At 44.2% G+C, this 243,793-nt stretch overlaps 3 protein-coding genes across 5 annotated transcripts in view; all 3 read right to left on the bottom strand.

Moving 5' to 3' along the window:
• Positions 1-3,019: 3,019 nt before the first annotated feature.
• LOC115203985 (whirlin) lies at positions 3,020-147,105 on the bottom strand. Its single transcript, XM_029769149.1, has 15 exons — positions 145,870-147,105; positions 145,498-145,716; positions 86,005-86,223; positions 85,471-85,596; positions 45,752-45,960; positions 31,822-31,844; positions 26,723-26,736; positions 14,082-14,294; positions 13,257-13,478; positions 12,388-12,420; positions 10,492-10,563; positions 7,791-8,334; positions 7,412-7,578; positions 6,739-6,861; positions 3,020-3,475 (listed from the first exon to the last, which is right to left on the bottom strand). Exons 1-15 carry the CDS (start codon positions 146,242-146,244, stop codon positions 3,293-3,295), a joined length of 2,742 nt encoding a protein of 913 aa, XP_029625009.1. The 5' UTR covers positions 146,245-147,105; the 3' UTR covers positions 3,020-3,292.
• Positions 147,106-162,879: 15,774 nt separating this feature from the next.
• man1b1a (mannosidase, alpha, class 1B, member 1a) lies at positions 162,880-173,825 on the bottom strand. 2 transcript variants are annotated; one of them, XM_029769148.1, is made up of 14 exons: positions 173,720-173,825; positions 172,219-172,362; positions 170,224-170,332; positions 169,776-170,023; positions 169,449-169,585; positions 169,182-169,303; positions 168,842-169,033; positions 168,541-168,689; positions 167,336-167,524; positions 166,817-167,007; positions 166,491-166,611; positions 166,090-166,284; positions 165,416-165,547; positions 162,880-164,508 (listed from the first exon to the last, which is right to left on the bottom strand). In XM_029769148.1, the coding sequence occupies exons 2-14, from the start codon at positions 172,318-172,320 to the stop codon at positions 164,299-164,301; spliced, it is 2,097 nt and encodes a 698-aa protein (XP_029625008.1). In that variant the 5' UTR covers positions 172,321-172,362; positions 173,720-173,825; the 3' UTR covers positions 162,880-164,298. The 2 variants fall into 2 exon arrangements, with proteins under 2 accessions (XP_029625008.1, XP_029625006.1); XM_029769146.1 differs by having other exon boundaries at positions 173,315-173,806.
• Positions 173,826-193,039: 19,214 nt separating this feature from the next.
• The window catches only part of si:ch211-196i2.1 (collagen alpha-1(I) chain), a 130,605-nt gene continuing 79,851 nt past the window's right edge, over positions 193,040-243,793 (bottom strand). For both annotated transcript variants that reach the window (XM_029769144.1, XM_029769145.1), the window contains 62 exons: positions 235,167-235,865; positions 230,745-230,780; positions 230,262-230,381; positions 229,259-229,297; positions 228,953-229,006; positions 228,628-228,681; positions 224,136-224,243; positions 219,952-220,005; positions 218,228-218,281; positions 217,896-217,940; positions 217,734-217,787; positions 217,582-217,626; positions 217,373-217,426; positions 216,964-217,008; positions 216,770-216,823; positions 216,574-216,618; positions 216,409-216,462; positions 214,140-214,184; positions 213,903-213,956; positions 213,670-213,777; positions 213,523-213,576; positions 213,226-213,279; positions 212,962-213,006; positions 212,437-212,490; positions 211,685-211,729; positions 206,119-206,172; positions 205,840-205,893; positions 205,692-205,745; positions 205,417-205,470; positions 205,232-205,285; positions 205,054-205,098; positions 203,666-203,710; positions 203,386-203,493; positions 203,032-203,085; positions 202,752-202,805; positions 202,613-202,666; positions 202,411-202,518; positions 202,183-202,236; positions 201,679-201,786; positions 201,453-201,506; positions 200,999-201,052; positions 200,790-200,843; positions 200,638-200,691; positions 200,429-200,536; positions 200,170-200,223; positions 199,937-199,990; positions 199,627-199,680; positions 199,395-199,448; positions 199,125-199,178; positions 198,940-198,993; positions 198,676-198,729; positions 198,516-198,569; positions 197,507-197,560; positions 197,238-197,291; positions 196,667-196,684; positions 196,351-196,404; positions 195,959-196,021; positions 195,686-195,851; positions 195,285-195,394; positions 194,751-194,831; positions 194,379-194,561; positions 193,040-194,175 (listed from right to left, as the gene is read on the bottom strand). In XM_029769144.1, the coding sequence (XP_029625004.1) occupies positions 194,023-194,175; positions 194,379-194,561; positions 194,751-194,831; positions 195,285-195,394; positions 195,686-195,851; positions 195,959-196,021; positions 196,351-196,404; positions 196,667-196,684; positions 197,238-197,291; positions 197,507-197,560; positions 198,516-198,569; positions 198,676-198,729; positions 198,940-198,993; positions 199,125-199,178; positions 199,395-199,448; positions 199,627-199,680; positions 199,937-199,990; positions 200,170-200,223; positions 200,429-200,536; positions 200,638-200,691; positions 200,790-200,843; positions 200,999-201,052; positions 201,453-201,506; positions 201,679-201,786; positions 202,183-202,236; positions 202,411-202,518; positions 202,613-202,666; positions 202,752-202,805; positions 203,032-203,085; positions 203,386-203,493; positions 203,666-203,710; positions 205,054-205,098; positions 205,232-205,285; positions 205,417-205,470; positions 205,692-205,745; positions 205,840-205,893; positions 206,119-206,172; positions 211,685-211,729; positions 212,437-212,490; positions 212,962-213,006; positions 213,226-213,279; positions 213,523-213,576; positions 213,670-213,777; positions 213,903-213,956; positions 214,140-214,184; positions 216,409-216,462; positions 216,574-216,618; positions 216,770-216,823; positions 216,964-217,008; positions 217,373-217,426; positions 217,582-217,626; positions 217,734-217,787; positions 217,896-217,940; positions 218,228-218,281; positions 219,952-220,005; positions 224,136-224,243; positions 228,628-228,681; positions 228,953-229,006; positions 229,259-229,297; positions 230,262-230,381; positions 230,745-230,780; positions 235,167-235,865 (4,665 nt within the window). In that variant the 3' untranslated portion in view covers positions 193,040-194,022. The remainder of the gene's footprint in view (positions 194,176-194,378; positions 194,562-194,750; positions 194,832-195,284; positions 195,395-195,685; positions 195,852-195,958; positions 196,022-196,350; positions 196,405-196,666; positions 196,685-197,237; positions 197,292-197,506; positions 197,561-198,515; positions 198,570-198,675; positions 198,730-198,939; positions 198,994-199,124; positions 199,179-199,394; positions 199,449-199,626; positions 199,681-199,936; positions 199,991-200,169; positions 200,224-200,428; positions 200,537-200,637; positions 200,692-200,789; positions 200,844-200,998; positions 201,053-201,452; positions 201,507-201,678; positions 201,787-202,182; positions 202,237-202,410; positions 202,519-202,612; positions 202,667-202,751; positions 202,806-203,031; positions 203,086-203,385; positions 203,494-203,665; positions 203,711-205,053; positions 205,099-205,231; positions 205,286-205,416; positions 205,471-205,691; positions 205,746-205,839; positions 205,894-206,118; positions 206,173-211,684; positions 211,730-212,436; positions 212,491-212,961; positions 213,007-213,225; positions 213,280-213,522; positions 213,577-213,669; positions 213,778-213,902; positions 213,957-214,139; positions 214,185-216,408; positions 216,463-216,573; positions 216,619-216,769; positions 216,824-216,963; positions 217,009-217,372; positions 217,427-217,581; positions 217,627-217,733; positions 217,788-217,895; positions 217,941-218,227; positions 218,282-219,951; positions 220,006-224,135; positions 224,244-228,627; positions 228,682-228,952; positions 229,007-229,258; positions 229,298-230,261; positions 230,382-230,744; positions 230,781-235,166; positions 235,866-243,793) is intronic.

The following is a 243,793-nucleotide window of genomic DNA, read 5'->3' as shown; positions in this document are numbered from 1 at the left end:
GGTGGCTTTCTGGAAAAATATCTTACTTAGCTAGGCACCGTATTTGTCATCTGCCCTCTTGGTGCTGGCATCGGCTGTAGCTGAGCTTCTAACATTAGCTAAATCCAACTCTTTATTTAGAATCCTCTTCACTATATTCTGGTTGAAACATGTATGGTTGAATGTCACCATGTAGCTAATAGATGCTCCATCGTCGAATTCATGTTGATTGGAGGAATCACTTGAAGCCATAGCGTCTGGTTATTTTTTTCAGTTTTGCCCAAAGGATTGTTGTTAGTGTCTGCCTCTTAAAAAAAAAAAAAGCCTGTCTTGGGGGAGGTACAGGGGCTAGAGCATGAGGTACCTACCCCCCCCCCCCAATACACCGGAAGCCGTCATTGGGTGTATCATTCAACGTGTGAATCCCTGACCTGCCTTCCTCCTGGGCAATTACATCTCACTGTCCTCGAAATGCCACAGACATAATGAAAACAAGCCCAGATTCCCCCAGGGTGAAATTCCCCTTTAATACACGCTCCTCCGGCTCAGCGGCTCCAGAGACGTGCCCCGACCCCCAACTCTCTGTCATGTGCGCAGGGAAATAGATCACGAGCATAGAGAAGAAAAAAACATATTTAGAACTGATAATTGATTGCAATAATGAATGCAATTATTTGATTATTGAATGTTATGATGGACACAGATTTGTAGAACCAAAACATACGCAGCCTCTGCTCAACAAACTCGAACTCGAGAACAAATCATTTGGGGGCTGCAGTTCACGAACGACATTGTACTTATCACCCTCACAGCAGTCATTTAAGAGTCCTCCACAATCTAGACCGGTTGTGGCCACAACCACACCTCATTTCAAATGTTTGAAGAAATAGGCTAATCTTATTTGTATGCCTAGCAATCCACAAATGTACATTGCTCATAGCACACGTTTACATGTCTCAGTCACAAATGGCAGCTCCAATAAGCCCGCTATGGTGAACGAGATGTGAACGAGAGACTTGTAGAATCATGACTCTCGATTTTTCAGTTAATCGTTCGGCGTTACGGGGTCCTGTGTGCTCTGGGCTTTACCCACTGAAATGATCGAAATTAGTCGAACAATTTGTTCTTTTGACTGAACGCGTTGAAAAGATCTTAGTCAATAAAAAGAGACAAACTTCCCATCACTACCTTGCACCCCCCCACTTCCCCCTCTCTCTCCCAGAGAGGAAACAAAATAATCCTCTTGTTCCTCCTTCCTCTCTTCTTTCTGATTGGCATGACTCCCTACTCATTCCCGTATGTATGTGTGCGTGTGAGTGTGAGTGTGTGTGTGTGTGTGTGTGTGTGGTAAGACGGCATGCCTGCGTGTGTGTGCTGGGCCACGTGTGTGATCTGGGAGTGTGTCTCAGAGAGAGCTTCTGTAGCAGTTCCTTTTCCCCAATGCCTCATTACCACTTCTTAGGCACAGTAATTACTAGGTGACACAGGTCCCAGCAAGCCCTCTGCCCAAACACAAACACTAGCGTTGCCAGAGAGGGCAATTAAATCACAATCATCTCCATTACTCTTCACTTGAGGACACGTTTGCAGAAAAGCGGAGCGATTAAGGGACTTAACAGTTACACTTTGAAGTATTCTATTTTTTTTAAGCATATAAGATTAGGTTTTTATAATTCATAGATTATCTTTATATATATATTTTTGTTGTATGTACATTTGTTCATTTGTACATATACAAAAACAAAACGGCATTGGAAAATGGTGTTTCCCCCTGCCTCTTCCGCTCTGCTGGAAGGGAGGCGAGCCTGCATCCCACCCTGTTCCCTATTTAGTGCACTACTTTTGACCAGGGCCCATAGGGTTCTGGCCAAAGGTAGTGCACTATATCGGAATAGGGTGCCATTTGGGACACAGCCCGCGCCCTCTAACGTGTGCGGTTGTCTCTCAGACTGACATGGATTAGTAGACACCGACCGCAGACTGACCACTGTAGGAGCACGTCTTCAGCTAGAGCTCTAGTGCCGATGGCCTCATTGTCCAAGTGTCCAATTGAGATCCACAGAATGTAGCCACTAGCCAACACAGGAAGAGTGACAGCACATGAGATATAGATACACATAGGCAAGAGAAGGGACTGCTACAGGGAGTATCCCACAAACCACGGTCACAAGGACGGTGGAAGTCCATGATACATGGGAGAAATCTCGGTAACACTTTACTTGACACCCAAGCGTCATAACACGTTATGACACGGTCATTACCATGTCATAATATGTCATAACACTGTCATGACACATATGTTTAGGCCTGTGTTGACATATATTGCGTTATTCTATGGCTGGTTATGACACCTACATAAGTGTGTCAAAACTCACAAAACCTACCACACAAGGCAAAACATTCCATTACACCATAGCCTACGTGTCAACAGCATGTTTATGTTGTAAACTCAGCAAAAAAAGAAACATCCCTTTTTCAGAACAGTGTCTTTCAAAACTAATTTGTAAAAATCCAAATAACTGCACAGATCTTCATTGTAAAGGATTTAAACACTGTTTCCCATGCTTGTTCAATGAACCATAAACAATTAATGAACATGCACCTGTGGAACGGTCATTAAGACACAGCTAACAGCTTTCTACTGACTCTGAAAAACACCAAAAGAAAGATGCCCAGGGTCCCTGCTCGTCTGCATGAACGTGCCTTAGGCATGCTGCAAGGATGCGTGAGGACTGCAGATGTGGCCAGGGCAATACATTTCAATGTCCGTACTTTGAGACGCCTAAGACAGCGCTACAGGGAGACATATTTAGTGCACTACTTGGCAGGGAAAAAATACATTTCAATAAATGTGGATTTTGATACCCTTATATAAGTGTCATAACCAGCCATAAAATAACGCAAAATATGTCACAACAGGTGTAAATATATGGGTCATGACAGTGTTATGACCATATTATGACTGGTTATGACAAGTTATGTCAGCTGTTATGACATATTATGACATGGTTATGAATGTGTCATGAAACTGGCTGTCAAGTAAAGTGTTACCGAAAACTCATGGGTGCAACTCAACTTAGAGTGCAACTGTATCCATGTCTAGTTGTGTGGGCTAAAGCTTGAATTAAACTGGAGGATACTAAGGTGGAAGGAACAAGGGTAGTTGGTAGATGAACCCATGTAAAATACAGTATGTAGGCCTATGCCACTTTGCCCCAACAGCCCCCCTCTCCTCTCTACCTCTGCCGTGCCTATACCTCACCCCTTCTTTCTCCATGACAAGTCTCTCTCTCTCTACCTCCTCTACTTCCTCCTATAGCGCCACGTTGAACTCGGTGACCAGGAAGTCCACGTGGTCCCTCTCGTTGGTCTTGAAGGCCTCTGCGATGAGGCGTGCGGCGTCCCTGTGCTCCCGTCCCCTCAGGGAAACCCCGTTCACCTCCAGGATCACCTGACCCACCCGCAGCTGCCCGCAGTTATGCGCCGAGCCGCCCCTCTGAGAGAAAGAAAGAGATTGGGGGAGAGAGCGAGAGAGGAAGACCAACAAAATGAGTGATAAAGAGAGCACAAACAGATGTCAAATGCTCGTTGGTGATTGGTCACCATTACAACTGCTGACGAACCAGGACGCAAAAGGACCTTTGTGATCTCATCTCTCACCACAGTTCCAGTCCCTTAAATGCCATGCATTATCAGCATGATTATCACTATACGTTTTGTTATTTAGAGCATTATTGGTTCTCTTTTTTACTGAGCCGGGCCACAATTACCCCCAGCCACTGGAGCGACATGGAGATGTCTGTGATAGGGACTGCAGCAGCAGCAGCTCAGGGAGTGTGGTATGGAGTGATAGTGGCCGCAGCGGCGCCTTCACTCTACAGGCCTACTGGCCTGGAACGTTCACCACATCGTGGACTGCGCTGACCTGGGAGACTGAAGCTACTACAAGAGGAAAAACTAACGTTACTACTAAAAGACTATTGTAGTGCTGTACAGGGCCCGGGGAGCACCAGACGGACCTAGATATGACCCCGAAATGTATCATCCTGAATGAAACGAACGTCTTAGGTGTTGTGAACGGTTGTGAATACTCTATATGTGTATACGTGTGAGTATGGTGTGAGTAAGCAATCATTCAGGAATGTTGCTAGGGTATGATGTGAGCCCTGTATACAGTGATTGATATGTCCGGGACAAAGTATGTGTCCCAAGGATGTGCTTTGGTCAAAGGTAGTGCACTACATAGGAAACAAGGAGCCATTTGGGACGCATAGTTCCATAGGTGATTTCGAGCCAATTAACGCCCAGTCCCATATTAACCTCGCTGATAATGGCATGAGTTCTTCGCTGGAGCTACAGTGGAATGGGAGAGGTTATGATTGGACCATCCGACCCCCTCAACCAATATCGATGCTGATGAGGCCGTGTCCCCTGTGACTGATTGTGGACACTGTGATGTCATAGTAGGGGAGCACGGCAGCGCCACGTTGATATGAAAATCAGCCTGGTTGACGAGCGCGCTCGGATACTTTGTGCAGACTCCCAACTCCTAAGATAGTGAAAAGCGGAAAAACACATAAATAAAGGGAAAGGGGGATGAGACAAAAGAAAGGAGAGCGCGTCCATATATCATGGCTCATGCATTTTGTCTGTGCATTTCCATTACAGCCATTGATGAGGAGAGCTACGGTCCTGGAATTAAAACCCACTCATGCCTGTCTGTCGCTAGGCCGCCTCTCTCTCTCTCTCTCTCTCTCTCTCTCTCTCTCTCTCTCTCTCTCTCTCTCTCTCTCTCTCTCTCTCTCTCTCTCTCTCTCTCTCTCTCTTCCTCCCCTATCTCCCCTTCCCTGCACCCTTTCTCAGTCCACGTCCCCTTTATTATTAACACAGTATAACATATTCTCTTCTGTCTCTGTATATCTCTCACCCCTCCCTCTCTCCCTCTCCCCCTCCCTCTCTTGCTGTCTTTGATTTTGAATATGCTGATTTCCCAGAAAGAGCCTTTGTCGCTCTCCTCGCAATCAGTGGCACTTTTATTTTTCATTAGCCTTTCACGCCGGTCGCACCAAAGCATCTTTCGAGCTGGGGCTTTCAGTGGTTCACTGAACTCCAGAGAACAGCACAGCTCCCTCCCCAGCCCTCCTCTCTCCTCAGTCTTTATGCTAATCAATAGAGGCACAGACAAATCAGAGCAGAACAGAGCTTCAGCCAGACTCACTGTTATTACCCTCAGCTTCTTATAGCTGTGGCCTTCAGCCAAGGTGGCAACACTTTTATTCCACATAATGGTCAGTGCTCTCAGTGGATGTACTCTTTCAGGTAAAGGGAGAGAACATGCTCAACTCTTATCTTCTTGCGTAAACAAATGAAAGGGTGCTTGGAACAAGTAAAACAAAAATCGTTTTGATGTAATCCATTCATGTCAAGCACCTGGTGAGGGTAAAAGGTGAAAGGGTGATTCCAACGCCAGCGTAGCCCGATAACATTTGGGGTATCTCAGATTGTTCTGGCAATTTTCACATAGAAACTTCATTGGGAGGAAGGATGTTTGACCTGCTTTTTAGATTTGTTCCCCCTTTTTTTTATCATGATGAAAGTGGCTATTTTAGGCCCTTACCTCCTGTAAGACCCTATGATCCGAGAACTGTACACGATACAGACAACAGCTTGGTGACATTATACTCCTTATAGTGAGCTCTAACATATGCAGTATGTCTAGATTCAGAAATAAAAATGTTCACATGAATTTATTCAACATTAAATATATTAATAGTAACATCTCAAGAGTACAATTTTGGATTTTGTCTTTTTAAGACATTATTAGGAACAATATATGTACTCTACAAGTACATCACATTTCCAGAGAGGCTGGAAAGTTCTGATCCATTTTATGAGCACCACCATATTTCAGAGCACATAAGAAGTATATTGTCACCAAGATGTTATCTGTTTCGTGTACAGTTCACAGATCATAGGGTCAAACAGAAGGTATGCATAGGTCTAAAAAGGGCCACTTTCATCATAAAAAAAAAAAATGTGTGAAACAATGTACAAAGCAGATCAAAACATCCTTCCTCCCAATGAAGTTTCTATGTCAGAATTGCCAGAACAATCCGAGATAAATATTTTCGGGCCATCTTGAACTAGCCCCCAACAGACAGCTTACCTCAGCCACGAGATCACAGGGTTAAGTTCGACCCTGTTGCTATGGCTACTGCAATATTTGAATCTAAACCCTTCCCTCTTTGCAGCAGTTTCTCGCTAGCATACCAACACAGAACGTGCCATATGTGGAGCGGAAGGTAGCCTAGTGGTTAGAGAGGTTAGAGCATTGGGTCAGTAACCGAAAGGTGGCTCGTTTGAATCCCAGAGCCGACAAGGTGAAACACCTGTCGATGTGCCCTTGAGCAAGGCACTTAACCCTGATTGCTCCAGGATTGCCATTGAATGGAAGACCCTGGCTGTGACCCCACTCTCTGAGGGTGACACATTTCCAATACACACTTGTGTTCTAAAGGCTATAAACCTATAAAAGCCCTCTGAGTTCTCTACTTCCAGCATGTAAACACAGACTGATCTGACAGAGGCTGTGTTGTGTAGCCATGTGTTGAAGAGGAGGTGGCACGGACCAATGACAGCGCAGAGTCGCAGAACACTACCATAGTTGGATCATTTCTGACAGGTGCAGGGGATTGCCTGACAAACTGTCATTTCGGAGATGACTTGAGATGGAGGGATGTCAGGCTGTTTGACACCCACCTGTATGGTGACGATGCGTGGCAGGGGCTGGCGAGTGTTGGCACCCCCTTCGATGGCGATGCCGAGGGTGCTGGCACTCTTTGCCACCCTCACTAGTGTGGAGGTGGGTTCCAAGAGACCCGGCTGCAAAAAGACAGAGAGAGAGGGTGGATAACATAACTCAGCTTTTTTACTCAAATATTGACCTTGGAGAGCCTGGTCTAACTGGTCTGACCATGTACACTTTTCTTTTGCACCTTTGTTACCTATTGGTCCACCCATTCAGTTTGGAACGAATCAACAATTTCCCTTCCACCCAACCACCAATCAGCAATAAGCATAAAGGGACAGGCAGAGGACAAGAGAGACCTCTACTGCAGTATGAGATGTGATTGAATGGATGAGAAATCATTGAAAGGACACAGAAATGAATCAATGAGCAAAGAAAGAAAAACTATGTGCACAAAGAGAGAAGAAAACACAAAGAAATCACAGTTAGGATTGAGAACGAGTTCCAAGGGAGCAGTGACAGAAGACAACTCGGCTCTATTTCTCTTCTTGTCATCCCTCACTTTCGGCTCCCCCCATCCATCATCCATCCATTCATCCACCCATCCATCCATTCAACCCTCCATCCATCTCCCTCTTTTCTCTCTCTGTGTCTTCTCTCTTCCCGCTGGTGTGTCCTCCTCACCGGTTTGGCGGGGGTGTCCCCTCCTGCCCCCTGGGGATGTCGTGGGGGGCGTAGGCGGGCGGGACGCGGACTGCTTTCCTTGCTGAAACGCCCTGACTCGCCAATGTCCACCCCGCTGTCCTCGCTCAGCGTCTGTCCACTGTCTGACAGCTGGGACAGGTTGGCACCTGGGGGGGTGGGGGGATGGGTGCAGGAGGTTAGAGACTGGCACAGGAACACACTCAGGTAGAAACACATACACCTATGAGTACACATAGACATGCACTTCCTCTTATTTGTGTAACCAATCCTTTGCGTCCAAATCAGCTCTCATGGTTTTCGGAGTCCAACTTCCAACCTCCTCCCTTCAGTTATCCTGGCTGTCCCCCATGCCTCTTACCTCGTGCCTGGGGCAGTGACCGCACCTCGTTGACATCAGACTCTGCATTGGGCCTATGGACCTCCACCATGACAAAGTGCTGTTTGTTGGAGCCAGGGGAGGACTTGTCCTGGCTGTGGGGAAGCGGAGGGGGTGCGGATGGGGCAGTGAGCGGCGGCGGAGGGGGTGGAGATGGAGAGGGGGCGGCAGGCTTGGTGGTCCTAGTAGGGGACTGGACTCGGGGGAAGGGGCCTATAGGGTGCTTGTTGACCATGGAGAGCTGGGCAGTTGCCATCTCCTTCTTAGGGGGGGCAGAGGGGTCCCTCTTAGGGGGGACTGAGGGATCCTTTTTGGGGGGGACCTTGGTTGAGGAGGGGGGCCCTTGCTCCCCCCTCTGGTCAATGGGGGGGTTACGGGAGGGGGCGGTGAAGTAGAGCCCAGAATGGGAGGATTCGGAGGAGGGAAGCTTTTTGACCTGGTCCCGTCTGCTGGGGCGTCTCTGCACCCCTGGAGGGGGTGGTGGTTTGAAGGTGGGGGGAGATTCGGACGTGGAGTGCACCTCATCCTAAGGTAAGAGGAGAACAAATAAATCACATTCCCCTCATCCCACAAAACACTCATATACTACAGCACATCTCATCATTCCACACACGCATACACGCACGCACGCACCCACGCACACACACACACCACCAACAGTCACGCCTCAGAACACAACACAACTGAATTAGTCAGGCCAGGACTCAGTTATGGTCTTTGTGTAACCTCAGGCTACACCTCCCTAGTCCGCGGCAACAAGCTCTCCCCTCCAACCAAAACCAACGGTGAAATGAACAACGAAAACAGTAACATGAGTGGCCAGAAAATGAATGAAGTGATTGGTAAAAAAAAATATAAGAGAAAGCAATCAGAACTAACACAAATATGTTCTGGCTGAATGGAGTTCAAGTGTTTTTAAGACTCTTCAGGTCTCTGCTTTCTGTGTCCCACATTACATCGCCTTGGAACCAACACAACCTCCCATCAACATCGGTTACCGTTGCTCTGGTAACCATGGTAGGTAATTATAGCTTTTACCTCAGGTGTCAAACAGAACTAGTTCCTCCTTAGTAAGGAGGGAGGAGGAGGAGGAAGAGGAGGAACAGGAAGAGGGTGTGAACTAATATCTATCTGTAAACAGACTCCTCCACAAGAAAGAAAGAAAGAAAGAAAGAAAGAGAAAGAAAGAAAGAAAGAAAGAAAGAGAAAGAAAGAAAGAAAGAAAGAAAGAGAAAGAAAGAAAGAAAGAAAGAAAGAAAGAAAAAGAAGGGATGAAGGCTATATATACACATATAATGTTGTTTAATATATATATATATTCAGTACCAGTCAAAAGATCGGACACACCTGCTCATTCCAGGGTTTTTCTTTATTTTGACTATTTTCTACATTGTAGAATAATAGTGAAGAAATCAGATCTATGAAATAACACATATGGAATCATGTAGTAACCAAAAAAGTGTGACACAAATCAAAATATATTTTAGATTTGAGATTCTCCAAAGTAGCCACCCTTTGCCTTGATGACAGCTTTGCACTCTTGGCATTCTCTCTACCAGATTCATGAGGTAGTCACCTGGATTTAATTTCAATTAACAGGTGTGCCATTTTAAAAGTTAATTTGTGGAATTTCTTTCCTTCTTAATGCATTTGAGCCAATCAGTTGTGTTGTGACAAGTAGGAGTGGTATACAGAAGACACCTCTCAACATCAACTGTTCAGAGGAGGCCGCATGAATCAGGTATTCATGGTCGAATTGCTGCAAAGAAACCACTTCTAAAGGACACCAATAATAAGAAGAGACTTGCTTGGGCCAAGAAACATTTGAGATTTTTGGTTCCAACCGCTGTGTCTTTGTGAGACGCAGAGTAGGTGAACGGATGATCTCCGCATGTGTGGTTCCCACGGTGAAGCATGGAGGACGTGGTGTGATGTTGTGGGGTGCTTTGCTGGTGACACTGTCTGTGATTTATTTAGAATTCAAGGCACACTTAACCACCATGGCTACCACAGCATTCTGCAGTGATACACCATCCCATCTGGGCTTAGTGGGACTATCATTTGTTTTTCAACAGGACAACAGGACAACAACCCAACACACCTACAGCCTGTGTAAGGGCTATTTGACCAAGAAGGAGAGTGATGGAGTGCTTCATCAGATGACCTGACCTTCACAATCACCCGACCTCAACCCAATTGAGATGGTTTGGGATGAGTTGGACCGCAGAGTGAAGGAAAAGCAGCCAACAAGTGCTCAGCATATGTGGGAATTCCTTCAAGACTGCTGGAAAAGCATTCCAGGTGAAGCTGGTTGAGAGAATGCCAAGAGTGTACAAAACTGTCATCAAGGCAAAGGGTGGCTACTTTGAAGAATCTACAATCTAAAATATATTTTGATTTCTTTAACACCCATATGTGTTATTTCATAGTTCTGATGTCTTCACTATTATTCTACAATGTAGAAAATAGTACAAATAAAGAAAAACCCTTGAATGAGTAGGTGTGTCCAAACTTTTGACTGGTACTGTATGTATACTGTATATATATAAAACTGCATATCCGTTGTTTCCTCTCCCTCACTCAGTCTTGTTGTTTTTTTTCCCTAACCCTCCATCCCTCCCTCCATCTTCTGCACTGTCCATCTTAATGAGGTTGTGGGCCTGGGTCTTACTTCAAGGCTCACCAGAGATATGTCCGGCAGCGCATCCAGACTCTCCTGAGTATCCCCCCCATTACTCTCCACCGTACTGTCATTCTGAGAGAGAGAGGGGGGGGGGGAGAGAAAGGGTGGAGGGGAGAGTAAGAGAGAGAGAGACGAGGGGATAGAGAGAAGAGAGATGAGGGGATAGAGAGAAGAGAGATGAGGGGATTGAGAGAAGAGAGAGCGGAGGGGAGAGAGAGAGAAGAAAGACAGGCAGTGAGCAAGAGAGGGGGGAGAACGAGGGAGAGTACGTGAACAGATGACAAACACAGCTGCTTGTTTATCCCAAAGCAAATGTTGATCCAAATTGCATTTCGTACGAGTTGTTCCATCTCTCCGTGGGAGGAAAAATAACTCAATAGCATTCTAAATCTACCTTCCAATCTCAAAGTTTGGGAGGTAGATATAAAACAAACACACACCTCTTTACCTCTGACCTTCAAAATCTCTAAGCTTGGAACGCAATACCACAGGTGGGTATTCGTCACACACACACGGCACACAACCAAAAGTGCAAACACACGAATTGAAACCAAAGATATCTGCATGGTGTTGTTCACTGTTAGTGAGTTCAGAGCAGCAGTGCCCTTCATTAAACTCTTCCTGTACCAAAACAAAACCCTACCTATTCAGCCTAATTATACACTCACTATCAGCACAGGGAGTACTTACCTCCATCTATCTTGCACATGTGCATGGTGAGAGGAAGCTGTTTATTTATATGTGTGCGTGTGTGACAGAGAGAGAGAGAGAGTGTGTGTGTGTATGTGAGCGCACACGCATGTAATCAGCTGTCAGTGTGTGTGTGTGTGTATGTGATTGGGTTTGTGACTGTACACCTCATTTTGTGTTGATAAATCCAATGTTGGTGATCCCCCAGCCTCACTAATCTCTCCAAAACAGTAGCAGCAGCATTCAACTGTGACTCAAACATAAACAACTATAAGCTGGGCCACAGTCCAAACCACACACATGCACACGCACACACACACACACACATACACACACACACACGAACACACACACACGCATATACACACACACAGATCTGGATGTCTGGCCTTGTCCACGGTGTACTATAGTAAGACAGCTGCAGCTTATCTCAACTGTCCAGAGTGTATTGCGTCTGTGTGTCTGTGTGTGTGTGCATATGCCTGTGTGTGTGTGTGTGTGTTTGCACGTGCCTTGGTGTGTGTGTGTGTACGTGAATGCCTGTGTGTGTGTTTGAGTGTGTGTGTGTGTGAGTGCATGTGTGACATAGCTAGCTGGTTAATAGTGTTGTCCTCTGGTTTGCGCCCCAGAAGGAAACATCAATAGTGGACGGGCTAGCAGCAGCTTAGTCTGACTGTCTGTAATTACTCCTGCAGAAACAATGTGTGTGTATGCACTGCGAATAGGGAAACACATACAGACACATGCATGCAAGCACACATCAGCATGCATATTTTCCCTAACCCTAATCCCGAAACCCAACCTTAACCCTACACCTACACCTAACCCTAACTCCTAACCCTAACTCCTAAACCTAACCTTAAACCCCTAAACCTAAACCTAATTCTAACCGTAACACTAATTATAAGCTTAACCCTAAACCCCCTAGAAATAGCCTTTTTCAAGGTGGTGACCGGTAAAACGCCCCCAATTTGTACTTTTTTTTGGCCCCCACAAGTATATGTCCACACACATACAACACACACAGGGATACACAGAAATGTTCAAAAGGACAGTCACATCAAGAGAAAAAGTTAGATCCATTGTCTTTATGCAACCTGACAAATGAATGCAGACTGAAGCACTCCAAACCATATTCACTTCAAAATTAGAGGCAGAGAACCACTGCAAATGGATGTAAAATAAGAGAATTGGCAACAATCCTACCTCCATCATATCTATCAACCACAGCAGTCTTTCCTGGGGGGTTGAAAAGGCAGGGGGGGAGTCGGGGTTAAACGGAGGAAGTTTCTATATAAATACGTCTCTTTCATCTCTAGTGAAGGGTTTAGGCCGGGGTTTTAAAAATACATGTGGAATTTTCATTGTCGGACATAAAAGACTGTAAAAACACCAGAAAATTAGCTCCAAGTGATCTTAATTTAAGAAATCTGTTCCCAAGTATTCCCACGCATAATAGAGAGACGTGATATTATACAAAGGTAAGCATGGTTTGAAATTATTATATTTCCGTCGATTTGCAGTCTACAAATTATTTGTAATTATGTTCTGGCCCCCTGCCCATCCGCTCCAGAAAAAAATCGGCCCACGGCTGGATCTAGTTAATGATCCCTGGTTAGGCCCTTTCCGACTCAGCAGGGGCACAGTGCTCTCATCCCTGACTATGTCCCAAATGGCACCCTGTTCCCTATTTAGTGCACTACTTTTTAAGGGGCCTGGTCAAAAGCAGTGTACTATATAGGGAATAGAATGGCATTTGGGACACATCACCTCTGTCCTGCAGAAACCCTTGTCCTTGCCCCATGCACTCCGAGTAACGATATGTCATCCTAACAGCTCTATCCTCTACCCCTCATCAAACAGGGACACCTTCAAATCGCTCTGCTTCGAGACAAAAGTGACACCTAAAAATGAGTAGTGACTCAGACTCTCACAGACATACAGACAGACGGATGGACAGACGGCCAGACGGACACGGCAGCCTGACAGACATACAAACATAGCCAGCCAGAGACAGCCAGAGACAGAGCCAGACAGACAGACAGTTTGGGTCCACTGCGGCCCAGCCTTCCTACCCGTGCTGAGCTGAGGGTGGTGGAGGTCATGTAGCTGGCTGACGAGGAGGCCAGTGTATCTGGGTAGGAAACCATGGAGAGGGAGTCAGGGTGGAGGGCGGCCGCACTGGCACCCCCCTGCCGGGCCTTCAAAGCCTGGATCTCGCGGCGCAGCACCATCCCATCGAAACGCTCCAGATCCTGGGGCGTCACCAGGCCACGCACCTCTGATAGCAGGGAGAACTAAGAGGAGGGTTGGGGGAGAAGAGGGAGACAGGGTTCTAGAGTTATAGGGAGCTATAACATGCATCAGGAGACCACGAGGAAGACTGCAACAAAACAACACTGTTTAAAGCACTTTACCAATTGTGAATTCAATACATTTGATAAATCATTGTTTTACATGAGGTGCAGGGCAAGGACATTGACAGAAAAACAAGTGGCTTTCTAATAAACTGAGAAAAACAGATGTCTGAGCAACCACAAAAGCCTTAACATAAATCACGGAAAGTCTCACAAAACTTGCCATTCAAGTGATGGATGTACAGAGAAAAGGCGAGCAATCACCATAAGCACTATGAGTGAGGGAACACAAGAACCCAACACACGCATGCACACCGGAATTTGTCTTTCTCTGTTTCTTGCACACATGTATGCACAAACAATTCTAAGTCTCTCTCTCGCGCTCTTTCTCTAAAACACACACACACACGCACACACACATACACACGTGCACACACACACATGCACACACACAAATACAAACACACAAAAGATACCCATCCACCCATCCACCCACACCAACACACACACACCCCACGCTGTCTTTCCACAGTCACTCCTCACCTTGGCGTGTGTGTTGAGCAATTCAAACAGGGCCATGACCAGTTGCTCCACCCCTATGTGTCCGTCTCGGTACTCCTCCATGTAGTAGCCCATGGTCTGCCTCTCAGTCTCCGTCAGCAGGTGGCGGGCCTGCTCCTCCAGCATGGCTCTGCTCTGGTTCACCAGGCTGGACAGGGTCACCTGGGAGCCCGCCACACCCTTATAGAACACCGGCTGGAAGGGGAGGGGGAGAGGAGGATGGGGTGTGGAGGAGGGTTGGAAAAGGGACAAAGTGAGGGAGAAAGTGTGTGTGTGTGTGTGTGTGTGTGTGTGTGTGTGTGTGTGTGTGTGTGTGTGTGTGTGGGGGGGGGGTGAGAAGTAGAAAGGTGACACAGGAGAGACCCAGAGGTGAGGGGGGAGGTGTGTGTCAGGCAGGAAATGAGAAACAAAGGGACAGAAAAAGAACAAAGAGAGAAATCATGTACATGCATTTGTCATTGCTCATCATCCATCCATCCATCCCACCCACAGCTGGCGTGGAGGGGCCAGAGTACATCACTCTAACACTGGGCACTAAGGCTCTCTCATCTCTTCCACAGAACCACAGCCTACTCTATGCAACTGCCCTTCTCATATGCCACAGCCAGCTCAGCCAATCCAATCAATTCACTCAGCGATGGCACCACGGCACTTGAGAACCAGATGAGAATTGTACCCCGAATTCATACATACACACACACTCTCTCTCTCTCCTCGCTCTTCCTTGTCCTGTCTTTCTCCCTCTCTTCCTATCTCTCTTTCTCTCGCTCTCGGTATCTCCTCACAAGCAGCTTTTCTTTAATTAACTCCTTAATCAAAGACACCACTTCAAAGTCACCAGCCCCAAGGCTGTGTAAGAGAGAGAAAGAGAAAAAAAGATGGGGAGAGGGAGAGAGAAGGAGAGAAGAGAGTGAAAGAGGAAAGAGAGAGAGAGATATGGGGAGAGAGAGCGAGAGGGGAGGGAGGGAGGGAAGGAAGGAAGGAGAGAGGGGCAACTCACCCCCCCCACCTGCCCCAGACTCCTCATCCCAAACTCTTAACCACTCTCATTCGTCTGTGTTAGCCACCAGGTCTGGAGGAGTGAGGTGTTGCAGCCTTTGCCAAACATAAGTCCCTACCCCAAGGTGAAGCCACACTTAGGCAGTATCATAATTAACTCTATGCTTACAACATGCATTTACCTGAAGAATCCTATTGAAAAGTGCACATCGGTTGTGTCCCAAATGGCACCCTGTTCCCTATAGAGCCCTGGTCAAAAGTAGTGCACTATATAGGGAATAGGGTGCCATTTGGGACACAGCCTGAGTATAGTTCAAACCTACAAGGCGTAAGAACAATCAATCCCTTAATGACAACTTATTTGATGGTTGTTAGGACATGTATGATGCCAATGATAATAATTAAAGAGATTAGCCTCTGAGACCCAGTTCTAACCTGTATCCCATGTTAAACTAAGACTCACAGGCTGACTACACCGTTCGCGTCACGTGCGCAAGTGTTGCAAACTAAATTTAGAAGTCTATATTATTCAATTATTGCACCCACACTGCTTGCGCACGCCAATGAGCGTCTGCGTTGCCAAGGGCTAAAATAGAAGTCAGTTCTATTTGTGACACAGATCACGCTGCAAGTCCTGCCTCTCCCATCTCCTCATTGGTTTATAGAAGCAGGTACTGTGGCGGAATAATCCAAATTAGTTGTGTAACATGGATAATTAAGATGTCTTATCTGCATAATATGCTTATGTGATATACTTGTTATTAGAATGTATCCCTTCGGGCTCTGGTGTTGGCAGTTGCACTTATTCCCTCAGCTGGGGCTCAGTCACCTGGGGCCCAGAGAGGGGAAAGGTCAGGCTTGTCTTTCACATGTCCCTGGTGCTATGCAGAATATCAGAAAGGGAAGAGGACAGGAGGGAACATTGTCTTCATATGTGAATGCGTCTACCTATTCTTAAACCATGTGAAGGGATTGCGTGATTAATGGGGAACTAATTACTTGTCTCCACAATGTCTGTGCGCCAGTCACTCCCTCCTTTGGCATTGGGGGATGTGTGTGTTAGTGTCTGGAACCACTGTATGTCATCTCTGATGTTGCACTTATCCTGGGATAGTGTATGACCTAGAGGCTCACTCCCCTCAGTGAGCTTGTCCAGGAGTGGGGTCAAGAAGGGGTTTTACATGAGATGGGTGTATCTGGAGTTGACAATTGATTTATGCCATTGGATGAGTTGGTGTTTTTGTGCTATGAAGTACCAGGAACGAGCAAGGAACCTCGTCTTAGGGACCAAACTGAACGATAATTTATAGTGAATGCTATCTTGCTATGGGATACTCCTTTCTCATTTAAAAAGTCTCATCTTGTGACCCGTTCAAAACATCTGTGGTTTGTTATGTAGACTAGCGGGTGGATCTTTGCTATAAAAGATCTCAGTAGCCTTTGTGTTGCCGCTCTCAACGGATCATCAGAAACGGTGATTTGACGACAAGCCATTGCTCTCACTATTAAAGATTTTGTTTAAGTATGACTCTGACTTGTGATAAATTTGTCTCTCCTCATTTGATAGTAAAGAAATTAACCACCACAGTACCCATGTGCCATCTACTCATTGGTTATACCCATGTGCCATCTCCTCATCGGTTATACCCACGTGCCATCTCCTCATTGGTTATACCCACGTGGGTGACTGAAAGACGAATGAGGTCGGTGGCGGTAATGCACCTAATTTATGAAAGTTGCCAATCGCAATATAAAGTCCAGAGAAGAAAAGGCCTAGAAGGAGGAGAGATGACTAGAAACAATTCGGGTTGACCATTTTATTATGTGGATTAATTGTCGGAGTAGAGGACCTTGTGCATTTCAGGTAGAATAACAACTCAATGTTTATATCCCAGGACAAATTAGCTAGCAACAGCAAGCTATCTAAATAGGACAAATTAGCTAGCAACAGCAAGCTATCTAAATAGGACAAATTAGCTAGCAACAGCAAGCTATCTAAATAGGACAAATTAGCTAGCAACAGCAAGCTATCTAAATAGGACACATTAGCTAGCAAGTGCAAGCTAGCTAGCCAAATTGCCATAAATGTTTAATGCTTTTCGACCTGTCCCCAGATTCATGTAATTGGTTCAGAGTTTGTTTTGATATTTTAACCTGCATGTCGTGATCGCGTTTAGTGTGGGGGGCCAAAATAAATGTGTGCACAATGTTGCACAATGGTGCACGCGCGCAGCCGGTTTGGGTTACATGTCAGATCTAACCTGTATCCCATGTTAAACTAAGACTCAGATCTAACCTGTATCCCATGTTAAACTAAGACTCAGATCTAACCTGTATCCCATGTTAAACTAAGACTCAGATCTAACCTGTATCCCATGTTAAACTAAGACTCAGATCTAACCTGTATCCCATGTTAAACTAAGACTCAGATCTAACCTGTATCCCATGTTAAACTAAGATTCAGATCTAACCTGTATCCCATGTTAAACTAAGACTCAGATCTAACCTGTATCCCATGTTAAACTAAGATTCAGATCTAACCTGTATCCCATGTTAAACTAAGATTCAGATCTAACCTGTATCCCATGTTAAACTAAGACTCAGATCTAACCTGTATCCCATGTTAAACTAAGACTCAGATCTAACCTGTATCCCATGTTAAACCCATTAATGAATAATTAATGAATAATTAATGAATAATGACCCATTAATGAATAATTAATCAAATACTACAATGGCCAGTGTGCTGCTGGATTCTGTCTGCATGCCAGATGGCACCCTATTCCCTATGTAGTGCACTACTTTTGACCAGGGCCCATAGAGCTCTGGTCAAATCTTGTGCACTATGTTGGAAATAGGGTGCCATTAGGGACACGCACTGGGTCTTTGTCAATTCCCGGTGTGCATTCTGCCAGACAAGATGACTGCTCCCTTTACCAAAGGCATCAACTACAAGCACCACTGACCCCATTCCAATGACTACCCAGAGAGAGGGATAGGACCAAAACAAGACAAGATGAGATGGAGACCAGACAGGTCCAATTCACACCACTGCACTGTCTAGCACTCTGTTGTAGATCAATGTTGTAGATCAATGTAGATCAATGCCCTTTGATAGTAGGATCAAAGTGCTTATATTAAACTTCATGACACTGCTACCAGGGCCGTCAATACATATGAGGACACCCAGGTCCGGACCTCAGCAAGTTCAGATTAAAAAATACATTTAAAAAATGGGGGAGGGGGGGGACTCAGTCGGGGTCTTAACTTCCTGTTGAGAGCTAGAATAGTAGAATACACAGGGTTGCAAATTTCAAAAGTTAGTTGTGCATCAGCAGTTTACCTCCTGTAATATGTCACTCACACAATTAGCCCATGGCAGTAGATTTATAGATACAGTTGAAGTCGGAAGTTTACATACACTTAGGTTGGAGTCATTAAAACTCATTTTTCAACCACTCCACAAATTTCTTGTTAACAAACTATAGTTTTGGCAAGTTGGTTAGGACATCTACTTTGTGCATGACACAAGTCATTTTTCCAACAATTGTTTACAGACAGTTTATTTAACTTATAATTGTCACGTCCTGACCAGTGAAAGAGGTCATTTGCCATAGTATTATGGTCAGGGTGTGGCAGGGGGGTTTGTTTTGTATGTATTTTGGGTTTTCTGTTTCTATGTGGGTTTGTTCTAGTTGTCTATTTCTATGTGTTGGTTTTCATGTTCGGCCGGATATGGTTTCCAATCAGAGGCAGGTGTCTTTCGTTGTCTCTGATTGGAAGCCATACTTAGGCAGCCTGTTTTTCCTTTGGGGTTGTGGTTAGTTGTTTTCCGTTCTAGTCTAAGTACCCGACAGGACTGTGTTGGTCGTTTTTGTTATTTTGTCAAGTGTCTTCATTAAAAGATTGAAAATGAGCACTATCCACGTTGCATCTTGGTCTCCATTTCACGACCCCTATGACAATAATTCACTGTATCACAATTCCAGTGGGTCAGAAGTTTACATACACTAAGTCGACTGTGCCTTTAAACAGCTTGGAAAATTCCAGAAAATGATGTCATTGCTTTAGAAGCTTCTGATAGGCTAATTGACATCATTTGAGTCAATTGGAGGTGTACCTGTGGATGTATTTCACGGCCTACCTTCAAACTCAGTGCCTCTTTGCTTGACATCATGGGAAAATCTAAAGAAATAAGCCAAAACTTCAGAAAAAAGAATTGTAGACCTCCACAAGTCTGCTTCATCATTGGGAGCAATTTCCAAACGCCTGAAGTTACCACGTTCATTTGTACAAACAATAGTACGCAAGTATAAACACCATGGGACACCGCAGCCGTCAAACCGCTCAGGAAGGAGACGCGTTCTGTCTCCTAGAGATGAACGTACTTTGGTGCGAAAAGTGAAAATCAATCCGCGAACAACAGCAAAGGACCTTGTGAAGATGCTGGAGGAAAAGGGTACAAAAGTATCTATATCCACAGTAAAACGAGTCCTATATTGACATAACCTGAAAGGCCGTTCAGCAAGGAAGAAGCCACTACTCCAAAACCGCCGTAAAAAAGCCAGACTACAGTTTGCAACTGCACATGGGGACAAAGATCGTACTTTTTGGAGAAATATCCTCTGGTCTGATGAAGTAAAAATAGAACTGTTTGGCCATAATGACCATTGTTATGTTTGAAGGAAAAAGGGGGAGGCTTACTAGCCGAAGAACACCATCCCAACCGTGAAGCACGGGGGTGGCAGCATCATGTTGTGGGGGTGCTTTGTTGCAGAAGGGACTGGTGCACTTCACAAAATAGATGGCAACATGAGGAAGGAAAATTATGTGGATATATTGACGCAACATCTCAAGACATCAGTCAGGAAGTTAAAGTTTGGTCGCAAATGGGTCTTCCAAATGGACAATGACCCCAAGCATACTTCCAAAGGTGTGGCAAAATGGCTTAAGGACAACAAAGTCAAGGTGTTGGAGTGGCCATCACAAAGCCCTGACCTCAATCCCATAGAAAATTTGTGGGCAGAACTGAAAAAGCGTGTTCGAGCAAGGAGGCCTACAAACCTGACTCAGTTACACCAGCTCTGTCAGGAGGAATGGGCCAAAATTCACCCAACTTATTGTGGGAAGCTTGTGGAAGGCTACCCGAAATGTTTGACCCAAGTTAAACAATTTAAAGCCAATGCTACCAAATACTAATTGAGTGTATGTACACTTCTGACCCACTGGGAATGTGAAGAAAGAAATAAAAGCTGAAATAAATCATTCTCTCTACTATTATTCTGACATTTCACATTCTTAAAATAAAGTGGTGTTCCTAACTGACCTAAGACATGGAATTTTTACTAGGATTAAATGTCAGGAATTGTGAAAAACTGAGTTTAAATGTATTTGGCTAAGGTGTATGTAAACTTCCGGCTTCAACTGTAGTTAAATTAGTCCTGTTAGTCTAGCAAACTATCTAAACTTGTAGTAATCATAGCGAATTACCGACCGGGTACGCAGGGTACATGCCCATGGGTACTGACCTCCAGGGGTGCCCCATTGATTTTGATATCATATTAACATGACATCTCACGGAACAATTTGTAGAATTACAGGAAATTAGCTTAAAAACTACAACAAATTATCCCCAGCCCATGGCAAAAAGTGTGTTTTTATCGTACTGTTTCTGCTAACAGATCCTACTGTACGTATTAAATGATAGTTTTTAATCCCAGTGCTGAGTTAATGTGAGTTCATTTGTAGCGGCTAATTGTATAGCTAATAGGCTAGATGTTTGTGGATCGACTGAGGTGAATGGAGCTACAGCAATCGGGGGTGGGGGGGGGGGGGGGGGTTACGGCCCTGACTGCTACTAAAAGTACTGGATGGGGGAAAGCAACATACCTGGCAGATCAGTGAGAAGTAAGAAATGGACATGAACTAGGACGTGGGAAGGGTGCATCATTAGGAAACCAGTGTGAAGGGTGTTTAGTCTATTTCCCTGCCTGTCCTAGCCTAGCCCCTCTGTCCCAGTATGGACTGTTCCAGAACACACCGATGCTGCCTGACACCACTCAGCACAGTCCCTTGTGACAATGACAGCGCTCTCTGTTTCCTCACGCTCAGTGTTTTTGGAGAAATGAGAACATTATCTTTCACAGGGGGAAGAACACGTCCAAGGCTGCAGCTCAGGGATATATAATGACAGAGGAAGAGGAGGAGGAAGAGGTGAGGAGAGTTTTCACCGGGGGTAAGAAAAATGTCCACGCAAAGGGAGGACAAATCGATTTCACATGATGTGGGACAGATAAGGTGACCTTGGAAGGCATACATCCAGGTATTAAACCCTATCCCTGCATACATCCAGGTATTAAACCCTATCCCTGCATACATTCAGGTATTAAACCCTATCCCTGCATACATCCAGGTATTAAACCCTATCCCTGCATACATCCAGGTATTAAACCCTATCCCTGCATACATCCAGGTATTAAACCCTATCCCTGCATACATCCAGGTATTAAACCCTATCCCTGCATACATCCAGGTATTAAACCCTATCCCTGCATACATCCAGATATTAAACCCTATCCCTGCATACATCCAGGTATTAAACCCTATCCCTGCATACATCCAGGTATTAAACCCTATCCCTACAGAGAGTGGGACCCAGCAGACACGTATGTAATGGAACGGTATCAGGCCCAGGGACACATTCTCGAGTCTAGAACCCTTAAACCATGCTATACATTTCTACCTCTTCCAATTTCACCAAATGTCGAAAAGAAGCCCAAACAGTTGATTTACAGTAAAAGCCTATGGAAACCAAAACAAATGAAATGTTCTTGTGGCTGAGCGTCTAAAGCTAGGCAGTTATCACATTCACACTGGGCATTTTAGATGGTAGGCCATTAGTGTATTGATTGACATCCATCTTTCCCACAGGGGAATGCCTGCTGATTAAATCACTTTACCAGACCACAGTGCTCCTTAATAATCCAATCCGATAGAGAAATTAAATAACTATTGTTTCGTAGCAATAACCATCAAGCTTGTGTACTGGACTGGAGCATCTTGGACCCCCTGCTAAACCATGCAGAATAAACTCTCCCTGTGTCCCAAATGGCACCAAATTCCCTGTGTAGTGCACTACTTTTAATAACCAGGTCAAAATCTGTGATTTGGGACATATTCCCAGTCTCACTCTTCATCCTCCTGCACATATCACTGACCACCACAGAAGTGAAATCAACCTCTGACCTAGCAATTAAAGGTGCACTATGCAGAAATCACGACGCCATTTTCCTGGTTGATAAAATTTCAGTTTGTATGACAAAACAATCAAGTATTATGCAGAGAATCATTGTACCATCTAAACTGCTGTGAAATATATTTTCCATAACAAAACACATTGTATGTTCAGCTGTTTGAAGCTGTTGTACAAAACCAAAAGTAAAAGATGCAAAAACTAAACTTAAGAACGGGAAGCATAGAAATAGTGCACATAGAACAGCTTTACCACTTCTTAGACTTGCTTTCAATGAGAATGACAGAGCTATAACTCACATTACTACATAGTGCATCTGTAAGCGTTAGATTCAACTTCATCAGAGGGATGAGCTCTTACCTAGCTATACCGAGGGGCAACTTATCTGTGTGACTGTCCACGAGGAGCAGTGAGGCCCTGGAGCCACACAATGGCTACATCCTGGTACTAAACACACAAAGCCTTGTGACAGCTATTGGTCCCCCTGAGGTGGGGGTAAGGGTCAAGGTGGGGGGGAGGGTGGTCTGGACTGTGTGTTTGTGTGAGTGTGTGTGAGTGTGTGTGTGTGCATGCATATGTGTGTGCGTTCCACTGTTCCATTGTCAGATGTAAACGGAACAATCCAGCATGCTATCTTCTCCACTGATTGTGTGAGCTTCTCCAATCGATGGCTGAAACGGAGAAAATCGTATGTAAAAGCGTATCCACCTCTACAATCTAATTGTGAGACCAGACTTTGTAATTCTTTAGACAAGGTTTCTTTGGGGTGAAAAGCTATTAGCCAATAATAGCCGTGTCAAAATCGATTAGAGCATAGCCACTGATTGGGCTATCCCATCCATTCACCATGAAATGAAAGGGGTCATATGCCTGATCCTTTGCTATGAGACTTTTGCTGCGCTGAACCCGTGCTCGGTTTGCCGTGCAACCTATTCTTAATTAATTAGCTTATCGGTCCATTCTGGCCTTTGGCTCTAATTAAAAAGAGAGGGATGGAGGGAGGGAAAGAGGGATGTGGCGGGACGAACAACGGTCCCTCTATGACCAGTGTGATGGACTGAATCAAGGTGAAGGACAGAGAAGGGTGTGCAGCGGACGACAGTTCTCGGCTTGTGAAGATGTCACCATCTGGCTGTATCTTCACAGCTGAAACGAGTTGAGAGCTGTCGACGCTGTATACGAGGTTGGGGTGGATGGATATTTAACTTTACAGAGCGTTCCTCCCTGTTCATATCGAATAGCTCTGAAGCTATTACACAGTGTATTAACAGCCTTCCCAACTAACAGCACTCAGACTGCAAATCCATGCTGCTTGCTTGCATGTATTACAGCCAGCTCTGGGCATGGTAGCAACTGGCTAGGGAACACTGAAAACGTATCGAAACTCCCTCCCTACTTCAGTAGAATTGCCCTCCTTATCTACTCTCTCTCATTCCTGTTCTCCCTCCCTCTGTCTTCCTCAACCTCTCCCTTCCTCTGTCCCCCTTATCATCTCTCTCTCTCTCTCTGAAGAGTGCCCTGTGTTTTTGTTTACTTCAAAATCCTTTTAACCTCTACGGGCCACGGGGGCAGTATTGAGAATTTTGAAAGAAATATGTGCCCATTTTTAACTGCCTCCTACACCAACTCAGAAGCTAGGATATGCATATTATTAACACATTCGGATAGAAAACACTCTGAATTTTCTAAAACAGTTTGAATGGTGTCTGTAAGTATAACAAAACTCATATTGCAGGCAAAAACCTGTGAAAAATAGATTTAAAAAAAAGAGAATTTTGTGACTGTACTATTTAGTGTCATTGTTTTAAAGATACCACAGTGAGAAAGGATTCAGTTCGCAACTCCTACTGCTTCCACTAGATGTCAACGATCTTTAGAAAGTTGTTTGAAGCATCTGTGATAAATACACACCGAATTAGAAAGCTTACAAGTTGACACGTCATCACTTCATTTTTTGCGCCTGCGCATGAATCTGAGAAGAGTGCCTTTGTCATTATCGTTTATTCTAGACACTTGATAGGTTGTGTGAAAATATTACTGATGTTTACTGATGTTTCACGTTAAAAATGGAACAAAAGATTAGTGCTAAACAACGTTTGACATGTTTAAACAAACGTAAATAGATTATTTACTAGGTTTTCTTTAGTTTTTCGACGTGACTTTACACTGCCCACCTCATTTTGTGGGAGCCTACTGAACGCTAACTATTTGGACATAAATTATGAACTTTGTCAAAAGAAACCACATTTGTTCTGGACCTGGGATCTCTGGCAGCGCCTTCTGATGGAGATAATCAAAGGTAAGGGGATATTTAGAATGTTATTATCGATATTAGATGATGCTAATGCTAACGGTATAGCTTAGCTTAGCTTAGCATATAGCTTATTGTTGTTAGCATAGTACCCAGTTTATACAAAATGTGATTTCCCAGTAAAGTTATTTTGAGATCTGGCCCTTCGGTAGCAATTACGAGATGATAATATATTATTCTTTGAATGACAATATTATAATTTACCAATGTTTTCGAATAGTAATTCCGTGATTTGTAATGCTGGATTCACTGGGTGCATTCGAGCCGAAAAAAATTCTGAATTTCACCGCGACTGTAAATGCTGTTTTTGGATATAAATATGAACTTGATGGAACTAAAAATGCATGTATTGTATAACATAATGTCCTATGAGTGTCATCTGATGCAGATTGTCAAAGGTAAGTGCATAATTCTAGCTAGTTTTCTGTCTGTTGATGCCCTTCTTTGAATTGGCTAAACATTACACGCAGCTATTGTCAATGTACTCTCCTCACATAACCTAACTTTATGCATTCTCCGTAATGCCTCTGAAAATCGGACAGCGTGGTTAGATTTAGGAGATATATCTTTCAAATGGAGGAAAATAGTTGATTATTTGATTTTTTGAAATGATTACTCTTGCAGTTTTGAATTCCCCGCCATGGTCACATGACAATGAATCCCAATACCGGGATAAGATCGGGATAAGATCCTCAACAGGTTTTAAGAGCGTCAGCCACAGATTGCCAATTACTTGAAAGCAAGGTGTTTAAGTTAGATTGAAGGAGCTCAGAGATGTCTGGAGGGGTGAGCAGAGCTGGAGGTTTCTCTCTGCAACAACAATTACAATCACTACAGTAAACAGTCATCGGGGTCAGGAGAGACCTCACCTATCAGCACGCACGCACGCACGCACGCACGCACGCACACACACACACACACACACACACACACACACACACACACACACACACACACACACACACACACACACACACACACACACACACAGGGCCAGAGGCTACAATGGGGATTAACCCTGCTCTGCCTGGGTGTATTTGATTGACTTGACAGGCAGTCCATAGCGAAACAACACTGACATTGGGTCTGACAGAGTGACAGATAATGGCTTCAGGTCATATCACAGAACCGCTGAATGAACCTTGGATGTCCAACAACTTCCCAACAGAGTTCGTTATAAAAAAAATGTGTTAATGAAACCAATCTGTCTTTTTTCGGGGGGTCAGTTCAACCCCGGTCACAACCATAATCATTTGTATTTCTATGATCACAACCCTATGGCTGATGATGACATCACCATGCTTCGACTAACACTAGTCAATTCTCTGCTGTATATATGTTAAAACGCTGGCCTGAGGCTCTGCACAGGCAGACATGACACAAGAGCTTTCTAGGGGTGAGAGGGCGCAGGGAAAGCCTGCTGGCTATTCACGATTGGGACTCTGAAGCTGTGTCCCAGATGACAGTCTGTTCCCTACATAGTGCACTACTTTTGATTATGGCCCATAGGAATCCGGAGACAAGTATTTCATGTAGATTGTTTAGGATGGTTTGACCCAGGAAATCAAATACATCCCATTTGAGTGATGCCCTTTTCAGGAAATAGTAGATACGTACGCATGCACACATACACAGAACTGTAGTGTTATGCTCCTCTCCTCTCCCTGTCACGCCCTGATCTGTTTCACCTGTCTTTGTGCTCGTCTCCACCCCCTGCAGGTGTCGCCCATCTTCCCCACTTATCCTCTGGGTATTTATACCTGTGTTTTCGGTCTGTCTGTGCCAGTTCCTCTTGTTTGTTAAGCTTACCTGCGGTTAGTCCTGTCAGCTCCTGTCTTTTCCCAGCCTCTCTTTATCTCGTCCTCCTGGTTTTTGACCCTTGCCTGTCCTGTACCTGCCCGCCTGACCACTCTGCCTGTTCCTGAGCCTGCCTGCCGTCCTGTACCTTTGCTCCTACTCTGGATTATCGACCCCTGCCTGCCTTGACCTGTCATTTGCCTGCCCCTGTTACAATAAACATTGTTACTTCACACAGTCTGCACTTGGGTCTTACCTCGATACCCGATACTCCCCCTCTTCTAAGCCATTCTAAACGACTGTCCTGTCATAGTATCTGCGTTCTCATGCAGGGTATCATTTTTATGGAAATATATATATTTTTGCATATGAACCACTATTGTTTTCACTATATATTTTACCTCTTGGTGATGTCATTCGGAAACATAATGTTAACTTTCACTGCTATGCGGACGATACACAGCTGTACATTTCGATGAAACATGGTGAAGCCCCAAAATTGCCCTCCCTGGGAGCCTGTGTTTCAGACATAAGGAAGTGGATGGCGGCAAATGTTCTACTTTTAAACTCGGACAAAACAGAGATGCTTGTTCTAGGTCCCAAGAAACAAAGAGATCTTCTGTTGGATCTGACAATTCATCTTGATGGTTGTACAGTCGTCTCAAATAAAACCGTGAAGGACTTCGGCGTTACTCTGGACCCTGATCTCTCTTTTGAAGAACATATCAAGACTGCTTCAAGGACAGCTTTTTTCCATCTAAGTAACATTGCAAAAATCAGAAACTTTCTGTCCAAAAATGATGCAGAAAAAGGTATCCATTCTTTTATCACTTCTAGGTTAGACTACTGCAATGCTCTACTTTCCAGGTACCCGGATAAAGCACTAAATAAACTTCAGTTAGTGCTAAACACAGCTGCTAGAATCTTGACTGGAACCAAAATATTTTATCATATATATTGATATATATTGATCAGTGCTAGCCTCTCTAGACTGGCTTCCTGTTAAGTCAAGGGCTGATTTCAAGGTTTTACTGCTAACCTACAAAGCATTACATGGGCTTGCTCCTACCTATCTTTCCAATTTGGTCCTGCCGTACATACCTACACGTATGCTACGGTCACAAGACGCAGGCCTCCTTACTGTCCCTAGAATTTCTAAGCAAACAGCTGGAGGCAGGGCTTTCTCCTATAGAGCTCCATTTTTATGGAATGGTCTGCCTACCCATGTGAGAGACGCAGACTCAGTTTCAACCTTTAAGTCTTTATTGAAGACTCATCTCTTCAGTAGGTCCTATGATTGAGTGTAGTCTGGCCCAGGAGTGTGAAGGTGAACGGAGAGGCACTGGAGCAACAAACCGCCCTTGCTGTCTCTGCCTGGCCGGTTCACCTCTCTCCACTGGGATTCTCTGCCTCTAACCCTATTACAGGGGCTGAGTCACTGGCTTACTGGTGTTCTTCCATGCCGTCCATGGGAGGGGTGCGTCACTTGAGTGGGTTGAGTCACTGACGTGGTCTTCCTGTCTGGGTTGGCGCCCCCCCTTGGGTTGTGCCATGGCGGAGATCTTTGTGGGCTATACTCGGCCTTGTCTTAGGACGGTAAGTTGGTGGTTGTAGACATCCCTCCAGTGGTGTGGGGGCTGTGCTTTGGCAAAGTGGGTGGGGTTATATCCTGCCTGTTTGGCCCTGTCCGGGGGTATCATCGGATGGGGCCACAGTGTCTTCTGATCCCTCCTGTCTCAGCCTCCAGTATTTATGCTGCAGTAGTTTATTTGTCGGGGGGCTAGGGTCAGTCTGTTACATCTGGAGTATTTCTCTTGTCTTATCCGGTGTCCTGTGTGAATTTAAATATGCTCTCTCTAATTCTCTCTTTCTCTCTTTCTTTCTTTCTCTCGGAGGACCTGAGCCCTAGGACCATGCCTCAGGACTACCTGGCATGATGACTCCTTGCTGTCCCCAGTCCACCTGGCCATGCTGCTGCTCCAGTTTCAACTGTTCTGCCTGCGGCTACGGAACCCTGACCTGTTCACCGGACGTGCTTGTTGCACCCTCGACAACTACTATGATTATTATTATTTGACCATGCTGGTCATTTATGAACATTTTAACATCTAGACCATGTTCTGTTATAATATCCACCCGGCACAGCCAGAAGAGGACTGGCCACCCCTCATAGCCTGGTTCCTCTCTAGGTTTCATCCTAGGTTTTTGGCCTTTCTAGGGAGTTTTTCCTAGCCACCGTGCTTCTTTCACATGCATTGTTTGCTGTTTGGGGTTTTAGGCTGGGTTTCTGTACAGCACTTTGAGATTTCAGCTGATGTACGAAGGGCTGTATAAATACATTTTATTTGATTCTCTTTCTTTTTTTCTTTCTCTCTTTCGGAGGACCTGAACCCTAGGACCATGCCTCAGGACTACCTGGCCTGATGACTCCTTGCTGTCCCCAGTCCACCTGGCCGTGACGCTGCTCCAGTTTCAACTGTTCTGCCTGCGGCTATGGAACCCTGACCTGTTCACTGGACGTGCTACCTGTCCCAGACCTGCTGTTTTCAACTCTCTAGAGACAGCAGGAGCAATAGAGATACTCTGAATGATCGGCTATGACAAGCCAACTGACATATACTCCTGAGGTGTTGACCTGTTGCACCCTCGACAACCCCTGTGATTATTATTATTTGACCCTGCTGGTCATCTATGAACATTTAAACATCTTGGCCATGTTCTGTAATAATCTCCACCCGTCACAGCCAGGAGAGGACTGGCCACCCCTCATAGCCTGGTTCCTGTCTAGGCTTCTTCCTAGGTTCTGGCCTTTCTAGGGAGTTTTTCCTAGCCACTGTGCTTCTACACCTGCATTGCTTGCTGTTTGGGGTTTTAGGCTGGGTTTCTGTACAGCACTTTGTGACATCAGCTGATGTAAAAAGGGCTTTCTAATTAAATTTGATTGATATGAACCAAGGGGGATTTCACAGCATCTTATGAAGCTCACTCATCCACTAAAAAAAGCTCATGACACTTTGCGAGGGAACGTGTTCATCCTATAAGATCGCTCTGACCACACACACACACACACACACACACACACACACACACACACACACACACACACACACACACACACACACACACACACACACACACACACACACACACACACACACACACTTAGGGCTAAAGAGACCTTAGAGCTCTCCACAAGGTAAGACGACTGACTTTGTACACACAAGGGTTGTAACACTTTTTGTGGAAGTCTCCCCAATACCCCTCTCCTCTTCAAGTCCCTGTGGACTCGAAGACACTGCCTTGTAATATCAATGGAGAGGGTCAGCACTTCAGGAGATGTGTAATCGATGGTGATCTCTTCGTGTCTCTTCCTCTCCTCTTCTTCCCTTGCTGTCCTTCCTTTTGGCAGCTGCTGTCTCTCCCAACTCTCCACCTGTCTCCTTTCCATCTAAATAAATGTTCCCTGTGGCACTGATGGCAAAAGTCAAGCACACCCACTAGACTATACAAACCATATACACCAGGGTTTGTCAACTAGGTTTGGCCTTGGGCCAATTTCTTTCTGTGCTAATAGTTGCCAGAACAATATTAGCACAATTTATTGGCCTACGCTACAAATTGAGCAACATTTTTAACACATCTGATTAGTACATAATAAATTCAGTGACAACAACAATCATTTTGATCGGATTACGCTCATAAAATCATGTCTCTATTCAATTATTTTTGTCTATTTCTTTGTGCGTTGATTGGTGGGGGAAAACATTCGTTCAGAACAATTAGCTTGATAGCGAGAGAAAATGTCCCTCTCACAAAGTATCAAAAGAGCAGAGAGAAATGCGCTCATCTTACCATCTTTCCCAATGACAAGCCAGTGTGTCTTATTTGCAAAGAATTCAATCTCAGACATCATTATGAATCTGGAACTTTGAAGCATGGAACTTTCAAAGTGGCCTTCCTGTCCCAGACAGAGGCCTGACGCAGAAACATTGAAGCGTTAACTGCAAGCAACGCACACAGCTTTTTCGCCTGACATTCTGTAAATGAAAGGGGTTAAATCTGCAGTGAAAAGGAAGAGGGAAAACAGTGGTGGACATGGTGGGAAAACTTGAGGCCTTTACTAGGAAGCTTGAGTCGTTCGATTTGGACTTGTCATCTAGAAGGCAACTGCACTTCAGCACACTGAAGAAACAACAGGCAGAGGGACCAGGCCACAGCATTGTCACAGAGGTGATGGAAGATTTCAACAAGCAGCTGAGGGACAACTTCTCCACTAGATTTGAAGATTACAGCATGCCCAAGAATATCATTGTGTTGCATACGTGCTCTTCTCACAGTCCGCTCAGGTGGAGAATTCTCCTCCCTTGCTAAGAAAATGATTCCCTCGCTGGATGAGGCCGCAATTCAAACTAAGCTGATTGAATTCCAGACATCGAGACAAATCAGGGATGCGCTCAGGAGAGCCGAGTCCTTGTGTGCGTTTTGGTGGCATGCTTATCCCACTCTCTGGTCTCCCTACCACTCACCAGGTCACTGAGACTCTGTTACAGCAGGTCATCCGGCACTATGGCCGTCTGGAGGACATCGTCTCCGACCGTGGCCCCCAAGTCATGTCACGTGTCTGGAGAGCCTTCATGGAGAAACTGGGGGTCACGGTCTACCTCACATCCAGGTACCGACCTCAGTCCAACAGGCAGGTGGAGAGGACCAACCAGGAGCTGGGGAGGTTCCTGAGGAGTCACTGTCAGGACCAACAGAGGGAGTGGGCCCGGTTTCTTCCCTGTGCGGAAAACTCACTTCGTCACTCCTCCACCGGGTTGTCTCCCTTTCAGTGCGTCCTGGGGTAACACCTGGCCCTGGCTCCGTGGTACTTGACCCAGACCGAAGCCCCTTTGGCGGATGAGCGGTTCCGATGCGCAGTAGAGGTTTGGGACACTGCCCACGTGAGGCTCCAATGCTGATGCCGTCCCCCACGACACCCCTCCGCCTCCCCTGGACATCGAGGGTAGTCACGTCACATCCACTCCCACTAGACCCCTCTCCAGCTATCGACGTTGCCGATCTACTAAGCACCGGTCCTGGCAACCCATTCTTATGCACACCTGGGAACCTTCATTACGCACACCTGGCAACCTTCGTTACGCATACCTGGGAACCTTCATTACGCACACCTGGGAACCTTCATTATGCACACCTGGGAACCTTCATTACGCACACCTGGGAACCTTCATTACGCACACCTGGGAACCTTCATTACGCACACCTGGGAACCTTCATTACGCATACCTGGGAACCTTCATTACGCACACCTGGGAACCTTCATTATGCATACCTGGGAACCTTCATTACGCACACCTTGGAACCTTCATTATGCACACCTGGGAACCTTCATTACGCACACCTGCGCCTCATTAGGCACACCTGGACTTCATCACTAGCCTGATTACTTCCCCTTTACATAGCACTCCGTTGTTATCACCCACCAGAAAATATTGTTTTTGTTTCCATGTTTAGAAGCTTTTCTTGTTTTGTATCGTTCCATGTTCACCGTCATTCAACTCACTAACTGCACTTGCTTCCGGACTCCCTGCATCTACATTATAGTTGAAATGAATTACTCGACTGGTGTAGTTTTTCTCCATCTGTTGCTGTGTGCCACTTGCATCAGACGTTAGCTATATTTTCAGCACCAGGCACTGTTTACCTCCTCTTGATTGTGCTGGGGTTGCAGCTTTACATTTCAGCACCACAAAATGGTCCGCTGCCTGCTTTATTAGTTGACTGTCTCCTGCATTTTCTCTCCTCATGAATGAAATGAAAATGTAACGTTTGCATTATTTAGGTGGGGTAACTCCCTTCTTGGGATATTGCATTTAGGATGTTTTGCATCTCAGGTTCGAGATTTACTCATTTCTTTATTTTAATGAAAATAATATTAATAATTAAATTGGGGGGCTTTGGGTGGGGCCAAACAATATTGTTGGAGGGCCAGATATACACACTCACACACATTACATTGACACGCCCACACAAAATCCACATACATTCACATACACTACATACACACACACAAACAACACACACACACCCAGACTGACAACAAAAACACAAATACACATTGCACACATGCACACACACTTTTACACTCATCATATGCTGCTGCTACTCTGTTCTTTATTTTACTCTTATTATTATCTATCCTGATGCCTAGTTACTTTACCCTGCCTTCATGTACATATCTACCTCAAATACCTCGTACCTCTGCACAATGATCTGATACTGGTACTCCCTGTACATATATAAAACAAAATGTCACCTTTATTTAACTAGGCAAGTCAGTTAAGAACAAATTGTTATTTACAATGACGGCCTACTCCGGCCAAACCCAGACGACGCTGGGCCAACTGTGTGCCGCCCTATGGGACTCCCAATCACGGCCGGATGTGATACAGTACATTCTACAATACATTCTACAGTACATTCTTGTGTATTTTATTTTATTCCTCTTGTGTTACTTTTTTATTTTTAAACTAAGCATTGTTGGGAAGGGCTCATAAGCAAGTATTTCAAGGTAAAGTCCACACCAGTTGTATTCAGCGCACTTGACAAATAAAATTAGATTTTGAAGTCAAAGACAAAACACGGAGCGTCTGTGAGAAACCGAGGACCTTTCAACTACAGGCTCTTTCTGCTGATCGGGCATTTCTCTCTCTCTCTCTACAGTACAAGCATACTGGGACATCATGTTCAGATAGAGCACTGCATGGTCAAGTAGGTGAAGAATGACAACCACAAACCACATTACATATAGTGCCTTAGGAAAGTATTCAGACCACTTGACTTTTTCCACATTTTGTTACGTTGCAGCCTTATTCTAAAATTGTATTTTCCCCCTCATGAATCTACACACAATACCCCATAATGACAAAAACAGGTTTTTAGAAATGTTTGCTAATTTTCTGACATATCACATTTACATAAGTGTTCAGACCCTTTAATCAGTACTTTGTTGAAGCACTTTTGGCAGCAATTACAGCCTCAGGTTTTCTTGGGTATGACGCTACAAGCTTGGCACACCTGTATTTGGGGAGTTAATCCCATTCTTCTCTGCAGATCATCTTAAGATCTGTCAGGTTGGATGGGGAGCGCTGCTACACAGCTGTTTTCAGGTCTCTCCAGAGATATTTGATCAGGTTAAAATCTGGGCTCTGGCTGGGCCACTCAAAGATATTCAGAGACTTGTCTCGATGCCACTCCTGTGGTGTCTTGGCTGTGTGTTTAAGGTCATTGTCCTGTTGGAAGGTGAACCTTTGTCGCAGTCTGAGGTCCTGAGCGCTCTGGAGCAGGTTTTCATCAAGGATCTCTCTGTACTTTGATTCATTCATCTTTGCCTCGATCCTGACTAGTCTCCCAGTCCCTGACGCTGAAACACCTCCCCACAGCATGATGCTGTCACCACCATGCTTCACAGTAGGGATGGTGCCAGGTTTCTTGTGACGCTTAGCATTCAGGCCAAAGACTTCAATCTTGGTTTCATCAGACCAGAGAATCTTGTTTCTCATGGTCTGAGAGTCTTTAGGTGCCTTTTGGCAAACTCCAAGCAGGCTGTCATGTACCTTTTACCTAGGAGTAGTTTCCATCTGGCCACTCTACCATAAAGGCCTGATTGGTGGAGTGATGCAGAGATGGTTGTCCCTCTGGAAGATTCTCCCATCTCCACAGAGGAATTTTGGAGCTCTGTCAGAGTGACCGTTGGGTTCTTGGTCACCTCCCTGACTAAGGCCCTTCTCCCCCGATTGTTCAGTTTGGCCAGACGGTCAGCCCTATGAAGAGTCTTTGTGGTTCCAAACTTCTTCCATTTAAGAATGATAGAGGCCACTGTGTTCTTGGGGACCTTCAATGCTGCAGATTGTTTTTGATACCCTTCCCCAGATCTGTGCCTTGACACAATCCTGTCTCGGTGCTCTACGGACAATTCCTTTGACCTCATGGCTTGGTTTTTGCTCTGACATGCACTGTCAACTGTGGGACCTTATACAGACAGCTGTGTGCATTTCCAAATCATGTCCCATCAATTGAATTTACCACAGGTGGACTCCAATCAAATTGTTGAAACATCTCACGGATGATCAATGGAAACAGGATGCACCTGAGCTCAATTTCGAGTCTAATAGCAAAGGGTCTGAATACTTATGTAAATAAGGTATTTCTGATTTTTATTCTAAAAACCTGTTTTCGCTTTGTCATTATGGGGTATTGTGTGTAGATTGATGAGGAAAATGAAAAGAATGAACAGCATCAGTAAGCTGCACGTAATGCCTTGGACCAGAGCTATGTACAGTCCCTCTCCCCCTCCTCAGGTCATGTTCTCTAACCCTGGCCTCTCGCCCTGCTGATGCCCTCACACTCAATAACACGGGCCCACCGCGTGACATGGCTGCAATGCCAGCGTCCCTTTCCCCCTACAGGCTGACATAATGCCACGCTGTCACAGATGTGGACACAGATGGAGAGAGAGCAAATATGATCATACAAACAACATCTGACAATAACATTTTATTTTATTTGAAACATGATAATGTGCACACACACACACAGCCTCCAGCAAACACACAAACGCACAACCACACAAGCATGGGAAGTAAGTAGTGCGTTCTCACACACATGCGCAGACGCACGCACACACGCACACAGACAAGCACACACGCATGCACACACAAGTATAAGACTACTGATTTCAAAGACAGATCTCCGTGTGGAGGTGGGCCTTACCTTTCCTGATGCAGAGGCTCCTTGGTCCATGGACAAGCTGCAGGACACACAGATAAACAGAACACATTATTGCACTGTACTCATGACTCATGACAGTTCACTCTAGACACAAAGGTATCACTGCCAGCATTTTCTAATTTCCTGTCTGCTCTGAGAATATGTGGACACACACAAACGCATGCACACACACATGCACACACAAAAACAAACAAACAACACTGTCACGCCCTGACCTGAGAGAGCTGTTTTTCTCTGTTTGGTTAGGTCAGGGTGTGACATGGGGTGGGCATTCTGTTTTGTATTTCTTTGTTTTGGCCGAGTATGGTTTCCAATCAGAGGCAGCTGTCTATCGTTGTCTCTAATTGGGAATCATACTTAGGCAGCCTTTTCCCCACCTGTGTTTGTGGGTAATTATTATTTCTCTGTGTGTTTTGTGTGCGCTTCAGTTGCGTCACGTTTCTTTCTGTTTACCTGTTTAATGTTTTGTCCGGTTTTCTCCAATAAAGAATGTGGAATTACCGGTACGCTGCGCCTTGGCTGATATATGACAGGGAGTTTGAAGATAGCGAACGTGACAGAATTACCCACCACAAGAAGGCCAAGCAGCGTGTGCTTACTGGGAAGACGAGCTGGCCAGGGGAGAATCAACAACGAGGCAAGCACGAGAGTGTCACGTCCTGACCAGCAGAGGGAGCAATTGTATTAGTTTTGGTCAGGACGTGGCAGAGATTTTTGTGTTACGTGTGAGTTGGTTGTTGGACTCCCAATTGAAGGCAGGTGTGTTGAGTTGCCTTTGATTGGGAGTCCTATATAGTAGTGTGTGTTTGTCCTTGTGGTTGTGGGTAATTGTTTCTGTTCAGTGTGTTATGCTGTCAGTACTGTTGAGCTGTCGGTGTTTTCTTGTTTTGTAGTGTTCCAGTGTTCTTTTTTTTTATTAAATCATGAACACTAACTCCGCTGCACCTTGGTCTTCTTCTCTCCATGACGACAGCCCTTACAGAATTACCCACCAAACCAGGACCAAGCGGCGGAGGAGAAAGGAGCAACAGGAGTACAGCGTTATGGACTCGTGGACATGGGAACAAATCCTGGACGGAGAGGGACCATGGACATTATCGCCTCCCGCAGTGGGAGATTGAAGCGGTGAGAGCGGAGAGGCGATACTTTGAGGAGAGAGAGCGCAACGAGCACGAGAGGCAGCCCCAATCATTTTTTTGGGGGGGCACACGGGACAGTCGGAACCAGAGCCAGTCGGGCTGACATTGGAGGTGAGCGAGGGGTACGAGGCAGAGACTGTGAAGGAGTTAATGGGAAGATTAATCTCTCTAGGGTAGGGGGCAGTAATTTGCACGGCCGGATAAAAAACGTACCCGATTTAATCTGGTTATTACTACTGCCCAGAAACTAGAATATGCATATAATTGTTTGGTTTGGATAGAAAACCCCATAAAGTTACTAAAACTGTTTGAATGGTGTCTGTGAGTATAACAGAACTCATATGGCAGGCAAAAATCTGAGAAGATTCCTTACAGGAAGTGCCCTCTCTGACCATTTCTTGGCCTTCTACACTCTCTTTATTGAAAACTGAGGATCTCTGCTGTAACGTGACACTTCCTACGGCTCCCATAGGCTCTCAGAAGGCGGCAGAACGTTGAATGATGACTTTGCAGGCCATGGCTGAAAAACAGTAGCGCATTTGGATAGTGGTCGATCAGAGAACAATGAGACTGGGGGCGCGTGCATGAGCCGACACCATGTTTTTGTTTTTTCGTCTTTGAACGAAAACAGGGTTTCCCGGTCGGAATATTATCGCTTTTTTACGAGAAAAATCGCATAAAAATTGATTTTAAACAGCGGTTGACATGCTTCGAAGTACGGTAATGGAATATTTTGAATTTTTTTGTCACGAAACGCGTCGGGCGCGTCACCCTTCGTCACCCTTCGGATAGTGTCTTGAACGCACGAACAAAACAGAGGATATTTGAACATAACTATGGATTATTTTGAACCAAACCAACATTTGTTATTGAAGTAGAAGACCTGGGAGTGCATTCTGACGAAGAACAGCAAAGGTAATGCAATTTTTCTAATAGTAAATCTGAGTTTGGTGAGGGCCAAACTTGGTGGGTGTCAAAATAGCTAGCCCGTGATGGCGAGCTATCTACTCAGAATATTGCAAAATGTGCTTTTGTCGAAAAAGCTATTTTAAAATCGGACATAGCGATTGCATAAAGGAGTTCTGTATCTATTATTCTTAAAATAATTGTTATGTTTTTTGTGAACGTTTATCGTGAGTAATTTAGTAAATTCACCGGAAGTTTGCGGTGGGTATGCTAGTTCTGAACGTCACATGCTAATGTAAAAAGCTGGTTTTTGATATAAATATGAACTTGATTGAACAAAACATGCATGTATTGTATAACATAATATCCTAGGAGTGTCATCTGATGAAGATCATCAAAGGTTAGTGCTGCATTTAGCTGTGGTTTGGGTTTATGTGACATTATATGCTAGCTTGAAAAATGGGTGTCTGATTATTTCTGGCTGGGTACTCTGCTGACATAATCTAATGTTTTGCTTTCGTTGTAAAGCCTTTTTGAAATCGGACAGTGTGGTTAGATTAAGGAGAGAGAGATGAGAGAGCTGCTAGTTTGATGCATAAGGCACAGCATTCGCCCTACGGAGCATGTCGATGAAATTATGTCACCTGAGGCAGCTCTCCATACTCGTCCTGAGGTGCGTGCTGGTTGTCTGGTGAAGACTGTGCCTGCGCCCAGAAACAGGCCTCCTGCATGTCTTCCCAGTCCTGCACGTCCTGTGCCTACGCCCAGAACCAGGCCTCCTGCATGTCTTCCCATCCTGGTCAAGCCCGTTCCTCCTCCACGGACCAGTCCTCCAGTGGGTCTCCCTATCCTGGTCAAGCTCGTACCTCCTACACGGACCAGTCCTCCAGTGGGTCTCCCCATCCTGGTCAAACCCATGCCTCCTCCACGGACCAGTCCTCCAGTGGATCTCCCCATCCTGGTTCGTCCTGTGCCTCCTCCAAGGACCAGTCCTCCGGTGGATCCCTCCACCCTGGTCTCTCCTGTGCCACCTCCTCAAACCAGGCCTCCAGCGGGTCTCCCCAGCCTGGTGAGTCCAGGGCCTGCGCCCAGAGCCAGGCCTCCCTCATGTCTCCCCAGCCTGGTGAATCCTGAGCCGGATCTGCCAGAGTGGCCCGCCTGTCCGGATCTGCCAGGGTGCCCCGCCTGTTCGGATCAGCCAGAGTGGCCCGCCATGCCGGCGCTGCCGGAGTGGCCCATCTGCCCGGAGCTGCCAGGGTGCCCCGCCTGTCCGGATCAGCCAGAGTGGCCCGTCTGCCCGGATCAGCCAGAGTGGCCCGTCTGCCCGGAGCTGCCCGAGTGGCCCGCCTGTCCTCCGGCCCAGCCCGAGTGGCCCGCCTGTCGTCCGGCCCAGCCCGAGTGGCCCGCCTGTCCTCCGGCCCAGCCCGAGTGGCTCGCCTGTCCTCCGGCCCAGCCCGAAGTGGCCCGTCTGTCCTCCGGCCCAGCTCGAGTGGCCCGCCTGTCCTCCGGCCCAGCCCGAGTGGCCCGCCTGTCCTCCGGCCCAGCCCGAGTGGCCCGCCTGTCCTCCGGCCCAGCCAGAGTGGCCCGCCTGTCCTCCGGCCCAGCCAGAGTGGTCCGTCTGCCAGGGTCAGCCCGAGTGGCCCGTCTTCCCGGCGCAGCTATCGGCGCCACCGAAGTGGGCAACGCCGAAGGTGGAGCAAGGTTCACGTCCCGCACCTGAGCCACCTCCAGGATAGGTGGGTTGGGGAGGGAGGGTGTAGCACAGTGCCGTCGTTGACGGTAGCCACCCTCCCTTCCCTCCCTTATTATTTAGGGCGTATTGTTTATTGGTTTTGTTGGGGTATTGGGGATTTTTTGTGTTTTCTTTTTAAGGTGCATTCCGGGGTCTGCACCTTTAGGGGGGGGGGTACTGTCACGTCCTGACCAGCAGAGGGAGCAATTGTATTAGTTTTGGTCAGGACGTGGCAGAGATTTTTGTGTTATGTGTGAGTTGGTTGTTGGACTCCCAATTGAAGGCAGGTGTGTTGAGTTGCCTTTGATTGGGAGTCCTATATAGTAGTGTGTGTTTGTCCTTGTGGTTGTGGGTAATTGTTTCTGTTCAGTGTGTTATGCTGTCAGTACTGTTGAGCTGTCGGAGTTTTCTTGTTTTGTAGTGTTCCAGTGTTCTTTTTTTGAATTAAATCATGAACACTAACTCTACTGCACCTTGGTCTTCTTCTCTCCATGACGACAGCCCTTACAGAGAGGCAGCCCCCAAAACATTTTTTTGGGGGGGCACGCGGGGAGATTGGCTAAGTCAGGGTTCAGACCTGAGCCAACTCCCCGTGCTTACCGCAGGGAGCAGGTGACCAGTCAAGCACCGAGTTATGCTGTGATGCGCACTATATCGCCAGTGCGCATTCATAGCCCGGTGCTATCTGTGCCTGCACCCCGCATTTGCCGTGCTAGAGGGGGCATTCAGCCAGGACGGATTGTGACGGCTCAGCACTCCTGGTCTCCAGTGCGCCTACTCGGTCCTGGATATCCTGCACCAGCTTTATGCACTGTGTCACCAGTACGCCTTCACAGCCCAGTTCGTCCTGTGCCAGTGCCCCGCACTTGCCGGGCTAAAGTAAGCATCCAGCCAGGACGGGTTGTGCCAGCCCTAAGCTCCAGACCTCCAGTGCGCCTCCATGGCCCAGTATACCCTGTGCCTGGTCTGTGCACCCGGTCTCCAGTGCGTCTCCCCAGTCCGGTGAGACCGGTTCCAGCTCCACGTAAGAAGCCTCCAGTGATGATCCATGGTCCGACGCCTCCAGTGATGATCCATGACACGAAACCTCCAGTGATGATCCATGGCACGAAGCCTCCAGTGATGATCCATGGCCCGGAGCCTGTAGTGATGATCCATGGCACGAAGCCTCCAGTGATGATCCATGGCCCGGAGCCTGTAGGGATGATCCATGGCACGAAGCCAGTGATAATCCATGGCCCGGAGCCTCCTGTGATAATCCATGGCACGAAGCCTCCAGTGATGATCCATGGCCCGGAGCCTCCAGTGACGATCCATGGCAAGAAGCCTCCAGTGATGGTCCATGGCGCGGAACCTGTAGTGATGACCCATGGCACGGAGTCTGCAGCAACGGTCCCCAGTCTGGAGCCTCCAGCGACGTTCCCCAGTCCGGAGCCTCCAGCGATGTTCCCCAGTCCGGAGCCTCCAGCGGGGGTCCGCAGACTCTGGACTCCAGCGGCGGTTCGCAGTCGAGAGTCTCCAGCGGCGGTCTCCAGTCCAGAGTCTTCAGCGGTGGTCTGCAGTCCAGAGTCTTCAGCGGCGGTCTGCAGTCCAGAGTCTTCAGCGGCGGTCTGCAGTCCAGAGTCTTCAGCGGCGGTCTGCAGTCCAGAGTCTTCAGTGGCGGTCTGCAATCCTCAACACGGGGGCCCCTTAGGGGTGCGTGCTCAGTCCTCTCCTGTACTTCCTGTTGACCCATGACTGCGTGGCCAAGCACGACTCCAACACCATCATTAAGTTTGCTGATGACACAACAGTGGTAGCCCTGATCACCGACAACTGTGAGACAGCCTATAGGGAGGAGCTCAGAGACCTGGCAGTGTGGTGATCAAGATAATTGTGGAGTACAGGAAAAGGAGGGCAGAGCACACCCCCATTGACAGGGCTGTAGTGGAGCAGGTTGAGAGCTTCAAGTTCCTTGGTGTCCACATCACCAACGAACTGTCATGGTCCAAACACACCAAGACAGTCGGGAAGAGGGCATGACAATGCCTATTGCCCCTCAGGAGACTAAAAGATTTGGCATCGGTCCTCAGATCCTCAACATTTTCTACAGCTGCACCATCGGGAGCATCCTGACTGGTTTCATCACCGCTTGCTATGGCAACTGCTCAGCCTCCGACCGCAAGGCGCCAAAGAGGGTAGTGCGTACGGCCCAGTACACCACTGGGGCCAAGCTTCCTGCCGTCCAGGACCTCTATACCAGGCGGTGTCAGAGAAAGGCCCTAAAAATTGCCTAAGACTCCAGCCACCCTAGTCATAGACTGTTCTCTCTGCTACCGCACGGCAAGCGGTACCGGAGCGCCAAGTCTGGGTCCAAAATGCTTCTTAACAGCTTCTACCCCCAAGCCATAAGACTCCTGAACAGCTAACCAAATGGCTACCCAGACTATTTGTACTGACCCCCCCCACCCAGTTTCACACTGCTGCTACTCTCTGTTTATTATCTATGCATTGTTACTTTACCTCTACCTACATGTACATATTACCTCAATTACCTCTATTTTCTTATTTTTTGTATTTTTATTTATTTATTGTTTACTTCAGTTTATTTAGTAGATACTTTCTTACAGTTTTTCTCAGTCGCTTTGGTGCATTTCTTAGATCAAAAGTGCCATTCTTGATACTACTTGTACAAATTCCAAATCATCTAGTCACTTGTGCACATCATTAAAGCAATTTCTTATTCCTTTGAACAAATTGCATTTGCTTTTGTACATATTGCAATTGATAATGTACAAGTGTCAGCTTTTTTCCACATTTTCAATTGCTCTTGTCATGTTGATCAAAATATAGTAGATGGTTCTCTGTTGAATAGTCTTACCCCTCAAAACATCTAGGCATTAGTTCCTTGCATAAGCCATTACATGCAAAATTGTTGAACTATTTGTCATAAACTGTCAGGCATAGTTTTACACATTTCAATTGTTTTACACATTTCAATTATTAGACCTTTTGTACAAAAACGTGAATTGATGAATGGTGCAGGTGAAATTGACCCTCACTCATGAAGGAATGTAAAGTGTTAGTTCAACCAACAGTCAACCAGTTGTCTAAATTGCTCAAAGGTGCATCTCATGAAGAATCAATTGGCAAGCATATATAGACAGACCACAACACAGAGTTGCAATTTTCCAATAATGGATGGACCAGGAAAAGAACAGGTTCAACAGCCAAGAGGAGGAAGAAGAGGAGCAAGGATGCATGGTGGAAGGCAAAACAGAGGAAGAGGCAGAAGAGGACATAGGCGCATATCTGATGACATAAGGGCCACTATTGTAGACCATGTTGTCAATCATGGCCTTACAATGGCTGAGGCGCGTCGAAGGGTGCAGCCGAATATTGGGAGATCAACCGTGTCCTCAATAGTTCAAACGTTTCGAAGAGAGAACAGGTATGTCCACCAATGTACAGTGCACAGTTACTGTATATAAGCAGTATACTGTATACTTCCTACAATGCTTCATATTACAGTAGTCCACTTGTATTTCACAGCATACAGAAATATACTCTATACAGATACATACTGCACCTTACATGCACCCACCTGTATGTTTTACAGTAAAATGTGTGTTCGCATAGTTTTTGTCTATGTGAAAGTGTGCGATGCATCACTGCATTTTTCCCCACATAGGACTGCAAGATTACCTCAAACCGGTGGCAGAGGACGCCTTTTCAGACCTCAACAGGAGGAGGCTATTTGCACCATGGTCCGAGCAAACAATGCCATGAGACTCAGGGAAATACAAAGGACCATTATAGAAGACAACGATGTCTTTGAAAACATCCATACGGTTAGCATCTCAACCATCGACAGGGTGCTGCATAGAAACCAGATGAGTATGAAACAGCTGTACCGTGTACCATTCCAAAGGAATGAGGACAGAGTTAAGGAGCTACGGTACCAGTATGTACAGGTAAAACATATATCTATGTAACTACTTTACAGCAACATTTTACAGTGATACATAGTACAGTAAGCATAAACTGCACACATTTCCATTGCTGTGGAAGGAACATGCAATATATGTACATTTTATGTCACTCTTCCTTACCAAAACAAATTCAACTGTGTGTTCTGGGATATAACGTATAATGGAGTTGGAATCAAGTGAACCCTCTCCCAACTTTGTATACGTGGATGAGGCTGGCTTCAACCTGACCAAATGCAGAAGGCGGGGTGGGAATATCATCGGTCACAGAGCTACTGTGGATTTGCCAGGCCAACGGAGAGGAAATATCACCATGTGTGCTGCTATTTCGGAGCATGGTGTCCTAACCCATATCCCCCTTATAGGGCCATACAACACCCAGCATCTACTCAACTTTTTGGAGATTCTCTACAGGGCTCTCATCCCTGATGATGAGAGGGGTCTGTTTAGAGAGGATTTGCCAAAGTATGTGGTCATTTGTGATAATGTGAGTTTCCATCGATCAAACATCATAAGGCAATGGTTTGTGACCCACCCGAGGATGCTCATAGAATTCCTCCCACCTTATTCACCATTCCTTAACCCAATTGAGGAGTTATTTTCAGCATGGAGGTGGAAGGTGTACAATCGTCAGCCACACACACAGATGACCCTGCTGGCTGCAATGGATGCAGCATGTGAGGACATCACAGTAGACGCCTGCAGAGGCTGGATAAGGCATTCCAAAAGATTCTTTCCACGTTGCATTGGAGGGGAAAATATCCAGTGTGATGTGGATGAGAATATGTGGGCCGACAGACAGGAACGTCTGGATGTGTAGAGACAGCACTAGAACAGTGCTGCGGGCAAAGTTGTGCCTTAGGGGTGGTTTCCTGTGTTTCTTTGTAATTTAGTCTTTTTCCTTTGTGCCCCTTGGGTTGTCCAGTCTCTTTCAATCAATAACCCACATACAGTAATATGTAAATAGTACTGTTGAAATTGATATATGCCATAGAAGTGCAGCCTTGTGCATTTTCAATACAGTAACTGTCATCCAAACTGTAGCCTAAGTTTACATCAGGTAATACTGTCAAAGTACACAGTTCCATTGACAACATGCCTAAACATTTTGACAACCTTGTTCATGAACAATGACTCAAGGACTTATCATTCTGATGACACTGACATGATCATTGGCATGAATATTTACTTTTGAGAGATGTACTAAGGATTTTTAGTGACTGACTAGCTTTAGAAACACATCTATTGTATATTGCAGTTTGTACAAATTGTTCTGAGAAATGCACTTATTATTTTGGACATGTTAGGGATGATGTGAAAAATGCACCAAAGCGATTGAGAAAAACTGTAAACACTTATTCTTTCTTAAAACTGCATTGTTGGTTAAGGGCATGTGACAAATACAATTTGATTTCTTTAGCTCCTAACCCGTACCCTAAACTGACTTCTAACACTAATTCTAACCTTAACCCTAAACCCTATAGAAATAGCATTTGAGCTTGTAGGGGCTAACAAAATGTCCCCAGTTAGTCAAATGTTTATTTGTTTACTCTTCTTGTGGGCTCTGCTGGTCTTCTAGTTAAACATGTCCAGCTACCTTGCAGATCTATTTCTCTGCCTGGTGTGTGACCAGTACACCAAAGCTTTCTTAATCAGGAGAGATGCATTACAGAAAATGACACTGAGTTGGAGCAGAGAGACAGACAGACAGACAGACAGACAGACAGACAGACAGACAGACAGACAGACAGACAGACAGACAGACAGACAGACAGACAGACAGACAGATACAGACAGACAGATACAGACAGACAGATACAGACAGACAAAGACAAAAGGTATGCTTAGACACCAAGCTGTTCAGAGGTTGTGCTTCATGTGCTTGGGATTAGCTGGGAACTGACATTTCCATATGATTGATGGGTTAAGTAGGGACATTTATATTCCCTTTTTTTCTTCCTCCATTTCTCATGGAACTGCATCGTTCACGTCTGAGTGAAGTTTCTATTTTGTCCTTTTTTACTGTATCTCATTTAACTTTTCCCGGAATGACACTAAATAACCTGGCACACATAGAAAATCCTTTGAATGGAAATGTATGGAAGTCTTTCAACTGAATTTACGACACATACGTGCCTCATGACATGCACACAGAATAGATCTACAGTACGGGCAGAATAGATCACAGCTACTTGTATCTTTCATCACAACGCGAAGAAGTCCAACGTCTTTGTCTTTAGTGAAAGTGATTCTGGTTTATTGTAGCAATCTAAGCAGCCGATAACATAATTCGTTTTTAGACGATGAGAAAATAAACCAACTCAAAGCATGGCCGTTGGGGCCAGTAAAAGGAGAGGACATACTGTAAAATCAAAGACGGAAAAATTGTGCGATGCCCTCTTGAAATGGCACATTAAATCCAGCGCTTGTGCCACCCGGAGATTCCAATTGAATTAGCGAATCCTAGTTGTAAATACCCCCTCCCCCCATCTCCCTCCACCACTCTCTCTCTCTATTGTAGCTTATCTTCTAAAATCAATTACCCCCTCTGCAATCCCCTCGTCTATATCACACATACCCAAACCTCCATCTCACCCTTCCCTTTCTGTCATTCTGCCATATTTCATCCCCTTCAATCACTCTATACCCACCATAGTCTCCCTATCCCTCCCCTCCCCCCTCTCTTTTACCTGTACAGTCATACAGAGACCCTCTCCCTATGCCTCTCCCCACCCCCCTCCTTCCCCATCTCTCTTACCCGGCCACGCTGCCACTGGCGGAGCTCTCTGCTATCTGGGAGCTAGTGATCCACTTGGTCTCCCCCACCACCGTCCTGGCGTGCGGCAGGCGCCCCACATCCTTCACCGTCATCATCAGGTGGCGCGACGACTTGAGCATGCGCACCGCCTCGTCGTGTGGGATGCCCAGGAAGCTGCGCCCGTTCACCTCCAGGATCTGGTCACCCACCTGCGGGGCGGGGAAGGCATAGAGAGGAAGGGCTGGTGGGTGGACTGGCATGGGCAGACACTGGGTTACAGTACACAGGTCAGAGGTGACACAGTGGGGTTAGAGCGATAGAGTCCAGGTAGAGCACAGACGAGAGTGTTAGATAACAAACAGAGTGGGAGTTAGATTGGTATATTGATCAGTGCTGAACTTCACAGGGAGGTATAGTGCCTTCAGAAAGTATTCACATCACTTGACTTTTTCCACATTTTGTTGTGTTATAGCCTGAATTTAAAATGGATTGTATTTAGATTTTGTGTCAGTGGTCTATACATAGTACCCCATAATGTCAAAGTGGAATTATGTTTTTATAAATTTTTACAAGTTATTTAAAAAGGAAAAGCTGTAATGTCTTGCGTTAATAAGTATTCAATCCCTTTGTTTATGCAAGACTAAATAAGTTCAGTAGGAAAAACCTGCTTAACAAGTCACATAATAAGTTGCATGGACTTGCTCTGTGTGTAATAACAGTGTTTAACATGATTTTTTAATGACTACCTCACCTCTGTACCCCACACACACAATTAGCTGTAAGGTTCCTCAGTCGAGCAGTGAATTTCAAACACAGATTCAACCAAAAAGGCCAGAGAGGTTTTCCAATGCCTCGCAAAGAATTGGTAGATGGATAAAAATAAAAAAAGCAGACACTGAATATCCCATTGAGCATGGTGAAGTTATTATTTACAATTTGGATGGTGTATAAATACACCCAGTCACTACAAAGATACAGGCGTCCTTCCTAACTCAGGTGCTGGAGAGGAAGAAAACCTCTCAGGGATTTCCCTATGAGGCCAAAAGTGACTTTTAAACAGTTACAGAGTTTAATGTTTGTTCTCATCCTCCTAGATCTATCCACTGCCTTTGACATTGTGAACCATCAGATCCTCTCAGGGCTGGGCATTTTAGGCTATGCACATTCTTGGAGCGCATCCTACCTGGCAGGCCGCTCCTACCAGGTGACGTGGAGTGGATCTGTGTCTGTGTCTGCACCACGTACTCTCACTACTGTTGTCCCCCAGGGCTCTGTTCTAGGTCATCTCCTCTTCTCTAGGTCACTCGGCTCCGTCATATCCTAACATGGTCTCTCCTATCATTGCTATGCGGATGACACTCAACTTATTTTCTTGGCGTGACCCTGGACAACACCCTGTCATTTTCTGCAAACATCAAAGCCGTGACCAATTCCTGCAGGTTCATGCTCTACCACATCCGTAGAGTACAACCGTACCTCACACAGGAAGCGGCACAGGTCCTTATCCAGGCACTTGTCCTTTCCCGTCTGGACTACTGCAACTCGCTGTTGGCTGGGCTCCAGGCTTGTGCCATCAAACCCCTGGAACTTATCTAGAACACACCAGCCTGGATGCTTTTCAACCTTCCCATGTTCTCTCATGTCAACCCGCTCCTCCACACACTCCACTGGCTTCCAGTTGAAGCTGGCATCCACTACAAGACCATGGTGCTTACCTACGGAACAGCAAGAGGAACTGCCCCTCCCTACCTTCAGGCTCTGCTCAAACCCCCCACCCCAACCCGAGAGCTCCGTTCTGCCACCTCAGGTCTCTTGGCCCTCCCACCCCCGTCCAAGCTTTTCTCTGTACTGAAAGGGAATAGAGCTAAGCACAGGTAAAATCCACCTGTGCTTTCCACCACTGGGAGACAAATTCGCCTTTCAGCAGGAAAATTACTTAAAACACAAGGCCAAATATACACTGGAGTTGCTTACCAAGACGACATCGAATGTTCCTGAGTGGCCTAGTTACAGTTTTGACTTAAATCGGCTTGAGAATCTATGGCAAGACTTGAAAATGGCTGTCTAGCAATGATCAACATCAACTTGACGGAGCTTGAAGAATTTTAAACATAATAATGTGTGAATATTGTACTATCCAGTTGTGCAAAGCTTTTAGAGACTTACCCAGAAAGACTCACAGCAGTAATCGCTGCCAAAGTTGATCTTAACATTGACTCAGGGGTGTGAATATTATGTAAATGAGATTCTGCTTTCACTTTGTCATTATGGGGTGTTGTGTGTAGATGGGGAGGAAATGAAATGAATCCAGTTTGAATTCAGGCTGTAACACAACTAAACGTGGAATAAGTCAAGGGGCATGAACACTTTCTGAAGGCACTGTAGATCCCAGGTAGAGACGTGGAACACAGGGTCAGGGGTATTCTCTGACCCCTGCTGAGACTGTGAGGAGTTTGAGAGTAGAGATCTAGAGGCCACTGAAGACTACTCTGTCTACTGATGTTGATCTCCAGCTGCAAACGGCACCCTATTGTAGTGCCGTTGGGGTTCTGGTCAAACATTGTGCACTATGTAGTGAATAGGGAGCAATTTGGGACACCACCCATGTCTCTCTGCCCTCCCCCCAGTAGACTCATACATGACCTCTGACCTCACAGGAAGCACTTGGCTGATCTCTGATCATCTACAAGATCATCATATGCATTAAATTATATAGCACTCTGGACTGTGGACTGTATAGATAAATAATGTATGCATCCCAAATGAAACCATACTCCCTACAATATAGAGAATATATCATGACGGGAATAGGGTGCCATTTGGGAGGTAGTCCATCTATGGAGCAGTACAATAAGTATAGCGACCCACCACACTAAACAGAGAGCAGACAGACGTGGGTCTTTCTATAAATAACGGGGGCAATGTGTGACATTGAGATAAACACTTCGAAATGGGTTGAAACAGAAATAAAAATTTCTATGCAGTTCCGCATGTGTACTTAGAGGAATGAAATGGAATATATGTAAATTGGCCCATAACTTCACCTATACAACAGCATAGGCTTATGCATCTTTTAAGCAGGGTTCATACAGACATTGGCAAGTCAAATCAAATAACTTTCAGGGACTTTAAAAAAAAAAAAAAATTCACGGACCTCAATATTATCCAATTGTATAATTTATATAATTGTACATATTGGGCCTATTATAGAACCCCTCCATCCCTCCCGAAAAGCATGAAAAAGTAGGCCATTACCACTTTAAGAATAATGATTTTTCAGGCCTCGATAGTCAAATGATTATTACATGCTAAAATATGGGAGAATAATGAGGACATTGCCTGACTAAATAGACCAGATGCCAGCATGGCAATTTTTCTGTATCCTACGTGACCGACGCAGGCACACATAGCATCAACCTCACCATCGTTGTTTTTATAGTGAGAAAGTGACCAAAAACCAGGTTCCTTTTTTAATGGAGCATTGAAGAAATGTCTGATTTTCAAGGTAGGCCTATTCCGATACTTTAATTTCTGAGCTACTTAAAGCCCCTTGTATTTTTTTAAATTGCAGGTGTAACATGGAAACCAAAATGTATTTGTCATGTTATTTCATTACCAGATCATATTGTGAATAAGCCCACTAGGCGATGTAATCATTATATCCAGAATAATGAATAGGAATAGTGTTGGGTGTTGTGTAATGTGTTGTCATTATATTTATTTATTTTATTAGGCGGCCTACCCCGGCCAAACCCTAACCCGGACAATGCCGGGCCAATTGTGCACTCCCAATCACAGCCGGTTGTGATACAGCCTGGAATCAAACCAGTTAATAAGAATAGCGTTGGGTGTTGCACAATACTCCACACGACACAATATTACTCAGTAGACTCGGTGTCTAATCAGAGCCACAAAAACATATGTAAACATGAACACATTACCTTCATGCTTTCTCTGTTCAATCTAACGAGACCCTGCTGTAAATCAAGCAGACAACAGATTATCAACAATTCGCTAGGGATATTAGATCCAACGTGGACCCAGCCACAAACCGTCTTCACCGGAGTAACGAATGAGACGCCAAAATATTCTGGACCTTCCTCACAAACAACTCCCCCCCCCCAGCCCTTAGCGCATGCAATGCAACAACAGCCTATCACAACAGCTGTTCGTCACTTGGCTGTCATTCTGAAAATGTATGACGATGTGTGAAAATATGTGTGAAAAGAAACAGCTGAACCCCAAATGCACATCCAACGTGTATTATGCACAATTATTGAAGAACCACGTTAACGTCAGTATCGATTTAGGTTTTATGTATCAAGGTAAGGAGGCTCCTTCGGTTAGAAGCATTTGATTTCTCAATCGCATTATTTTATTTTGGACTTGTGTGCCCATGAAAACTGTTTTCACCCCGTAACATAAGGAGACACAAAATATTACGTAGTTATACTGCATTTCTGAGATCTCTAGACAAAAAACTGTCCGACAGCTAGATCCAGGATTCTTACAGGGTTCAAGTTCAATGTCTAATTTAACTGATTAATGCTTAATATATATGATATAACGACAACTTACACTGCCATAAATACAAGGACAGAAAAGTAATGCTTTATGTCACACGATTTTGGACAAATCCTTCAAGACACCAACCATGATAAAGGGTTAAACATACACTAGATATACAAAAGTACATAGACACCCCTTCAAGTTACTGGATTTGGCTACTTAAGCCACACCCGTTGCTGACAGGTGTATAAAATCGAGCACACAGCCATGCAATCCCCATAGACAAACATTGGCAGTAGAATGGCCTTACTGAAGAGCTCAGTGACTTTTAACGTGGCACTGTCATAGGATGCCACCTTTCGAGCAAGTCAGTTTGTCAAATTTCTGCCCTGCTAGAGCTGCACCAGTCAACTGTAAGTGCTCGTATTGTGAAGTGGAAACGTCTAGGAGCAACAACGGCTCAGCAGCGAAGTGGTAGGCCACACAAGCTCACAGAACGGGACCGCCGAGTGCTGAAGCGTGTAGAGCGTAAAAATTGTCTGTCCTCGAGTACAACACTCGTCGGGAGCTTCCTGAAATGGGTTTACATAGCCGAGCAGCCGCACACAAGCATAAGATCACCATGCGCAATGCCAAGCGTCGGCTGGAGTGGTGTAAAGCTCACCGCCATTGGACTCTGGAGCAGTGAAAACACGTTCTTTGGAGTGATGAATCATGCTTCATCATCTGGCAGTCCAACGGACGAATCTGGGTTTGGTGGATGCCAGGATAATGCTACCTGCCCGAATACACAGTGCCAACTGTGAAGTTTGGTGGAGGAAGAATAATGGTCTGGGGCTGTTTTTCATGGTTCGAGCTAGGCCCCTTAGTTCTAGTGGAGGGTAATCTTAACACTACAGCATATAATGACATTCTAGAGGATTCTGTGCTTTCAACTTTGTGGCAACAGTTTGGTGAAGGCCCTTTCCTGTTTCAGCATGACTATGCCCCCATGCACAAAGCGAGGTTCATACAGAAATGGTTTGTCGAGATCGGTGTGGAAGAACTTGACTGGCCTGCACAGAACCCTGACTGATCCCGTAGAGGTTAACAGCTTCTACCTCCAAGCCATAAGAATGCTGAACATCTAATCAAAGGGCTACCCAGACCCCTCTTTTACGCTGCTGCTACTCTCTGTTTATTATCTATGCATAGTCACTTTAACTCTACCTACATGTACATATTACCTCAATTACTTCGACTAACCTGGTGCCCCGCACATTGACTCTGTACCGGTACCCCCTGTATATAGTCTCACTTGTTATTTTACTGCTGCTCTTTAATTATTTGTTACTTTTATTTTCTATTTTTTACTTAACACTTATTTTTATTTATTTTCTTAACTTCTTAAAGCATTGGTCTGTTAAGGGCTTGTAAGTAAGCATTTCACTGCTGTATTCAGCACGTGTGACAAATAAAAACGATTTTTAAACCTGGAATACACTACAATTTGCATTTCCTACTGCGCAGGAAAATTCTCTATGACAACATGAGTTATCAAATGAAAAAGGTACACCTGTAGAATAGGAGTGCTGACTATTCATCAGGTTTGCCTTTTAGATCAAATTCTATTCAGCGCCGAAAATGAATCACAATGGAAAGTTTACATGTTCAAATCAGTTCACGGGAATTCGGATGGAAGTGGAGTGATGTGCTGTGACATGCATGGTTTGATCGTACAGTTGGCTGGTTGTTCTGCTGACAGGTCCCTGAACACACACAGGTACAGAATGAACTCTCAGTCTCCGTCCACGTTAGCGCATTAGTTTAGCATTTAGAGTTTCATTTTGTGTTGTTTGCCATTTAAACATTGTTTTCCCATATGGCAGCTGTTCTTACATGTGTTGCAATATTTTACTTCACTCTGCTCAGTCATCCATATCTCACCATCAATAACTTCAACAGCCCCTCAGTCAAATCACTGCAGACACTGTGCTTGTGTGTGAAAAAATATATCTAGTGACTGGTGTTCAGTGACTGGTGTTAAGACAATACACTGAGTGTACAAAACATTAAGAACACCCGCTCTTTCCGTGACATAGCAGACCGGGTGAGTCCAGGTGAAACCTATGATCCCTTATTGATGTCACTTGTTAAATCCACTTCAATCAGTGTAGATGAAGGGGAGGAGACAGGTTGAAGGAGTTTTAAGCCTTGAGACAATTGAGACATGGATTGTGTATATGTGTCATTCAGAGGGCGAATGGGCAAGACAATCGATTTAAGTGCCTTTGAACGGTGTATGGTAGTAGGTGCCAGGTACACCGGTGTGTGTCAAGAACTCCAACGCTGCTGGGTTTTTCACACTCAACAGTTTCCTGTGTGTATCAAGAATGGTCCACCACCCAAAGGACATCCAGCCAACTTGACACAACTATGGGAAGCATTGGAGTCAACATGGGCCAGCATCCCTGTAGAACACTTTCAACACCTTGTAGAGTCCATGCCCTGATGAACTGAGGCTGTTCTGAGGGAAAAAGGGAGGCATGGAACTCAATATCAGGAACGCGTTCCTAATGTTTGGTATACTCAATGTATATTTGACTCTCTCTCTCTCTCTCCCTCTCTCGCGCTCTCTCTCTCACTCTCTCGCTCTCTCTCTCTCCGTCAGTCCCTACCTCCCCCTGTAATCAGAGCATAGAGAAGAGTCTCTGAATAAGCCTGAGTCACCACAGATACGTCACCTGAATGTGATGGTGCTGCTGCGCTGACGCCACTCTTCCTGCTCTCTCTATCACCCCCCAGCTCACCCTCCATCTCACCCTCCATTTCACCCTCCTTCACACTATACATTCATTTGGGGGCTCAGAGAAGCTGGCATGGGAAGTAAGTACTGCTTTGCACACACACACACACACACACACACACACACACACACACAGATCAATGCACTGCGTCAGATCAGAGCGTGGCCAAGCCGCCAGGGAGCATCCTGGGTAATTAACCAGCAGCAGAAATGCTGGGCCAATGATAATGACATTTACAAACAAAAGGCCAATCAATGTGGAGATGAATAATAAGTGACTGTGTTTTCTGGGAATACGACTCAGGCCACAGATGAGTACAACTGGATCGATGGCCATTAAACACGGCCCATTGTTTTCCCCACACACACCTCTCTATCACAAGTCTCACATTGCCATCGATTCCTCCTCTCTCCATGTCCTTCCTGTTGTCTCTCTTTTCTGTCTCGCTTTCTCAGCTTGTGTGCCAAAAGCTCCACAAGGAAGCAACAACAACTCCCTCCCTCACTCGATCGACAACCAGAGAAACAGTCAGAGGAAGGAAGCCTGATAAGCAATTGGGCTACTGCAGTGGTGGCTGGTAGGGTGGAGATATAGGAGGATGGGCTTGTTGCAATGCCTGGAATGGACTGAATGGAAAGCTATCAACAACATACTGTTCCATTCATTCCTTTCAAGCCATGACAGCTTTTGGTCCTATATCTCCACCCACCAACCACTACTGTAATACGGGTATATCACTGTGGCACTGTGACCAATACACAGACCGTATGAAACAAAGATCATGATTTTGATGAAGTCTGCATGTTAAGCGAATCAGATGAGAGAGGGAGAGCTGAAAGCTGACCAGAGCTGATCTCACAGCAGTAGGAAAAGGTTAAAGAGCCCTCATCTCAGGAGAGGAGAGCTGTGGAGAGCTGAACAGGCATCCCATTAAACCCCCTTTGAAGTGTCTTTCTTCCCTGACAATGTGTCTCTGTCCCAAAACGGCACCCTATTCCCTATATAGTCCACTAGTTTTGACCAGGGTCCACAGCGCTCCGGTCAAAAGTAGTGCACTAGGGTGTGAATAGTGAGCCATTTGGGACGCACTCTGTATCTGTTTGATCTGGCCCACTGTCATGAATCCCGTTGACATTACAGTAGGGGGAAGATGACTTTACTGTGAGATGGGAGAGGGGGGTGGGAAGATATAAGAGTCCAGTCATCTCTATACAGCCATACACTCATCTTTTGGAATGACGTGTCTTTCACTTCGTTGTCCCTGTCTGAGCCTCATTGTTGTTCTCTTTTATTATGCCCATTCTCGTTTTTGTTGTTGTCTCCTTTACTGTCTCTCTCTCTCATTGCCTTTCTCTGCTCTTTCTCCCTCTCTCTCTTAGAGTGCAAGGATCCATGCTGTGACGGAGCAGCATTTGGCATTTGACCACCCTCCGCTGTTCTCTACACTGGGGCACCCCTGACATTTCTCTCATGTTCTGTTCTCCAGTGAAGAAAAGAGGAGAACTGGGGAGAGATTGGATATCGACTGGCGCCATGCCCCTCTGTCCAACTCTCTGCTCTGTGAAATGCAGCATTTTTACATTTACATTTTAGTTGCAAACACCATGCTCTAACAACTAACCGGGATTCCCTAAGTGAAGGAATGCAGCTGGGGGTTTGGGAATATGGGGAAGTGTATGTTTGTGCCAAAAAGAGGGATAGAGGAATGTCTGGCGAGCTGGATCCCTATTCTCTTTATAGTGCAATACAGTACCTTGTTGGTGTTAAACTTTTACAAAGGCTGTTGTCTTCTTTACAGCTTTCTATTTCTCTCTCTCTGTCCCTCTGTCCTAGTCTCTACATCTCCCCCTCTCTCTCTCTCTCTGTCCCCCGTCTCACTACATCCCCCCTCTCTCTCTCTCTCTCTCTGTCCCCCTGTCTCACTACATCCCCCTGTCTCTCTCTGTCCCTCTGTCCTAGTCTCTCTACATCTCCCCCTCTCTCTTTCTCTCTCTCTGTCCCCCCGTCTCACTACATCCCCCCTCTCTCTCTCTCTCTCTCTCTGTCCCCCTGTCTCACTACATCCCCCTGTCTCTCTCTCTGTCCCTCTGTCCCAGTCTCTCTACATCTCCCCCTCTCTCTTTCTCTCTCTCTGTCCCCCTGTCTCTCTACATCCCCCCTCTCTCTCTCTCTCTCTCTGTCCCCCTGTCTCACTACATCCCCCTGTCTCTCTCTCTGTCCCTCTGTCCTAGTCTCTCTACATCTCCCCCTCTCTCTTTCTCTCTCTCTGTCCCCCCGTCTCACTACATCCCCCCTCTCTCTCTGTCCCTCTGTCCTAGTCTCTCTACATCTCCCCCTCTCTCTTTCTCTCTCTCTGTCCCCCCGTCTCACTACATCCCCCCTCTCTCTCTCTCTCTCTCTCTCTGTCCCCCTGTCTCACTACATCCCCCTCTCTCTCTGTCCCTCTGTCCTAGTCTCTCTACATCTCCCCCTCTCTCTTTCTCTCTCTCTGTCCCCCTGTCTCTCTTTCTCTCCCTCTGTCCCCCGTCTCACCACATCTCCCCCTCTCTCTTTCTCTCCCTCTGTCCCCCTGTCTCTCTACATCTCCCCCTCTCTTTCTCTCTCTCTGTCCCCCGTCTCACTACATCCCCCCTCTCTCTCTCTCTCTCTCTGTCCCCCTGTCTCACTACATCCCCCCTCTCTCTCTCTGTCCCTCTGTCCTAGTCTCTCTACATCTCCCCCTCTCTCTTTCTCTCTCTCTGTCCCCCCGTCTCACTACATCCCCCCTCTCTCTCTCTGTCCCTCTGTCCTAGTCTCTCTACATCTCCCCCTCTCTCTTTCTCTCTCTCTGTCCCCCCGTCTCACTACATCCCCCCTCTCTCTCTCTCTCTCTGTCCCCCTGTCTCACTACATCCCCCTCTCTCTCTCTGTCCCTCTGTCCTAGTCTCTCTACATCTCCCCCTCTCTCTTTCTCTCTCTCTGTCCCCTGTCTCTCTTTCTCTCCCTCTGTCCCCCGTCTCACCACATCTCCCCCTCTCTCTTTCTCTCCCTCTGTCCCCCTGTCTCACTACATCCCCCCTCTCTCTTTCTCTCTGTCCCCCTGTCTCACTACATCCCCCTCTCTCTTTCTCTCCCTCTGTCCCCCTGTCTCACTACATCCCCCCTCTCTCTTTCTCTCCCTCTGTCCCCGTCTCACTACATCCCCCTCTCTCTCTGTCCCTCTGTCCCCCTGTCTCACTACATCCCCCTCTCTCTCTGTCCCTCTGTCCTAGTCTCTCTACATCTCCCCTTCTCTATTTCTCTCTCTCTGTCCCCCTGTCTCACTACATCCCCCTCTCTCCTTCTCTCCCTCTGTCCCCCTGTCTCACTACATCCCCCCTCTCTCTTTCTCTCCCTCTGTCCCAGTCTCTCTACATCTCCCCCTCTCTATTTCTCTCTCTCTGTCCCCCTGTCTCACTACATCCCCCCTCTCTCTTTCTCTCCCTCTGTCCCCCTGTCTCACTACATCCCCCCTCTCTCTTTCTCTCTCTCTGTCCCCCTGTCTCACCACATCTCCCCCTCTCTCTTTCTCTCCCTCTGTCCCAGTCTCTCTACATCTCCCCCGCTCTCTTTCTCTCCCTCTGTCCCAGTCTCACCACATCTCCCCCTCTCTCTTTCTCTCTCTCTGTCCCCCTGTCTCACCACATCTCCCCCTCTCTCTTTCTATCCCTCTGTCCCCCTGTCTCACTACATCCCCCCTCTCTCTTTCTCTCCCTCTGTCCCCCTGTCTCACTACATCCCCCTCTCTCTCTCTGTCCCTCTGTCCTAGTCTCTCTACATCTCCCCCTCTCTCTTTCTCTCCCTCTGTCCCCCTGTCTCACTACATCCCCCTCTCTCTTTCTCTCCCTCTGTCCCCCTGTCTCACTACATCCCCCCTCTCTCTTTCTCTCCCTCTGTCCCCCTGTCTCACTACATCTCCCCCTCTCTCTTTCTCTCCCTCTGTCCCCCGTCTCACCACATCTCCCCCTCTCTCTTTCTCTCTCTCTGTCCCCCTGTCTCACTACATCCCCCCTCTCTCTTTCTCTCCCTCTGTCCCCCTGTCTCACTACATCCCCCCTCTCTCTTTCTCTCCCTCTGTCCCCCTGTCTCACTACATCCCCCCTCTCTCTTTCTCTCCCTCTGTCCCCCGTCTCACCACATCTCCCCCTCTCTCTTTCTCTCTCTCTGTCCCCCTGTCTCTCTTTCTCTCCCTCTGTCCCCGTCTCACTACATCTCCCCCTCTCTCTTTCTCTCCCTCTGTCCCCCTGTCTCACCACATCTCCCCCGCTCTCTTTCTCTCCCTCTGTCCCCGTCTCACTACATCTCCCCCTCTCTCTTTCCCTCTGTCCCAGTCTCACTACATCTCCCCCTCTCTCTCTCTTTCTGTCCCAGTCTCACTACATCTCCCCCTCTCTCTTTCTCTCCCTCTGTCCCCGTCTCACTACATCTCCCCCTCTCTCTTTCTCTCCCTCTGTCCCCGTCTCACTACATCTCCCCCTCTCTCTTTCTCTCCCTCTGTCCCCGTCTCACTACATCTCCCCCTCTCTCTTTCTCTCTGTCCCCACGTCTCACTACATCTCCCCCTCTCTCTTTCTCTCCCTCTGTCCCCGTCTCACTACATCTCCCCCTCTCTCTTTCTCTCCCTCTGTCCCCGTCTCACTACATCTCCCCCTCTCTCTTTCTCTCCCTCTGTCCCCGTCTCACTACATCTCCCCTCTCTCCTTCTCTCCCTCTGTTCCTGTCTCACTACATCTCCCCCTCGCGATCTACAAAGAACCTTCCAGATTGAGAAAGGTTCTATAAAGAACCATAAAAAGGCTTCTATATAGCCCAAAAAAGGGTTGTAACAATAGTGGAACCCTTTTTTGGTACGATATGGAACCTTTGTTAATGGTTCTTATGAAATGATTCTTTATAACACCATACAGGTTCCATTTAGAACCTTATGAGCTTGGTTCTTTATTGAATCTTCAAAAAAGGGTTCTATAGTATATGGCACCAAAAAGGGTTCCGCTATGGTTACAAGCCAAAGAACCCCTATCTGGTACTATTTAGAACCATTATTTTTGTGTGTTCAGGAGTCAGCATATTTTTTTCACGATTTTGTCTCAAGTTCTCTCTTCAGCTACTCCTCGTCTCAAGGTCCTTTCTGTATCAACATTTTTTTTTGACACTTTTGAATGACTGGCATGACACTAAATATCTCTGATAAGAATCTTGACAGGTCTCAGCACAGAGGATCCTCTGAAAGGGACCATAACGTGGAGAAGAGTGATCCAGCGTTCGAGGGAACAGTAAAGATTGACTGTGTCATTGAAAGCCCGGCAAACTCTGTGCAGTTTATCAAAGGCAATTTCATTTTAGCAGTCCGGATCAAAACGCCTACAACATTCATCACACAAATGACGTTCTATTCATAATTACACACTTAATAATTTTACACAATAAAACCCATTCATAAACCACGTTTCCATCCACAGTTACGTGAGTAAAGTCATACCATGTATACAAAAAATCACGACAGCTGTGATCAAAACAATATTATAAACGCTGACAGATCATTTCTTCGTTCGACATGGTGGGATCTTATGTCGGTACAATTAATTATGCAAGAATTGACAGTAAAAACGTCTTTATGCGCAAATATTGATATAATAACCATCACATGGAAGTAAACTTGGAGTCATGCGATGACATGGTGTGTGGTCCTCCCACTACGACTCGGGAAACAATCCAGTTCATTAGGCTACAGATGAAATAAGTGATGATGAACATCACAGGGAGGTGAAAGTGCACTGTGATGAGCTTGATGCTCCTTTCCAATAGATATCGAGGGTCTTATTCTGGTGACATGATGATCGATGCTTGACTGCTGTTTTGACAAATAAAAACATTCTTATCCATAATCTTATCATGTAGACTACCCTACCTGCAGAGAGCACATGCCAAGATAAGAGTAGGCACATTTTCTATTTAAAATGGGAATTTCATTTTTTTTGTGACAAAACTATCGGTGGAGTTGAACATGAAATGGAAACACATTGAACATTTTATTCAGTACACTACGTCATCACTCACTGATTTTTATCGTCAACAAGTCAGTTTGGTGGAAACACCACTGGTGGTAAAATGCGCACGTTTTCTTTCTGCAGATTGTTAAATATTTGCATTAAAAAATGTTGCCAATTAGATGGAAATCTAGCTGTAGCCTTAAAATAGCATTGCCAATAGCTAGGTTTCCATCCAATTGGTGACAGATGTTCATACGAATAATCTAGAATCTGCATAAAGAAAATATGCGCATTTTACCACCAGTGATGTGTTTCCACCAAATTGACTTTTTGAGGATAAAAATCAGTGCGTGATGAGGTAGTGCACACAAAATGTACTTTTTCGCTTAAATGTTCACGTACCGAATACAAATCTGAAGTTCAATGTTTCCAATCGTATTTTCAACTCTACTGTTGCTTTAAATAGCAAACATGCACACTCTGTGTAATGAATACTCAGGGAGAAAAACGTGCCTACTCTGTGTAATGAATACTCAGGGAGAAAAACGTGCCTACTCTGTGTAATGAATACTCAGGGAGAAAAAACGTGCCTACTCTGTGTAATGAATACTCAGGGAGAAAAACGTGCCTACTCTGTGTAAATGAATACTCAGGGAGAAAAAAACATGCCTACTCTGTGTAATGAATACTCAGGGAGAAAAACGTGCCTACTTTGTGTAATGAATACTCAGGGAGAAAAACGTGCCTACTCTGTGTAATGAATACTCAGGGAGAAAAACGTGCCTACTCTGTGTAATGAATACTCAGGGAGAAAAACGTGTAGATTCACGCGCAGAGCGCGGCAGGTGTTTATTTCGCCTTCACAGAAGGCAGGAATCGTGGTCACAGGCAGGCAATGGTCATACACAGGTAGACAAACAGGCAGGTGAATCAAAACTAGGACTGAAGGCTATAACTGGTTCTCACAAACGAGCTAGGAAAAAGCTTAGTAGAGTCTAAACCAACAATACCTCACAAAGGCACAAACAGACTGAACTGAACTCAATAAGGAGCTGATGAGACCAGGTGAGTAACTAACACAGGTGAAATCAATGAACAAAAATGAAAGACAGGGCTACGTTCCAGAACACAACGAAACAGGGCTACGTTCCAGAACACAACGAAACAGGGCTACGTTCCAGAACACAAAGAAACAGGGCTACGTTCAAGAACACAAAGAAACAGGGCTACGTTCCAGAACAACGTTCCAGAACACAACGAAACAGGGCTACGTTCCAGAACACAACGAAACAGGGCTACGTTCCAGAACACAACGAAACAGGGCTACGCTCCAGAACACAAAGAAACAGGGCTACGTTCCAGAACACAAAGAAACAGGGCTACGTTCCAGAACACAACGAAACAGGGCTACGTTCCAGAACGCAAAGAAACAGGGCTACGTTCCAGAACACAATGAAACAGGGCTACGTTCCAGAACACAAAGAAACAGGGCTACATTCCAGAACACAACGAAACAGGGCTACGTTCCAGAACACAACGAAACAGGGCTACGTTCCAGAACACAACGAAACAGGGCTACGTTCCAGAACACAAAGAAACAGGGCTACGTTCCAGAACACAACGAAACAGGGCTACGTTCCAGAACACAACGAAACAGGGCTACGTTCCAGAACACAAAGAAACAGGGCTACGTTCAAGAACACAAAGAAACAGGGCTACGTTCCAGAACAACGTTCCAGAACACAACGAAACAGGGCTACGTTCCAGAACACAACGAAACAGGGCTACGTTCCAGAACACAACGAAACAGGGCTACGTTCCAGAACACAAAGAAACAGGGCTACGTTCCAGAACACAAAGAAACAGGGCTACGTTCCAGAACACAACGAAACAGGGCTACGTTCAAGAACACAACGAAACAGGGCTACGTTCCAGAACACAACGAAACAGGGCTACGTTCCAGAACACAACGAAACAAGGCTACTTTCCAGAACACAATGAAACAGGGCTACGTTCCAGAACACAACGCAACAGGGCTACGTTCCAGAACACAAAGAAACAGGGCTACGTTCCAGAACACAACGAAACAGGGCTACGTTCCAGAACACAACGAAACAGGGCTACGTTCCAGAACACAAAGAAACAGGGCTACGTTCAAGAACACAAAGAAACAGGGCTACGTTCCAGAACAACGTTCCAGAACACAACGAAACAGGGCTACGTTCCAGAACACAACGAAACAGGGCTACGTTCCAGAACACAACGAAACAGGGCTACGTTCCAGAACACAAAGAAACAGGGCTACGTTCCAGAACACAAAGAAACAGGGCTACGTTCCAGAACACAACGAAACAGGGCTACGTTCCAGAACGCAAAGAAACAGGGCTACGTTCCAGAACACAACGAAACAGGGCTACGTTCCAGAACACAACGAAACAGGGCTACGTTCCAGAACACAACGAAACAGGGCTACGTTCCAGAACACAACGAAACAAGGCTACTTTCCAGAACACAATGAAACAGGGCTATGTTCCAGAACACAACGCAACAGGGCTACGTTCCAGAACACAAAGAAACAGGGCTACGTTCCAGAACACAAAGAAACAGGGCTACGTTCCAGAACACAAAGAAACAGGGCTACGTTCCAGAACACAAAGAAACAGGGCTACGTTCCAGAACACAACGAAACAGGGCTACGTTCAAGAACACCAAGAAACAGAACACAAGGTTGACTAACTAAGAAAATAAATACAGAACCTTACACTCTGGTCTTGGCATGTGCGCTCTAACCAATATCTCGCAAATACAGTGCGGGTAGGCTGTGCAGATATAGTCCAAAGACGAGATTATTACGGATAACAGCGAGAATATGTGTATTTGTCAAACGGCAATCAAGCATCGATCATCATGTCACCAGAATAAGACTCTCAATATTTATTGGAAAGGAGCATCAAAATCACAGTGCACTTTCACCTCCCTGTGATGTTCATTATAACTTATTATCATCGCGTTATTCCAAGTTTACTTCGATACGATGGTTATTATATCAATATTTGCGCAAAAAGGCGTTTCCACCTCTATTTCTCGCATAATTCATTTTACGGACACAAAAAGATCCCACTATGTCGAAAAGAACAAATGATCTGTCAGCAATTATAAAATTGAACCGAAACTTCCTGTTTCCATCAGAGCTGTTGTGATTTTTTGTTTTAATACGGTATGACTATACTCGGACAAAAACTGAGGATGAAAACGTGGTTAATCACTCAGCTCACAATAGACTGTCAGCAGAACATTCATTCAATGGAAAACAAATATGGTGATATGGTATAATTTACAATCCATCCCCTACTTACTAGTTCTCACAATGCTCTATGCAAAGCACGGCGAAAAGAACTGGCTCCCTTTGAGCTTTTTATGAAAGACAATTCACTGGTAATCTTATGTAGCCTACAATTAGCAATGTTTTCCTTTGTAATGTCTTTATTCTTTTGGAACGTCTGTGAGCGTAATGTTTACTGTTCATTTTTATTGTTTATTTCACGTCTGTGTATTATCTACTTCACTTGCTTGAATTGAATTGATTAAAGAGAGTGAGTCCCCACCTGTAACGATCGTCGTGCAGGAAGGAAGAGGTGGACCAAGGCGCAGCTGGGAGCGAACACATGTTATTTATTTCAGACTGAAATAACACGGTCAAAACAGAGAATAAACGTATCGCTACTGCTCAAACAAAAAGAGACAACAACCCACAAACATCGTGGGGGGAAAAGGAACTTAAATATGACTCCCCAATCAGAGGCAACTAGCGACAGCTGTCTCTGATTGGGAATCAACAGAACCCAACATAGAAATACGCCCCAAAGCAAGGCTATACCAAAAAACATAGAAAATAAACTATAGAAATGCCACACCCTGACCAAAATAGAAGAGTTCACCTGGTCAGGGCGTGACAGTACCCCCCCTCCAACGGTGCGTACTCCCGGCGCACCAACCTAAAGTCTATTAGGGGGGGGACCCGGGTGGGCGCCTCACCCTCGGTGGAGGCTCTGGCCCCGGGCGTGTTTCTCCCCCTGCCTCCACCCTAGCCCTACCCCTCTGGCCCGGACCACGGTGGAGCGGCATGCTCAGGCTCCGGAGCGGAGCCGCCGACCGGAACAGGACTGGTCACCGGTGGACCGGACACAGGCCGTGCCGGACTGTGGACACGCGCCGTGGGCCTGGTGCGGGGAACAGGGACGGGCCGGACTGGACTGGGGACACGCACCACCGGCTTGGTGCGGGGAGCCGGGATGGGCCGGACAGGACTGTGGACACGCACCACTAACCTGGTGCGGGGAGCAGGAATGGGCCGGACAGGACTGGGGACACGCACCACTAACCTGGTGCGGGGAGCAGGGACGGGCCGGACTGGACTGGGGACACGCACCACTGGCTTGGTGCGGGGAGCAGGGACGGGCCGGACTGGACTGGGGACACGCACCACTGGCTTGGTGCGGGGAGCAGGAATGGGCCGGACAGGACTGGGGACACGCACCACTAACCTGGTGCGGGGAGCAGGGACGGGCCGGACTGGACTGGGGACACGCACCACTGGCTTGGTGCGGGGAGCAGGGACGGGCCGGACTGGACTGGGGACGTCTGGCAGCTCGGGACAGTCTGGGCAGTCTGGCCACTCCGGCAGTTCAGCGCAGTCTGGCCACTCCGGCAGTTCAGCGCAGTCTGGCCACTCCGGCAGTTCAGCGCAGTCTGGCCACTCCGGCATTTCAGCGCAGTCTGGCCACTCCGGCAGTTCAGCGCAGTCTGGCCACTCCGGCAGTTCAGCGCAGTCTGACCACTCCGGCGACTGTTGACTGGCGGGCAGCTCCGACGACTGTTGACTGACGGGCAGCTCCGACGACTGTTGACTGGCGGGCAGCTCCAACGACTGTTGACTGGCGGGCAGCTCCGACGACTGTTGACTGGCGGGCAGCTCCGACGACTGTTGACTGGCGGGCAGCTCCGACGACTGTTGACTGGCGGGCAGCTCCTGCCCCGTCAAACAGCCCTTGTGCCCCCCCCTAAAAAATTCTTGGGGATGCCTCTCGGTCTCCCTAAACTCTTCCATCGCCCTGGAAATGCTCCTCCTTAACTCGGCCCATGTCCATCCTTCCTCTTCGTTCCTCTGCTGCTTGGTCCTGGTTTGGTGGGTTGTTCTGTAACGATCGTCGTGCAGGAAGGAAGAAGTGGACCAAGGCCCAAAGCAAGGCTATACCAAAAAACATAGAAAATAAAGTATAGAAATGCCACACCCTGACCAAAATAGAAGAGTTCACCTGGTCAGGGCGTGACACCACCAAAGTATATCAGATTTTGAGACATGACATGTAGTATTTTCATATTTTAGTACACGCTGTTCATATTAATGCAACGTTCCTGTTCTTTTTCCAAGATTTCGGACAAAAACAAGCGCATCTCTGTGAAATGTCAATGGATCACTGAGCTTACCATAAGCTTTTCTCCCCCAAAGCCTTTTATATTTAATTCAGTTCGTGGCCTGCTAATTTTGCTATTTGCGACCTGTGGAAACGACTTGGAAGACGACAACTACAAAATGTCAAATCTTGGACACATTAAATATGGTGGTATTGTATTATTTTTCAATCCATCCTCTAGTTCTCACAATGCTCTATGCAAAGCACGGCGAAAAGAACTGGCTCCCTTTGAGCTTTTTATGAAAGGCAATTCACTGGTATTTCCTGTGTAGCCTACAATTAACAGTATTTTCCTTGATTGGGCCATTGAGGAGATTTAAAAGTGAGTCCCCACCAAAGTAAAGCAGATGGCATGTACTACTGCATGGTCTCCTGTCTGGCCCCCCTAGCACCTGTGCCGGTGTGTCTGGGTAAAGCTATAATGGTTATTTACTCCCATCCTGAGAGCACCCTGGTGGCCCTGAGATTAGATGATGAAACCCAGGTGTCCATCGAGTCTACTATCAGCTGGGCCTGGGCTTTGATCTACGGGCCTTCAGGCTGCAATGATCTGTTTCTCTCTATAGTGGCTGTGTGTGTGTGTGTGTGTGTGTGTGTGTGTGTGTGTGTGTGTGTGTGTGTGTGTGTGTGTGTGTGTGTGTGTGTGTGTGTGTGTGTGTGTGTGTGTGTGTGTGCTTTTGTATTGGATGTAGCCTATATGATCAGAGACATGGATTTCCAAGTGTTTTTTCCCTACTAGCAAAAAGTTATTTGTCCATGACCAGATATACAATAGTATTATATCCATTATGAGTCATCATAGTAAAGTGTGTTCTATACCTCCAATCAGATCATCCATTCTCTATTTCACTGTGGAGGTTCTGCCTAGCTACAGTCCAAATGTACTATTGGACCACAGCAGTAGGTCGCTGGTATTTTACATGCGTACTTCATATGCAATATGTCAGTGTGTGTTTGTGTGTGTGTGTGTGTGTGTGTGTGTGTGCACGTGTTTATGTAAACATGCGTTTATGTGCATAATCTTGCATTTATAGCAGTGTGTGTGTGTGTGTGTGTGTGTGTGTGTGTGTGTGTGTGTGTGTGTGTGTGTGTGTGTGTGTGTGTGTGTGTGTGTGTGTGTGTGTGTGTGTGTGTGTGTGTGTGTGTGAGAATCAGCCTTTCCAACAGAGGAACAGAGCACTGGGCAGGAATCTCAATCTGAGGCTTACAGGAGGAATCTAACCTAGAGATAGAGCGACTGTTCTTTGATAATCTATGACTCCAACACTAGAGACAGCCACGGCGCTGCATTGAAAACTACAACCAAACACCATTCACCCCAAATATCCATATATCAAATGCAGACAATGTACTGTATGATGCATTTCTTCACAGGCAACAACCAAAACAGGCCATTTAACTAGATACAAAGTACATAGAGCGGTAACTTTTCATTCATAGCATCAATGCTGTGTGTATGTCTTTATCTATGTACAGTATATGTCTTATTTTACGCTGCACAAGAATTGCCCTTCGAGACAATAAAGATGTAATGAATTAACTTGAATAAATGCACTGCCGTTTTCAAATCACTAGCTACAGTACATACAAAGGAGATCACTACTACAAAGAAGACAAAGTAGATTCAACGAAGTCTGACTCAATGCAAACCAGTAAATGAAACCTTTCCTTAGAAGAATCATACACAGAATGCTATAGACTTCCACAGAGGCCATTGAAGTGGTACTATAGTGTAACTAAAACAGAGTGCGGAGTCGGACTGACAGGCAGGTTGAACACCCTGATTTGTTTTCCGCTCTTTCAGCATAACCCTCTATTATCACGATAGATGGAAAACTGCCCAAAAACCAAATAGAAAATGTGTTCCTTAATCCATCTAAATGTAAAGCACTGTGTGCAAGAGAGAGCAAGAGCCCCGTTGGAACCATTTAGTTTGTCGACCGGAGCATTATCACCAGCTGTAATCAATCACTCTTGTTCAAGTGTGACTAAAAAACAACACGTGAGTACAATTTCTCGTATGTAGTCCCCTCTTCAGGTGGTGTTAGTAGTCAATTGACCTCGCCGTCCATAACAGTTTGTCTGTACGGTGTCCATATTAGGACAGACTCGGTCTGAGTAGGAGTTGTCTCATCCGTACCTCTGACACTCTCTCACCACTGTGCATGTGTTATTGTGTTGACGCAGTGTGACCTTTCTCAAGACATTCAATTCAATTAGACTGAAGCCGCCAGGTGTCATTAAAAGGGCAGACGACTGTTAGTAGCCTTTTCCAAAGCGGAGAAGACCAAGACCCATTCTGTGTCCCAAATGCCACCATATGCCCTATTTAGTGCACTACTTTTGACCAGGACCAATAGAGAATGTATAGGGCAGGGGAAGACAACCCTATCCCTAGTGCTGTAGTTACTGCAGGATTTTGGTACTAGGTACCACACCTGACCAACTGAGCAAATTGATCCGTTTGGGTGATTTCCTAAATTCAACACACCTAGTCTTCCAGGTCGGTTAAATCAAAAACATGAAGTCCCTGCCGGCCCTCCAGGAACAGGAATAGGGTGCTATTTGGGATACAGGCCCACAGGCTTCTTTGATGGGGAAAAGCCTGTCCCCCTGTAGAGCTCACTAACCTGGCTGTGGAGGTCAGGCCTATCATTCCCTTCCATTATTTTCTATGCAGGACCAACATAGCTGTTAAACGCACCCCAGCACTTTATAACAACACTTTGGCAAGGCAGAGAGAGAGAGAGATCCATCTACCCAATGCTAGATGAATACCTTCACAAAGTACCTGAACAGACATCTCCCCCTGGTTAATATGACTACTAGCAGCAGGACTTTCATCCCCCCAACATACACTATAATCGGCTGTGATTGGATAGTATCCCTCCCCACAGAGATCTGCTGCTCAGACGTCTTTAGGTGGACATCTGGACTGATAAGAGTTCATGGCTTTGGTTGGTTGCTGCTTTCTTTTACAATGTGCTGTGCATCATCATAATGTAGGTTATTGCAGAAAACTCTCATTGGCACATAAATTGACTGGGTGCAAATTCACTTCCCTTCAGAAACCCTATTCATTTTTTTTGGTTTGGATGCAGTCTGTACAATTGGGAAACTCACTACCTAGCAAGCACATAACGTTGTGAGACACGTTGCATACAACCTTCCCACAACTTTCTGGGAATGGTGCAGGATAGTTGCTTGGCTTTGGAACATTCTCAGCACATTAAAGGAACTTGACAGAAACAAAATGTTATCTTCTTGGTATTTCATTACTTTAATAGAACTTTTCCTAAAAGTTCAAACATAGTTACTTTAAATTTCAATGTTGGTAATGTTCTAGGAATGTTCTTCAACTGGTTCAACATTAGGAATGTTTTCAAATTGTTCAGAGAACGTTAAGAAATAAAGTTCCTCTGTGGAAATGTCAGTACTCCATTATAACGTTTCCTACAGGATTTCCTCAACAATTTGAGAACATGACTTTAAATAGAACCATGTAGAAACATGTGGGAACTGTTATGCTGAAATATTGATATTCCCACTGAAGAACATTATTTCTTAATCGTTCTCTGAACTATTTGAAAACATATTTAAAGTGATGTTCTTTAATTGTTTAGAGAACTTTAAGAAACAACAATCGTCTGTGGGAATGTCAGTACTTCCACAGAACATTCCACACAATGATGTACAGTGCATTCGGAAAGTATTCAGACCCCTTCACTTTTTCCACATTTTGTTACGTTACAGCCTTATTCTAAAATTGATTAAATCGTTTTTTCCCCCTCATTAATCTACACACAATACCCCATAATAAAAAATTATTAAAAAATATATTTAAAAAATTGTGTAGGAGGAAAGGAATGTATGAATACATTTTAGAATAAGGTTGTAACGTAACAAAATGTGAAATATTTTATATACAGTGCCTTCGGAAAGTATTTAGACCCCTTGACTTTACTCACATCTTGTGACGTTACTGCCTTATTCTAAAAAGGATTAAATAAAACTATTTCCTCAGCAATCTACATGCAATACCACATAATGACAACATGAAAATAGGTTTTTAGAAATGTTTACAAATTTATAAAAAAAACAAAACAGAAATACCTTATTTACATATACGCATTCAGACTCTGCTATGAGACTCGAAATTGAGCTCAGGTGCATCCTGTTTCCATTTATCATCCTTGAGATGTTTCTAGAACTTGAATGGAGTCCACCTGTGGTCAATTTAATTGATTGGACATGATTTGGAAAGGCACACACCTGTCTATATAAGGTCCCACAGTTGACAGTGCATATCAGAAAAAAAACCAAGCCATGAGGTCGAAGTAATTGTCCGTAGAGCTGTCTGCAGCATTGAAGGTCCCCAAGAATACAACACCTTCCATCATTCTTAAATGGAAGAAGTTTGGAACCACCAAGACTGAGTAATCGGGGGAGAAGGGCCTTGGTCAGAGTGGCCAAGAACCAGATGGTCACTCTGACAGAGCTCCAAAGTTTCTCTGTGGAGAACCTTACAGAAGGATAACGATCTCTGTAGCACTCCACCAATTAGGCCTTAATGATAGAGTGGCCAGACGGAAGCAACTCCTCAGTAAAAGGAACATGACAGCTCGCTTGGAGTTTGGCAAAAGGCACCTAAAGATTCTTAGACCATGAGCAACAAGATTATCTGGTTTGATGTAACCGAGATAGAACTCTTTGGCCTGAATACCAAGCTTCACAACTGAACGAAACCTGGTACCATCCCTACGGTGAAGTATGGTGGTGGTAGCATCATGGTGTGGGGATGTTTTTCAGTGGCAGGGACTGGGAGACTAGTCAGGATCAAGGCAAAGATGAATGGAGCAAAGTACAGAAAGATCTTTGATGAAAAACTGCTCCAGAGAGCTCAGGACCTCAGACTGGGGCGAAGGTTCACCTTCCAACAGGACAACAACCCTAAGCACATAGCCAAGACAATGCAGGAGTGGCTTCGGGACAAGTCTATGAATGTCCTTGAGTGGCCCAGCCAGAGCCTGGACTTGAACCCGATCAAACACCTCTGGAGAGACCTGAAAATAGCTGTGAGCAACGCTCCCCATCCAACCTGACAGCGCTTGAGAGGATCTGCAGAGAAGAATGGGAGAAACTCCCCAAATACAGGTGTGCCAAGCTTGTAGCATCATCATGCAAGGAGTCCTACAGGTTTGTAGGCCTCCTTGCTCGCACACACTTTTTCAGTTCTGCCCACAAATTTTCTATAGGATTGAGGTCAGGGCTTCGTGATGGCCACTGCAATACCTTGACTTTGTTGTCCTTAAGCCATTTTGCCACAAGGCCAAAAATATAATCAATGACAACAACCACCTGAGCCACTGCCTGTTCACACCGCTATCCTCCAGAAGGCGAGGTCAGTACAGGTGCGTCAAAGCTGGGACCGAGAGACTGAAAAACAGCTTCTATCTCAAGGCCATCAGACGGTTAAACAGCCATCACTAGCACATTAGAGGCTGCTGCCTATAGGCATAGACTAGAAATCACTGGCCACTTCAAGGAATGGAACACTAGTCACTTTAATAATGTTTACATATCTTGCATTACCGTAAATTCCGGACTATAAGCCAAAACGTTTTTCCCATGCTTTGAACCTTGCGGCTTAAACAATGACGCAGCTAATATATGGATTTTTCCCGCTTTCAATTTTCTTTCTTCCAAAAAAACACATTCTGTGACGTGCTCAGTTTTTTGGCGGCATGAAGCTTTCATTAGACCAATGAAATTGCCGAATGGGTTAAGGTCAAACAGTGACGAGAGCGACAATGAAAACGATCCAATATCGGATGAAGCAAATCTGAGGCTATTCAACTCCGACACCGAAGGAGATGACTTCAGTGGTTTCAGTGCACAGGAGGAGGAAGATGGTGACCAATGACTTTCTTGGTAGGCTACTGTTTACTGCTAATTTTAAATTGTTTGTTACAAGCCGTGTTTCGTTAAAGCCTATTTATTTTTGTTACAAGCCGTGCTTCGTTAAAGCCTATTTATTTTTGTTACAAGCCGTGTTTCGTTAAAGCCTATTTATTTTTGTTACAAGCCGTGTTTCGTTAAAGCCTGTGTAACGCTCTGGTCATAGAGAGGGGTTTTTGTTCTTTATTTTGGTTAGGCCAGGGTGTTACATTGGGTGGGCGTTCTATGTTCTTTTTTCTAGGTTGGTTTGTTTCGTTGATTTTGGCCGTGTGGCTTCCAATCAGGCACAGCTGTAGTTTGTTGTTGCTGATTGGGAGTCACACATAAGTAGCCTGTTTTTCCTTTGGGTTTATGTGGGTGATTGTTTCTGTTTAGAGTTTTTACTCACAGGACTGTTTGGCTGTGATTTTTGTTTATTTTTGTAAAGTGTTCTCTTTTCATTAAAAACCAAAGATGAATACACATCCTCCACTGCACCTTGGTCTCATTACGACGACAGCCCTTAAAGCCTGTGTAAAGGTCATTTGTTTCAATGTACCGGTAGGCACCTGTGGCTTATAGACATGTGCGGCTTATTTATGTTCAAAATATATATATATACCCCCAATAAAGGAGTGGTTCTGCAGGTGGGGACCACAGACCACTTCTCAGTTCCTATGCTTCCTGGCTGATGTTTTGGTCACTTTTGAATGCTGGCGGTGCTTTCACTCTAGTGGTAGCATGAGACGGAGTCTACAACCCACACAAGTGGCTCAGGTAGTGCAGCTCATCCAGGATGGCACATCAATGCGAGCTGTGGCAAGAAGGTTTGCTGTATCTGTCAGCGTAGTGTCCAGAGCATGGAGGCGCTACCAGGAGACAGGCCAGTACATCAGGAGACGTGGAGGAGGCCGTAGGAGGGCAACAACCCAGCAGCAGGACCGCTACCTCCGCCTTTGTGCAAGGAGGAGCAGGAGAAGCACTGCCAGAGCCCTGCAAAATGACCTCCTGCAAGCCACAAATGTGCATGTGTCTGCTCAAACGGTCAAAAACAGACTCCATGAGGGTGGTATGAGGGCCCGACGTCCACAGGTGGGGGTTGTGCTTGCAGCCCAACACCGTGCAGGACGTTTGGCATTTGCCAGAGAACACCAAGATTGGCAAATTCGCCACTGGCGCCCTGTGCTCTTCACAGATGAAAGCAGGTTCACACTGAGCACGTGACAGACGTGACAGAGTCTGGAGACGCCGTGGAGAACATTCTGCTGCCTGCAACATCCTCCAGCACGACCGGTTTGGCGGTGGGTCAGTCATGGTGTGGGGTGGCATTTCTTACCTCATGTGCTCGCCAGAGGTAGCCTGACTGCCATTAGGTACCGAGATGAGATCCTCAGACCCCTTGTGAGACCATATGCTTGTGCGGTTGGCCCTGGGTTCCTCCTAATGCAAGACAATGCTAGACCTCATGTGGCTGGAGTGTGTCAGCAGTTCCTGCAAGAGGAAGGCATTGATGCTATGGACTGGCCCGCCCGTTCCCCAGACCTGAATCCAATTGAGCACATCTGGGACATCATGTCTCGCTCCCTCCACCAACGCCACGTTGCACAACAGACTGTCCAGGAGTTGGCGGATGTTTTAGTCCAGGTCTGGGAGGACATCCCTCAGGAGACCATCCACCACCTCATCAGGAGCATGCCCAGGCGTTGTTGGGAGGTCATACAGGCACGTGGAGGCCACACACACTACTGAGTCTCATTTTGACTTGTTTTAAGGACATTACATCAAAGTTGGATCAGCCTGTAGTGTGGTTTTCCACTTTAATTTTGAGTGTGACTCCAAATCCAGACCTCCATGGGTTGATAAATTGGATTTCCATTGATTATTTTTGTGTGATTTTGTTGTCAGCACATTCAACTATGTATGAAAAAAGTATTTAATAAGATTATTTATTTCATTCAGATCTAGGATGTGTTGTTTAAGTGTTCCCTTTATTTTTTTTAGCAGTATATATTAAATTCAGTGGGTGCGGCTTATATTCAGGTGCGCTCAATAGTCCGGAAATTACGGTACTCATCTCATATGTATATACTGTATTCTATACTATTCTACGGTATTTTAGTCACTTAATGTTTATATATCTGCCATTACTCATCTCATGTGTCTACACTGTTTTCTATACTATTCTACGGTATCTTATTCACCTAATAATGCTTACATATCTTGCATTACTCATCTCATATGTATATACTGTATTCTATACTATTCTACTGTATCTTAGTCCATTCCGCTCTGACATCGCTCGTCCATATGTATATAGTCTTAATTCATTCCTATTTAGATTTTTATGTATTGGGTATATGTTGTGTAATTTGTTAGATATTACTTGTTAGATATTACTGCACTGTTGGAGCTAGAAGCACAAGCATTTCGCTACACCCGTAATAACATCTGCTAATCACATGTATGTGACCAATACAATTTGATTTGATTATTGTGTGTAGATTGATGAGGGGAAAAAACAATTTAATCAATTTTAGAATAAGGCTGTAACATAACAAAATGTGTAAAAGTCAAGGGGTCTGATGCTATGTACTGTCCATTGAAAGGCTTTGAAGGCACCGGTCGGCCATATTGGCACTCCCCAATCGGAGCAGTCCTTCATAGGAATTAATGTTATTCTACACTATTTCAATTTAATGTTTCAAGGACAAAATAACATGTATTTTTTTGTTGTTGTATGTATTTTTCCTTTTTTTATGTTTCAAAGTATACATCAATGTGTCTGTCATATAATAAACAAGTCAAATACTAATGTAGACATTCATAGCTTCCAAAATCTTTTTTACAATGGAGGAGGAGTACCAAGATGGTTGCACGGTGGCTTTAATACAGCGCCCCCTGTCAGTGATCCAGGGTTTATACACATCATTGATTCCACACGATCCCATATGGTTCTATTTAATGTCATATTTTTACTACATGAAGAAAACTTTCCATAAAAACCACAAGAAAACTTTTGTAATGTTCAGAATATGTTCTAAGACTATTATTTAAAAACATCCATTCCATTCTCAACGCCAACAAAACTCTCTCTATACTCTATCTTGTTAAGTTTGTTGGCCACACCACTAATTGGCCACACCTGATCTTAATGAGTGCTTGTTTCCTTTGAAATGGGGTCTGTGTGAATAGATTAAAATGAACAGCTTTCTATGTGTAAAAAAACAGGGCAAACTAGCTACATCCTGGTGGTGCAGTGGACTAATTCCAGGGCTAGAAAACAGAAGATCATATGTTCAAATCTCACTGATGTTGTGATAAAGCAAAAAAAAAAAAGCTGTTTGCATGATCAATTCCTAAGCAAATATGTGTCCTACTGTGCTTGAACCTAAACCAGCTAGCAGTGTTATTACAATTTAAGGAAGTTATTAGAAAACCTATAAGTTACATTTCGTTCTTACAATTTTAAGAAAACTAAATTCACAGCATTTAGAGAATGTTATTTAATTAACTTTAAATAACCTAGAATTTCCATTCTCAGATCATTAATAAAATCTCCAAGAAAAACGTTGAAAAACGTCCCTGCAATCTAAAAATAAACATTCCCAGGACAGGCAACATTTTTACTTCTGTTCTCAGAATGTTTAAAAAACATTCAGTTTGACCGGTCAGGAAACTTATTGTTTCGTTCCCACAACCAATGTGAAGCCAAAAACATACGTTAATCTTCAAAGAAACCAAATGTGCTAGCTGGGTAGTCTATTCCATTCTGTTTTTTCTGGAATGAAGGACACTGTGTATAATAATATTCTGAAGTATTTCAAAATTTAAAAAATGTAATGGATTGAAGGCCTCCTCCAGGGTGAACGACAGCTTTAATCAACATATCATTCATCTACAATGTTATAGCAATAGGAATAAACCCAAGATGACATACTTAATGGTGCAAAGCGAGATCCCAACATGTGGCTCTGGTCAAATGTGGCTCTGGTCAAAAGCAGTGTGCTACATAGGGAATAGGGTGCCACTTGGGACACGACCACCTCCATTTCGTAGAGGGGGCAAGGGGGAGATGGACGGCCCCCTTGGTCTGTGTGCTACGCCTGTAATAACTCCATCAGTCAAAGTGTCGGGCTCCAATGGGTTACCAGACCTAGACCCCCGATCCCCCCAAGAGAGTTGGGTCTCCTGCCCGCTGGCCTCTTATAACCAGCCCACAGGGGGGCCATTACAAAGCACTGGGCTGGAACATTACAGAGACACATTCACAAAACACCGTGGAATAGAATGATTATGCACATCAAGGTTGCAGCGTACTGTATGGATGTATGTCGAATACCTCATTTCATGTGGTCGGTACCGATGATTGCTATAAGGTATCAGTGAAGTGGGTTTGTGGTGGTGTCTGTGTGTGTGTGTGTGTGCGTGCATTGTTTCCGTGTCCATCGTGTGTGTGTGCGTGCGTGTGTGAATGCCGTGCGTGTCCGTGTGTGTTGACTTATGCTCCCCCCAACTCGTCAAAAGCGTGTGTGTCTCAGCACCACGAAACCAGGTATCCATTGAAGCCTAGTTCAATCTCCCCCCGTCAACAAAGGTACAGACACAACACATCAGACAGAGACATGGATATATTTAGATCCTGCCATCCTGCCTCCCCTTTGTGTTTCATCATGGCCTACTGTGCAATGTATACACGCTGCTCAATAGAATAGAGGACATGACTATAACCATTTCAATATATTCAGGTGACAACATTCACCTTCCCTATCAAACCACATCAAACCACCATGCATCAAAACTCAGAGGTAAAAAAACAAACTAGATGAAGATTTTTGAAAAACCTCAAGCAAAACAATCTCCTCAAGAACACAGGCAAATTGGCTTTAAGATGACATTGAGGCATAAGAAAAAAGCAAGCGACGGATGGATTGAGGGAGACGGAGAGAAGTAAACAGACAAGCGTCTGGAACAGAGCAAAGAGAGACGGATGAAGAGAAAGAAACAGAAATCTTTTCCCTTGAAGCCCCACTCAGATGTAATGATGATGTTGAGACAAGCGTCTGATGTTGAGACAAGCGTCTGGAACAGAGCAAAGAGAGACGGATGAAGAGAAAGAAACAGAAGTCTTTTCCCTTGAAGCCCCACTCAGATGTAATGATGATGTTGAGACAAGCGTCTGATGTTGAGACAAGCGTCTGGAACAGAGCAAAGAGAGACGGATGAAGAGAAAGAAACAGAAGTCTTTTCCCTTGAAGCCCCACTCAGATGTAATGATGATGTTGAGACAAGCGTCTGATGTTGAGACAAGCGTCTGGAACAGAGCAAAGAGAGACGGATGAAGAGAAAGAAACAGAAGTCTTTTCCCTTGAAGCCCCACTCAGATGTAATGATGATGTTGAGACAAGCGTCTGATGTTGAGACAAGCGTCTGGAACAGAGCAAAGAGAGACGGATGAAGAGAAAGAAACAGAAGTCTTTTCCCTTGAAGCCCCACTCAGATGTAATGATGATGTTGAGACAAGCGTCTGATGTTGAGACAAGCGTCTGGAACAGAGCAAAGAGAGACGGATGAAGAGAAAGAAACAGAAGTCTTTTCCCTTGAAGCCCCACTCAGATGTAATGATGATGTTGAGACAAGCGTCTGATGTTGAGACAAGCGTCTGGAACAGAGCAAAGAGAGACGGATGAAGAGAAAGAAACAGAAGTCTTTTCCCTTGAAGCCCCACTCAGATGTAATGATGATGTTGAGACAAGCGTCTGATGTTGAGACAAGCGTCTGGAACAGAGCAAAGAGAGACGGATGAAGAGAAAGAAACAGAAGTCTTTTCCCTTGAAGCCCCACTCAGATGTAATGATGATGTTGAGACAAGCGTCTGATGTTGAGACAAGCGTCTGGAACAGAGCAAAGAGAGACGGATGAAGAGAAAGAAACAGAAGTCTTTTCCCTTGAAGCCCCACTCAGATGTAATGATGATGTTGAGACAAGCGTCTGATGTTGAGACAAGCGTCTGGAACAGAGCAAAGAGAGACGGATGAAGAGAAAGAAACAGAAGTCTTTTCCCTTGAAGCCCCACTCAGATGTAATGATGATGTTGAGACAAGCGTCTGGAACAGAGCAAAGAGAGACGGATGAAGAGAAAGAAACAGAAGTCTTTTCCCTTGAAGCCCCACTCAGATGTAATGATGATGTTGAGACAAGCGTCTGATGTTGAGACAAGCGTCTGGAACAGAGCAAAGAGAGACGGATGAAGAGAAAGAAACAGAAGTCTTTTCCCTTGAAGCCCCACTCAGATGTAATGATGATGTTGAGACAAGCGTCTGATGTTGAGACAAGCGTCTGGAACAGAGCAAAGAGAGACGGATGAAGAGAAAGAAACAGAAGTCTTTTCCCTTGAAGCCCCACTCAGATGTAATGATGATGTTGAGACAAGCGTCTGATGTTGAGACAAGCGTCTGGAACAGAGCAAAGAGAGACGGATGAAGAGAAAGAAACAGAAGTCTTTTCCCTTGAAGCCCCACTCAGATGTAATGATGATGTTGAGACAAGCGTCTGATGTTGAGACAAGCGTCTGGAACAGAGCAAAGAGAGACGGATGAAGAGAAAGAAACAGAAGTCTTTTCCCTTGAAGCCCCACTCAGATGTAATGATGATGTTGAGACAAGCGTCTGGAACAGAGCAAAGAGAGACGGATGAAGAGAAAGAAACAGAAGTCTTTTCCCTTGAAGCCCCACTCAGATGTAATGATGATGTTGAGACAAGCGTCTGATGTTGAGACAAGCGTCTGGAACAGAGCAAAGAGAGACGGATGAAGAGAAAGAAACAGAAGTCTTTTCCCTTGAAGCCCCACTCAGATGTAATGATGATGTTGAGACAAGCGTCTGATGTTGAGACAAGCGTCTGGAACAGAGCAAAGAGAGACGGATGAAGAGAAAGAAACAGAAGTCTTTTCCCTTGAAGCCCCACTCAGATGTAATGATGATGTTGAGACAAGCGTCTGGAACAGAGCAAAGAGAGACGGATGAAGAGAAAGAAACAGAAGTCTTTTCCCTTGAAGCCCCACTCAGATGTAATGATGATGTTGAGACAAGCGTCTGATGTTGAGACAAGCGTCTGGAACAGAGCAAAGAGAGACGGATGAAGAGAAAGAAACAGAAGTCTTTTCTCTTGAAGCCCCACTCAGATGTAATGATGATGTTGAGACAAGCGTCTGATGTTGAGACAAGCGTCTGGAACAGAGCAAAGAGAGACGGATGAAGAGAAAGAAACAGAAGTCTTTTCCCTTGAAGCCCCACTCAGATGTAATGATGATGTTGAGACAAGCGTCTGATGTTGAGACAAGCATCTGGAACAGAGCAAAGAGAGACGGATGAAGAGAAAGAAACAGAAGTCTTTTCCCTTGAAGCCCCACTCAGATGTAATGATGATGTTGAGACAAGCGTCTGGAACAGAGCAAAGAGAGACGGATGAAGAGAAAGAAACAGAAGTCTTTTCCCTTGAAGCCCCACTCAGATGTAATGATGATGTTGAGACAAGCGTCTGATGTTGAGACAAGCGTCTGGAACAGAGCAAAGAGAGACGGATGAAGAGAAAGAAACAGAAGTCTTTTCCCTTGAAGCCCCACTCAGATGTAATGATGATGTTGAGACAAGCGTCTGATGTTGAGACAAGCGTCTGGAACAGAGCAAAGAGAGACGGATGAAGAGAAAGAAACAGAAGTCTTTTCCCTTGAAGCCCCACTCAGATGTAATGATGATGTTGAGACAAGCGTCTGATGTTGAGACAAGCGTCTGGAACAGAGCAAAGAGAGACGGATGAAGAGAAAGAAACAGAAGTCTTTTCCCTTGAAGCCCCACTCAGATGTAATGATGATGTTGAGACAAGCGTCTGATGTTGAGACAAGCGTCTGGAACAGAGCAAAGAGAGACGGATGAAGAGAAAGAAACAGAAGTCTTTTCCCTTGAAGCCCCACTCAGATGTAATGATGATGTTGAGACAAGCGTCTGGAACAGAGCAAAGAGAGACGGATGAAGAGAAAGAAACAGAAGTCTTTTCCCTTGAAGCCCCACTCAGATGTAATGATGATGTTGAGACAAGCGTCTGATGTTGAGACAAGCGTCTGGAACAGAGCAAAGAGAGACGGATGAAGAGAAAGAAACAGAAGTCTTTTCCCTTGAAGCCCCACTCAGATGTAATGATGATGTTGAGACAAGCGTCTGATGTTGAGACAAGCGTCTGGAACAGAGCAAAGAGAGACGGATGAAGAGAAAGAAACAGAAGTCTTTTCCCTTGAAGCCCCACTCAGATGTAATGATGATGTTGAGACAAGCGTCTGATGTTGAGACAAGCGTCTGGAACAGAGCAAAGAGAGACGGATGAAGAGAAAGAAACAGAAGTCTTTTCCCTTGAAGCCCCACTCAGATGTAATGATGATGTTGAGACAAGTGTCTGGAACAGAGCAAAGAGAGACGGATGAAGAGAAAGAAACAGAAGTCTTTTCCCTTGAAGCCCCACTCAGATGTAATGATGATGTTGAGACAAGCGTCTGGAACAGAGCAAAGAGAGACGGATGAAGAGAAAGAAACAGAAGTCTTTTCCCTTGAAGCCCCACTCAGATGTAATGATGATGTTGAGACAAGCGTCTGATGTTGAGACAAGCGTCTGGAACAGAGCAAAGAGAGACGGATGAAGAGAAAGAAACAGAAGTCTTTTCCCTTGAAGCCCCACTCAGATGTAATGATGATGTTGAGACAAGCGTCTGGAACAGAGCAAAGAGAGACGGATGAAGAGAAAGAAACAGAAGTCTTTTCCCTTGAAGCCCCACTCAGATGTAATGATGATGTTGAGACAAGCGTCTGATGTTGAGACAAGCGTCTGGAACAGAGCAAAGAGAGACGGATGAAGAGAAAGAAACAGAAGTCTTTTCCCTTGAAGCCCCACTCAGATGTAATGATGATGTTGAGACAAGCGTCTGATGTTGAGACAAGCGTCTGGAACAGAGCAAAGAGAGACGGATGAAGAGAAAGAAACAGAAGTCTTTTCCCTTGAAGCCCCACTCAGATGTAATGATGATGTTGAGACAAGCGTCTGGAACAGAGCAAAGAGAGACGGATGAAGAGAAAGAAACAGAAGTCTTTTCCCTTGAAGCCCCACTCAGATGTAATGATGATGTTGAGACAAGCGTCTGATGTTGAGACAAGCGTCTGGAACAGAGCAAAGAGAGACGGATGAAGAGAAAGAAACAGAAGTCTTTTCCCTTGAAGCCCCACTCAGATGTAATGATGATGTTGAGACAAGCGTCTGATGTTGAGACAAGCGTCTGGAACAGAGCAAAGAGAGACGGATGAAGAGAAAGAAACAGAAGTCTTTTCCCTTGAAGCCCCACTCAGATGTAATGATGATGTTGAGACAAGCGTCTGATGTTGAGACAAGCGTCTGGAACAGAGCAAAGAGAGACGGATGAAGAGAAAGAAACAGAAGTCTTTTCCCTTGAAGCCCCACTCAGATGTAATGATGATGTTGAGACAAGCGTCTGGAACAGAGCAAAGAGAGACGGATGAAGAGAAAGAAACAGAAGTCTTTTCCCTTGAAGCCCCACTCAGATGTAATGATGATGTTGAGACAAGCGTCTGATGTTGAGACAAGCGTCTGGAACAGAGCAAAGAGAGACGGATGAAGAGAAAGAAACAGAAGTCTTTTCCCTTGAAGCCCCACTCAGATGTAATGATGATGTTGAGACAAGCGTCTGATGTTGAGACAAGCGTCTGGAACAGAGCAAAGAGAGACGGATGAAGAGAAAGAAACAGAAGTCTTTTCCCTTGAAGCCCCACTCAGATGTAATGATGATGTTGAGACAAGCGTCTGATGTTGAGACAAGCGTCTGGAACAGAGCAAAGAGAGACGGATGAAGAGAAAGAAACAGAAGTCTTTTCCCTTGAAGCCCCACTCAGATGTAATGATGATGTTGAGACAAGCGTCTGATGTTGAGACAAGCGTCTGGAACAGAGCAAAGAGAGACGGATGAAGAGAAAGAAACAGAAGTCTTTTCCCTTGAAGCCCCACTCAGATGTAATGATGATGTTGAGACAAGCGTCTGATGTTGAGACAAGCGTCTGGAACAGAGCAAAGAGAGACGGATGAAGAGAAAGAAACAGAAGTCTTTTCCCTTGAAGCCCCACTCAGATGTAATGATGATGTTGAGACAAGCGTCTGATGTTGAGACAAGCGTCTGGAACAGAGCAAAGAGAGACGGATGAAGAGAAAGAAACAGAAGTCTTTTCCCTTGAAGCCCCACTCAGATGTAATGATGATGTTGAGACAAGCGTCTGATGTTGAGACAAGCGTCTGGAACAGAGCAAAGAGAGACGGATGAAGAGAAAGAAACAGAAGTCTTTTCCCTTGAAGCCCCACTCAGATGTAATGATGATGTTGAGACAAGCGTCTGATGTTGAGACAAGCGTCTGGAACAGAGCAAAGAGAGACGGATGAAGAGAAAGAAACAGAAGTCTTTTCCCTTGAAGCCCCACTCAGATGTAATGATGATGTTGAGACAAGCGTCTGATGTTGAGACAAGCGTCTGGAACAGAGCAAAGAGAGACGGATGAAGAGAAAGAAACAGAAGTCTTTTCCCTTGAAGCCCCACTCAGATGTAATGATGATGTTGAGCCTTTGAGCCTCCTTCTCCCTCTTTCTCTCCATTTCTATCTCTCACTTTCCTTCTCCCTCTCCCTCTTTTTCTCTCCCTTCTCTCTCCCAATCCCTGCAGGGCTTCAATAAAAACACCCCAACCAACCACAGTGTCATCACTCTCTCAACCCCCTCCCTCTCCCTCTCTCACAGTCTCCATTTCCCTTGGGAGGGCTTGTCAGTCGCTAACAACACAGAGGATCCATATCCTGCCCTAAGTGTGTGTCTGGGTCCTCTAATAGGGGGGCTGTAGAAGTGCCTGCTTGGCCAGTGGGTGTCGAAACAGGTGCAAGACAAACCATTGACAGGAGTGTCCACACTCCAACTATCCCTTAGTGACCTAATGTGTGACAAACTGCTCAAACACACACTGAAATAGAGCACCAGCAACTGGTTTAGATACAAACTTACGAGTTAGAAATTACCAGTAGGAGACAGGGATACAATCCACACACACACACACACACACACACACACACACACACACACCAAACTAGTAAATAACGGTTTCATGGTACTAAGACACTAACACCATTTAGCAGTCACTTTTATTCAAAGTGACTTACAGTCATGTGTGCATACAGTTTACATATGGGTGGTCCTGGGAATCAAACCCACTATGCTAGCATTACAAGCACCATGCTCTACCAACTGAGCTACAAAGGACCATAATCATATTGGGGAAAGTCCCAGGTGAGGATTGTCCATTGGTGGAAAGGCCCAGATGCTGAGTTGTGATGGAGGACAGGAGTTTACAGATACCTTCTCAACCTGCCCTCCTAGGAACAACTAAGAAGTTCAGAAATACTGTTTGTGGGTTCCCCTACCCAAGGTAGGCCAACGATTGGCTGGAAGAGGTCAGGTGACCCAGGAAAAGTGTTCCAGAAGCTGAGCTGTGAATTGAAAGCCCATCCCCTCAGCACCTCTGCTCTCTGCAGAGTAATAAAGCTAGGCAGAGTTGAGAGCCAGCCTTAAAAGAGAGGACTTTCTACACAGCCCAATCACACACCTGAGCTGTTCCCCTCCCATTCAGACAGCTGGTGAGTCTAACAGCTCTACAACAGGAGTCTGAACTGTCTCCAATCACAGCAGTGGCGGTTCAAGCCTGTATGGCTCCCTGGGCGAACCCACCCACCTGCTCCCCCCAAAAAAGCACCATTCCGCACTAACTGTAATTTTTATTCAGACATTTGGAACAACACAAATAAATAATCATAACATTTAAAACTATATAAATATAAAAATATATACAAAAATAAGACAAAGACAAATAAAGTAACAAAGACAAAAAAGTAACAAAGACAAATATAAACAAGTTTGTGTTGATTTGGCACTCGAGCATCAATACATTACCCATCCCCCAACACTGTCAACCAAGAGTCAAGACTAAACCAATTCACCTTGGTGGTGTGCAGACTGGTTTTATATTATTCTTAACCATTTCGCATAAACCAGAAAAAAATGCAACAATATGTCTGTGAAACTATATATTTCACAGAGTTTCTTCAAGTGCAGTCGCAAAAACCATCAAGCGCTAGGATGAAACTGGCTCTCATGAGGACCGCCACAGGAATGGAAGACCCAGAGTTACCTCTGCTGCAGAGGATAAATTCATTAGGGTTAACTGCACCTCAGATTGCAGCCCAAATAAATGCTTCACAGAGTTTAAGTAACAGACACATCTAAACATCAACTGTTCAGAGGAGACTAAGTGAATCAGGTATTCATGGTCATATTGCTGCAAAGAAACCACTACTAAAGGACACCAATAAGACGAAGAGACTTGCTTGGGCCAAGAAACACGAGCGGTGGAAATCTGTCCTTTGGTCTGATGAGTCCAGATTTGAGATTTTTGGTTCCAACCGCCGTGTCTTTGTGAGACGCAGAGTAGGTGAACGGATGATCTCCGCATATGTGGTTCCCACCGTGAAGCATGGAGGAGGAGGTGTGATGGTGTGGGGGTGCTTTGCTGGTGACACTGTCTGTGATTTTTAGAATATTTAGAGACACTTAACCAGCATGGCTACCACAGCATTCTGCAGTGATAAGCCATCCCATCTGGTTTGCTCTTTGTGGAACTATAATTTGTTTTTAAACAGGACAATGACACAAAATACACCTCCAGGCTATGTAAGGGCTATTTGACCAAGAAGGAGAGTGATGGAGTGCTGCATCAGATGACCTGGCCTCCACAATCACCCAACCTCAACCCAATTGAGATGGTTTGAGATGAGTTGGACCGCTGAGTGAAGGAAAAGCAGCCAACAAGTGCTCAGCATATGTGGGAACTACTTCAAGACTGTTAGAAAAGCATTCCTCATGAAACTGGTTGAGAGAATGCCAAGAGTGTGCAACGCTGTCATCAAGGAAAAGGGTGGCTACTTTGAAGAATCTCAAATCCAAAATATATTTTGATTTGTTTAACACTTTTTTGGTTACTACATGATTCCATGTATTATTTCATAGTTTTGATATCTTCACTATTATTCTACAATGTAGAAAATAGTTTAAAAAAATAAGAAAAATCCTTGAATGAGTAGGTGTGTCCAAACTTTTGAGAGGTACTGTATATTTTCACTACATGGCCAAAAGTATGTGGACAACTGCTCGTCGAACATCTCATTCCAAAATCATGGGCATAAATATGGAGTTGGTCCCCCCCTTTCCTGCAATAACAGCCTCCACTCTTAGGGGAAGGCTTTCCACTTGAGGTTGGAACATTGCTGCAGGGATTTGCTTTTATTCAGCCACGAGCATTAGTGAGGTCAGGGCTCTGTGCAGGCCAGTCAAGTTCTTCCGCACCGATCTCGACAAACCATTTCTGTATGGATCTAGCTTTGTACAAGGGTTGCATTGTCATGCTGAAACAGGAAAGGGCCTTCTCCAACATGCTGCCACAAAGTTGGAAGCACAGAATCATCTACAATGTCATTGTATGCTGTTTGTATGCTGATTTCTCTTCACTGGAACTAAGAGGCCTAGCCCGAACCATGAAAAACAGCCCCAGACTATTATTCCTCCTCCACCAAACTTTACAGTTGGCACTATGTTTTCGGGAAGGTAGCGTTCTCCGGTATCCGCCAAACCCAGATTCGTACGTCGGACTACCAGATGGTGAAGCGTGATTCATCACTCTAGAAAACCCGTTTCCACTGCTCCAGAGTCTAATGGCGGGCGAGCTTTACTCCACTCCAGCAAACGCTTGGCATTGCGAATGGTGATATTAGGCTTGTGTGCGGCTGCTCGACCATGGAAACCCATTTCAACCAAGGACAGATTTTTACACGCTACGTGCTTCAGCACTCGGCAGTCTCGTTCTGTGAGCTTGTGTGGCCTACCACTACGAGGCTGAGCAGTTGTTCCTCCTAGATGTTTCCACAATAACAACACTTACAGTTGACCGGGGTAGGTCTAGCAGGGTGGAAATTTGACGAACTGACTTGTTGGAAAGGTGGCATCCTAGTCACTGAGCACTCCAGTAAGGCCATTCTACTGCCAATGTTTGTCTATGAAGATTACATGGTTGTGTGCTCGATTTTATACACCTGTCAACAACAGGTGTGGCTGAAATAGCCAAATCCACTAATTTGAGGGGGTGTCCACATACTTTTGTATATATATATACATATAAATATATCATCTTTACAATAAAAAAATAAGGTGACCCCCGAAAGCCAGATGGAGATGTGTAAATTAAACGTGCATTCAGATATATTACTAGTCTTAATATTACTGTACCATAGACTATGCTGCCGCAAATGTATCTGTCACAAGACAAAAAGTTACCAGCTGATGAGATGACACATGCATTGTGAACTGTATTCCATATGAGATGCGCTGTCTGTCCCCACCCTGAGCATTGATGATTGATCATGCCGATAGCAGAGCAAAGAAGCCCGTAGAGAAGCCAGATTTAGACATGGCATATAATTTAACAGTTCCATTTCATGTCATGCTGTTCATAGAAATAATTCATTATAATTATATTTCTCACTGTTATTTATCCAGGGAAACGGGAGTGGGTTTGGGCAGGAAATCTCTTTAAATCTTGGTGACCCGGTTCCCGCTATTAAACATTAGTCTGTGCACCTGATACCCACTGCAGAGAATATAGATAAAACAGGGAGCACAAAGTAGAGAGGAGGGAAATGATACAGAGAAAGAAACAAGAGAGAAAGGGAAAGAGAGAAAAAGAACAGAGGGAGAGAGGAGGAGAACTGCCCAGGACAGTATTCAGCACCATGGACAGCTCTAGTGACCTCAAATGTAGTGCACTATAGACAAATGGTGCCATTTGGGACACATCCCACGTCAGTGGTTACCTTGAGTCCTCCACACTCTGCAGCAGAGCCCCGGTCCACTCCTGTGATGTAGATCCCCAAGGCATACTCTGCCCCCCCCCGGATCATCAGACCCAGCGAACGGCCATCGTCCAATACCAAGTTCACCTGACAGAGAGAGGGGGAGAAAGAGAGGGGGGAGAGGGGGGGGGTAAGAGAGAGATTTGAGAGAAAAAAATATGCGGATTCCAGCATTGTCTAAGATTCTGAACGCTGTGTGTTTTATAGAGTGAGTTGAGCAGCTATTGTGGCTATTGTTGGTGAGTTATTATTGGCTAAGCAGAGCATTTGTCGCAACAATAAAACGTTATGATCCATGTGAAGGCCCTGAACAGCTGGCATCTGGAAACACTGTGTAAACGCCCAACACTAAATTACACTAAACTACAGCATTTTCAGAGGCCAGCGATATTGTGGATGGACTCTATCTGGGTGGGTACTTGTGTGTTCAGTGACCTTTCACCCTGCCAGCCAACCAACTGGGGATCGACCGTGTGTGTTTGACTACCGGCTCACCTTCTTCTCGTCTCCCTCCTGCAGTAGCTGCATGTTGCTGCGTCGCTGGCTGTCGCTGCGTCTCAGGGTGGCACTGCGGTGCTCTGGGAGGTCAGGGGGAGGGGTCACACTGCGACCCTGAGGGTCCACCCAGGTGTACACATGATTAGTGACATAACCCCCCGGGATACGCCCCACCGACCGCACCCACAGGGACAGCTTCTTACTGCCCTTCAACACCTAGGGAAAGGAGAGAAGGGGTGGAGGAGAGAGGAGAGGAAGGGGTGGATGAGAGGGGTTAGAGAAAGAGAAGATAGTCAGATGAAAAAGTAAATATTTCACAAATCATCCATTCACACATGAGCCAGCGCTTCAAAGCACAATATACATACAGATCCTTCTGGTAATCAATCATGCCCGCATGCACACAGTAAAGCACACATTAGCTGCACTGAGAAAAGAACACGGAGTTGTGCCTCATTGATTTCTGATAGTCTGCTGTAGATGCAGTCATATGTTTGTGCAGGGCGGTGACTGCATCAGAGTGTGAAAAGATCCTACTGTTCCTCCGTAGTACAGTCAGATCCTCAAAAAGCCATATATTTCAGACTGTTCTCCCACGGCCGTACGTAACACGCATCTCAGAGCTAGGAGGGCCCGTCCTAGATGTGCATTCCTACTCTGAGAAGATTTACGAATACAGCCCGTTTTGCAGAGAAGACAATGGATAGTTGGAGTACTAGGAGCGCTAGTCTCTACGGTGTGGCTTAGTTGGTAGAGCATGGTGTTTGCAATGCCAAAGTTGTGGGGGGAAAAAATGTATGAAATGTATGCATTCACTACTGTAAGTCACTCTGGATAAGAGTGTCTGCTAAATGACTAGAATGGAAATGTAGACAGCTCCTAATACACAGTTATGCAGAGGCTTCAGGCCACCTCTGAGAAAAGGGAAGAAAAACTCTTCTATAGTGTCAACTTAGTGGATAGTCTGCTTTCCCCTGAGCATCTGGGAACCTTGCTCTCCAACCAAGGTGAATGAATTGAGATTGCAAACTAAAGAGAAAACCAAATTCAGCAACTCTTGGAGGACAGTGGGAGTTGATAAAAAAATGCTTCTTTATTGTTCAAAGTCAAACCGTTTCGGTCGTCTGTAGCCTTCATCAGGGTTTGGCAGCAGACATTACATTGTGGGGGCTTTGATTGGGTCAAGACGGAGAGCAGTCAAAGCAATCACAGTTACATATGAAAGTGTCATTACAAACATCTCTAAACTGATCAATCTCACCTGAATAATCTCGGGACCCAGAACAAAATCTTGTGTTAGCTAGCTAGCTACCTCCATTCTGTCACCAGAGATTACACCTGAAATTCCTATTTGGCACTAACATGATCAGTATTCTAAAGGGGGAGGAGATGGAGATATAGAATTTGCCTTTATATTGTGTATCTGTGAGTATGGGAGTAGATGTGTATCTGTGGGCCACTTTGCCAAGTCTGTACTCCTATGATTTATGAGATCCAACAGGCTCTCTCTCTCTCGTGGTGCGTGCCACCGTGCCTGGCGCAGAAATGTTCCTTTAAATTTAGAAGAAAGAGAATAGGAAGCGGAAAATGAACTGTGTTTAGATTAAATGGAAATGGAAAAGGGCTGAGAGAGTTTGGTAGAGTAGCACTTAGGAAGGGCGGGAAGGGAGGAGAGGGGAAAGAGCGAAGAGGAGACATGGAGGGGGGGGGATAAACTGTTCCCACTGTGAATAAAGGCACAACAGTAGTATAGAGCATTGCTGCTCTACAATGGCAGCAGCAGTGGTCCTAATGTGTTGTGTCCCAGCAGGAAAGTGCTGACTGGGACAGAGCCTGATGAAGTGCATCAGTAAGGCCCACAGCTACAGGACATAATGACTGGTAACGGGAAATACAGGGAAAAAACAGGAAACGGTAAAGCCAGGTAACATACAGCCAGCAATCAGGCAAGAGCATAAAAACCTAAATCCCCCTAATGAAAATCCTGACTGCCCCATTCTATATGTACATGCTACACTACCAGTACTATGTGTGTGTGTGTGTGTGTGTGTGTGTGTGTGTGTGTGTGTGTGTGTGTGTGTGTGTGTGTGTGTGTGTGTGTGTGTGTGTGTGTGTGTGTGTGTGTGTGTGTGTGTGTGTGTGTGTGTGTGTGTGTGTACCAGAGCTACAATACACCTATTCTTTAAAATAATGTAATCTGTAATCTGGGGAAGTAATGGTGTGTGTGTGTTTGTGTCTCAGATAAAGGGGCTGTGGTCGGGACCATTGGGGTTCCACATTGAGCCTCCAGAAGGGCCCATGGATTTTATACCACGAAGAGAAAACGGTCTGCCCTTGTTTCCCAGCGTAACAGCTTTTTAGGGGGCTACGGTGTCGTCCTGGCTCCTATAGTGAAAACACGGCTAATTGTTCCTGGTAATTGGCTGCGCTTGGCAGGTTCCTTAAACCGGCATACACACATGAGCGCACACACATTGACGCACACACACACTCACTCAAACCGCCACTCCCTGTGTATTTACCGCTGTGTCCAAAGGGACCTATAAAACAACTGAGAGCTGAAGGGGAACAGGGGGAAACAGCTCAGTGCTCAGACACATGGGTGATGAGAAAGGGAAGAGAGAAGTACTCTGTGCTGTCCCTGAACATCTCTGCCTGTGATTGGAGACCATTCAGACTCCTGTTGTAGGGCTGTTAGACTCACCGGCTGTCTGAGTGGGAATGGAACAGCTCAGGTGTGTGATTGGGTGGATGTCTGATTGTGTGTGTGTGTGTGTGTGTGTGGGTATGTGGTAAAGTTAGATCTTAACGTTAACAGTGACAGGGGAACGCAAACAAAGAGGTACCAAAACACAGCACATGTAAACAAAACAAACAGCACTCATTCATTAACCCAAGAAGTAATTGGATCTTTTCTGGAAGTGGCGTGTGTTCAGAATGTTCCAAATGTGATTACACGATTACCAAGTCAACAAACGGGAGGGTGGAATATACCTGAACGGTTGGCCAGAAAGAACGTTTGTTTGATTTAGTCACAGTGCAGGTCGGCAGGCAGTCCAGTTGATGTCGTCTACATTGATCAATTAAGCATCGGCACATTGACCAGAGTTATATATACTATATTCCCACAGAACTTGTAGTAGACTTGTAGTAGAGGTCCATCTGAGTGAGCCTGATGATCCACAGTAGATGCCCATGTACCTGTCAATGGAGGCAATCTCCTTTGCACATTTGTGTAAAGGAGAGTCATGCGTGAGTACGCATGTGCATAACACATTTTTGACAGTGTCATTATTTTCCCTCCAGTCTTGTGCACATTCTACAGTGTGAACATGTCTTTAAGTTAAGTGAATAAAAAATTAAATGCTGGAATGTCTTGAGTTAATAAGTATTCAACCCCTTTGCTATGGCAAGCCTACATAAGTTCAGGAAGAAAAAACCTGCTTAACCACTCACATAATAAGTTGCATGGACTCTGTGTGCGATAATAGTGTTTAACATGATTTTTGAACCCCACACACACAAATTCATCTCTGTAACCCACACACACACACAAATAATTGTAAGGTCCCTCAGTCGAACGGTGAATTTCAAACAAAGATTCAACCACAGAGACCATTGAAGTGTTCCAATGCCTTGCAAAGCAGACACTTAAAATCCCTTTGAAGTATCACTACACCCATTTACTACAAAGATACAGGCGTGCTTCCTAACTCAGTTGCCGGAGAAGGAAAACGCTCAGGGATTACACCATGAGGCCAATGGTGACTTTAAAACAGTTACAGAGTTTAACGGCTGTGATAGGAGAAAACTGATGATGGATCAACAACATTGTAGTTACTCCACAATACTGACCTAATTGACAGAGTGAAAAGAAGGAAGCCTGTATAGAATGAAAATATTCACATGCACCCTCTTTGCAATAAGGCAGTCAAGTAAAACTGAAAAGAATGTGGCAAAGAAATACATTTTATGTCCTGAATACAAATCATTTGGATAAAAAATAAATGGAATAGAGCGAAGCAAAGGCAAATTAAAGAGGAAAACCTGGTTCAGTCTGCTTTCCAACAGACAGTGGGAGACAAATTCACCTTTCAGCAGGACAATAATCTAAAAACAAGGCCAAATATATACTGGAGTTGCTTACCAAGATGACATCGAATGTTCCTGAGCTGCCTCGTTACCTAGTTCTGACTTAAACCGGCTTGACAATCTAAGGCAAGGCTTGAAAATGGCTGTCTAGCAATGATTAACCACCAACTTGACAGAGCTTGACAATTCTTTTAAATAATAATGTGCAAATATTGTACAATCCAGGTGTGCAAAGCTCTTAGAGACTTACCCAGAAAGACTCACAGCTGTAACCACAACCAAAGGTGAAGCATGTTTTCACTTCGTCATTATGAGATATTGTGTGTAGATGGGTGAGCATATATATTTTTTTATCCATTTTGAATTCAGGCTAACACAACAAAATGTGGAATAAGACAAGGGGTATGAATACTTTCTGAAGGTAGTGTAGATGAATGGATGATAGACTGACAAGGTGTAATGATGTACGCTGAGAGTCGGGAAGCAAGTTCAGGGAGTGAATACATTAAATAAATAAATGAACAAAACAAGAACCACGAACAACGCACCGACATGAAACAGGAACAATGACGACTGGGGAAGAAACCAAAGGGAGTGACATATAAAGGGCAGGTAATCAAGGAGGTGATGGAGTCCAGGTGAGTGCCATTATGCATGTACCGCTGGTGACAGGTGTGCGCCCTAACGAGCCCTAACGAGCAGAGGCCGGAGGCCGGAGAGGGAACACACACGACACAAGACCATTCCCAGAATTAATGGAATAGAGGCAACAATCACAAGGAGATACTGTATCTACAATGCAAGCAGCTCCCTAACTCCCCAGCCATCTCTGTCTCTCTCTGGTAATCCATCCATTCCCCCAATCCATCTCTCTCTCTCTCTGGTAATCCATCCATTCCCCCAATACATCTCTCTCTCTCTCTGGTAATCCATCCATTCCCCCAATACATCTCTGTCTCTCTCTGGTAATCCATCCATTCCCCCAATCCATCTCTCTCTCTCTCTGGTAATCCATCCATTCCCCCAATCCATCTCTCTCTCTCTCTGGTAATCCATCCATTCCCCCAATCCATCTCTCTCTCTCTCTGGTAATCCATCCATTCCCCCAATACATCTCTCTCTCTCTCTGCCACTCCCTCCTATCTCAATTTTCAACCCATTCCAGTTTTTCTCTTGGGTCTCGTTCACACTCAACTTGTACAGCTACTGTAGGCCCATCAGTTGTATCACAATGTCACGGGTGTCGTAGGGATTGGACCAAAACGCAGCAGGAACGTGTACTCATCTTCTTATTTTATTAAAGAAGGAAAACAAAAGAAACACATATACAAAAACAACAAACGACACTAAACAGTCCCGTCAGGTGCACAAACACAAAACATGAAATAACTACCCACAAATCCCATAGAAAAAACACCCCTCTTAAATAGGACCTTCAATTAGAAGCAACGAGGAGCAGCTGCTTCCAATTGAAGGTCAACCCAATAAACACCACATAGAAAATAGACATACTCGAACTAACATAGAAATAGACTAACAAAGAACATAGCCCAACAAACCCCGAAACACTCTAAACAAACACCCCCTGCCACGCCCTGACCAAACTACAATAACAAATAACCTCTTTTACTGGTCAGGACGTGACACACAACCATTGTGTTAAATGCGTTGTACATCAGTTGTACAATCTGAGTGTGAACAGGCGCTCTGTCCTTCAGATTCACTATAGCAACAATTCCATATACAGGATAATATTCTCAGAGCCAACAGTGTACAATCTGTAGCTACAGATAATATAGCATCCTCTTTGCAACAAATCCCCACACTGTTGATACTGTATCTCAGGAAGATATAAAAATGATCATTGTAACAATGAATCATAAGTAACTGATAAGCTACTGACTATTAAAACATGCCCTTGAGCCTGAAGCTATGTAGATAGGACATTTAACTGTTTGAAAGCCAGAGGGTGAGAATGAGTCACATTAAACAATATGGAAGAGATGTGAGAAATGGGGCCTGAGAATAGACTGATCCGGCCCCTGAGTGGCAGGACTGAGGGGCCCTGTCGGCCCCTTCCTCGAATCCTTCCCCCATTAATCAACCTCCTCCCATACCTTTCCTCCTCCCCTGCTCTATCTCTCCTCTATCGAGCACCACATATCTCAGCGGTCGTTATTTACAACGCATCTTCCCGGCCAGAGACGCCCCAAATGTACTCAGAGAGAGAGAGGGATGGAGAGAGAGGGGCAGAGAGAGCGAGAGAGAGAGAGAGAGAGCGAGAGAGAGGGAGAGATAAAGAGAGAAAGGGAGGGTGGAGAAGGAGAGAGGGAGATGAAGAGAGAGGGGCAGAGAGAGAGAGAGAGATAAAGAGAGATAAAGAGAGATAAAGAGAGAAAGGGAGGGTGGAGAAGGAGAGAGGGAGATGAAGAGAGAGGGGCAGAGAGAGAGAGAGAGAGAGAGAGAGAGAGAGACAGAGAGAGAGAGAGAGAAAGAGAGAGAGAGAGAGAGAGAGAGAGAGAGAGAGAGAAAGAGAGAGAGGGAGAGGGAGAGATAAAGAGAGAAAGGGAGGGTGGAGAAGGAGAGAGGGAGATGAAGAGAGAGGGGCAGAGAGAGAGAGAGAGAGAGAGATAAAGAGAGATAAAGAGAGATAAAGAGAGATAAAGAGAGAAAGGGAGGGTGGAGAAGGAGAGAGGGAGATGAAGAGAGAGCTGGCTGATGTAAGATTCAGCACCATGGACAGTGAAATAGCATCAACACTTCTCTATCTGAATCTACTTCACAATTCTACCGTTACTTACTGGCCCTTTTGTATCTATTAGAAACAAAAAACAAAGTTTTAAGTGAGCAGTAGGCATTGGTCTGAAGTCGAAAAAGAAAAAGAAAAAGAAAGGAAATTCACGAGCATCATCATTCTTCACACACCACACTTAATCCCATTCCACTACCTTTTATATATATTTTTTTATTATATGAAAACAAGCTTTGCTTTTATACTTACAAGACCATCATGCTTGATTGAGTGAGCTGTTTTGTCTTGTAGTAATGTGGCGCCTGCCTTAAACCTTTTTATTTAACAATTCATTTCATAAAATCTTTTTGGGGTCAGTAGGTACCCAACATAACACCAGGTGGTGGTGTATTGGACACAGTCACTCATATATAGAGGTCTACAGAGCCTGTCTGTATCCCTGATTTCTGTAACCATTAGCTTACGTGTGATATTGACATACACTCAGAAAACATTTGTTTTGCCAACACAGTCATGTTTTATCAATTGCTTTGCTGATCAATGGGCAGTTTATTACCTCTGTCAAATGAATAAGTAGCTTAATGTTAGGTGTGTATTTGTATTTATTTTGCAGTAAAGACGGTGACGATACAATAATACACATTTACAATAGGCCTATATCTAAAAATACCTACAGCCTAATGATATCATATATATACATTATTTGAATAGCAGGACACTGTAAAGTCCATTAATCCACTGGTGAGTATGAGTTAGGCTGTTTGAGAAGGTTTGAATCCTTAGCAACCTGCATACACATTGTTTGAAGTACATTAAACAACGGGTGGGTCTAATCCTGAATGCTGATTGAGTAAAACTGCATTCCTGGCGGTGTCTATTCCACAAGTTACCACCGGCTAAATTTATAAACTTGATCTCCACTATAAAAAGCATCTAGACATTATCTCACACTTCTTTTAGTCTAGATTTGTTTTCAGCAGCGGAGATTTGTATAAACCTTGTCTGTCTCTCTGACATTTGCAACATTGTTTCAATATTCAAATTCGACCTCCAGCTGTCCCATTATAATGAATGTGTCGGAAGTCGGGACGAGACAGACAGGCAGGCAGGCAGCGTTTCTCAGCCAGTTGAAATCATGAAACAGCTGGCATCATTTTTATGGATATAGACAAAGAAATGTCAATTGAAAAAAGGTAAAACGAAGTGCAGCTATTCTTTCCAGTTTGAAGTGATTGTGTTAGCTGTGTTGTTGGCCATCTCCTTATTTAAAATGATAAACTTGGGTTAGCTAACACAACGTGCCATTGGAACACAGGAGTGATGGTTGCTGATAATGGGCCTCTGTACGCCTATGTAGATATTGCGTTAAAAATTGTCCGATTCCAGCTACAAGTCATTTACAACATTAACAATGTCTACACTGTATTCTGATCGATTTCTAAGTGACCCCAAACTTCTGAATGATAGTGTATATCCCTTAAATAGACCATCATACTGTAGTTGCTGTAGAAGCTCAAAGCTGTGTGCTGGAAAAACTTAGAGCATGGGTGGAGTAGGCATTGCGGTGCTTATGTGAGTTTTTTTTCTTTTTTTGGGGGGGGGGGGGGGGTCCAGACCGATGCCTACTTCTCACTGGTTTTTACACCGGAAGGTGATTATTATACATTATAATATATAATGTTATAATACACTGCTCAAAAAAATAAAGGGACACTTAAAAAACACAATGTAACTCCAAGTCAATCACACTTCTGTGAAATCAAACTGTCCACTTAGGAAGCAACACTGATTGACAATAAATTTCACATGCTGTTGTGCAAATGGAATAGACAACAGGTGGAAATTATAGGCAATTAGCAAGACACCCCCAATAAAGGAGTGGTTCTGCAGGTGGTAACCACAGACCACTTCTCAGTTCCTATGCTTCCTGGCTGATGTTTTGGTCACTTTTGAATGCTGGCGGTGCTTTCATTCTAGTGGTAGCATGAGACGGAGTCTACAACCCACACAAGTGGCTCAGGTAGTGCAGCTCATCCAGGATGGCACATCAATGCGAGCTGTGGCAAGAAGGTTTGCTGTGTCTGTCAGCGTAGTGTCCAGAGCATGGAGGCGCTACCAGGAGACAGGCCAGTACATCAGGAAACGTGGAGGAGGCCGTAGGAGGCCAACAACCCAGCAGCAGGACCACTACCTCTGCCTTTGTGCAAGGAGGAGCACTGCCAGAGCCCTGCAAAATGACCTCTAGCAGGCCAAAAATGTGCATGTGTCTGCTCAAATGGTCAGAAACAGACTCCATGAGGGTGGTATGAGGGCCCGACGTCCACAGGTGGGGGTTGTGCTTACAGCCCAACACCGTGCAGGACGTTTGGCATTTGCCAGAGAACACCAAGATTGGCAAATTCGCCACTGGCGCCCTGTGCTCTTCACAGATGAAAGCAGGTTCACACTGAGCACATGTGACAGACGTTACAGAGTCTGGAGACGCCGTGGAGAACGTTCTGCTGCCTGCAACATCCTCCAGCATGACCGGTTTGGCGGTGGGTCAGTCATGGTGTGGGGGGCCGCACAGACCTCCCTGTGCTCGCCAGAGGTAGCCTGACTGCCATTAGGTACCGAGATGAGATCCTCAGACCCCTTGTGAGACCATATGCTGGTGCGGTTGGCCCTGGGTTCCTCCTAATGCAAGACAATGCTAGACCTCATGTGGCTGGAGTGTGTCAGCAGTTCCTGCAAGAGGAAGGCATTGATGCTATGGACTGGCCCGCCCGTTCCCCAGACCTGAATCCAATTGAGCACATCTGGGACATCATGTCTCGCTCCATCCAACAACGCCACGTTGCACCACAGACTGTCCAGGAGTTGGCGGATGCTTTAGTCCAGGTCTGGGAGGAGATCCCTCAGGAGACCATCCGCCACCTCATCAGGAGCATGCCCAGGCGTTGTAGGGAGGTCATACAGGCACGTGGAGGCCACACACACTACTGAGCCTCATTTTGACGTGTTTTAAGGACATTACATCAAAGTTGGATCAGCCTGTAGTGTGGTTTTCCAATTTAATTTTGAGTGTGACTCCAAATCCAGACCTCCATGGGTTGATAAATTGGATTTCCATTGATTATTTTTGTGTGATTTTGTTGTCAGCACATTCAACTATGTAAAGATAAAAGTATTTAATAAGATTATTTCATTCATTCAGATCTAGGATGTGTTATTTTAGTGTTCCCTTTATTTTTTTGAGCAGTGTATAACATTATAACACAGCGTAACACAGCAAAACGAGTAAAGTCAAAATATACAGTAATGACAAATGGCAACAGAAATAATGTTGTTATTAGTATTTTTTTATATGAACAGCAGATTTTCCAGAGGGAAGTGAAAAAACTGAAATATAACAAGACAATTGAGAAAGCCCCTGGAAAATACACAAATAATGACCATGTAGCCTACCCATGAACTATTTACATAAATGATTGACTGTCACATCACGTGGCTCGGAGAACAAGGCATGAAGTGGCACATCTTTTACTAGATTACTTGTAGTTTTTCATGTTGTCTGTCTGTAATTGTGTAATGACTTGGTGCTGCCTATCTTGGCCAGGGGGCTCATGAAAAAGAGATTTCAAATCTCAATGAGCCCTTCCTGGTTAAATAAAGGTCAAATAAAAATAAAAATAAACAAACTGTTTGGTGATCTGCGCCAGCAGATGACCTGTGGTACGTCTCCCCCTGGCATCCTGCAGATGCTCAGATTTAGAGGTGGTCATCTGAATGTTTCCCGGGACAACGGCGTTCTTCTCTGATATCCAGCGGTGTAAAGCACTTAAGTAAAAATACTTGAGTAGGTTTTGGGGTATCTGTACTTTACCATTTATATCTTTGTCAACTTTTTCTTCACTACATTCCTAAAGAAAAGTATATACTTTTTACACCATACATTTTCCCTGACACCCAAAAGTACTTAGCAGGACAGGACATTTGTCTAATTCACACACTTATTAAGAGAACTGTAAGGTTGTGCTTTTCTTTTCTTCGTCAACCTTGTGTTCTTTTTCTTGGTGTTCTTGAGCGTAGCCCTGTTCACCTGTGTTCGTTTCTCACCTGGTCTCATCAGCTCCCTATTTAGTTCAGTTCTTTCTGTTTGTATGGTTGTGAGGTATTGTTTGTTTTTGACTTCCTGCCTGTGTTTGACCATTGCCTGCCTTCTGTGAAGGCTTAATAAACATCTGCCGCGCTCTGCCCGTGATTCTACAACTGTTTCTCTACAAGTGTTCATTAAAAAACATCCCTGGTCATCCCACATGCTTCGTTTGTAAATGATGTCTGAGTGTTGGAGTGTGCCCCTGGCTATCCGTAAATTAAAACAAGAAAATGATGCCGTCTGGTATGCTTTATATAAGGAATTTGATACTTAAGTATATTTTAGCAATTACATTTACTTTTGATACTTAAATTTGTATTTAAAACCAAATACTTTTATACTTACTCATGTTTTTTACTGGGTGACTTTCACTTCTACTTTAAACATTTTCTATTAAGATATCTTTACTTTACTTTACTTTTACGCAAGTATAAAAATGGGGTACTTTTTCCACCACTGCTGATATCACGCAGGTGTTGGACAGGCATTAGCTAAGAAAACTGGGTGCTAGCTAGGATTCTGGTACACAGCAGGTGGGATACTGTATATAGCAAGCTAGCTAACGATGGATAGGACACCGGCAGACAGTGTCCTCCGCCTGTCGGGCCCTGCTTTCCCACAGTTCTGTTAACAACGGCGAGGGCAGGCGGGATCGAAGGACATTGTGTTAGCTAGCAAGCTAGGAGGACCGGTACACAGCAGATGGGAGGCGGTATTTAGCTAGGACAGACAGTGTCCTTCGCCCCCGAAGAACTCACATAATACTTGTATTTCCCTTTTTCATTTTAATCGCACTACTTACCACAGCCACAAAGTCATAAACCCTTCCTAATTTCTACCATTTCTCTTCTTAAAATCTGATTTAAAACCTAACCCTAACCTCAACCCTAACCTTAACCACACTGCTTACATTATGGCTAACCCTAACCTTAAAGTAAGACCAAAAATCTTAATTTTTTTCATGAATTTTACGATATAACCAATTTGGACTTTGTGACTGTAGTAACTAGTGGAAACCCTTCAGGTTCCATGGCGGTGATGTTAACACGTACACTACGAACCCTGTCATGAACGCATTGTCTTAAATGGACAGTCTGGTGATGACAGGACGCTTTTGTTGTTGTTCATTCACTTAGTACTGACTGAACATTTATTTCTCTTGCTTGGCTAAAAAAAATTAGTCTAAAACAGTTGATGTATTGAAAACAGTCACATAGCTAACCAAGTTAGCAAGCATGGCGTTTTATTTTGACTGCGCAAAGGTCACGCAAGCAAGCAATTCATTTGGTGTTGTTCAACATGGTGCACCCTCACCCAACTGGCTACTTTTGAATTGGATGGCGAATTCATGTTTAAGGGAATACATTGAAAAGTAACTTGACACTGAAAATTGCATTGACAAAGGAGGGAGTGTATTGAATCAATGCATAAGGTAAGGGCTGTATCTTCAGCTAGCTATAGTACATTGCTTAGCAAGCTAGATTGACTATCGCCCCACAATAATGACATAAACAATGTTATTGTGGCAACAACTAATAGCAAGACCCTACGTCTGAAACTGCATTTACACCTGACAATAACCAGCCTCTTCTAATGTGTCCAACAGACCGTAGATGACCGACATCAGGACTACCGGCCAGCAGCTTGCTTAACGAGGCACACTTCTATTACATTGACCTACATCAGTGGTTATGAGACTCCAAAGCTGCTTAAGTGGCGCCTTAAAGGCCAATGAAATGGTATGCAGTGGACTAAAGGAGAGCTGCTGGGCTGCCTCACAAATAGCACCCTACACTCTCATAAAAAAGGTTACAACAGAGTTCTTCGGCTATCCCCAAAGCAGGGTTATCCTATGGGGACAACCGAAGAACCCTTTTAGGATCTAGATGCACCTTTTTTCTGAGTGTATTCACTATACAGTGCTCTACTTTTGACCTGTGCCTGTATGGCTCTAGTCAAACATAGTGCACTATATAGTGAATAGGCTACCACAGGCACCCCTAAAGTGCTATGTAGCCCCTTCACTACTCCATCAAATCTACCACAGCACTCTGTTTTGGCATGGATCCCAAGAAGTATTAAATGCTAGCCAAATGGATGAGCTCCTTTTCTTAGAAATGTGAGAGCTGATTTGGGGCTGCAGGTGATTGGGGCCGGCACCTGCCTGTGTCTCCTTTCATCAGCGACAGTGAATCAATTACAGTCTGTATGCTCCCAGACACAATAATGTACTGCCACACTTAAATGCACGTTGCACTCCCCCCACCGGTATCAGAAATGTGATGCTTTCAGAGTAATTATCGTCGCATTTGCTCCGAACTCCATTTCACGGGTAAGAAAGAACAAATTGAGTCATACTGCCATCTGTTTCACTGCAGAACTGTTCATTCCAGGAAATGCAGAGCAGTGAGCTGCTTATGAGGTGAAATGTTGATGAGCCAATCTATTCTCTCATTAGACATAGTTAACCTGGACACAATCAGGTATTTCTCATCTCTCTGTCCTCATTTTAGAATGGAGTGTGTTAGAAAAGCATGAATAGGATAAGGTGTACTTTATTGCCCATTAACATACAGAGAAGGGAAATTTGTCTTTACATTCACAACCCAACCCCCAGAGACAGACACACACACACCCTGAGGGTCTGGAAGAAATGGGTCAGCTGCAGTGCAGAGCACCTGGAGCAATTACAGTTGAAGTCGGAAGTTTACATACACCCTAGCCAAATACATTTAAACTCAGTTTTTCACAATTCCTGACATTTAATCCTAGTAAATATTCCCTGTTTTAGGTCAGTTAGGATCACCACTTTATTTTAAGAATGTGAAATGTCAGAATAATTGTAGAGAGAATGATTTATTTCAGCTTTTATTTATTTAATCACATTCCCAGTGGGTCAGAAGTGTACCTACACTCAATTAGTATTTGGTAGCATTGCCTTTAAATTGTTTAACTTGGGTCAAACGTTTCAGGTAGCCTTCCTCAAGCTTCCACAATAAGTTGGGTGAATTTTGGCCCATTCCTCCTGACAGAGCTGGTGTAACTGAGTCAGGTTTCTAGGCCTCCTTGCTCACACACTTTTTCAGTTCTGCCCACAAATCTTCTATAGGATTGAGGTCAGGGCTTTGTGATGGCCACTCCAATACCTTGACTTTGTTGTCCTTCAGCCATTTTGCCACAATTTTGGAAGTATGCTTGGGGTCATTGTCCATTTGGAAGACCCATTTGCGAGCAAGCTTTAACTTCCTGACTGATGTCTTGAGATGTTGCTTCAATATATCCACATCATTTTCCTCCCTCATGATGCCATCTATTTTGTGAAGTGCACCAGTCCCTCCTGCAGCAAAGCACCCCCACAACATGATGCTGCCACCCCCGTGCTTCACGGTTGGGATGGTGTTCTTCGGCTTGCAAAAATCCCCCTTTTTCCTCCAAACATAATCATGGTCATTATGGCCAAACAGTTCTATTTTTGTTTCTTCAGACCAGAGGACATTTCTCCAAAAAGTACAATCTTTGTCCCCATGTGCAGTTGCACACCGTAGTCTGGCTTTTTTATGGCAGTTTTGGAGCAGTGGCTTCTTCCTTGCTGAGCGGCCATTCAGGTTATGTCTATATATGACTCATTTTAATGTTGATATAGATACTTTTGTACCTGTTTCCTCCAGCATCTTCACAAGGTCCTTTGCTGTTGTTCTGGGATTGATTTGCACTTTTCGCACCAAAGTACGTTCATCTCTAGGAGACAGAACACGTCTCCTTCCTGAGCGGTATGACGGCTGCGTGGTCCCATAGTGTTTATACTTGCGTACTATTGTTTGTACAGATGAACGTGGTACCTTCAGGCATTTGGAAATTGCTCCCAAGGATGAACCAGACTAGTGGAGGTCTACAATTGTTTTTTCTGAGGTCTTGGCTGATACATTTTTTTCCCCATGATATCAAGCAAAGAGGCACTGAGTTTGAAGGTAGGCCTTGAAATACATCCACAGGTACACCTCCAATTGACTCAAATTATGTCAATTAGCCTATCAGAAGCTTCTAAAGCCATGACATCATTTTCTGGAATTTTCCATGCTGTTGAAAGGCACAGTCAACTTATTGTATGTAAACTTTTGACCCATGGAATTGTGATACAGTGAATTATAAGTGAGATAATCTGTTTGTAAACAATTGTTGGAAAAAGTTACTTGTGTCATGCACAAAGTAGATGTCCTAACCAACTTGCCAAAACTGTAGTTTGTTAACAAGAAATTTGTGGAGTGGTTGAAAAACGAGTTTTAATGACTCCAACCTAAGTGTATGTAAACCTCCGACCTAAACTGTATGGCCTTGCTCACGGGAACAACAACAGACAAATCACTCAGCACCAATGTTCCTATCTGAGCTGGGATTCGAACCAGTATCCCTCTGGTTAATGGCCTGCATCTCTAGCCACTAGGCTATCTCCCGTGCCCATATTACATGATCCATTGCTTGTGAGTAGTTTATGGAGTTTGAATGGTATAGGAACAGTGCATAAAGGGTTTATAAATGGTGCATGTAATTTATTATATGTTCATACTGAGCTAAATGCTGATGTGTGGCTATCTTCGAATAAACAGCTGAAAAGTCTGTCCAGAAAGTAAATGACCTACATCAGGTAAAACCAGTGTAGTGTTGATATTGCGTAGCTGCCTGCCAGCCTGCCATACACAGAGAGAACACAGGAAACACAACCCTCTGCTTGTTTAATAACCTGCCTTTCAAACATCAACCATCTATTCAGGCCAACCAGTGCCTGCAGGGCTCCCCAGGGTCCAACAGCACTGAAAGATAACAATACCACACACACACACAAACAAACACGCACGCATGAATGCACATGCACACACTCGCATGTGCACACGCTCATACGTGCGCACAAACACACACACAAGCATGCATGCACACTCGCCCGCATGTACGTTCGTACGCATACGTGCATGTACACATATACAAACACATACACAAGCATGCATGCACATGCGCACACACACACACACACACTTTTCACAATACACATTAACAAATAGCATGACAGATGATTTCCAATTTGGTCTAATCCAAGCCACTCGACAATGAAATAACCAAATACCTTATACAGCTCTTTTGGAAAGTATTCAGACCCCTTGACTTTTTCCTAAAATGTTTACGTTACAGACTTATTCTAAAATTGATTAAATAAAATATTTTCCTCATCAATCTACACACAATACCCCATAATGAGAATTTTTTGCAAATGTTTTTTTTTTTATACTGAAATACCTTATTTACATAAGTATTCAGACCCTTTGCTATGAGACTCGTAACTGAGCTCAGGTGCATCCTGTTTCCATTGATCATCCTTGAGATGTTTCTACAACTTGATTGGAATCCACCTGTGGTAAATTCAATTGATTGGACATGATTTGGAAAGGCACACACCTGATCAAAGGAATTGTCCGTAGAGCTCCGAGACACGATTGTGCCAAGGCATAGATCTGGGGAAGGGCACCAAAAAATGTCTGCAATATTGAAGGTCCCCAACAAACAGTGGTCTCCATAGTTCTTAAATGGAAGAAGTTTGGAACCCCCTAAGGCTGGCTGCCCAGCCAAACTGAGCAATCGGAGGAGAAGGGCCTTGGTCAAGGAGGTGACCAAGAATCCAATGGTCCCTCTGACAGAGCTCCAGAGATCCTCTGTGGAGATGGGAGAACCTTCCAGAAGGACAACCATCTCTGCAGCACTCCACCAATCAGGCCTTTATGGTAGAGTGGTCAGACGGAAGACACTCCTCAGTAAAAAGCACATCACACCCTGCTTGGAGATCGCGAAAAAGCATCCAAAGGACTCTGACCATGAGTAACCAGATTCTCTGGTCTGATGAAACCAAGACTGAACTCTTTGGCCTGAATGCCAAGCGTCACGTCTGGAGGAAACCTGGCACCATCTCTATGGTGAAGTATGGTGATGGCAGCATCATTTGTAATACATTTGCAAAAATGTATAAAAACCTGTTTTTGCTTTGTCATTATGGGGTATTGTGTGTAGATTGATGAGGATTTTTAAACAAAATCAATTTTAGAATAAGGCTGTAACATAACAAAATGTGGAAAAATGTAAGGGGACTGAATACTTTCCGAATGCACCGTATATACAAAAGTATGTGGACACCCCTTCAAATGAGTGGATTTGGCTACTTCAGCCTAAACCGTTGTCGACAGGTGTATACAATCGAGCACACCACCATGCAATCTCCATAGACAAACATTGGCAGCAGAATGGCCTTAATGAAGAGCTCAGTGACTTTCAACGTGGCACCGTCATAGGATGCCACCTTTCCAAAAAGTCAGTTTGTCAAAGCTGCCCCGGTCAACTGTAAGTGCTCTTATTGTGAAGTGGAAACGTCTAAGACAACAACAGCTCAGCTGAGAAGTGGTAGGCCACACAAGCTCACAGAATAAGCCTAAGATCACCATGCGCAATGCCAAGCGTCGGCTGGAGTGGTGTAAAGCTCGCGGCCATTGGACTCTCGAACAGTGGAAACACGTTCTCTGGAGTGATGAATCACGCTTCACTATCTGGCAGTCCAACGGACCAATCTGGGTTTGGTGGATGCCAGGAGAACACTACCTGCCCCAATGCATAGTGCCAACGTTTGGTGGAGGAGGAATAATGGTCTGTGGCTGTTTGTCATTGTTTGGGCTAGGCCCCTTTAGTTCCAGTGAAGAGAAACACTACAGCATACAATGACATTCTAGACGATTCTGTGCTTCCAGCTTTGTGGCAACAGTTTGGGGAAGGCCTTTTCCTGTTTCAGCATGACAATGCCCCCATGCACTAAGCGAGGTCCATACAGGAATGGCTTGTCGAGATCGGTGTGGAAGAACTTAACTGGCCAGCGCAGAGCCCTGACCTCAACCCCATCGAACACCTTGGGGATGAATTGGAACTCTGATGTTGGCCTAATCGCCCAACACCAGTGCCCGACCTCACTAATGCTCTTTTGGCTTTAATAGAAGCAAGTCTCCGTAGCAATGTTCCAACATCTATTGGAAAGCCTAGAGGCTGTTATAGCCCATGCCCATGATTTTGGAATGAGATGTTTGACGAGCAGGTGTCCACATACTTTTGGTCATGTACTGTACCTATTATAATATCTCATATTGCCTGTATCTGTATGATAATGAACATTTCTTACGGGTGTCATTGCATTGAGATGACGTTGCACGAACACGCTTCTCGTCAGGAGCAATCTGTTTGTATAGGTCGCCATAATGGAGCGTCTATAGCTGCCCTTTGATGTGTGCAGTTGTTGGGTGTTTATTTGATATTTGCCTAATTCACTGCACAACAAAAAGGGAAAGAGGTGGAAGCGAGGGGAGGGGAGGGAAACATATGTGGTGAAAATGATTGCTTATTCTCTTTAAAACAGGAGAGTGCTATCGGTGTGAAATCTATATTTTACACTAATGCTTTCCCTATTTACCTGTTGATCTACCTACACACTGGGGCACTGCATTAGCTTGAGTAAAGACACATCAGACGATGGACGTTTCCATCATTTCATTCATGTTAATTCTCACTAAAATGTGCTATTTAGCAGACACTTTGATTCAAAGTGCCTACGTTTTCACATGGGTGGCCGCAGCAGGAATCAAACCCATGATCTTGTGGTGCAATAGCCACGCTCTACCAACTGAGCCACACAACACGACGCAATGACCTTCCGCCTATGAGCTGCAACGTCCCTCGATCGTCCTCTTGTGACAGTATAGTTGATTTTCAAAGTGGAGTCACAGTTATTTCATCGTACCAAGTCCTTTCACTGAGGCCCACATACACTTGATATTTACCAGGACAGACAGACAGATAAGTTCACCAAAGGCCACATCATCAGTGAATCCAGCTCTCCTCCATCCATCCCTCCCTCCCTCCTGCCAGTCTCCCAGGGAATGGACAGAGTGCTTTTTTGATTACAGAGTGCGTGTTTGGCGATCAGTCCAACCCACATCTCTGCAAGGAGAAGAGAGGAGGAGATGAGGAGAGGCAGGTGAATGTTGGCTCGACATGCGGGTAATGAACAACCAATAACGTTCCACGGAAAACCACAAAAGAAGGTCACGTCGAGGCCTTAGATGCTAGTCTCTCAGCTGTGCAAACTATTACTCAGGAGAACAGCTGAGAAGTGAGAATACAGCTCTGTGGCTGCCATATAGAACACAGTGGGAAGGAAACTCTTAAAACACATGCACTTTCTGGGTTCTATATCACCCCTCCACCCTGCCAGTTAGAAGCCATTTAAGGCATTTATTTCCTGGACGTTTATGAATATATTGGAGAAATTGATGGGGTTTTCATTGGCTTTCTGGCCAAGCAGCGCTGCACTCGGAATCCTGCAGTCAGCAATGGAATAAATCACGGCTTCTCATAACAAACCTGGAGTTACTGTAATAGTGCTTGACCGCTTCCTATGAATCATTAGAGGACAGAGTGGGCTAGTACTTCCTAGTACTCACTCTAGCTAGCACATAGGACAAGGAGCAGTGGGCTAGTACTTCCTAGTACTCACTCTAGCTAGCACATAGGACAAGGAGCAGTGGGCTAGTACTTCCTAGTACTCACTCTAGCTAGCACATAGGACAAGGAGCAGTGGGATAGTACTTCCTAGTACTCACTCTAGCTAGCACATAGGACAAGGAGCAGTGGGATAGTACTTCATAGTACTCACTCTAGCTAGCACATAGGACAAGGAGCAGTGGGCTAGTACTTCCTAGTACTCACTCTAGCTAGCACATAGGACAAGGAGCAGTGGGCTAGTACTTCCTAGTACTCACTCTAGCTAGCACATAGGACTAGGAGCAGTGGGATAGTACTTCATAGTACTCACTCTAGCTAGCACATAGGACAAGGAGCAGTGGGCTAGTACTTCCTAGTACTCACTCTAGCTAGCACATAGGACAAGGAGCAGTGGGCTAGTACTTCCTAGTACACACTCTAGCACTCAAAGGTGTGGTTTGGGCCCGTATTTATGAAGCGACTCAGATTAGGAGTGCTGATTTAGGATCAGGTTTGCCTTTCAGATCATAACAAATCAGATTACTATGGATAGGGATGACCTAATCCTAGATCAGCACTGCTACTTTTAGACACTTTATAAATATGGATGCTGACTGCTGTAAGTGACCTGGGGGAGGGGAGGGAAAGGAGGGGAATGAATTATCCCCTTTACCCTACTTCCTCAGACTGAACAGGGCGGTCTGTGATGATGAGACACTCTTTGGCCTCAGTCCTAGCCTGACCTCTGACCTATAGCCTGAAGATGACTCGATGATTTGATAGTTTGTTGCTGTTGCTGTGTTGCCATTTGGCCGATCAGGCTGGTGATGCATCAGTTTCCTTTGGACTGCCGTTGTGCTGTCAGACAGTTCTGCTGGCGCACTGACATGATGCATTGTCTTATGAGTTGCTCTCCGCTGCCACAAGCAACTGTTTTACCTAGTTTCAGTGCTCAGTTATGCGGGAAATGAACTCCCAAGAGCAAGGGTGAGACCCCTTCCAAAGGGGGATCAACACACACTCATTCATACAATCCTTCACATTGCTTCAAATACACACACACACTTTTATCCATACGTGCACACACACCACACACACACCCCGACCCATACACCACATTCACATGACATCCACACCACCAAACACATACAATCTGACATACAGTACATCTAAACTCACATCAGCAGTGAACTGGAACTGAGCAACTTTTCATTACATACAAGAACCTGCTTATGTGCCTCCTCATATAGCCACCTAACAGCGTTTCAATTCCAATAGTCACCACTTCACTTTCTTCAGCATTCAGGGAAGGGTTGTGTCAGGATCTGATTCCCGGGGCAGACTGTGTCTCTGTCTGAGACAGCTGACAGACACGCCTGCTACTGTCACCAGCCATCCCCACTCCTTCACCTACCAGGGCAGAACCAGGGACAGGGGGACTGATGAAACAGATGGGTCCTGGCTGGCACCCCCCCAGACACCCAGTGGGTGACACTAATGCTCACAGAGGGACTGATAGGGACAGGAGAGACATGCCCATCTGGGGCTGCCAGTGCTAGGAGTCCTCTGTCCAGGAGTGAATGAGTGGAGAGGTACAGAAATATCTTACTGCTAATTAGAGAGACAATAGTGCAGATATTACACTGAATCAACATTTGTTACACACTACGGACATCTGGTTCCTATTCATTAGTGTTAAAACGGAAAACACAGTTACAACGGAAAACAACATCAAGTGTTTCTTATTGAACAAACTTAGGTAGGTCGCTCCCCATTTCAGCCCGTTTGTTTCAATTTGGTTCCTAGTGAATATGAACCTGTACTTGGTAGACACTCTAAATAGAACAAAGGAATGCATTGTGGAACATAGTCTCTGGTCTAGTTGGTCGAGCACAGCTTTTAGTCTTACGTACAGAAATAACTTTGCCACATGCTGTTTTTTTATTCATATCTCATTTAGAGAACGCTAATGAGCGACGATTTGACTTAAGAGCAGAGCACACTCAGAAAACACATTGAATCTATTATCAGACAGCCCGTAGTGACCATGAAGTGTCCAAGTCCTTCATTATTCACAGGAAGCCACTCAGCTAATAGCCTTCATGCCTTCATTACAGTTAACAGGTCTGTTGAATCAAACCGCGTTGTAGAAGTTGGGATTGCCACGAGCTAATTCTTCCAATGCACTAACAACGTAAGTCAACTGTGTGTACCTGCATGCATGCATTTGCATATATAATCTATAATTGATGTACAAGTAAGTGTGTATGTGATAGTTATTCATGATGATGTGCTTGCATGACTGAGAATCTCCAAATTGTGTGAGTCCAGACTCCTTCACATACTGAGAAATGTTGTGCCTTCCGACTGCTTCATATACTGAGAAATTGTGTGAGTCCAGACTGCTTCATATACTGAGAAATTGTGTGAGTCCAGACTGCTTCATATACTGAGAAATTGTGTGAGTCCAGACTCCTTCACATACTGAGAAATGTTGTGCCTTCCGACTGCTTCATATACTGAGAAATTGTGTGAGTCCAGACTGCTTCATATACTGAGAAATTGTGTGAGTCCAGACTGCTTCATATACTGAGAAATTGTGTGAGTCCAGACTGCTTCATATACTGAGAAATTGTGTGAGTCCAGACTGCTTCATATACTGAGAAATTGTGTGAGTCCAGACTGCTTCATATACTGAGAAATTGTGTGAGTCCAGACTGCTTCATATACTGAGAAATTGTGTGAGTCCAGACTGCTTCATATACTGAGAAATTGGGTGAGTCCAGACTGCTTCATATACTGAGAAATTGTGTGAGTCCAAACTGCTTCACATACTGAGAAATTGTGTGAGTCCAGACTGCTTCATATACTGAGAAATTGTGTGAGTCCAGACTGCTTCATATACTGAGAAATTGTGTGAGTCCAGACTGCTTCATATACTGAGAAATTGTGTGAGTCCAGACTGCTTCATATACTGAGAAATTGTGTGAGTCCAGACTGCTTCATATACTGAGAAATTGTGTGAGTCCAGACTGCTTCATATACTGAGAAATTGTGTGAGTCCAGACTGCTTCATATACTGAGAAATTGTGTGAGTCCAGACTGCTTCATATACTGAGAAATTGTGTGAGTCCAGACTGCTTCATATACTGAGAAATTGTGTGAGTCCAGACTGCTTCATATACTGAGAAATTGTGTGAGTCCAGACTGCTTCATATACTGAGAAATTGTGTGAGTCCAGACTGCTTCATATACTGAGAAATTGTGTGAGTCCAGACTGCTTCATATACTGAGAAATTGTGTGAGTCCAGACTGCTTCACATACTGAGAAATTGTGTGAGTCCAGACTGCTTCATATACTGAGAAATTGTGTGAGTCCAGACTGCTTCATATACTGAGAAATTGTGTGAGTCCAGACTGCTTCATATACTGAGAAATTGGGTGAGTCCAGACTGCTTCATATACTGAGAAATCGCAGAATGCAGACATCCCCTTAGTCCACACCAACTCATTCCACAAAGAAACAGACTGGTCGTGTCCCAAATGGCACCCTATTCTCTACACAGAGCACTACTTCCGTTCAAAAGTAGTGCTCTGTGTAGGGACTAGGGTGCCATTTGGGACGTGGTCTTTACGCACTTCTATGCAAAGACCATTCATTAAACAGGCCTCATTGTCACCGGTGGCCTTTCTGAAGAAGGCAGATGAGGCCCGGTGTAGCTATGGTAGCAGCCTGGTGATAAGACCCTACCGCTAAGTCACGCTCAATCAAATCACAGACTCTGCAACATCAGCACAACTCAACTGTACTGCAGGTAATCTGCTAAAGTTAGGTCTGAACACACTCACTACAATCCACTCTCCTCTAAAGCTTAATCAGTAGAATTTTAACACAAGCTAAATTCATTAACACAAAAGGTAATCTCTTAAAGTTGTGTCTAACATTCACACACACACACACACTTGTCACATGCACACCATACGCTCACCTTCACCCACACACACACACACAGTTTTCCTGCATATCTGGTGCCGATGTTGATTACACAGCATACACAGATCCACATGCTCAAAACAGCATCAAACAACCCAACAAAGAAAAGCACCACACTTCCTATACCGCGAAGACATTCATATCCTAAATTGAATTTCACAGAGCTATATTTGTTGTTGCTTCGTATGGATTGCTGCTGCTATCCCGCAAGCGTAGTATTACAACACAATACAGGAGACAAATCTAAAAGAGGAGATGGTATTTATCCTGCTGTGAATCCTGTCACCGACCGACAGCAACACAACAGCCAGAACACAAATTAACATGACAACCCAGATGAAACAGGCTGCTCTGTTTGTTCACAGTCAATCAGCAGAGTTGCTGCAGTATTTCTCCTTGCCTTCTCTCTCTGCAGTGCTAAATCGAAGCAAATCTCCCAAAGCTGTAGGCTTCCTCTATCTCTGGTCACAGAATGCAGTGGTTAGCCGGTCTGCTCCATGGTGGGGATGGCTGCGGTAATACTGAAGTAAGGTCAGCCTGCACATGTACATGTGTCTGCTGTTACTGTGCAGGTCACCGGGGAGGTTAAAGAGAGTGAACACAAGAGACAGACCGACGCGCAGACAGACAGACAGACGCGGCAGACAGAGAGACAGATAGATAGAGACGGACGGACAGACAGACAGGTTTATCGTGTGTGTGATGGAAGGTCTGTGAACGGAGGCCCGCCATCGGCAGCATTTGAAAGAGCGTTGATCTATGTTAAACTGCCTCTCTAGGGTGATGAGAAAGAAGAGGAAAGAGTGCACACACACACACACACACACACACACACACACACACACACAGACTACTAAATGTTAAACCACTGGGATTTTAAAAGAAAGGAAAAGCCACACACTGTAGGAGCTCCAATGCAATAACTTATTTTTCACTAAGGTTTCAACAGCAAGATGGCTTCATCACAGCACTGCGTCAAACACTGCAGGTCACCAGTTAATATAGGATTTCAGTTGGTCACGCACAGGTGTTTGTAATCATGGCCGGCTGTGTTATAATATCATTGGTCAATTTACAAATATCAGTAATGCATATAAAAAAGCATGCCTGGATATCCGACGATCATAGACACAATTTGATCATAATTAAACACAATTTTATTTACAAGCGATAGCAAAAACGCAATAATCATAGGAATGGTTTCAGATCAAAGTCTACCTTGAGACCGAATGGAGCGAGGGTCTTTACGTTTGAACAATACATTGTTAAGGTCAACCCCTCTCCTAGGGAGGGTGATGGGTTCGATGCGGATCTATCACTAGAACAATACGTTGTTGCCATAACTACAAAGGACAAATACGGAGACCACTGCCTTTTTAGTAGGTGAATCAATATCAGTTTAAAGGCCATTTCTCTCTCCCTAATTTTATTTTCTATTGCGCTTTTTACAAGTAACAAAGTCTAGGAGCCCTAATGGCAAATGCCCGGTCTCCTTAAGTTTTCACCCTAGACTTTGGACGGTCAACAGTGCCCTGCCAGAGTATGTCAGGCTGTGTCCTGGCTCGTAGAGAGAGAGATAAAATATCTGACATATAGGATGGGGTAAAACCGAGCATTAAAGGAAAATACCACTGAAAACGATCTTTTGGTATTTGTTTCATTAGTCCATTGCTGATACAGTCCCACAATGATGCAAAATGCCTCATACTGTGACACTTTCGGTATTTTGTAAGTTCTAAATCTTGAAAACATGATTGCTGACATGTGAAACATTTTGGGACTGTATTAACTGTGGACTCCAAATACTTAAATGTCGTTTTTGAGTGGAATTTTCCTTAAAGGCTCAGTTTTTCCCCATCCTAAAAGTGACTGGCAGCCAGTGCAGAGAAGCTAAAATAGGTGTGATATGGTAACATTTCCTGGTGCCGGTTAAAAGCCGAGCTGCAGCATTTTGAACTAACTCTAGACGATGGAAGGATTTCTGACTGACACAGGTATGCAGTTAGTGTAATCTAGACGTTCTCCAGAGCAGTGACTGAAATAAAACACAACTTTAGCTATATTTCTTAGATGATAAAATCAGGACTGGGTAACCTTCTTAACATGCACCTCGAGGTTTAGGTCAGGGTAAAAAAAAAAAGAGGCAGCAACGTTTCTGGCCGTAGGCTTTACATTGGTGGACAAATGACCAAGGTTATTTACAATATGGGGTTCTAGTAAGGTGGGGGCCAAGTAAAACAACCTTGAGTTCTCTCTCTCTCTCTCTCTCTCTCGCTCTCTCTCTCTCTCTCTCTCTCGTGTGTGTGTGTGTGTGTGTGTTTTTTTGCTGACACATGGAGAGTTGAGGCAGTGCCATTACTCCTGACCTCCTAGCTCAGCCCCTCTTCAGCTGAATGGAGACAAATGGAGGCACGCCGCAGAGTGTTTTATAGAGAGCGAATTAGAGAGAAAATGCAACAGATACTACACTGAAACAACAGTCTCACAGAACGGGACCGCCGAGTGCTGAAGGGCAGAGTGTAAAAATCATCTGTTCTCAATTGCAACACTCACTACCGAGTTCCAAACTGCCTCTGGAAGCAATGTCAGTACAAGAACTGTTCTTAGGAAGCTTCATGAAATGGGTTTCCAAGCCTAAGATCACCATTCGCAATGCCAAGTGTCGGCTGGAGTGGTGTAATGCTGGCCGCCATTGGACTCTGGAGCAGTGGAAACGGGTTCTCTGGAGTGATGAATAACGCTTCACCATCTGGTAGTCCATTGGACAAATCTGGGTTTGGCGGATACCAGATGACCCTTACCTGCCCCAATGCATATTGCCAACTGTAAAGTTTGGTGGAGAAGGAATAATGGTCTGGGGCTGTTTTTTATTGTTTGGGCTAGGCCCCTTAGTTCCAGTGCAGGGAAATATTAATGCTACAGCATACAAAGACATTCTAGCTGATTCTGTGCTTCCAGCTTTGTGGCAACAGTTTGGGGAAGGCCCTTTCCTGTTTCATCATGACAATGCCCCCGTGCACAAAGCGAGGTCCATACAGAAATGGGTTGTAGAGATTTGCTTGGAAGAACATGACTGGCCTGCACAGAGCCCTGACCTCAACCCCATCGAACACCTCAAGGATGAATTGGAACGCCAACTGTGAGTCAGGCCTAATTGCCCAACATCAGTGCTCGACCTCACTAATGCTCTTATGGCTGAATGGAAGCAAGTCCCCGCAGCAATGTTCCAACATCTAGTGGAAAGCCTTCCCAGAGGAGTAGAGGCTCCATATTAATGCCCATGATTTTGGAATGAGATGTCCGATGAGCAGGTGTCCACATAATTTTGGTCATGAAGTGTAGGTCGCTCCACATTTCAGCCTGTATGCATCCAATTGGTTCCTAGTGAATACGACCCAGTACTTGGCAGACACTAAACAGAACAAAGGAATGCATTGTGGAACATAGTCTCTGGTCTAGTTAAACTAGCACAGCTTCAAGTCTTACATATCGAAATAACGTTGGCCACATGCTGGTTTTTGGTTCAAATCTCACATAGAGAACGCTAATCAGTGACGATTTCACTTAAGAGCAGAGCACACTCAGAAAAGACTTGGTACATTGACTCTATTAGCAGCCAGCCCATAATGACCAGGAAGAGGCCAAGTCCTTCATTATTCACAGGAAGCCACTAAGCTAATAGCCTTCGTTCCAGTTAATTGTCATGTATGTTGAATCAAACCATGTTGTAGAGGTTGGGATTGTCACAAGCTATTTCTTCAATGCACTAACAAAAAAAACTCAGCATACAAAACATGAGGAACAACTACTCTTTCCATGACATAGGTAAATCCAGGTGAATGTTACGATCCCTTATTGATGTCACTCGTTAAACCCACTCCAATCAGCATAGAGGAGACAGGTTAAATAAGGATTTTTAAGCCTTGAGACAATTGAGACATGGATTGTGTATGTGTGCCATTCAGCTGGTGAATGGGCAAGACAAAACATGCAAGTGCATTTGAACGGAGTATGGTAGTAGCTCCCTGTGGCTCAGTTGGTAGAGCATGGTGTTTGCAATGCCAGGGTTGTGGGTTTGATTCCCATGGGGGGCCAGTACAAAAAATAAAATAAATTTTTTTTATGAAATGTATGCATTCACTACTGTAAGTCGCTCTGGATAAGAGTGTCTGCTAAATGACTAAAATGTAAAATGTAGTAGATGCCAGGTGCACCGGTTAGTCTCAAGAACAGCAACGCTGCTGGGTATTTCATGCTGAACAGTTTCCTGTGTGTATCAAGAATTGTCCACCACCCAAAAGAAATCCAGCCAACTTGACACAACTGTGGGAAACATTGGAGTCAACATGGGCCAGCATCCCTGTGGAATGCTTTCGACACCTTGTCGAGTCCATGCCCCGATGAATTTAGGCTCTTCTGAGGGTAAAATAGGGGAGGAGCAACTCAAAATTAGGAAGGTGTTCCTAATGCTTGGTACACTCAGTGTACATCAACTGTGTGGCTGGTGGCACCTTAATTGGGGAGGACGGGCTCATAGTAATGGCTGGAACGGAATTAATGGAATGGTATCAAATACCATCCATGGGTTTGATGCCATTCCATTTACTCCATTCCAGCCATTATTATGAGCCCGTCCTCCCCTCACCAGCTTACTGTCGTGTGTGTGTTTGTGTGCATGCACTTGCACTTGCGACAATAATATGTAATTGAAATACATTAAGTGTTTGTAGCCATTCATGATAATGTGCTTGAATGACTGAGTGTCCAAAATAATGTGTTCATTTATAATACATTACTGTGCACTTTTGAGTCAAGACTGCTAAATATAATGAAACATCCCTTTAAGGCGTCCTCATGCTTCCCATCAGAAACAGTTCAGAACAGTTTGTGTATACTGTATCTTATGACGCCATTTTGTGACGTTTTTGTTCGTTTTCAGCAAACATTTTTCTTGACATAAGCCAAAGTGGGTAGTCGAAGTCGATAACCGAAGTCAGTAGCCGAAGTCTACGCCCCTTAGTCAGTGATTGGTCAACAGTAGGAATTCTTCCATTAAGTATTTGTTGTCATTCAATGAGAGACGGAGTATGTGGCTGTATGTGAGTACTCTCATTCGGGTTGCCTAGCCGAGATCAGCTAGCCACCAGCCCAACCGAAGCATGCTGACACCTTCAGTCCACACCAACTAATTCCACTGAGAAACAGACTAGTCCCAAAGAGTACCGTATTCCCTATATAGTGCAATTCTTTTGGTTAAAAGTTAGGTGTGAACACACAGACACACACACACACACACACACACACACACACACACACACACACACACACACACACACACACACACACACACACACACACACACACACACACACAGAGAGAGAAACAAACCCCAAAGCCAACACACACACACTACAATCCACTTTCCTCTAAAGCTTAATCAGTAGCATTTCTTAAAGTTGTGTCTAACACTCACACTCTCACACACACATGCATGCACAAGCACACCCCACAAGCTACTCTCAGCATCACAAAAGCTAGTTGAGGTGAGTCACCTCCAGATCAATTCAGCTTTCAATGTTCCTCACAAATCTCACAAAAGGGGGGGTTAAAAAACAGGAAGTGGACTTTTTTGTCAGTCCCACTACTACATCTCCCCTTCCCCTGGCAAGGCAGACAGGCAGAAGTGGCTGTGTTTTCTTTTATACGATCAATCCAGAGAGTTGAAGTCTCTAGCCCCGAGACTAGCATCTGAGACTAGCATCTGAGACTAGCATCTAGTATGTGGACAGCTGCTCGTTGAACATCTCATTCCAAAATCATGGACATTAATATGGAGTTGGTCCCCCTTTGCTGCTATAACAGCCTCCACTCTCCTGGGAAGGCTTTCCACTAGATGTTGGAACATTGCTGCGGGGATGTAGTGAGTTCAGGCACTGATGTTGTGCGATTAGACCTGGCTCGCAGTCGGCGTTCCAATTCATCCTAAAGGTGTTCGATGGGGTTGAGGTCAGGGCTTTGTTCCACACCGATCGCGATAAACCATTTCTGTATGAACCTCGCTTTGTGCACGGGACATTGTCATGCTGAAACAGGAAAGGGCCTTCCTCAAACTGTTGCCACAAAGTTGGAAGCACAGAATCGTCTAGAATATCATTGTATGCTGTAGCGTTAAGATTTTCATTCACTGGAAACCAAGAAAAACTGCCCCAGACCACTATTCCTCCTCCACCACACTTTGCATTTGGAACTATGCATTCGAGCAGGTAGCGTTCTCCTGGCAAGTGCCAAACCTAGATTAGTCCGTCGGACTGCCAGGTGGTGAAGCGTGATTCATCACTCCAAAAAATGCGTTTCCACTGCTCCAGTATCCAATGGTGGCAGGTTTTACACCACTCCAGCCGACGCTTGGCATTGCGCATGTTGGCCTTAGGCTTGTGTGCAGCTTCTCGGCCATGGAAACCCATTTCATGACGCTCCCAACGAGCAGTTCTTGTGCTGATGTTGCTTCCAGATGCAGTTTGGAGTGTTGGAGGGCAGATGATTTTTACGGGCTACAGCACTCGGCGGTTCCGTTCTGTGAGCTTGTGTGGCCTACCACTTCACAGCTGAGCCATAGTTGCTCCTAGACGTTTCCACTTCACAATAACAGCATTTACAGTTGACCGGTGCAGCTCTAGCAGTGCAGAAATTTTACAAACTGACTTGTTGGAAAGGTGGCATCCTATGACGGTGCCACGTTGAAAGACACTGAGCTCTTCAGTAAGGGCCATTCTACTGCCAATGTTTGTCAATGGAGATTGCATGGCTGGGTGCTCAATTTTATACACCTGTCAGCAATGGGTGTGGCTGAAATAGCCGAATCCACTAATTTGAAGGGATGTCCACATACTTTTGTATACATACAGTGAGGGAAAAAAGTACTTATTTCCCTCATTAAAATGCAAATCAATTTATAACATTTTTGACATGTGTTTTTCTGGATTTTTTGTTGTTATTCTGTCACTCACTGTTCAAATAAACCTACCATTAAAATTATAGACTGATCATTTCTTTGTCAGTGGGCAAACGTACAAAATCAGCAGGGGATCAAATACTTTTTTCCCTCACTCTAGTGTATAATAGCTAAAGAGGCACTGCCCTTCTCTGCAGTTTCTCCAATTAAAACGTGTCTAGAACATTAATATATTATATTCTGAGAACATGGCAACCATGAAAACTGAGCAGGTCGAGCATAACATGTCAACTCTGTTACCCATAGATAGTCAAGCTAGAAATGTTTTAACAATTACATATTTCTTTTGTGAAGCTTGTATTCAAATGCCACTCCCTGTTGCACACAACAAGCTTCCATTCCCCCTGTCACGAGGGGATTCATGGCTGATTTAAGAAGAAATCGGCAACCTTGTTACAGTCAAACCTGTTTGGCACTTAATAGGCACTTACTATAAACATTATTGTGTTTAACCTCTTCAGATGGGAAAACATGTTTTTTATTAAGTTGAACAAGTGCTCTTTATGACAGAATGTTAATATTAGGTGAAATCAAATTGAGTTTTTTGGTTCTAAAAAGCCACCCGAATTGGTGGAACCGCTGTGGTGATGAGATAGATGAGGGAAAAAACACACATGCACACACACACAGCTGCACATCAGAGGAGTATTAAATGTTAAACCCCTGGGATTGACAAGGATTTCCATTCCTTTCCACATTTGGATGTGAAGCAAAGCGTAAATGTCTTTTTTTTCCCATTAGTGCGTTTCAAAAGACAGATAAGCTCAGGTTACTCTCTCTTTTGAAATAATTCTCACATACTTTTGCACTTTTAATTTCCATTTAGCCATTCAACAGACGTTTTTATCCAAAGTGACCACAGTGGGAATCGAGACCGTGACGCCATGTTCTGCCAACTGAGCCACACAGATCACCTGACAGTGGACGGACAGGTAGTCACATGGCCACTCTAGAGAGTAACTCTGCTCACCCCTGCTGAACCTCAACATCACTAGAAGACGTCATTGATATACACTTACTGAACAGTATATTAGGTACACCCATCTAGTACCGGGTCGGACCCCCTTTGCCTCCAGAACAGCCTGAATTATTTGGGGTGTGGATTCTACAAGGTGTCGGAAATGTTCGTTGCTCAATTGGTATCAAAGGACATAACGTGTGCCAGGAAAACATTCCCCACACCAGTACACCACCGCCACCGGCCTGTACCAGACACGATGGGTCCATAGACTCATGCTGCTTACGCCAAATCCTGACTCTGCCATCAGCATAATGCAACAGGAACCAGGATTCGTCGGACCAGGCAACGTTTTCCAATTCTCAATTGTCCAATGTTGGTGATCGCATGCCGCTGCTTCTTGTTTTCAGCTGATAGGAGTGGAACCTGTTGTGGTCGTCTGCTCCAGTAGCTCATCTGTGACAAGGATCAACGAGTTGTGCGTTCTGAGATGCTGTTCTGCACACCACTGTTGTACTGCACCGTTATTTGTCTGTTTGTGGCCTGCCTGTTAGCTTGCATGATTCTTGCTATTCTCCTTCGACCTCTCATCAATGAGCAGTTTTCTCCCACAGGACTGCCGCTGACTAGATGATTTTTGTTTGTCGCATCCTTCTCAGTAAACCCTAAACACCGTCATGCTTGAAAAGCCCAGGAGGCCGTTTCTGAGATACTGGATGTGGCGTGCCTGCTTTATATAAAGAAGCCACGGCCACATGACTCACTTCCTGTAGGAGCGATCCATTTTCGTGAACGTGTTGGTGTACCCAATAAACTATCTGGTGAGTGTAACTACAAAGCACAAATATGAAGACCGGTGGCCCCTTCAGTAAGTGAATCAGTTAAGAATTTCATTGCCATTTCATTGTCCCTCTTTTTCTCTCGCTCTCTCTCTCTCTCTGTTTTTTGCTGACACATGGAGAGTTGAGGCAGTGCCATTACTCCTGACCTCCTAGCTTAGCCCCTCTTCAGCTGAATGGAGGAAAATGGAGGCAGGTCATGGAGGCACGCATCAGAGTGTTTTATAGAGAGGGAAATTAAATGCTATGGGTGTGTTCCAAATAGAAGCCTCGTCCCTATGCAGTGCACAATTTTTGACCCAGGCCTGTAAGGTAATTGATTCCATCCCAGAGCTAAAGCACTATATTACATACAGTACAGTATCTGCCTATGTAAGGGAAACCAGGCAGATTGCATAACATTTGAGAGACTAGTATTGGAAACATATTTACAGAAGACAAATGTCACTTCTAAGACACTTCAGAGCACCTTTGGGAGAACGACAACCATAGCCACAGGAAGTAAGGGTGCTGAGGGTGCTGCAGCACCCCATGATAAATCTCAATTTAAAAAAATGTATTAAAAAGATTGTGAATTTCCCCCACCAAATTAGTGCACTAGGCCTTTATTACTCCTGCATGAGTGGAGCGGATCAAAATACTCGACACGTTTCCATACGTAACGCACTACTTTTGACCAGGGCCCATAGGGTGCCATTTTACAATTCTCCACATGGTGCTTGATTGATGTGACAGTGAGGCTTCTGTTTGTGTACCTGCTACCAGTGATCTTCTATTAATTATGTGTTAACCATGCTCCAGTGACTGGAGCTCCTATCTGAGCCAATAAAAAGCCTGGACTCTGCAGGGACGGGGCTCAGTCTTTCCGTAAATTACGAGATAAGGGATGAGGGGGAGGGAGGCGTCAGGAGGGTGATGATTTTATAACTCCTAGCTTCCCTCCTAATCCATTAACTAACATGCTAGTGGTGGCTCCTAATAGCCGAACATGATGGAGGGGGGCAGAGTGCAGGGGGACGTTTCTCTTACTGTGATATTGACTGTATTAACTATCAGTAACTTAAACCTGAACCCTGACCCACTTCCAATGGGATTGTTTACAGAGACTGACACCACATCCTGGGTAGACTGATAGACTGAGGAGGTGTTCCAAATTGCACCTTGTTCTCTATTTAGTGCACTACTTTTGACCAGGGCTCGTCTGCACTATTAGGGAATAGGGTGCCATTTTGGACACAATTACGGATCTCTAAAGAAGGTTACATGAAAACGTAGAGAACATATGATATACTGTAAACAGGGAGGCTGCCAGTGTTCCACAAAGTGCAGAGGCTTGCTGGAGGCATTTCTATGTTTCTAACCTTCAGGCCATACGCTTGATATAAATTAGGATCTGTCTGTTCTTATGAGGCCAGGACTCAAATCATGTATTCACTGAGTGTAAGACAAATATAAAACATGTCAGTGAGAATATGGAGACCAGAGAATAAGACAAAACTATTGTATTATACTGAACAAAAATACAGTGCATTTGGAAAGTATTCAGACCCCTTCCCTTTTTTCACATTTTGTTACGTTACAGCCTTATTCTAAAATGGATTAAATAATAAAAAAACACACAATATCCCATCATGACAAAGTGAAAACAGGTTTTTAGATTTTTTTGCTAATTAAAAAAACGAAACAATAAAACAGAAATAGCTTATTTACATAAGTATTCAGACCCTTTGATATGAGACTCAAAATTGAGCTCAGCTGCAACCTGTTTCCATTGATCATCCTTGAGAGATTTCTACAATTTGGAGTCCACCTGTGGTAAATTTAATTGATTGGACATGATTTGGAAAGGCACACACCTGTCTATATAAGGTCCCACAGTTGACAGTGCATATCAGAGGAAAAACCATGCCATGAGGTGAAAGGAATTGTCCATAGAGCTCAGAGACAGGATTATGTCCAGACACAGATCTGTGGAAGGGTACCAAAAAATGTCTGAAGCATTGAAGGTCCCCAAGAACACAGTGGCCTCCATCCTTCTTAAATGGAAGAAGTTTGGATCCACCAAAACTCTTCCTAGAGCTGTCTGCCCAGCAAAACTGAGCAATTGGAGAAAGGCCTTGGTCAGAGAGGTGACCAAGAACCCGATGGTCACTCTGACAGAGCTCCAGAGTTTCTCTGTGTTATTTTATTCTTTTGATGTCTTCACTATTATTCTACAATGTAGAAAATAGTCAAAATAAAGAAAAACCCTGGAATGAGTAGGTGTGTCCAAACTTTTGACTGTTACTGTACATTTGAAATGAGTAAAACATTATGTAAACATTATTCCATGTCTATGTACATAGGGCAGCAGCCTCTAAGGTGGAGGGTTGAGTAACCGGGTGGTAGCTGGCTAGTGATGGCTATTTAACAGTCTTTTTGGCCTTCCTGTGACATCGGGTGATGTAGGTGCCCTGGAGGGCAGGCAGTGTGTCCCCGGTGATGCGTTGGGCAGACCAGACCGCACCATGCACTGAGGATGCGGCTAGGGATGCCGTCTGGGCCGGCAGCCTTGCGAGAGTTAACACGCTTAAATGTCTTACTCATGTCGGACACGGAGAACGAGAGGCCACAGTTCTTGGAAGCGGGCCTCGTCGGTGGCACTGTGTTATCCTCAAAGTGAGCGAAGAAGGTGTTTAGCTTGTCCGGGAGCAAGACGTCGGTGTCTGCGACGTGGCTAGTTTTCCCTTTGTAGTCCGTGATTGTCTGTAGACCCTGCAACATACGTCTCGTGTCTGAGCCGTTGAATTGCAACTCCACTTTGTATATGCACTGACATTTTGCCCCTTTGATTGCCTTGCGGAGGGAATAACTATAGCAACTGTAAATTTAGAATTACCTGTTTGAGTTGTTAATGGTTTGTGCCATGTTAGGGCAGGCCAAGTGGCACAGTGGTCTAAGGGATGGCATCTCTGCACAAGAGGCGTCACTACAGTCCCTGGTTTGATTCCAGGCTGTATCACATCTGGCTGTGATTGGGAGTCACATTGGGCAGTTTGCCCAGCAAGTTTTTGTTCTTAACTGACTTGCCAGGTAAAATTTAAATTTTGTTGAAGATGCCTGTTTTCCTAATTCTAGGAGGGCTGTTCAGTTTAGGTAACATGTAGTTATTTCAAGCTCTGATGCTTGAGCCATTGCAGTCGGATATTTTTCTGGCTGTTCTGGTTGTGACTGATGTGCTGCTTATTGTATTGATGTAGTCCTCATTTTCATCCTGTTGATGTCATGTGCCTGTCTTTCTGATATTGATGTGTTGATTGTGCTGTCTTGGTCCAGGTCTTCCTTGAAAAAGAGAGGATTTTTATCTCAACCAGACTAACCTGTTAAATAAAGGTTAAATACAACATTTTAAAAAGTATAGCTCTGACAAATATCCTACCTACTCAGTTGGTTGAGTTTACTATATTGACATTGTCAGTGGTTATATGCATTTTGCCTTTCTCCTTAAGTTGAGGAGACAATGGTCGAGTTCTTTCCTGACTACATTTGTAATGACTTCTGACGAAGTCGTTTCCTCTCCTTGTTCGGGCGGTGTTCGGAGGTCGACGTTACCGGTCTTCTAGCCATCGCCGATCCATTTTTCATTTTCCATTTGTTTTGTCTTGTTTTCCCACACACCTGGTTTTCATTCCCTCATTACGTGTTGTGTATTTAACCCTCTGTTCCCCCCATGTCTTTGTGTGGTATTGTTTGTTTGTAAGTGCTTGTGCACATGTTGACTGCTGCGCGTCGGGTTTTGTACCCAAGTTGTTATTTTCTTGATGCCGTTGGTTTTGGATTTAAACTGCTCCGGCTATTACCTAGTTCTGCTCTCCTGCGTCTGACTTCCCTGCCACCAGTTACGCACCCCTTACAACATTGGAGACGCCAGATCTTACAAAGGCCTGGATAGGTATTCAACATATCAGATGACCACATCATATGATATAGCCATCTGATGCTCGACTGCACAGCCGATGATTTGGCACGCAACCATAGGTTGATGCAATGCAATGCCTGCGCATCTAGTCAGGCAGGAACTCAACCAATATATTGGCCAACTAACTAAACACCACATTTGTGCACCTGATCCTCTGACTAACTAGACTGCCTGGTCGTCTATCTTAACAGGCTGCAAAAAGTAAAGAACACACAAACATGCACTCCAACTGCCATGCGTCAAACATTTCCACTTCCTGGCTGTTGTCGCCCCATCTATCCTATGGCTGATCTATCTCTATAGCTGTCGCCCCATCTATCCTATGGCTGATCTATCTCCATAGCTGTCGCCCCCTCTATCCTATGGCTGTTCTATCTCTATAGCTGTCGCCCCCTCTATCCTATGGCTGTTCTATCTCTATAGCTGTTGCCCTCTCTATCCTATGGCTGTTCTATCTCTATAGCTGTCGCCCCCTCTATCCTATGGCTGTTCTATCTCTATAACTGTCGCCCCCTCTATCCTATGGCTGTTCTATCTCTATAGCTGTCGCCCCCTCTATCCTATGGCTGTTCTATCTCTATGGCTGTTCTATCTCTATTGCTGTTCTATCTCTATAGCTGTCGCCCCCTCTATCCTATGGCTGTTCTATCTCTATAGCTGTCGCCCCCTCTATCCTATGGCTGTTCTATCTCTATGGCTGTTCTATCTCTATAGCTGTCGCCCCCTCTATCCTATGGCTGTTCTATCTCCATAGCTGTCGCCCCCTCTATCCTATGGCTGTTCTATCTCTATAGCTGTCGCCCCCTCTATCCTATGGCTGTTCTATCTCCATAGCTGTCGCCCCCTCTATCCTATGGCTGTTCTATCTCTATAGCTGTCGCCCCCTCTATCCTATGGCTGTTCTATCTCCATAGCTGTCGCCCCCTCTATTCTTTGGTTGTCGCCCACCTTTTCTATGGAGCATTAGTCAACGCAGGTCCACAGTGGAGAGCCAGCGAGAGAAAGAAGACTAACTCTGACAACAGCTAGGCTGAAGCATGGGTTTCAAGGGCCATTGTGCTCCAAAGGCAGCGCCCGGCCCTCATCATGGAGGCGCAATGAAGTGGCGTGGGCGGGAATTTGTGTTGTCTTCCATGATGTGTGTGTGTGTCATGACGACAGTAGACGACAGAAGTGGATAGGGCGAGGAAGAGGGTGAGAGCAGAGAGAAAACACTACTACTGACGTCAGACCAGGTTCTCTTCGCACCCTGTCCCAAATATAACCTACCTCATATATAAAATATAACCTACCTACCTCATTACCATATTGTTTTTATTTACTTTTTTTGCTCTATTGCACACCAGTACTTCTACTTGCACATCATAATCTGCACATCTATCACTCCAGTGTTAATTTGCTAAATTGTAATTACTTCGCCACTATGGCCTATTTATTGCCTTAACTCCTCACGCCATTTGCACACACTGTATATAGACCTTTTTTTCTATTGTGCTATTGACTGTACATTTGTTTATTCCATGTATAACTCTGTGTTGTTGTTTTTGTCGGACTGCTTTGCTTTATCTTGGCCAGGTCACAGTTGGAAATGAGAACTTGTTCTCAACTGGTCTACCTGGTTAAATAAAGGTGAAACAAAAAAATTCAAATAAGGAAGAGTGGAGTATTAAAGCAGACCAAAGACTGAGGCCCTGTTAGAACACTATGGAAATGTATCCTTCCTCCCGTTTCCTTGAGGTACATTAAGCACATATCTATACCTGAATGGATAGGTGCAAGCAAGGTTACTGCCCTGTTACTTTCACCAATCCAACTCATTCAAGGAAGGTAGGAAGGAAGGATGCACTTCTGAAGGCCTCCCCTTACCCCTCTCCTTCTGCTTACATCTTGAGGCAACATACCCCATGCCCCCCTCCCTTTAACTCCTAACAGCATACTGTAACTCAATCAGCTCAATCTGATTTTACAACACATCAGTTCAATCCAATGGAAACAAGCTGCATAGCCCTCAAAAGCCATCAGAGCATTGACTTATATCTGTCTGGTCACTTGACCAAATCATTCTTTAAACCTAATAGCGGACTTATGTCCACCGGACACTATGTAGCCGAGCTGTACATGGTTAAAAAACAATGACGTGGCACTGAACAAAGGGTTAAGCTGATTAGCCCGCGGCTCTTATTGTTGAGGCGGTGAAATGTGTGTGTGTGTGTGTGTGTGTGTGTGTCTAGTCCACATCACATGACTCTGTAATGCAGCTCTGACCTGACCTGCATAACACTTCTGGGCTTTTATAAGCAGACTTACCTCTGAGCTAGAATCATGAATAAAATCTAAAAGCTTAGTATTTCATACACTAAAAGAACCTGGCTGTGGAATTGTTGAGCCAGATAAAGAGAAAGAGCGAGATGGAGAGGTAGAAGAGAGCGAGGGAGGTACAAATGAACAGTCTGATCCAAGTAGCTCCTAATCCCCTTTAATTAACTCCAAAATCCTCTGGCGTTTCATCAAAACCAGCCAGTGGGAAGAGAAATGACGGATTGGTTGGGATATCACTTTAAAAGCCTATCCTCCCTCTCTCCCTCCCTCCTCTTCTCCCTCTCCTCCCCCTCTCAGGGTCACAGCTGTGTGGAGCACCTGGTGGCTGCAGCAGGGAGAGTGAGTGTATGTGTGTCTGTGTCTGTGTCTGTGTGTGTGTGTGTGTGTGTGAGGCTGATTGTTCCACAGGTCCTTCAGAGTGTTGCCGCCACGCTGCTCTGAGTGCCTTTTAACCCAGCGCCAATACACGCCACATGGCCAGCCAGACCCTCCCAGCATGCACTGGGGCACAGCTTTTGTCACAGTGAGGGCTGTTGTCCTAGCAACCAGGCAGACACACCTGTCCACTAAAAGAGCCTCTTGTTACAGAAATGAGTTGAGTGAAAAAGACTCCCAGTAAAACCTTACTGTATAGACAGTGTACAAAACATTAAGGACACCTGCTCTTTCCATGACATAGAATAACCAGGTGATTCCAGGTGAAAACTATGATCCCTTATTGATGTCACGTGTTAAATCCACTTCAATCAGTGGATGAAGGGGAGGAGACAGGTTGAAGAAGGATGTTTAAGCCTGGAGACAACTGAGACAGATTGTGTATGTGTGCCATTCAGAGGATGAATGGGCAAGACAAAACATTTAAGTGCAGGGAATGGTAGTGGATGCCAGGTTCTTAATGTTTTCTACTCTCAGTGTATAATAGCATGCACACGTAGAAGATATTGTCCTCGTGAATATGCATTGTATGAGTTGCTTTTCACATTGCCTACAAACCAAGAGTATTGTGATGGCTCGGTTTACAGGGAGATGTGCTGACACTCAGGCAAAGACCGTATCAAAGACAGTTTTCCTCGTCTCTGTATGTGGGCTGTGCAGAGAAGCTAGGCTATACTAGGTATACAAATATAGTCACAGAAATGCCACATTTTGACGGATGCTTTCCAAATGAACATTAGGCAACGTTGGAGTGTGGTTAAGCAGGCTGAAGGCCAAACCAGTGCCTGGGAGGCTGCCTGCTACCTCCGAGGGAGGGAGGGAGGGAGGTCACTGCTGCATGTGAAATAGACGCAGGAGTGGCACCCTAAATTGGCTGTCACCACTAATCTCCTTGCCAACTCCCACACCCCCCCTCCCTCTCTCTCCCATTACCTTCCCCCTCTCCCCCCCTCTGCTCTCATCCCCCTCTCGTCGGCACTCTGTCACTCCGCCTGCATCCCTCCTTCTGAAACATCCTCCTCTCCTCCCATGTTGACAGGGGTCTGGCACTGACAGTCCTGTCTCTCTCCCTCCCTCTCTTCCCCCCTCTAACCTTCTCTCCAACTCCCTCCCTTTTGTGTCTCATCCATCACTTCCTCCTTAGGTTGTTGTCGGGCCTTGGAGGTTTTGTGTGTGAGAGGTGTGTCTGTGAGGTGTGTGTCTATGACCTTTCACATATGACTAGGAGTGTGCATATGCATATGTGAGTGTATTTGTGTGTCTGCGTGTGGGTGTCAGGTTTTCCGAATTCAGTCAATTCAGGAAATAAACTGGAATCTAAATGAAAATGTTCCCTCATTGCTTCTCTGAGAAAAAAAAGATGGTGCTCAGGGCCATCTAGGCAACAGCTCTGAGATGTAGTTTTAAATGGAGAGATCAAGGTCTGTCGAAGTTAAAACGCAAGACGCAGCCTCCCAGACTACTGTATCTGCTATGTGTCGTGGTCCTTCTCTTTCTCACGCTTTCTCTCTGAGGTATCGCCTACAGGAGCTTAGAAGCAGGTGAGACCACGCTCACGCTCACACACACACACACACACACCAGCCGCCTCCTCCACCGGACTCCCCTGCTCTCCAGCTGTCCCCGGTCACCCAGGGCCCTTCTCAGTGGAAGTTGGTAGTTGGTAGAGAAAAAAGACAATATGCTATAAGGAAAAGGGCCAGATGGCTAGACGAGAGAAAGCTTCTTTCTAGCCCCACATGGTGTGTGTGATTTGAATGTGAACTCTTCGTCCCAAATAGCACCTTATTCCCTTTGTTGACCCTGGTTATTAGTAGAACTGCACTAGGTAGAGAATAGGGTGCCGTCTGAGACATGTAGTGTGTATGTCAGGTCTGGGCTATAGGGTCTAATAACTAAGGGTTGTTGATAGCCTCGGGGTGCGGAGGAGGTAATAAAATGGGAACGTACTTCCCTATCCAGAAGCGGGGCCTCTAGGGAGCGTTTTGTCTCCCCACATGCAAGTTAATTGGGGGCCAAGCTGAGGGCGAGACATGCATTATCAGCCAGGCTCCGTGCCATGTTTTTCCTAACCTTGACACTAAGGCATTACCTAAGTTAGAATACAGAGGAGAAACAAACAGCACACCTCTATTTCCTCCAGTCACTAAGCCCCATACACACACACACACACACACACACACACACACACACACACACACACACACACACACACACACACACACACACACAAACAAACACACACACACACACACACAAACACAAACACACACCTGGATGTGCACGCACGCACGCACACACACCCACACCAACACACACTAAATGTCCTCATGAAGAGCGACTATATTCTCACCTGACATTCCCTCCCATGGATCATACACAGAACCCATTACAATAGAGGGCACATAGAGGGCGTTATGTCTGCGATTGATCGAGTCTTAATTACAAGGATTAAATAGGAATAGCTGTGGAACAACGCCAGCTCAATAACTCATCTAATGTCCCTCCCAATCTCTGTGGAACCATCTGCTTCATAACCAAGTACACAAAGATTCAGGAAACAATCCTCATCTGGGAAACAATCGAACCAAAAAAATAATCTGCCTTCAAACAGATTCAATTATCCTGCCTTGGTTGGCTGCAGGTTTTAGTCTTTGGACATGGCTTCTCATATCAACTCAAGCTATCATAATCCATCCGTCCAGCCACGCTACAACTCATAATGAAACACTATGCTCTGTATCTCTGGTGAATTACTGGCCGCATATTTATCCTAGGTTGTGTCCCAAAACGGCACCCTATTCCCTGTATAGTGCGCAACTTCTAAGCAGAAACCCAACCAGGGCCTAGGACTCTGGTCAAAAGTAACGCTAAATAGAGAATAGGGTGCTATTTGGGACGTGGTCCTACTCTCGTGTACCAATCTCTTTAGCTCGGTCCTCTAGTGTCTGATAGGCCGATAGTCCCAGATCTACTTCCGAACGTATTAGGAGAAGGAGATTTCCATCAGTGTCTATGGAGACCCGATCGTCCTTCAGTCTCTAATCCCTCTCCAGTGCTTATTTGTAATAAAGGGCATTAACGTACACTCATTTTCATTTGGAGGGAAATTGTGTCTTCATTTGACCACAATTGGTAATAGCATAACCATGAACATGCCTCCCTGATCTAATATAACAAGGGATACAAAACAAGAGGAGGAAAATAATGTGGCCAGAATTGGCCCCAATAGGCGATTATCATAGCTTCTGGCTACCAGAATGGCTTAATGGATACAACTGCATTTGGAGGACAAAGAAGCGTGAGACGCCAACAACGTTTCATTAATATACACTCAGTGTCCAAAATGTCAGCCTATTCCCTAATGTGCCCCATAAGCCCCATAGTGCTCTGGTTAAAAGTAGTGCACTATATGGATTAGGGTGCCATTTGCGAAGCAGCCGTAGAATAAGCATGTCATTTCACCTGGAGACAATATGTCTAGCCTTTATGGCTATGCTGTGGCTGTGACCCTGTATTCTGAAGGACACCTGGGTCAGTTGAGTGACTATCATAATCTAGCACAGATTCACACACACATGTAAACATGCACACCCGTATGCATATGCCCACAGGTCTGATCCAATCCGACTCTCCAGAGGCCATGCAGATGTCATGTCAGAATTGAAGGTAATCAATTCAGGAAGTAAACTAAAATTCCAATTCAACAAGGGCCCGATTCTGACCCAAGTTTAGGCCATGTAAATGGAACGTAATTCCGTTTTTTTGCATTTTTCTCTCTATGTGTATTCTGACCTTGAATTTAAGCATGAGAATAGCATGCTATTCACCTGCTATTCCTTTGGGGGGGAGATAGTATAAATGAAGGTGTGTCTACAGATACACTGTATTCTGACCTTGATTTAATCCCCTAATAATTCCACCACCATTACGCGTGGTTGAATAACATTTATTCAGAGTGCAAGGTAGCCACACCTGCAGAGCGTGTTACACAATTGAACAACACACACACCAGAACCTTACAGGATTCTTCCAACTGGAATTTCTGGAGAACATGGGAAATTTGGGGAAAGTTAACAGAATTTAAGAGCTGACACTGTTCCAGGAGCAATATGAAAAACACAGTCAAAGAAGGCAAATTCATCCAATGACCCCCAAAGCTTAATGGTTTGTATTGCAACGGAATGCATATACCGAATGCAGCTCAGGGTTCAACACCATAGTCCCCTCCAAGCTCGTCACCAAGCTTGGGACCCTGGGACTGAACACCTCCCTCTGCAACTGAATCCTGGACTTGCTGACGGGCCGACCTCAAGTGGTGACGGTCGTGAAGAAGTCGTGAAGAAGGCACGTCAACGCCTCTTCTCCCTCGGGAGGTTGAAACTTTTTGTCATGGCCCCTCAGATCCTCAGGGACTTTTACAGGTCGAGAGCATCCTGACTGGTTGTATCACCGTCTGGTATGGCAACTGGACCACCCTTGACTTTAAGATCCTACAGAGGCTGGTGCAGATGGGCCAGCACCTCACGGAGCGAGCTCCCAGTCATCCAGGACATTCATGCCAGGTGGTGTCTGAGAAAGGCTAGAAAAATTGCCAAAGACTCCAGCCACCCGAGCCCTGGACTGTTCTCTCTGCTCCCATCCAGCAGGCGGAACGAGACAACTTTTAGCCCCTGGCCATAAGACTGTTAAATGGCTACCAACTACTGCCCTCCCTCTCCCACGGTTATTGTCAACTCTATCTACCTGACTCTATGTTCATCCACAGGTCTCTATCCTCAGAGGTACACATACCTACACTGAGACTCTTACACATACACGAACACACACAAACTCACATACATGCTCACGCACACACTCATTACTGACGCAACACACATGCACCCACCCATACACACCCACTCACACCTTATGCTGCTGCTATATCAACCGAATCTCCAAATAAAACCTGTGGCGTGACTGCAGTCACAGAATTACGCCATGTGGCTTGACATTTTAATTATTACCATGTGGTGCCGTATTTTAGCTGTCACAGAATTAAATTAATTACGCCATGTGGCGCCGTATCTTAGCTGCCAGTCAAACCCCGCAAAAGTGAAACTACATTTAAGTTTAGGCATTAGTTCCAAATAGTTAAGGTTAGCGTTAAGGATATGGTTAAACCAATCATTTATATATACACTAGATGACTAATTGGGGGTGCTGTGTTGAAGCCAACGTGCCCTCCATCTTGGTACTCCTCCTCCGTTGTAAAAAAGATTTTGGAAGCCATAGAAAAGCATTTATTGATGTCACATTCATTCTATTACAGACACCTTAATGCCTACTTTTAAATGTTATGTGAGCTAAACATAAAAATGAAAAATAAAAAATATCTAAAACCATTACTTATGTTACTGTCCCTATTACAACAAAAAAATACTTAAATGTAATTTAAATACTGTAGAATAACATTAATTCCTATGAAGGAGTGCTCCTACTGGGGAGTGCCAATATGGCCGACCGGTGGCTTTATAGCCTCTCAATGGCCAATACATAGCATCAGCAATCCAGAGTTTATATACATTATTTCGATAAACTTAATTTTAGGCTTTAATTCTGAGTGGTTAAGGTGTGGGAAAGGCTTAAAACAAAAACAAATGCCTAGAACTGGGATTAAACACGCGACCCTCTGAGCCGAAATATGCGGCTTAATCTAGATGCAACCTTAAATTTCTGCAAGCCTACTAGATGGTAACAAGGGCTCACGTTGCCACTAGTGGACGGTATAGCTTCCACATTTCGCCAGGTCCAACCGTAATCTGGAACCTGCAGAATCAAATCAAATCAAACTTTATTTGCCACGTGCCCAGAATACAAGAAGTGTAGACTTTACCGTGAAATGCTTACAAACAAGCCCTTAAACCTGTTAGGGTATAGGGGGCAGTATTGAGAATTTTTTGAAAAAATATGTGCCCATTTTTAACTGCCTATTACACCAACTCAGAAGCTAGAATATGCATATTATTGTTCAGGTTTGGATAGAAAACACCCTAAAGTTTCTAAAACTGTTTGAATGGTGTCTGTGAGTATAACAGAACTCATTTGGCAGGCAAAACCCTGAGACAGATTCTGACAGGAAGTGGATACCTGATGTGTTGAATTGACTTTCAGCCTATGCCATTGAAAAACAAAGGGGCTGAGGAATGTTTTGGCACTTCCTATTGCTTCCACAAGATGTCCCCAGCCTTTACAAAGTGTTTTGAGTCTTATACTGTGAGATCTGACCGAAGAAGAGCCTTGGAACGGCGATGGCCCATTAGACCCCTGGCGTGCGAGTTGATGGTGGGTACTCTCATTCCGAAACGTTTTAAAAGAGAACCCAATGGTCCGCCTTGAATTTTATTCATGTTCTGGTTAAAAAAGGCCCTAATGATTTATGCGATACAACGTTTGACATGTTTGAACGAACGGAAATATATTTTTTCCGTTCGGGAAGTGAAGTGAAGTCCGGCTGGCTTAGATCATGTGCTACAACACGGAGGTTTTTGGACATAAATGATGAGCTTTTTTGAACAAAACTACATTCGTTATGGACCTGGGATTCTTTGGAAGTGACATCTGATGAAGAGAATCAAAGGTAATTGATTATTTACATAGTATTTTCGATTTTAGATCTCTCCAACATGGCGGTTAGTCTGTATCGCAATGCGTATTTTTCTGGCGCAGTGCTCAGATTATTGCAAAGTGTGATTTCCCAGTAAGGTTAATTTTAAATCTGGCAAGTCCATTGCGTTCAAGAGATGTAAATCTATAATTCTTTGAATGACAATATAATATTTTACCAATGTTTTCTAATATTAATTAATTATTTTGTTGTCATGACTTGACTGCCGGTATTGGAGGGAAACGATTTCCTGAACATCAACGCCATAGTAAAACGCTGTTTTTAGATAGAAATATGAACTTGATAGAACTAAAAATGCATGCATTGTCTAACATAATGTCCTAGGAGTGTCATCTGATGGAGATTGTAAAAGGTTAGTGCATAATTTTAGCTGATTTTATGGTTTTGGTGACGCCTGTCGTTGAATCGACAATGCATTACACACAGCTATTGTCAATGTACTCTCCTAACATAACCTAACTTTATGCTTTCCCCGTAAAACCTTTTTGAAATCGGACAACGTGGTTAGATTAAGGAGATGTTTATCTTTCAAAGGGTGTAAATTAGTTGTATGTTTGAGAAATTGAAATTTGGACATTTATTTGGTTTCAAATTTGCCGCTCTTGAAATGCACCTGCTGTTGATAGGGTGCGCCACGGGTGGCACGCTAACGTCCCACATAGCCCAGAGAGGTTTTAACCAACAGTGCTATTCAAGAAGAAGAAAATATTTACCAAGTAGGCTAAAATAAAAAGTAACAATAAAAAGTAACACAATAAGAATAACGAAGCTATATACAGGGGGCACCAGTACCGAGTCAGTGTGCAGGGGTACAAGCTAGTTGAGGTAATCTGTACATGTAGGTGAAGTGACTATGCATAGGTAACAAACAAACAGCGAGTAGCAGCAATGTATGGGGGGGGTGGTCAATGTAAATTGTCCGGTGAGGATTTTTATGAATTGTTCAGCAGTCTAATGGCTTGGGGGTAGAAGCTGTTGAGGAGCCTTTTGGTCCTAGACTTGGCGCTCCGGTACCACTTGCCGTGCGGTAGCAGAGAAAACATTCTATAACTTCGGTGACTGGAGTCTCTGACAATTTTATGGGCTTTCCTCTTACAACTCCTATTAAATAGGTCCTGGAAGGCAGGAAGTTTGGCCATTCGCGTTAACCTCTGTAGCACCTTATGGTCAGATGCCGAGCATTTGCCATACCAGGCGGTGATGCAACCGGTCAGGATGCTCTCAATGGTGCAGCTTTAGAACCTTTTGAGGATCTGGGGACCCATGCCAAATCTTTTCAGTCTCCTGAGGAGGAAAAGGTTTTGTCATGCCCACTTCATGACTGTCTTGGTATGTTTGGACCATGATAGTTCGTTGGTGATGTGGACACTAAGAAACTTGAAACTCTCGACCCGTTCTCTGACCTCCTCCCTATAGGCCGTCTCATCATTGTCGGTGATCAGGCCTTCCACTGTTGTGTCGTCAGCAAACTTAATGATGGTGTTGGAGTCGTATTTGGCCACACAGTCGTGGTTGAACAGGGAATACAGGAGGGGACTAAGTACACACCCCTGTGGGGCCCCAGTGTTAAGGATCCGCGTGGCGTTGGCTACTCTTACCACCTGGGGGCGTCCCGTCAGGAAGTCCAGGATCCAGTTGCAGAGGGAGGTGTTCAGTCCCAGAGTCCTTAGCTTAGTGATGAGCTTCGTGGGCACTATGGTGTTGAGCTGGATGCTGTTGATGTGAGCCATGACCAGCCTTTCAAAGCACTTCATGGCTACCAACGTGAGTGCCACGGGGTGGTAATCATTTAGGCAGGTTACCTTCGCTTCCTTGGGCACAGGGACTATGGGGGTCTGCTTGAAACATGTAGGTATTTCAGACTCTGTCAGGGAGAGGTTGAAAATGTCAGTGAAGACACTTGACAGTTGGTTTGCGCATGCTTTGAGTACACGTCCTGGTAATCCATCCGGCCCAGCGGCTTTGTGAATGTTGATTTGTTTGAAGACTTTGTTCACATCGGCTACCGAGAGTGTTATCACACTGTTATCCAGAACAGCTGGTGCTCTTGTGCATGTTTCATTGTTGCTTGCCTCGAAGCGAGCATAAAAGGCATTTATCTCGTCTAGTAGGCTCGCGTCACTGGGCAGCTCGCGTCTGGATTTACCTTTGTAGTCCATAATAGTTTTCAAGCCCTGACACATCCGACGAGAGTCAGAGCCGTTGTAGTAGAATTCAATTTTAATCCCATATTGACGCTTTGCTTGTTCGATGGTTCATCTGAGGGCATAGCGGGATTTCTTATAAGCGTCCGGATTAGTCTCCCGTTCCTTGAAAGCGACAGCTCTAGCCTTTAGCTCGATGTGGATGTTGTATATATCCTGTAGCGCACTGCACTAGCTTCGAATACTCCCAGCAATATGCAACTTTTCAAGGAAGTCAGGAACCAATATTCACAGTCAGTTAGAAATTTGCATCCTGCAGCACTAATTCCAAAAACTTTTGGGACACTAAAGTCCATGGAGAATAAGAGCACCTCCTATCAGCTGCCCACTGCACTGAGACTAGGAACCACTGTCACCACCGAGAAATCCACGATAATCGAGAATTTTAATAAGCATTTCTCTACGGCTGGCCACGCTTTCCACCTGGCTACCCCAACCCCGGCCAACAGCTCTGCACCCCCTGCAGCAACTGGCCCAAGCCCCCCCCCCCACCCCACTTCTCTGCCACCCAAATCCAGACAGCTGATGTCCTGAAAGAGCTGCAGAATCTGGATCCCTACAAATTAGCTGGGCTAGACAATCTGGACCCTCTCTTCCTATAATTATCCGCCGCCATTGTCGCAACCCCTATTACTAGTCTTTTCAACCTCTCTTTCGAATCGTCTGAGATTCCGAAAGATTGGAAAGCGGCCGCGGTCATCCCCCTCTTCAAAGGGGGAGACACTCTAAACCCAAACTGTTACAGACCTATATCCATCCTGCCCTACCTTTCTAAAGTCTTCGAAAGCCAAGTGAACAAACAGATCACTGACCATCTTGAATCCCACCATACCTTCTCCGCTATGCAATCCGGTTTCCGAGCTGGTCACGGGTGCACCTCAGCCACGCTCAAGGTCCTAAACAATATCATAAACACCATCGACAAAAAAACAGTACTGCAGCCGTCTTCATCGACCTGGCCAAGGCTCTCACCATATTCTTATCGGCAGACTCAACAGCCTTGGTATCTCTAATGTCTGCCTCACTTGGTTCACCAACTACTTCTCAGATAGAGTTCAGTGTGTCAAATCGGAGGGGCTGTTGTCCAGACCTCTGGCAGTCTCTATGGGGTTGCCACAGGGTTCAATTCTCGGGCCGACTTTCTCTGTATATATCAATGATGTCGCTCTTGCTGCGGGTGATTCTTTGATCCATCTCTACGCAGACGACACCATTCTGTATACATCTGGACCTTCTTTGGACATTGTGTTAACAAACTTCCAAACGAGCTTCAATGCCATACAACACTCCTTCCGTGGCCTCCAACCGCTCTTAAACGCTAGTAAAACTAAATGCATGCTCTTCAACCGATCACTGCCCGCACCCACCAGCCCGCCTAGCATCACTACTCTGGACGGTTCTGACTTGGAACATGTGGACAACTATAAATACCTAGGTGTCTGGCTAGACTGTAAACTCTCCTTCCAGACTCATATTAAGCATCTACAATCCAAAATTAAATCTAGAATCGGCTTCCTATTTTGCAACACAGCCTCCTTCACTCATGATGCTAAACATACCCTCGTAAAACTGACTATCCTGCCGATCCTTGACTTCGGCGATGTCATTTACAAAATAGCCTCCAACACTCTACTCAGCAAATTGGATGCAGTCTATCACGGTGCCATCCGTTTTGTCACCAAAGTACGTTTTTTTATCCCATGCGTAACTGTATTGTTGTTTTTGTCGCACTGCTTTGCTTTATCTTGGCCAGGTCGTAGTTGTAAATGAGAACTTGTTCTCAACTGGCCTACCTGGTTAAATAAAGGTGAAATAAAAAAATCATTAAAATAAAATGTTGCCTGTAATCCATGGCTTCTGGTTGGGATACGTATGCACAGTCACTGTGGGGACAACTTATTGATGAAGCTCCATGGCATATTCCATAAGAGAATGGGCTTTGCTATAAAGATGATATTGTTTAGATGTATTATTACCATTACGCTGCTGCTCGTTGATTATTATGATTTCCATTGCTAATTGTATGCATCTATTTAACTCACTATCAATCACTTTTACCCCTGTTTACATGTATATATTACCATTAGTATACACTACCATTAGTATTTATAATATATTCCTACTATCAGACCGTTTACACGTACACTACCGTTCAAAAGTTTGGGGTCACTAGAAATGTCCTTGATTTTGAAAGAAAAGCAACTTTTTTGTCAATTAAAATAACATCAAATTGATCAGAAATACAGTGTAGACATTGTTAATGTTGTAAATGACTATTGTAGCTGGAAACGGCAGATTTTTAATGGAATATCTACATAGGCGTACAGAGGCCCATTATCAGCAACCATCACTCCTGTATTCCAATGGCACATTGTGTTAACTAATCCAAGTTTATCATTTTAAAAGGCTAATTGATCATTAGAAAACCCTTTTGCAATTATGTTAGCACAACTGAAAACTGTTTTGCTGATTAAAGAAGCAATAAAACTGGCCTTCTTTAGATTAGTTGAGTATCTGATCCTCAACTGGCAGCTTCATTAAATAGTACCTGCAAAACACCAGTCTCAACGTCAACAGTGAAGAAGCGACTCCGGGATGCTGGCCTTCTAGGCAGAGTTGCAAAGAAAAGGTCAAATCTCAGACTGGTAAATAAAACTAAAAGATTAAGATGAGCAAAAGAACACAGACACTGGACAGCAGAGGAACTCTGCCTAGAAGGTCAGCATCCCGGAGTCGCCTCTTCACTGTTGACGTTGAGACTGGTGTTTTGCGGGTACTATGTAATGAAGCTGCCAGTTGAGGACTTGTGAGGCGTCTGTTTCTCAAACTAGACACTCTAATGCACTTGTCCTCTTGCTCAGTTGTGCATTGGGCCTCCCACTCCTCTTTCTATTCTGGTTAGAGCCAGTTTGCGCTGTTCTGTGAAGGGAATAGTACACAGCGTTGTACGTGATCTTCAGTTTCTTGGCAATTTCTCACATGGAATAGCCTTCATTTCTCAGAACAAGAATAGACAGACGAGTTTCAGAAGAAAGGTCTTTGTTTCTAGCCATTTTGAGCCTGTAATCGAACGCCCAAATACTGATTCTCCAGGTACTCTGCTAGTCTAAAGAAGGCAAGTTTTATTGCTTCTTTAATCAGAACAACAGTTTTCAGCTTTGCTAACATAATTGCAAAAGGGTTTTCTAATGATCAATAAGCCTTTTAAAATTATAAACTTGGATGAGCTAACACAACGTGCAATTGGAACACAGGAGTGATGGTTGCTGATAATGCGCCTCTGTACACCTATGTAGATATTCCATTAAAAATCAGCCGTTTCCAGCTACAATAGTCATTTATAACATTAACAGTGTCTACAATGTATTTCTGATCAATTTGATGTTATTTTCTTTCAAAAACAAGGACATTTCTAAGTGACCCCAAACTTTTGAATGGTAGTGTACATATTACCATGAGTATTTATCCTACTACCAGTCACTTTCTATGTACATACCTACCTCCACCACCTCCTGTACCCCTGCACATTGAGTATGGGACAGGCACTGACCTGTATATACTCGCATTCTCCGGTTTCTTTATTTTATCTCGCATCTCGTGTGTTTTTATTAGATGTTTTATTATCTATATTATTTGTTTTATTACTGCACTGTTGGGAAAGAGCTCTCAAGTAAGAATTTCACTGTACTGTATTACACCTGTTGTATCCTGTGCTCTCTGATCGACAGGATACAACAGGCAGGCAGGCAGGCAGGCAGGCAGGCAGGCAATCAGGCAGGCAGGCAGGCAGGCAGGCAGGCAGACAGGCAGACAGACAGGCAGGCAGACAGACAGACAGACAGACAGACAGACAGACAGACAGACAGACAGACAGACAGACAGACAGACAGACAGACAGACAGACAGACAGACAGACAGACAGACAGACAGACAAGAGAGGATTGCCAAAGAGCAGCAGAGAAAGAAAACTAAACCTCTTTCTCTGTCTAGCCCTTTCTCTTTCATAGACAGACAATACGGTGAGGCTTAGCTCTTGTTCAATAATTCAGACCCAGGAAGCCTTGAGCAGGGGACACAGCCTATCAGACGTCTTCAAGGAGAGGGGACTGAACAGGACTGGGCATCCGGGCTCTCCCATGTGCTTAAAATCAATACCTTCCCGGATCACTCATTAGCAAGGCAGATGCCCACCTAGCTAGCAGTGGTACACAGAGATCTTATGCAGAGGAGGAGAAGGGCACTCATTCATTCTGTCTCCTTACCTTCTCCTCAGGTATGTGTTTGTTTGTGTGTGTGTGGTTGCGTGGGTTTATATGTGTGTGTTTGTGTTTATATGTACTTGCATATCAGTAGTGATAACAGGTACCAGTGAGAGTTATTTTATTGTACGCAACAGATGGTAGCGAGGAGGGAGGTGGCAGACTGAGTGTCCAGGGTCATGTGACGTGGGAGAGAAGAGTCTCGATGCTGACGTGCATCAGATGACCCAGAGAGAGACAGAGCTCCTCCCAGGTGATCCTGGAGATAAAGAAGACATCTGGATCCCCTAGATAAAGCTATGTCCCAAGTGGCACCATATTCCCTACATAGTGCACTAGCCTATAGGTCCTGATCAAAAGTAGTGCACTATATAGGGAATAAGGTGCCAAAGAAAAAGCTCTCATACTGTCATGCTCTGTAGATGGATCCTGGTTGTAGCTATAGGACCAATCATTATCTATTTACAACATGAAACAGCTTGATAAGTGGACTAGCAGAATCGACTTGTGACCAATTAGCTCACTATGTCATACCAGACTTGACACTGCATGCAGTTGGAAGAGACTGACTGTTGTAATTACAGAGTGTGAATTACACCATGACAATCGGGGGCGCCTAATAATAATGCTGTTATTTAATGGTAAAAATGAATGACCTTTTAATGTGGCATAAACACCCCAAAAAATGTAAGTAGGATACGTGTGCATGTTCATCTGCTCCAAAATAATCCAAACAGTGCAATGCATGTAGCCTACACTCGCCATTTGATAATTAAGTTATAATGCCCTAGAAGTCGGTGTTTGGAGGATATATTGTCACGGGTGGTGTAAATGACGTAAATGTGTTAGACCCTAGATGATGTCGAGGGCTGGAAAACCATGCCAATATACCTTTTGTAACCGAAAGGTACCAAGATCGAATCCCCGAGCTGACAAGGTAAAAATCTGTCGTTCTGCCCCTGAACAAGGCAGTTAACCCACTGTTCCTAGGCCGTCATTGAAAATAAGAATTTGTTCTTAACTGACTTGCCTAGTTAAATAAACTATGGGACAATATTGCAAATGTCGGACAGACAGCAAGGTTTATACAAATCTCTGCTGTTGAAAACGAAATGTTAGTCTAAAAGAAGTGTGAGATAATGTCTAGATGCTTTTTATAGTGGAGATCAATTTTATAAATTGCCTGGCTGGGCTGATGAGACAGTGGATTGCGCAGTCAGATGGAACAGAGTAAATAGGCATTTTAACGTCATAGATTTAGCCGGTTGTAACTTGTGGAATAGACACCGCCAGGAATGCGGTTTTAACCAATCAGCTTTCATGATTAGACCCACCTGTTGTATAAATGGAAATAAACATCTGTTTACAAAACACCAAAAAGTGTGCCTAATGAAATTTGCCAATTGCCATTGATTAAGTCGGGACATCTGAAATGGTGCTGAAAATTGTCCTGGGAAAAACAGGATGGTCACCCTAACACACACAGTAAATGTGCTACACTGGGCTACAATGTGTATTACCATGAACTTCTAATAGGCCTACCCGTAGCCAGTGACATAGTGGTTAAAAAAAAGGTGGGTAAACTCTGATCGCCAGTCGCGGTAAAGAAATATTACGCTCCCTAGACGTTCAATAAATTTTTCTGTAAACAGTGAGATCGCGGTAAATGCACTCTAAGTGTAACTATACCTACGTCACATTTCATTATGTTTCACCGTGAAAACAGTTCTCATGGGGACACAAATCCACAATAATGTAGTCCTATGCCGTTACAATATCACATGCTTCTAAAGAGTCTAATACAGGCCTACTGTCATTAACGTTGGATGGATTGGATGCGCATTGGTGTCCAGCTGTAGGCTAATTGTCAATTGATATTGGCGACCATCATCCGCTGATCGAGGAAAGAAAAACAAACACCGATATAAAACATTGACGCTAAATAAACGGTCGACTTCTTTTGGCTGAGCGCTCTAAACAGAGGACTGACAAAAGCAAACAATGATAAATCAACAGATAAATCTAATGCATTGGAATAAAGGCATTGGTTATTTTTATCAAGGACGCATGGAAAACAGATGGTGCAAATGAGGAGAAACAAAATAAATTTTGTGTTTACAGGAGCTCAGCTGAGGCCGAAATTCAGCACTACTGAGTGAACAGCGCCGTGGAAAGCGAGACGGTTTGTGCAGCCATGTAGAAATATATGGTTTAAAGCATCAGAAAGAGGTGCTTTTATTTTCAAATTTGCCACTGTAAACCATGTTTACCACTGTAAACCATGTTTAGCACTGCATTTTAAACAAACAGGAGAATGCTTAAATTAGCCTTATTTAGAAATCCCCCCCCAAAGATAGATTTTTGTTGTATTTAGGGGAGCTAATATCTCATTCAGGGGAGTTGACCACCCCCTGACTCCCCCATAATTCGTACCCTGGTTAAATATATTAATATTGAACATGATTAAAGATTGATAATAATATTGAAAGTGAATACGGCCAGTAATTGTTTCCTTACTGCTTTGACCTGACAGGGAAAAACTCTGGGTCTTCATGTGCTGTAACTTTTCCTGTTCTGTGGTTAGGATCACTTCTGGTCCTGAACATGAGTATAAAACATCCAGAATTTTCCATCAAGTCCCATACCTTGAGATGATTCAAATCCTATCCCATTCTGCAACTCTAACAACCCCCCCCCCCCTCTCTCCATCTGGCCCTCCCCCTCTCTCTCTCCTCCTCCTCCTCTGGAAGGGAAATCGTTAGCTGGCGGCACCCATCAGGCAGTAAGCAGCAGCAGGGTGTGTGTGTGTGTGTGCGTGTGTGTGTGAGAGAGAGAGTGTATGTATTTGTGTTTTTCTCCAAGGAAAATGATTTCCACTCAACATGTTTCAGTGTGATACTAGTGAAAAGCCCCTGATACGCTCCTCATTGTCTCCCTCTCTCATCCTCAGTGAAGGAAACAGGATTATCAACACACCAGCCAGGGTGGTCTTCCTTTCCTTTGCACGATAACTAAGCCCTAACTAAGGCACAACCGTGTGTGTGCGTGTGTGCGTGTGTACGTGCGTGTACGCGTCTGTGTCAGCACGCCTGTTTAAATCTCCATCCTATATCAAACACATACCTGTCAAAAGCTACTGAGCAAAAATCCAAATAGCCCAGACAGAGCCATCCCTCCATCCCTCCATCCCTCCATCCCTCCATCCTGTTATCCTACTTAATATTCACCTCAGACCTCCACCGGAGGCTCACCCTTCCCACGTAACCTTGGGAGGAGAGAGGGGCTGTGTCCCATATGGCGCCCTATTCCCTTTATAGTGCACTACTTTTGACCGGAGCAAAAGTAGTGCACTACATAGGGGATAGGGTGCTAGTTGGGACACAGACAAGGCCTTTGAGAGAATCCCCCATGCCCAGTTCAGCTGTAAATCCATCGGAGCTGAAATCAGACATATGCTAAGGGTGCTATCTATGACCAGAGTGATCAACGCACATTGTAAACAGTGTCAGAGTCCATTGAGGAGGCAAGGTACTCCACAATAAATCATGCAGTTTGTGTCCCAAATGGCACCCTATTCCCTACATAGTGCACTACTTTTGACCAGAGCCCGGTTGTGCACTAAATAGGGAACAGGGTTCCATTTGGGACACAGTTAAAGTAATAAAGCTGCAAGTCCCATACAAGCGTTTCAATTGTCTGAGTTTAGCCCTACATTTTCATGGTGTCACCTAAACCATGTACCACCCAGACAATTGAACTGTTACTTTAATGGTGCTCCCAATGCGGTCTCCAGTGTCTCCATTGAAATCAATGTTAGCGTAAGTGAACAGGCCAGACGCTAATAGAATGAGTGATATTTCAGCACATATCTGACCACAGCTCTGGGCAGTGAATAGGTGATATTAATGGCTAGTCCAGCAATACTCTGCCTGTAGAGAACAAGTGAGACCAGGTGATGGATTAGAGACACCTTGGCTGTGAACTGACCCAACCTTGCAGTCCATTGTAAAACAATTAGACAGCCAGAATGGAATCAATGTGTTAGGGCAGCTGTGGAGGATCCCAGGAGAGACTGGAGGTGAATACAAACAGTACTTTAAGACAGACAGGGGATGAAGAATGTTGACAAAGAGTCTGCCAGTGTGTGTGTGTGTGTGTGTGTGTGTATGTGTGTGTGTGTGTGTATGTGTGTGTGTGTGTGTGTGTGTGTGTGTGTGTGTGTGTGTGTGTGTGTGTGTGTGTGTGTGTGTGTGTGTGTGTGTGTGTGTGTGCATGCGTGCGTGTTTATTGCGTGCCTGCGTGCATGTGACCAATATAAGCCGGTGGCAGGAAGAGAGGGATGTATGTGTTTTCTGTACATGATGAGAAAACGGGGGAAGTAGAAAGATGACAAGGAAGAGTCTGAGTATGAGCGACAGTGAAAACATGAGAAAAAGGGTAAAGATTATGGCTGAAAGATTGTGTGAAGGATAGCTCCATCTTCTCCCGTGGCTGTAAATGCAGAAATTGGGATCAGCGAGACGGATGTGACTTCAGGGTGTGTCCCAAATGCCACCCTATTCCCTATGGGCCCTGGTCAAAAGTAATGCACTACATAGGAAACAGGGTGTCATTTGGGATGAAATCTCCTTCTTAACCCGTCCTCCAAACGCACCCCGGGAAACCATTTCAATATTAATCAAACCGGTGCACAGTCACACAAAGGCAAGAGGAATTAGTCTCCGCCTGTGTAATTAAAGCATTTGATATATAATTCACTTCGTAATTAAAAAAAGGAATGGACCCAAGTGACCACAGCAGACCCCAGCTGGCCTCAGCACTCTGTTTTGGTCTCTTCTCTCTTTTGAGCTATCTGTGTGGAGAGGATGACGCACGGCACACCCCCGCATCATTACGAAAGTGGGCCGGTCCTGTACTTAAACAACAAGTGGTGAGCCAGGAAACCCTGGCCAGGATTGGACCACAATTATTTAGGGCAGAAAACATAGGGGTTGTTGAGCTGCAGCCAATGTCCATATCGGTAAATCATGAACGGAGCTCAGTGCTGTTTTTTGCAACGTTTACAATTCTGCAAAATATATTCTCAACAAGGGAGCGGTGAATTTTGGACAGATCATTTAATTATTTTAAAAGGTGTTACAAATTGCGGTCTCTTGGATATGAGCTATGACCACTCAGTGTGACCTTATAGCATAGCATGACCTATAAGGAATAGGCAACAGAAGCACGCTAAAAGTCCTCTTACAATAAATACACTGTCATCACTTTGCCATTTGAACCTCAGGACACAAATGACAGAAGAAGAAGAATTAGAAGAACTACTACAGTGGTAGAAATCTACTTAAGAATCCAATCTTGCTGTTGACCTTACTCTCAGTCATGTACCTGCTTACATACCTGCTCCTTACACATGCAGTCCACACACAGACAGGCCCCTAGGCTCAGCCAGAGGGAATTGTACGTTCATCATGGCCATGACAATTTACCGTCAGCTAGAGAAAGTTCAATCTTTGATGATCACTGACAAGACCCCCAGAGACCAAGAGAGGCCTGACTTACAGCATGCCTGGTGGATCTTTACCAGTTAACAGTATGCCTGGTGGACCTTTACCAGTTAACAGTATGCATGGTGGGCCTTTACCAGTTAACAGTATGCCTGGTGGATCTTTACCAGTTAACAGTATGCATGGTGGACCTTTACCAGTTAACAGTATGCCTGGTGGATCTTTACCAGTTAACAGTATGCCTGGTGGACCTTTACCAGTTAACAGCATGCCTGGTGGATATTTACCAGTTAACAGTATGCCTGGTGGACCTTTACCAGTTAACAGCATGCCTGGTGGATCTTTACCAGTTAACAGTATGCCTGGTGGACCTTTACCAGTTAACAGCATGCCTGGTGGATCTTTACCAGTTAACAGTATGCCTGGTGGACCTTTACCAGTTAACAGCATGCCTGGTGGACCTTCACCAGTTAACAGCATGCCTGGTGGACCTTTACCAGTTAACAGCATGCCTGGTGGATCTTTACCAGTTAACAGTATGCATGGTGGATCTTTACCAGTTAACAGTATGCCTGGTGGACCTTTACCAGTTAACAGCATGCCTGGTGGATCTTTACCAGTTAACAGCATGCCTGGTGGATCTTTACCAGTTAACAGCATGCCTGGTGGATCTTTACCAGTTAACAGCATGCCTGGTGGATCTTTACCAGTTAACAGTATGCATGGTGGGCCTTTACCAGTTAACAGCATGCCTGGTGGATCTTTACCAGTTAACAGCATGCCTGGTGGATCTTTACCAGTTAACAGCATGCCTGGTGGACCTTTACCAGTTAACAGTATGCCTGGTGGACCTTTACCAGTTAACAGTATGCCTGGTGGATCTTTACCAGTTAACAGTATGCATGGTGGGTTAACAGCTGGGTTAACTAGTACCTCCACCTTACTGCTCCACATATCTGTTCCCCCATCCCACATCCCCCATCCCCAGCCATCCACACACAGGCAGCTCAGACAACAGCAGAAGTCCCAGTGGAGTAACTCTGAACAACTGTAAGAGTGTGCATTTCATTTCACTAGTCAGATATTCTGTTCATTCCTAAACAGCAAAAGAGTGCGCTGCCCTGGTATAGAGAGAGAGAGAGTCCAGCCAAAGGGAAGGTAATCTCCTCTCCAGCCTTCTCTGTTTCATCACTGAGTCAGAGACTCAGATCAATCGGATGAAGCGGTAGGTAGACAGACGTCTCTCTCTCTCTCTCTCTCTCTCTCTCTGCTTCGTCCAATTGGACGTGGCCACGGGATGGCGGGATTTACGACCCAGTTCCCGTCACGGTGCTGTTCCTCGCCGCCAAGCGTGCCACGAAAAAGATGATCCTAAAAAAGCTCTAAGTGCTGACTGTGTGGCCCACCCTGGCACAGACTCCAGAAGCTGAGCCAAGACAGACTGCTCAGTTAAGAGCTTCAGGGGAACTTTAAAAAAGTGGAGCATAGGAGAGCTAGTAGAGGCAGGCTGTACAGTGGGAGTAAAACATTGTAAACCAGCATCAATTTCATCTGAACCCTGTTTTAAAGTATTTCCTTTCGCTCTCTTCTGTGAATGTGTGTTGTGGTGTGTTTGGTGTTCTCTGTATTAACTCTGTATTGTGATTACATGCTATATATTGCTGGGCTGAAACGTGACAGTTAATATAACACACACACACACACACACACACACACACACACACACACACACACACACACACACACACACACACACACACACACACACACACACACACACACACACACACACACACTTACCTTCACTGCTTCAGCATGCGTGACTTTATCGAACACTGTGTTGTTGACTTTCATAATCTGATCCCCAATCCTTAGTCCCTCCTTTTCGGCCAGGGATCCCGGCTCCACCAGAGACACATAGATCCCGACCCCGTGCTCCGAGCCTCCGCGGATACTGAAACCCAAGCCCTCGTTGCTCTTGTGCCGTTTCAGGGTCACCTGTCGAACCTCTCCTGGAGGCTCGTGCAGAAAGCCTCTCCCGAGCAGCGGGACGAGGGGAGCTGTCCCATCACTGCTGGTGCTGAAACTATCCGGAGAGCCGCGCATCGCAACTTGAGATACGGGAGGTGTTGGCAAGAAATGCCCAGGAGGAGTTGGACTCCCACTGGGAACTTCGCCCAACGCTTCGGCGCTCCCATTTCTGGCAAGTAAATCCGATTTCAAGTAAAGGCCCTCCGAGGTATGCTGGTCAAACAAAAGCTGGTCGGAGCGGGGAATGACCTGCCGTAGCATGGGCAGAAGTTGGCGTTTGCTGGGCGCATTGAGGATGACTTTAAGTGTTTGAACCAGGTCGTAGACATTACGCTTGGAGTGGTACACGTTGAGGCAGTGGATGAACTGCTCCCGCTCCAATTCGTTGAGCAGCAGGTTGAGCGCGTTGTGCAGCTTCTTGACATTGGCTGACAGCGTGCGGGCACTCGAGGCCACCGAGTTGGCCGAGGAGGAGTTGAGCGACATACGCTCTAGATCCGTGCTCATTCTAGACATGTGACTGGGTCACGCAGCAACACTGGAGCGGGGAGACATTTGGGCATTAGGGGCTGACAGTGCTGGGTTGTGCTCCTTTAAAACGGAGCGTGGCATAGCGATTCCTGCAGGACGTCCACTCCACTAATAGTCATACTGGTTAGGTCTGAGCCTGGGTCTGGCTTAGCCAACCGGCTGAATTCCAACAGTCTTACAACGCAGCCTCGAGCAATGAAATAAACAACTTTAAGTACAATGTTATAATTTCAAACACAAACTATAGGACATATTCAACAGATTTGCAGTTTAATAATAGCCTAACATCAGAACTTCAGTGGGCCTAATGCGTAATAAGTTAGGCTAATCATGCGTCAAAAAGGCACCTGAAATAGACTAACGCACATAGAAGAAACCTTTTGGGACCTTGGTCAGAAAACTCACAACCCTGTCAGAAAGCGTAATGGTGAGCACGACAAGCTTCTTTGTCATTAGCTCGTGTCTTGCTTTTGTGCATGAAGAGATCAGGTAGCCCGCGAGCTGCTTCTCCAGTATCCACTGATATCACCTCGTCAACAGGCACTAGAGCAAAGCTAGAGCGCAAAAAAAGAAAACATGTCTACTACTCATGAATATCAAGTGGTAAACTTAAGCCTACCATTATGTGTGCGGAAGATGCGGAAAATAATACGCGCGATGTTCTTGATATAAGTTATTTTGCTTGGTTCCTTTATCGGCGACCGAAGTTCATATTGTGGAGTTGTCTATCCAAATATATCCAGGCGGAGCTTTAAAAGTGTTAGAAATAACGCATAGATAATTCAGCCATTTTCAAGTAATCCAGAGTTTTAAAAAATCCTGGTAGTTTTTTGTTTATATCCCTCTTTATTTTTATCCAGCCTTGCGTTGACCTAGTCGGCAGATGCGTCTCCGCGAGCTTCCCGAGCATATAGACGCTGCTAGAGTGTGTCGCTCCCTCTCTCCAGTCTCTTGTCAGGAGGAAATGACGCAGCCGACAGTGTGGAGTGAATAAGTTGCTTGGTAACAAACAACACACACTCGTGGGGTCGACGGAGTGCAGACAGAACTCTAATTGGCGATACCTTTTTAGTTTAATTGAAAAGTTCAATATTCGAAGCGCGCTACAGATTGACGCAGTCATTATGCACGCAGGCACGCACAGATGCATCGATAATAATAACGACGCGAATACACATGGCATCAATATGCAGTGAGCAAAGAAATGACTGATTGTTTAATTGGCTTTACCACAGCAATCTGATGTAATTATGTGGGCTTTAGTGCACAGACAATGTATTCCTCTCCCCTGTGAATAGACACATCCAAAAAGTCTAAGAATGACACATCTCTCATAGTAAAAATGTTTGCCCAAGGTCAACATTTCAACCAAGACCACTAATAAAACAATATGATAGTAGAGATACAGCAATATAAGTAATTCTAGTCACATGTTATCAGTGAGTAGACATTGTTATCATTGAGTGGGAAGCATGGAGGGAGGCACAAATCTACAGATAACATCACATCTAGCTGGTCTAATTATAGGCCATCTGTGATACTGGATTAGCACTGGATTATCGTTGGACAGAATCAGCCTGCCAGTCCACTGCGTCGACTAATGAGACAGAAAGCAATGAGTTAAATAGTAAACAAATGCACAAGTGACCGCAGATCAGGGACGTGTTCAGTAGGCAAACATTACAGATAGACGTGTCACGTATAGAGCTGGCATGATTCTACATGTTTCTGTCTTCCACAATACTGTGCCCTGCTGAATGCATCCAAGTTTGCCAGAGAGGAATTGTCCAATAGCAATGTCAATAGAACAGGACTTTGCACCGTGCACCATGCGCCACGCATCCCATCAACATGGTATTAGCATGTTAATAAGTCCTTTCCCCTTTCCTAAGGTGCTCTCTATACGATCTGTTTATGAGACAACAGCGCAGCCATGTTAAACTATGCTCATCTGAGAAACGTCCAGTGGCTCTGGGAGACGCGCTCCAGCCGTCTCAGTAAAGGTTCACCTGTGAAGGATAATGAGGAATGGAGTCCTTGTCTCCACTAAACTGAGCTGTGGGTACGGGTCAGAGAGAGAGAGAGAGACGGAGAAAGAGAGCGGGAGTGATTGATAGCGCTAATTAAAGGAGTTTGGGGGCGATCGCTGAGGGAAAGCAAAATAAAACACTATTATAAAGCAGAGCATCCACAATCGGATGGAGAAAGAGTGACCAACAAGAACAATTCCACTACAATAAGCAGAGATGAGAGAGAGAGAGAGAGAGAGAGAGAGAGGCAATTAACAAGTCTCTTCCCTCACAGCACCGGCCAAGCTAATGGCTTTGGCTATCAGCTTGATTTTCAATGTTACTGCAGAAGCTCCGCATTGCGATTGCAAGGACAGACAAATATTAATCCTATAGTTCATAGTGGCAGACAATTAAAGTATAATTGAGGCCGCTGTAAGCCACTACCAAGAGTGTGGTGCAAAAATCAAGAACCTTCTGACAGAGCCATCTGAATGGACTTCAGTGTGTGTGTGTGCGTGTGTATGTGTGTGTGCGAGAGAGAGAGCTGCAGAAAATGAGATAACATTCAGCACCGTGGACAGTGTGTGTGTGAGTGCTTGCTTGTGTGTGTGTGTATGTGTGTGCGTGCGTGCGTGCGTGTCTGTGTGTGTGTGTGTGTGTGCGTGTGTGTGTATCAAGGGGTTTTTGCTATCAACAGTTGTGAATGACATAGAGAGAATGAAAAATGATATAAATAGCAGACAGAACTGTTCCTGATTATTTGAATAATTTTGTACTGCGAAAGAGACTTAAGTGCTTTATGTAATAGGCTTAGTTGAATATGACTCAGTCCTGTCCCCAGTCATCAGTTTTGTGCAAATGGAAACTGTTTATTCCCTCCATACTACTGGAATGGTCTCCATTCAGCAACATCAGCCCCTCTAAAAACTACAAAAATCTATATTATCATAACAGTGTGCTATTGCCACTCCTAGTTCCATTACCTTCCAATTTCTATAGTAGACAGGGCAATTTGTTGTAGATTTTTTCATTATAGAAATTGATGATGTAGACGTACGTATATGGGTCAATAACAATTTATAACAGGCGGCAGGTAGCCTAGCGGTTAAGCAACCGAAAGGTAGCTGGTTCGAATCCCTGAGCCAGCAAGGTGGAAAAATCTGCCAGTCTGAGCAAGGCAGTTAACCCCAACAACAATGGCTCCCTGGGAGCCGATGACGTCGATTAAGACAGCCCCCTGCACCTCTATGAGGGGTTGGGTTAAATGCAGAAGACACATTTCAGTTCAATGTACTCAGTTGTGCAACTGACTAGTTATCCCCCTTCCATAACAGTTCAAAACAAATCTTCTGATACACAGAGTAGTGTGATATCCCAGAGGTAGGCTAGTCGGATGCTAGTGATTTTGGTAAGCCATTTGACTGAGAGCTTAGTGCATTAAGTTTAAATGGCTAGAAAGGCTGTTGAACTGGAAGAAAGAGTTCCTTGGGGATTAGCAACTATTCTTATCCTGTATTTCATGCATGCATTTATTTTGGTCCATTTCTCAACAGCAGGAAGTGAATTTGCATTGCGCGTTATCCAAAGTGATCTCTCTCTAGAATCATACACAGAGATATAAATGGCTCCATCCCTCCCTATGTCCATTCGTTGTCTTATTTGATTTGTATCCCTGTTAAAGCCAAGCACTTATCAGGTAATGCTCGCTACACCATTGAATTGAAGGAATCATTTACTTCAGCTCTCCGCTCTCATTCCTCTAAATGCAGTACGAAGATGAAAACCGACCAAGGCTGTTATGGTAGTTTGCTACCCTGCTAGTTTTCGTATAAATTGCACACCCTCGGCTGTGGAACTTTTGAATAAAGACAATTCAGTGCCTATCATACAAATACAGGTCCTGATCATGTTGTATCCCATCATTATATTTTCTAGGTTAGGCCTATGTGAGACGACTGATACAGGAACGAATAACTGCCTTCAACTTGGAAGAGCCCTGGTGAATGAGACTTCCAACACATTTTTATTGACAAATGACAAAACAACTTGGACTGAACTGAACTGATTGCTTCAGCCTCGGACTACAGGGAGCGACATAATCCTCTCAAACAATCAATTGGTGTTTGTTTCTAACAAGCTCTATTATATTACCATACACTGTAAAAAAAAAAATCTAGTTGTTTCAATTAATTATTATTACGTAACTGGTTCCACAGCTTAGCTCCAACATGAGAAAGCTTAGGCAAAAATTCTGTCAACTTAAAATCATGTATTTGCTCAACTTGTCTCATATATTAATTTAACTAGAAATTTGTTGGGCATTTTCAAAGAAAAGGCTTTGGAATGAGTTAGACACACACAGTGCTTTTGTTTTCAACATATTTGACACATGTTGATTTACATGATTACATTGTGCGTGTTCATTTATACAGTCATTTTGACAATATGAGACAAGTTGAGCAAACACATCATTTTAAATTGACAGAATCTTTCTCAAGTTGGAGCTAAGTTTGGGCCAACTAAAAATAAACTCAGCAAAAAAAGAAACATCCTCTCACTGTCAACTGCGTTTATTTTCAGCAAACTTAACATAAACATAAATATTTGTATGAACATAAGATTCAACAACTGAGACAAACTGAACAAGTTCCACAGACATGTGACTAACAGAAATGGAATAATGTGTCCCTGAACAAAGGGGGGGTCAAAATCAAAAGTAACAGTATCTGGTGTGGCCACTAGCTGCATTAAGTACTGCAGTGCATCTCCTCCTCATGGACTGCACCAGATTTGCCAGTTCTTGCTGTGAGATGTTACCCCACTCTTCCACCAAGGCACCTGCAAGTTCCCGGACATTTCTGGGGGGAATGGCCCTAGCCCTCACCCAGAGGTGCTCAATGGGATTGAGATCCGGGCTCTTCGCTGGCCATGGCAGAACACTGACATTCCTGTCTTGCAGGAAATCACGCACAGACCGAGCAGTATGGCTGGTGGCATTGACATGCTGGAGGGTCAAGTCAGGATGAGCCTGCAGGAAGGGTACCACATGAGGGAGGAGGATGTCTTCCCTGTAACGCACAGCGTTGAGATTGCCTGCAATGACAACAAGCTCAGTCCGATGATGCTGTGACACACCGCCCCAGACCATGATGGACCCTCCACCTCCAAATCGATCCCGCTCCAGAGTACAGGCTTCGGTGTAACGCTCATTCCTTCGATGATAAACACGAATCCGACCATCACCCCAGGTAAGACAAAACCGCGACTCGTCAGTGAAGAGCACTTTTTGCCAGTCCTGTCTGGTCCAGCGACGGTGGGTTTGTGCCCATAGGCGACGTTGTTGCCGGTGATGTCTGGTGAAGACCTGCCTTACAACAGGCCTACAAGCCCTCAGTCCAGTCTCTCTCAGCCTATTGCAGACAGTTTGAGCACTGATGGAGGGATTATGCGTTCCAGGTGTAACTCAGGCAGTTGTTGTTGCCATCCTGTACCTGTCCCGCAGGTGTGATAATCGGATGTACCGATCCAGTGCAGGTGTTGTTACACGTGGTCTGCCACTGCGAGGACGATCAGCTGTCCGTCCTGTCTCTCTGTTGCACTGTCTTAGGCATCTGCAGTCCTCATGCCTCCTTGCAGCATGCCTAAAGCATGTTCACGCAGATGAGCAGGGACCCTGGGCATCTTTCTTTTGGTGTTTTTCAGAGTCAGTAGAAAGGCCTCTTTAGTGTCCTAAGTTTTCATCACTGTGACCTTAATTGCCTACCGTCTGTAAGCTGTTAGTGTCTTAACGACCATTCCACAGGTGCATGTTCATTAATTGTTTATGGTTCATTGAACAAGCATGGGAAACAGTGTTTAAACCCTTTACAATGAAGATCTGTGAAGTTATTTTGATTTTTACAAATTATCTTTGAAAGACAGAGTCCTGAAAAAGGACGTTTTTTACTGAGTTTAGTACATTCAGGTAACATTTTTATCTACAATTTGAGTTTAAAAAAAATACTTTTGAACCATTTACTTAATACATTTACTTGTAATTATTTTTATTACATTTTGTATAGTGGAGGGGTTCAATGAGGCAGCAAGAGCAGCCTTGAGACACACAGACTCTGTATGCCCCCAAATTGTCAACATTTTAAGTACACATACAGTACATAACCATGTACACTTAACACTTACACAACGCAAGTACAGTAGCCAGCAAGAAAATGTAACAGCTGGGTTTGCCTAATGTGCTCGATCACGCTCACAGCATAACAATAATGGGTAAATACTAGGTATGTGTGCAGAAGACTGTGTGGTGCATATGGCTGGTTTCTGCTTTTATCCATTTGATTTCTCTAAACACATCAGTGTGATAAAAAAAAAGATAATTCCACAATGTCCACTACACAAAGTGACCAATTTTCCAGCTGATTAGCTCAGTCTATGGTAGCTCCACTGATGAACATTTATTATCGCTAAAGTCCATCTTGGTCTGGCACTTTTCCCTATTAGAATGGGACCAGAGACAACAGAAATGGAAGACATGAAGATGTACTAAGGGAATCTGTGTGCTCTACCCCTTAATGACGAAGAAGACAATTATAGAACGTGGCATCTCCAATGTATCATTTACATTAATGGATCTGCTTTTTCTGAAGAAACACTAACAGTCCAGTAAAAATCATTAGGAAACTGCATTCGTCACATTAGTGGAGTGATATGAGCAATAACAAAAACAAGTCCTTTGGCAAATGTTCCATTGTTTACCCAGTATCAATCTGTCTTCTATACAGTGAGTCACTTCAATGTATTCAGCGTATTTTGCCTTGTTTTTTGCCTAATTTGTCTGACAGAGGTTCGGACTTAAATCACCACAAAGCTGTAAGTCACCCAGATGAAGGTATACGTAGGTGTGTGACGCACCGCGCCAGACTGTGGTGTGTAGAGTGGCGGTGGTGGACCGGTGTGTGTCATTAGCTTTTTAGCAGCAGACTGCAGGTCCACAGGGATAGGCTGCCTGTCAAGCCCATTGGCATAGGTGTGACTCATGATTCAATCCTCTGTTTAGCTTTCTTGTCCGACAGAAAGCACTGCCAATCTCCAGGGATTAAATCAAATCAAATGTTATTTGTCACATGCTTTGTAGACAACAGGTGTAGACTAACAATGCAGAGTCAAAGATTAGATAAAACATTTAATTGAAATAGTGTCAGTGAATAATGAATAAAAATAATGAGTAAAAAACAACATGGCTATATACAGTATAGGGAATAAAAAACAACATGGCTATATACAGTATAGGGAATAAAAAACAACATGGCTATATACAGTATAGGGAATAAAAAACAACATGGCTATATACAGTATAGGGAATAAAAAAACAACATGGCTATATACAGTATAGGGAATAAAAAACAACATGGCTATATACAGTATAGGGAATAAAAAACAACATGGCTATATACAGCATAGGGAATAAAAAACAACATGGCTATATACAGTATAGGGAATAAAAAAACAACATGGCTATATACAGTATAGGGAATAAAAAACAACATGGCTATATACAGTATAGGGAATAAAAAACAACATGGCTATTTACAGTATAGGGAATAAAAAACAACATGGCTATATACAGTATAGGGAATAAAAAACAACATGGCTATATAGAGTATAGGGAATAAAAAACAACATGGCTATATACAGTATAGGGAATAAAAAACAACATGGCTATATACAGTATAGGGAATAAAAAACAACATGGCTATATACAGTATAGGGAATAAAAACAACATGGCTATATACAGTATAGGGAATAAAAAACAACATGGCTATATACAGTATAGGGAATAAAAAAACAACATGGCTATATACAGTATAGGGAATAAAAAACAACATGGCTATATACAGTATAGGGAATAAAAAAACAACATGGCTATATACAGTATAGGGAATAAAAAAAAACATGGCTATATACAGTATAGGGAATAAAAAAACAACATGGCTATATACAGTATAGGGAATAAAAACAACATGGCTATATACAGTATAGGGAATAAAAACAACATGGCTATATACAGTATAGGGAATAAAAAACAACATGGCTATATACAGTATAGGGAATAAAAAACAACATGGCTATATACAGTATAGGGAATAAAAAACAGCATGGCTATATACAGTATAGGGAATAAAAACAACATGGCTATATACAGTATAGGGAATAAAAACAACATGGCTATATACAGTATAGGGAATAAAAAACAACATGGCTATATACTGTATAGGGAATAAAAAACAACATGGCTATATACAGTATAGGGAATAAAAAACAACATGGCTATATACAGTATAGGGCGTAAAAAACAACATGGCTATATACAGTATAGGGAATAAAAAACAACATGGCTATATACAGTATAGGGAATAAAAAACAACATGGCTATATACAGTATAGGGAATAAAAAACAACATGGCTATATACAGTATAGGGAATAAAAAACAACATGGCTATATACAGTATAGGGAATAAAAAACAACATGGCTATATACAGTATAGGGAATAAAAAACAACATGGCTATATACAGTATAGGGAGTAAAAAACAACATGGCTATATACAGTATAGGGAATAAAAAAACAACATGGCTATATACAGTATAGGGAATAAAAAACAACATGGCTATATACAGTATAGGGAGTAAAAAACAACATGGCTATATACAGTATAGGGAATAAAAAACAACATGGCTATATACAGTATAGGGAATAAAAAACAACATGGCTATATACAGTATAGGGAGTAAAAAACAACATGGCTATATACAGTATAGGGAATAAAAAACAACATGGCTATATACAGTATAGGGAATAAAAAACAACATGGCTATATACAGTATAGGGAATAAAAAACAACATGGCTATATACAGTATAGGGAATAAAAAAGAACATGGATATATACAGTATAGGGAATAAAAAACAACATGGCTATATACAGTATAGGGAATAAGAACCAACATGGCTATATACAGTATAGGGAATAAAAAACAACATGGCTATATACAGTATAGGGAGTAAAAAACAACATGGCTATATACAGTATAGGGAATAAAAAAACAACATGGCTATATACAGTATAGGGAATAAAAAACAACATGGCTATATACAGTATAGGGAATAAAAACAACATGGCTATATACAGTATAGGGAATAAAAAACAACATGGCTATATACAGTATAGGGAATAAAAAACAACATGGCTATATACAGTATAGGGAATAAAAAACAACATGGCTATATACAGTATAGGGAATAAAAAAGAACATGGATATATACAGTATAGGGAATAAAAAACATGGCTATATACAGTATAGGGAGTAAAAAACAGCATGGCTATATACAGTATAGGGAATAAAAAACAGCATGGCTATATACAGTATAGGGAATAAAAAACAACATGGCTATATACAGTATGGGGAATAAAAAACAACATGGCTATATACAGTATGGGGAATAAAAAACAACATGGCTATATACAGTATAGGGAATAAAAAACAACATGGCTATATACAGTATAGGGAATAAAAAAACAACATGGCTATATACAGTATAGGGAATAAAAAACAACATGGCTATATACAGTATAGGGAATAAAAACAACATGGCTATATACAGTATAGGGAATAAAAAACAACATGGCTATATACAGTATAGGGAATAAAAAACAACATGGCTATATACAGTATAGGGAATAAAAACAACATGGCTATATACAGTATAGGGAATAAAAAACAACATGGCTATATACAGTATAGGGAATAAAAAACAACATGGCTATATACAGTATAGGGAATAAAAAACAACATGGCTATATACAGTATAGGGAATAAAAAACAACATGGCTATATACAGTATAGGGAATAAAAAACAACATGGCTATATACAGTATAGGGAATAAAAAACAACATGGCTATATACAGTATAGGGAATAAAAAGCAACATGGCTATATACAGTATAGGGAATAAAAAACAACATGGCTATATACAGTATAGGGAATAAAAAACAACATGGCTATATACAGTATAGGGAATAAAAAACAACATGGCTATATACAGTATAGGGCGTAAAAAACAACATGGCTATATACAGTATAGGGCGTAAAAAACAACATGGCTATATACAGTATGGGGAATAAAAAACAACATGGCTATATACAGTATGGGGAATAAAAAACAACATGGCTATATACAGTATAGGGAATAAAAAACAACATGGCTATATACAGTATAGGGAATAAAAAACAACATGGCTATATACAGTATAGGGAATAAAAAACAACATGGCTATATACAGTATAGGGAATAAAAAACAACATGGCTATATACAGTATAGGGAATAAAAAACAACATGGCTATATACAGTATAGGGAATAAAAAACAACATGGCTATATACAGTATAGGGAATAAAAAACAACATGGGTATATACAGTATAGGGAATAAAAAACAACATGGGTATATACAGTATAGGGAATAAAAAACAACATGGCTATATACAGTATAGGGAATAAAAAACAACATGGCTATATACAGTATAGGGAATAAAAAACAACATGGCTATATACAGTATAGGGAATAAAAAACAACATGGCTATATACAGTATAGGGAATAAAAAACAACATGGCTATTTACAGTATAGGGAATAAAAAACAACATGGCTATATACAGTATAGGGAGTAAAAAACAACATGGCTATATACAGTATAGGGAATAAAAAACAACATGGCTATATACAGTATAGGGAATAAGAAACAACATGGCTATATACAGTATAGGGAATAAAAAACAACATGGCTATTTACAGTGGAGATTGTCAATCTGTCAGCAAGACTGGCCAATAGTAACCAAATGGAAACCAAATGGAAGCAAACGTCAGGGACTACCTGAACCTCCAATAAGAAACATTGAAAAAATGTTTTCCTTTGCAAAATGGTTGCTACGGTGTGTACAAATGAATACGACCATGACTGCCGGGTTGTCTTTGTTTTTGGTGTCAACTCTGGACAGGACACAGAGTACCCGAAGCAAATCCATCTTTTTCCTTTCTTCCTACCTCCTCTCTGTTAATTTCTCATCTGAGGAAGCCTGGCGCTGCACCTGACATTTCCATGATAGATAACCAAGTCTGGGCAACGGCGCTGGAGCCAAGGTCTCAGCTCAGATGTATTTAACTTAAATTAATTTAACTGATCTCACCAGCCCATTTTCATTTTCTGCCAGTCTGCACCGCCCATGGATCACCCCATACAGGAGGAGGAGGATAGTTTCAGGACTTTAACTACCTTTGGGAAGTACAGCACTTATATCATAGAGAAAGCTATTTCTATGACTGATCTTATGGGATATCAATGACTCAGGGCCTTGTCTGTCTCAGCACTTCTTCATTTGCCAGGACAGAAACACTCAGCTTCTCAATGTCCAGGAGCTCTTAAATATCCTTGCAGATATCCTTAACAAACAGCACATTTCATGTGGTACCTCTTTACTACAGTTCCCACAATGTCGGGAACTGTACTTGCACTTTGAAACTCAGACCACTACTTTTAGCAACAGTACGTTTTTGACTTTTTCAGTGGTTATGTGGAAAAGGAGCTGGATATGCTTGGAGGTGAACTAATTTCTGTGGTTGTCCTCATAGATCTTTCAGAGCCTAATTTCTTGGCAAGGGGCTCACAGACAGCTTGTGAAAACTCTCAAATTCCTCTCCAGGCGACAATTAGAAGCTTCCAGAAGCCTATGCCTGCTAGAGTATCACCGAGAGAAACACACAGCAAGACATACAGCAGCAAGCCCCCTGGCGCTTCCCCCTCGGCCTGGTACCCATAATCCAGAGCAGTAGCAGCAGCAGTGACACAGGAGAAGCGGCAAAGCCTTAACTCTTCATGACAATCGCTGCTTCTTTGCTCTGATGCAATTGAAATACAACATCAGGTCAAAACTTGACATCTCACATGGATTATATCAAACGTGCACAGATTGAAAATGGCCGAAGTGATAGCTTTGAATTGGAAAGGTATAAAGAGGTAAACAAAGGGCTAACATGTTCAACAGCTACTGTAGGCCATCATAGGAGAACAGTACATGTCAGCAGACTGGAAAGCACTACATGCGTTTATATTGTAGAGAGGGAAGGCAGAGCTGGGTCCTGTCACACTTGACTGTCAAGAGCAAAGTCGGGTTAGCCTCTGTTGTAGACAGAGAGATGGGGACAGAGATGTGCCACGTGGCGTCACATCTACAGACAGCCTGCTCAGAACACAACCTAACTCTGCACTTCCAGGCAGACAGCTGAGTGCCCAGACACCTCTCAGAAGACACACACACACACTCAAAGCTCTCCGTTTCACCCAACAGGTCCTTCCTCTCTTCTTCCACTCAGGCCACTATCAGATGTGTGTACAACACCGTACAAAGTCTGTGTATGCGGTCATTGTAAAATGATTCCGAAGATGATCTCGCCCCCGGGGAATAACAGAGGGAATAACAGAGTTCTGATTCACATTACAAGCAAAGGGCTCTATGAGACACAGTCACAAACTACCCAGCCTGGAATAGTAGTAATTTACAAAAGGTTATATCCATAAATGTTTGGCGTGGAATGTGCAGTAGTGGTCTGGTAGAGTATAGAGGACTCCTACCCATGTTCTTCTCCAACAAGAAACAAAGTAGTCAGGGTCTTTGTCCCAAATGGCACCCTATTCCATAGTGCACTATGGGCCCTGGTCAAAAGTAGTGCACTATATAGGGAGTAAGGTGGCATTTGTCTTACCTTGTCTGATACAAATGAGCCCCATGCCAATTTGCTGACTGACACTTGACTGAAGGAAAAAGCACAAATGACAGATGACAGCAGTGTCCCAAACCCAAATACTCATAATCGTTATTTGTCACACGCCAATCACACAGTGACCTGAGGAGACCAGCTTTCTGATCAGATCTAATTAAGTGTCAATCAAAATGAGAACACACGTGCACACCCACACACAAGATCAACCAGTCTGAGCTTAACAAGCGGCAAGCCTTATACATAAAGCTAGTTAAAAAGTTCCCTCGTGGCTAAGGAAGAGTTGCCTTAATTACTATGCTGTATGCATTACTATGACGCTTTGGTTATAAAAACAAAGCTTCATGCTTCTAGCAAAGTTTCAAGCTTCAAAATAATGCACCACAGGTACACGTACATCCTGTTTTTGCTGCCTCCTGGTGTTACAACTTAGTACAGAACTATTATTGGCTAACAGGAACAGTGGGTAAAGAAAATACAAGGAAAAGTTTATTTAAAAAAAGGCGAGACTATGAATCATACATGGCACACTAGAGACACTTATAAATAACCCCCCAGATCAGTTTCAATACATGACTAATAATGTACTCTGCATGATACTGTAGCTCTGTGAAATAAATCATAAGTGCACTGTGACAAGCCAGAAGAGAAAAGGTATGAACTATGGAGTCATTAACTAGAATCAAATTATCTATATTGTACATAATGAAGTATTTTACCTTTGGCTCGGTCCACAGTTAAAAGTACCAACAGGCAGGAATTTACATAGATTTACATTATTTACATTAGCAAGGACAGAAATTCTCAACTCGTTAATGCCATACAATCATCAATCAATGAGACTTTATGTACTGGAGGGTATCTATTCACAAAAAAGGAAAACAAGATTAACGGCTTAGTTTAAAATCTTTATTGTCGATCCAAATGACAGAAAAACAGGTTATTGTTGTATGGAAGGGTTTGAGAGAAGCTGCGGCTGGACTTACAAAAGCAGTGTGGAAAGTATTACAGTCTGTGGCGTGACAATCTTAGAGAGCTGAAAGGATTCTCCAAAGTCAAGCTTCATAGGTAGCAGTTCAACGGCAAGGCAATCCCTGTGACCACTATCTTCATTAAGAAATTGCCAGGCTTAGTAGTCTTTGGGGGAAGATTTGACCCTTCTCTAATGGACGCTACTCCTTAAACAGTTCAATGAATTGATTGTGAGAACACAAAACACTATTAATCATGTCTTTGGTCTATGACGCAAGGGTCATATTTGCAATCTGCACCAACAGATCTCTACATTAGAGAGCAACATTATCAATCTATTAATCAGTATTGAGTGGACAACATTTTATATTTTGTAGGGCCTTTTAAAACACGTAATGTCAGTGAGTTTCTACATTTCTAAATGAGCGGCAGGTAGCCTACCAGTTAGAGCGTTGAGTCAGTAACTGAAAAGGTTGCTAGTTCAAATCCCCGAGACGACTATGGAAAACAAATCTGTCGCTGCCCTTGAGCAGGCTATTAACCCTAATAACAGATATGCAAAAAACACATTTCCATTTTACCACACACTGTAAAGGTCACGTTGGAGAAACAACAAATAAGCACCGCTATTTTGACTTTTTTTCCCCCTCCCTCTCATTTCTCTCCATGTAGCTATTTAATTTCCAACCCAATAAAAGTACCTGGAGATGTTAATTCAATCTTCGGATGCTTTTCATTATGGCCATGTAATAGTTTCAAATATGAAAAATCATGATGTGTTAAATATAAAATGACCTCTCTGAAACTCCGAGTTGTGTATTGAAGTGTTCGCCATGGTGACAAATGACTACATTCCTTTTCTCAGGTCTTTCGTCTCCTCCAATCTTTAAAAACTCACACCAACTATGCACCAATGACTATCATGAATATTTGATCGCGTTTAAAGCCTGACTGGGGCCAAAGCCGAGAAGCAATTACAGGAACAGCACACAATCTCTGGGAGTGAGGAAGCTGCCACTCGCTAGTTGCTATAGCTTGGAAGGCACAACGTTAAAATAACTTCCAACACACCACAACAGGTGGTAGGGAAGGTAAGCTGTGCTGTGGATGACAGACCGTGTGGAGGAGGGTTCCGCCCAGCACTGGTGCAGGGCCAATTTTGCCTACTCAAATCCTGATGGTATAGGTCAGGATTTGGTTCCAGAAATCTACCTATGAAATATAGCCTACTGTAATGAGTTATGATAGGTTGTGCTTTGCTAAATTATGTTTTTTTTTTTTAAAGCAGTTGATCAACTAGAAGAATTATTGTTAAAATGCTTAAAGAAGCACAATACAAGGGCTATGAAATGAAACAATTGATGTCAGCGAAAGTGTGTGACTTCAGGACAACCTGTCTCAAATGGTACCCAATTCCCTATATAATGAACTACTTTTGACCTGGGCTCTGGTATATAGGGAATAGGGTGCTATTAGGGACGCACATCTCTCTACCTCTCTGGAGAGGTCTATATTTCATACTGGGAGAAGCACAATTAAATATAAGCAACACCATTGCTTAAAAGGTTCAATGCAGCAGTTTTTATCTCAATATCAAACCATTTGAGTAACAATTAAGTACCTTACTGTGATTGTTTTCAATTAAAATAGTCAACGAAAATATTTAGCAAATAGCAAAATAGAATTTCACTAGGACTGTCTGGGAGGGGTCTGATATTGGCAAAGGCTTGAAACTCTCGATCTTATTAGTCTAACTAATTTACCCCATGGTGAGGTCACCATGGAAAGGCCAACGCTCCAACCCACCAAAACAGGCTGACATTTCAGGCCAACTTCAAGCAGCTCTTACACTAAAAGGGCATTCTCATTTTCACAATATTATTCGAACCTCAATGTGGAAATATATACAAAAACACTGAAATCACATTTTGGACTGCACTGGGCCTTTAACACGCCAAAAGGGGGAAACACAATCACAACATTCAGGAGACCATTTAAAAAGAATGCCCGTAAAATATTTACACTTGTTACGCAATAATTTTACTTGAAACCTCCCAAATAGTAAGCTATAAGACACCTTCCTTGCCAAAATGCTCTACAAGACATAACCATTAACTATATACACTGTGTACAAAACATTAGGGACACCTGCTCTTTCCAAAACAGACTGACCAGGCGAACGCTATGATCCCTTATTGATGTCACTTGTTAAATCCAATTCAATGTGAGTGTAGATGGAGAGGAGACAGGTTAAAAAAATGATTACAAGAGACAATTGAGACATGTAATGTGTATGTGTGGCATTCAGCGGGTGAATGGGCAAGACAAAATATTTAAGTTCCTCTGAACGGAGTATGGTAGTAGGTGCCAGGCGCACCAGTTTGAGTGTGTAAATGAAACGCTGCTGGGTTTTTCACGCTCAGTTTCCCATGTGCATCAAGAATGGTCCACCACCCAACTGTGGGAAGCATTGGAGTCAACATGGGCCAGCATCCCTGTGGAACGCTTTCAACACCTTGTAGAGTCCATGTCCCGATGAACTGAGGCTGTTCTGAGGGCAAAAGGGGGCACGACTTTATTAGGAAGGCATTCCTAATGTTTTGTACACTCAGTGTCTACCCTGGACATCTTCAGCAGGCACAGCATAAAATTGGGAGAAACAACCATTCGTGATTGAGCGCTCTGTAGGTATGCTTAACTAGCCATCAGCCTAATATCACAAACACCTTAAGAAAACAAGAACCCTTCTCATAGACTCTTACTAGTCTATATTCATTCATTCTGGTATTAATTCTGACTGATAATGAGTCTGGCTTTGTAACAGATTTAATTCAAGCAACAAGAATATATTCTACCCAGAACCCAAACATGAGAATTCTCAGTGGCAGCACTCTAATTAGGCTGTGGCAAGTCGATTAATCTAGGAAACCAGAACCCAAAATGTCGCAGTTCAGTCATGAGAGACTTGCCTACAAGTCGATTGCATAAACCTTAACTCCCTCACGATGAGACGAATACACAGACACATGGTCCCAAATGAAATATGCATGAAATTCTCATAACACAGCAATATTGAGTTATTTACACAACTTATGTCTGCATTGGTGAAATCACATTTAAAAGTATACAAACGTGCCATTACTTCATTACCTCGATTACGTTCCCAATTACCCTTCATACAATCCCATGAAACAGGAGGGTTAGACTTGTTATAAGTCATCATGAAAAACACAAAAACAAATCAATGAAAAAAAGACATTCACCATAAATACATTAAAAAAATGACTGTCATTGTAGGCTGTGGCCCCATGTGCAACAATGATTCATGGCATTTCATTCATAGGCCATCAGTGTTGGTTTTTATCTATTCAGCTAAAGCACGCAGAATCACCTGCATGCATCACTACTCAAAATCTACTCCCACATCACTTAAATATACAAAAAGACAAATCCTTACATTTTAGAGATGAAAGTGCAACGCATTTTTTCATCACAGGAGCTTCACAGTCACGGTACTATAGGCTACTTCAACTGGTCCTCCACATCGACAGTAGTAACTAGTGGTGTAAGGCCCATAGAAATAGAATGAACACACAAAATGGATTAACCGACGTAAATGGCGACGCCCATTCTACTCATTCTATTTCTGTGGTAATGGCTATCAAGGAGAGGAACTCCTGAAAGACCTATGGGGTAGGAGTGTTTCACCTACCATTAAAGCCTCTCAACAATTCAACCCATGTATTCAGTACTCCCTTCAGGGTAAACAATGCTCTAACATAAATGTATAGGACAAATCAATGGGAAAGCGTAATCATCTTCTGGTACTTCCACCTTATTACATATCCTTCGTCAGCCGGTCGGGGAGGGGAAGGGAGAGGATTATACTACTTTTTAGTGTTAGAAAATAATCAAACTGGCACCTGGGGGAGTCTCAGTCTAGTTTCTGTTGAGCTGATTCTGTAGACCTTCGCTCTTCTCATCAAGATTCTCAAGTGTGTCTACTCCAAACTACAAAAGCTTTGTACAAGAGACCAGCTCTATACCAGCTCTACCCCCCCATCCCATCCCATCCAAGGAAAACCTCTCCACTTGAAAACCCATTGACGACTTTGTCTTCTACTGTGCACAGTGAGTCAAGCTGGATCCATTGAGAAGGCAACAGCTAGGAAGTTCAAACCCTGGGATCTCGTGGTAGGCTACTTCTCTATGACATCACTTCCTGTCTCAGACAGGGGGCAATTGCCAGATGGGTAGTGGGTGGGCCTCTGTGTTGAACACGTATTTGTCCAGGCTGAGCAGCTCCAGGTCGTCTGAAAACAGCAGGTAGAAGTACTTGAGCGTCTCCCCCAGGAAGAAGCTCTCCATCTTGTCCCTCGGACCCGGGTTCACGGGGTCGCGCACGTTACTGATGGAAGTGTAGCCTCCACTTGGCACCTGGACAGGAAGACGAGCATGAGGGGAAGCAGCGAGTAACACAGGAAACCCAAACGAAACCCCATCTACAAAACTGTCTGACTGTGCACCACCACCACAGCGAGTCAAGCTGGATCCCTTGAGAAGGCAGCTTGGTATAACAGCTCAAGATGATTATGTTAATTGAGAAATTCAAGTACTCACCCAATTGTCTTCCTACAGATGGCGTCTTTCTAATGCAACAGTGTTGCCATGAGCTATCTGTCATGCAAATTGTGGAACTTTTTAATTTATTTTTATAATAATAAAGATTCCTCTGCAGCTGCATGAAAGTAGAACCTGTTTTTTTTTAATGACGGCGTTCTGGCATTGACACGCTATGAAACAGCTGGCAGACGCACCGGCTGGCCAAACCCATACACCACCAGTCAATCAGGTGATCAAACGTGTTGTAGTTAGCACACACACCTTACAGACATCAATGTTTTAACTTGGAGCAAGCTGGCTGATGGAAGTCATACTCCCCGGAATGATGGGGCTGTTCTCAGAATTTAGCTTGTTTCATTACGCAGCCAGCGGGATTGGCTCAGCTAACAACCAACCAAGCTAGCTAGCTATAATTTTCAGGCACATTTCAAACTTCAGAAATAGTGCTTCTTCAACCACAAAACTCCTTAGCTAGGTGTAGAATTGAGTAATTAAGACTTGCCCAGGAAGAAAACGTCAACATTTACCACAGGGTTATATAGTTTTTGTTAAGATTCATTCTGACTGTTAGTGGGTTAATTAGACAAAGTCAGCGCAGTAACATTGTTGCCAAACAACTATTGATCTATCCAATGAATGTCTGGCAAGTTATCAGACGTAACAGATCAGTGAAGGTGGAGTCGCTGTGCTGTCTGGCGTACATTAAAACGTCGGGACTCACCCTGGTATATTTGTTGAAGCTCTCTAGAATGTCCCAGCCCCAGTCTCTGTATTTGGCGTCCTTAGTGAACCTGTACAGGTAGAACAGACTCTCCACGGTCTCTGGTCTCAGGAGGTTGTGTCTGTCTGCAGGCTGGGGGGAGAAAAAGACGTGCAAACTCACATTGGGGTGCATCCCATCCCCTATACAGCGCACTACTTTTAGGGAATAGGGTGCCATTTGAGGCTCAACCATAAACATTAACGGTAAAGTGAAGGCAAAGACATTTTTGTACGCTTTGATTGGAGATGTTTGTATATGCTGTAGCAGTTCCAACCTAAATCAAATGGAATTTTCAAACGACCTTAAGAACTGACGAGACGTATTTGGAAAGCAAATTGAGGGTTAGTTCCAGCAGTGAGGAGAAAACAAAGATCAGAGCTGTTTTCAGCTTTATTACGCCGTAGAGCCACACTTGACTCCTGTTACTCTGCCATTAAACATCTCTAGAGAAGGAAGACAGAGAAATAAGACTCGCATCATAGTAAACTAGGATTGGAAGACATACAGTAGGAGCCAAATACATCTATATCTCACACAGTGTCCTAATTTGCACCCTATTCCCTACGTTGTGCACTAAATAAAGAGCAGCGTGCCATCTGGGATGCTCTCAATATTGTTCTTGTAGAACCCACCTTGACGTCGATGTCTCGCCCGTCGTAGGGCTGCAGGTTGAAGTGGGCAATCTCGGGGCTCAGGCCCGTCTCCATCTGGATGTACATCTGGTGGCACGTCTCCATCAGCTGCAGGGCCAGCTCCATGTGATCCTCCGGCAGCCCATTGTGGGCACCCAGCGCAAGCGTGCCAGGCAGGAAACATACCAGGTGGTCCTGAGAGAGAGCGAGAGAGCCAGATTGAGAGAGAGAGAGAGAGAGAGAGAGAGGGACAGGGGTAGAGAGAGACGGGGAGAGGGTGCGAGAGGGGGGAGAGAGAGTGAGCGAGAGAGTGAGTGAGAGGGGAGAGAGCGTTTATTGTAAACATGTAAAGTAGTACATACAGTGTATATTGGTATTGGATGTTCTGTGTAGTCTCTCACCATCTTGGGGTTGAAGCGATTGTGGTTGAGCTCCCCTACGAAGGTCAGCTTTGTGGGGCCACTGGTTCTCAGCAAGTGCTTCTTGACCCCCTCTATTGCCTCCAGGTAGTCCTCCAACAGACTAAACAACACACCCATCAATCTCTATTCGTTTATCTGAAATCCGGCAGTCTCCTCAAAGCACTCTAATCTAATCATATATGTGATCTGGGCCTGTATTCATAAAGCCTCTCGAGTAGGTGTGCTGATCTAGGATCAGGTCCTCTGTGTCCATGCCATCTTAGTCATTATTATCTTAAAGGCAAAATTGATAGGAAGGTGCTTACTCTGGTTCCGTCTTGCCTCCCTGGATCCACTGTTTGAGCAGGTACTCATAGTAGCTGTCAGCCCGGGCCCCCAGGGTGAAGACTCCTTTGTGGGTGAATTGGCCGCTGTTGGTGTTGATGAACATGGGCACCAGGCCGTCATGCTTCCCTGGCAGCTTATGGACCAGCCTCATCACCTCATTCACCACCTCCTAGGGATGCACAGGCAGGTTGATAAAGACTTGGGTCATATTCATTAGAGCGGACTGTAGAAAAACGTTTTGCAACGGAACACCTTCTCAAATTCAAACTTATGCAATAACAAGTTAAACTCCTCACACTTCAACCTATTCGGCTGGACAGAGATTTTGTGTCTGAAATTTACGTATTGAGACAATGTTTTTTCAATGGGAGTCATCCGTTGACAGATAACAGAGATCACTGTCTGAAAAAAATGTATACAAAAATAAAAAAAAAAAATGTAGTCTACACTCAGAACACACATGACACGATACATAGAGCCCCCCTCTCTGGCCTCACCTGGTACTGCGGGTCCTGGGTGAGGCGGCTGAGCTCTCTGAACTCCAGCTGGACACTGGTGACCTCGGCCAGGGTGCTGTCAGACGTCCAGCGAGGGGGGTGGGCCGTGCCCTTCCCAATGTTCACATCAGAGAAGGGGATCTTGGAGGGGGTTTTGAAAGCAGGCATCAACCTCAAGCCAATATCTTTCTACAAGAGCACAAGGGAAGGAAAGATGAGAACATAGCTATCAATCCTCATTAGCACTCATTAGTAAATTAGCTAATTGAATTAAGTACTTGTCTGACTCATTAATTCTTCAGATTCCTTTTCAAAATTGGCTCTGAATCAAAATACTTTCCATTCATTTATCATTACCTCAGGCAATGAAACGTACTAAGTTTGTAGATACAATTTGAGGTTTTCAGTGATTTATTTAGAAAGAAGAATTTGAACATTGGTTAAGAATGTGCATGTTTGAATTTAGGTGGGTGATAAAAAAAAGGTTGATCTCATATTTATCTAACTTGCGCATCACCAGTTAGTAAACAACTTTGCATAGAGCTTTTATGACCGGTTTAAATTAAAAACATTTTGCTCGTGGTATTCCCATGTGGGAAGAAAATAGTATTTTTCCTGCGCTGATGTACACTGAGTATACAAAACATCTTCCTAATATTGAGTTGCATCCCCCCTTTTGCCTTCAGAACAGCCTCAGTTCATCAGGGCATGGACTCTACAAGGTGTTGAAAGCGTTCTACAGGGATGCTGGCCCATGTTGACTCCAATGCTTCCCATAGTTGTGTCAAGTTGGCTGGATGTCCTTAGGGTGGTGGACCATTCTTGATACACACGGGAGACTGTTGTGTTGCAGTTCTTGACACACTCAAACTGGTGCGCCTGGCACCTACTACTATACCCCGTATAAAGTCAATTCAATCTTTTGTCTTGCCAATTCACCCTCAATGGCGCACATACACAATACGTCTCAAGGATTAAAAATCATTTTTTAACCTGTCTCCTTCCCTTCCTCTACATTGACTGAAGTGGATTTAACAAGTTACATCAATAAGGGATCATAGTTTTCACCTGGTCAGTGTTCCTAATGTTTTGTACACTCAGGGTATGTGTCAGCCAGAAGCCTCAGGGATCAGTGAATAGTGAGATTGAAAGGGTGAAAGAAGAGTCGCCCAATCTGTCCTAGCCTTCCTTCCCATGTCACTCACAGCCTTCTCCAGGAACATCTCGTCGCCAGTCAGGTGGTAGGTGCTTAGCAGGCCTCCCAGGATCCGGATGGTGCTCTCAAACAGGTTCACGTCTACATTCTTAGAGAATGACAACTCAGTCTCTACCCACTTCCTCGCCTCCTCAAACTCTGTGAGCGAGCGAGCAAGCAAGCAAGCGAGAGACAGGGAGACAGAGAGAGAAATTCAGCCTTGGGTTCTGTTTCACAGCTGCAAATAGAAAGAAGCAATTAGTAAAGAGAGAGCGGGGCGTGTCTGTTTCTGTGTTAGGAGACCTAGCTACCTTCTTTCAGTCCCAGGATCCACATTGTGTCCAGAGCATCAATGAGAGTCAGGCCCAGGCCAAACCACTCCCCGTAGGACTTAGACACAGGCTTGAGCTCATCATGACCCCAGGCAAACTCCTTATAGCCCTTCCACGCATGCCTAAAGGCCTCTCGCACCATCTCCAGCCTGTCCACAGGCTTCACTGAAACTACACACAGTAAGCACATTCTCTCAAGCACACACACAAACATGTATATTTCTGAAGCCAAAGACACCACAACTGGTCAAGCTCTGGAGTGGGTGAGGGTGTGCGGTATGGTTGAGGGTGTGAGATGGTGCGTGTGGCAGAGACTTACCTGGTGCCAGTGGGGCTGTGTCCTCAGGGTTGACTGGCACCAGAGGAACAGCGGCATCATTCTCATGGGCAGAGGGTGGGGGTTCTGTAGCCTCGTCTGCCTCGATCATGGCTCCTCGCCAGCTACGCGTATGAAACACATAACACATATAAAGGACATGGAGCTGTAAATAAATAGTAATAACAGTATTACCGCAGAATGATCCTGATTGGGCAAAAGAGTTGAATTCGACATCAAGTGTCGTTACGGTTGACAATAGGTTTTTACCTGACAAGAGGCTTCTCTCCCTCATCCTCTTCAGCTTTCTCCACTGGCACTTTCTCCACTGGTTTTACCAGTGAATCTGATACATTCCGCTCCTTCTGCAGGCTTGGAGGTCCTCTCTTGTTGGGGAATGGTCGCTTCTACATAGGTAAACAGAGCTAATTAGAATACATTACAGCAAGTTCTGACAAAGGTGCTGAATGACAGCCAAAACAGTTGCTTCACTGTCTGTTCTTGGACCCAGAATCACTTGAATGGTTGTTTGGTTTTATGTTTAATAAAACCTATCAAAGTAGTTAAGTATAGTGCAATAGCCAGACTGGTCCTGACCTTGGCTGGAGGTTTGGGTACAGAGGGGACCTTTGGCCTCCGGGGTTCTGGAATGACCTCTGGTATGAGTCCTGGACCCACAGCTAGACCCAACTCTGGGTCCAACTCTGGGCCGACCGCTACACCAGCCAGGCCCACAGCCGGACCTCCAGCTGGGCCAGCCACAGGGTTTACCCCTGGAGGGACGGGTTTCAGGCCTCTTTCCCAGTCTTCATCCCAGTCCTCCCTTACCGCCCTGTCCGACATGCCTTAGTGTGCACACACACACACACACACACACACACACACACACACACACACACACACACACACACACACACACACACACACACACACACACACACACTACAAACATCAATACACAGCACAGGAGCATGCTCTGAAACATCAATAGCAGCATACAAATACAAAAGACTAACAGCGAGTGAGAGTGGAGAAAGAGGCCTACCTCTCCATTGCTCTGAGAAGCTTGGGTAGGAGAGCAGTCCACATATCAGCAGCAGAGCCAGCAGGAAGAGGATGAGACTGCGCTGCAGCCGAGACAGCTGCTTCCACTTCTACAGAGGAGAGAGGAAAATAAGCACTCAAAAGCAATTTAACATCTATCAATTGATCCTTCGCTAAGCCTGGCCCCGGAATTTTGGGCAACCAATTGCAGCGCTCCAATGTAGACAGCAACTGTCGACGAGTCTGACACCTCGGACAAGCTCACGTTAGAAACACATGACGCAAGCCAGTGGGGGAAAAAATGTATTGTTTAAATGGCTAAATAATTGAAAAGTATACCAGGTGTACTTGCCACTGTGATTCCTGAATTGCAGAGCCTGTTGGCGTATTTTTAAAAATCCCAAATTATACTTCTGTTACATTGTTTGTTAGCTAGCTTTCAGTCTCGTTGACCACCAAATGTTGCTAACCCTAGCTAGCCACTTAATAGAACTTGGCTATATCATGAATATAACTAATCTGCCGTCGACATCAGCAAACGATTTGAGAGCACTTTTTAGCTCCAAAAGTGCTTAGTAGCTTCGACTGCATGCACAGTGCATTCAGACCCCTCCAGTGGCTAGCTACACTACAAACAGAATTTTACCAGGTTCCCTTGAAGCAATTGTAATGACAGTCCACCACAACATACCCAAGAGATTCCTGATTAGCAAGGGGTAGTCTGTGCTTAATTTCATTGTGTATTAAAAAGGGGATTTCGCCAGTGTTTCCTGAGAAAATGTTGCCTGCGCTTGCAACAGTAAACAAGTGGGCAGGGCTTAGCGAAGGGTCAATTCAAATGACATTAGGACCGTAGCTCATTTCCCCATACCAAATCACCGTTTATGAGGGATAAAAGCTTTTGACAAACACTGTGTAAGCTATTGTGTTACTTGCCCAGTACAACGCCAACATCTCTAGATGGTTGTTTTTCCACTAGCTTACACAGACTGATATATGCAAGCAAGCAGTGAGGATAGAGGGATGCTCTCCCATGGGAGACAACAAAAAATAGCTAGAGGCACAACAGGATACACGCAAGTACTGTAGCCCGGCTACTTAGCCTAATTAACACTTGTGTTGAGCTCAAATACCTCTCTGAGCAATTATCAGTGAGCCATGATGGAAAACAATGCATCACTGTCTCAGAAGAGACTGTCACTGGAATCCATCTAATTAAGACAATACACAAGAAGACATAGCCTACTCTGCCCTATACCAATGAAAACTACTATAAGCCATACTCCTTACATTCATGATTGCTATTATTTTTGCATATTGCACCAGCATATACAAAACAAAATAATGGCAGGTTTAAAAAGCACATCTCTGCTGGTTCTGTTAAGCACCTGAAAACCAGGGGCGTATTCATTACAGAAACAGTTTACCGTTTAAGAACCAAATGTAAGCAAACTTAGCAAAACAAAAGTTTCTATTGGATAAATTCAGGTAGGTGCCTACTCGTTTCATTCCGCTTGCTTCTGTTTAATAAACATTTTACAACAGCTCTAGTCCATGTTGATCTCCCAATGAGTTATCTTTCAATCAACAAGAAAGTACCAACGACCTATCTGGAAGCATCTCAATGCTTGACTGGAGGAGGTAGGCTACAATGCCTTTTATCAGGGGGGGGTTCCTTTGAGAGTGAAATATGAAACCAGTTTGAAAGAAGGACAGCAAACACAAGGACATGCTGATTTTGGCATGACAGCACCGTATTGAGAAAAGAGTGGGAGAAAGCCTGGGGCCGTATGCATAAATCTTCTCCGAGTAGGAGTGCTGATTTAGGTACAGTTTAGCCTTTTAGGTCACACTGAATAAGATTAAATGGAAAAGGGGGGAGCTGATCCTAGATAAGCACTCCTACTCAGAGTTGCTTGATACATATGGCCCCAGTTCACAGTACTGTTGTGAAAAAGTGGCCGCAGGACAAGGGCTTGAAATCAATAATACTCACCCTCCAGCAGGACTGGCGGCGGTGCTTTCCGTTGTTGTAGCTGCGGCTGTGTTGGTCACTGAGGGTCAGTGCGATGAAGTCCTTTCTAGACGGGGGGTACATCTCTCCAGCTGAGTGGTACCGTCATATGTCAAAGACGCTGGACTGAGGGATGGGGAAGAGAAGGGAATAGTTTAGGATTAATTGACCTAAAAAATGGTAGAGGAAAAATAACAGGAGTGTCTCAACTCTTCCTTTAAGTTAAGGGTCCATTTGACTCATTATTTCATTTAGTTTGTTTCAATGTCCACAAGGAGGCTTTTTATTGTCAGCTAGCTAGCTAACATTACTTGAACTAAGATTAGCAACTAAGGCATCAAGGCCAGTTAGATAGCAACTGAACTAGTTGTCTATGGAATAGCCCCTGCCTGGAGATCAAAAAAAGAAAAAGTAGAAACAGCTTTAAAAAGCAGGCAAAGGTTTTAATTTGGACAAGGTTGTGTCTAAGTAAGAGAAACCACTCCACTGCCCCCCCCCCCACACACACACACACCCCCCACTGCTGGCCAGGTGTATTTATTTTAATGACAGGTATGATGTACAATGAAGAGATTGTTTTAATGTTACATTAATATGGTTGATTTTTAAGGTTGGGGAAAGTGCAGTGAATAGTGCCACTTTTTAGGATGTCAACATAAATGAATGTATTTATGGTTGTTTGTAATTTTGTATTGCCTTTTAAAACATTATAATTGTTATTACCATCGAGGACCACTTTGGAAACAAGCGTTTTAATGAATACTTTCAAGTGATATCCTCTGGGTCCACATTGTACATTTTGTTGTATATGTTTGTTCCCCAAATTAAATTAAATGATATCTAGTTGGCTGGCTAGCTAACTATGATTCATAACTCCAAAAGACAAGGCTTTTTACAATCTGTCTTGTCTTTGGAGTTAAAAACTAGAAATATAGTTAGCTAGGAGTTATGAATCATACCTAGCTAGTTGGCTGACAATTTGTCGCTAACTAGCTACAGCTATGTCACAGACAAAAGTAGGAACCTTTTAGTTCTTTGGCTAGCTATGTCACTCAAAAGTACCCCATACGCTTATTACCTTTTCCCGTTGTGCCCAGGTAGCGAACGTTAGCCTCCGTTGTTGTCACACTGACTGTATTCTCCCCGGGCGCGTTAGGAAGAGCGAGTCATGATGAGCTAGTTCTAGCTAGCTAGCTACCTATCCTATAACCTACAACATTGGAAAGCTAGCTATCATAGTGTTGACTTGTACTGTTGACAATTGATCCACATTTCTCGCAAGTGAAGAGAGAGAGAGAATGCCTTTAATTTCCCCAACAACATGGCAAGCTAGCTACTATATATTATTAGCTTACGATAGCTAGCCTTTCGATAGCTGCCTCTAGTTAGCTATCTTACTTTTTTCGCCTCCAAACAGTGGACGGTTTTGTAAAGACCAACATTTATCTAGGTTCGGGTGCCCAGTCTGGTAAATTTTACTAACCTCCACTGGTGAAAATTGTGGTTAGCTGATAGCAGCTTGCATCCTGAAAAAGTGACAGCTCACCAATGGGCGTATTCGTTTTGCATGGTCCGGTGCCCCGGTTGGCGGAGATTGTTATTTTGTAAACTCCACCAACCCCGGACATTTCAGTGTGGGTCACATGACTCGAGGCCGCGTCATCATTGGCTGCGAGACGTCGCGGCCCTGCCCGCCCGTGGGGAAAATAACCCTGTGGTTATTACCCCATTGGCTCACAGTAAAAACGTGACCTTTTCAAACTCAATTTTGTTGTTGTTCTCTTGTTTTAGTCAATTACAAAACTACATTTAAGAAAAGTACAATATGTCTAAAGATTACTTGTCCACAATGCCTGCTCACTACTTATAAAAACGTAATATTTGAGGGCTTCCCTCATGCTTGTTTTCATGAAGGTGTTAGCAGACACTTGAGTGAGTTAGTGAGTGATAAACTCCCATATCAATTGGGTGAAATACCACAGCATGCAATCACAGCAACAAGATTTGTGACCTGTTGCCACACGAAAAGGGCTACCAGTGAAGAAACAAACACCACTGTAAATAGAACCTATATTTATGTTTATTTATTTTCCCTTTTGTACTTGAACTATTTGCACATTATTACAACATTTACATTTACATTTAAGTCATTTAGCAGACGCTCTTATCCAGAGCGACTTACAAATTGGTGCATTCACCTATAATATCCAGTAGAACAAACACTTTACAATAGTGCATCTAAATCCTTTAAAAGGGGGGGGGTTTAGAAGGATTACTTTATCCTATCCCAGGTATTCCTTAAAGAGGTGGGGTTTCAGGTGTCTCCGGAAGGTGGTGATTGACTCCGCTGTCCTGGCATCGTGAGGGAGATTGTTCCACCATTGGGGTGCCAGAGCGGCGAACAGTTTTGACTGGGCTGAGCGGGAACTGTGCTTCCTCAGAGGTAGGGAGGCGAGCAGGCCAGAGGTGGATGAACGCAGTGCCCTTGTTTGGGTGTAGGGCCTGATCAGAGCCTGAAGGTACGGAGGTGCCGTTCCCCTCACAGCTCCGTAGGCAAGCACCATGGTCTTGTATACAACACTGTATATAGACATAATATGACATTTGAAATGTCTTTATTATTTTGGAACTTTTTCTGTAATTTTTTTGTTTATTTCACTTTTGTTTATTATCTATTTCACTTGCTTTGGCAATGTAAACATATGTTTCCCATGCCAATAAAACCCCTTAAATTGAATTAAGTGAGTGAGTGCTAGCTACTGTAGTTACCCGACCGGAACATTAAGCTAGCCAAGACCAACAACACAAGCAAACATACTATACAGCTACAAGTAGTGAATGGAGTTACAATGTCTTACTTGTGATTAAATGTTTTCCACACATGTAGCTAGTGCAATGTTTCCCTATAAAAATAAAAATAAATTTACTGAGGAGGATGGTCCTCTCCGTCCTCCTCTGAGAAGCCTCCACTGGTGAAAACAATATGTTTTGTAATTTCTCGTTATAACAAGTTTTTTAGCAACATGTGAAAATTGTTGTGGAAATCTGTTGTAGCTCAAGTCGACTACAAAATCCACAATGCAATGTTCTCTCTCTCTCTAGGCTTGCTAGTTAGCAAGCAAACTACATACAATAATAGCAAAGTCAGTATCTGCATGTGAAGTAGATAGCTGTAAAATCGCCTAAAAAACAGAACTATCAATTTAGGAGTCTATCTCACCGATTTCAATTTGCAGTTGGCCTCTGCACAGAGCAAGTGCAGAGTACGTTGCTATGGCAACAACAGCCCTTTCCCACGTTTCCCAGACACACAGGGTGGATTGCCAGATGGTACTTGAAGGAGAAACTGAGTTGAATCATTTGGTACACTATTTAGATTGAGCATATCTAAGCGAAATATATATGTCCCAAAACCAGCTCAGTTAATCCATACCATTGTGTCGCTGAGTTGTGATAATGCTACAGCAAATGTACATTATCCTAGGAGCATTGACAGACAATGTAAGTAACCTAATTTCTGTTGCTCTAACTGCCCTGAATGCCTCTGTTGATCCTACAGCTATTGTATGCAGTAATCATGTGCCTATGCACCAGAGTTATATTGTTAGAACTGAGGCGGTGAGCCCTAGTAGGAAGTCCACTGTGTGCACCTCACCCTGCAATATCAGCACAACCATAAATAACATGAGCATGTCTACTTCTGATATTCTTCCCAGAATAGTGCTAAAAAATAGCCCACATTAACATATGTAGCCTAAGAAACAAGGTTCATGAAATCAATAACTTGCTAGTAACAGATGACATTCATATTCTGACTATCTCAGGAACTCACTTAGATAATATGTTGTTATGTGTTAATAACATTTAGATTACTTTACCCAGCAGGCTATGCAGGGGGCAGGTGGTTGAAGAATGCCTTGAATGGCTAAACATGGAGTTTTCTAGCTGAAGTATATGTTCATTAAAAGTAGTTAAACCTACGCCCCGGTTTGTCATTATATAAGTGTCACGTCCTGACCAGTAAAAGGGGTTATTTGTTATTGTAGTTTGGTCAGGGGGTGTTTGTTTTGTGTGTTTCGTGGTTTTTGGTGTATGTTCTATGTTTTCTATTTCTATGTGGGTTTTCTAGTTTTTCTATTTCTATGTTAGTTTTGGGAACGACCTCCAATTAGAAGCAACTGGTTGTCGTTGCTTCTAATTGGAGGCCATATTTAAGTGGGTTTATTTTCTCTTGTGTTTGTGGGGGGTTGTTCCATGTATAGTCTATGTACCGTACAGGACTGTTTTTTTTTGTCGTTCTTTTGTTCAGTGTTCATTTCTTTAATTAATCAAGAAGATGATTCACATCCCCGCTGCAGTTTGGTCCGATCATTACGACGGTTATGACAATAAGGAACAAACATAACATGGTGTCAGATTGGTAGTCGCTATGACGAGACAGAGAAAAGAAAGGAGTAACTGCAAATTTCAGCACAAAAATTGAACATTCTACCACAAGTCAAGTGACGTGAGTAGTCGAAGATGCTAGCTTGCAAGAGTGAGGGCAACGAGCCGCAGCAGCGAGAGTGGCAGCAGTGAGAGCGAGGCTGCATTGGAATCTGTTGACGAGCAAGTTGATGAGCAACATACTGAAGTAAGAGAAATTGACACTGTTCTTGTTCTCCGTCATGGATAGGCTTAGTCCTCCTACTCGTATGGGGTTAACAGGCAATTTAGCTGACAATTGGAAACGTTTCAAGCAGAGATTCAATATCTAACTAGCAGCCAGTGGTGCAGGGGGAGATGATGACAAATTGAAAGCTTCCATTTTTCTACATGTTATTGGAGAGGATGCATTGGACATTTACAATAGCTTTCAGCAAGACGAGGCAAACTTGACATTGACTGTGCTAATGGCTAAATTTGAGGAGTACTTTGTACTAAGCCAGAACGTCACGTTTGAGAGATACCAGTTTTTCTCTCATGATCAGAAACAGGGATTTAGTTTTGACCAGTATTTGGCTGAGCTGAACACACTGAGCAAAACATGTGAATTTGAAAATCTGAAAGACACAAGTGAAAGACAGTCTGTGGCATACTTGATAATGGACTCAAGGCGAGATTGCTGCGTGAGCAAGATTTAACTTTGAATAAAGCAGTTGATATGTGTCGAGCAGCTGAAACCACCAGAGAACAAGCTAAAGAGCTGTGCCGGGATGAGACATCAGTGTATGCAATAAAAAGACAGGTGCACCACACACAACGCCTTACAAAACAAAAACAAGCAAAAGAGAGAAATCAAAACACTACATGTGGAAAATGTGAATTTATCCACCAGACCAAAAAATGCATATGGCAAATCATGTAACAACTGTGGGAAAAATAATCATTTCTCAAAATGCTGCAAAGCTGAGGCTACAAAGAAAAAGGTTCACACAATCGAGGAGATTGAAGAATTCTTTGTTGATTCTGTGGAAATATGCAATGCAGTAAATGCTGAATGGATTGTGCCATTGACTGTGAATGAAACTATAATACCATTCAAGCTTGATACTGGAGCACAGGTAAACCTGTTGTCGCTGGATGACTACAAAACACTGAAGGTGAAGAGCAAAATACACCCGATGGAAATTAAGGTTACTGGTTATACTGGGGAGAACGTACCAGTCAAAGGTAGCTGCATTGTAACTTTACATCACAAAGGAAAACATTTCAGAGCACAGCTGCTGATTGTGGAAAATAGTGTACAGCCTATTATAGGAATCAATGCATGTGAAAAGCTCAATTTGTTGAAAAGAGTGTATGTAGTGACATCACAGACTGAAAATGACCAAGAATCGATCCTGGCTGAGTATGAGGACGTGTTTGAGGGTCTTGGATGTTTACCAGGAGAACACAAAATATGTACTGATGACAAAATTACTCCAGTTGTGCATGCATGCAGAGAAGTTCCATTTGCACTGAGGAAAAAGCTCAAAGAGGAACTCGGACAAATGGAAAAGATGGACGTCATCACAAAAATGGATGAACCTACAGACTGGGTAAACTCACTGGTTATTGTGGTGAAAAAGAACGGCGATCTCAGGATATGTCTAGACCCGAGAGATCTCAACAAAGTAATCAAGAGAGAGAATTTCAAGTTGCCAACCGGAGAAGAGATAAGGTCGCAGTTTGCTGGAGCAAAGTGGTTCAGTAAGCTTGATGCCTCATCAGGATTCTGGCAAATGAAGCTAGATGATGCAAGCTCAAGGCTATGCATATTCAACACACCTGAGGGCAGGTACAGATTTCTTTGTCTACCATATGGGATTCTCTCAGCACCAGAGGTCTACCACAAGACAATCCACATGATCTTTGAGCACATTCCAGGAGTGGACACTATGATGGATGACATCATCGTCTGGGGGTCCACAAAAGAAGAACACGACGCGAGAGTGAGACAAGTGCTGGACCTGACACGGAAAGTCAACCTACAAGGACAAATGCGAGTTTGGTGTGAAACACTTACCTTCGTGGGAGATGTACTTTCAGAGGACGGAGTCAAACCAGACCCGAGGAAAACATCAGCCATCAACAACATGGAGCGCCCGAAGAACAAGGACAATGTGAGACGCTTCATGGGCATGATCACCTACCTTGCAAAGTTCACACCTCAACTGTCAGCACAGTCCGCTCCACTCAGATGTCTTCTGGAACAGAAAAATTAATGGGAATGGTCCCATGAACAGGAAAACTGCTTCAAAAACCTAAAGAAGACAATCACAGAAGAGCCAGTGCTCAGATTCTATGATCCAGAGAAAAGCACAAGGATTTCTGCAGAAGCGTCACAGTTTGGCCTAGGAGCAGTTCTTCTGCAACAGCATGACGACACATGGCAACCCGTCGCTTATGTGTCCAGAGCCTTGACAGGCACAGAGACAAGGTATGCACAACTAGAGAAATAACTACTGGCAAGCACATACACTTGCGAAAGGTTTCACCAATACGTCTACGGACGAGACTTCGAAGTAGAAACTGACCACAAATCAATCATGTCTAAGCCACTGAATGATTGTACAATGAGAATCCAGAGAATGTTAATCAGACTGCAAAAGTATGATGTGAAGATGATCTATACCTCGGGAAAGTTCATGTTCGCCGCCGACACTCTTTCTCGAGCAGTCGACAAGAAGGAGAGCTTCGACACACAGAAAAACTGAGATTCAGGCCTACGTCGACATGATCGTAGCATCACTTCCTGTGTCTTCTGAGAGAATGGAGCAGATCAAAAGAGACTGCAGCTGACCAAACAATGACAGAGTTGAAAGGAACAACACTGATAGGATGGCCCGCACAGAAAAACAACTGTCCAAAGAGAATACAGGATTACTGGATGTGCAGAGCTCACCGTTGTGGATGACATAGTGTTCAAAGGCAACAAGATTGTCATTCCCGTGACACTACGCAAAGAAATGCTACAGAAAATACACGAGGGCCACTTGGATGAGGAAAAATGCAAACGACGAGCACGAGAAGTAATGTACTGGCCAAGAATGAACCAGGAAATCATCCAGACCGCTGCTTCATGTGAACTGTGTTTGACCTACAGGCCAAAGCAGCAAGCAGAGCCGCTAATGCCTCATCCAGTACCCAACAGACCCTACTACAAAGTTGGAGTTGACCTTTTTGACTGCAATGGCAACAGTCGCATTGCTGTTACCGACGACTACTCAAACTACCCTGAAGTAGCAACACTGCCAACTACCTCCAGCAAAGCTGTAATCACCTACCTGAAATCAGTCTTTGCAAGACATGAGGTTGCGTCTGAACTGTACTCGGACAATGGCCCGCAGTTCAAAAATTCAGAATTCCGATCGTTCGCTAACGACTGGGGATTCCGACAACACCTCCAGCCCCAACTACCCAAGGTCCAACGGCTTAGCAGAGAGTTCAGTCAAAATTGTCAAAGGTCTGATGAAAAAGGCACACGATGGAAAGGAGGATTTCCTAAAAAAGATGATCTACCGCAGCGCACCGCTGCAGAACGGACTTTCACCTGCACAAATGTTGATGGGACGTCGCATCAGAACCAACCTACCCATCCATGAGGACTTGCTAACACCCAGAGGTGCTCACAAAGTCAAACTCGCGAAAGGAAAAACAGAAAGACAAACAAAAACAGTGACACGACAAAAGTGCAAGACACTTACCTGAACCGAAACCTGGAGATTATGTACGACTCCGAGACATCACTACAGGAACCTGGATGCAGCAAGGGTGTGTGCAGAGAGAAGTTGCACCGCAATCCTATGAGATCCAAGCGGAGCATGGATCACAACTGAGACGAAACAGAGTGGATCTAAGGCTTCAGCCATTCCCTCAAGGGACTGATGATCATCAGGAGGATACTGCTGAAGCGTCAAATGCCTTTAGAAATGGACAATTCAGTCAGAACACCCTGACTGACAATGAACGCTGACCAACTGTTTCAGGAAGCACTTCAGCAGAACAACCAAAAAGCACTGTCAGAGCCCATGAAAGGCTTATTGAGAATTGCAAAAATAAATACAAAAAAGGGGCACCTAGACTGAATGTTTTGTTAATGTGAAAAGACATAGAGCCACAATAGAGTATTGTTGGACAGACTATATTTAGTTGAAAAAAATTATATAAAAAAAATGTTAAAATGGGGGAAAGAAATGTGTGTTATTGAAAATTGCATGTTATGCAAGTTGAGCAAACAAATGTGATGTGACGTGTAGTTACATAGAAAAGTAGATTTATTTTAAAGGAAAGAAGATGTGTTGTTATGTGTTAATAACATTTAGACTACGTTACCCAGCAGGCTATGCGGGTGGCAGGTGGTTGAAGAATGCCTTGCGTGGCTAAACATGGAGTTTTCTAGCTGAAGTATATGTTCATTAAAGGTAGTTAAACCTACGCCCCGGTTTGTCATTATATAAGGAACAAACATAACAGATAATACCTTTGATGATACAGTGGTAACAATACATGGTTATAAAATATATAAAAAAGCACAGTGTTGCAGCATCTGACAGTAAGGCGCTACAGAGGATAGTGCGTACGGCCTAGTACATCACTGGGGCAAAGCTTCCTGCCATCCAAGCCCTCTATACTAGGCGGTGTCAGAGGAAGGCCCCAAAACTAATCCAGCCACCCAAGTCATAGACAGTTCTTTCTGCTAGCGCACGGCAAGCGGTACAGGAGTGCCAAATTTAGGTCGAAAAAAAGGCTCCTTAACCTCTCTGGGCCAGTGAGACGTTAGCGTCCCACTCTATTCAACAGCCAGTGGAATCGCGTGGCGCGAAATACAAATACCTCAAAAATGCTATAACTTCAATTTCTCAAACATATGACTATTTCACACCATTTTAAAGCCAAGACTCGTTAATCTAACCACATTGTCCGATTTTAAAAAGGCTTTACAGCGAAAGCAAAACATTAGATTATATCAGGAGAGTACCCTGCCAAAAATAATCACACAGCCATTTTCAAAGCAAGCATATATGTCACAAAAACCAAAACCACAGCTAAATGCAGCACTAACCTTTGATCTTCATCAGATGACACTCCTAGGACAAAATGTTATACAATACATGCATGTTTTGTTCAATCAAGTTCATATTTATAGCAAAAACCAGCTTTTTACATCAGCATGTGATGTTCAGAACTAGCATACCCACCGAAAAACCTCCGGTGAATTTACTAAATTACTCATGATAAACGTTGACAAAATACATAACAATTATTTTAAGAATTATAGATACAGAACTCCTTTATGCAAACGCTATGTCAGATTTTAAAATAGCTTTTCGGCGAAAGCACATTTTGCAATATTCTGAGTACATAGCTCGGCCATCACAGGCTAGCTAATTTGACACCCACCAAGTTTGGGGCAACCTGAACTCAGAATTACTATTAGAAAAATTGGATTACCTTTGCTGTTCTTTGTCAGAATGCACTCCCCGGACTTCTACTTCAACAACAAATGTTGTTTTGGTTCCAAATAATCCATAGTTATATCCAAATACCTCCGTTTTGTTCGTGCGTTCAGGTCAATGTCCGAAGGGTAACGCGCGAGCGCGTTTTGTGACAACAAATTTCAAAATATTCCATTACCGTACTTAGAAGCATGTCAAATGCTGTTTAAAATCAATTTTTATGCTATTTTTATGCTATATTCCAACCGGACAACGTTGTATTCATTCAAACTGAAAGAAAAAAATGGAGAAGTCTCGTGAACACGCATCTCAGTCTCACTGTCCCCAGGCAGGCCACTTACAAACTCTGCTGCTGTACTTTGCCCAGAGACAGGAGACACGTCATTCCGCTTTCTGAACGCTTTAGAGAGCCAATGGAAGCCTTAGAAAGTGTCACGTAACAGCACAGATGCTGTAATATCAATAGAGATGCAACAGAAGGACAACAAATTGTCAGACCGGGCACTTCCTGCATGGAATCTTCTCAGGTTTTGGCCTGCCATATGAGTTCTGTTATACTCACAGACACCATTCAAACAGTTTTAGAAACTTTAGAGTGTTTCCTATCCAAATCTACTAATTATATGCATATTCCCGTTTCTGGGCAAGAGTAGTAACCAGTTTAAATCGGGTACGTTTTTTATCCGGCCGTGAAAATACTGCCCCCTAGCCCCAACAGGTTTTAACAGCTTCTAACCCCAAGCCATAAAACTGCTGAACAATTAATGAAATGGCTACCCGGACTATTTGCGTTGACCCCCCTTTTTTATACACTGCTGCTACTCACTGCATAATCAATTTATCCATACCTACATGTATGTACATATTACCTCAATTACCTGGACTAACCTGTACTCCCGCACATTGACTCAGTGCTGGTACCCCCTGTATATTGTTATTTTATTGTGTTACTTTTCTACTTTAGTTTACTTAGTAAGGCAAGGGGGCAGTATCCTGAATTTCCAGATGACTGACATGCCCAAAGTAAACTGCCTGTTACTCAGGCCCAGAAGCTAGGATATGCATATATTGGTAGAATTGGATAGAAAACACTCAGAAGTTTCTAAAACTGTTAAAATAATGTCTGTGAGTATAACAGAACCGATATGGCAGGCAAAAATCAGAGGATAATCCATCCGGAATGTCTTTATTTTTTTGAGGTCACAGGCTTTTTCAATACTAGCCTATGGGGTATACAAATAAATAGGACCCAGATTGCAGTTCCCATGGCTCCCACTAGATGTCAACAGTCTTTAGAAAGGGTTTCAGGCTTGTTTCTTGAAAAACAAACAAGTAGTTGTAGTTTATCCAAGGTGTTCTCATCAGGACAGGTAGACTTTTGGCGCGCATGAACGAGGGTGCACTCTTCGTTATTTTCCTTTTCTATTGAACACCATTCTTTCCGTCTGCAATATTATCATTTATTTACATATTAGGGTACCTGAGGATTGATTAGAAACATTGTTTGACTTGTTTGGACGAAGTTTACCGGTAGCTTTTTCTATTCCTTTGTGTGCATGTTGAAGGAGTGGATTACTGAAATCAATGGCGCCAACTTAACAGACTTTTTTGGATATGAAGAAGGGACTTATCGAACAAACAAACATTCAATGTGTAGCTGGGACCCTTGGGATTGCAAACAGAGGAAGATCTTCAAAGGTAAGTGATTTATTTTATCGCTATTTGTGATTTTTTTTTTAAGCCGGTGCTGGTTAAAAAAGTAGTATGCCCATACCATCTATTGTCTAATTTGCTGACCTTGTGTGCAGGTCATTGTTTTAAAAGCGTTGTAATACTCTGGACCCTGATCTCTATTTTGACGAACATACACTATACTGTACATACAAAAGTATGTGGACACCCCTTCAAATTAGTCGGCAATTTCAGCCACAACAGGTGTATAAAATCAAGCAGACAACCATGTAATCTCCATAGACAAACATTTGCCGTAGAATGGCCTTACTGTAGAGTTCAGTGACTTTCAACGTGGCACAGTCATAGGATGCCACCTTTCCAAAAAGTACGTTTGTCAAATACAGCTGCCCCGGGTCAACTGTAGGTGCTGTTATTGTGAAGTGGAAATGTCTAGGAGCAACAACGGCTAAGCCACGAAGTGGTAGGCCGCACAAGCTCACAGAACGGGACCGTCAAGTGCTGAAGCGCTTAGCGTGTAAAAATCATCTGTTCTCGGTTGTAACACTCACTACAGAGTTCCAAATTGCCTTTGAAAGCAACGTCAGCACAAGAACTGTTTGTCGGGAGCTTAATTATATGGGTTTCCATGGCCGAGCCGCCACACCTAAGCCAAGATCAACTTTCACAATGCCAAGCGTCGGCTGGAGTGGTGTAAAGCTTGGCGCCATTGGACTCTGGAGCAGTGGAAACGCGTTCTCTGGAGTGACCATATCCCCCTCGCAATCCGCAAAGGCGGAAGGGTTGCTAACATTTAGACAGCAAATTTCAATTTACCCCCCAAAAATGACTGCGTTTTCATCTTTTGAGCTTCTGGTCATGAAATCTATGCAGACTACTCAATCACTTTTTATAGCTACTGTTTAAAGGCCTCCTGGGCAGTATACAGCATTCCTCACTGAGTTCCCTGAATTTGTATCGGTCCTTGTAGTCATGGCAGATAATATTCAAATGTTTGGTGACTTCATTATTCACATGGAAAAGTCCACAGACCCAATCGAAAAAGCTTTCGAAAGCGATCATCAACTCAGGTTTTGTCCAACATGTCTCCGGACCTACGCATTGCCACTGTCATACCCTGGATCTAGTTTTGTCCCATGGAATAAATATTGTGGATCTAAATGTTATTCCTTGTCCAGTATACTCCCTCTCCAGCCTCTAGGTCATCCGGCTGCTGATTACTCCGCACACCTGTCACCATTGTCTCGCGCACTAGTGCCTCATGACACTCACCTGGACTCCATCACCTCCTTGATTATCTTCCCTATATCTATCACTACCCTTGGTTCTTTCCTCAGGTGTTATTGACTCTGTTTCATGTCGGTGCGTTGTTTGTGTTTCGTGTTCATTGTTTCTTTTATTTATTAAAACACTCACTCCTTGAACTTGCTTCCCAACTCGTTACTTTCCTCACAATCCTGGACTATTGGACCACCATTTTAATACGTTTGCAATTGCAAAAAAATATCTGCTCAGACTCAAACCAAGGATTATCAAAAGCCATGGTAGAAATTCTCTGACAACCCAAAGATTCCTAGATGCCCTTCCAGACTCCATCCACCTACCCAATAATATCAGAGTACACAAATCAGTTAACCACCTAACCGAGGATCTAAATTTAACCTTGCGTAATATCCTAAATGCAGTCACACCTCTAAAAACAAAACACATTTGCACAATAAATTAGCTCCCCGGTATCCAGAAAATACCAGAACCCTGAAGCAAGCTTACAGAAAATTGGAACGGAAACCACTCCACCGAACTGGAAGTCTTCCGGCTTGCTTTGAAAGAAAGTACCATGCAATATCGAAGAGCCTTCACTGCTGCACGATCAGCCTACTTTTCCAACCTAATTGAGGAGAATAAAATGAATCCTACATTTATTTTTGATACTGTCGCAAAGCTAACTAAAAAGCAGCATTCCCCAAGAGAGGATGGGCTTCACTTCAGCATTGATGAATTCATGAACTTCTTTGACAAAAAGATAATGATCATTAGAAAGCAAATCACAGACTCCTCTTTGAATCTGTGTATTTCTCCAAAACTCAGTTGTCCTAAGATCAATGGAGACACTTGCTTTTCAATCCTGTATCTCTTGACACATTCACGAAAATAGTCATGGCCTCTATATCTTCCAGCTGCCTACTGGACCCTAAACTACTGAAATAGCTACTTCCTGTGCTTGGCCCTCCTATGTTTAACATAATAAATGGCTCCCCATCCTCCGGATGTGTGCCAAACTCACTAAAAGTGGCAGAAATAAAGCCTCTCCTGAAAAAGCCAAACCGTGACCCGGAAAATGTAAAAATCTATTGGCCTATATTGAATCTCCCGTTCCTCTCCAAAAACATTAGAAAAAGCTGCCTTCCTGAAGACAAATAATGTATACAAAACACTCCTGTCTGATTTTAGACCCCATCATAGCACTGAGACTGCACTCGTGAAGTTGGTAAATGGCCTTATAAATATATAGAATATATTTTTGCCATCGCGGGCCAGAATCATATTACAGGATTATACATCATGTGTATGACTGTGTTGACAGATATATCTACTGTAAATCACATCCAGATATGCTACTTATTTTACTTTTTTAACATGCACAGAAATAAACCACATCCATGTTCTCCTTTTGGTCGGTATTTTCATTATTAAACATGCAATGAACTACACGGAGGGAAAAGTACACTGTGCATTCAGCACCACGGACAGAACTCTTGTCAACGGGTATGCACAAAAACACATGAAAGAGAGAGTGCTCAACATTACTTTTAAACTACTCAATCAGTGTGAGGAGTGAAGCCTCTGATGGGCATTGACTGGAGCAGTGAAGTCAGGTATAGTTTCTGACGTCGCTATGCGCAGGCTTTCTGAGAGGTGAGAGTCAGTAAGAGATGATCTGTGTCTTGACTTGTTGACCCAAACAGTACAAACATCTTCTGAGCATGACTCCTAATCTTTGGAAAGTTTTGTTCACAGAGAGATGCATAGAACCTCGTCAGTGACATTGTTTTTGAATAGTTCTCCAATCACTGCATCAGACTGCATCAATAAGCTCAAGTTGCAGGTCAGTGGGAGTGTTATCCACATTGAAGGTGAAAGGAGAGGAAACCAACAGCATGTTATTTTCCAACACTTTGAAATCCTCAAAACGACGAGAAAACTCACCGTTCAAAGCACGCAGCAGTGATGTATACTTCTCCCGCTGGTCATCTGATAGGAAACAGACTAATAGTGTCGGAAGGTGGGTGAGATTGTTGGCTTCTACTTGGCGGGTCAGGAGGAGTAATTTTCCCTTGAAAGCTTTGACAAGGCTGTACATCTGATGTGCAAAAAGCCACACAGCTTTCCCTGATACCTCTTGCTGGAACACCCTACACTCATTGTCTACTTTCTTTTTTTTTGAAATCTTTGAAAAAGTAATTTTAATAAATAAATGTCCCACAAGCGGTGGGAGTTAAATTATTATACAAAGGAGAGTATTCATTGGGCTTTTAATTTGAATAACAAATACCTTTTTCAAAACTTTACTATCGCAAATTCTTTATGTGATCTGAGCATGATTCCTTGGGCCGTATTGAATCAGGTTGCGGGCCGGCCTTTCCCCAGGTCTGGTCTACACGGACAAGTTCTGGCCTGGTTCAGATCTTATCTGTAGGAAAGATATCAGTTCGTCTCTGTGGATGGTTTGTCCTCTGACATATCGATTGTACGTTTCGGTGTTCCTCAAGGTTTCGTTTTAAGACCACTTTTGTTTTCACTATATATTCTACCTCTTGGTGATGTCATTTGGAAACACAATGTCAACTTTCACTGCTATGCAGACGACACACAGCTCTACATGTTGATGAAACATGGTGAAGCCCCAAAATTGTCTACCCTGGAAGCCTGTGTTTCACACATATGGAAGTGGACGGTGGAATTTTTTTAACTTTTAAACTCAGACAAAACAGAGATTCTAGGTCCCAAGAAACAAAAAGATCTGCTGTTTGATCTGACAATTAATCTTGATGGTTGTACAGTCGTCTCAAATAAAACCGTGAAGGACCTCGGTGTTACTGTGGATACTGATCTCTCTTTTGGTGAACATATCAAGGGCAACTTTTTCCATCTTCATAACATTGCAAAAATCTAACTTTTTTCTAAAAATTATGCAGAAAAACATCTGTGCTTTGTCACTTATAGATTAGACTACTGCAATGCTCTACTCACCGGCTACCTGTATAAAGATCCAAATAAACTTCAGTTAGTGCTAAATACGGCTGCTAGAAACTTGACTAGAACCCCAAAATTGTATCATATTACTCCAGTGCTAGCCTCTCTATGCTGGCTTCCTGTTAAGGCTAGGGCTGATTTCAAGGTTTTACTGCTAACCTACAAAGCATTACATGGACTTGCACCTACCTGCATCTCTGATTTGGTCTTGCAGTACATACCTACACGTATGCTATGGTCACAAGCAGTGGCGACCCGTCATTCAGGGCAGATGGAGCAGAGCCCTACCTGTTTTGAGCCCCACATTTCTAGCAAATAATTAACATTTAACTAAATGTTATTTTTTTGGGGGGGGGGTTGGCTGCCTGTTTTGCATGCTATTTTGGCATTAATAGATGTCACATATCAGTTTGCAAACAATGTAAAAAAAATAAAAATATTTAATTGAGTTAATAAAGCCTCATACAAACATGGTCCCTTTTTTGTTTTCTTGAGTAAGGCAGCTCCAAGCTCAGTGCTTTCTGTGGGGGTGGGGCAAGCCAGCAGACAATACGGAGCTTTGCGCCGTGATTGGCTCAGTGTTTTGTCACTCATGGGGACACTACGTCACCACCAAGTCTAAGGGTAGAGCTCAAAAATTCAAGCCCCTTGGGTGCTGCCATAGAGTGACATTAAAAGTGCCCATCCAAGAAGGCTCAAGGTCATTGGCCACAGATAAAATTATGTAAAATCACGTGATATCTACAGTAGCTTTGATTGCACTGATCAACATCATTCTTTCAAAATCTTAGCTCGTGGTCATCATCATGAATCAAGTCGACAATCTACTGGCAAATCCTTTTTAATGCTTGCCATATGAAGAGAAATAATGAAGAGAAATTATAGATAAAATGTATCGGTGCTCATCGGCCATTGGACATAAACATTACATAAGTTGCAAATTCAACAATGAGTGGTTTGGCAGGAATCAGTGGCTGCAAGTGTTGCAAAGCAATCATTAGACTGCTATTCAGTGGAGTGGCTGTGTGGTCCCAAGTCTTGGATTAAGGGTCTCTTTTCCTAGTTTAAAATGATAAACATTCAACATTGGCCATGCTGTCAATGAAGCATGATTTGTGCCGCACTCAAAACAACTGTTAACTCAGAACTGCAAAATCTGACTTTAGTGAGTTCAAGACAACTGGGAACTTGGAAAAATGAGCTACATCAGGGAAAATAAGCTTTGAACTTTCATCCAACTCGGAATTGTAAATCCGCAACTCGGGCTTCTTTCTAAGGCTATGACCTGAAGCCACCTTCCTGTTCAAGTGAGCACAGCACAACAAGTTGAGTCCAAAAATGTCTTGTATGCTGCTGTATACATGATGTAATATGCCAGGGAGAAATGTATACTGTAGCTAAGAAAGTAATACTAAGTGCATGTTGTGTAGGAAGCTGTTAATAGCCCATGTGCCTCACCCTAATAATTTGGTCTATTTTCACCTCTTAATTTCGCTTACTGTTCTGACTTCGTGGTGCACATGTAGCCTATAACCTGTTTTTGAGAAATGTAATCATCAAATATCCCCCCTTTATTTATCCCACGGTTCTGAGAACACTGCAAGAACAGCCCATGTTCTGAAATCTGTGTCTGTACATTTCAAAAGTGCTGAACAAATAGTTATATTGACTATGTCCGTCCTAGCTCGCTCATTAATGTCTTAATCGAAATTAGGGATTGCCTCTTATCCGCTCATTGCTCCCTTAAGCCATAGTTTGTACGTCTCAATTGTCAGTAGAAACCACATTTGGCTAATCAAGTAAGCCATTACAGCAATGTTTTTTTGAAAGGCAGTAAATGAGGCTTAATGAACTGTTTTGCTTCCAGACAAGGCTCCGCTGATAGCCAGGTGTAGCAGTGTTAAGGTGTTGGGACTGCTGTTGGGACTCTGCTGTTGGGACAGCTTTATGTAGGCCCTAACAGTTTGTGGGCACCGTTTGTCACCATTATAGTGCAATTCATGTATTGTTTAGTGTTGTGTAGTGGCTTTGCTGGCATGCATCCCCCATTCCCCCCCACCAAAATTTAAATGCTAAAATTGCCAATGGTCACAAGACGCAAGCCTCCTTATTATCCCTAGAATTTCTTATAAAACAGTTTCGAAAGTCCAGTTTCACACTCGAAAATCCTAGGCTTACAGATAGGATCTTCATTTGATCACCCTGTTACACTTTTATGAGAACTTTCATGCAAGGCAGGAAATGTAAAACTTGTAGTGTATTTGAGGTTTAAAAAGGCTTCTGATGTTTGTCATTTTTGGACTCGATTTTACCGTACATTTTTTGATCAATTCTACAAAAATGCCCATTAATTATACTCCACATAATAATCCACATTTCCTGTTGCAGCAGGATTGTTTTCCTTCTGTAGCAACCTGGCTCAGATTAAGATTCTACATCTCTAAGGCAACTGAAACATTGTTTACATTGTGGGAAGCAACATGTCTGCCTAGCACTTGGTTCCATAATAAACTGTTTTACTACAAGAAACCTTTTCTTTTCAAGAAACCTATAGTCTTTTGGGCTATAGTTGATCAAATTTGAAACAAAGCAAAGTACAGAATACTGATATGTGATTTTTTTTATTCAGCTGATACATTTCTTTGAATGAGCTGCTGCATTATACACAGGTATAAAAATGTCCAGCATATCATTTCAAGACAGTAATAACAAAATCTCAAATGATGAGGATTTGTACAAAACAAGAACTAAAAAGCACCAATGATCAGTCTCAGCCAGCTAAGGCAATCATGTTCAATGTTGATGTTAGGCTACTAATTGCATGTGTTTAGGGTTGGATGAACCCCTATACATTGTTTACAAAAACACCAACAGCTGTAGGAGCCTAAGAAATGTCATTACCTATCAGTGATCCAAGTGTCTACAGTGAAAAATAAAATATTTAGCTGATAAAGAATAAGCCCTACAGTATACTAGAAAGGACACTTGTCTTCTTGTACTCCACATAGTGATGCCCACCCTTCTATGAAACATTTCTATCTGCAATGCTTGGCATGTTCTTCCTGGAGTTTGGTATGGGAGGTGGCTACTGATTGGAAGTTGACTACTTATAAGACAGAACATTATACATATTCCTTAATGCAAGCTACTGCATGCAAAGATACTGTATATTCCCTGAGACCTTCCTGAATTCCCTGTTCGTTGGTTGGCCATTACACATACACTACATGACCAAAAGTATATGGACACCTGCTTGTTGAACATCTCATTCCAACATCATGGGCATTAATGTGGTGTTGGTCCCCCCTTTGCTGCTAAAACAGCTTTTACACTAGATATTGGAACATTGCTGCGGGGACTTGCTTCCATTCAGCCACAAGAACATTAGTGAGGGCGGGTACTGATGTTGGGCGATTAGGCCTGGCTCGCAGTTGGCGTTCTAATTCATCCCAAATGTGTTCGATGGGGTTGAGGCCAGGGCTATGTGCAGGCCAGTCAAGTTCTTCCACACCAATCTCGACAAACCATTTCTGTATGGACCTCGCATTGCGCACGGGGGCATTGTCATGCTGAAACAGAAAAGTGCCTCCCCAAAACTGTTGCCACAAAGTTGGAAGCTCAGAATCGTCTAGAATGTCATTGTATGCTGTAGCGTTAAGATTTCCCTTCACTGGAACTAAGGGGCCTAATCCAAACCATGAAAATCAGCCCCAGGACATTATTTCTCCTCCACCAAACTTTACAGTTGGCAATATGCATTGGGGCAGGTAGCGTTTTCCTGGCATCCGCCAAACCCAGAATCATCTGTCGGACTTCCAAATGGTGAAGCGTGATTCATCACTCCAGAGAATGCGTTTCCACTGCTCCAGAGTCCAATGGCGGCGAGCTTTACACCACTCCAGCTGACGCTTGGCATTGCGCATAGTGATCTTAGTCTTGTGTGCGGCAGCTCGGCCATGGAAACCCATTTCATGAATCTCCCAACGAACAGTTATTGTGCTGATGTTGCTTCCAGATGCAGTTTGGAACTCGGTAGTGAGTGTTGAATCTGACGACAGACAATTTTTACACACTACGCACATCATTACTCGGCGGTCCCGTTTTGTGAGCTTGTGTGGCCTACCACTTCGCGGCTGAGCCGCTGTTGCTCCTAGAATTATCCACTTCACAATAACAGCACTTACAGTTGACTGGGGCAGCTCTATTAGTGCAGACATTTGACGAACTGACTTGTTGGAAAGGTGGCATCCTATGACAGTGCCACGTTGAAAGTACCTGAGCTCTGCAGTAAGGCCATTCTACTGCCAATGTTTGTCTATGGAGATTGCATGGCTGTGTGCTCAATTTTATACACCTGTCAGCAACAGGTGTGGTTAAAATAGCCGAATCCACTCATTTGAAGGGGTGTCCACATACTTTTGTATATATAGTGTACATATGTAGGACCTTAATTTGAGCCAGTTCGCTACAGGAGGAAACTAATCCTGCAGCAACATGAAATGTGAATTGTTATGTGGATTATAATTAATGGACATTAATACACTATAGGTTTGCAAATTCTCAGCAACAAAATAGTGTTCAAATTAAGATCCTACATTTGTAGAGACAGACGACTACAATACTGAATTGCTTTATGATCAAAAATATGATTGAAAAAAATTAAGTGCACTGCTCTCATTGGCCCATATTCACAAAGAGTCTCAGAGTAGGAGTGCTGATCTAGGATCAGGTCCCCCGGTCCATATAATTATGATTAAAAGGCAAAACTGATCTGAGATCAGCACCCCTACTCTGAAACACTTTGTGAACACAGGCCAATAATGAACCCCCACCTCTTGAGCAATCCTGGCATTGCTGAGCAGCTGCAGGGACAGGGTATGCTGCTTCTTCACTTAGGCTAATTGATTGAATGAAATGATGACTTGGAAAGCAATTGCTCAGTGCTAAAGTGCTTGGGCGGGAGAGCCAGCAGTCCAACATAATGCCTCTTTATTAGAACACCTGAAATAGATCTATAGCACTTCAATTGAGTTATGTTTTGAATGCACGTAAGATACATCACGTAGTGTGCACAGCAGCTTCAGTGGGGTGTTGAATATCAAGACTGCACCTGAGACTGTACCACAAGAACGAGCTGAAACGAGCACTGATAATATGCGGTGCATGGTTTTTTACAAATAAAAAAAATAGGCCAGTAACTGTACAAATGTCAAGGATGGCTGAAATGCCATCAGGGAGGGGATCGGTTAATTGCAAGAGATCAGGGTTTTAGAACAGGTTGGTCATTATCTAATCTAAAGAAACAAGTTCAACAACGCAAAAGCGAGTTCCTTGGCTCCTGAAGTACAAGCAGTGGTTTGTCAGTGAGCACCTTTGGGAAGGTCAATGATGACCTATAGGACAACGTTAGCTGTGTCCAAATGGAACACATTGTTGAGAGGTTGAATCCACTGCATCGGATACAAAACAGACTATTAGGGCATAGGACTGTTCATATACAAAATAGGTTGTTGGCTATTATGGAAAGCTTTACAGCATAATAAACTGTTGCTGTGAAAACAAATGGAAAAAGATTCAAAATAACCATTTTATATAGAAATCAAAACAACATTATATAAATTATTCATTACAAGATAAACGTACGTCCCTGTAAACGAAAACACAATTGTCCGAAAGAACTTTGGAAATTGATGCACGCTCAAAGAGTAATTTATGTGGAGACAGTCAATTAGAGAATTGATTGATCTCCACCAAAAATATCAAATGGAAAGAGGAGTGATGCCCTCACAAAATGCCAGAGCGATTGATTCCCTTTGTCTTCTTGTTCTCTAGCTGTCTTGGGGTCCTGAACAGTCTCTTATTCTCCCTCGGTGAGTCCAAGGGGGTGGGAAATGAGCCTATGGGCTCCATGCCTCCCTCTCTAGCTGAAACACACGGGCCCGATGGTGAAGCCAAACTCACGCGTGACATTTCCGCTCCCGAACACAGCCACATCTCTCACAGGAAGCAGGTTGAGGTCCTCAAATTCAAACACAGACTCCCGCGGCTCCAGCGAGTCCACCTCTTCTCCCGGCTGCCACAGCACAAACACAGAAAAACAATTACGCAGTTGGCCAATAATAAACATCAGTGATCATGAAAAACTATATATTTTTTATCCTATTTCTCATACTTTATCTTTTGTGACATCCCATTGTCACTCGTAGCAAGGAGTGTATAACTCTAAAGTATTTGTAAGTGAAATACTTAGCCAAATTACTTTAAAAAAAAACTTACAATGCAGTCGCTAAGAGCTCCTAAGTAACTCTGTCTCCTTGTGTCTGTCAGGAACTTGACCTCTCTGTCTGTGTGGCCCAGTCTGTGTCCTGGGTGGCAGGTGTAGGTGATCTTCTGCACGGCTCTCCAACTCTGCAACCTCAGGAAACGCATCTGGACCACATTGGCCCCTGGATAATAGAACTGCCAGTGGCGGCAGAAAGGGAGACATTATGCTTTAGAACTCTGCTATGAGAGACTGAGACATCAGTACAAATATAATACACTCAGTTGATGCAGTTACAATTGCATTAGCTTTCCGTTACTATAAATTGAATAGTTGACACTAGAGAAAGAGTATATTTCAGAGGAGATGTAGAGAGAACAGTCAACCTGAAATCCTTGTTCCTGCTTGCTGAGCCATTGGAACGAGCTGTTTGTCTCTGAATCCATAAGCCAGGCCTTCGTGGGCATCTTTAGTAGAAACCAATATGATTATGAGTATTAAGTATGAATAGGATCATGTATTATGAGTATGGTATTAAGTATGAATAGGATCATGTATTATGAGTATGGTATTAAGTATGAATATGATTGTGGATATTAGCTTGCAGGACCTGCTCAATTGTCAGATATACACTGGACGATGGCATGAATTCTAAAACGTTTACACTGATATCTGGAGGCATATTTAAAAGTGTGTCTGTTGACAGTCTCTGTTCTTGATATTAGCATTTAGCCCAAAGGTGAAAAAACCAAACAAATAAATTGGATTCCTGTTAAAAATTGATTTATTCTCTGCTTGTCCAGACAGCATCTCATTATTCTGCAGCCATTTGTTGCAGGATTATTCCCACTGTTGGTTTGATAGAGAGGTGTGAGGGTGAGAGGTGAGATGTGTGGAGTACTGATGATGTTATTGTCTACCTGGGCGTCTCTGGGGTGAAGGCAGGTGTGTGCGGCAGTGCCAGAGAAGTTGCAGTAGGCCAGGAGAGCATCAGCAGGGCTGCCCTGGTTAGGATCGATGTAATACATCCCTGTACAGACAAACAGCAACCATCCTCTCAGTGTATCCTCATCCTGACCTGTAACATTCAGGTATATTCACTAGTCGTCATACGCTATGATGTGCAACGACACATAATGAGATCTTCCTTTGAGAACTAGCCAAACAATGGATAACATTGTCTTTCTCTACCGTGCTTCTAATTTGCTTTGACAACTTGGGAGCCATGGGATTAGGATGCTGTGGCCACTCTAATGAGTATTTCCAAGCAGCACAAAGGGCTTCATAGATATACAATACAGGTATAGATAGGGTTTCTGACCACTGGTGTAATCGGGGTGGCAGAGCCACAGCTCCAGGCAGGTGGTGGCAGGGTGCTCCTTGCTGCCGTCAGGGGGGTCCACCAGCAGCCTCAGGTCCTGGTGCAGAGAGTCCAGCAGGGTCTGGATCAGGGGGTAGTTGGGCTTGTCTGACAGGTACATCAGGTCCTACAATGGTGATGAGAACGATATGATCATTTTGGAGTTATTCCTTTCACCACTTCATCTAATGGCTTTTGGGACACAGTCCTACTTGCCGAAGATGAATGACTTGCCTTGAGTTGAGTGAGGGTCATATTCACTGAAGGACCTGGAAGTCCTGAGAGTCCAGGTGCCCCCTGAAACAAACGCAACAACAACAAAAAAAGAGTGGGACTAGGGTTGTAAAATTCCAGTAACTTTCTCAAAATACCCAGGTTTTCCATAAAATCCCAGTTGGAATATTCCTCAAATCAGGTGGGAATAAGCAGGAAATCCGGGAATCCTCCAACAAGTATTTCTAGAAAATCTGGGAATTTCGGGAACATAATCAGAATTGTGTAACCCTAAATGGAAGGTTAACTGTGTGATGGAAGCAATCTTTCTTTTTTTTTTGTCTCTGCGGTCAATCTTCAGCATTTGACGAAATGTACTATTGACCATTGTGTATGAAATCAGTGCCACTTACCGGCAGGCCCCTCTTACCAGGTTGCCCAGGATATCCCTCAAATCCTTTCAAACCCTATGGACATACAGGCCATATAGTGAGACGAGAGTGGATTTCTACCATTCCATACTTACTATGCCATATTCAAAATGTAGTTAGATAAGGAAAAGCACACTGTAGTACTATCCCACTACTTTCCCCTCTGTGCTTTCCATTGTGATTACATATGTGATTGTGAATGTTTGCTTTCACTGTGAGAAAAAGCTAACACGCAACTCTACATGGGGTTTGGTTTTGAAAGTTTGAGAAAACAAGAAACTCATTTGTTATATCATACCTTTTCTCCAAACAAACCCTACAGATCGAGAGGAGAAAAAAGGAGATGAGTTTGAATCTCAGGACTGAAGCACACCGCTCTGCACTAACAGCTGTTGCAACCTTGCAATGCCTTGACTCACTACATTATGATCACATTAGCTCCAGCTTCACTGCTTTTAAGAGCCGAGGCAATGGTGAGTTGAACAGAGTAATAATCTACAGCTAAACTCGGAGAGAACGGAAGAACAGTCTGGTGATAACAAAGAAATGGACTTATATAAGACAGTCTGCAATTTAAAAGGAATTCTAGACATTATCATAATCATCATAATAACTTATTTTTCGGCATTCAGAGTCTTCGTCTTGATGGTTAATAGACATGAGGGTTGTTAAGCTATGTGGCTGAATGATGATAGTGGTCTAGTGCTCGTTTGTCCTTGCAAGAACTATGATTTTACTTTCCCTGTGCCCCAAATGTAACACAGATTCCATATATAGTGAACTACTTTCGACCAGAGCCCTACGGAACCTGGGAGGATTGAAAGGGCTTGGGAAGATATTTCTGAGATGATCCAGGAAGGGTTACTTACAGGTAGTCCTGGCATCCCAGGTGTTCCTCTTGGCCCAGAAGGTCCAATATTCCCCTGGTGGGAAATAACAGATCATGAAACGTTGATAAACAGTTAGCAATGAATCTTTTCAGAAAGAAAAAGAAAGCAAAAAACTCTGATAGATCACTATTGGTTCAATGAGCCTCATGGCTTTTGGTAATTGTCACTAATGGCTATGGTGCTATCATAGAGAGTTCTTGCTATAGATGGTTTGAAAGAAAGAGTGTGTTGAGATAATGTTGTTTCACCTGATCTCCCTTTGGGCCTGTCTGTCCTGACACCCCAACAGGACCCTGACTACCCTGTAAAACATACAGTTAGTCAGTCTGTTTGTCACAGCCCATCTCCTACTTACAGCATAGTATTTTAGGCAACGTCCTATTTCTGGAATGTTGCCAAACCTGTCTATGTCGTTTTTCTATGGTGTTAAAACTGACACCAAGGCTTGTTTGTAGTAACTCAGAGTAGGAGTGTTGACCTAGGATACGTTTCGCATACTAGATTGTAGTTGATGGTGTTAGGGTTCGTTCCTTACGTCCTTCTTTGTCAATCTTTGGTTCATTGGTGAAATTAGCATTATTACAATATCTTTAATTAAATAATTCAAAAACCTTTATTAATGCAATTGCAGACAGAAGTTGACAAACAGGAACATAGCACGCATGTTGCTGAGTAAGTTCTGCATCAAACAAAAGGTCTCCAGTTGATCTATTAAACCCTAAGTCGCGCCCTGGTGTTGTCACTGCCTACGTCATCATCCTCTACTCCTGGGACCAGAACCATGCCTACAAAGCTGTAGAAACAGGGCCTTTATTGTTAGCTAAACACTTAGCAGTAAATGTCCGCTTCCCCCAAAGTTGATTTTTGGTAGAATGTTTGCCTAGTCTTATCTCCTTCACTCCCCTGCAGAGTTCTGTCTAAGTCACACATTTCTAAGAGGGGCCTCTTTATACTGAGGCAGAAAGAGCAAGAGAGAACTAAAATACAACTGTAGAACAATACTAAACTTCTACAGTGAATATATATTGTTAATCCGTAGTCTAAAACCCTATAAATGTAAGGAGGGAGGGGTCTTATAACCCCTCCCCTTCTATTAATAAAACATAAGCATAATCAATTATTCTGATACATCAAACACTTGTACAGCCCCAAATCATGACCGCTAGGTGAATCCTGACAATGGACAGGTGGGGACCTAGATCAGCACTCCTACTGAGAAGTTTTATGAATACCAGACGTTTTTCAATCAAAACGTACCTTTAGGCCATCACCCCCTGGTGGACCGAACGGCCCTATGTCCCCTTTCTCTCCCTGTGGGGGGGGGGGGGGGGGGGGAGAGAGACATATATAGTAAATAAGGCTTCACAATGCAACTCTCTCTGATTCACTAGTATCAATAATTCAATTCTATTCCTACCTTGCTCCCTTTTTCACCCTGATCCCCTCCGTCTCCTCGCAAGCCTGGGATTCCCTGAGAGAGAAAAGACATCAGCTGTGTATCAATCATCAGCCGACCTAAAGCATTATCATGTAACAATGCTTTACTCTAATAATACAATACTGCTCACAGTGAAGTACATCAGAGACTATCTCTGCCTGGGATTGAATGGTGAAATGGTGAAACAGAGCGTGGATGATGACAGTCCTAATTGATGAAACAGTATCAATCTGTTGGACTTACTATAGACCCTGCCCATCCTGGAGGACCAATCAATCCCACATTTCCCCTTTTCCCCTGTAGGAATGACAGGACACAATGTTCGTGCACACCATGATATGTATAATATACAGCATGGTTAAGAGATTGGAGTGTGGGTGTGTGTGTGTGTGTGTGTGTGTGCCCCTTCACATCACCCAACCTCTGACCTTTGGTCCTCTCTCTCCTCTTGTGCCCCTGATTCCAGCCTTGCCTCTTTTCCCCTGTGAATGTTAACAATGTTGGTGAATGAGGCAAGGGTAAAACACACTGACACATCTCGGTCGTGTCCCAAATGACACCCTATTCCCTTTGTAGTGTGCTACTTTTGAGTGCATCCCTCATCTTTCATTCATGAACCTGGATAATCTATATTCCTAGAATACAACCACTTTTATTCACACTGTGAAATTGAATGGATTGAAAGAGGGAGCCCTCACCCTCCTTCCAATGTGACCTGTCTTTCCAGGTGATCCATCTCTGCCATCATCTCCCTGTTGAGCAAACACAGCATCAACAAACAGGAGGATATAATCTAGCCTCTGTGTGCACAAGTGCCCCAGAGAGGTGAGCTGAATGCAGGCCAGTGCCAGACTTGAGATTGGGTTTCACAGTACAAAGAGGAGAAGGAATGAGAAAAGATAATAGAGAGATGGAGCATCTTGATCTCACCTTCTCTCCTTTCAGTCCCTGTTGTCCCTCAGGTCCTTGGCTTCCCCTGACACCCTGCAACATTCAACACAATAGAATGACTTTAAGAAACATCCACGATGTCAGAGAAAGCTTATCGGGTTTAAAAAATATAGGTGACCTTCTGGTAGTGCTGTTAGTTTCACATACTGAAGATGACCATTTGACACTGCTTGAGGTCATCATTATTGGCTAGACAACAAACCCAGAGGGAAACCCGCTGCTGTAGGAGCCTAATGCAGTTACATCATCCATGGCATCCTGTGCCCCACCCTTGTGTCTGTGTACTCACCAGCACCCCAAGGGGACCTTCTGGCCCCTGGGCTCCCACCTCACCCTGTGGCCCCTGTGGTGGGAGAGGAGACAATAACAAACAAGGAAGAATGAAGCCGAAGCAAATAGTATGTCTTTGAGGAAAGATTCTTCTAGCCTGAGTGCCAGACATGTTTGACTTGACAATGAGCAACAGAGTTGGCAAGTGCACAAACAGATCTGGGACCAGACTAAGATGTCGCTGCTCTTTACCTCTAAACCAGGAAGTGCTGGAGGCCCTCTGATGCCTGGCAGACCGTCGAGCCCCTAGAGAGACCAATGCAAAATCAAATACCTTGAAGACTTATCTATTTCTGATTTATTGCATGGTAGAGTATATTATGAAAATTACATTCATAATAAAACCAGACATTGAATTGGGGTTAAAGGGGATACTGTCTATTTCACCTCAACTGATGTGTTGCTTTAGGGGCCTAAGGGCCAAACTGGCAGCAACACTGAATGTGCTCACCTGTTCTCCTGGCTCGCCTGATCCCCCTGGCTCCCCTTTTTCTCCGTCTGGCCCTGGCTCACCTTTATGGCCCAAGTCTCCCCCAGGCCCAACCTTCCCAACTAGACCCTGCAATATACACCACACCAGCACATGGATAATGCTATTCGTAGGGGAAATCACTGGGAATATGGCTGACTTGACTAGACGGTGGTCTAAAAGACACAGACCTGTGCTCCTGGCTTCCCTGGGTCACCTCTGACCCCTGAGACTCCAGCCACCCCCTGAGAATACAACATGAAATTATACCAAAAGGACAAATGCCATTCACCCTGCATACAATATCAGTACTGTAGTAATTAGGTTATGAAGCCACTGTTACCGGAGGCCCTGTTCTGCCAGGATGTCCGATGGCTCCGCTAGACCCAGACTGGCCCTAGAGAAAGAGAGAGACAGAGAAAGCAGATGGGAATTACAGATCTGCTCTGAAGTAATTGCTTGGATTTTTTTGGGGTAGTGGAAGCATTTAGCATTTCCCTGTCCTGAATTGCTCCTCCATTTGATGTGCAGGCCAGGGAATCAAGTCATTACCTTCTCTCCTTCAGGCCCATCTGGCCCTGGAGGCCCCCTGGGGCCCATGATACCCTGAGAAGAAGCAGAAGAGACCAATGAATCACTGTCACCCTGACAACACTATGTCCAACCGTCTTTCCTCAATTCCTCCCATCCTATCTCCTCGCCTCCTTCTCAACCATATTGGAGGACTAGATTCAAGGTCCCTCCCTTCAGGTCTTCTCCAATCGGTTTTGAGAAAGAAGCAAAAAAGAGGATGTGATGAATCGAGGAAAGATAAATTGAGAAAGAGCCTAACAGAGCAGAGAAGTCTAATCTATATCCTCATTGGACATTGATCAATTTGAGTTAATGTCAACAAGAAACGTAGAACTTTGAGTGACATATACTGTAGTAGTATCTGGTAGTGGTCAATACTTGTCAGAGAAAAACACGTACATTTCATTGACATAAATATCGCTTCCTGACTCACCTGTAGCCCTGACAAGCCTGCAGGTCCTATTCCTCCCATAAATCCTGGCTGACCCTGGTGGAGAGAGCACAGAGGTGGAGCACCAGTCATCAAACTGATCACCCAAAGCCACATCTCAAAAATCATATTGAAAATCACTTCAGTTGATTCCATTTGACGGTTTCAACGTGCGTTGAACATAAGCTAGAATGTGCAGCTCATTATGTATTGTCATCTGAGCACTCACCATAAGTCCGATGTGGGCCTTTTCTCCTTTTGGTCCCTTCTCCCCATTCTCCCCCAGCGCCCCCCATGGACCATTCCGCCCTGTTGGCCCCAGAGGCCCCACATCACCCTGCAAATAACAGCCATGTCAGTCAGACATCACCATGATGTAATTTCAACCAGATTTCAACCTGTTTGTAATGACATCCTTTCAACCAGATTTCATTCAACCTGTTTGTAATTACGTTATTTCAACCACATTTCAACCTGTTTGTAATTATGGGTAGGCCGTCATTGTAAATAAGAATTTATTCTTAACTGACTTGCCTAGTTAAATAAAGGTTCAATTAAAATAAAACAATTTATTTCAACAAATGTTCAACCTGTTTGTAACCCCTACCCACCCCCTCTATGGCCCTGTCCATAATTTGTGTCCAATGCAATAGATATGAATAGAATAGATATGTAGTATACATACAGCACATTCACATTGATGCTGTGTGTCGAAAAGTCAGTGTTTGTTTACCTTCTCCCCTTTGACACCTGGACCACCAGCATCGCCAGTAGGTCCAACATCACCCTAAGAACCAAAGGAGACATCTCAAGAGTTACACTGCAGAGTATATTGTATGGTCTGGTTGTGTGTATGATGCTTGGGTAAAGGGATATGCACTACAGTAAGTGCACATGTGAGAATCTACAGCGGATGGTTCAGGTAGGTAGAGTAGACGTCAACTGACAAAGGCACGCTCACCTCTTTTCCCATTTGTCCATGAGAGCCTTGCAACCCTTTGAGCCCCTGTAGGCCTTGATCTCCAGGCTGCCCTGGAGGACCAAACTTCCCACAAGGCCCTAGGTCCCCCTAGAATACATGTGAAGTAGAAGAAGTATTGAGAAGTGAAAAATATATTTAAACCATGTGTTTGTAGAGGCATCATTGTGTCAGTATCACTGACCTGTTCTCCTTTCGTTCCTGGTGGCCCCTCCAATCCTGATTGGCCAGGAGTACCCTGGAAACAGGAAACGGAAGAGAACTATCAGAAAACGCACCTGCCTGAAACATTAGACTTCCTATTTGAAGTGTGTTCTACCAACCTGTTCCCCATCTAGTCCAGGAGGACCAAGATCCCCAGGAGGTCCCAGCATACCCTGTCATGTTCCAAAAACAGTGTGGTTTAACACACAGCACATCAAACATTGCTAGATCATACATATTTAGGGTTTCAGAATTCCGGCAACTTTTCCAAATCAGCAGGAAATCCGGAATCCTCCAACCAGGATATCTTGAAAACCGGAACATTTTGGGGAAAGTTACCTAAATTTTGCATTCCTAGACATATTATTGTCATCATCTCATTAGATTTGCTGTACTTACCATTTCTCCTCTTTCCCCTGCTGATCCTATGAGTCCACCAGCACCTGAAATTCCCTGGGAATTGGACCACATAGAGTTTAAAATGGTGGACAACACAGCATCACACTGAAACATGGCTAAAGGGCTGTGCTTGGTATCCCAAACCTTGCCAAATAAGCATCCGATGGGTAACGAATCGTAAGCCATCTAATCACTTACTAATACATTGATTGATTTCACCTACTGAACCCTGACAAGAAATCCATCCAACAGGCATCAATGTCCCATACGAGATTATACAGAGGTTCTAGAGGTTACAGTCCTCAGAGGTTGTTTAGAGGAGAAGAGAGCAGCGGCTGGAAAGTACCCACTCACTGGGGTTCCTGCTGGTCTGGCAGGACCTTGTGTCCCCGGAGGCCCTCTGCTTCCCCTGGGCCCCGGCTTCCCTGTCCCGCCATCTGAGCCCTGCAGACCCAGGGGTCCCTGGAACACACAGGTGAGTATTGGTCTTGTTCCCATTGTATATTGTGTCTACACTTTTGGTCTGGCCAAGAAAGACTAACTGTACATTGACAGTGTATTATAGAGCATGGATATGTAAGAACACTTGGACTGTTGATGGAGTGGTGATAAGGCCTGTTCTGCTTTAACTCACCTGTAGGCCCTCTGACCCTGTGGGTCCCAGATCCCCCAGCCGACCCTGACGAGAAAACCAAGAGATCATTAAGGAGGAAAAGCATGGACTACAAAATACAGCCAATGACCATCACATTGCGGATTGATTTTTCAAAGCAGATATTTGGGAAATGTAGTTCTGGTATTGGACACTTCTTTGGACACTCTTAACTAAACTCCAGATGAGCTTCAATGCCATACAACTCTCCTTCCGTGGCCTCCAACTGCTCTTAAATGCAAGTAAAACTAAATGCCTGATCTTCAACCGATCACTGCCCACACCTGCCCGCCCGTCCAGAATCACTACTCTGGAAGGTTCTGACTTAGAATATGTGGACAACTACAAATACCTAGGTGTCTGGTTAGACTGTAAACTCTCCTTCCAGACTCACATTAAACATCTCCAATCCAAAATTAAATCTAGAATCAGCTTCCTATTTCGCAACAAAGCATCCTTCACTCATGCTGCCAAACATACCCTCGTAAAACTGACCATCCTGCCGATCCTCGACTTCGGCGATGTCATTTACAAAATAGCCTCCAACTCTCTACTCAACAAATCGAATGCAGTCTATCACAGTGCCATCCGTTTTGTCACCAAAGCCTCATATACTACCCACCACTGCGTCCTGTACGCTCTCGTTGACTGGCCCTCGCTTCATACTCGTCGCTAAACTCACTGGCTCCAGGTCATCTACAAGTCTTTGCTAGGTAAAGCCCCGCCTTATCTCAGCTCACTGGTCACCATAGCACCACCCACACGTAGCACGTGCTCTGGAAGGTATATCTCACAAAGCCAATTCCTCCTTTGGCCGCCTCTCCTTCCAGTTCTCTGCTGCCAATGACTGGAACGAACTGCAAAAATCACTGAAGCTGGAGACTCATCTCCCTCACTAGCTTTAAGCACCAGCTGTCAGGGCAGCTCACAGATCACTGCACCTGTACATAGCCCATCTGTAAATAGCCCATCCAACTACCCCATCCCCATACTGTATTTATTTATCTTGCTCCTTTGCACCCCAGTATCTCTACTTGCACATTCATCTTCTGCACATCTATCACGCCAGTGTTTAATTGCTATATTGTAATTACTTCGCCACCATGGCCTATTTATTGCCTTACCTCCCTTATCTTACCTCATTTGCACACACTGTGTATAGACTTTTTCTACTGTATTATTGACTGTATGCTTGTTTATTCCATGTGTAACTCTGTGTTGTTGTATGTGTCAAACTGCTTTGCTTTATCTTGGCCAGGTCGCAGTTGTAAATGAGAACTTGTTCTCAACTAGCCTACCTGGTTAAATAAAGGTGAAACAAAAAAAAGTAATACAAATTGATTGACCAATATGATTGAGGTTGATCTCACCTGAGGTCCTGGAGGGCCTCTCTCCCCAGGAGGTCCTGATAAACCCTATAAAATACAGCCCAGTCAGCACAGACTCAATACACCCAGCACCCAAACTAACGCCAGACTCAATGAAGTTGTCCACAAGGACTTGTCACATACAGTATGGGGACTTGTCAGTGACAGCACAGTTACTTACTGGAGGTCCAGGCTTCCCAGAAGGACCATGCAGGCCTCTCACACCTGTCTCTCCCTGAGACACAAATACAGTCAGTCGCAATAACGACTAATAACGAAATACACATAGTGATGTGATGCTGGTGCAGGTCTGGTATGGCCGTTTGGAATAATCACTGACTACGTAACTCATACGAGTGTCCTTACCCTCTCTCCCATGTGACCTGTTGTACCACGCATTCCCACGTTACCCGGGAAACCCTGGGGGCAAGAAAGACATGGGAGTGGTAATATAAGGACGTTGCACACACACACACACACACACACACACACACACACACACACACACACACACACACACACACACACACACACACACACACACACACACACACACACACACACACGAGGACAAAACAGACACATTCTCAGTGTGCTGATCAAACCCTTTGCCCTGTACGCCCTACAGAAGCATCACTTACATACGTGCCTACTGAGCCCTGTGGTCCCTCCACACCTTCCTTCCCAGTGAAGCCCTGATGGAGAGAGACAGCGTCATACACACACACAGTTCAAAGTTGTCCTGTTGAGAATCACATCAATCACTTCCGTGTTAAATGTGTCACTCACCCTCTCTCCCAGCGGCCCAGGGATACCTGTTGGTCCTATCCGTCCAGGTGGGCCCTGTCAATGAGACTGTAGTCACTCACACTGCACGCTGATGGCCTCAGTCCCCAACACTGTTCATGGCTCCTCATTGCAGCTAGTCATTGATTATATAGGAATGTCTGCCAGATCATTGTGCATGTTTATGATAGCAATATCCACAATCAATGTCCTATGATTGTTGGTGGAACACAATAACTTAAGTGTCTGATTGGAATAAACTTTGAGGCTTTCTAGACTCACCGGAGGTCCTGAGGGGCCGTCTGGACCTGGCTCTCCAGCAATGCCCTGGAATCCCTTGAGGAAGGACAAGGAAGGCGAAAGAGTGATGGAAAGAGTAAGAGGAGAAAGAGAATGATGGAGAGAGGAAGAAAGAAGAGAGCTTATCGCATGGGTGTACTCGATGAGAACATTAAAATGCAAATAAAAAAACGAATTGGAATTGATTACATATAATACAATTAAAATGTGTGCACAATGCTGTGAGTCGATTCAGTGTTTAACTATGTTTATAAAGGTTTTGCTATTCAGCTGTTTAATCTACCGCTTAATGACTTTGTAATCATGAGTTAATTGGACCAACTATATGCAGGCTATTCAGTAATTATGCCTCTGGTTATGTACAGAGGTTAACTGTAACCAATTTAATTGGCTACCTCGTCCATCTTTGTTAACAATAATACCACCTAATAATGTAACCATCAACAATGGAGTAATGTCTATGTTCCTGCAAGGAACATTAAATCAAACAACAGTTTTCAGCTATCTAAATTGAAAATCAAAATGTTTATTTTGTGTTTTTTTATGGATATGTTGATGATGGCAGTGGCACATAACTTTATCAAATGAATACCGTAATTTCCAGACTATTATGCGCACCTGAATATAAGCCGCACCCACTGAATTATTATTTTTTTAAAAATCTTACGTAAATAAGCCGCACATGTCTATAAGCCGCAGGTGCCTACCGGTACATTGAAACAAATTAACTTTACACAGGCTTTAACGAAACACGGCTTGTAACAAAAATAAATACGCTTTAACGAAACACGGCTTGTAACAAAAATAAATATGCTTTAACGAAACACGGCTTGTAACAAAAAAAAAATATTCTCACGCTGCTGTTTCCAACGTCTTATCATCGACTCATTAAGACCAAGCTCCCGTGCAGCAGCTCTATTTCCTTTTCCAACAGCCAGATCAATCGCCTTCAACTTGAAAGCTGCATCATATGCATTTCTCCGTGTCTTTGCCATGATGAGGGTGACAAAATGACTACCGTAATCAGAATGACGGGAAGTTTGAGAGCGCTCGATTTAATCTAAACAGTAAACAAAAAAGTTGTTTGACCTTAACCCGTTCAGCAATTTCTTTGGTCTAATGAAAGCTTCATGCCGCCAAAAAACTGAGCACGTCACAGAATGTGTTTTAAAAAAAAATTAAAATTGAAAGCGGGAAAAATCCATATATTAGCCGTGTCATTGTTTAACCCTCCCGTTGTCCAGGCCGGGTCAGAGCGACCCGCTGGCTCGGCCATGTGTTAGGAGCCGTTCTCCCCCGCGTCCAGGCCGGGTCAGAGAGGCCCCGGGCTCGGCCATGCGTTAGCAATGCGTATGTTATAACCCCCTCTGCAGTTGTCCAGGCCGGGTCAGAGCGACCCCCCGGCTCGGCCATGTGTAAGCAATGTGTCGGCCGTGTGTTAGGAGCCGTTCCCCCGCCTCCAGGCCGGGTCAGAGAGACCCCGGGGGAAGCGTTAGCAATGTGTATGTTATAACCCCCTCTGCAGTTGTCTAGGCCGGGTCAGAGAGGCCCCGGGCTCGTCCATGCGTTAGCAATGCGTATGTTATAACCCCCTCTGCAGTTGTCCAGGATGGGTCAGAGCGACCCCCCGGCTCGGCCATGTGTTAGCAATGTGTCGGCCATGTGTTAGGAGCCGTTCCCCCCCGCGTCAAGGCCGGGTCAGAGAGACCCCCTGGCTCGGCCGTGCGTTAGCAATGCGTATGTTGTAACCCTCCCCTGCCGTTGGCCGGGTCAGAGCGACCCCCCGGGCCGGGTGCGTCAGTGTGCAGTCGGCCAGCCGTAGAGAGGCTACTAATATTGTCAGGAAGAAGAAGAAGAAGACGAGGACGATGATGAGGACGACGGCGAGGAATACGACCCTGCCGAGCGTGAGGCTGCAGCGCCGCGGTCCCGGTTTCAGCGCGGCTCAGGTCCTGGAACAGATAGCCTCCAGTGTCGACCGAGAAGACGAAGAAGACTTTTGCGATTCCGAAGAGGAGGACGTTTCGGAAGACGAAGACGGCGAGGAATACGACCCCGAACGTGACACGGACGACTCGGCCCTGCGGTCGTGCTCCTCTTCTTCTTCGGAGGTGGAAGAGCGAGAGCGAGAGCGAGACACGGCCGCCGCCCGAGAGCGAGACAGAGAGCCAGAGCGAGAGGACACGGCGGCGGCGGCCGGCCAAGCCCGAAGGGAGACGTTGCTGTCAAAAAACGGCAAAATCAAATGGTCCTCCGCGGCCCGGACCTGCCCCGCGCCGTCCGCCACCCCGGCCCCGCCTGGCCCTACGCGGCGTCGCGCGCGCTCGACATCGAGTCCACCTTCCGGCTGTTTGTCACGCCGGCGATAGAAAGGATCGTCATGGACATGACGAATCTGCAGGGGGTGAGAAAATACGGCGACGGCTGGCGACCCATGGACTCGGTCGACCTGCGCACCTACCTAGGGCTGCTAATCCTAGCGGGCGTCTACAGGTCCCGGGGCGAGGCCGCGGCCAGCCTGTGGGACGCGGAGAGCGGCAGGACCGTGTTCCGAGCCACCATGCCGCTCAAGGTCTTTCACAAGTACTCGAGGCTGCTGCGATTCAACGACCGCCGGTCGAGACCCGCGAGACTCGCCGCCGACAGATTGGCGGCCATAAGAGAGGTCTGGGACCTGTGGGAGGAGCGGCTGCCGGCCCTCTACAACCCGGGGTCCGACTTGACGGTGGACGAACAACTGGTCCCGTTCAGAGGTACCGTCTGCGCGTATCTGTGCGTATCTATACGTACGTACGTGTACTATAGAGAGGTAGCGTCGGCGTGTAACATAAACGCTGTGCGCCCCCAATGATGAGCCAGCGGTAGTATAGCGGTAGCGTCGCCTGCTTCATCATCATCATCGGCATCATCAGCAGTATCAGCAGCGTCGGCGTGTAACATAAACGCCGTGCGCCCCCAATGATGAGCCAGCGGTAGTATAGAGAGGTAGCGGCATCAGCAGCAGTAGCATCATCAGTAGCAGTAGCATCAGCAGCATGACGCTGCTAATCTCCTTCCTCTCAACCCGGGGTCTGACTTGACGGTGGACCAACAACTGGTCCCGTTCAGAGGTACTGTCTATGTATCTGTGTATCTGTGTACGTGTAGTATAGAGAGGTAGCGTCAGCGGTAGCATCGGCAGCGTGTAACATAAACACCGTTCGCCCCCAATGATGAGCCAGTGGTAGTATAGAGGGGTAGCGTCAGCGGCATCATCATCATCATCATCATCAGCAGCAGTAGCATCAGCAGTAGCATCAGCAGCATGACGCTGCTTAATGAGCCAGCGGTAGTATAGAGAGTTAGCATCAGCAGCAGCATCAGTAGCAGCGTCGTTGACGCCACCGCCGCCGCTAATCTCCTTCATCTCCCTCTCCCAAAAGGGCGCTGTCCTTTCCGACAGTACATCCCCAGTAAGCCGGCCAAATACGGCATCAAGTCGTGGGTGGCCTGCGACGCCAAGTCCAGCTACGCTTGGAAGATGCAAGTCTACACCGGTAAGGCGGCCGGCGGAGCCCCCGAGAAGAACCAGGGCGCACACGTCGTCCTTGATCTCATGCAGGGGCTGCCCGCTGGTCACAACGTCACCTGCGACAATTTCTTCACCTCCTACGAACTCGGCCAGCGGCTCCTCGAGAGGAACCTCACCATGGTCGGCACGGTGCGAAAGAACAAGCCCGAGCTCCCTCCCGCGCTGCTCCAGTCAAAGGGCAGACAGGTCTCGTCCTCCAGGTTCGCCTTCACGCCCAACGCCACTCTGGTGTCCTACCTGGCAAAGAGAAATAAGAACGTGCTACTCCTGAGCACGCTGCACACGGAGGCCGACGTTAGCGATCGCCGCGACCGGAAGCCGGCCCTCATCCTAGACTACAACCGCAACAAGGGCGGCGTAGACAACCTAGACAAGGTGGTCGGCACCTACAGCTGCAGACGGATGACTGCCCGCTGGCCCCTGGTCATCTTCCACAACATCCTCGACGTGTCCTCCTACAACGCCTTTGTCATATGGCGAGAGATCAAGCCCGACTGGATGCCTCGGAAGCGGAACAAGAGGAGGGTGTTCCTGGAGCAGCTGGGAAAGGCGCTTGTCAAGCCCTTGATACAAAGAAGGCAGCGTCTCCCCCGCACCGAAGCCGCGTCCGCGCTTGTCAAAGTCCTGCAGAGTGCCGACCGCGACGCGGCTCCTCCGCCAGCCCGGGAGCACGCCGCTGGCCCGGACGCCGCTGGCCCGGCCGCCGCCCCGCTAGTGGCGAGTAAGAGGTGTCAGCTCTGCCCGCCCAAGAAGGACGCCAAGACACACACGGCGTGCTGCAGGTGTAAGAAATACATCTGCAAAGGCTGTTCGCACGCCTACTGTAACACTTGTGCCCTCTGGGCCTTTAGCCGAGACGGGACAGGGTGACCTGCCCGGGGACACGGGGAGTAGGCAGAATGGGAGGACAATGGGAGGGTTAAGCCGCGAGGTTCAAAGCCTGGGAAAAAAGTTGCGGCTTATAATCCGGAATTTACAGTAATCAATTGGTGATAATGCCTACATGCCAAATCATTTATCTTGGCCATCCCTCTTCCTCTGCTTCCTTCTCCTGTCTCCCCTCAGTGTTCTCTCTGCCTGGTAAGGAGTCTATATTTAAGCAATAAGGCCTGAGGGGGTGTGGAATATGACCAATATACCACTGCTAAGGGCTGTTATGCAAGTCGCAACACGGAGTGCCTGGATACAGTCCTTAGCCGTGGTATATTGGCCATACACAAACCCCTGAGGTGCCTTATTGCTTTTATAAACTGGTTACCAACGTAATTAGAAAGGTAAAAATAAAATGTTTGTCATACCCGTGATATACGGTCTGATATACCACAGCTTTCAACCAGTCAGCATTCAGGGCTCAAAACACCCATTTTATAATAAAGTATATAGCTGAGGTGGAAATACAATACACTGGCCAGATCACAGACCCTCTGGAGGTGACTGACTGGGCTAGAAACCACTTTCACGCCTCCTCATATTATATTATCCACACACTCATGTTTGTGAGAGTGCGTGTGTGAATGCACAGGTGTGTGTATGTGTGTGTGCGCTCGTGCGTGGGAAACCATCAGTGTGTGTGGCGGTGATGCAATATGACTGACCTCCTGAACCTTTTACAGCTCCCGTTTACAAGCACGGAGAGACACCTGATATCGTTAACTAGCTCGGTAGCAAGTACTTCTCTGCTCTGTTACATTTTTTTGGGCCTAGTATGCGTTTGTTGTGATTGCCTGGTCACAAAATCATATAAAACCCATCATATATTTCAGGGGTGTCCTATAAAATGTGATAGTGTTTTTATTAGCTGAGCTGCGAGAATTACAGTATATCATTGACCAACCAATGAATTTAAACATCATGAGACTGACTATAAGAACTTACAGCTACTAAGTCTCATAGTGACCTTTACGTGAACCACATGTATTGAGTCTGAGTCTCTACGATAAGCCTATGTATGCTGTTAAAGTATCTTCTTGGTTTTACCTTTAGGCCTTTACTGCCAGTTACTGCCACTGAACCAGAGAGACCCTGCAACACATGAGAAACAAGTGTTAACTCAATAGACAGCAACAGAGGTCACAACAGAGGTCATACACTGTATGCACAAGCACTAATGTGAATGAGAGACGTAGCGCTGACCATTAGCAAATACAGTAACTCCATAACTACACATTTTAAATAAGGACACAAACACCATTCATCTTGTCATATTCATGTTAGAATGTAATGATATGAGGTTGAAGTTGATGAGGGATGAATTAAAGTTGAGAATGCACATTCCGGTTTGTCTGCCCCACATGCAATGACAATCGCTTCTGAATATGTCACACCACGCAGGGTTGTGAAGATTGCCATCTGCTGTTCAGAACCAGAATGACTACAGTTGTTCACAAATCATTATCTGATTCTACAGAAACCCTCAGGAGTAGGGTTGCAAAATTCGGCAACTTCCGGGAATTTTCCATCTGAATTCTGGAAACACAGGACAACCCTACTCAGGAGACATTTTACCATAATCCTTTCTGTTTGCACCTATACTTTTCTTGAGCAATACCTTCAAATATTTTCTCAACAATCTGCCAATATATGCAGTGCAGACAGGAAATAATCTGACAAAAGAAAAACTGTTGTTTGGCAGTCTATTTTGTGTACATGGCTCAGTGTATGCAGTATATACAAGCTCAATGTTTTCAGGGGTGTGATCACTGTATTGAAATATGATATAGAATGGGAACCTGTGTACCAGGCTTTCCTTCTGGTCCCTCTGTCCCGGGAGGGCCTGGCAAGCCCTGTTGGAAACAAGTGGAAACACAAAAACACATAATAAGTGTACCGTTTTTAGTCAGCTCCATTAGATAAGCCCGTACAACCTTGGATACCCTTTATCACCAAGCAAGTGTTAGCATCTGGAGTTTTAACACTTAGCTATATTACTGAGAAGACCGATCTTTCCCTCCACACACACCAGTGGAGGCTGCTGAGGGGAGGAGTCCATGGAACTTTATCAAATGTATGGTTTCCATGTGGTTGATACCATTCCATTGACTCCATTCCACCTAATACTATGAGCCGTCCTCCCCTCAGCAGCCTCCACTGACACACACACACACACACACACACACAGTTCTGCCAACATAGATATTGCCCATTGAGGCGTCCACTTTATATCTGATTTGTCAAGTATATTGATGTATTTTGCTATGCAAATTGATCAAGTAGATGGCCCCACCAGTGTTTGTCTGTGAATGGTCTGTGCTTACCGGTTGACCAGGCTGGCCAACATTCCCTCTCTGACCCACGCGACCCTGGTTAAAAGAGGGCAGTGCCAATCAGGATACCATTCAAATATCAAGAGCAGAACTTAAATCACGCTTTACTTAATACTAGGGTTGCAAAATTCCGGAAACTTTCCCATAATTCCCAGAAATTACAAATCCTAGAAATGCTGGATAACCTGAACATTTTGGAAATGTTACTGGAATTTAGCAACCTTCATAAACACATTCAATAGGAGAGTGTCCTACCTTGTTCCCTCTGTGTCCAGGCTTGCCGTTGCGCCCATCTGTTCCTCTATTCCCCTTCAAAGAAACACAGAGATATTTAATACACTACATGTCCCAAATGGCACCTCATAGGACTGGTCAAAGGTAGTGCACTACACAGGCCAGGAATAGGGTGCCATTTGGGACACAATATTTCAGGACATGAAATCCACAGTTTTATCATCATTTTGACCAATCCTAACAGGCAGACTGATAAAATAATGACATTCTAAATGTTACATTCATTGTGATGCATTCCTTTTTGAAGTCTTCTCTGACCTTCAGCCCCTCTCTGCCCAGTTTTCCCTGAGGGCCAGTTTCTCCATTCTCCCCCTGAAAGACAAGACGCAAAATCCATCAGTCTTCCAGTGGTAAAGTGTCAGTCTATAACTTTAGATGCAGTGATAAGGCAGAGAGGCTGCCTACCTCAATGCCTTTTGTGCCAGGTTGACCTTTGAGCCCAGTAAAGCCAGGGGGGCCACTGGGACCCCTCTCTCCCTGAGGCCCTTGGATACCCGAAGCATCCTGAACACCCTGAGAGAGAACACAGAGAGCGAGAGAAACAGATAAACGGGTAACTCTCAATAGACGTAAACAGTATGAGTCAACAGCTTTAGTTTTGCGGAATGTGTACAGGTCTCCAGAGGCCGGGTTCTTACTCTCTCCCCCTTCAGTCCAGGGTCTCCCTTATCCCCGTTTGGTCCTCTTTTGCCCTGTGGAGGTCAGAGGTGAGGGTTCAGTTGTCAGAGAGGGGTCAGATGAGGGCAAGTAAAGTAAGTAGCTGAAAAGCATGCAACCTGGTTCTTCATAGTGTTTTGAATCACTCCAAGGACAACACAAAAATGGATTCCATCTAATTCAAAATAAACGTCAGTAAATGCAGTACTAATACTTACAGTAATACCAGGTAAACCCATTGGACCTTGTGTTCCCAGTGGGCCCTTCAATCAAAGAGTGACAGAGAATGGATTGAAGCATTAGTTCCTTTTAGTTCGTTTTTCTCACTTCAAGTAGAGGATGGAGAGAAATCATGGCTCCACCAAATCTTCCCTTCATGATGATCTTTTGTCTGATCTATAGCCACACTTCGGCCACACTGACTGACAATGTAAACTGACTAACACATTTTTTTATGACACCATCTGATAACATAATATAAGAGACATAATGCTTTCGGAAAGTATTCAGACCCCTTGACTTTTTCCATATTTTGTTATGTTACAGCATATCTAAAATAGGTGGAAAAAAATAATACTAATCCGCAGCAATCTACACACAATACCCCATAATGACAAAGCGAAAACAGGTTTCTAGAAATTGAGCTCAGCTGCATCCTGTTTCCATTGATCATCCTTGAGATGTTTCCACAACTTGTTTCCACCTGTGGTAAATTCAATTTATTGGACATGATTTGGAAAGGCACACATCTGTCTATATAAAGTCCCACAGTTGACAGTGCATGTCAGAGCAAAAACCAAGCCATGAGGTCGAAAGAATCGTCCATAGAGCTCCGAGACAGGATTGTGTCGAGGCACAGATCTGGGGAAGGGTACAAAACATTTCTGCAGCATTGAAGGTCCCCAAGAACACCGTGGTCTCCATCATTCTTAAATGGAAGAAGTTTGGAACCACCAAGATTCTTTCTAGCGCTGGCCGCCCTGCCAAACTGAGCATTCGGGGGAGAAGGGCCTTGGTCAGGGAGGTGACCAAGAACCCGATGGTCACTCTGACCAGAGCTCTATAGTTCCTCTGTGGGGATGGGAGAACCCTCCAGAAGGACAACCATCTCTGCAGCACTCCACCAATCAGGCCTTTATGGTAGAGTGTCTGGACAGAAGTCACTCCTCAGTAAAAGGCACATGACACCCCACTTGGAGTTTGCGAAAAGGCACCCAAAGGACTCAGACCGCGAGAAACAAGATTCTCTGGTCTGATGAAACCAAGATTAAACTCTTTGGCCTGAATGCCAAGCATCACATCTGGAGGAAACCTGGCACCATCCCTACAGTGAAGCATGGTGTTGGCAGCATCATGTTGTGGGGATGTTTTTCACCAGCAGGGACTGGGAGACTAGTCAGGAGCGAGGCAAAGATGAATGGAGCAAAGTACAGAGAGATTCTTGATGAAAACCTGCTCCAGAGTGCTCAGGACCTCAGACTGGGACGACGGTTCATCTTCCATAAGGACAACGACCCTAAGCACACAGCCAAGACAACGCAGGAGTGGCTTCGGAACAAGTCTCTGAATGTCCTTGAGTGGCCCAGCCAGAGCCAGGCCTTGAACCCGATCGAACATCTCTGGAGAGACCTGAAAATATCTGTGCAGCAACGCTCCACCTCCAACCTGACAGAGCTTGAGAGGATCTGCATAGAAGAATGGGAGAAACTCCCCAAATACAGGTGTGCCAAGCTTGTAGCGTCATACCCAAGAAGACTCAAGGCTGTAATCGCTGCCAAAGGTGCTTCAACAAAGTACTGAGTAAAAGGTCTGAATACGTATGTAAATGTTATTTCCGTTTTTTTTATTTGTTATATTATTAGCAACAAAAAAAAGAAAAATCAGTTTTTGCTTCGTCATTATGGGGTATTGATTGTAGATTGATAAGGATTTTTTTTTAAATACATTTTAGAATAAGGATGTAACCTAAATGAACAACATTTGGAAAAAGTCAAGGGGTCTGAATACTTCCCGAAGGCACCGTAGTCTGTGTAGAATTTAGTGAAAACTGGAGGAGCTGTCAACCTAAACATCGCCTAGAGGATGTCTGGATAACAGCCAGAGTTAAACTCACATGCAAACTGCCTGGGGATGGGATCTATGGCAATCTAGCAGTTTACAACCTCTCCAAATGAGTCATTTGATATCATACGAATATACAGTGTGGTCATCATCCAGACATACAAGTGACCTTGACTTGCCCATTTTAAAGTGGGTTTACTTTCTTAAGTTAGAGCCTTTCATCCATTAGCTTAGACCAGCTCTACCACAACCCATAAAAGCTAGATGATGTAGGACATGGGATACACAAAGCGTAGTATAATCTGTAGCCGAACACTGACAGAGCTCTGCCACATGGGGGCACTGTGGAGTTGCTGTGTGAGTGAGTGTCTCTGGCAGGAAAAGTGGGGTGTAGGTGGTCAGTCCACTGGGTACTATGCTACTCACCATGGGCCCCTCGAACCCTTGCTCACCCCGGATACCCATCATCCCCATTGGTCCCTGAGGAAGACAGAGAAAGAAAGGAAGCAAGGGGGTTGGAGAGAGACGGGTATAGTAGTTTGTTTTACTAGAGCAGAATTAACTTTACCAGTGAAGAGAGGAGAAACTTACAGGGTCACCTTTCGGGCCAGTGGCACCACTCATCCCAAGCTGTCCCTGTGAAAATATAAAACCGTACAGATGACCTTTAACCCCAGATATTAGACGTTACTGTGGTGAGAAATCCCTCCGAAAAACACGTTTCCAAAAACAATAATCTGGTCCCAAGTCTCTGTTAGGGAAAGTTGTGCAGCTGATTGAGACTGACCTGAATTCCCCTGAGACCTGGAGGCCCACTCTCACCATCTAATCCCTGGGGCCCCTGGTGAAATAAACAGAAACTTTTAAAACGTCTAATGTATGAGTGTAATATTTCCTTTATAGCCTAACAAGCATGGAGTTCTGTTGAATGTGACCCAACTTCAGGCAAGAAAACACAACAAGACAAACGTCTCCTCTTACCTGTGGGCCTCTGGGGCCAACGACTCCATCAAGGCCCAACTCTCCCTAGAAGATTAATGCAGGTTACCTTTGGCAAAGACTGACATGCACAGATTTTTTTTTAATCAGCTGTCCCCTTTTTGTTTCCAGGGAGAACCCTTTTTGATTCCACGTAGAACCCTTTTTGGTTTCCATGTCGAACTCTCTGTGGAAAGGGTCCTACGTGGAACCCAAAAGAGCTCTTCCTGTAACCAAAAAGTGTTCTCCTATGGGGACAGAGGAAGAACCTTTTTAAGTTCTAAATAGCAATTTGTTTTCTACGAGTGTACTCAGAAAGAGCTACCAATAAAGTACCATAGGTGCTAAGTTTATACATTATCTAAAATAAATGGGAGGACTGTAGTCTCCTGGGATCAAAATGCAATCTCACCTTTGAGCCGTTAACTCCCTGAGCGCCGACAGAGCCTGTGAAACCAGCGGCTCCCTGCGCAAAACAAAAATACACACACTGAGTGATATGATGTGGGATGACTGACATATAGTAGCACTTGGAATTATGGCCCATTAGAATACTGTGTTTTACTGTATGTTGGAATACATAGTAGGGAAAGTCCAGACTCCTGTTGCCTGTCTACTCACCATTGACCCAGGAGGCCCTGGAGGCCCATCAAACCCAGCCTCCCCCTGGAAAGTCAAACACATGGACACAAGTTAATGACACAGTCAACTTTAGTGATAAACAGTAACTACCAGTTTATTTGTTTGTAGTATTGTTACTGTAGGTCACTCACATCAGGGCCAGGGGGCCCCTCTGGGCCAGTGGCCCCTCTGACTCCCTGAGGTCCCTGAAGAGAACACAGACACAGTAAACCTTTAGGGATTTGGTCAAAAATAGTGCACTATGAAAGGAATAGGGCGCTATTTGGTACGCATACGGTGAGCGAAACACTTACACGTGGACCAACAAAACCGCGACGGCCTGGTAAACCAATGGAGCCCTACAGGACAAACAAAGATCAGATCCTAAGCTTTCAATTGAGAGGACTATTCACACAAAAGTCATCAGCAACATGCATACTGAGCATTACAGGGATATGAGAAAAGAAAATCAAGATAAATGTAATGTAAACTGATGTGAACGGTACCAGAGCAGTCAGATCTCATAGTACTTACTCTTACCACTAAGAGGCAGCATATTCAAAGTAACAGGTAAAGACTGGAGATCGATATAAGTCAGTTTGGTACTCTAGTAATTATGAAACAATCATACTTCAGTCAAAATTACCTTCTGGCCCGGTTCTCCCATATGGCCTCTTCGACCCTTTGCTCCAATAAGGCCCTATAAGGCGTTAAAAAGCATTATACATACAGTACCAGTCAAAAGTTTGGACACACCTACTCATTCCAGGGGTTTTCTTTAATATTTTCTATATTGTAGAATAATAGTGAAGACATCAAAACTATGAAATAACACATATGGAATCATGTAGTAACCAAAAAAAAGTGTAAAACAAATCAAAATATATTTTATATTTGAGATTGTTCAAAGTAGCCAACCTTTGCCTTGATAACAGCTTTCCACACTCTTGGCATTTTCTCAACCAGCTTCAGCTGGAATGCATTTCAATTAACAGGTGTGTCTTGTTAAAAGTACATTTCTGGAATTTCTTTCCTTCTTAATGCATTTCAGCCAATCAGTTGTATTGTGACAAGGTAGGGGTTGTATACAGAAGATGGTCTTTTACCAAATAGGGCTAAGTCCATATTATGGCAAGAACAGGTCAAACAGCAAAGAGAAATAACAGTCCATCATTACTTTTAGTCATGAAGGTCAGTTAATCAGGAAAATTTCAAGAACTTCGAAAGTGTCTTTAAGTGCAGTCGCAAAAACCATCTGGCTCTCATGAGGACCGCCACAGGAAAGGAAGACCCAGAGTTACTTCTGCTGCAGAGGATAAGTGCATTAGAGTTAACTGCACCTTAGATTGCAGCCCAAATAAATGCTTCACAGAGTTCAAGTAACAGACACATCTCAACATCAATTGTTCGGGGGATACTGTGTGAATCAGGCCTTTATGGTCAAATTGCTGCAAAGAAACCACTTCTAAAGGACACCAATAATAAGAAGAGACTTGGTTGGGCCAAGACACACGAGCAATGAACATTAGACCAGTGGAAATCTGTCCTTTGGTCTGATGAGACCAAATTGGAGATTTTTGGATCCAACCACCGTGTCTTTGTGAAATGCAAAGTAGGTGAGCGGATGATCTCCGCATGTGTGGTTCCCACCGTGAAGCATGGGGGAGGAGATGTGATGGTGTTTTACTGGTGACAGTATCAGTTATTTATTTAGAATTCAAGGCACACTTAACGAGCATTGCTACCACAGCATTCTGCAGTGATACGCCATCCCATCTGGTTTGCACTTAGTGGGACTGTAATTTGTTTTTCAACAGGACAATGATCCAACACACATCCAGGCTGTGTAAGGGCTTTTGACCAAGAAGGAGAGTGATGGAGCTCTGCATCAGATGACCTGACCTCCACAATCACCTGACCTGAAGCCAATTGAGATGGTTTGGGATGAGTTGAACCGTAGAGTGAAGGAAAAGCCGATAACAAGTGCTCAGCATATGTGGGAACTCCTTCAAGACTGTTGGAAATGTATTCTAGGTGAAGCTGGTTGAGAGAATGCCAAGAGTGTGCAAAGCTGTCATCAAGGCAAAGGGTGGCTACTTGGAAGAATCTAAAATCTAAAACACTTTTTGCTTACTACATGATTCCATATGTGTTATTTCATAGTTTTGATGTCTTCACTATTATTCTACAATGTAAAATTTTTTTAAAATAAAGAAAAACCCTGGAATGAGTAGGTGTTTCCGAACTTTTGACTGGTACTATATGTACTTCATAGAAATTGTTAACGACTTATGCTCTTGATTAGTACTCTTCATTAGACCCATGTTTCAGAATTCATAATGCCAATGTTACACTGTCCAACCCCCTTACCTCCTCCCCCTTTTCTCCTTTGGAACCGCCATCTCCCCTGTACCCGAAGGGTCCCTAAGCAAAATGAGACAGCAATCATTGATATAATCAGAGATATAGCATCCGAAATGACACCCTATTCCATATATAGTGCACTCCTTAGGGAATAGGGCCCTTAAGACCCTGGTAGGGCTGTGGCCGTCACAAAATGTTGTCAGCCGGTGATTGCCAAGCAAATAACTACTGGTCTTACGGCAATTGACCGTTAATTAACATAAACACATCTAGCATCTCCTGGCTTCGACACATAGCTTACAAGCCACTGATGCAGACCTTTGGAACAACTACATTTAAAAAAGTCGAATAAATCCATGTAATATAGTTTAAACCTTCACATTAAATCCCTTATTTATTTTAGACAGGTCTAAAGAAACATGATATGAAGAAAAGGTAATCTACTTCAGAAGAACAGAATAGTATACTCTGAGTTGTCAGTATGTTAGGTCCTCACCTGGCTATGTCATACGGCTGTGGGCTACAATAGCTCATTTAGCAGACAAGATTTGCTTAGAATTCTGTGCCATCATTTTATATAATTTTATAGTATAAAGAATACAATTGAAAAAAGCTGAATAAAATACAAAGGATATTTTCTCCAAATGATTTGAGAGACTGCGCAATTCTGTGTTGAGCGGTTAACTAAGAAATAGGTACTCCTATATGTTTCATTTAGAGTTCTTAATGTAACTTTAGTTGTTGTACAAACATTGGGCTATACGTTTAGATTTTTTAATACATTGTAAGGCTGCATGATATGACTCTAATGATGATTTGAAATAAGTTGCTTGAAAGGCATGAGCTCTGCTTTGTTTTTTTTGCACAGGCTGTACACACTTCATCAGTCTCTCATTCACAATTTGACCAGTACTTGAGAATGCCCCGAATTTCCTGGCGAAATCCCCTTTGTGTGCCTGTAATGCCCCCTAAAAAAATCCAGGTCTTTTGCGGCCAGTGGCCATTGTGACTTTGAGCTAAATATAATAATTATATTTCCCTTCTCCCTGAGTGCTGTGTGCTCTGAAGCCCCTCTCACTCACATGGCTCTCCATCACGTGATCGGGTCTTTCTTACAGGCTACAAGGGAAGACAGACACATTGGGGACGCAACTGCGCAGGGTCCTATCCAATTCTGTGGTGCATATTGAAGATATTGGAAGAACTGTCCACATTTACTTTGTCAGCCAACAAGATGAGTAGGCCTAACGAACAGCAAAAGCACTAGCCTATGTCAATCTACTATCCCCCATAGTACAAAAGTTGACCTATTATTTTCTGTGCAAGAAATAAATATTCCAAACATAGTCTGGGACAATGTTTGGAATAGTACAACCACTAGCATCCAAAAACTTTTTTACGCAATGAGGATGATAGTTTAGATCAGAACGTTTAGATCGGAACGTTTAGCTTAAAATGTTGATAAACTAGCAGGATATTTCTTCACATTATAAGCACAGCAACGTGAGCACGGCAGTAGGCTATAAGCGCGAATGTTCCATTAGCGGGAAAACACCACTATCAAAAGTGACCGCAAATGTGATTATGCATGTAATACTTTGATTATAAAGTTGCCTTATGGTGAAAATGATCTTCCCCAAACTTTAAACTCATGCGCTGCTTATGAATGCCAGTTAGCCTCTACACCCCTTGTAAAGTGGATTCATGTGCTTAACTTTAAGAAGTTATTTGGCCACTTTACAAACCTTATCAAAACATATAGGCCCATGGGCTAGGCTACATGAGGTGTGTGACTATGATTAGAAAAAGTCAACAACAACAAATTGCATTGTTTCTTGCATTACGCTGGGCATCATTCACAAGTGATAATATATACTTCACAAATGATAGGATAATATTGTCACCCATCAGATTATTCTAAATTTAACCTTGTCTTTACATATAGTAAATAATATACAGTGCATTCGGAAAGTATTCAGACCGCTTGACTTTTTCTTATGTTACAGCCTTATTCCAAAATAGATTAAATCCAATATTTTCCTCATCAATCTACACACAAAAGCAAAAACAAGTTTTTCACAATTTTTGCAAATGTAAATTCTTTTTTACAAAAATGTAAAAAAAAAAAAAAATCGGAAATATGAAATCTACATAAGTATTCAGACCCTTTACTCAGTACTTTGTTGAAGCACCACAGTTAGCGATTACAGCCTTGAGTCTTCTTGGGTATGACGCTATCAGCTTGGCACACCTGTATTTGGGGAGTTTATCCCATTCTTCTCTGCAGATCCCCTCAAGCTCTGTCAGGTTGGATGGGGAGCATTGCTACACCACTATTTTCAGGTCTCTCCAAAGATGTTCGATAGGGTTCAAGTCCGGGCCCTGGCTGGGCCACTCAAGGACATTTGTCTCGAAGCAACTGCTGCGTTGTCGTGGTCGTGTGCTTAGGGTCGTTGTCCTGTTGGAAGGTGAACCTTCGCCCCAGTCTCAGGTCCTGAGTGCTCTGGAGCAGGTTTTCATCAAGGATTTCTCTGTACTTAGCTCTGTTCATCTTTCCCTTGATCCTGACTATCCCCACAGCATGATGCTGCCACCACCATGCTTCACCGTAGGGATGGTGCCAGGTTTCCTCCAGACGAAATGCTTGGCATTCAGGCGAAAGAGTTCAATCTTGGTTTCATCAGAACAGAGAATCTTGTTTATCATGGTCTGAGAGTCCTTTAGGTGCCTTTTGGCAAACTCTAAGCAGGCTGTCATGTGCCTTTAACTGAGGAGTGGCTTCCGTCTAGCCACTCTACCATAAAGACCTGATTGGTGGAGTGTTAAAGAGATGGTTGTCCTTCTGGAAGGTTCTCCCATCTCCACAGAGGAACTCTGGAGCTCTGTCAGAGTGACCATCGTGTTCTTGGTCACCTCCCTGACCAAGCCCCTTCTACCCAAATCGCTCAGTTTGGCCGGGCGGCCAGCTCTAGGAAAGGTATTGGTGGTTCCAAACGTATTCCATTTGAGAATCATGGAGGCCATTGTGTTCTTGGGGACCTTCAATGCTGCAGATTTTTTTTGGTACCCTTCGCCAGATCTATGCCTCGACACAATCCTGTCTCGGAGCTCTACGGACAATTCCTTCGACCTCATGGCTTTGTTTTTGCTCTGACATGCACTGTCAACTGTAGGACCTTATATAGACAGGTGTGTTTTTCCAAATCATGTCCAATCAATTGAATTTACCACAGGTGGACTCCAATCAAGTTGTAGAAAATTCTCAAGGAAGATCAATGGAAACAGTATGCACCTGAGCTCAATTTTGAGTCTCATAGCAAAGAGTCTGAATACTTATGTAAATAAGGTATTTCTGTTTTGTTTCTTTTATACATTTGAAAAATGTTCTAAAACCTGTTTTCACTTTGTCATTAAGGGGTACTGCGTGTAGATTGATGAGGAAAAACAATGATTTAATCAATTTTAGAATAAGGCTGTAACGTTTCAAAAACTGGAAAAAGTCAAAGGTCTGAATAATTCCAAATGCACTGTATGTGTGAAATTTGTTTTGATTTAGAATGGACCATTAACATGCACCTGTCTCGAAACAGGGGAAAAAATACATGTCATCTACGCACTTAAATAGCGAATGGAGGACACTTGTCCCATGGTTAATTTTCATGCCAGCCAGGTAGGCTTTACTCCTGTTGTAAAGAGAAGCAATGTGCTTAATAGTAGGAAAGTTGAGATACACTATATAGTAGGCTTAGCCTATAGACAGCTGATGGGATCCTCCTCTTTTTAATAGAGGCCATCACTCTGTTTTAGAAATGTTGCGCAACATGAGGTCATGGGTTCTCATGAAGTGTTTGATTAGATTTTCAATTACATTTGCATTGATGTCAGTGTGATTAGAGGGACAATAGAGTGCAGAGTACCAGGCAGTTAGCAAGTTTGTACAAATGACCATCAGCAGCATCAGAGCTTGGAGAAGCCTAATTACCGTGACTAAACGGTCACATGGAATTTGACTGGCTTCACGACTTGTGACCACCGGTGTGGAGGAAATATGGTCAAATAACAGCCCTAGGCCCTGGTTAAAATTAGTGCACTAAATAGGGAATAGGGTGCTGTTGGAGGCTAGAATGGTTGTTTCTGAGAACAGAAGGTTATCACGTAATAAGTCACTGAGTGGTGCCCTTTGACCTCACCTGTCGCCCGGGATCACCCAGCGTCCCAGGCTGACCGTCCTGCCCATTCGCTCCATCTTTCCCATGGAGCCCTGCTCTGCCCGCCACGCCATTTGGCCCCGACTCACCCTGCAATACAAAAGACACCATCACCCAATCAGAGGCTGTGGACTGCGACAGAAACACCACCACCCAATCAGAGGCTGTGGATCTGTGAAAGAGACAACATCACCCAATCAGAGGCAGTGGATCAGTGACAGAGACACCGCCACCCAATCAGAGGCTATGTGGACCTGTGGCAGTGAGGAAGCATCCCAAATGGCACCCTATTCCTATAAGGTACTGGTCAAAAGTGGTGCACTATATATTCTTATTCATTCCTTTACACTTGTGTGTATAAGGTAGTTGTTGTGGCACTGAGAGCTTATCAAGAGGATGAGAAGCTAGACTTCAGACCTCCTTGTCATCAATAACACTGCTCTGCAAAGAGGTGGAGACCATGTACAAATCTGAAAGCTTAAACACCTGTTAGCAGTGTGGAGTCTGAACTGTTATATTTCTGGGCCTGAACAGTGATTGATATTGCACATTTATTTATTGTATTTAACATTTTACATTTTAGTCATTTAGCAGACGCTCTTATCCAGAGCGACTTACAGTAGTGAATTTTTTAAAATGTTCATATTTTGTACTGGCCCCCCCGTGGGAATCGAACCCACAACCCTGGCGTTGCACACACCATGCTGGCGTTGCAAACACCATGCTCTACCAACTGAGCCCTTATTCTGCCAGGAAAATTGACTGAGAACACATTCCAATTTACAGCAACGACCTGGGGAATAGTTACAGGGGAGAGGAAAGAACCAATTGGTATCTGGGGGGGATTAGGTGACCATGATGGTATGAGGGCCAGATTAGGAATTTAGCCAGGACACCGGGGTGAACACCCCTACTGTTACGATAAGTGGTATGGGATCTTTAGTGACCACAGAGAGTCAGGACACCCATTTAATATCCCATCCGAAAGGCGGCACCCTACACAGGTCAATGTTCCCAATCACAATCCTGAGTTATTGGGATATGTTTTTTAGACCAGAGGAAAGAGTGCGTCCTACCGGCTCACCAACACCACTTCCAGCAGCATCTGGTCTCCCATCCAGGACCAACCCAGTTTAGCATCAGAGGTAAGCCAGCAACGTAATGCATTTTTTACATATACATTTTACATACACATTTTGCATACACATTTTACATACACATTTTACATACATGGTACTTTTATATAAAGCAATTATATAACAATAATACATTACCAAACATAAGCTCTTTAATCCCGCCACTCAGCCACTCTCAGCCCATCCCACCTATCACCTTAGACCACCCTCGTTTGGTTTCCATGTGCCATATATTTTTCAATTGTGCTGTGATGTTTTACATAAATGTTGAACCTTTCTAATCGTATAGTATCCACAGGTTGTGAGCTAAAGATGAAAACCTTTCCTATGAGTATTATGTTATTTATATAGCGCAGCTATCAACATTTTTGTCCTCAAATGAAACTGGTGTATATTTCTATTTATGCCAATTCCTTTCAGCCAATTTGTATCTTTAATATACGGCAGGCGAACAAGTTCCCTACTTTCTCCCTTTTCCTCTTGCCTCCTCCATTTTTGTGGTAAGGCTGCAATCATTTGGTTATAAATTTGGATTGAGCAGATATTGCCATATATTTTTTGATAGCTGCATATGTGACATAACATTTATTAACATCATTAATAAATATAATACAATTGTAAAACATTTTTCCATAAATAATGTTTTTTTATTAATCAGCATATTTGAGTTTAACCATACCATTTGTTGTAATATTTGTTCTATCTTTTCAGGACGATAAAACTGAAATTGTAACCAGCTATGTATGGCTTGTTTAAGAAAGGGCGATACTTTAAACAAAATGTCATATTCAGTTAGTCAGAAATTAGAAATTGTAATCTGTATAAAGGCAAAAAGTACATTTTTCAACAAAGGATGAGCCTTTCTTAATAATCTACTAGAGAACCACTTTTAGTGAGAGGTTTAAAGCTTTAATAATTCTAACCCCCCCCCCAAACTCATATTCATGATATAAATTGGCATGTTTAAATTTGTCTGGCTTAGCATTCCAAATAAAATGAAATATTTTTTGCACAAATGATTTAAAAAACGAGTCGTCTGGACTAGGCAGCCCCATTTGTAAGTAAGTCAACTGTGATAGGAACAAAGAGTTAATCAATGTGATTTTTCCATAAATAGACAAGTATTTACCTCTCCATGGTTGCAGAATTGTATCTATTTTTGCTAACTTTCTATCGAAATTGATTGCGGTAAGTTCCTTTATATTATTTGAGATGTGAATACCAAGTATGTCTACTTCACCATCCACCCATTTTATTGGTAAACTCCAAGGTAGTGTAAACACTGTGTCTTTTAACGATCCTATACTTAATATGGCACACTTGTCATAATTAGGTTTCAGTCCACAGAGGCTAGAAAAGTGATCAAGATCTTCAATGAGACAGTACAGGGATCTAGATTGCAGACTTAAGAAAAACTAGAGTCATCAGCATACATTGACCCTTTAGTTTTTATCCCCTGGATTTCTAACCCCTTGATGCTCTAATTGTAATAGTGAGAAAGACTTGCTACAATGGTCATTCACAGACAATACAGCCATTCTCCACGCCACGTGTGTGCCACACAGTCCAGACACCATATTGTCTTGTATTGGGGAGGGAGAGGAAGTGTTTACAGCTGTACCCAAAACCTCAGAAGTCTTTGATGTGGGCCATCTTGTTAGGCCATAGCCATACTTTATTGCTCAGTCAGCTGAGGTCTCTGACAGTCTAAGACGCAACACGGCAAAGCCTCTTCGTTGCCCCCAAAAAGGCACCCTATTCCCTATTTAGTGAACTACTTTTGACCAGGGCCCAAAAGGAATAGGGTAACATTTTACAGTGCCTTCAGAAAGTATTCAGACCCCTTGACTTTTTCCACATTCAGTTACGTTACAGTCTAATTCTAAAATGGATTAAATAAATACAGTCCACACAATACAGTCCACACACAATACCCCATAATGACAAAGCAAAAAGAGGTTTTTAGAAATGTTAGCAAATGTATTAAAAATAAAAACAGAAATACCGTATTTTCAAACATTCAACCATTCAGACCCTTTGCTATGAGATTCAAAAATGTAGTTCAGGTGTATCCTGTTTCCACTGATCATCCTTGAGATGTTTCTACAACTTCATTGGAGTCCACCTGTTGTGAATTCAATTGATTGGACATGATTCGGAAAGGCACACACCTGTCTATATAAAGGTCCCACAGTTGAAAGTGCATGTCAGAGCCATGAGGTCAAAGGAATTGTCTGTAGAGACAGGTTTGTTTCAAGGCACAGACCTGTGGAAGAGTACCAAAACATTTCTGCAGCATTGAAGGTCCCCAAGAACACAGTGGCCTCCATCATTCTGAAATGGAAGAAGTTTGGAACCACCAAGACTCTTCCTAAAGCTGGCCGCCCGGCCAAACTGAGCAATCGGGGGAGAAGGGCCTTGGTCAGGGACATGACCAAGAACCCGATGGTCACTCTGACAAAGCTCCAGAGTTCCTCTGTGGAGATGGGAGAACCTTCCAGAAGGACAACCATCTCTCCACCAATCAGGCCTTTATGGTAGAGTGGCCAGACAGAAGCCACTCCTCAGTAAAAGGAACATGGCAGCCTGCTTGGAGTTTGCCAAAAGGCCCCTAAAGGACTCTCAGACCATGAGAAACAACATTATCTGGTCTGATGAAACCAAAATTGAACTCTGTGACCTGAATGCCAAGCGTCACATCTGGAGGAAACCTGGCACCATCCCTACAGTGAAGCATGGTGGTGTTTTTCAGCTGCAGGGACTGGGAGACTAGTTAGCATTGAGGCAAAGGTGAACGGAGCAAAGCACAGATGAAAAACCTATCCAACCTGACAGAGCTCGAGAGGATCTGCAGAGAATAATGGGAGAAACTCTCCAAATATAGGTGTGCCACGCTTGTAGCATCCTACCCAAGAAGACTCGAGGCTGTAGTCGCTGCCAAAAATGCATCAACAAAGTACTGAGGAAAGGGTCTGAATACTTATATAAATGTGATATTTCAAAATGTCTAAAAACTAGTTTTGTTTTGTCATTATGGGGTATTGTTTGTAGATTGATGAGGAGGGAAAAAAACAATTTAATACATTTTAGAATAAGGCTGTAACGTAAACATTTTTTGAAAAAGTAATGGGGTCCGAATACTTTCTGAATGCACTGTAGGATGCAGCCTTGATTAGATAACAGAATGGCCCGCGTACTCGATATGATCCTAATTTCCACTTTTATGACAACGTTTAGATCCAGAAGTTTTTCGTCAGGTCACCTTCGTTCCAAATACAGTGTGCAGACTTTTCTGTATTTTTAATGTATTCTTTATGTTTCCTGTCATTACTACTTACCATTTCTCCCATTACTCCTGGAGGCCCACGTTGGCCAGGATCACCTGTTGGCCCCTGGGTGAGATGTGAGAAGAGATGAATAGATAGAGAGAGAGACAGACAGATAGGAACAGATCAGACAAACGTGTAACTCACAACACAGAGGTCAAACAGTATTAATCAACACTTTTGCTGAGTGTGTAGACTAGAGAGAGAGAATTATCAGGCGTTCATCTCAACTACATCATGTCATGTAAACCAGTATTCATGGTATACTACGCAGATGATGAGAATCTTCACCACACCTAATGTAGGACCAAATATGCAGGGAAGGTGTCTCACTCACCTGTGGGCCTGGCTTCCCCATCTCCCCAGCTGGTCCTGGGGGTCCCTGCTCCCTCTGCAAGCAAACAGAACAGAACAGTGTCAGGAAGAACCATAACACACCCTGCTGTATTCTATGACCCGTATACTCTATAAGACCCTAATTGTGTTCCAAATGGCACCCTATTCCTGTTATAGTGCAGTATTTTTGGCCAGGACCCATATGGCTCTGGTCAAAAGTAATGCACTATGTAGGGAATAGGGGGCCATTTGGAATGCATTCCCAGCCAGTCTAGTCCCAGTCATGGGAACGATGTCCATTACTTACAGGCCAGCCAGCGCTGAGCAACTGGTAGAAAGAGGTTTGCTGGAAGAAATATGGAGACATGGCAGATTATTTCGAGTCAGAATTAGTTTTTTAAAAATAAAATAAGGAAATCTATATGGATTTATATAACAAAAAAATGTAATTAATGCCTATGTTCCATCATTCATATCATTGCCATCTTAAAGGGACATTTCACTCATAAATTAAAGTGCCAATGTTTTCAGATGCTTTCACGACATTGGTTGTGTACTGTAGACTCAGCTATACGCATCAATCCCAAATGTCCAATTTCTTGGTTTTCCTTCTTTTATTCAGTGCCATATCCTCTCAAAACAAAGCACTGGTGCTAAAATAAAACATATTTTCGTCATCCTCACTCAATAAATACTGCAGCAGAGTATCAGTTCAAAGCCCAGTGTAACAAATCGCCCATCACTACTTTATTCTTACACCGCATCTTTATTCAATAATGTCCATGCAGTTTTCCATCACACTGATCATCATGCCGTATTACACAGCCTGCAGCTGTGTTCAGACTCAGGGCAGGCAGGCAGATCAAACTGATGAGGGATGGCTGGAGCACGGGCTCACACGCACCAACAGTGTGGGTTCAAAGACTGTACAGCTAATCTGGGAAAATCTCTGGGGGGAAAAAAAATAGGGTTGCAAAATTCAGGTAACGTTCCCCAAATACCAGGATTTCCAGAAATCAAAAACATTTTCCAGAAATAACTGGGAATTTAGGGAAAGTTACCCGTATTTTGCAACCCTACACAGGCAGTCTATAGGTTCATAGCATTAGACTATATGTCACCCTGGAGTTGGGGTAAGGCTAAGGTGGGAGTTGGGGAGAGGTTGTGTTACAGCTGGGGGTTGGGATTTAGGGGTGAAGTTGAGGTGGAACAGATTTCAGTTGGGTTTGGAGTGAGATTCAGCTTCAGGTTAAGCCAGATAGGGTGACGTTGGGGTAGGATTCGGGGTGAAATGAGGGTTGTCAACTCACCTGAAAAGTAGCCCACTCCTCAACAGTGTTCTTCCACAGGTAGAAAGAAGGCAGGCCAGGTGGGCCAGGGGGGCCTGGCACCCCCTGTCGCCCTGCACGCCCCTCAGACCCCAGCTGGCCCTGTAAGAAATATAATAGGTATTAGTTACAATATCTACACCTAGAATAAACTGAAATGATACAGTCAGTCCTATTGGACTGTGAGAGAAAACAAATGTACAGGAGGACTTGGACTCTCAAAGAGAGGCTGCAGAGGCTAGGGGTTTACGACTGTAAACACATTCATAATCATCTGTACTTCAGTGGTAAAAAAAAAAATCTGTCACGCTCCGATCCTATTGCAATTCCATAACTTAATAGGACACAGTAAAGGTGCATTGAAATGTGAGTAGGTCAAGCAGCCTAACCCAGCATATAATCATAGGCCATTATGTCATCATTTAAAACCACCTCAAGCCATTCCAAAACCTCAACTCCTCTTACCTTGTCACCTTTGAACCCACGCAAGCCAGCAAAACCCTGGAGAACGTAAACAGAGAGAGCGAGATCACAGAACATGTGAGACATTAATTCAAGTTAATTCAGGGATGCAGTGGGGTGCAGAGGGACAGCCCTCTCAACTTCTCATATAGTTCCTGTATCATACAATCAAATGTGATGTAACCGATGTCCTAGTAAGCTCAAGCACAACAACAAACACATTGACTAACAGATTAATCCTAAAATCAATATGAGTGTCGACAAAGAGCCCCCCCGAGGCATCATATCCATCTACAGCTTAATAGTACTGTTATAAACATTAACTACCAAATGGGTTACAACATCCGCCCTGCCCACTACTAACAGACTGAGACAGGCTGCCAGTCAGAAGAGAGCAGCTGACCCCAGTAAACCTTCCCTTTACCAGGGTTTCCACTGCAGCCCTCCTCCTATGAAAGCCAAAAGCCATTACCTTTTAGAGGTCTTCCTGGCCACAGTTTAGATACCCATTAAGCCAGCTAAAAAGACAAGCTTTCAGAAGCCTAAAGAGCACAGCAATATGGCCATGCATTTAACCTTGGCCCTGTGGAAACTGTGGAAGCTGCAAAGCATACCAGCACAACCAACAAAATGGCTTCCTCTTAGTGGGGAGAAATAACAATCCAGCAACATTAACCATCACCAATCAACCACAAGGAATATGGTCCAGTACATTCAACACAAAAAAAGGAGATTAATGTTTCTGGTCTTTTTAGTCAGCTATCATATGCAGTGCCTTCGGAAAGTATTCAGACACCTTGACTTTCTCCACATTTTTTTCTAAAAGGGATAAAATAAATAAAAAACCCTCAGCAATCTACACACAATACCCCATAATGACAAAGTGAAAAAAGGGTTTTCGAGATTTTTGCTAATTTATTACAAATAAAATACAGAAATACCTTATTTACATAAGCATTCAGACCCTTTGCTATGAGACTTGAAAATTAATCTTAGGTGCATCCTGTTTCCAATGATCATCCTTGAGATGTTTCTACAACTTGGAGTCCACCTGTGGTAAATTCAATTGATTGGAGATGATTTGGAAAGGCACACACCTGTCTATATAAGGTCCCACAGTTGAATGTGCATGTCAGAGCAAAAACCAAGCCATGAGGTTGAAGGAATTGTCCGTAGAGATCCGAGACAGGATTGTGTTGAGGCACAGATCTGGGGAAGGGCACCAAATCATTTCTGCAGCAATGAAGGTCCCCAAGAACACAGTGGCTTCCATCATTCTTAAATGGAAGAAGTTTGAAACCACCAAGACTCTTCCTAGAGCTGGCTGCCCGGCCAAACTGAGCAATCGGGGGAGGTGACCAAGAACCCGATGGAGAACCCGAAGCTCTAGAGTTCCTCTGTGGAGATGGGAGAACCTTCCAGAAGGACACCCATCTCTGCAGCACTCCACCAATCAGGCCTTTATGGTAGAGTGGCCAGACGGAAGCCACTCCTCAGTAAAAGGCACATGACAACCCACATTGAATTTTTCCAAAAGGCACCTAAAGACTGTTAGACCATGAAAAACAAGATTATCTGGTCTGATGAAACCAAGATTCAACCCTGTGGCCTGAATGCCAAACGTCACGTCTGCAGGAAACCTGGCACGGTGAAGCATGGTGGTGGCAGCATCATGCTGTGGGGGTGTTTTTCAGTGGCAGGGACTGGGAGACTAGTCAGGATTGAGGCAAAGATGAATGGAGATCATTGATGAAAACCTGCTCCAGAGTGCTCAGGACCTCCGACTGAAAATAGCTGTGCTGCAACGCTCCCCATCCAACCTGACAGAGCTTGAGAGAATCTGCAGAGAAGATTGGGAGAAACTCCCCAAATACAGGTGTGCTAAGCTGGTAGTGTCATACCCAAGAAGACTCAAGGCTGTAATTGCTGCCAAAGGTGCTTCAACAAAGTACTGAGTAAAGGGTCTGAATAATTATGTTATATATATATATATTTTTTTTTGAAATATAAATTAGCTAAACTTTCTAAAAACCTGTGTTTAGCTTCGTCATTATGGTGTATTGTGCTCAGATTGATGAGAATTATTATATTTAAAAAAAAAATCATTTTAGAATAAGGCTGTAACCTAACAAAATGTGGAAAAGTCAAGGGGTCTGAATACTTTCCCAAGGCACTGTATGTCACGTCATGTCAGCACGAGTCCGTAAAGCTTAGATAACACAGAAGATTTACATGCAACAAGGACATAAAAATTCAATGGAATGCCATCTATGTCAGGGGCTAATAGCTAGACCAGCTTCACCTATCATTGTCACACACACACACACACACACACACACACACACACACACACACACACACACACACACACACACACACACACACACACACACACACACACACACACACACACACACACTCCACAGAGTACAAGTGTCTGGGGTTGATTATTGGTTTTTTTTATTACAATGTGTCTGTTAAGTAAATAGCTAATCATATGAATCGTGCCCTTGGCCCCATCATTGCAAAGTCTAAAGCCATGGGTGGCCTACCATTTAAATGTTTCATTAAACTGTTTCATTCATTGGTGCTACCTATAATTACTGTACTTGTGCAGCAGCAATATGGGGGCACCGAAATTATACTTGTGTTAACGCCTATTTTTAACCATGCCTGCAGATTTGAACTTGGTGTAGTAAATACATGACAAATGCTGCTATTCAAGGCGATATGGGCTGGGAAACTATATGGCATCACCAGTCGCTATATATATATATTTTTTTATTGGCAGATGAACGTCAAATGAACATCTATGTAAAAGTGTATTTTTACGGCTTGCGATGCTGCAAAGATTTTTTGTTCATATACCATGTCAAAGCCTTTTATAACGCCATCCATATGACTCGACACCGATACAGACAAAGTGTACTCTAGAAATAAACATAGTGCTTTTGAATCAGCACTTTTAGAGAGCAATGAACTAAAATGTTACTAGCGGATAAACATACCTGAAAGTAACAAACTGTGCAACTACTGCCTTTTAAAAAGCACTTTTGGGATATAACCTTATGTACGTACTGTTAAATCCAAGCAATATAGAAGCTCGTTTGCTAAATTTAGATGTCAAATGGTCCCTCTTGCTATCGAGACTGGGCGATACACAAACACTCTCATAGATTAACGTGTATGTACGTTTTGTAACTCTGGTTCCATTGATACTTAAGCTCATGCCTTACTGTGGGTTATACAATGAAATTAGGGATGATCTTTTTTGTCAGTTGTCCAGCCAAAATGAACATTTTAACGGTCTTGATGAGAATAATAAACTGTGTGAAATGTTATCAGGTAACTATAATGTAAATGCCTGTGCCAAAGCCTGCCATCTTATCCTCCAACGGAAACATTTTTAGTGCCTAATTATTAGTGCTATTGTCCTTTAATCCACCATATTTTTCGGGGTTTATGCATACATGTGTATAGATTACAGTACCAGTCAAAAGTTTGAACACACCTACTCATTCAAGGGTTTTTCTTAATTTTTACTATTTTCTACATTGTAGAATAATAGCGAAGACATCAAAACTATGAAATAACACATATGGAACCATGTAGTAACCAATATTTTTTTAAACAAATCAAAATATATTTTAGCTGTCATCAAGGCAGAATGTGCAAAGCTGTCACAAGCAAAGGGTGGATACTTTGAAAAATCTGAAATATGTTTTGATTTGTTTAACACTTTTTTGGTTACTACATGATTCCATATGTGTTATTTCATAGTTTAGAAAATAGTACAAATAAAGAAAAACCCTGGAATGAGTAGGTGTTTCCAAACTTTTGACTGGTACTGTCTGTCTGTACTATTATAGATGACACTTGTACCATGTTTCACCATGATTGTTTTGAGCGTCTCAAAACTCAATTTGAGAAAATATTATCGTATCATTGTTCAAACTCTAAATCACCATGGCCAGGAGCCCATGAGACCATAATGTATTCTTGCTTTACAGGAGAGGGTGCTTCATTACTGCAGTCTTCCCCACTGCAGAGCCTTTTACTCTTCCTTCATGTTCTCTACAGCTGGGATTAATCACAGTAATGGTGTCGAGTGATCACTGGCCTTTATAACAGACAGATAGCCAGGCTGAAGCTCCAGGACTAAGCCAGACTGGGCCAGATGTTGCTCCATCTGGGTCTGGTTCTGAAGGATCTAAGTGGCCCGGCCCGGTGTGGCCTCGTAAACCGGACAAACCTCTGATTGGACCGGATAGCAGAGCTTCATGCCCCCTCCACCAATTAAAGAGGCTTGTTGATATGATTGCTGTGACTAATGCGGTAATGAAGGCATTGACACTTGGTGCCATTTGGAGCTATGGAGTTGCTAATGTAAAGAGAGGAATATGAAAGATATCAGAATACATTTACCTCCTTTCCTGGGGGCCCCATTCTACCTGGGGGCCCTCTCTGGACCCTATACATCTGGCCATCAGAGCCCAGAACCAGGTCCCCTTCTCTGGATACGATGGTCACAGTGCCTGGGCGTTCTGGTCCTCGTTCCACAGTGATAGCACAGTCAGGGTTTGGGTCAGGCTGGGTGGGGATGTGTGTGGTGGGTCTCCTTTTCTCAGTCACAGCTTCTATAGGGGGGGCAGGAGGCACTGAGGTGGAGGCGAGGGCGGTCCGTGAGGGGGTCTGGGGCCCCTCCACCTCCTGCCTCAGCAGGTTAAAGTCTGGGTGTTCCGGGTCCAGGGGGGTCTTTATCGGAGTCTTAACAATGGAAGGCTTCTTCGAGGAAGACCCAGGATCCAAATCAATAATGATGTCATCCGAGGGTTTCCCGGGAAACAGGCCGATACCCCTCCCTCCAGAGTCTGCCGTCTTCTTGTCCGTGGTGATGTTCTCCTCCAGGAGTTTGGAGGAGGGCTCAGGCTTGCCCTCGTGGCTGCCCTTAGGGCCCTGCCTGCTGGGTTTCCACTGAGGATTAAGGTGCCCCCTCTGGAAATTTGGATCAGCCAGGTCTGTGTCTTCATCCACCACAAAGACGTCTCCTCGTCCCACCATGCCTTTCTGGTGGGGACCCCATGTCCCGTCCCCACGCTGACTCCCAGTCCTCCCAAACACATCCTATGGAGACACAACACAAACACAATTTATGTATTGTGGTGCTGAATAGGAATATACACTGAGTGTACAAAACAGTAGGTACACCTTCGTAATATTGAGTTGCACCCACTTTTGCCCCCCTTTTGCCCTTGGTGTCCTTTGGCTGGTGGACCATTCTTGATACACATGGGAAACTGTTGACTGTGAAAACCCCACCAGCATTGCAGATCTTGATATACTCAAACCGGTGTAACTGGCACCTACTACCATACCCCGTTCAAAGGCACTTGTCATGACGTTGGCCTGTGGGTAAGGTTTATGACCCCCCCCCATAAATACCTTTCTCCCTTCCCCTCTCTTACTGACCCTACTGAAGGACTGCTGTCCTGTTAAATATAGAGAGTCTGGGAACATCAAACAAATGGGGAAAGGAACCATATTTTGGTAATAAAACCAGTTGGAAATATGCTTGATAACGTAATGAGTATGTATGTCAGGTTCGTTGTTATCTGGGACATTATGATTGATGACAGGACGACATAAACTGTACCTGAGAAAGTATACACCCTCTAGTTATCAGAGTCACATGGAATTGTTATGCAATTGAAATGTTTGATATTGAAATTGTTTGTTAGGAGATTAAATGTAATTTTAGCTTCCAAATGAGAGATTTGGGTTTTCATAAGGAAAGTGCCCTGCTTGATCAGTGGCCCACCCCTGTGAAGAGGAGGGGTTATAAACGATGAAACACATCCTTCCCCCCTCTCCACTATATAAGCCTTTGACGAAAAGATAACCGTAGTTCCAGTACGTGAGGTCTGCAGCCTCTACGTTAGAAGGACACATGTCAAGAACAGAACTAAGCCAACCTTGGCGTGAGCTATGGTATGAACTGGTATGAACTTTGAGCTTATTCACTACAGAAGTGATACTTCCTAGCCGTTGAGTTAGCAGCTGCCGCTGTCGACGTCATCCTCTTCTTTGTGTATTTATCTTCAAAATATTATTATAGTTGGATCACAAACATATTTCTCAGAGACAAAAGCTGTTTGTCTGTTTATTGTTTTTATGCCTGTGGGGTAAAATCTGTTTTTCTTGTTGTGTTTACATAACTTGTGCTGAACTGTGGAAATTTTTGTTGTTGACAAAACCCCCAAATATTTCTCACAAGACGATAAACATAATTGACCCATCTATCAATCACGCTGGTTGAATTGGTCTTGTTCCTTATCAACAGGGAACCAAGCAAACTAAAACATTCATAAAGTTGACAGCACCCTGAACTGCAGTACTACCTGTAGACTACCATCATGCCCCATTGACGCCCCTATCTTTCTACACCTTTCGCATTCAACAACCTCAGTAAAACATCACCTCTTAAGAACTGTGTACTTCCTTCCCATTTTAACACATACAATACCATTAGCAACTAACTGCCTTCAGAGGTAAAAGTAAAAACTCCTCCAACAAAAATCATCCACAACAACCTGAAGTTACATTCGCTTCCCTCCCTTCCTGTGCACATATCTAGCCCAGGAGAGGTTGTTGGGCCTGGGGGAAACTACAGAAGAGCTGGATGTGTGAATGTGTATTTCAAGTTTCAAAGTTTACTAGCCACGTGCACAGGATACAACAGGTGTAAAAGAGTACAGTGAAATCTTTCTTGAGAGCTTTTTCCCAACAATGCAGTGACGATAATAATATAAAATTGAATAAAAAAAAACACACAAAGTACAATAAAAGTAGAAGAAACATGACAATGAAAGCATATACAGGTCAGAGCCAGTGTCACACTAGCCTTCGCTTTGGCTCCTCCTGTGCAGCTCAGGCATTCGGCGTCGCCGGCCTTCTAGCTGCTGCCGAACCTGCTGCTGGCAAACGCCCTTCACTCATCAACCCCGGACTTGTCTCGTCATCATTACACACACCTGGTTCCAATCCCCACTCTATCACTGTATAAATACTCTGTCATTTGTCTTTGTCGGTCATTATAGATGTTGCTTGTTTTCCTGAGAGGAATCTCTCCTACTATTTCCTGAGTAATTTATTATTTTGCACTATGGGTTTCGTCCCGCATTTATATAAATTATATAGTGTTTTAATAAACTCAGTAGATCTAAACCTGTGACTGCCTCCTGCCTACTCCTCTCTACACTTGTGACAGAATGACCAACCCAAGAGAACAGAAAGCAGCAGCACATTCTGACCTCTCTGCCTGGAGCACCTCGGGACTGCCATGGATGAGGTGCTCCGGACCGTACGCCAGCTGCAGGCTACACCACCACCTTCCCAGCTCCCTGCGGTCATTCCAGCCACCCCACCACCATCTACATTACCCGGTCTGATCAGCAACATCCACCTGCCCCTCCCGGAGCAGTTTGATGGCACCCCAGCTCACTGTAGGGGGTTTCTCCTGCAGTGTGATCTCCACCTTGCCCGTCATGCCGGCACGGCCTCCGATAGGGACAAGGTGGCCTTGGTGATCTCGGTGCTGACAGGCCGGGTTCTGGAGTGGGCGCACGCCGTCTGGGAGAGGGATGGTCCAGAAGTGCAGTCAAATGAGCGCTTCACCCAACTCTTCCGTGCCATTTTCGACCACTCTACAGAGGGCCGAGAGGGAGGTGAGCGTCTCCTCCGTCTACGCTAGTGGTCAAGGGCAGCGTTTGAGTACGCTCTGGATTTACGGATGGTGGCTGCATCCACTGGCTGGAATGACCAGGCCCTGTTGACAGTTTTCCGCAGCGGGCTACAGGCGCGCTGGCCTGTCGCGATGAGGACCTCACACTGGACCAGCTCATCGCCATGGCTATCCGCCTGGATAACCTCCTGCGTGGCAGTCGTCGCCTATCCTGGGGGTTTGGGTTTCTCCCAGGAAACTCCAGCCAGATTGAGGCCATGGAGGTGGGCATGACACAACTTCCCCCAAAGGAACGTCAACGCCGCTGTCGACAGGGTCTCTGCTCCTTCTGCGGGGAGTCGGACCACGCCTGGAACACCTGTCCCAGAAGGAGAACCAGGCGAGGAAGCGACAGGCTGAGGAGCGTTCCTGCACCTTCCCAGGTAGTCGTGGATGAGCCTTGCTCCTCTCTGTCCACCCAGCCCGTCCTCCTTCCTGTCACCTTCCCAGACTATTCTGGCCCCCTACTGAGTCCTTCCCTAGTGGACTTAGGTTCTGCAGAAAGTTCCTAGACCGGTCAGTGGCCTTATCCTTACGCATTCCTCTAGTCTCTTTACAACCCCCTATCCCAGTCCATGCCCAGACAACCGTCCCCTAGGAACAGGACTGGTGTGCCAGACCACGATTCCCATTTCCCTCACAGTTGCTCACAACCACCATGAACACATCACTTTCCTCATCTTAGACTCTCCTGCACACCCTGTAGTTTTAGGTTTCCCCTGGTTACAGTTGCATAACCCCAGGATATCGTGGACAGAGTGGAAGTTGTTGGGTTGGTCGCAGGAGTGTCAGGGGAGGTGTCTCTCTGTGTCTATCTGTGCCACCTCCATGGAAAGTCCAGACCAGGTTACCCACGTCCCTATCCCAGAGGAATACCGGGACCTACAGGTGACTTGTGCCACGTGCCTGCCCCCTCATCACCCATGGGACTGCACTATCGACCTACTGCCTGGTTCTAATGTGGGGGCACATCTACCCTCTCTCGCATGCAGAGACCGAAGCCATGGAGGTCTACGTCCAAGAGGCGCTGGCCAAAGGATTCCTCCATCCGTCCACCTCTCCGGACTCCTCCAGCCTCTTTTTCGTGAAGAAGAAGGATGGAGGTCTCCTCCCCTATATCGATTACCGGACACTGAATAAGGCAACTGTTAAATTCATGTATCCCCTGCCTCTCATATCCACTGTGGTCGAACAGATGCACAGTGCTCAGTACTTTACCAAATTGGATTTACGCAGTGCCTACAACCTGGTGCGCATCAGAGAGGGGGATGAATGGAAGACCGCCTTCAGCACCAGCACCAGGCACTACGAATATAGGGTAATGCCCTACGGCCTGACAAATGCACTCTCTGTGTTTCAGTCCTCCATTAAAACCTGTTGAGGCCAGGGGGCAGGATCTTATCCCGGTATTGGGATTCATTGTCATGTGACCATGGCGGGGAATTCAAAACTGCAAGAGTAATCATTTCAAATAATCAAATAATCAACTATTTTCCTCCATTTGAAAGATATATCTCCTAAATCTAACCACGCTGTCCGATTTTCAGAGGCTTTACGGAGAATGCATAAAGTTAGGTTATGTGAGGAGAGTACATTGACAATAGCTGCGTGTAATGTTTAGCCAATTCAAAGAAGGGCATCAACAGACAGAAAACTAGCTAGAATTATGCACTTACCTTTGACAATCTGCATCAGATGACACTCATAGGACATTATGTTAGACAATACATGCATTTTTAGTTCCATCAAGTTCATATTTATATCCAAAAACAGCATTTACAGTCGCGGTGAAATTCAGAATTTTTTTCGGCTCGAATGCTCCCAGTGAATCCAGCATTACAAATCACGGAATTACTATTCGAAAACATTGGTAAATTATAATATTGTCATTCAAAGAATAATATATTATCATCTCGTAATTGCTACCGAATGGCCAGATCTCAAAATAACTTTACTGGGAAATCACATTTTGCTATAAACTGGGTACTATGCTAACAACATAAGCTAAGCTATAAGCTAAGCTAAGCTATACCGTTAGCATTAGCATCATCTAATATCGATAATAACATTCTAAATATCCCCTTACCTTTGATTATCTCCATCAGAAGGCGCTGCCAGCGATCCCAGGTCCAGAACAAATGTGGTTTCTTTTGACAAAGTTCATAATTTATGTCCAAATAGTTAGCGTTCAGTAGGCTCCCACAAAATGAGGTGGGCAGTGTAAAGTCACGCCGAAAAGCTAAAAAAAACCTAGTAAATAATCTATTTATGTTTGTTCAAACATGTCAAACGTTGTTTAGCATTAATCTTTTGGTCCATTTTTAACGTGAAACATCAGTAAACATCAGTAATATTTTCACACAACCTATCAAGTGTCTAGAATAAACGATTATGACAAAGACACTCTTCTCAGATTCATGCGCAGGCGCAAAAAATGAAGTGATGACGTGTCAACTTGTAAGCATTCTAATTCGGTCTGTATTCATGACAGATGCTTCCAACAACTTTCTAAAGATCGTTGACATCTAGTGGAAGCAGTAGGAGTTGCGAACTGAATCCTTTCTCACTGTGGTATCTATAAAACAATGACACTAAATAGTACAGTCACAAAATTCTCATTTTTTAAAATCTATTTTTCACAGGTTTTTGCCTGCAATATGAGTTTTGTTATACTTACAGACACCATTCAAACTGTTTTAGAAAATTCAGAGTGTTTTCTATCCAAATCTGGTAATAATATGCATATCCTAGCTTCTGAGTTGGTGTAGGTGGCAGTTAAAAATGGGCACATATTTTTTCCAAAATTCTCAATACTGCCCCCGTAGCCCGTAGAGGTTAACGAGGTGTTTAGTGACATGTTGGGTCGCTGTGTAGTGGTGTACATAGACAACATCTTGGTGTACGCCACTAGACACGAGTAACATGTCTCTCATGTCAGGTCTGTGTTGGAGAGGCTGATAGGTCATCACCTGTACGCCAAGGCGGAGAAGTGCCTTTTCTTCCAGCAGGCGGTCTCCTTCCCGGGGCTGTCGGATATCCACCGTGGGAGTGGAGATGGAAGAGCAGAGGGTCAGTGCAGTATGGTCGTGGCCTGTTCCATCCAACATAAAGGCGGTGCAGCGCTTCCTAGGTTTTGCCAACTATTTAAGGCGCTTCATTAAGGGTTTCTGCACAGTGGTGGGCCCTCTCACTTCCCTCCTGAAGGGAGGTCCTAGACAGCTGTGCTGGACTGAGGAGGTCAATGAGGCCTACTGTGCGCGCAAGGAACGTTTTACGAACGCATCTGTTCTGGCTCATCCTGACCGTCATCATGGAGGTGGACGTCTCCGAGGTTGGAGTAGGGGCTGTTCTCTCCCAACGCACTGGATTGCCGCCTAAACTTCATCCATGCGCCTTCCACTCACGGAAGCTGTCTCCCGCAGAGCGGAATTACGACGTGGGGGATCGTGAGTGGCTGGCCGTTAAGAAGGCGCTGAAAACATGGCGGCACTGGCTGGAGGGTGCTCAACACCCATTCCTGTTTGGACGGACCAACGGAACCTGGAGTATATTCGGAACCCGCGTCAGGCCAGGTGGGCCCTATTCTTCAACAGGTTTGACATTACCCTCTCCTACTGGCCGGGATCTAAGAATGTCAAGGCTGATGCGTTGTCCTGGGTGCATGACACAGAGGATCGGAGGGAGAAAGTGACACCTGTTATTCCCCTGTCCTGTATTGTGACTGTCATTTGATTCCTCTGCCTGGTCTCTCTACGGCCATGCAGACCGCAGAAGCTCTCTCACGTCTTCCCGGAACTACGGGATCATAGAGGACATCGTGTCTGACCGTGGTCCTCAGTTCACCTCCCGTGTCTGGAAGGCCTTCATGGAATAACTGGGGGTCACGGTTAACCTCACCTCCGGGTACCGTCCCCAACCAAATGGGCAGGTATGGGACAGAAGGCACGCCGTTACCGCAGTGTGGCCCGGTCTTTCACACCGGTGACAGGGTCTGGCATTCTACGAAGGACCTGCCCCTCCACCTGCCCTGACGAAAGCTGAGCCCGCGGTTCGTGGGGCCGTCCAACTTCCTGAGGGGACTCAATGAGGTGACGTACAGATTACAGCTCCCCATCAATTACCCTAATTTCATGTATCTCTCCTCAGGCCAGTGGCAGCTGGTCCCTTGGCTAGTGCTGGACCCCACGATGCACCTCCCCCTCCCTTGGACATCGAGGGGGCCTGGCGTACTCCGTCCGTAGGCTGTTGGACACTTGTGACAGCCAGCACCTTATTCAATGTGCAGGAGTACTGTAGTGGTTGAGGTAGGTTTATACATAAAATTAAACTGGTAGTAGGAAATGGATAAAGACAGGGCTGACAAGTGACTGGTAGCAGGAATATATAAATACTTATGGTAATATATTAAAGATACTATATACATATAAACAGGAGTAATAGTGACCAGTAGCAGGATAAATACATACAGTATTTTATTACGTTAAAGCATTATTATAAAATTGATTAAATTGTTTTTTTCCCTACCCCATAATGACATTCATGCTAATAAATAAAATCAACTGAAATATCACATTTACATAAGTATTCAGACCCTTTACTCAGTACTTTGTTGAAGCAACTTTGGCAGAGATTACAGCCTTGAGTCTTCTTGGATATGACGCTAAAATCTTGACACCCACTTGTATTTGGGGAGTTTCTCACCATTCTTCTCTGCAGATCCCCTCAAGCTCTGTCAGGTTGGATGGGAAGCATTGCTGCACAGCTACTGTATTTTCGGGTCTCTCCAGAGATGTTCGACTGTCCGGGCTCTGACTGGGCCACTCAAGGACATTCAGAGACTTGTCCCAAAGCCACTCCTGCGTTGTCTTGGCTGTGTGCTTAGGGCCGTTGTCCTGTTGAAAGGTGAACCTTCGCCCCCAGTCTGAGGTCCTGAGCACTCTGGAGCAGGTTTTCATCAAGGATCTCTCTGTACTTTGCTCCATTCAACTTTCTCTCAATCCTGACTAGTCTCTCAGTCCCTGCCGCTGAAAAACATCACCACAGCATGATGCTGCCACCACCATGCTTCACCGTAGGGATGGTGCCAGGTTTCCTCCAGACGTGATGCTTGGCATTCAGGCCAAAGAGTTCAATCTGGGTTTCATTAGACCAGAGAATCTTGTTTATCATGGTCTGAGAGTCCTTTAGGTGCCTTTTGGCAAACTCCAAGCGGGGTTTCATGTGCCTTTTACTGAGGAGTGTCTTCCGTCTGGCCACTCTACCATAAAGGCCT

The sequence above is a fragment of the Salmo trutta genome, chromosome 12 (genome assembly GCF_901001165.1).
Source record: "Salmo trutta chromosome 12, fSalTru1.1, whole genome shotgun sequence".
Lineage (NCBI taxonomy): Eukaryota > Metazoa > Chordata > Actinopteri > Salmoniformes > Salmonidae > Salmo > Salmo trutta.
Note: the sequence above shows the minus strand (reverse complement) of the source record. Positions and strands in the feature narration are given on the sequence as shown.

Coding starts and splice junctions, on each gene's coding strand:
- LOC115203985 (XM_029769149.1), bottom strand. CDS start 146,244: ATGTCTAGAATGAGCACGGATCTAGAGCGTATGTCGCTCAACTCCTCC. Junction 13,479..14,081: donor TGCTCAACACACACGCCAAG/GTGAGGAGTGAC, acceptor CCCTCCTCTTAG/TTCTCCCTGCTATCAGAGGT. Junction 6,862..7,411: donor GGGACACCCCCGCCAAACCG/GTGAGGAGGACA, acceptor GTCTTTTTGCAG/CCGGGTCTCTTGGAACCCAC.
- man1b1a (XM_029769148.1), bottom strand. CDS start 172,320: ATGTACCCCCCGTCTAGAAAGGACTTCATCGCACTGACCCTCAGTGAC. Junction 170,024..170,223: donor CTTCTCAGAGCAATGGAGAG/GTAGGCCTCTTT, acceptor GTGCACACTAAG/GCATGTCGGACAGGGCGGTA. Junction 169,586..169,775: donor TACCCAAACCTCCAGCCAAG/GTCAGGACCAGT, acceptor TTACCTATGTAG/AAGCGACCATTCCCCAACAA.